Source organism: Moschus berezovskii, chromosome 3 (genome assembly GCF_049115385.1).
Source record: "Moschus berezovskii isolate FMDL1 chromosome 3, NW_MosBer_1.0, whole genome shotgun sequence".
Lineage (NCBI taxonomy): Eukaryota > Metazoa > Chordata > Mammalia > Artiodactyla > Moschidae > Moschus > Moschus berezovskii.
In genome coordinates this window covers 127689455-127975729 of record NC_142462.1, presented here as the reverse complement: position 1 = coordinate 127975729, position 286275 = coordinate 127689455, and the positions used below count along the sequence as shown (strand labels likewise).

General features: G+C 48.2%; 3 protein-coding genes and 1 long non-coding RNA gene across 14 annotated transcripts; 2 read left to right on the top strand and 2 right to left on the bottom strand.

Moving 5' to 3' along the window:
* The first annotated feature begins 52643 nt into the window (after positions 1-52643).
* MNX1 (motor neuron and pancreas homeobox 1) lies at positions 52644-57444 on the top strand. The gene is made up of 3 exons (XM_055420343.2): positions 52644-53438; positions 56243-56403; positions 56951-57444. The coding sequence occupies exons 1-3, from the start codon at positions 52745-52747 to the stop codon at positions 57311-57313; spliced, it is 1218 nt and encodes a 405-aa protein (XP_055276318.1). The 5' UTR covers positions 52644-52744; the 3' UTR covers positions 57314-57444.
* A 16505-nt stretch (positions 57445-73949) lies between these two features.
* Positions 73950-86372, bottom strand: NOM1 (nucleolar protein with MIF4G domain 1). Of its 2 annotated transcripts, none has more exons than XM_055421645.2 (11): positions 85455-86372; positions 83965-84092; positions 83228-83423; positions 80914-81237; positions 79163-79273; positions 78321-78488; positions 77760-77881; positions 76973-77105; positions 76466-76597; positions 75188-75297; positions 73950-74865 (listed from the first exon to the last, which is right to left on the bottom strand). In XM_055421645.2, the coding sequence occupies exons 1-11, from the start codon at positions 86355-86357 to the stop codon at positions 74709-74711; spliced, it is 2484 nt and encodes an 827-aa protein (XP_055277620.2). In that variant the 5' UTR covers positions 86358-86372; the 3' UTR covers positions 73950-74708. The 2 variants fall into 2 exon arrangements, with proteins under 2 accessions (XP_055277620.2, XP_088690914.1); XM_088834788.1 differs by having other exon boundaries at positions 83965-84089.
* Positions 86373-86682: 310 nt separating this feature from the next.
* LOC129552814 (uncharacterized) lies at positions 86683-130315 on the bottom strand. 5 transcript variants are annotated; one of them, XR_016037102.1, is made up of 6 exons: positions 130084-130315; positions 126572-126750; positions 107820-107902; positions 88300-94258; positions 87798-87914; positions 86683-87244 (listed from the first exon to the last, which is right to left on the bottom strand). It is a non-coding gene; the product is annotated as an uncharacterized LOC129552814 (long non-coding RNA). The 5 variants fall into 5 exon arrangements; XR_016037103.1 differs by having other exon boundaries at positions 86683-87914; positions 88300-93921; positions 94100-94258; XR_008685327.2 differs by having other exon boundaries at positions 86683-87914; positions 88300-89057; positions 94100-94258; positions 130084-130310.
* A 98-nt stretch (positions 130316-130413) lies between these two features.
* Positions 130414-275776, top strand: LMBR1 (limb development membrane protein 1). 6 transcript variants are annotated; one of them, XM_055421639.2, is made up of 17 exons: positions 130414-130708; positions 155475-155547; positions 158181-158220; positions 160755-160894; positions 183893-183996; positions 210283-210409; positions 210903-210971; positions 211814-211878; positions 216991-217063; positions 233333-233413; positions 235799-235875; positions 236512-236589; positions 240754-240827; positions 241036-241126; positions 242333-242399; positions 268343-268504; positions 272056-275776. In XM_055421639.2, the coding sequence occupies exons 1-17, from the start codon at positions 130643-130645 to the stop codon at positions 272139-272141; spliced, it is 1473 nt and encodes a 490-aa protein (XP_055277614.1). In that variant the 5' UTR covers positions 130414-130642; the 3' UTR covers positions 272142-275776. The 6 variants fall into 6 exon arrangements, with proteins under 6 accessions (XP_055277614.1, XP_055277615.1, XP_055277616.1 ...); XM_055421640.2 differs by lacking the exon at positions 158181-158220; XM_055421641.2 differs by lacking the exon at positions 268343-268504.
* The last annotated feature ends 10499 nt before the right edge of the window (positions 275777-286275 follow it).

The following is a 286275-nucleotide window of genomic DNA, read 5'->3' as shown; positions in this document are numbered from 1 at the left end:
GGTTGGTGTGTACAATAGCTGTCCATCTGTTGTACCTGACAGAGATCTAAACCCGAGCTTGTGAAGCTCTGGAACCTTCCCAAGGAATTCAGAGCCTTAAAACACAAGTTGAGGGGAAGGAAAAAAAACCTCAAGATGAAAATACATTTTTAACCCTCTTTAAGTATGAACATCAGGTTACCTGGTCTGCTGTGAGGATAAAGACATTGGAAGGGTATTTTGAAATGAAAATAAAAAGTCTAGAATTTCAAAATCCAAAAGCAGAGACTGTCCCACCGAGGCTGCAGAAACGGTTCTGTTATTTTGAATACGTGGTGGACTGTTCATGCATTGGGCAACTCAGTCTGGCTTGCTCCTTGCTTCAGACAGTCTTAGAGTAATAACTGAGTAAACGGCAGAAGTCAGCGGGGGCCTCCTGGGGGCCTTGGTGCCGTGGCAACAGGCGATCAAACCCTAGCAAGAAGCCAGCTGATGCTCTGGCCCCAAGCATCGAGGTGGTCATTTCCCAGAGATCCTGGGCCGACCATTAAAAAAAATTATGTATTTATGCACATATTACTTATTTTGGCTGTTCTGGGTCTTTCCTGCGGGAGCGGGCCTTCTCTGGATGCAGTGTGCAGGCTTCTCACTGCGGTGGCTTGTCTTGTGGGGCATAGGGTCTGGGCACATGGGCTCAGTGGCTGTGTCACACGGGCTTAGTTGCCTCGAGGCACGCGGGATCTTCTCAGACCAGGGATAGAACCCGTGTCCCCTGCCTTGGCAGGTGGACTCCCAACCACTGGACCACCAGGGGAGTCCTGGGCCGAACTTCTTGATTCTATTAAACTTTGCTCTTACGAAGCAAGAAAGGCTATGTTTCCCATAGTAGGAGATGGCCACGTCACGCTGCATTCCTTTCTGTGGCGGCCGTGACGGAAGACCACAGACTCAGATGCTTACAATGGCTGTGTGTTCTGGTTCTTCTGTGACTTAGGGAGCATGTCTTCTCACCTTTCTGCCTTCTGGAGGCAGTCACGCCGGACTCATGGCTCCTCCCAGCCATCACTTCACTCCCTGTCAGCTTCCCCAGCACGGCTCCTCCTGCCTCCCTCTTATTAAGGACCCGCCCAGATAATCCAGGACAATCCCCCAAGTCAGTATCCGTAACACCATCACGCCAACAGAAGGTCCATGTGCCCAGCAAGGCGAGGTGCCCAGAGACTCCGGGGATAATACTGTGGACATCTCCGTGGGGTCTTCAGCCCACCGGCCACGAGTGTGTGTCTTATTTAAAATACTCTTGCCCGGAGAGTTCCATGGACAGAGGAGCCTGGCGGGCTACAGTCCATGGGATCCTGAAGAGTTGGACACTACTCAGCTACTAACCTTCCTGTTTCACACTGAAGGAGGAGAAGCTTTTTTGAGAGGACCAGAAGCAGCATTCAGTGTTACCAGAGCAGGGGAGCTGCCTCGTGACACCTGGGGCCAGGTGAGGGAGCCTCTCGCCTCAGCGGGGAGCCAGAGAGTGACCCCAGCCACGACTCCCAGCGGGCGTGTCACAGCAGGCTTTGTGCACAGAACCAGAAGGGTCTCTGCGACCAGGAACAGTGAGCCGTGACCGAGGGACAGCCCATCCTGAGGATGTCACAGTCTGGTTCAAGGACACGCAAGCACCGAGAAAGGCCAGCCCGGGAAGGGAGTGGGCAGGGCCACTCTAGGGCCCCGGGCAGCGAGCAGAGGCCTCGGGGGCAAGGCCGGAAGAGACCGGCTCTCACTCGCCTCTCGCCCTGCCCGTCACAGCCCGGAGCGCCGTCCAGCCCCCTGCCGTCGTCCGCCTCCACTCTAGGCTCCAGACCTGGCTGCCCACCCTCCAGCCCCATGAGCGCCCCTCTGCCCCCGAACCCGTTTATGGTCCAGGATGCCCACGGGACACTCAGCCTCAGCCGGGGGCTGGCTCCCCTGGACTCCGCTCTCCTTGTCCCTCCCCTTCCTTTCCACATGCTGGCCACCACCTGCCAGTCCCATCGAGGTTGCCGCCCCTGGCCACTGGCCACCCTCGGCCTCTCACGGGCTGTTCTCGCCTCTCCGGTCAAGCGGTCAGTGTCCCATGTCACGTGTCTCCCTAAGCAGGTCTGGAGGAGCGCCGGGCATTGAGCTCTCGGGCAGCACCCCTGTTTCCCCGTTGTGGCCCAAAACCTGGGTTGTGGTCGGCACCTGGGTGCCCTCTGTCCCTGTCGCCCACCTTTGCGGGGTGCCCTGCACTCCTGGTCTCGGGTGGTGGGGGGCTTGTCAGCCCTGGACCCGGCCCCTCCTTCCAGGTGGCCTCCCCTGAGAGAGGGCCAGTGCCAGGGCCCATGGATGCCACTCCCCGCTGCTCCAATTCTCCTCCCACCAGAGAAGGAAGGGTCACCTGACCCAGAGATGCCCACCCAGCTAGTGGTAGCCCTTGGGGGCCAGGCCCCGAGCTGCCTGCCCGGCTGGGGGGGTCCTGGTTGTGCCAGTCCCTCGGCCCTGAGTTCTTCCTCCAACAGACCCGCCTGGCCCGTGGGAAGCCCGTCTTTCCTCCGCTCCCAGTGGCCTCCCCGGGTCCGTGTCAAGACTGAAGAATCACAAACCCTGCCACCTGTAACGGTCAGCAAACCTGCCAAGCACCATATAAAGACTTCTGTTTTAGAATAAATTTTCACGGCGTGGGCACGAGGGAAAATCCAGTGTCTGCCCTCAGGGGAATGCGGACCGCTGGTCCGTGTTGAGCCTGCCACCTGCACACCTGGCTCCAGTCAGGTCCGATCCAGGTTCTGGAGACGTTATTCATGGTCAGTTCCTTGCCTGTCTGGAGCACAGTGTCTGACGACCCTCTATCAGTGTGGTTTGGGGCATGCGTGCAGCCCTCCCCGTGTGGGATAAATCAAGATCCTTAATGAACAGGACGGGTGTGACTGCCAAGGCAGTGAATCAGTGTTACCTGTGGGATCACAAGGCACAGTGGTTACAATTAATGGCTTTGATTTTAGATGCAAGGGCCTCCGAACCAAAGCGCTGAAGAAGTCCGTTTTGGCATTCTTATGACTCTTTAATTGTAATTGATGTACCTGGGAAAGATGTCAGCAGCCCGGGTTCCCACACAGCTGTGAGGCCCCCCTAACGCCACCCCCCCAGCCTTGCTGGTGATCGCCGCTTATCAGCAACATGGTTTTGATGAAATCTAAATTTATTAGGGTTATTAAAAGTCATTAATTATTTGGCACCATGTAGATTTCATTTGCTACATCCTTAATGAAAATTGACAGCTTTGCATTTTTAGGTGTAAAAACTGGGATTGCATTTCAGACACTTCTGGTCCTGTACCCACGGCTGAGCCTCCCCTGTTTCTCCCCGCTTCTTGTCCCCGACCTGTGTGCCCCGCTTCCCCCTCGCCCCCCACTATTGATCTGTAGTGCTTTTCCTTTCAAACAAATGGGTCATTTGTCTTCCACTGGGTTCCTTTTCACAGGGCCTTCCTTGGAAACCGCCCCCAAACCCAAGGACAATGATTTCAGCCCACAAGTGGGCCCTGAGGGCGTTAATCCAATCACCCCGCCTGGGGAGGAGCCCTGGGTCTGGGGAGGAGCCCTTGGCCTGGGGAGCAGCCCTCGGCCTGGGGAGAAAAACTCAGTCAGGAGCCTCGCCTCTCCGTCTGACACTCCCTCTCCTGCTCATGTAACGGATCTGGGTGTGAAACGACTTAGCTGGTGTCTGTGGAAGAAAAGGCAGCCATCTGTGGGGTCACGTCTCATGCTGGAGGCCAGCCCAGCCATCTGTCCCCGCTCCTGGGGGCTCCTGACTGTGAGCGCCGTGCCCCGGACAAGTGGCTCAGGCTGGGAACCCGAGGGTGCAGGATGAGCCTCTGAGCTAAGGTCTCCTGGCTTTTCTCCAGAGCCAGCAGGGCTGCCCCTCTGGAGGGTGGTGGCGTCCAGGCTGTGACCCTGCTGGAGGCAGGTGCCGCGGGGCCGTTCAGGGTGTCCCAGAGAGCAGGTGCCCCTACTCTGAGAAGCCGGTGCCCAGAGGGAGGAGCGAGCAAGGGAAACAGAAATCTCGGCAGAGTTCCGTCCATGCATGCTCACCTTCTCACTCTGGAACTGGAAAGCCCCCTGCTGGGAGGGCAGATGTAGTCAACACCATTTACTGTTTATTATCTCCTCTGCATGTAGGTAGGCAGAGTCGAGGGAGAGGGTGAAAGAATGCTCTCAAAGAAAATGAAACTTCTCTGGTTGTCTTTCACAGAAAATGCGGTGACTCAGGGAGGAGAGTTCGCTCCCGGACTCCCGTGGCCCTCCACGGTGCCCGCTGAGCCCAGGGCTGGGGACCATCTCTCTGTCCCCTCCTTCCCCTCCCTCTGTCCCCGGCAACACAAAGCCACCCGCAGGTCTGTGCTGCCCTTGGTTAGAGGGACAGGCCTGGAACCCAGGCACTGGTCTCTCTAGGGTCTCAGTTAAGGCACGGATGGGGTCTCGTTGGATCCCACAGGACATGAGCCTCCCCGACCCCGGCACTACAGCAGTGGTCACTGGCCACCGGGGGGGGGCAATCCAGTACTCCTGGACACTGGGCAGCATCTCGGGTTGGGGGGCAGCTGGAGTGTTGCATGGGAACTAGACACCTGTGAACACCCTGTGTGGAGGGCCTGCTCTCCTCTCCTCCTTCCCACCGCTTTCCAGAGCATAAGTAACAGGAAACAGCCCAGGGAAGCTGGACTTGCGGGGGTGGGGGGGAGCGTGGGACCCATCAGGGTCCCCGGCCGGGCACAGCCGCCCACATGTCCCCTCCCTGCCCTCTCCAGGGCTGCTTCTGTGACTCCACGCTTCTCCACTCTCAGGTTCCACCGTCAGCCTTGCTGAAGTTTTTTTAATTTTGCATTTGGTTAGGACACTGCAGGTTAGGAGCCCACGTGTGCGTGTTCACTCCGAGAATGGCAGAGCTGTTGCAGACGGGGTGCAGCTGCATCCCCCACTCTCTCAGCCCGGCTGCCGGCGACCCCATCAAGTGGCTGGGTCTGGAGGGGAGGCAACGAGGCTGGTCTCACAGGCTTTGTCCAGGAGGAGACCGGGCAGCAGAGAGACCACAACCTGGCCTTTCCCGTCTGTGCCAGACAGGTGGGCCCCGAGCTCTGAGCTCTGCTTCCCCCGACAGGCTGACGCACAGCCTGTACTCTGGGTTCCCTCAAACCCGCCCTTTATAGGGTCTGAAGATGGAGAAGCAACAGTAAGTTCCCCCGAAGGCCCACGCGGTGCCAGCTACCAAACCAGGGGCCCGAAGAGAAACAGTGCATGTGATCCAGACAGAGGAGCTGGCCTCCGGCCGCAGATGCCTGTATTCTGAAGTGTCCGGGGTCTGCTCCTGCCAGGCCCCACATCCATCCTCTCACCCGGGAAGGAGACCACACAGCTGCATCCGTTATGACCTCAACAAGGAGAGCGCAGATGCCGCAGCAAATTAAAGACCAGGCTCCTGAGCATTAAAAGACGCTTACTCCTTGGCAGGAAAGCTATGACCAACCTAGACAGCATATTAAAAAGCAGAGACATTACTTTGCAGCAAACGTCCGTCTAGTCAAGGCTATGGTTTTTCCAGTGGTCATGTATGGATGTGAGAGTTGGACTGTGAAGAAAGCTGAGCGCCAAAGAATTGATGCTTTTAAACTGTGGTGCTGGAGAAGACTCTTGAGAGTCCCTTGGACTGCAAGGAGATCCAACCAGTCCATCCTAAAGGAGACCAGTCCTGAGTGTTCATTGGAAGGACTGATGCTAAAGCTGAAACTCCAATACTTCAGCCACCTGGTGGGAAGAGTTGACTCACTGGAGAAGACCCTGATGCTGGGAAAGATTGAGGGCAGGAGGAGAAGGGGGCGACAGAGGATGAGATGGTTGGATGGCATCACCGACTCAATGGACTTGAGCTTGAGCAAACTCCAGGAGTTGGTGATGGACAGGGAAGCCTGGCGTGCTGCAGTCCAGGGGGTCGCAAAGAGTCGGACACGACTGAGAGACTGAACTGAACCTGAGCATTGCCAGGAATAAACACGCTTCTTTCTAATCAGTGTAAAGATGAGGAACCTCTCAGACACCAAGGGAAGAATCGAACTGAAAAGCTCCAGAGTGTTCTGGGACGTTCTTCAGGCTTGTTTCACATTGGACCACAGAAGAAAGTCTCTGGGAGGGAGAGAGCCCAGGAGAGGACTTGACCCATGAAAATTAGGATCCAAACACCACCCGCCATGGTCCCTGACACCAGCCAACACCCAACCCCTGGGAGTGATGGGGAGAAACAGCCCCGCTTCCCTTCCTCACCGCACCTGGGGACCAATCACTCACAGTCACCGGGACAGGCTCGCAGACGCAGGGGATTAACAAGCCCTGTCCTTGCAAAGCTGCAGTCTCTGGGCAATGACGAGAATCCAGAATGATTTCCTTATCTGTAGCCACAGCTCAGTTCCCCGGTCTATTCAACTCCATAAGTTTAGAAAGTATTTTACATACTTAGCAAGACCTTTCTCCCTGCAATTTAAGGTTCCCCTGGGAATCTGAAAAAAGAAAGAAAAGGCTAGAGCAATTTGTAAGTACCATTTCTCCACTTATCCTCCAATGTGTATATGCTTAAGCTACAGCAGCTTAAAAGATGCAGGAAAATCGGAATATAGATTTAAGTGAATTTCTGGTGTGCTCCGCGACAAGACAAGCCCCGCAGTGAGGAGCCTGTGCACTGCACCTCAAAGGGGCCCCCACTCACTGCAGCAGCCAAAAATACATGAAGAAATAAAAATTTTAAAAAGCCACAGGTTTCCACCTTAAAAAAATTTTTTTAAAGTAACTTCTGGCTCCAAAATTTACTACAGACAGATAGTGGTTAAATCCAGGCCACAGACATGCTTTATTCGATCTAAGTGTTTTATCTCTTTCCTGAACCCTGAGAGGCCGTCGTAGGGTTGTTCATTGGCCTCGCTTCGATATTGTTGTCTCGGGACAGGGTGGCGGAGGAGGGGGCGCGCGATGGGAAGCAGCTGGTTAAAGGAGCAGCCAGGACACGCACAACACTGAGAAAGTCTGCGTTCGGTGCGCGGTCAGTCTGTGGAGGCCCGAAAAAACTACAGCGAATATCACCGACCACGGATCATGAAAACTAATATAATAATAATGAACGGCTTCAAATATTGTGGGAATTACCAAAATACGTCAGCGACATGAAGTGGGCAAAATGTGGAAAAAATGTGTCTGCAGACTTGCTGGACGCGGGGTTGCCACAAACCTTCAGTCTGTACAAAATGCAATATCTGTGAAGCACAGTAAAGCAAAGTGCAATCAAAGGAGGTGTGCCTGCATGTGTCAGTGTGGGCACAGGTGCGTACGTTGGTGTGTGTAGACACACTTTTAGCTGAAACATTTGAAAGCAAGTAGCAAACATGAAAAAGCTGGCTTAAAGCTCAACATTCAGAAAACTAAGATCATGGCATCCGGTCCCGTCACTTCATGGCAGATAGATGGGTGGAAACAGTGACAGACTTTATTTTCTTGGGCTCCAGAATCACTGCAGATGGTGACTGCAGCCATGAAATTATTACTTTTTTTTTTTAATTTTTTATTGGAGGCTAATTACTTTACAATATTATATTGGTTGCTTTTGCCATACATTGACATGAATCCGCCCCGGATGTACATGTGTTCCCCCACCTGAACCCCCCCACCTCCCTCCTGCCCATATTCCCCTTCTGGGTCATCCTCCTGCACCAGCCCCGAGCATCCTGTATCATGCGTCGAACCTGGACTGGCGATCCATTTCACATATGATAATATACATGTTTCAATGCCATTCTCCCAAACCATCCCACCCTCGCCCTCTCCCACAGAGTCCCAAAGACTGTTTTATACACCTATGTCTCTTTTGCTGTCTCGTACACAAGGTTAAGTTTACCACCTTTCTAAATTCCATATATATGCGTTAGTATACTGTACTGGTGTTTTTCTTTCTGGCTTACTTCACTCTGTATAATAGGCTCCAGTTTCATCCACCTCATTAGAACTGATTCAAATGCATTCTTTTTAATGGCTGAGTAATATTCCACTGTGTATATGTACCACAGCTTTCTTATCCATTTGTCTGCAGATGGACATCTAGGTTGCTTCCCTGTCCTGGCTGTTATAAACAGTGCTGCGATGAACATTGGAGTACATGTGTCTCTTTCAATTCTGGTTTCCTTGGTGTGTATGCCCAGCAGGGGGATTGCTGGGTTGTATGGCAGTTCTATTTCCAGTTTTTTAAGGAATCTCCACACTGTGTTCCATAGTGGCTGTACTAGTTTGCATTCCCACCAACAGTGTAAGAGGGTTCCCTTCTCTCCACACCCTCTCCAGCATTTATTGCATGTAGACTTTTGGATAGCAGCCATTCTGACTGGTGTGAAATGGTATCTCATTGTGGTTTTGATTTGCATTTCTCTGATGATGAGGGATGCTGAGCATTTTTTCATGTGTTTGTTAGCCATCTGTATGTCTTCTTTGGAGAAATGTCTGTTTAGTTCTTTGGCCCACTTTTTGATTGGGTGGTTCATTTTTCTGGAATTGAACTGCAGGAGCTGCTTGTATATTTTGGAGTTTAATTCTTTGTCAGTTGCTTCATTTGCTATTAAAGACACTTGCTCCTTGGAAGAAAAACTACGACCAACCTAGACAGCATATTAAAAAGCAGAGACATCACTTTGCCAACAAAGGTCTGTCTCGTCAAGCTATGGTTTTTCCAGTAGTCCTGTATGGATGTGAGAGTTGGACTATAAAGAAAGCTGAGAGCCAACAAATTGATGCTTTTGACCTGTGGTGTTGGAGAAGACTCTTGAGTCCCTTGGACTGCAAGGAGAACCAACAGTCAATCCTAAAGGAAATCAGTCCTGAATGTTCAGTGGAAGGACTGATGCTGAAGCTGAAGCTCCGATACTTTGGCGACCTGATGTGAAGAGCTGACTCATTGGAAAAGACCCTGATGCTGGGAAGGATTGAAGGCGGGAGGAGACGGGGATGACAGAGGATGAGATGGTTGGATGGCATCACCAACTCGATGGACCTGAGTTTGAGTGAACTCCGGGAGTTGGTGATGGACAGGGAGGCTTGGCGTGCTGCCGTCCATGGGGTCGCAAAGAACTGGACACGACTGAGCGACTGAACTGAACTGAGCAAGCATGACTTTTCACTCCTAAACACTCCATCTCCTAAAGTGACTTATGCAGCCACACTGTCATCATCACACCAGAGACAGCAGACAGCTCAGTCACGTCATGTGACGTTCACATTTCCCCAGTGGCCCCCGGAGGTTGCTATTTAGTTGCTCAGTCGTGTCTAGCTCTTTGTGACCCAATGGACTGCAGCACACCAGGCTCCTCTGTCCTTCAACTTTTCCTGGTGTTTGGTCAAATCTATGTCCTTGAGTCAGTGATGCCATCCAACCATCTCACCCTCTGTCGTCCCCTTCTCCTCCCGCCTTCAATCTGTCCCAGCATCAGGGTCTTTTTCCAGTGAGTCAGCTCTTCGCATCAGGTGGCCAAAGCATTGGAGTTTCAGCTTCAGCATCAGTCCTTCCAATGAATATTCAGGACTGATGTCCCTTAGGATTGACAGGTTTAAAGCTGAATGTGTAAGTTCAGATCCACGCAAGTTTCACACACAGCTTGGGAAGGGACCCATAAGCAGCCTGATGGTTTGTGTGTGGGGTCCGGCCACGTCCACACCACCCCACTGACTGTGAGGGACTTGCAGCGCTAGCCCCAGGACACCACCAGGCCTGATGGACTTGTGGTTTGGGGTTCTCAGAAAAGCCATGGATTCTGCCAGAACTCCTAGAAATGTCAAAAAAAAAAAAGTAACAACACTGCCTAATTTATATATACAACACTGTATTTCCTAAACATTTTTTCATGTAGTAATTTTCACAGCTCTCTGGTGAGGTCAGCAACATTCATCTCTTTTTACTGATGCAAGTGGCTTCCCAGAGACAGAGAGAGAGCGGCCAGCACAAGGCAGCGTGTGGACATCGGGCAGCGTTCAGGCAACGGAGTCCCAGGACCGCCAATAGACTAGAGAAAGCACTTTCCAGGTGGGACCTTGACCTGCTATGCCCGGGTCATGCAGAGGAGCCCACGAACAAACGCCCAAGGAAGACGGTGCTCAGAGGGGCCAGGACTGCCCACGGGGCCCCAGGGCGCCAAGGGAAGGACGTTAGAGGGCTTCAGGGGAATGGTTAATTCTCAAGTAGCCCTGAAAGCTGGCAGGTCCACCCTTCTCTACTGCATCAGAGTGGAGGCCAGAGGGAGGGCTGGAAAGAGAAAGGAAGAGCCCGGAGCAAGTGACCTCCCACCTGCTCCACAGCTTCACCTTAATTCCGGACAGACAGCCAAGCCTAGGTTCAGAAAGAAAATTCAAAGGCACTCTTCCCGAAGCTCTCCAGATTACAAAAACATTAACCTATACAAGCCATTTGGGGTCAGGCTCAGTGCCTTTATTTAAAGACATATTGCTTTGCTCAAGGAGAATGTAGGATTTGTAATATAAAACTAAAATACAGGAAAATCAGTTTTTTTAAAAAAAGAAATAGCCTCTGCCTTGGTGGCTCAGTGGTAAAGAATCTGCCTGTCAATGCAGGAGACACACGTTTGATCCCTGGTCCGGGAATATCTCACGCGCCACGGAGCAACCAAGACCGTGGCACGCAACTACTGAACCTGTGCTCTAGAGCCTGTGCTCCGCAGTAAGTCACCCCAGTGAGAAGCCTGCACATCACAGTTAAAGAGGAACCAGCACGGCTGCAGAGACCCAGCAGAGCCAAAAGCAAGTAAACAAACAAGCAAACCACACAAAAAACCCACAGCAGAAATCAGTAAAGACTTACTCTGTTCTCTGCCCCATAAATAAAAAAAAAAGAGAGAGAGAAAAGAAAACTTTCCCAGTGGTTTAGCTATAAATTTTGTGGTAAATAGGGCAACTATTAAATTAATTCTGTGTGATAGTAAAGTGATTAGCTTTGCAAAAAATCCTCGCCTGCAGTGTCCTCCCTGTTCCAGCCCTCGGTGGCCCAGTTTCCAGCCGTTTCCACCTGATGTCTGGGCACGGCTGGGCGCACTCCGTCAAAGTTGGCTTGCAGACACGCCTCTGAGTCTCAATTAGGCAGGAATTTTAGGAGCAACAAAAATTATGGGAGGAACGTGGCTTCATCAGTCATTTTCCTGCAGGAACAGTGGCAATTTGAAGAGTTTTAGCACTTTGAAGGTCAAGATTAAAAACCAAGTAATTTATTACCACTGATTTAGAGATTAACATTGTGCCAATTAACCAATTACTCAATGTGACGAATTGACAATTAATTGACATTTTGTTCCAACCTGGCAAAGCTTTCTGATTTCCATAGTGAATAATACGAAATCGCTAAATTGAAAGGTTATGAGGATTTCTTCCAAGAGCAAAATGAAAAGAAATTAAAAAAAGGATACATAAGAGTAATCGTCCACAAAATTTTAATGTAGGAAATATAGGCCATTGTTTCACCAGTTAGCAAACCAAAATCACTGAGTGATCGGGTTTAGGCCAAACACGGCCTTTTATTGTTGATTTAGGAAGGTTTGCCCTAGGCGTTTTGTTCTGCTTTTGCAAAAACTCCTGTTGCCTTGAGCACTGAAGCTTGAAGCATTGCCGGCCTCAAAGCCCTCAACAGCAGCGAAGTTCACAAACAAAGGGTGTTGTAAGGGGCTGGCTGGGTCGGTTTTAGGTCACCCCTCTGAACAGCCCTCACCATGTTCCCTGCAGTCAGGGCCAGATCCAAGGTCAGGACAACCACACACCAGATGTCCAGTCAAGACCACACCACTCCCTCTGGGGTGGAGGGCAGCGTAGCCTGTGCTGGCCTGGGAAGTCAGCCGGTCACAGCAAGGGGTCAGACCGGAGGACGGCTCTGAAGGCCAGGAGCAGAGACACCGGGATGCTCAGCGCACGGCGGGCCCATCCGAGAAGGTCAGGTGAGGAAGGAGGGGCAGGGACGCGCCTGAAGTTTGGGAAAGCCCTGCTCCCTTCCAGGCTCCCAGGCCCGCTCCTGCCCCTGGCTGCACCTGTTCCCAGGCCTGCCTGGCAGGGGCTGGCTGACCTCCTGGGCTCTGACATTGACCTCTTCCCGGAGCCTCTCCCGCAGCTTCTCCGCCCTGTGTCCCCAGCGCAGCCCAGACCCACTTCACTCTCTCGCAGGAAGAAGACTCCCTGAGGGACACCGCCCTCCGCAACCGAAGGGGAAGCGCGGCGCCGCTGTGGAAGCCAGCAGGCGGACAGGCAGCGGCCCAGACCTGAAGCTTAATTAGGTAAAGGGACCTCTGCAGCGAAAATGACTCTCCTGATTGAAACAGCTGGAAAGTAAAGTGACAAGAGACCTTTTCCAGTGTGTGCTCAGCTAAGAGAGACCCTCCCATCCTCACAGCGATTGTCTGAGACCCCAGGTGAAGCCCTGGCTGTCAGGGTCCAGCGAGCCGTCCCCACCCCACCCCTCACTCCCCAGGCACTCTGATTTTTTAAGGCTCTCGCCTTTCCTTTGATTCGCTCAGAAAAGCCAGGCAGTTCCTGGACTGAGGGCTCAGGGAAGGACGGACGATGCCTGGAGGCTGCAGAATGTGCTCTGTGGTGGGTGGGCACGGCTTGGGCATAAGGACACCCACCGCGTGTTGTCTGCGGTCTCTTGCTCTTCTCTCGCCGTCTGCAGGATCCACAGACTGCCCTCAGGCCAGTCAGCTTCTGGCGAAGGCAGAGGTGTGGGGGGCGGGGCCTGTACCCCCTTAACAAGACGATCAGGACTGGAAGCTGAGGCTGAGTTTGGGGTGAGAGATGCTGGGAAAGGAGAGAAGCCCCGAGCAGAAGTCACAGTTAAGGACTCAAGAGGTCAGTTGTTGTCGGGCAAGCTCAGGAACGAGAGCAATCAACGCAGGAGGGACAAAGGCCACGAAGGTGTTAAGTGTTAGTTGCTCAGCCGTGTCTGACTCTGTGACTTCATGGACTGTAGCCCGCCAGGCTCCTCTGTCTATGGGATTCTCCTACTGGAGTGGGTTGCCATTCCTGTCTTCCTGACCCAGGGACTAAACCCAGGTGTCCCACATGTCAGGCAGATTCTTTACCGTCTGAGACACCAGGGAAGCCACAGAGCCTGTGAGTGTCAAGTTATAGCAGAGAGGAGGCTGGAACTGGCCAGAGTGGCCCCTGGTGGATACTCATCCATATCCAAGCTTACAGGGTGACCATGGCTCATCCTGCCCATTAGCCTGATGAGATCCTGTATCACCGGGATGGCAACCAGCTGCAAGTAAGAAACCAATCCGACCGTGGCCCCCATGCCACTGTTTCATGTGAGGACTCGGCCTCACATTGTAGGAAGTCCTGAGGTGGGTGACCCACGCAGGGGCAGCAGTTCAAAAACGCTGCCAGAGACTCCATCTCTTTCTGCTCCATCCTGCCTACTATGCGAGCTTCCAGACTCAGTCAGACTTATCACCCAGTGGTTTCAAGATGCAGGCTGCCTATCCAGAATGCATCTGCCCCCCCTGCCAGGCAGGAAAAAGGGAAGGGAAGAGAAGAAAAGGGAAAGAAAGAGAAGGAAGGAAGGAGTGCTTCCTGTGTTTGGCTACCTGAGCTTTCCCAGAAATCGTGCTCATACATCTCATTGGTCAGAACTGTGTCACAGGGTCACCTTTACTTTCCCAGAAGTCACACCCACACATCTCCTTCCATCTCATTGGTTAGAACTATGTCACGTGGCCACACAGACTTTCCCAGCAGCCTCCTCCATACCTCTACTCACATCCCATTGGTCAGAACTGTTTTAAGAGAGGTTTCGGAGCACTAGTGTTTTTGTTGGACACATTTCCCCTCCTCCAAATTCAGAGTTCTTTTTTTAAAAATTAATTAATTAATTTGGCTGCATCAGGTCTTAGGTATGGTATTCGGGCCTATCTCTAGTTGTGGCGAGGACTCAGTTGTCCTGAGACATAGGGCATCTCAGTTCCCTGACCAGGGATCGAACCTGTGTCCCTTGCCTTGGAAGGTGGATTTTTCACCGCTGGACCACGAGGGAAGTCCCTCAGAGTTCTTTTTGTAAGCAAAGACCTGGGTCTTAAGTGGAGGTGTCTGACTGGTATTAAAGAGTCTGGTAAAATCTTGGGGGAAGGCGGAAGGTCGGTTAGGTAGAGAGGAGGCACGCACACACAGCGTGCAGTATGTCACCACAGGTCCTCTGTTCAGGGCATGAAAGATCTCAGTCGTGCCCACCATGGACTATGACCTGGAAATTATGTCTCCACAGGGACACTTAGCTTCTGGACCAAATTGTTTTTTAAGCAAATTAGAGATGGAGGCCAATTGCATCATTTCTCTTAATTAGCAAACCAATCTCTTTCAGAGGCTTAGAGTCCAAAAATGAAATCTGTCATCCCAAGTTCTCTGTCAGCTCACTCGCCAAGCAAAAAGGGAGAGGTATGGATGTGATGTACCCTCCCAGCCCACCAGCGAAGACGGAGAGCAGAGGAGAGCATTAGCATTTAAGTGGCCTGTTAATGTCTGGAAGCCTAAACAGTCACAGAACAGCAATAAAGGAGCTCTTCAAATGTTGCTGGAGAATGTCCATGAAGAGGATATAATGAAAAGGACTGCCCAAATGTGCAAGGATAATATAGTTAATGTATTACTTCTTTTATTATTTTATCATCTTTCATTAATTGCTGGCAGCATGCCTGCAGGAGTTGGTTCCATGGAAAGGGCTTTTAGTTAAATGTCTTAAATGAAACGACCACTTAGAACCTGCGAACAAGGTTGAACCAAGGTTCACTTGACTTCAGTAAATCTTGTCTGAAGGGTGCAGGGGAGGGAGGAAAGGGATTCATTCTGGGACAACCTAGCAGTGCTCGTCTTTAGCCACCCCATAGCTGCTTGGAGCTGACTGTCTCAAGTTTGGAAGCACAAAGCTGTGATTTTATTTTTGAAGAGAAGGCCTTGTCTACCATCTGCTGCCACTAATCTGCTGTGTTACCCTGAAGAAGTGACTTGCAGTCTCTGAACCTCAATTTCATCACTCTGCAAAGACTTTCCCTGACTCTAAGTTCATCACCTAGATATTTCAGGGTCACCAGGTCATATATTGGGTTTCCCAGGTGGCGCTAGTGGTAAAGAACCCACCTGCCAATGCAGGAGCCACAGGAGGTGTGGATTTGATCCCTGGGTCAGGAAGATCCCCTGAAGGAGGGCATGGTCACCCACTCCAGTATTCTTGCCTAGAGAATCCCATGGACAGAGGAGCCTGGTGGACTTCAGTCCATAGGGTCCCAAAGAGTTGGACACGACTGAAGTGACTTAGCACCAGGTCATATATTAATTAGTGGAGAGGGTGGTGAGGTTGAGGAGAGGAGTGTGACCCAAAATCTAAAGACGGCCCCAGAAAGGGGATGCCCGCTGCTCAGGACTACTCTGGGGCCCCCAGACATGTGAGCGTGAGCCCCTCCTTAAAGCCCCAGCTTCCTTCATGGCGCCAGGTGCCCCTCTCCGCCTCCCTGTAGACAGCAGCGCGCTGAGGGATGAGGCGTCCCCAGTGCCAAGGTGCTCCTGCTTGAACGGCCTCCTTTTCCTGCCCGTCTGGGGGAAAAGTGCAAAAATGCCACCAACTCCTGATTTCAGCAGCTTAGCTTAGTTCTCCCGTCTTCCTGCACGTCTCAGATACAGCTGCCCCTCACTCGAAGCCAGTATTTCTGAAGCCCGGCCTGGTGCCTCGCACCGTGAGGGCGACCACACGAGCCGCAGTTGCCCAGATGCGGCCTCAGGAGCTGCAGGGAGGGGCGGGGCTGGGCTGCTTCTGGGACTGATTTCCCAGGCTTGACCTTGGGTCAGCTGACCATTTCCACTCGAGGGTCCCATTCGTACCCCCAAACCACCAGGTCCCAGGCTGAATAAATCAACTTCCTCCTAAACTAACCCTCCTGCAGACATCCCAGTTTCTTTCAGGGGCTCTGTAGCTCTCTTCCTCTCCAGCCCTTTGTGCGCCCCCTAACCTCTGGCCTGTGTTCAACGCCCAATCCCATCTGGGCACAGAGGTACCCGACTGAGAGCTAGTATAGACACGGCCAGGTTTTGAGGCCAGTCGGTGCAGAGCAGTTCGTGAAACTTCACTGGGGTGAATGACTCCCTCCTCGGTTAGACTCTGCCCAGTCAAATCTTGGTAAAAGAGACTGCACCCTTCCCCGTCACTGTTCATCTCACTGTCGCGTTTTACTCCGTTAATAACAGCTTTGCTATCTGAAATCGTCTGTGCATTTATCGACTTGCGCACCACGAGTCTTCCCCAAGTAGAATATAAATTTCACGACAGCAGAGACCTTGTCTGTCCTGTCCCTCGCTGTATTCCCAGGGCCAAGCATGGGGCCTGGCGGATCACAGGAGCTCGATAAACACTTGCTGAGTTAATGGACTCGTCCCGTGTCCTTTAATACTCCTCCTCAATCCATACTGCTCACCACTGCCAAGTCAGGCTTCCCACTTGTCACCCGCTGCTTAGACACACGCAGTGTCCCCCCACGGCCAAGGGGACGGGGGCTCCAGCTCAGCCTTCCTCACCACCCGCGCAGCCCCTCCAAGCTGACCTTCCTCCTAAGCTTTTCATGCACACGTGGCTTCTCGTGCCAAAGCCTCCGGGAGGTGCACACGCCTGAGCCAGTCCCACGTGTCCTGGTTAGGACTCTCAGCGGCAAGTAACGAAGACCACATGGAGCTGATTCGGAAGGTGATGGAGTCCAGGTTTGCCAGATGGAAGGAGTCGGGAGACGGAAGGGGGATGGGCGCACAGCAGGGTGAAGGGGCACACCGTCGCTGCGGCGTGCACTGGCAAAGGGTTAAGATGGTCAGTTTCATGTTAGGCACACTCTGGCCGCCTGATGCGAAGAGCTGACCCACTGGAGAAGACCCTGATGCTGGGAAAGATTGAGGGCAGAGGACGAGACGGTTGGGTGGCATCACCGACTCAACGGACATAAGTTTGAGCAAACTCCAGGAGATACTGAAGCCCGGCGTGCCGCAGTCCAGGAGGTCACAAAGAGCTGGACACAATTCAGCAACTGAGCAACAACAATCTGAAGAAAAGTATGATGATAAGGTTGTAGTGGTCACTCGGTTCCTGTAACAGCACCGAGACAGTCCAGGCTCAGGGCTCAACCCGTGAGGACTGACGCTGCTGAGTCTCCATCCCCTGTCCCTGGAGCAAAGAACCTGCATGGCCCTGGGCTGGGTCAGGGTTCAGCTCCCCCGAAGTCAGCAGTGGAGCACAAATGTAGCTCTGGGGTCCTCCTCTGGGACCTTGCTTTTAGAGAGATGGCTGTTCTCCATGAGTGGAAGTCATTACAAAAAGGGCGAACACCCCCACAAGGGCTCATGCCTCACCTTAGATTCAACTCAGGGAAGATTTCCTAGAGGAAGCAGAATTTAATCTAAAATCTGAAAAATAAAGAGGCATAATTTGAGCAGAAACAGAACAGAGAGAGTAATTCTATCCAGGGACTGGTGTGCAGAAGCCTTGAGATGGTGCATCATTGAGTTTGACCTCAAAGGACAGAAAGTCCAGAATAATGGCGGCCTCCACCTCTGGATTCAAGGGGATGCTTGTGTTCCGGCCATTGTGTCTATATTCCAGGGAGAAGGATGAGGCAAGGGTCCCATCTCTTCCATTAAGCATCCGCTCCAGACACCTCTTCTGCTTACAAAGCACTGACTAGAAGCTAGTCACACACCACTAGATGTAGGGAAGGCTGAAAAAGGCCGTCTTTATTCTGGGTGGATATACACTAATAGGGAGCTAAGAATCGGGGATTCTGTTGTCAGAGAAGAGACACAGATCCTGGGAGCAGTCTAGCGGCCTCCACTGCAGATGGGCTAGAGCGTCACTCTTTCCAGGAAACGGGAAAGCATGGTGTGAGGAATATAAAGACTGGGGGGAGCCTTTGACCGACCTTGGAAGGCTGTCCACGGCTCTTAGTTGCAGCTTATTTATCACTGTCCCTGTGCGTCCTTGCTTGCTCAGTCGTGTCCGACTCTCTGCGACCCCACGACTGTGGCCCTCCAGGCCCCTCTGTCCATGGGATTCTCCAGACAAGAATACCGGAGTGGGTTGCATTCCCTCTTCCAGGGGATCTTCCCGACCCAGGGATTGAACCTGTGTCTCCTGCGTCTCCTGAATTGGCAGGCAGATTCTTTACCAATGCACCAACTTGGAAGCCCCTCTTTGTCCACGGGCCCAGCCTATTTTAAAATAAATTACTTATTTATTTGGCTGTGCTGAGTCTTAGTTGAGGCATATGGGATCCAGCTCCCTGATTGGGGATTGGACCCAGGCCCCCTGCTTTGGGAGCTTGGAGTCTCAGCCATTGGACCACCAGGGAAGTCTCAGACCTGGCCTATTTTTTGAAAACCCTTAATTTGTCAATAACTGTAGAGTCACAGGAAGTTGCAAAGAAATGTACAGGAAGGTCCCACGCACCCTTCCCTGTCACTGCCCCCGATATGAGCGTCATCCATCGCTGCAGCGCACGTCAAAGCCAGAAACAAAAACTCGGCTGTGTGTGTCTTCTGTGTGATTTATCACCCGAGTAGCCTCAAGCAGTCACCACAATCAAGCTACTGAACTGAATCATCACCACGGAAACTTCTATCCCCTCCCCCGCATCCCTAACCCCCAGCAACCACTAATCTGATAATTACGTTATCTTACTCATGTTTCCTTACAGGCAGAATAATTTCCCTGAGGCTCATCCAAGTTGTTGCGCGTATTAGAGCTGGTTCCAATTTGTGGCTGAATCCCGTGGCTATGCCCATTGGTTTAGCCATTCACCTTCCGAAGGACACGTGGGAAGTTTCCAGTTTGGGGCTAATACAAATAAAATTGCTATGAATATTTGCATACAGGTTTCTATGTGAAAATGAATTTTTATTTCTCTGGAATATATGGATAATTGCTGGGTTGCAGGAGAAGTCCATTCTTAATTTTTGAAGAAATCGCCAAACTCTGTTCACAGTGGCTAGACCGTTGTGCATCCCCGCCAGGAACGTACAAATGACCCAGCTTCTCTGCATTTCTGGCAGCATTTGGCTTTATCACAATTTTAAATTTTGATAGACGTATAGTGACATCTTGTGTGGTTTCCATTTCCATGTCTCTGATGACTAACTTTTCATGTACTTGTTCGCTGCCTGTACGTCAAATATCACCATGAAACCTGCGTGTCCCCTTCCTTCAGAAGATGATGATTTCTTCTCTGGAATGATTGAACGAAAGAGGCTTCTTACGTAAGGACATGGGTGCAGACAGATGCACGGAGCGGGTGGGCTCTGGTGGAGCTCCCACGCTGGCTCCAGGCGGGAGGTGGTCACATCTTGTCTACAGTCAGGTACCCAGGGGTTCACCAAACTAGAGGCCAGTTTGCCACCTGACCACCCCTGAGTGAGCACAGAGCTGAAATCCCCTGCCTAGCTGTAGAAGTGGTTGTCTATGCTGGGTACCAAACCACCCCAAAATGTAGTGCCTTAAAACAATGGCAATCATTTGCACACAAGTCCAGTTTGGCAGAACTCAGTGTGGACAGCTCATTTCTCCTCCATACAAGGGGCTGGTGTGACTGGGGCTGGAGGATCAGCTTTTAGAACGGTTCAGCCTGAGGGCTGTCAGTGGGGGGCTCAGACCAGGCTGCTGGTCCTCTCCACGTGGGCCTCTCCGAGGGCTGCTTGTGCTTCCCCACAGCATGGCAGCTGAACTGCATCAGCAAGAACTCCAAAAAGTTGGGGCAGCAGTCACAAGGCTGTTTACGATCTGACCATAGAACTCTCAGGCTGTAACTCAACGGCAGGAATAGCAGGAATTTATGGCTATGTTTAAAGCACATACCCAGAGCTCTGACTAGATTTAATGCCTTATCAAATGTGAGCTGATAGCCACATGTCAGAAGACATTTGAGAAAAGCCTCCAACATGAAGACAAAGGTAAAGAAAAGTAAAAGAGACTACAAAAAGCAAAGGTAACACAGGAGAATAAGGAAACAACAACAAGAACAAAAACACCAAACCCGCGATAATTAATATCTGCAGCGAAGTGAGGGAAGGTACTGCATTCAGGCAGCAGTGGGACTCAATGCTATCTCAACAGGGGAGCAACGTACAAGTGAGAAAGTGCTCTTGTCCTGAAAGTGTAAGAAATATTTAAACATTCAGAAAATCTGGTAAAGGAAGTTGAAGAAATCTCTCAAAAAAAAGAAAAATACAAGAAGACAAAGAGATGGAGTAACATAGCATAAAAAATGAGGAAATGAGGATCAACCCCCCCAAAGTTGATCACACTAATCGGGATTCCAGAAAAGGGGAGGAGATACAACAAAACAAGGAAATTAACAAAAACCAGCACTTTTCCCAGAACTGAAGGACATGGGCCTCTAGATTGGGTTTGATAAGCAGATAGCCCATTATCATTTTTTTTTAGCCCATTATCTTTTAAAGAAAACTTTTAATGGAAGGATATTTGAGATACTGTTGGACCATAAAGAAAGTTGAGCGCAGAGAATTGATGCTTTTGAAATGTGGTGTTGGAGAAGACGCTTGAGAGTCCCTTGGACTGCAAGGAGATCCAACCAGCCCATCCTAAAGGAAATCAGTCCTGAATATTCATTGAAAGGACTGATGCTGAAGCTGCAACTCCAATACTTTGGCTACCTCATGTGAAGAGCTGACTCATTGGAAAAGACCCTGATGCTGGGAAAGACTGAAGGCAGGAGGAGAAGGGGACGACAGAGGATGAGATGGTTGGATGGCATCACCGACTCAATGGACATAAATTTGAGCAAACTCGCCAAGATAGTGGAGAGCAAGGGAGTCTGGCCTGCTGCAGTCCATGGGGTCAGGAAGAGTCAGACACAATTTCGAGCAACCGAACAACAATAACCTGTGTTGTTATCTACAGCAACAGTTTGGTTTTCATTACCATCACGTATTTCATTGAACGAATACACCACCAGTTATTTATCCATTCTGTTGTTGATGAGTTTGGGTTATTTCCAGTTGGGGGTTATAACAAGGTTTGTTGCTATGAACATTCCTGTTTGCCTCTTTTGGTTGATTGGATTTGCATTTTGGGTGCATAGGGAGATGTAGGTTGTATGACTGGCTTTAGTAGATACCGTTGAACAGTTTCCCAAAGTGGTTGACCCAACTTATGCTGCCATTAACAGTACGGGAGCGTTCCAGCCGTCTCTGCAACCTCTTCGACAGCTGATACTGTCTTTTTCACCCGCTTCCATCAAGGTCATCACGATAAGTTGTGAAAGGATGTTCAGTAAGGGACAGCGTGTTGTCAGAAGATCTTCCAATCTTGTGTTGAGAAGTATCTGAGTAAGAAAGTGGCTCAAGAGAGGCCGGGAGAGAAGCTAAACCCTGAAGGACTCATGAGCCCTGACCGGGGTCAGACTTCATCCTGCGTGCTTGGCAGGCCTGAAGACCACTTTTTGAGTGTCCCACAAGCCGTTTTGGCTTCACCGTGGAACATGGGTTCAAGGCAGGCAACATAACTGCGGCGGGAACTGTGAGCTATTGCAGAATCGAGGCTGGTCCTGATGAAGCTTCAGACGAGGATGAGAGGGCTGAAGAGAAGTCGATTCAGGAGCAGTTCAGGTGGGAGACTCTAGCCATCCAGGTGGCGGGTCCACGGCCTCAGCTGAGCGTCGGGAGGACCACGGGGACGCCACGTGCCTGGCTCATCCTCCAGGACTGATGCTGCAGACGAGGCGAGGAGGAGGGCCTGGTCCTGGGCGTGCTGAATCTGAATGGCCCGCGAGACAGCCGAGTGAGGCCCTCACACAGGCGGGGGCTGTTTCAGCCTGGGGCTCTCTAAACAGGCGTGGGGGGTGGCAAAACATAGATCTGGGAGTCAGAATCACAAAATGAGGTCAGGAGCACAGGAAGAGCGCCTGGAATGAGCAGAGGCATAGGCAGGCCTGAACCCTGAGAACACACAGCGCCTCATAGGCTCAGGGAAGTCGGCAAGGTGCTGTGGGGTGAAGGTGGGGAGTGGGGAGGGCGTGGTCCAGGAGCCGCTTGGGCGGAAGGCTCTGCAACTTGGGACCAGTCTCGGAGGGTATTCTTGGGGGTGGGGGATTTGAACTTGCAAGGGAGTTGGAGCAGGAAGAGTCAGACAGGATGGAGGAGGAGGCCAGTGGTAAATTTTCTTTAAAAAAAAATGGAGGTCTGAGGCTAGATAACTTTCTCTGTGGCCAGATGACTTCCCTCTAAGCCCCTCCCACCAACCACAGTCTGCTCGAGGCCCCCTGGGGGGACAGAGGTGAGGATGGGATGCTTGCTCCAGACTGAACGTTGTGGACATCACGGACATCCCAAGGTCAAGTTCATCCAGGGCACGAACGGCAGGCATGTGGGAGGGGATTTCCTTTTCTCCTTCCCAGACGAGTGCCCCTGAGTGTCCTGGCTGCTAACTGAGGAAGGGGAGGGTCTCGCTCTGAGACGTGAAGAGCCGCTCAGGGGCGTCTCCAGGAGGCTGAGGACCCGAGACACCCAGAGGGACAGTGTCCTGACGGCGTCGGGAGCCGGCAAGGGGCGGGCTGCCCCAGTGGCCAGTGAACTGACCCTCTGGGGAAGGCGTCCTGACCCCAGAATAAACGCCCGCATGACCCCATGGCCTCTTTGCCCACATGAGCAACGCCAGCCGTGTCCCTCACAGCACGTCCTTTCCAGAAGGCATGAGGCAGCGCTGCCCACTGGAGAGGGCCCACAAGGGCATGTGGACTCGAGAGGGGGAGACAGCGGCGGGAAGAGCTCAGGCCCAGGCTCAAGGTGAAGCACCTGCTGTCCCCTGGGCCTCCCCACTCCTGACCCAGAAGCTGCGGCTGTGACATTTCTGAAGGGGCCAGCCGTTGGAGTCGAAACTGGGACAGGCACATTTGTGTGCGTGGTGTTGATTGCCAGCGGTTAATCACCAAGGGTAAGTGGAAGAAATCATTCCTGTTCATTTGCAAATGGAAATCAGATGAGGGCTGTGCTGAAATGCATCAGCATTTTCCCTTCCAAATGAAAGGGTGTCAGAACGACAGCTGACCTTGGGGTGCCTGGCAGGCCCAGGGCGCCAGCTCCGAGTGTCCTGTGTCTCTTCCAGACGTTCCCAGCCCGCCATGCCCGCGGGTACCCAGCAGACCTACTTAGTTGGGAAAGTAGGAGCATTTTGGATACCATGAAGTCACAGGCACACAAACAGCCAGGCTCCCTCTTTCATAACCCTGCAAAGCCCTGGAGACGCTTTCACCTCACTTAAGGAGCCCCGGCAAATTATGCTGAAATCCTTCCAAGGGTTGAAATGATATGTTTATAAATCCTCCTTGCTGAACTGTTGGCCCCAAGAAATCTTACAATAATAAAGACGTATGTGTTGGGGGCAGGAGGGGGGTTCTTTCCTCTCTCTCCAAACCCCCCCCCCCACCAAATGTGCAGCTTTTTCTGCCTAGGGGCGGTGTGTTGATGCTGCATTTTCGACCGGCATTATCGCTATCGCCCTCCAAGGCACATGATGTTGCCCCCTGATCAGACGTGTAATGAATGTCTCTCCATGCTGGTGGATTCATTACTGTGATTTATAGCTGTTTTAATGTACACAAGCTTCTTAAACAACTTAGAGTTGATTGTTCTGGAACTAGACCTGGGTCCCCGGGAACTCTTGGAGCTGAGCCACGGTTCAGGGAGTTATTGGTGTCCCTGGGCAGGTAAACAACCTTGGATCAAAGGTGCTAGGTTACCTGCAAACAGTGTTGATTGGAACAGGAAGCACCTTATAATGGGGAGTGGGGGCAGTCTAATAAACCTCCTGAGCCCGGACCAGCCCGCCAGGGCACAGCTGCACTTTGTCTGTAGCATGCCGGAAGGACGGGCTGGGGCCCAGGAGAGTTGAGTGCTCTCACTGGCGTGTCTGGACCAGCTGGGCACCTTCACAGAACTTCCCCAGGAGGCCTGCACGGGGACGTGTGAAGTGGCTGACAAATTCCGGCGGAGAAAACCAACCTGGTTACTCCGCGCACAGAGATCCCGCTTTTTTCAAAATACATACTTAGTCATCTTAAGAACGGCTCTAACGCTGTCCAGAATGTCAACCTAAACCAAGCGCCCGCTGGAACGCCCTAGAACTGGGGGGCTGTGGGACTTCCTGGTGGTGCAGTAGGTAAGAATCCGCCTGTTGACGTGGGGAACACGGGTTCGATCCCTGGTCCTGGAGTATCCCACGTTTGTCGGGGCAACTAAGCCCTCACGCCACAACTACGGAGCCCACGAACCCTAAAGCCCGTGCTCGGCAACAGGAGAAGCCACCACCCCAGTGAGAAGCGCGGGCGACACAGCTGGCAGCAAGGAGGACCCAGCGCGGCCAAAAATAAATACATAGAAAAAAAAAGAATTGGGGGTTGTACTCAGAGGGGAGGGAGGGGAACCCTGTAGCGACTGCCACCGGGAATGGGGTGTGGGAAGCTTCAGCCGGACTGGGAGAGCTCAGGGAAAGAGAAGGCTCCAGAAGGAGGGGCGGGCCAGGGTAGGGGCGCTTTGCAGACGGAGGGCCGGCAGCGTTCTGGAAGTTACTGCCTAGAAGGAGGGCTCTCCTGGCCAGGGGGAGGCAGCGGCGATGAGGGAGCCCGGGAGAGACTGCCCACCTGTGCCCAGGTAAGAACCCTTGAAAGGAGGCAATGCCCACAGGGTTCCAGGGATGCGTCCCTGGTGTTGAAGGCTCTTGCTCTCCACCCACTTCACCCCGGTGAAGGTCAGTTAGTCCATTAACAGCCCTGGTGTCCCGAAAGAAAACGCAACTTGGCTCATCTCAGCGGACCCGAGTTGTCTAGCTAAGAGGGTTGGATTTAGAAAAAAAAATCATGGTCTGAGGCTCGATGACTTATTTCATGGCCGGATGACTCTCCTCTCTAAGCCCCGCCTAACCTAGCTTGGGTGAGAGGCGTCTGCTCCAAGGAGCCCAACACCCCTTGGTAAGGCCGATGCACAGGAGTCCTGGGCTGGGTTGACCCCTCTGGACCCCTGGGGGGAAGGTCACAGGGGAGCCATGAGGATGCCTGCCCAGTGGGCACACAGCCTCCTCACCCAGACAGAGACAGCGGGGCCCAAGGTGGGCAAGGGATAGGCCACAGTCACGGGGGCGGAGCTGAGCCAGGGACACTCTTTCCCAGCTTCCCGTGTTCTCCCGGCTCCATCCTGCTCCCACTTCCATGGGACTGCCCCCAAAATTCACAATGAGAGGCGTGAGCCTCCCCCACCCGCCTCTCCTGCACCCCCACCTAAGGGCCACTGACCTCTGTCCCACAGAGGAGGAGACCCCAAGTCCTGGGTGGGCCCCTTTCCATCTGGGTGCAGGAACCTCTGCTATCCAGGCAAGAATGCAACTGTCTGGACAGCAGCTGACGGGTGTTAATTGACTGGACGGGGTGACAGTGTGCCCCACCGGCCAGCAACTTCAAGCCCAGCCGCGGCGGAGGGGATGCCCACAGGGAGGACAGCAGTGGACACGAGCCCACGAGGAAGCCCTCTCTCTGGCTGTATCACTTCTGTAGGCTCCGCTTTTCCAATCCTGGGCTGGTCTGAGCGTGGGCTCACCTGATGTTAGTGATGTCACTGTATCTGGGAGATGAGACAGAAGTGGGACCTGGCTCCTGCTTTGAGACGCTCCCAGTTTCATAAGATATCATGTGGTTTATCAGTTGAATTACATTCTCCCCGCCCCGATTTACACGACGGAGTCCTAACCCCGAACCTCAGAAGGGGCCTCACATGAAAATCAGGTCTTTGCTGATGCAATCAAGCTAAGATGAGGTCATTCAGGTGGGTCCTGATCCCACAGGACTGTCCTCACGCAAGAGGGAGATCTGGACATGGAGACAGATGCCCACAGAGAAGACGGAGGCAGACCTGGGGGTGATGCTCCTACAAGCCCAGGGACGCCGAGGACAGCAGAGACCACCAGAACTGGGGGAAGGCCTGGGACCGAGGCTGTCTTGTGGCCCCAGCAGGACCCCACCCTGCCCACAGCTTGGTCTCTGGCCTCCAGCCTCCAGGACGTTGATATAATATGTTTCCACTGCAAAGGATATGAATTTGAGCAAACTCGGGAGACAGTGAAAGTCAGGGAAGCCTGATGTGCTACAGTCCACGGGGCTGCAGAGTCAGACACGACTGAGCGGCTGAGCAACAACAAAGCCGCCGCAGCAGGCACTTTGCTCCAGCAGCCCCAGGACTCGAATAACACAATGTGTGTAGTAAGTTACCACCTACAGGGACCTACGACCCCATGAGTCACGGGGAAGGTGGCATCCACATACACAAGTCACATGGATCATTTTTTACCCGACCAGCCAATTTAATTAAAGGGGGGGAAAAAGCAATTTAGTTGAACAGCTGGTTTCAGTGATATTTTTTTCTGTCTTTCACCAGCAGTTTGCCTGAATTTATATGGTCTTTCCATGGACAAGTGTTCCAGCCCCTTGACCCTAGGACCGGGTCTCTGGTGCTGCCCTGGAGCCCTGGCCTCATGCCTGGCCTTGACCCCTGGATGCCTGGGAAAGCGCCTGGCTGATCCAGTTGGGGACCCTGCTGAGGCCAGAGACACACGTATGTGACTCCATCAGGAAGTAAGGTTGCTCCAGCCACCACCGATGAATGGCTTGCTTGGGGCCAGGAAACTGTCTCCCCTGAGAAGATGCATTCTCCTAAAATTTCCATAAAATATTAAAAGTGGAGTTCGGTTGTAAGAGCCACAGCTGCTGATTCCCACCCCTGAAGAGGAGATGGCTGAAGGGCTCTGGAGTGAGGTCAGGCTCCCTAACCCTAAGGCGGTCTTGGGAAGGTGGGTTTCTGCTGTATCTGCCAAGAGCACCCAGCTTCGGAGACCAGCAAACTTCCGCCCACCATAAGGTCACAGCAGGGCGAAGGCAGCCATGTGGCCAGATGGCTGGGGGGCAGGGAAAGCAGCGGTCACTCAGAAACCTGGGTGACAGTGAGCTGGTCAGTGGAAGAAGGGCAGTGAGTCTCCAGCTGAACTCCAAGGACAGTGTGTCTCAGGGCTGTGAGCTGAGGTGTCCCAGAGGACCTCCCCCAGGAGGTCTGTGGACCACGTGCGCCAGCGTGGATGGACCTAGAGACTCTCACATGGAACGAAGTAAGCCAGAGAAGGACGAGTATCCCATGATGTCGCTCACACGTGGGATCATCAAAAATGGTGCAAACGAGCAGAGATAATCACTGAAACAGAAAACAAACTTGTTTACAAAACAGAAATAGAGCCAGAGATGTAGAAAGCAAGCTTATGCTTACCGAGGGCAGGGGGAAGGGGATACGAACAAATGGGGAGACCGGGACTGACATATACACACTACTGTGCGTAAAAATGTGAAGTGAAGTGAAAACTGCTCAGTCGTGTCTGACTCTTTGTGACCCCGTGGACTATACAGTCCGTGGAATTCTCCAGCTGGGCTCGAACCAGGGGAACGGTCAAGGACTAGAGGGAGGCGACTTGGGGTGGAGGGGGTCTCAGGAGTGGGGGGGCAGGCAGCTGAGCAGGGGCGGAAAGATTCTCAGCAACTGTGACAGCGGAACCACTACCGTCCCTGGAGCAGAAGACAGAAGGGGGACAGGGTCCCAGACTCCAGAGGCAGCCGGGCCTGTGGCAGAGACCCGCACTGCCAAGACCCTCCGAGAGGAAGGGTACCCAACCCTGCCTTCCCCCGGCTTCTAGAAAGCCACCTGTACCTCCTCTGGCTGAGTCCCCGGTCCTGCGGGGGCTGGGGCCGGCCTTGCCCGCACGCCCCGTGTCACCTCGCAGAGCAACGTGAAGGGTCATCACCTGGGCCCTTTCTCCTGGGGCTGCAGTAGCCTCAGCAGGGCAGCGGGAGGGGCCTGGCAAGACCGGGCAGCCCCACATGCAAGAGCCCCCGAGTGACCACACGCAGGAAACACGGAATCACAGCTCCTCCACTCTGAACTCAGGACTCCCGCCGACGCACCCTTTCTGACCTCCCACCCTCCCCGGATTGTCATCTTGTGCATTGCCACACTGTTGAGGGAGAAGAAATGAAATTATGAAGAGTTCTTATTGATTCACTCGTCAGCAAGCAGGCCTGATCCAGAGGAGACAATAAATATAGGTGGTACCTGTGTGAATTCGAACAATCACTGGCTTATTAGCGTTTGGCACCAGAACACGGCTGGGATTAATGCCCCAGGATCCCTGGTGCTGCCTCCAATCTTATCTATTTCACGAGCCAGCGCTTTGCTTTCTGAGTCACTGGGAGAATCGCACTTGTACATCAATTACACTTCCATTAGCACTGGGATCTCTCTCTTTCTAGAGCAGGATCAGGCTGCAGACACACAAAATATCAATACTGATTCTCCCTTCACTATGCTAATCCCGGCCTCGCCCGGAGTCTAGAAGGGGTTTATGCTGATGCAGTGTTTACAGGCAGCTGGGCTTCCCGGGCAGTGTGGTCCCCGCTTCTGTGGGCACTTAGCCCCAAGGCTGGAGACTGGGGTGGAGACCCCATGCGTCTGCCCAGGCGACCTCCTGGGGGTCCAGGCACAGTCGCTCCGTCAGAGATGCTGGGGTCGTGCTGCTGCCATCGGCTCACTCATCGGCCGCCTCTCCTCTCCACACCGCGGTCAGAGCATCCTTACGTAAATGAGTGAAGAGGGCATGATGGAGATGTCAGATCACCTCCAGGAGCTTGTTCTTTGCCTGGTTTTCCGTCGCTGACCTGACCCCCACCCAGAGTCGGACGTGGCTGAGCCCACATGCACAAGTATGTTCTTTGGGAGGGTGACCATTCTGTCTACCACATTCATCCATTCAAATGAAGGCAGCTATTATTTTATTCAGCCGATACCTATTGACCCTTTACTGTGCATATTGAGAGCCACGAGACTGAAGGAAGTCACCAGAGGAAAGCCTTAGCCTAAGGAAAGTCAAGGGGGAGCCTGGCACGTCCCAGTGTCTAGAACTCGGAAAAACGAGGAGGAATCTGTGAAAAGAACTGAGAAGCAGCATCAGGTGCGGCGCGGACGCCACCTGGAGAGGGCATCCTGGGTCCCGAGACAGCACGGTGGGGAACACGCAGGAACTCCTGCATCCACTGGGCAGGGCAGGCGGCCTCACTCAGCACACAGGTTCCCTCCCACACGTCCCAGCGAGAAGAGACAGGCTCCAGGGGCGCCTGAGCGGAGAGGGCCCGGTAGATGCCCCACCTGGCCACAACAGCCTTCAAGAAGAAGAGCAGCAGTGCCGAGGCCTCGCCCGCGCCAATGAGCAAACATTCTACAAAGCACAGAGGTCAGAGAGGGAGGCAGAGGCGAAGGGTGGTGTCGGTGGGCGGGAAAGAGCTGTGGGTCCAGACCTGAGCCCTCACACACCGTCAGCTGGTCTGCCACTAGGTTGCTGAGACAACTCAGCGGGGGAAACATTAATGACAGCCTTTGCAGCAGGTGGTCCTAGGACAACAGGATATACCACAGCAAAATGATGAATCTGGACCCTCACACCACGCGAAAGGTAGTTCACTCATAATAGATCATGGACCTATATTTTAAAATATTCATTTTTTTGGCTGCTCCTGGTCTTGTTGGGGCATCTTAGTTGCAGCGTGTGTGTGGGGTCTCAGTCCCCTGACCAAGGATTGAACCCGGGCACCCCACATTGGGAGCACCAAGTCTTAGCCACTGGACCACCAGGGAAGTCCCCTTAGATCTAAATTTAAGAAGTCAAACTATCAAATTCTTGGAAGAAAGCACAGTGGCAGATCTCCACAACCTGGGTTAGGCAAAGCCTTCCTGGGCTGTTAGGACACTAAAAGTACAAATAACAAAAGGAAAATGGCTTGATTTTGTCAAAAATGAAACACTTTCGTTCTTCCAGGAACATCATCCAGAAAGGAACAGACAAGGTGGAAGAAAATTCTTGCAAATCCTACATCAGAAAAAGAACTCGAATCAGGAATATGTGAAGAACTCTTACACTGTGATAATAAGAAGACAAATTACCCATTAAAAACAAGCAGAGGATCTGAACCGACGACTCTTCGGTGAAGATATTCAAGTGACCACTAAGCACATGAAAAGATGTTCAACTTCACTAGCCATTAGGAAGTGGAAGTGAAGTCACTCAGTCGTGTCCGACTCTCTGCGACCCCATGGACTTTTGCCCGCCAGGCTCCTCTGTCCATGGAGTTCTCCAGGCCAGAATACTGGAGTGTGAAGCTATTCCCTTCTCCAGGGGATCTTCCTGACTCAGGGATCAAACCCCCGTCTCCTGTGTCTCCTACATTGCAGGCAGATTCTTTACCCTCTGAGTCATCAGGGAATACCCTTAAGAACAAGTGCAAAGGCTGGAAAAGACCAGCTTTCCAGCTCATCTCATCAGGCAGCAGGGTCCATCTTACTCAGCCTTTCCTTCCAGCCAGGCCTCCTGGTGACCGATGAGGCCCAGCCCTGGGGAGCCATCAGCCTTAGTCTATAGTTTCAAACCTTCATCTCATCCAAAAACACCCTCACAGACACGGCCAGAGCAGCGTCAGACCAGACGTCTGGGCACCCGTGGAGCAAACAAGGTGACACGTAAATGGAGCCTCACACATTCCTCAAGGTGTTCTATAACGTGTTACCAGGTGACTCAGCCATTCCATCCCTAAGTACGAGCGAGGGAAATGAAAACGTACATCTACACAAAAGCCAGCCCACCAAATGTCAAAGCGGCACTTCTCATAACAGCCAAAAGACAGAAACAACCTAAATGCCCACCAGCTGATGAAAGCATAGATGGAGCCTGGCCCATCCACACGAGGAGACAGTGTTTGACAAGAAGAAAGGAGGTCCTGACGGAGGCTGCAACATGGTGATCCTCGAACACGCTGAGTGAGAGAGGCCAGACACAGGAGCTTACATAGCGTGTGATCCCGTTTATACAGACCGTCCAGGAGAGGCAAGTCCATCAGGGCAGGAAGTAGACGAGTGGTCACCAGAGGCCGGGGAGGGGCAGATGGGAGCCGGTCGGGGCGGGAGTGGCGCATACTAGCAGGTAGGTCCACGACCACCCACTGGAGCTGAGACAGCCGGCGTGGGTGTCTGCTTAGCTGCAGACGTGTGGACAGAACATGTTCCTGTACTCTCTGCTTGGAGATTTGCAGGACGAGGGTCTGACACACGGTGGGGGGCAGGCGTAAAGGAGTTTCGGACATTGAACGTATGCCGTGCAAACCTGGGAATCTGGACAAAACAGCCTGCTGCTGGACTACCTGGAGGGTCCACTCTCCCCAGAGCTCACTCACCACTGCTCCCGACAGCCTGCCCCGCCCCGCTGCATTGCACAGGGGGGCGCGTGGGGCTGTGTCCTCCCTGAGACAACATAGCTGTCTCAGAGGGCCCAGGAACTGGTTCCATTTCTCTTTGCTATGAGCCAGTCTGTAAGACCGTTCTTAAATACTGATGTATATTGTTTAAATAGCAACAATTAAGTTGTAAAGTAAAATCTGGGGAAAACATTGGCAATGACTGTGATAACCAAAGGGTAAAGGCCTTCGGGGTGTGCGTGTAGAGCTTTGCTAAGTCAGTAAGAAAATGCTGAGCGCCTCATGGGGGAAATGGCAGAAGATATTACTCAAGAATGGGCTTTTTACCACGATATTTTAAAAAGAAGGGCTTCCCTGGGGGCTCAGCTGGTAAAGAATCCTCCTGCAATGTGGGAGACCTGGGTTCAACCCCTGGATTGGGAAGATCCCCTGGATAAGGGAACAGCTACCCACTCCAGTATTCTGGCCTGGAGAGTTCCCCGGACTGTATAGTCCACGGGGTCGCAAGAGTCGGACACGACTGAGTGACTTTCAGTCTCACCTTGAAAAGAATGTAGAAAAGGGGGAGTGAACTAGTGATACAGTGTGACTGAATCTCAAAATAATCACGCTGAGTGAGAGTCAGACCGAAAAGAGCCTGGAGTCCACACTCTGCAGTGGATCTGTGATCTACAGCCAGCCAGCCAGTGCCTGCTGAGTCGTGTCCAACTCTCTGCAGTCCTGTGGAACAGGAACACTAGAGTGGGTTGCATTTCCTCCTCCAGGGGATCTTCCCGAGTCAGGGATTGAACCCTCATCTCAGGGACAAGGTCCCAGCTTGGCCGAGTGCTTCTTCAAGGACCAACATGCACCCCAGGGCAGGAAAGCTGGCTCTGCTGGGGGTGGGCGTGGGGGGCAGGGCCGAGTCCTGCTGGAGGACCAGCCGACCAACCTGGCCAGGGAGGGGCCTATGAGCCCAGCGCTGGCAGGAGCAAGGAGAAGCCTGACCCATGCAAGGGCAGGGACAGCCTGCCGACTTGGCCATCGACCGGCGTAATGAAGAGATGACGGAAGGAAGGCTGGCGGCCTCGCTCCTCGTGATAAATACATCGGTGGCCCTCCTGATAAATGCTCATGGCACAGTGGAGCGGATGAAGCTGTACCCAGTAATGATCCTCATTCGTTCTTGGACCTCTCTGCTGAAACTGCCAATTAAGATAGTGCTTTAAGAGGGATGTGGGTTCCCACCGGCTCCGAAATGGCTTGAAACCAGCACGTCTCACCAGATGCCAGCAGGCTTTCAGGTGGCTCTGCTGACGAGCAGCCACTGACCTGCTTCTGACCCCGGGTGACCAGTCGGGGGGGACACTCACCGTCCTTGAGGCAGCCTTGGGGATGTGTGCCCCTGCCAGGCCCTTTCCTGTCCCCACCAGCACGCTGGTTCTGCTCCAGAGAGGGCCCTTCTCTGTCCCCCGACCCCCGCATGCGTCCTGCAGCCTCAGTGCCTGGTGCCTTGTTACCCAGGCTGCCTCGGGTGCAGTGGGGATTAAATGGAGAAGGCCTGGGCAGCCACACTTGTTCAGGAGGCACCACGGGGGCAGGACCTTGTGACGGGCTTGGTGGAGATGCCCTGAGCCGCGGGTGACCACACTGTGGTCCCGCCTCCATCAGCTTCAGTCTCCCCCACCTCTGATCTGAGAGCTGGCCAGCACAGGCTCCTGAGCTCCGGGGGCTGTGTTCCGTCCATCCTTCCCAGACCCCCACCCATATTTAACCATCATCTAAGCCCACATAAGCTGGAGCCACCCAGATCCCTCCTGGGGTCCCCTGTTGGCTCAGTGGTCAAGAGTCTGCCTGCAGTGCGAGAGAGGCAGGAGACGCAGGTTCGATCCCTGGGTCGGGAAGACCCCCTGGAGGCGGGCACGGCAACCCACTCCAGTGTTCTTGCCTGGAAAGTCCCACGGACAGAGGAGCCTGGCAGGCTATATTCCACGGGGTCACAGAGAGTCAGACACAATTTAGCGACTAATCAGCACCACCGCCCCCGTCCCAGAAGACCAGGCTCCACAGCAAAGCCTGAACAGCCAGACCCTTGGCACAGTCTGGGCTCTGGAGTCTCTGCGTGCTCAGAGAACAGGGGACAGTTCTCACGGTTTGGAAGCTGCATGTGGTGGCCACCTAGGGCTGCCAGAGCAAGCCAGCGGAAAGCGCATGGCCGACAAATGGCGGCCATGGTCCTGTCTGGAGGCTGGAGTCTGGACATGGCTAGGCTTCCCGAGCATGCTGGGGAGGGTCTGCTCCATCCGCCTCTCCTGGCTTCTGTGGGCCCTTGACTTGGGGCCACAGAGCTCCAGGCTTTCTCTGGCCTTCTCCCTGCACTCGTGGCCACGGCCAAAGGGCCCCTTTCTGTGCCAACACTGGGGCTATTGGGCTAGGACCCTCCCTAACGACCTCACCTTCGCGTGGTCATCTGTAAAGTCCCACTTCTCTAAACAGGGCACCTCCCGAGTCAGTGGAGAACATCAGCACGTGCATTTGTGGGTGTTGGGGGACACCATTCAACCCACAAGAGGGGGCAAAAGCAAGCTGGAGCCTGTAAGAGCTGAGACTGCAGATTGTCACGACAGGAAAGCAATATTGTATCACCCAGTTAAGCACAGCAGGAGTGAACACGCTCTGGTATTCACCCGAAAGCTTCCTCGAAGTCCGAGTGAGGTGCAGTGATGTTCCGGCCCCCTCGCGGCTCTACGGAGAACACACGGAGCAGACAGGCAGATTTACCTGGTTCTTACTCCGATGGGCTTGCTCGCAGAATGAGGCAATTGATTAGATATACAGCTTTAGGAAAGCTCAGTATTAAACTGTCATTTTGTCAATAAAACGTCATTTCATCAATATAATGTCGACACGCCTGAATGTTTCCGCATAATTAATTCTGCCGATGCATTAAGGAATGTTATACACAATATTAATCAAAAGGTAGTGTCAATAGAGGGCCATATATAAACCCAGATATCAAGACTGCAAACCTCTCTGAGAACCCTGTTCCCACCGAGACACTGCTCATCTGGAAACAGTTGGATTTTTTTTTCATAAAACTGCTATCTAAAAAATTAGTCAGTCAAGGAAAAGCAATTAGAGTAATATACGAAAACCTCCTGGGAAATTAATTTTTACAAAACATTTTTTAATAAATTGCATTTGCTGTTGTTGTTTTTCAGCCCCTCAGTCAAGTCCAACTCTTCGTGACCCCGTGGACTGCAGCCCGGCCTCCCTGTCCCCTCTATCCCCCGAGCTCGCTCAAGCTCATGCCCATTGAGCTGGTGATGCCATCCAGCCATCTCGTCCTCTGTCGTCCCCTTCTCCTCCTGCCCTCAATCTTTCCCAGCATCAGGATCTTCTCCAGTGAGTCCGCTCTTCGCATCAGGTGGCCAAAGGATTGGAGTTTCAGCTTCAGCACGAGTCCTTGTAGTGAATATTCAGGACTGATTTCTTTTAGGATTGACTGGTGTGATCTCCGTAGTCCTAGGGCTTCTCGAGAGTCTTCTCCAGCACCACAGTTCACAACCATTTAGCTGCATTCAGTGTTCAGAGAATGGCCCTGAGTCACGGGGTTACAGGGCGCGTGGAAACCCAGCAGTGTCCTCACAGACACTCTGACTCGGGGACAATTCTTCGCGGGCTGTTTGCCAACAGATGCAGCTTTGGTATCCTGGGAAGAGGGGCTCTTGACCGCACACAGACACGCAGTCAAGGCCAAGGCCGAATGCTGAGCTCTGGACCTTTCCACAGAGCCCAGGAAAGGCTCCACTGGCTCCCAGGTGTTTCGGAACCACCCAGGAGCAGGCAAGGGGCAGGCGGCTGTCAGGAAGAATGGCCCGCGCCTGCCCGCGACCAGCTGCCACCCCGGGCCTCCGGTTACCCCTCATTGGCTCCTCTCCCCTGACCCCTGTCTCTCCCTCTCTGTGGCCACAGGCCTGTGAGCTCCCTGCCCTCGGCCGGGGCTCTGTACTCCACACCCGCTCACAGGAAACTGGACGCCCCGTGAGTGAGAGAAGCCCCCGACAAGCAGAGGGGGTGCTCAGATCTCCCGAGCTGCCTGTCCTGTCTTGCCATATCATAAGCCTGGGGCACTGAAGCCTGGCTCCCCCCAGGCCTTGAGGCCAGTGTGACCCCATCGAGAGGACATCTGTCACCCCGTCCTGGCCACTACGTCCCGGAAGCGGTCCGGCTGCCCCAAGCCCAGCGCCCACCTGGACGCCACGGCCTCACCTAGAACCCCCTTCATGGGTCCCCAGCCTGACTGGCAGAGTTCTGCCTGTCCCAATGGGGATCAGACCCAAAGACCCCCGTCAGGGTGTGACGACAGACACCCCGGGGTTGAGCCCCAGCTTCGCCACCTCAAATGCTGCTGCTCTGGGCAAGTTCCTGGGTTGAGTTTGCAATTCTGGGAAACAGGGATGATATTAACAGTAAGTCCACGCGGTGTGAGCAACACACGAGGCCAGACGTCGTCATGAATCCACCTCGAATGGCGCTTGGCGCGCAGAAGGCTGTCCCCAGGGCGGGGCCGGGCACTGGTCTCCATACCCAGGAGGCAGAACGCCGACGCTCACAGGCCTGAGTCAGATGTGCAGCACCTCCTGAGGGGCACCTCCCGAGCTGGCTCAGCCACCCGCGGCCGGGGGCCTGGACACGCCCGTCCAGGGAGGAGCCACGGCCGGCCTTGCTCTGCCTCCTGAGCCCGGGAAAGCTCCGAGCTCGGAAAGGGCGAGAAGCAGTAAGCCGCAGGTAGGTTTTCTGAAGGTCCGTGGCCGGCCCCGGGCCTGGCTCTGGCGGCAGAAGCCTCTCGCTCAGTAGGGAAGACCCAGGGAGACTGACCAGCGGGGAGGCCTGGCTCGCTGCCCGCCACCTGCGGGGTGGTCCCGGCCACACACGGTGAGGCCCGGGAGCTGGACTGCTCGGGTCCCTCCGGGTCGATGGCATCTCCAGAGCGGCCCTGGGCTCGCTGCAGTGAGGCTGCAGAGGGAGCCGCAGATGAAGCCAGGTGCACGGCCTGCAGGCTGACTGCGGCTGTGCACCACCCTCCCAGCTGCTGCGCCCCTCTGAGCCCCAGTGTGCTGACCCCTCAGACAGGCAGCGACAGAACCCGCCTCACAGGCACGGGGCTTGCAGGCCCGAGTCCAGGGTCAGCGCGTTGACCAGTTCCATCCTTGGCGAGGCCCCCTGCCTAGCCTGCCAGCTCCCCGGGACCTCATGTGATGGGGGGTGGGCTCTGGCCTCATCTCAGGAAGACCTCACTGCTGCCCTCCCAGGGACCCCACCTAAGCCCGAGCCCCCCACCCTGAAGGTTCACCTCCATATGTGATCGCACTGGGGGTCGGGGCTTTGAAGGATGAATTCTGGGGATACAAACATTCAGTCCACAGCAGACACACTCCCCCCACGACTCCAGCTGCCACCACTTCACGATGAGCGGACACCAAATATCCCACAGAGAGACCTATGTGTATTGGGCCGTTTCTGTGTGCCAGATGCTCCGTGCCCCGACATCCTCATTAGGGTCGCCGGAGGTTATTGCCCCATTTTACAGATGAGATAAGGAAACTGAGGCTGAGAAGACCACAGCCGCTCACCCGGGTCCCATCACAGTCCCCAGGACGGGCCGGCTCCAAGTCCAGCTCCTACTCAGGAACCTGGCTGCCTGCCCCCTCTTCCCACCATGGACCAGCTCCCGAGAGCACCTGGCACCTGTGAAGTACAGGTCGTTGTGTTCTGAGCTGTTCTGAGCTTCACCTTACATATCGCTGTCTTGGGAGCTCCTGTTCAGAGATGCTTTAACAGGGATTAGGGATTTTTACCTCTATTTTGCAATGGATTCCTAAAATTTAAAAGGCCCTCTTTTATGGAAACTTTTTATAATTATAAAAATGATTTTTAATTATAAAAATAATTTTGCTATTCACAGGAATAAAAGAAGAATATTGTTGTGAACTATTTTACATTTGTCTTTCTTTTTTCTTTAGTATTTCTGGAGACTGCATTTAAGTGCGTTTTAATAGAAAGGTCAGTGATGGGTTAAGAAAGGGCCAAGGGTGGTCTGGCTGCAGAGGCCAGGATGGTCTTTTAAAACCTCTTTAGCTGGCAAGACTGATATTATTAGCTCTGTATATCATCAAAAGTCCCATGTTTGAATCAAATAGTTCTTATTAATTTAATTATTTAACCAAATTTGCAATCATTACAATCCCCTTCAAAAGAAAAATTGTATTATCAATATATTTCCCATCAAGGATTCTGAGGAACTTACAATTATCTGCAGATATTTCCATGCTCTGAATGAGGTCCTCCATGTGAAACATTTTATCTTCCTCATCTGATATCCTTTATCACCTAAAAATGCTTTATAATAGATTGGGAAAACCAAATTCTCTTTATCTCTTAAGTTATAGGGCATCAGTTCAAAGGAAGGTCATTTTGATATATTTAAGGCACGCAATAACTCCTAGGCATATTTTTTTGTCTGTGTAGGAGCCAAGCAAGCATTTTTCCTTGTGGTAATATAAGTGGGAAAGATTCACTAACTAAAAATAAGTGTGGCTTGGTAATCACTTAGAATGATCTGGTGAAGACTGAAAAGGTTAGGGTGATGGGGAGGTTGATGATGAGCGTATTAATAAAATGTGTCCTAAATTGCTCTTTAACTAAATCAATAAACCCCAACCCAGAATCCCCAGGCGTGGAGGGAGGTAGGCGTGGGGAGGGCATGTCTTTCAGATGATTTCAATGTAGTGGAAGCTTCACAGAAGTCTTGCCTTTTCTCTCCATGAGGCTGCCTTGACTAGAGTTATCAGAGTCTGGTTGGAAGTGGAACTGCCTCAGCTCAGTGCTGCATGAGTGTTCTCTCTCTCATGAGCACCAGAAGCTCAGTCTGTCTTAAAGAGATTTTTTTAAAAAGCAATGCATTATTTTAAATTCAGCTTGGTATGCAAGAATAAGGTCTATAGAGAAAAATGACAGCAGTCATTCACATTGGAAAGTTTTCTGTTTTTTCAAACATTTATTTATTTGGCTGCATGAGTTCTTAGTTGCAACACGTGGGATCTAGTTCCCTGACCAGGGGTCAGACTCTGGGAGTGCAGAGTCTCAGTCACTGGACCACCAGGGAAGTCCCACAATGTTTTCTTAAACAGACTAAGTCAGAGAAAGTTTATATGCAAAGATACATCTATAAAGTAGATCTATAATGAACACCAAAATGCTTAGATGACAAATTCTCATTACTAGATATATTTTGGGAATCAGTGATGCTATCTAACCATCTCACATGAACTTGAGCAAACTCCGGGAGATAGTGGAAGACAGAAGCCTGCTGCAGTCCATGGGGTCACAAAGAGTTGGGCACGACTTAGTGACTGAACAGCAACAAGAGCATCTTGGGAATCGGAGGAAAAGCACAGATAAACTCAAAAAGATCAAATTAGATGGACCACTGATAGTCCATTCTAACAATTCACCACTCGCTGTTTGGAAAATGCTGGCCTGCATTATGACAGAAGAAGAATATTACTCTATTCAATTTTATTCTAGAAAAATGGACCCTTGCTATCTGAAAACTAATGGGACTTCCGCCCCCAACCTCCCAGGACACCAAGTACCCTCGAAGACACACTGACTGAAATCTGCCTCCTGACATCGAAAGCCTTAAAAGTCTATCCCTTCTCCCCTAAAACACCAGGCAGGAGATGAGCATTCCTGGGGGCAAGGGGAACCCTGGCTTTAAGAACACCCTGTGCACACAACCAGCGAAGGGGACAGGGTCACAGCACCTGGCACCTCGGCCGCCTTTCCAGATCCTTCTCCTTCAACCAGAAGACCGAAGAGAACACGCACGTCAGAAAGTGCCACGGGACCATTACGTGACTCGGTGGGTTTCCATAGAATTCTGGACTTCTGAGCCCCTGAAGCTAAAAGCAAAGCCCGAAGTGGTCCCTAGCTTCCTTCCCCGGGGCGGCTCTCCTGGCTCTGAAAATGCTTGGTGCCAGGTTTCTGAGGCCTGGCGGCTTTAGGTGAAATGCAAGGTCGGGCTGGGTTGATTTAGTGCTTTATTAGCTGTTTATACAGTACTGAAGCGGCACAGGACGTATGAAAAATGACTTTCCGATCTCAGGGAGTAAATCAGGGCTGCGCGCGATTCCACTTAATACTTAACTTGGGCCAGTAAAATATTACACCTGTTATTATTCAAGGCAAACACAGCCCTTCCATTTGCTTATTGAGGAAACAATTTATTTGAGGACATTTAATTGCAATAGTGAAGCCTGCCTTGGGGGGTTAATCCCAGTTTATCGATGCAATTAAAAGCAGTGTGGGCTGGGTCTCATATTTATTATCTAGAGGGAGAGTGTTGACACAAGCCGGTGTTGAGCCCGGCCGCCCCAGAGCATCTGGGCTGCGTGAGGTGTAAGTTGCGGGCTGCCGGCGTGTGTTCGGGAACATCACTGTTTGTGCTCCGCGTAATCTGAGTTTGCATAATCTAATTGGGGAAAGGCTTCTAATTTGATTTTACTTGGAGCAATATGGGTTCAAATGGTCATATAGATCCAGCGCTGTTTGGTTTCTTGTCAATGATTCATGGCATCTTAATGCCCCCCCAGACAAACACTAAAGCTCGTCACCTCACATTTGGCAGCAGGCCTCGGTCACCTTGGCCTGCAGCCCACCCCGGACTCCTTCCCCAGCCTCTGGATGTCTGTCCTTCTCCACCTCCAATTTTATTAGGTCTTGCCTAAGTGTGTTCCCGGGTGCCTGCCCTCTCGAGGGGTGACAACCTCCCCACAGCTTGGAGGGACCTGTCTCCCGGCAAGCTGTTCTCAGATGGGGTTGGGGGGTACAGACAGGAAGCCACCTGCTGGCCCCCCACCCCAGGGTCACCATGAGACCTGGCCAGTTCCGAAGATCTTGAACATCTCCCTCTTTTCCCCCTTTTGGTTACTATCTTCATTTTCTTGATCATATTTCTGGGGCTTTTCTTTGGGCTTCAACATTTTTCTCTTTAACTGTCTGTTTAATACTTGCCTCCCGGTCTTGGGAAGCGCCTCCTGGTTTAATTTTGCTGCACTAACATGTGGAATGGGGAACGGCCTGAGGTTCCTCCGCGGCCAGCCCTCCCCTTCCTGTCGGGCTCCTTCTTGGCGCGGCTCCGTAACCCGCTCGTTTCCCTGGGCTGGCCGTGGTGGCCGCGGCTTCTCCCAGCAGGTCATTGGTTTGCGTCAGTGGCCCTCTCTGTGCGTCCTGACCGTCCCCCCGGCTCCGTGTCTGGGGTGCTCCCAGGCTGTTGGTGGCTGGACTCCAGCAGAGGAGAGGCTCTGTCAGACTGGACTCCAGCAGAGAGGCCGACAGAGCAGTGGCGCTTGGCTTTTCAACAGAAGCGTGAGGCCTGGTCCCGCTGACAGGTGACACGGTCCCTGTGCATGGTGGCAGATCCTCCGCTGGGGGGTTCTAGGGCGGGGACGGATGCCTGATGTGAAGGCCTTCCTGCGAGGGACGCCAGGTTGCGGCAGGAACAAGGCTGAGCGTGGCGACGCACGGCTTCGGGCCAGGGAGCTCTCGGTTCAGATCCCGCCTCTACCACTTGCTGGATGTGTGATTTGGGGGCAAAGCAGCCAAAGTCCCCAGGCTCCACCACCTCCCCTGTAAATGGCCTTAAGACCACAAACGGCAGCTGGACTAGCGTAAAAGACCACTTCTCCACTGGGCTCCCGCCATACTAAAATACCACAAATGCTAAAACATCCCCTTCTGTTTGATGACTTTATGAGCCTCCTAATAACTCAGTGGGCTTCCCTGGTGGCTCAGCTGGTAAAGAATTCGCCTGCAATGCAGGAGACCTGGGTTCGATCCCTGGGTTGGGAAGATCCCCTGGAGAAGAAAATGGCAACCCACCCCAGTATCCTGACCTGGAGAATCCTGTGGACAGATGAGTCTGGTGGGCTACAGTCCATGGGGTCGCAAAGAGTTGGACACGACTGAGAGACTGATAAATTCACTTTCAATAACTCTTTGAGCGTGGATGGCAAAAAGACATTTTTCACGGATGAGGAAATGGAGACCCAAGGAATTTAAGTAAAATGCCAGGGTGATGGGTGAAGAATGAAGGCCCAGGGCTTGAGCAGAAGTCATGCTTCCGTTGTGAGACGCAAAGAAAGCAAGCTTCCCGCACCAGTCACTTTGCAGCCCGGGGTTCTTCCCTTAGAAGGATCCTGGGGAGACAGACCTGGGGTCCATTCCACCACAGCTGACCCAGCTGCAGATCCGCCTCCACCGAGCGCCGTCCCCGCCGTGGGGCACGACTCCGTTGCGTTTCTATTTCATCTGTGCATGCTTTTCCCTCCCTTCAGAAGGGATTAAGTTCCTTGAGCACAGAAAGGTATTTTAAGCGACTGCTTTATCCTGCAATATCAAGCTGGTTGTGCAAGAGGCTTGATGGGTAGTTGCTGACTTGGATCATGTTGAATAGATTTGGGGCCAAGACACCAGAAATGTATCTGTGAGTGTCACCTGGGGCAGGGGAATGAGGCTGGATCCTCGTCCCCACTCCAGCCACAGCGGGAGATGTTTGCGGGGAGTAGAGGTATTCCAGACTGCGGCTTCAGTGAGCACGTCCTCACATACTCATCCAGCAGAAAACTCACTTGAGGAGGTTATCTGTGCTCCCAGCCCCTCCGACTGGCCTGTCTCCAGCCCCTGCTCTGACCACGTTCAGACCAAGCAGTGGAGATGAAAATAAAATGCATCTGTTCAGCTCCAGGCAAGGCGGTGACCCCCAGGGTGGACGGGGAGCCAGGCAGATGTCTGCGGCGTTTGCCATCTAGTGTTTCCTGCGGTCAAGGACTGTTCTCCCACTAACCTGTTGGTGCACAATCCAGTTAATAACCAGAAAGACGAGCTGACCACAGTTTGATTTTCCCCAGCAGAAGAACTCAGGGTGAATTAAAGGAGACGGCCTGTCCTGTCCACTCTCTGGGAAAGGCTGGTCTACTGTAGTGCTTGGGACTGGAAATTTTCCAGTAGCATCCAGATCAAAGGGTCCCCCCTCCCATCTTAGGCAGAGAGGCTGAAGGAACGGGCACCAGATTCAACTGGCCAAAGGCCTCCTCTCCCCTCAAAAAGTGCCACTGCAGTAAAGACCCCAGGCACCAGCTCCTGCCTTTCCCTGGAGCAGTGTCTTGGCAGAGAGGCGACTCACAGAAGGGCAGCTAACGGGGGGTCAGGACGCAGGCGGGACCCTGGCAAGGCCCCAACTTCTCTGGCCTGGCTTCCTACGGCCTCAGAGGCCCAGACTTACAAAGTTCATTCTCTAGTCCCCTCTCCAGCTCCCCACCACCACCAGCATTCAGGGAGCAGACCCAAGAGCAAGACCGCTCTGGGCCTGGAGGAAAGAGTTTGAGGTTTCTGCGGAAGGGGGTCCCCAACAGAGGCTGTGGTAGGAGGCTGCCCCAGGGCTGCTGTGCCAAGTGATCTCATGTTCCCACCTTTAGGACAGGGACCTTGAAGAGGAAACTGGAATCTCTGCTCCCTCCGCAGAAGGAACCCGAGGTGCCTAGAGATCTTCCCAGTCCAGAAAGTTGTGGGAAGGGAGACTCAGCTGGTTAGAAATGTGCAAAATCGGTTTCTATCTGCGATGGCCAATGGCCCCAAGGAAGTGAAAAGAGGGTGAGGGGCTCCCAGGACTCTGGTTGGAGGAAACCACCCCCAACCCAGCCTCAAAACTGGGGAAGGTTTCTATCAATAGAAGTGACCTGGGGAGCCTGAGCCAGCAGGAAAGTCTCCTGAGAGGCTCAGGCAGGGATGGGGCAGGGGTTGGGGAAGATTGACATTAACCCTCTGACTGCCACCCAGGTCCCACTTGGCGGGGACTCCAGGGAGCCAAGAAGCCGACCCTCGGGACCTACAAGCATCCACACCAAGTAGGGAAGGACAGAGCAGGGACCCCCCCCACCTCCCCGCGCAGGGCTGGGTATGGACTCTGCCCCGCCTCCTCTCCCCTGGCTGGGCAGGTGGGGGGCTGCCCTCCCACCAGTTACCGCGGTTGAGGCTGGGGGGAAGTAGGGGTGGGGGTACGATGGGGGTGAGGAGAGGTGAGAGCTGGAGGGTTGGAGCCAGGCGGGGGCTCGCACATGCCAGCTGGTCCCTAATCACCGCGCGCAGGGGGGAGGGGGCGCGGGGCGCCAGCCTCTTCCCGGGAGGAATTAGTTAATTCATCAATTAATTAAGGAGAGGCGGGCCCCCTCCGTGGCCAAGCTGAACTTCTGTGCCGTCAGATGGTTGTGGGGGAGCAGAGCCCGAGAGACTGGACAGTCAGACTCGGCCACGCCGTTTTCTGAAAACGATGTTCAGGCCTTGCAAGGCCGCGAGGAGCAAGAGGGCGGCGGACAGGGGAGCCCGGGAGCCGCCCGGGGCTGCCCGGCGCACCCAGAGCCTGCGGGGTGGCCGCGGCCCAGGGCCGCCCGGAGGGGCCCGGGCTCCTCCCCCAGCGCTGCCCGAGGCGGCAGGGTTAAACTGAGAGCAGCCACGCAAAGGCCCCGGGCGTGGAGGCGGCCGCGGAGCCCAGCCCGGGCAGACCCCGGTGCCCACCGACCCGGGCGCTGCCAGGAGGCCCGGCGGCCCATTTCGGCCAGATGTTGAAGACAGATGAGGGACCAGTAGTTAAAACCCGCGTTATATAGCTCTGTCGGGCATAAAATTGCATGTGCTGACCCATATATTCTAACTGGAAACGGACTCGAGTCACTTAAAATATTGCAACGTCGATAGGACTAATTAATTGGAAATAAGAAACGAAAGAATACAATTAAACGAGAAGAGAATCATTTTCTAATTTAATAGAGGGACATTTATAAAGATCGCAAGCTAAAAGGCATCGAATGATTCTATCGACATTCTATTAAATCAGCCCCCGCGCCCGGGCTGGGAGGAGGAGGGCCGGCGAGCGCAGCGTCCTCCCGGGTTTGGTTCCGGGCTCGCGCCCCACACCCGCACGTTCCCGTCTGACCCGCCGGCCGCCCTCCCCGCCGAATCGCTCCTGTCTCTGCCGCCAGCTCGGACACCGCCGCTTAGGTCCGCCCAGGCCAGCAGAGCCCTGCCTCTGCGAGAGTCCCCGGTTCGCAGATAGATTACAACAAAATTACTAATTGGAAAATGAAACTGTCAATAAAGCATCTCCCCACCCCCGCGTATACAATATCCTTAAATATTAAGATATTTTATTAGACCCATTTCCTAACAATAATTTATTGCAATAAAACAGACACCGCAGGTCCCCCTAAATTGTCTTTTCATAATGAATAAATTTAAGCAGGCTAATTAATATATAAACTAGCCCGATTTGTCAAGTTGATTTGTATTTCAGTTAATTGTGAAAGTAATTACCACATGGTCAAATTAACAGCTTTCTGGAAATGACCAAGCCTGAGGTTTTATTTCCTTCCTGGGTGAAGAAAATTCATTTTTCCAAGCTCTTGATGTGATGAATAAAAGTCATAAATCTGGGTGATTGGTGCAGGCAGAGTCTAAATGGCTTCATATTTCATTTTAGGTTTAATAGAAATATTCATGCTCTGTTTTAATGAAATTAAATTGAGGGGGGATGGTGTTGGGAGGCAGCGGTCGCCGGTGGGGGGGCTTAAAGCAGCAGTGCAGGTTTTCCTCCCCCACCTACAAGCCGGGGCGCTGAGGTCACAGCCAGCGGGCAGCCCCTCTGCCTCTCCTATCCGTGAGAGCCCGAGGCCTGGAGGGCCTCTTCTGCAGCCAGCTCACCTGGGGCACCGGCGGAGGCAACAAGCCTGAGCCCCAGTTCAGGTGTACTCTCGGGAAGCTGGCGCCTCCTCCCCCGGGGCTGAGGTCAGGGACCAAGGACAGGGGCAGCCCCACCCCGGACAACTTTCTGCCTACAGTGGACACGCTCCGGCCTGTGCTGACCCTTCAGAATCCGGGGTCCCCTGGTGGGGTCACTCGGGAAGGATATGTGGCAGAGAGCCCCTCACTCACGCCCTCTGCCCTGCGCCCCCGTGACATCCCTCCTCCCCCACAAGGTGACCCGCTCCAAACCTGGAGCAGCAGGACCCAGAAGAGTGGAAGAAGGCAGGCGCTGGGCCGCAGGCCTCTCCCTGGTCCTCGAGGGAAGTGGAGGAGCGTCTTCAGGCCCAGCGCCTCTGCTGTTTTCCTCCCAGGCCCGCTGCCCAGACTTTAGGGGAGGCCAGCTCTAGAGGTGGGTACAAGGTCCACAGGGGTAGCCCTGGGCCCCAAGACGGTCCTGGATCTGCAGCCCCCTGAATGGGGCTGATCTGTGACTTGTTGATTTCCCCTGAGCAAATAAGGCTTTGATGCAGTTCTGGCAAGAGTGGTTAGCTGATGAATTGACAAAAACTAATCAGCTTTATTGGGAAACAGGTTAAGGGCACAGGCGTGTCAATAATTCTCAGCCTGACCCCCTCATCCATTAACTGAGGCAGGCTGATTAGAGTAAGAAGACCCGCTCGCATTTTGCACTGAAATTGCTTTCATAAACTCACCATTATTAGCAGTCGATGCGAGCAGCTAATTTAGAGAAGACATCCCAGGCACGTCACATCTATCATCCGGGTTTATGTATCATTATCTCATTTACAGAATGTCGCAGTGTAATATGTGTTTTTGGCAATAGGCTTGGCCCCGAGCCTGGGCTGCGCCGGTCTTTTTAGCAGCACAGCGGGGACCTCCTCGCCTCCTGCCCCGCCACCCCGCCTAGAAACCCTCTCCTGTCGGGGCCAGAGGCACACGGAGAGCCGCCCCCTCCGCCCGCGAGCGTCCGGGCCGGTGCTCGCCGTCCCCGCTGCGCCCTGGCTCGCGGCTGGGCGGCGTCCCCACACGGGGGCTCCGCGGCGGCCGCTCCCCTGCGCCCAGGGCGCGCGGTCTCCGGCCTCCCGGCTCAGGCCCGCCCGACTGGGTCGCTGAGGGCCGGGAAGGACCCGCTCCGCTGCTCGCCACCCCCGCGGCGGCCCCGCGGCCCAGATACGCCCGGGGGAGAGGGCCACCTGTCCCTCCGGGTAATTATTTTAATGCAAGGGCGCAGCGTCGCCGGGTGCGCGCCTCTTTTAGCGACAGACGGCGCGGCGCAGGACCCTCTGCAGCCTTTCAGTGGAATTTCCCAGATGGGCCGAGGGGAGGCCAGGCGGGTCACCAGGGGCCGTTTAACGAGTTCATTAGCCAAATTATCCTGCCCGCCGCACAGGGCCCCGGAGACTGCGGGAAGGCAGCGAGCGCTTCAGCCGTTCTCACCCCTGGTCTCGGAGGTGCGGGTGGAGAGGGCTGACTGCAGGGCTGGAGCAAAGCTCCAGGCCAGCCCGGTCAGGGAGAAGTGGGGCGGCGGGTTCTCTGTTGTTTAGCAGCAAACATGCCACCTCCCTGCCATTGTCAGGTCCCACAGGTAGGAGCCTGGCCGGGTCAAAGGCCGCTGGGAAAAGGGGTTATTAGATGCGTGGAGTGACTGACCAGGCTGTGGTGTGAGGCGGGGACTGCAGGGCTGGAAGCAGAGCCTGGCCTCTCTGCTGTGGGCTCTGGAGCAAAGTGCCTGTTTTCTCAGAGCCTTAGTTTGCCCGTCTGTAAGATGGGGGCATGGGTACACTTTCCACAGTGACAATGACTATTCAAAGTTGGCCTGAGGCACTCAGGACTGAGCACTTGGATATCCTGGCATGCGGAGGGGGTGCTGGAAAACCTGCCCCTGCCACGCTTACTACCAGCCCTTCTTGGGGCCTCAGATTCCTCTCAGGGGACATATTCCCTGTTCACCTGGTAGGGGAGCAGGGAGTTGCCTGCTGACCACACCCCACCGATCCCCACTTAGGAAACCTGGATGGGGCTGTGATGTGGCGGGGAGGCCCAGGGATGGTGTCCTTGGCAAACCAGCCACTTTCTGTTTGCAAATACAGCCCCCAAGTCCACCCCGAGCCTGAGAGCCATCCTGGGGCCCTGAGCGGGCACCTGGTGGCCGGTGCTGGGGAAGATCCCCCAACTCTGTGAGGGCACAGCAGGAGGAGGTCCAGCTTCCCCCCTCCCCCCACCACCCCCAGCCGCCAGCAGCCTCAGCTTCTGCCACCTCAGCAACTTCTAAATAGACCAATTAGCAGCGACTTCCTGCCATTACCCACCGTGGATCTGGACATTAGCGCACTAGTATTTAGCCATAATTTGGAGTCAGAACGCACTAAAAAGTGCAGGCACTGAAGCGTTAAACGCCCCCAAGCAACGTTTTCCATGTGTTTGTGCTTCTTCCCTGCGTTGTGGTCCCCGCGGGGGACTCGGCAGTCAGGGTCCAGGCTGGGGCTGATGCCAGTCTGTGCCGTCTGACCTCCAGGGGCCAGACCTGCTGGCCTGGGCTCTGCAGCCTCTCTGCCTCTGTGGGTTGTGGGGGGGGGCGGTGCTGAGGGTGGAGAGGTGTGTCAGTGCTGCCCGAACACCTTAGCAAGCTGCTCTTCGGTGAGCAGACACATGCAGATAAGCCTTGTTCTCGGTTTTAAAACAAGAAATCACCCAGATTCAGGACTCACTCATGAGAGCTGCAGGTATGGACGGGTCCTGCGGGCCTCTGAGCTCTGAAAAAGCTGGCTTCGCAGGTGTGCCTGCTACACACCTCGTTTCTGCCAACAGCACGAGGCAGGGGCCGCCACGTGAACCTACAGCTAAGTTACATTGAATTTAAATCCTCTGGCCAAGATGTGGTCTTCTCGGGAAGCTGCTCCTCTAGGTTGAGGGTTGTTTACCCCCTCAAGGGGCTCCAGTGAGCTTCCTCCCTGCTCCTGAATTTTGGGGGCGGTATTGTTTCTCTTTGTAACCCGGGAGGTTTGAATTTGTGCAACAGAAAGCCTGGGTATAGCTCTTCCTTCCCTGGTGGGAGGAGACCTGCAGGGTTGGGAACACTCTAGGGATACCCCACGCCTGTGCCTTCGCCCTGGTGTCCGGGAAGATGGAAGGCTGCCCAAAGTCCCAGAGTAAGGCAGATATTTTTGTGTTTGGAGGAAATTTCCAAAAATAGAAGGCTGGTAGCTTGCTGGGTTGTTCCAATGATGGGAATGTAAACCCCGCGGCATCCTCTGGACTTCTTAGCAAGCCCTCATCAATGGGCCCCTGCTTTGAGGCTGAGTCAGCTGGAAAGGGACAGACCGAGACCCCAGGGACGCCCGGAGGTGGGCTGGATTCCAGCCCAGGCACCTGGCTTACTCACAGCCTGGAGTGGGGAACCTCCAGCGTGTCCTGTGGGCCATTCCCAGTCCCTTTAACTGGCCAAGCGCCTGGGTCTAGGGGGAGGTCGGTGAATCAAAGGGCACACTAACCATGACACACCTTTGCACCCCTTCTCCGGCTCTGCTACTGGGGGTCGGGGGACACCTGTGTGGCCCGCCCCGCCCCCCAGCTTGCCCTCCAGTGACCCCAGCCCCTCCTGCACCGGTCCCCAGCGCCTCACACAGTTCCTGCCTCACCCTCCTGCCCCTCCGCCCTGACAGACCTGGGGATTCCTCACCAGCATCTTTGCAGAGTAACCTGACTGCCCGGGTTTGAGTCCGAAAGCCTAGGTCCTGACCCCGGCAGGTGACACAGCACCCCGGTGCCCGTTTCCTGAAGGACGCCCGGCGTGGTGGTTCAGCTGAAGTTCAGCAGAGTTAGCCCCGGGAGCAGCGCACGGTTTGGGCGGGTCAGGCTGAATCACCTGCACCCGCCCTGGTCTCCACTCTGGAAACCTCGAGCTCTGGGGGGTGTGGGGGGAGCTGGGCAGAACAGTTCCCAGGAAAAGTCTTCCCGCCCGTGTCCCAGGGCCAGCGGGATAGAGTCGCCCGCGTGTTCCCGCTCTGTTGCGCCCGTCCCCTTCACGGGGAAGGAGGCAAACTATAACTGATGAAGTAAGATGGCTGCCTGCCGTCAGCCGAACACCTGACATGTAGGTTTTATCCCAGCTCCACATGTACGTTCCAGACACGAACACACATGGCTGACAACAGCTCTTTCTTTCCCAGCGGTTTGTCAACATCTCCAGTTCTCCTTTCTTGTGGAGCAAGGTGGGTGCAGGCAGTGTTCGGTGTCAAAGGGACGCGCTGCCCGGGGCGGAGGGGCAGGGGCAGGAGGCAGCTTGATGGGAGGCGCAGCAGGCCTCGGACGCCGCTTCTCCTGGGAAATGGAGGGTCCTCCCTGTGGCCCCGGCACCTGAAGACTGAGGCCAGGGGTACCGCTCAGACCAGACCTTTGATCTCTTGCTGAGGCCCTTCCCCAGATCGAGCCTGCTCCTGTCTGCCCCAAACCTTCTTCAAAGCCAGCTGGGCTGGGTCAATACAGATGCTGGAAACAGGAAGAGCCCGGTGTGCTCAGCTTCACACGTCGTAAACCACACAAAGACCCCAAACCTCCCAGACCTCTCATCTCTCTGCCTCTCTCTTCTCGTCCAACTTCACAGAGACCTCCCGTATGTATCCCCTAATTCTCAACATAAACAGTGTGTGGGACCATTTTAAAGTTCTTTAGCATGTAGAGTACATTTTGTCTAACCCTGACTTTTCGAGACAAAGAAAAACTCATCAAGATAAAGAAGCTTCTACATCTGCAATCACACTGCATTCAGAGAGGCACCCAGGGCAACCTGGGCCGTTCAGGTGGTGTGGACTCAGGGTAACCAGGTGACCCGGTTCAGGCCAGGTCTCACATACAGTGTCCACTCTGTTCAGGCAGGGTTACCAGCTGGTCCAGGCAGAGTAGAAGCCCAGGGGAGGTGAAGGTTATGTGAGTTCGGGAGCCTAGTTACTGGAGAACAAAAAAAAAGGTAATGTGAAGTCCTCTAGGAGTTATATTTTTTAAAAAAAGAACGATTTTTTTGCTAAAGATGGGGTGATTTATGAAGTCTAGCCTGCACACCCCATCACCAACTAACCAAATAACCCTGGCAGCGGTTATTTCAGGTTGCAGAGAGGCAGTCTACTTTGGGATGTTTACCTTGCACTCATGCCCCTGCCACAACCTCCTAAATCGCTGCTCTCAGGACCAGCGACCTGCAGCACAGGTGGGGGAGGGGGAGGTGATGAGCTGGGGAAAGGCGGCTGCCCCGGGGCTAAACGCCCCCATCAGAGGCGGGGCCACGTTTGTTCTCTGCTCACTTGGTCTTGGGCAGAGCGATGGAGAGGGTTGCAGAGTGGCAACAAAATCACTGTCCCCCTCCCTCGAAGGGTGAAGAAGGTCTTTTGTCCAGAACTGCTGGCCACTTCAGGTCTCCTTGTAAAACCCTCCTTCCCCAGAGAGGACAGGATGGGGAACAGGGCTGGGGACGCCGGGAGAGCTGGGGACAGCAGGTCGGAATGTGAAACCCATCTCATTTCAAACTCTGAGGCTTCACAAGTTTGCTGGGACGAAAGCTTCAACCTCTTTGAATCTGCATCCTGTGAAACAGATGAGAAACCCTTCATCAGACATCACCGTGAGGATGAAGTAAGATAATTCTAGAATGCCTGTGGCACACAGCAGGTGTCCGAGGGATATGAGTCCACCACTCTCTCCACTCAGAGGAAGGCCGACTGCACCTTTACCACCACAGAGACATGATCTAGAGAAGATAAACACCACGTCAAAGCTGCCGTTTCTTGCAAAACTGTGTAACATTTATTCCAGTTGCTGTCACTTATCTGCCCCTATCCTCCTAATCTTCCTTCTAGTCCTGTGGGTCTCGGATCTGCCCTGTTAGAGTGAAAAGGAAACACTGCTCACCCCCGAGCCAGGAGTCACTGCGATCCTCTCTCTCCTCGGGAAAAGCCTTTGAAGGGAAAGGACTTGGTCCCTGCATTTACCACTAATAATCTCTCTGTAGCAACCTGACCTGCTAATTGTAAAGTTTACCTGGCCCTGTGTTTTATTTTCCCTTGGTTCTCGGCCCCTCCCACAGCCCCTTCCTGTCCTTTAGTCACCTCTCACCTGCAGGGGAAGCCAGGCTTCCAGAACCTAAACTCCCTCGCGAATTCTCACATCGGTCTGGAGAAGATAACTACTAGGTCTAGCGGAGCCGTTGACAAAGCCTGGCGTTGGTGGCCGCTGGGCTCCTGGACCTGCACGGTCATTCTTCCCGCTTCAAAAAGCCCTTGGAAGTGTTTTTTACTGTAAATATGTGAAGTGCGAATGGGGGACGGAGGTGATGGCTGGACGCTCACCCCACTGCCCTGCTCCGGATGAGGGAAGCCCTTTCCTCCAATTTCCCAGAGTTGCAGGCAGAAGAGAGCCTGCATCGTCCGGCCCAGGGCCTCGGGGCAGCAGAATCAGAGTGACCAGCCTCGGAGGCCTGCGGCCCTGCTGGGCTCTCCAGGGCCGGGGTGGGCCCGCGTGCTTAGTGCGCACAGTCGGGTGTCCCTGGCCGAAAGGAAGACCTCTGAAGTCGAGGGCCTGCCCCAGGGCAGGTGGGCGACGCCTGCAAGCCCACCTGGGTATTGCAGATTTTCACCTGGACCCGAGAGGGCTGAGGGCGAGGGTACGTGTGCACCCCACCACACACGCAACACCTGAGCCTCACAGAAGTCCCAGAGAAGGAGGGGGACCGGCGGCAAGAACACAGCCGCCCACCCCCCCGCGCGTCTCGAGACCTCGGAGCAGGGCCGGGGACCCTCTGCAAGCAGGGCCGCCAGATGTGGAAGCCGCGTGGGCTCTCCCGGCACAGGTGGGCACCCTCAAGTGCTGGCGGGGAGGAGGGACAGGACGCACGCTGGACCCGGGTAGGGCGGCCAGCACCCGCCGGCCCGCTCCGCAGCCGCAGGAGCGCGAGCAGGCACCGTGGGGGCGCGCCCCTCGCCGCCCCGCCCCGCCCCCGCGGCCCGACAGCCCGCGCTCTTTAGGACCCCGCGGCGCGGGGGCGGGGCGGCGGGCGGCCGGGGTGCTGACAGGTGCAGCCCTCGGCCAATGGCGGCCCGGGGCCCCGCCCCCGGCCCCGCCGCGCGCGCCAATCGGCGGCCGCGCTGCGCTTCAAGTGCGCGGAGGGGCGCGGGGGCCCCAGCGGCGCGCTCGCCCGCGGCTGCAGCGCTGAGCCGGGCTCCCGGGCCCCGGCGCGCCGAGAGCTCGCGTGGGCTCCGTGCGGGCGCGAGTGACCGCGGCCCCGGCGGGCCCGCCCGGAGGAGGCTTTCGGGCCATGGTCGCCCTCGGCTGAGTTTCCGGCGGCCACTTTGATTACTGGCAAATAATCGTAACCACACCGAGCCCCGGGGCCGGCGGCCGCCGCGCACGGACTCCGCGAGCCGGCACGCGGCCGCGTTCCGCACCGCCCGGCGCCGATCGCCGGCCCCTAACGAGCCGATGGAAAAATCCAAAAATTTCCGCATCGACGCGCTGCTGGCAGTGGACCCCCCGCGAGGGGCCTCGGCGCAGACCGCGCCTCTGGCCCTGGTCACGTCGCTCGCGGCCGCCGCAGCTGGACCCGGCGGCGGCGGCGGGGCGAGTGGCGGGGCGAGCGGCAGCTGCAGCCCGACGTCCTCGGAGCCGCCCGCGGCGCCCGCCGACCGCCTGCGCGCAGACAGCCCTTCGCCGCCGCGCCTGCTGGCCGCGCACTGCGCGCTGCTGCCCAAACCCGGCTTCTTGGGAGCGGGCGGCGCGGGCGGCGCAGCGGGCGGCGGGGCGGGCGGCGGGCCTGGGGGGCCCCACCACCACGCGCACCCCGGCGCCGCCGCCGCCGCCGCAGCTGCCGCCGCCGCCGCGGCCGCCGGGGGCCTGGCGCTGGGGCTGCATCCGGGGGGCGCGCAGGGCGGCGCGGGGCTCCCGGCGCAGGCGGCGCTCTACGGTCACCCGGTCTACGGTTACTCGGCGGCGGCGGCGGCGGCCGCGCTGGCCGGGCAGCACCCGGCGCTCTCCTACTCGTACCCGCAGGTGCAGGGCGCGCACCCCGCGCACCCCGCCGACCCCATCAAGCTGGGCGCCGGCACCTTCCAGCTGGACCAGTGGCTGCGTGCGTCCACCGCGGGCATGATCCTGCCCAAGATGCCGGACTTCAACTGTGAGTACCGCGCAGCCCCGAGCCTGTGGTGCGAGGAGCAAACGGGGCGGCGGCGGGGGTGGCGAGCACGGGCAGAAGGCTCTCCCGCGCATCCTCCGCCCGGCATCTCCTGCCCCGGCTGTCTGCCCCGAGCGAGCTGTGGATGCGCCCCCAGGCCGCCTCGGCTCCGCTCGGGGCCTGCGAGGACTCGCGCGGGCTGCGCGGCGTGGGATCGCCTGCGATCGAAAATATGGCCACGCGCGGTCCTTATTCTCTTCCTCCCTTAACGGGAAGGGGCAGCTGGAGGTGTGAGACTAAAATCTAATGATTAACCGGCAGGCTAGAGGAGAAGGAAGTGGTGGGGGAAGGCGAGCCGAGTTAGGCGTGCCTGGGAATCAGAGGCCACCGAAACCAGGGCTTTACGCTCAGAGAAACGACCGTGACTTCGGTCCCGCATTCTGGGCTCTGGAGAGACTCCGGGTCCCTCCCAGGAGAGGGAGAGCTCCCAGAGTAGGAAAGGAGGAATGAGCCTCAAGAGGCTGGAGACGCAAGACCGGGGCCCTTGCGGGGCTGTGCCCGCCTCTGGAAAGCCACCGGTCGGGGGGGCGGGGGAGAGGCCCAGGAATGCGGGTGGCCCGGTCTGAACGGAGATGGCATGCTCCAGCGGGCCGGAGATGCACCCTCCTACTTTGGGGTACCTCCTAAGGGGCTTTGAGCAGCCCACGCCCACCTCGAATTCAGCGCGCCCAGCACAGCGGGAACCCCTCCCGAGACTGCAGCCGGGGAGGGCTGGCCACCCCCAACCTCAGAGCGGCCCGACTGTGGGCGGCGAACTCGCCACCCAGGTGGGACACCTCTCCGGGGCCTGGGTCTCTCTCAGGCTTTCTTGGCCTGCGCCGGCCGGGGCCAGGACTGGAGCTGCGGAGAGTGTGGATCTCGGGTCTGCTCCCTCCACCCCGGCTCCGCTCAGTGGAAGATGCGTGAGGCCTTACGCTTGGAGCAGCGAGCAGCGGCCAAACACCCAAACAAAGAGACCCCATTATTTCCGTCTGAGTGAATTTGTTTAGACTAGGGAGATGCAGGCATGGTGGGGTGGGGGGGAGGAGCGAAAAAGAAAACAGAAATAAACACTTGCCAGAAATCAGATTCCTCTGCTAGAAGTGATGGTTGTGACTAAACAGAGAAAAGCTAGGATCCCACAGGCTGGAGAAGTCACAGCGGGGTGAGAAAAGCCCAGCATGTGCGCTGTTTGCCCTCCGCGCCCCAGGCTGGCCCAGCTCAGCTCCCAGAAGGCCCTGATAGTCACCCTTCCCTTCCATGGGGCTACCCCTCCGGGCCCCCAGCCAGGCAGAGGGCAAGCTGGCTCTCGCATCCACAGCTTCAGGCACATCTGAACTGCTGACCCCGGTCCACCAAACCCAGGGAGCCCTAGGGGGCTGGCCTCTGAGCCCAGCAACCCCTTCTGATGAAATGCCACCCAGCCATCTTCCACTCTGACGGTATCTCCCAGCACCCGGCAGGCTTAGCCTCCTGCCATGGGGGGCCCGGGGGGAGGGGTTGTGCACACCGGCTGCCCCCCACCCCCAACTGGGTTCCCTGGCCACCCGGCTGTTTTCTCTGGCCTGCATGGAGCCCAAGGCTGCCCAGAAAATCGACTAAAACCCCATCGCTTTGCCAACATGCTTCACGCATTCTTATTCCTAATCTTGACCCGGAGGTAGCTAATTAAAACCCAGCCAGCTTTAAGTGCAAAGAAAGAATCTGAACACCAAATCCTAAAAGGCAATACGAACAGGCAAGGATGCCGCGGAATGGGTTCTCGCAGGAAAACCTGTTTGGTTTCAACTGGTGTCTCAGCCATCGGATGGCATTTCCCAAATGGTCCCTTCAGAGCCAGCCTTTTAATTAAAGTTCTAATGTATTGTCAAGTTGGGAATTCGGGGCCTTGTTTAACTAAAGCAGGGGGCGTGGGCCTTCCCATAAAGCAAATTGCCCATCCCAGGGGAGCCTGGGCTGGCCTGCCCGGGGCTGGCTGCTTCTTTCCTTTCTTTTATTGTCTAACACTTGTCAGGCTCCTGGGAAATCAAGGGAAGTCTCGTTTTGAGGTCATAAAATTCTCTGTGATGTAACCGTGTGAAATTATGTAAATAAAGCAGAGAGACCTCCTTGAACACACAGAAAGCCGGATCCCCCTTGTGCCCAGGCCTTTAATTTGCGTAATGAGAATTGTCCTGAAAGGCTTCCAATTGTCCCAGGCCCTGCCCCTAGGGACCAGGCAGCATTGTTAGAAAACACTTTACAGGAGGAGCACATGCTTAGGCCCACGATCTGGTCCTTTTCCTCCCTCCTCCCTTCCTCCTCTTTCTCCGCCTTTTCTCCTTCTGCTCGTTTTGTACGTAAGGAGGTGGTGGTGGGAATTCTGCACCCGGAAGGAGCAGGAAGTGATTCCCAGGGCCTGTGTGGGTTTGGGCCTGAGTTGGGGGGAAGGCGCTGGGCAGAGCGGGCAGGGGGTGGACTCTGGGCCTCTGCTACTTGCCTTTCTGTCCACCTGCTTTCCACCAACACCCACCTGAGGGGGGACGGCGAGCCTGGTCGATAGGACACCCAGCCCTGCCTGGGATGAAAAGATTTGGTCCCGTTAAACCCAGACGGTCTGGGTCCACCTGGCCGTGGGGTCTGGGGCTCCAGGGCCTCCCTGGGGAGGGAGTGCCGACACTGAAGACTGAGTGGCACCCCTGCAGGGCCCGAGCAGTGGGCAGCGGGGTGTGAGGGGCGCTGCTGGCCCTGGCTTGCTCCAGCCCCACGGACAGCCTCTCCCACCCCAGCCCAGGCGCAGTCCAACCTGCTGGGGAAGTGCCGCCGGCCCCGCACCGCCTTCACCAGTCAGCAGCTGCTGGAGCTGGAGCACCAGTTCAAGCTCAACAAGTACCTGTCGCGGCCCAAACGCTTCGAGGTGGCCACCTCACTGATGCTTACCGAGACCCAGGTACGCTGCAGCCCCCGCACCCCCTGTCGCCTCTGCTCTCTTGACCCTGGGCCTCCCTGGGCTCCTGGAGCTGCGCCTATTGACCCTTAGGGTGTGGATTCACCTCTCCCCCAGGGGTCCTATGCCAGGGTCGGAGTCAGCCGGTTCTGGTGGGCCCAGGAATTTTCACACACACGCTCAGGCACACACCCTGTTTGGAAGCAGGTGGTCCTCAAGCCATATTAGAGCAATTTTGTTCGATCCGGGAAAAGAAAGAGAGGAGGGGGCATCTTGAGATTCAGCGGTGCGGGCAGCATAGCTGCCCCGGCCCTTACCGCGCAGACCGAGGTTGCAGGTGGAAGATCTCGGGGGTGGCGGGGGTCTTGGTTTGAGCTTCCTCAGAGCCCACAGCCCGTGTCCGAGTCTCCTGGAGCTCCTGAACCCTCTAAAGGGAACCCCACCCAGGCCCTGGCGATGGCGGGGCACAGCCAGGTGCGGGAGCCGGGGCGCAGGAGAGGGACAGGCAGGCAGGGAGGCGGCCGGCCTCTCACGCCGCGCGCGCCCGCAGGTGAAGATCTGGTTCCAGAACCGGCGGATGAAGTGGAAGCGCAGCAAGAAGGCCAAAGAGCAGGCGGCGCAGGAGGCCGAGAAGCAGAAGGGCGGCGGCGGCGGGGGCAAAGGCGGCGGCGCCGAGGACCCGGGGGACGAGGAGCCGCTGGGGCCGCCGGCGCCCGGGGACAAGGGCGGTGCACGCCGCCTGCGGGACTTGAGGGACAGTGAGCCCGAGGATGACGAGGACGACGAGGAGGAGGACCGCTTCCCCTACAGCAACGGCGCCGGCGCGCGCGCCGCCTCCTCCGACTGCTCCTCCGGGGCCGACTCGCCGCCCCCGCGGCCCGGCGGGCCCGGCCACCAGCCCCCGTCCCAGTAGGGGCCCCGCGCCGGCGGCCCGGAACGCCGCGACCTCACCCGCGCCCCCGGGCCCGCGAGCCGAGGCGCGGGGTCCTGGGGGCTGCCCTTCTGGGTCCGTTTTCAAGGGACGGAGAGGGAGGCCCAGCAGGTTCAAACTCGAACTCTTGTTCTTTATAATTTAATTTGGCTTGCGTTGGGCGGAGGCGTTTCTGAGAAGAACCGACCATCCGGGGTGCCTCCCGGCTCCCCTCTTCCAGAATGGTGAGGTCGGAAACCTGCAGTGTTAAACGACCTCCGTCCGAAACCTGAAACCTTCTCCACATACTCCGTTCTTCTGAGTGTTGGAAAAAGAAAACAATGTTTTGTGCTTATGTTTATTGGGAAGAGGGGTTTTATGTCATGAGCGTTCAAACTGCTGGGCACCCCCAAACTGTATTGTCTTTATTTTTGTATATTGTATTTATAAATATATATATATATATATAAAGAAATGTCTACTTACGCATGCTAAATTATCATTTAGCTCCTGCCATCGCCCACGATGGAATGTAAAATAAATTGGTTTTTTTTACTGGATGAGAGTGCAAGTCTTTTGAGGGGAGTTGTGAAAGCAATTTTTACTGTTTTGTTGCTGAAATGATGGGGTGGGCCGTATTCCTGAGTTGACAGCAGAAGGTGAAAATCAGAATCGCGAATGGGTGTCAGGACCGCCACCTCCTCCGGACCTTGAGGCCAGGGGTGGGGGACTTGATCCCGCTGCTGAGGAGTCGCAAGTACAAGTGTCGCTAAAAGTCCCCGAGGCCAGCTGTCAGCGCGCGTCCACGTGCCGGCTCACATACGTGGCGGATGCGAGCATCTCAGAGGAGTGACTCTGGACGCCGCGTGTTTGTTTTCCTAGTTCTATGAGGATCTTCTTGCTTTGCGGGCGCCCCAGAAGTGGAAACACACTCTTTTAATGTTTCAGAAAAGGAGCTTCAAATGACTACACTGGTCTCTAGGGTCCGTTTGGCGGCGGCGCTGCTTGCGCGCCCTGCCGGGGACGGCCTCGGACAGCGGGGCGAGTCTCCTCTCCGACCCCGGCCCTCTCTCCCGAAGCGCCTCGAGCCGGCCAGGGCTGGTTCTCCCGGATCCGTGCAAACCGCCGCCCGCGAGGAATGCAGCGGAAGGCGAGAACGCTCCAGCCGGGCCGCGGCGGCTCTGGGTTAATCAACCCGGCCGCGCGCGCCATCCATCACGGGCAGAGCCGGGCCCTCGCCATGTGCGGCACACATGCCCGCGCGGCCTCCGCGGCGCCCCTTCCCCCGCGTGACCGGCCGGCCGCCCCGGGCCGGAGGAAACAGGTGAGCCCGGGCCTGCTGCTCCCCCAGCTGCCTGCCCCTCCCGTGTCTCTCCTCCTCGCCCGCACCTGGGCCGGGGCGCGCCCCTCCCGTCCCCTGCCCCTCCGCGGGCCCCCCACTCCCGGCAGATAAATGAGTTCAGAAGGGCCTGCAGTTTCATTTGGGTGATTACCGCGCGGGCGAGCGGGGCCACTCCTCGACTTCAGGGCCGGGTGAGATTAATATCCTCGCTGGCAGCTCATTATCACCCCGGCTCCTTCCATAAAACGCGGGCTAGCCGCGGCCGGGGGCGCGGCGCTGCTGGGAGCCGGGCCGGCGCAGCTGTCGGCGCGGGCGGCGGGGCCGGGCCTGGCCGCCCGGGGTCCAAAGGTGGGGGAACCGGGACTGGGTTTGCAACTGGGGGGAGAGCCCGAGAGCCCCAGGAGAGGGGTGGGAAACGGCGGGGGGGGACGGGAAAGACGCCCTGGGGGTTGAGGAAACCTGCCCTCCCTGTGCATTTCGCTGTAATTTCTACCACATTGCTCAGTTCAGCCCGAAGCCATCTCGGCCCGGCAGGCTGCACATCTGGGGTATAGTCCCCTGCGCCCCCCCTCCCGGCCCGCCCGGCGTCGGCGCCCCACCCCTCCCGTCTTAACACCGCCCCCGCCCCCGCCGGGCGGCGGCCTTGGAGCGGGGTGGGCATCCGGCCTCGGCAGAGGGTCCTTCCCCCACCCCAAGGCTGGACCCTCCTGAAGCCCGGGAACCGTCTGCTCCCCCGGCGACAGGGGGGCAGAGAGCAGGGCGGGGAGGCAGAGTGGTGACGACCCCGCCCGCGCCCCCTGCGGAGCCAGCCCGGCTTGGCGCGGGGACTTGGCCGGGAAGGCGGGACCCGCCCGCGGCCCCAGCGTCTCCAGCCAGCGGCTTAATCGCGACGGAATTTATCTCGCTAATAAATTTAATGATCAATTCTTTCTTGTCACAGTAGCTCTTCCCCAAATCAATTATAGCAAATTTAAATATAATCACTGGCTCATCCTCACCCACTCCGGGCACAGCGAACAATTCATTCCGCCGAGTGAGCAGCCGCCAGCCGCACTCCGTCGCATCAGGGGGAGAGGCCCTGCCGCCTGGAGGACCCGGGTCCCAGGACCCCGAGCCAGGTCCTCGCAGCCGGGCCCCGAGGGGGACGAAGCACTGCTTCCAGACAAGCCCTGCCTGGCCATGGGGCGGCCGTGCGGGCCTCCGGCCCTGGAGCCCCAGTGCCTGGGGGCGCCTCCCGCCGTCCACCGGCACGGGGCCGCCTTGCGGACCCTGCTGCCCCCGACAGCGCGGGCCTGTCCAAGAGGGATCCTGCCCTTTGGGAACCCGGCCGGCCACTGTCCACCCAGGGTGCTACTCGGGGCTCAGGTTCTCTTAACCATGATGGCGTGGGGGGTGGGGTCCTCAGTTCTCGTCGTGGGCCACTGCCTCCAGCGTGGGTGAGAAAATGTGGTTAAAGCTCTCTGTGACAGAGACCCAGCGATGGACGGGACAGCCCTCGCAGAGCTCCGGCCCAGGGTCCGAGGCCCTGAGCAGCGTTATGCTCAGAGTCCAAAGTGCAGAAAAGGCGAGAAAGTCGACAAAATGGGGCTGTTCCTTCCAGGTTGGCCTTCCTGCATCTTGCACCCAGGCTGAAGTCAGCCTGGAAAGATCAGCAGGAAAGACTTCGTATGACAGCAAAAGCAAAGACAGTCAAATGGGAGCATGTCAACAGTTAAAACTCCTGTGCAGCAAAGGAAACGATCAACAGGAAGAGAGGCAGCCTGGGAAGGAAGAAAGCATTGGCAAATCAAATCTCTGATAAGGATTAACACCCAGAATATATCAAGAACTACAGTTCAACAACAAAAAACAACTCGATTAAAAATAGGCAAAGGAACTGAAAGGGCATTTCTCTGGAGAAAATACACAGATGGTCCACAAGCGCAGGAATTCGCATCACCAATCATCAGGGAAATGCAACTCAAGACCACGATGAGCTCTCACCGCCTGCCTGTTAGGATTTATTATAGAAAAAAGAAAAGAAGATAAGGAGTGGGGGAGGGCATAGTGAAATTGGATCCCCCCACGCTCTGTTGGTATGAATGTAAAATAGTGCAGCCACTGCGGAAAACTGTATGGATTGGCCTGAAAAAAAAAAAAAACAAGAACAAGAGCAATAAAAGCCTAGAATTACCATATGACCCTGAGACTCTACTTCCGGGTGTATATCCAAAAGAATTGAAAAGGGTCTGGAAGAAATATTTGCACACCCATGTTCATTGTAACGTCTCGATAACCAAGAGGTGGAAGTCACGTAAGTGTCTGTCAACAGATGAACAGATAAGAAAATGGGAGCCACATATAAACGGTGGAATAGCGTTGAGCCTTTAAAAAGAAGGAAATTCTGACCCCTGTTACAACAGGGACAAACACTGAGGACACGACAGTGAAACAGGCCAGTCACAGGAGACAAGCACGCTGATCTGTGCATAATTCTACTTACACGTGTGTAGTAGTGTGTGCGTGCTCAGCTGTGTCTGACTCTCTGTGACCCTGTGGACTGTAGCCCGCCAGGCTTCTTCCTCCATGGGATTCTCCTGCCCAGAACCCTGGAGGGGGTTGCCATTTCCTCCTCCAGGAGATCTTCCTGACTCGGGGATCGAACCCAGGTCTCCTGAATCTCCTGCCCTGTCAGGCGGGTTCTTTACCACTGTGCCACCTGGGAAGTCCATTCTACCTATCTATGGGATCTCAAATAGTCAAATTCTTAAGTGTCAGAGCATAGAAAGGAGGTTGTCAGGGGCTGAGGGCGGGAGAAAGAGGAAGATGTTCAGTTTTGCAAGATGAAAACATTCTAGGGCTCTGTTGCACAGTACGTGTGTAGTTAATGCTACTTACCAGACCCTTCGCGTGGCTGGGACGAGGATAGGCCTCCCCTCCTCCCCTCTCCCTCCTTCTCTTCCCGCCCCCACCACCTCCCGCCATCGCTCTTCCAGGGCTCGCTTGCTGTAGAACACCGGGATCCCGGGGGGCTGAGGAAGGGAACCCCGGCCCCCAGCACCGGAGCGGCGCGGGCGGGCCCCTCTCCCGCCGCCCCTCCTGGTGTGGGGAGCCCGCTGCGGCCCAGGCCGGTTCCGCGAGCATCCAGGTTTGCGGCCTCCCCTGTGCCCCCACCTCGCCCCCCGCAGACCCCAGGCCGGGGACCGCGCTCCGGGGTGGGGGCGGCCGCGGGGAGGGGCCCGGGGGTGCGGCGCCGGGTGTGGGAGACGTGGCGGGGGGGGGCGCTGCCTGTGGGACGCGGCGCCCCCCGCCCGTATCAAAGTCCCGCAGTGCCTGGTGTCCCCCTCAATAAAACTAATCCTTCCGAGGTGTGACTCAGCCCAGATCGCCGCAGTGTTCCAGACTGCAGGCAAATATGTTTTTCAGATTTGGTTTTTATGGTCGGATTAAAGTTTATTTTCCGTAATAGGGCACCTAATAAAACTCATAAAGCCGGGTCGGGGCTCCAGCTGGTGGCCTCGATTAACACTTTCACTTCGTAAATCACTTTACGGCGTGCCAGGTGTGTCCCCAACGAGAACCAGCCCGCGGCCCCCGGCCCCCCGCCCCCGCGCCCCGTCCCGCCCCGCGCGCACCCCAGAGGCGGCGGGGGACCCCCGAGCAGGCGGGGTGGGGGTCGGGGCGGCAGGCGGAGGGCGCCCCGCCCGCCGGCCCCGCGCCGACCCTGCATTCCGCGGCCGCGCACCTGGCCGCCCCGAGTGTACACAAGGTGCCGGACAATGTGCGGCTCCCCGGCCATTGTCCGCGGCGCTGGGCGGGACAAAGGTGCCCCCCGGCCGGCGGCCGCGGCGAGGGGCGGCGGCGCGGTTTACCCAGCTGGGGGCGGAACAAAGGGCCGCCGCCTTATCGCCGCCGGGCCGGTGGGGGGACCGCGGGCCGGGCGGGGCGCGGGGTCAGCCCTGGGGCGCGGGGAGGGCCGCCCGCGGGGGGCTCGGGAAGCCGTGGCCGAGGCGCCCCATGGGGACCCCGGGGCTAGAAGAAAAGGAGGCTCGTCTGGGGGCGGGGATGGCGCTCCGAGTCTGCAAAGATGCTGGTGGTTTTGAGTGGGATCACCTTCCGAGGCAGAGCCGTGGCTCCAAGCACAAGTTTTCTTCTGTGCTGAAACAGCACATCGGAAAAGGATGCACAGAGAGAGTCAGTCGCCCTGGCTCGGGGGTCTGCTAGGAGAGAAGGGCCCGCTTTCCCGTGTCCATCCTGGGGGACCCCGAGGGGTTTTCTGGGGCCAGTCCTCCTAAGGAGACACGCACACCCAAGGTTCCTAAGGGAGACACCAGTGCCTGAAGCTTGCAGTTGAGTTTTTAAACAGCTAAATCTGTAAAGGAAAGGTAAGTTGTGTGTGTGGTTTGTTTTTTTACCCTGGGTCTGCTTTCCCGCTTTGTACCTTTCCCCACCCTGGATCATTTATCCTGGTGATTGATTTATTGGGGATGGGGGAAACTGTCAGATTCCCACAAGCCCTGGGATCAGGCACCTGTGTGATACCGCAGCCTTTTCACCCACAAGAGATACTAGCCAGCCCAGAAAATCCATCAACCACCCAGTCGTCTGGCAGATTTGGAACAGCTGCTCTGCTGGACACGGTTCTGAGCACCAGGGTGGGCGACTGGTGAGTGAAAGACAAAAATCTCCAGTCTCCTCGGGCTGCACAGCGGGTGGGAGGCGAGACTGACACACACGAAGCTCGCGCGCCACGGAGGGCAAGAGGCATGTGGGCCGGAAGACCAGGTGTCAGGCGCAAAGTGAGCAGGGAGGCCCCAAGCCCCCATCACCTGGGACGCAGGGCTCATCTCCTGCACCGTGGGAAGCTGAGGAAGGGCGCTGTCGCACAGGCTGCCTGCCCCTGAGAGAAGAATTAGAGACCTTTAAGAACGGCAACCCACTCCAGTATTCTTGCCTGGAGACTCCCATGGATGGAGGAGCCTGGTAGGCTACAGTCCACAGGGTCACAAAGAGTTGGACACAACTGAGTGACTTCACTTCACTTCAAGAACCATACAGAGTACATATCCCGGGTCCAAGCCATCAGATATTTCCTGATTTAAAGCCCTGATGGCGCGGAGTCAGTCCAGAAAACAGAGGTGCGCGTGTGCCTGGTGGAAGTGGGAGTTTAGAGGCAGGAATAGGTTTCAGATATGTTTTCCTCCTTTGTTTGCTTTCCACTGAGATATAATTGACCTAAACCATGGCATTAGTTTTAGGTGTATAGTGATTTCTTAAGTAATTCAGGCCTTTAAGAAGAGAAAGCCACAGTTTTCACATAAAAGGTTCACTGCCAATTTTAGGGAGTCTGACCCCAGACACAGAAGCTTCCAGACCCCTGGGAGCAGGAGAGGTCTGTGGCATCCCCCTGCATGGAGACGTCTGTGAGCTGCCAGGAACCTGGAGGCAGGCCCTTCACCCCCAGCACGTCCCACCTGCAGGAGCCATTCTAGATGCTGGACTCACGCCTCCCTCGCTCACCGCAGACGTGGAAGCCTGTGCATGCTTCCAGACAGGATGCAGGCCCATCACCACCTGCCCCACTGGTGTTCTGTGCCCAGAGGGCCCACGCCCCCATCTGTAGGAGGAGGACCGGGTTATCCCTGTCTCACAGGAAGAGAGGAGGCTTCAACAGTTGAACCCGCTCTGGGCTCCACTCACTGGCTCACGGGACAGTTACACAAACCAGCCCTTGGCTTCCAGAGCCGCAGGCCCGGGTGGGACATAGAACCAGTCCACGAGCTCCAGTGAAGATCCTTGGGGTTGCAGTTCAAGGCTGGTCCGGGGAAAGGCCGTGGTGGGTGGGGTGTGGGCTGGGGAGGAAATCTCTGCCGGGATTCCAGGGACTTGGGAATCCAGGCTGAAAGCCAGGAGGCAGAGGTGCGGGCGACACCTGGGCACTTAGTGGCTGGGCGGCCTTGGGCAGGGGCGTGACCTCTCTGTGCCCGAGGGCCTGGCTTGGCAGAGTGGCAGCGCCCGTCTCCTGGGGCAGCTGTGAAGGACGTGCAATGTGAGGAGGGGCCAGAGGAGGCGCCCACGTCAGCCCCACGGGCCCAGCCCTCCTGCCTGGGGTGTCCCCGCTGTCCACTCGCTGCCCTGCTGGGCTGGTCGGCCAGGTTCCACGCGGACCCAGGGCCACTGTGTCCGCACCATGGGGTCATTCTCTCCGGGGCTTCAGCCAAACGGAGAGACGGACAGTCAGACAGAGGAGAGAGCGCGTGAGCTGACGGCCGCCCGGGAACCCGCCTCTCTGGGCGGCCCGAGCCCTGAGCCTCCTTTGGTCCAGTGGGCATGTGCAGATGGGACGTGCCAGGGCCTTGAAAAGGGCTTGTCCGCCCGCTGCCCTGGAGGGGCAGGGGCCAGCCAGCTGGATGTAGGCGACACACAGGCCGACTGCAGGCCTGGGAGGGAGCCCCGAGTCCCACCCGAACCGCCGACCCAGAGAGAGATGAGCTGAGGGCGGCTGCTGCAGGTCGCTGCGTCCCGGGCAGCCTGTCACCCGGGAGAAGCTGTCTGAGCGGCGCCGGCACGGACGCCGGGGTGAGCTCTGGCCTACTGATGGCTCCCGGACCCCTGATGGAGGTAGTATTTGTGGAGTAAGTCTCATCTGCTGACTCGGAGCCAGCCTGGATGGAGGACGGAGAACCGCAGGGCCGGGCTGTTGCTGCCGTGGGCCTCAGGGTGGAGCAGGCTGTAGGTGGGAAGCCCGGGTGGGTCCCCAGGAGTGGGCAGCTCCCTGGAGGTGTCCACAGCCCGTGCTAGTCGGCGACCGTGGGGTCCTCATTCTCACTGCTGTGCGTGCCCCCCGTGGCCTGTGGGCTGCTGGAATGCAGGGGCGGAGTCAGTGTTCATCAGTTAGGACTGCGGTGGGGGGGTCCCCAGGGGGCAGGAGAGCCCGAGGAACAGAAGTTCACTCTGTCTCCTTCCACCTGGGCCCCCGGGGGCTTGGCTGGTGGCCCCGGGACCCCCAGGCGCCAAGGCCCTTTATCACATGGCTCTCCCTCTGTGGTCCAAGATGCGGCTTGGGCATCCCGGCCAGCCAGACAGAGGGCGGTGTGCATCCTTCCTGGGGGTCAGAGTGTAGCCCCTTCTTTCCCCCCCCTCTGGTGAGAAGTCTCTCTTTTTTAATTTGGCTGCACTGCACAGCTTGCAGGATCTCAGCTTCCCGACCAGGGATTAAACTGGGGCTGTGGCAGTGACAACCCCAAATCCTAACCACGAGGCCACCAGGAAGCTCCCGGGTGAGGAGGCTTGATGCCCCCACACTGAGCTTTGTGAGCTGGCGGGAAGTCTTTATTTCCATCTGTGCACAGGCCTGCATTTTGGTTGTGTGTGCGTGTGTGTGTCCAGTCGCATCACAGCATCGTGTTCCCCATTTCTCACCCCAGCCTAACTCTGTCCTGCTTAAACACCAGCCTCCCCAGCCCCCTACCCAGGAACCTGTGCTCTGCTGTCCAGCTCTGAGAGTCTGCCTGGTCTGCTGAATGAGTAGGTTGTGGTCCTTTTGGACACTTCCTGCAGTGTTCCCTGTAGGTCTGAGCATGTTGAGGGGCTCCAGTGAGTGAAGCTGGTTTTCCCACGTCTCCTCCCCAGCGTTTGAACCAAGGGCTCCGGGTCACATCCATGCTCCCTCTCAGCCTCCCGGTTCAGGTCTTGCGGCCGAAGCAGCCCTGGACACCATGCAGGGCCTGCCCCAGCACCGTGGCCTCCACCATCGCCCCCGTGTCCGAGGGCCTCCCCACCGGCCGCCCCATCTGCTCTGTGCCCAACAGTCTAGGAGCAACAGCCGGCGGCCTGGGTCAGGAGCCCAGCAAGCTGACTCCTGAGAGCCAAGGGTTCCTGAGGCCTGACCGACCGGCCATCACGGGCGCCAGTGCATGCTGCTGCCAGGGATGCCCCTGGGAGCCCGAGGGCGGGGGAGCCAACAGAGCAGTGGTCGGGAGGTGGGGGCCAAACCTCTCACTTTGAGAGGTAGAGCCAGTGCCCCCAAAACGTGAGTCCTCCACTGCCTAGCACAGGGAGCTATCCTCACTAGAACCTGAATATACACATGTATACACACACATATACACACACGTATGCTCAGTAGTATATGATAACTTACAAGGGGAAAGAACCTGAATATACACATGTATACACACACATATACACTCACGTATGCTCAGTAGAACCTGTGTATACATATACACACATATACATTCACGTATGCTCAGTAGTATACATGATATGGGCTTCCCTGGTGGCTCAGTCGGTAAAGAATTTGCCTGCAGTACGGGAGACATGGGTTCTATCCCTGGGTTGGGAAGATCCCCTGGAGAAGGGAAAGGCAACCCACTCCAGTATTCTGGCCTGGAGAATCCCATGGACAGAGGAGCCTGGTGGGCTACAGACCATGGGGTCGCAAAGTCGGACACGACTGAGCAACTTAGCACAGCACACGTTGTCAGTATTAGATGATAACCTACAACAGAAAGAACCTGAATATACACATAAATGTATACACACACAAACACACACACATACACGCACACACATACACATATGTACACACACACGCACACATATACACACACACATATACATATACACACATACACACATATAAACACACACATACACATGCACACATATACACACACACCTACATATATATGTACACACGCATGTATAACTGAAGCTGTGCTATATCCCCAACGCTTACATGATACTGCAAATCAACTCTACTTCAATAAAGATATTTTTAAGAAAGTCCTCTACTGAATTTAAAACCAGCGATGTCGGTGGGCTCCATACTCTGCTGAATTAAAACCAGCGATCTCGGTGGGCTCCATGGCTCTCAGAAATCTTCCCACTACCTTGACATGTTTCCTGTTCCTGTTTTCACAGGTAAAGGAAACACGTGAATCGTCACACGCTGCATTCTTGGCAGCTTTTCAAAACTGCTTAAAATAGTCGCAGGTTTTCCCAGAAGCACCAGGGGTGACGTGACCCCCTGGGTCTCCTCCTAGCAGCACCCTCCCTGCAGGTGGTCTGCCCTCCCCCCTGGGGGGCCGTGGAGCCGTCCCAGCACCCCCACACTGGGAGGCCTTCTCTCTTCTATCTTCGTAAAACAAAGTAATTCGCTTTTAATGACTGCCGTGTTTCCTTTCCCAGTTCTGTTTGAGCAGATAGTGTGTCAGGGGCGGTCCCAATGGGGTTAAACCACCGCGACCTTCACAATCAGGGAACAGAAACAAATTATGTTTACTCATATATGTGACCGAGTCGCTGGTGCCCAGATGCCCCCTAATCACAGGTGGGGTGATAATATGTTGCTTTTATCAGGCCTCTCACTCACAGGTAACAAAGTACTTTATTATCCCACCCAGCAGGGAGAGGGCCAGTGGTCACACGGTGTCCGTGGCCCGGGGTGCAAGCGGTCTCTCTGCCGGTGGCCCCGCCGGGCCCCCCAAGCCTGGAGATCAGGGTGGCAGGAGGCAGGGGGGGAGCAGGGCCCCCGTGGGTCCCCTCTGGGATCTCGACAGGCACTGTTGGCTGCTGCTTTCTGGAGCCATGTCCGCAGTCCAGGCCCCCCTGGGCTGTGCTGACCTCAGTGAGAGGCGTGAGCAGCTCATGACAGACCCCCCAGGCGCATTGTTTCTTTGTCGGCTGGCTTCCCGGGGCTGGGCCAGGAGCTGGCACAGAAGCTCGACAGGGAGGTGGCTGGAGCCCACTGGTGTTGGGGAGAAAGCTGAGGCCTGAGCCGACCTGGCACGCCCGGACCCAGCTTCCTCCAGGCCCGAGCGGCCCAGTCTCTAGGCGGGCAGGTCAAGCCCCAGACACGAGGCAAGAGTGCACGCGACAGGGAGCACAGCTCCGCCTCTGCCCCGATCCTGCGTGCACGGCCTGCGGCTGGCGAGCTCGGGGGAGGTGGTCCTGCGCCCACGGCCTGAGGCTCTCAAGCACGGGGGAGGTGGGCCGTGCTGTGTGGCCCGACAGGGCACGGGAGGAGACGGCCGGCCCCGCCCCGGGTCCGCCCTGTGTTTCCCACTTCTCTAGTCTCATGGGTCTGGGGGTGTCCCGTGGTGCGGCTGGCATAGCCCTGTTTCAGGGCAGACCCGGGGCAGGCCGCCTCTGCCTGGGCAAGCTTTAGTGAGCCCCACAGTCACTAAAGTAGTATGGGAATCTGGCTGGCTCATCAAATCTGATTAAGAAAACAGGTTTAAAAAACAAAAATACTGATTGTCCATCGAAGTCAAAGAGCATATGGGTGCTCACGACCACTATATGCGTCTTCCCTGCTAGCCTGGGACCAGACGGCAAAGTACTTCCTCCCCCAGTGAAAAGTTCGCGGGCAAGGATAACGTAAATCTCAAATAATCACATTGTATTTTTGATGAGTTAAATAAGCGTGGTCTACGCCCCGGGCATGTGAACTTGCTTTTCTGCACACGGTAAGCCCTGGAGAAGTACTTAGGGAAGCTGGTGTTTGTAAAGCCTTGTTTCTGATAATTACGCCCTCAGGCACACCTGCTCGCAGTTGGCTCTAGGTAGGAAGTCAGAGCTCTGGCGGCTGGCTGCAGTTAAGTAATGATCGTAACAGGACTCAGGGGGCCCGCCCTCAGATTTTGGATGTGTGGTGCCGGGCACTCGGTGCAGGCGGACTCGGAGCCGGGCCGGCCTCCAGCACCTTGGTTTCCTCTTGTGCTTTTCTGCAAGTCTTGTTTTACTCTCATTAAGGATAGTTCCCCAGAGATAGTAACAATGTCCTGGATAAGCCAAAAGTATTTAAGAATTATAAAGTAGATTCAGACCTTCTGAATCATATTCACGGCAAATTGGGGACTGAGGGAGAAGAATGCCTTTAGACACACCCTCCCCGCAACGTGCACTTTGGGGAGAAGTAACCACAGGGAAGCTCTGCCCTCAGACGACTAACAGGCGCCTCCTTTGTCCAGCTGAGATGCTCCCTGGGGACTGACTGACACACACACAACACCAGGTCCCCTGAAGGACGCAGGGCTCATCTTAGGTCATAAAATCTCCTCCTGCAAGTTAGACGTGCCCGCCCTCCTGCAAGGTCAGGCTGTCCGTGGAACTGATAAGCACGGGCTTCTTTGGTCAAGTTATTGATGCAGACTTGTGTGGGGGGGGACTGTGGAGAAGGAAGCCAAGTGTGGGGACAGACCCCACCTCCCTGCTGGGGACCCTCGGGGCCTGTCCGTGGGGCTGCTGGACTGTAGCGGGTTCCGCTTCCCGGGGCTGCTCATCTGAGAGCAGCCCCCAGTGAGCTCTTGGGGTGACAGACCAGGACAGCTGGCCATGCTGCCCATTCTCCTAAGTGGGCAGGATTCAGGGTCCGTGAGAAGAGAAACAAGAGGAGCACGGACTGACTTCGTGGTTAGTGAACCATCCTGAGGCTCAGAGAAATGACCGCTGCCATTCTGGGCGCTCACAGACCTGCCTGAGAACTAGAGAACGCAGATGGCAGAGCAGCTTCACAGAGGGGGTGCCGCTGCAGCGGGCGGGGGGCGCTGGCCTGAGTCGGGCCAGGCCCGACGTGCTTCGTCCCTCCTGCACCCCGTGCCTGAGCAGCTGGCAGGCTACCGGAGCGCCACCGTTGCTGAGGCGAGACGGGGGTGCTCAGGGCCGTGCCACGAAGCCTGATGATGAGGGGGTTGGAAACTGAACCTCAGACCCGGGTTTATGGAGCTGGGGTTCCCTCCAGCTGGCAGGATCTCCCTTGACAGGCTGGGGACCCCCACCTGCCCGACCTGAGGCTCTGCCGGGAACACATTGTCTGTGCTTGCCGCGGCCAGCGACGGCGTCTCGAGACTGCCATTCAGAGAATCACTTGTCACCACTTCAGCACTCTCGACATGGGTAGAGTCTGAGCATTCCCAGGAAAAGGCAGAGGAATATGGAAGGCTCGTTTTTAAAGAATGCCAGCTAGTCATGTAGGAGGGATGACGGAGTTAGAAAATGACCAATTTGCCATAATTGATTCTGGCAAGCATCACTGACACAGGCCTGACCCACTAGGCAAATATATTGGTGGGGAACAGGAAATTCACATTTTGCCGCATTTTTTCCCCATTGTAAGATGTCCTTAATTTCCCTTGATCATCACGAAGGTGACAACGTGCCTGTGCGGGCCTCGGTTGTAACTGGTGACCAAGCATCGCTGGCCTGAGCCGTGCGCTGACCGCTGTCCCACGGCGAAGCCGGGAGGGCCCGTCCCTGAGTGTGCTTCCCTGGCCCCGGCCACACGGAGCCTGCCGGACATGTGCAGGGGTCTACGTGACAAAGGGCTGGCTTCTCGGGGAATTCTAGTTTTTTGGCAGCAATATGGGACACATGGGAGCTTAGTTCCTGAGCAGGAAGCGAACCAGTACCCCCTGTGTTGGTTGCCAGGGAAGTCCCCCCAGTCCGTTTTTTTGGGCCTTGAGAGAAAATTTTAAGTGGGGATGGGATGGGCTGGGCGTTTGATACTAAAAGAGAAATAAAAAGAAATGTAACGATTGAACCTTGACTGTATTCCTTCTGGGGGAAAAAATGCTGTAGGAAATTCACTTCAGAGTAACCAGAAGGATGAAAATGGCCCATGTGCTGGGCTGTCCCTGAACGGACCCTGAACGGACGTCTGTGTTCTCAGGGTGGTCCTGGCTCCCCTGTGCTCAAATGTACAAGAACGTCCTCGTCCTCAGGAGACGCAGGCTGAGGGCTTAGGAGCTAAGTGTCCTGACGTGTGCACTTTCTATAGCTGCCATCAAAACGTGTGTGCGCGCGTAAATGGATGTGGATTACGTAAAAAAAAAAGAGAGAAAAAGCAAACGGGGAAAATGTTAATGACGGACAAACCAGAAATAAAAGCAGAAGAATTTGCCATCTTAGGAAATGCTTCTGACCAAGTAAAACGAAACAGTCCACTTTAAATGATTTTTTCTAGAGAATAATTTTTAAGTCCTCTTACTCATTTTGACCTTGGGCTGAGCCAAATGAATGCCACCCTGGTTGCACGTCACGGGGCCCTCGAGGGGTGACCCCCCCAAGCCTCTGTCAGCAGGAGTGGTCCCGGTGTGTGAGTGGCAGGACGAGAGGGCCCGGGCTGGTTCCCCAGGGCTGTAAGGAAAGATGCAGGCCGTGCTGGGGCTGGGGCCGGGGGCAGGTGCCCATCCCCTGCAGGCTGGTGGGGGACGTGTCACCATGATAACCCTCCGAGGCCCTGGCCTGGTGTCCCGCTTTGGACATGCTCAAGGTCAGAATCACTCTGCTCCCAGGCCGGCGTGCACACTTACGGCATTGTTTCCACTCACACACGCAGCAGCCTCAGCGTTTAAACTTGGTCCCCACTTTCATCATATCATGCAAACACCATTTTTCATCTTACCCAGCTCCACTTGAGATAAACGTCATCGGCGTGTGAACTTGACCCCTCTCCGGCTGGCGTCATCCATGTGGAGTAAGGTATGAAATGTGGGAAGAGGAAAAGCCCCGATTCCCAGGCCAGTACTCCTTTCCCCGGAAGACCAAGGCTCACCGGCCTCTCGGAACACTCCGGATGCGTGTGCGTGATGCTGCCTACACACCCGCTCACGCACCTTAAATGCATCGCCTGTGGGGAGGCGTGCAGTCCTGCAGAGGCTCAGTCCTTGCTCCCGTCTGGGGTCTGCCTGAAGCCCCTCCGCGGTCACAGAGCCGCCGTCCCGGGACGGGCCTGAGCTGTGCTGGAGCTCCTGGGCTGTCTCCGGGTCCTCCCAGCTTCTGCTCTCTGCACTAGGAGCTGCCGGGAGGCTCCCTGTCCCTGGCCTCCTTCTCCTAACTCAGCTTCCTTGGGGGATTCCACACCCAGCCCTGGGACCCACCTTGGGCGGTGTGTCTGTGCCCTCCTGCCCGACCCTGCTGCTGACGGGTGCCAGCAGGGCCCCAGATGCCCCCGACCTCTTCACTGAAAGGTGCCACTTCTGCTGCGTGTGCCTCAGTTGCGTCTCCAGAATCTTCCTTCTCACGGCTGCTGTCTTGGGCCAGGAAGGGGACGAGAGCCACCTACCCGGGCTCAGCCGCCAGTCTCCCCACCAGGTGACCCGGCACCTCCCGCGGTTTTCAGGCAGTATTCCTGAGAACGCAGCCTTGGTGGATTCGCTCCCTTGCTGACGCTCCTTCAATGGCTTCCCCCGGTTGAGCAGATATATGCCCGTTCCTCACAAGCAGGAGGCAGGCGCCGGTCCCGTCCCAACGTCTGTCCTGGGTCCCAGGGCCCCATGTGGCCCAGCCTTGCCCCCCGACCCTCCGCTGGTGCCCGCGCGTCCCCGGGTGCCCCGGGCTCTGGCTGGAAGGGCCGGGCCCAGATCACCTCCTCCGGCAAGCTCGCCATGCCTGGCCCGCGGGGGCTAGCTGCCCGCTGCTCTCGGCACACGTGATGACAGGGCACGCGCTGCTGAACCTCGACGATGTCTCTGACCCCTTCAAGCTGCCCCGGGGCTCAACTCTGCGCGTGGCATGGAGGAGCCCCCAGCAAATGCTGAGTGAGACCAAGCCCCACTCCTTCTTGGCCCCTGGAAGAGGCCTCGAGTTGGTGTAATTCAGACACTGCAGCCTCAGGACAAGCAGCCACATGCACAGCTGGGAGCGGACACGATCGCAGACGGGCTCAGGTTCTGCAGCAGCTGCCGGTGCCGAGTCCTGCCACACCCAGCGGCACCCAGCGCAGACTCGCAGCACCGTGCCCTGACATCCTGGCAGGGGTGCGGTCTGCGGCCCCGTCGGCAACCCTGAGCCCAGAGCTCTGGTGATCGACGCCCCGGCCACCCAGGCCCAGGTCAAGGTCAAGGCGCAGGCTGTCCCTCTGGCTCCTCCCGTCGACTCAGGGGCACCTCGCGGGGAAGTAAAGCAACAGACACGGGGTCACTGCTTCGCAGTAAGGGCTAAGCCATGTTTTCAAAAAGGAGGTTAGGGCTTCCTCGGTGGTCTGCTGGTAAAGAATCCACCTGCCCAGGCAAGAGACCTGGGTTCAACCCCTGATCCAGGAAGATCTCATGTGCCTTGAAACAATGGGGTCCCAGAGCAGCACCTGAGGAGGCCCAGGCACCCTGGAACCTGTGTTCAGTGACAGGACACGCCACCTGAAGAAGCGCCTGCACCCGCAACCGGAGAGACGGCCCCGTAGCTATGAGGACCCCGCGTGGCCACAACTAAAGTTAATAAAAAAAAGGAGCCAACAGTGATCCGAGTTAGCTTAATTATTTTTGTGAAATGACATCAGAATATTTCATGCCTTGAAAAAATGAGTTCTGCAGTATGCATGTTTTATAGGAAATCTTTATTTTGAAATAATTTAAAACTTGAGGAAAAGTTATAAAAATACATTCCATCTGTATAAACCTCACCCAGACGCAGCAATGCGGACACTGACCTCGTCTGCGCTCTGCCCAGGCGCAGTGAGGGGAGGGGGCCTGTGCCTCAGGGGCAGCCTGAGCACGCCCGCCACTGGCGGTCTGTCCTGAGTTCCCGCCCCAGAACCCGCTCAGCAGGCGTGCCCGGCTGTCCCAGGCTCTGTCTGCTCACGCGGGGCTTTCAGAGCTGCGGGGAGTTAGTGACGCTCAAGGGGAGCTGGCCCTCCCCCGCGGGAACCTGAGGTGAGGAGCAGGAGCAGCCCCCACACGGCGAGGCCTGGGTCAGCTGCCGCCTTTCCCAGGACGCTGGCCACCCAGACACTTCACGTATCAACATAACATCAGGCACGTTTGACGGGCAACTTCTGAATTTTTACCCAAAATACTAAAAGACACAACCACCGCCAGGCTCTGTCAGACGGCAGCCTCGAGCGCAGCCTGTCTCCAAAAAAATGAGACGCTGCGTACCTACCCCGTGGCTCCTCACTGCCTAGCGCCTGCCCCACCCGCCCTCCTGTAGGTATAAACACAGTTATCTGAAAATGGCGTAAAATACAAATACAGTATGACCCTGGAACAAAATACACTATCTTATACGACAGCGCTACACTGCGCCTGCCTTTCATGCAAGCGGCACAAGGAGACGCCCTGCAGACAGGGGCCCCCGCTACATCCTGAGGGACCCCCGCCCCTGCAGGGCCTGGGCACACAGCTTGGCCCGCTCCCGCAGGGCGCTGGCCTCCGGGGCGCCCCTCAGCAGGAAGTGGCTGATGAAGAGCTTCAGGCCCTCACGCAGCAGGCCCAGCGCCGGCTTGTCCGACACCCTGGGGAGGAAGGGACCTGTGTCAGTGACCAGCCGCCCTCGCGCTCCGTCGGGGGGACCCCGGAGAGGGAGCCATGCCCAGTTCCCACTGAAGCAGAGTGCTCAGTGCAGAACATATCCTATCAGTCACAAATCACCTTCAGTTCGCCATTAGGCAAGTCTCCCGTCCCCCAAATTAATGTACAAGACATTATTCAAATTAGAACCGGAAAGCTGCGCCTAAACACAGCATAAAGCGCGACAAACGTGCTTTTCTAGGATAACCTGAGTGAAAATGCTCTCTTTCTCTTCCATACGCTTTATCAAACACGCTGCGTACAGACCTTGCAAAAATCGAGCCAAGGTCTTCAACTTCTGTCTCCATTAGCAGTATCTGCAACACTTTCCGTAAGAAGTGGACTCTGGGTTTGTCCAGTTCACTGAATTCCACAACCTAGCAGAGTCAGGATAAAAGATAATAACGTTGGTTTAGCCAACTTTTCACTGATTTCCAAACAGTCTGAGAGAACGACTCCCCGCCCCCGCCCCTGAGACTAAGGTTGCCTCCAGCTTTCTGATGTGAGCGGCTGAGGCCCTGCGCCCTCTCATCGCTGCTGCAGGGCGCGCCCGCCGGCGAGGGGCCTCAGCAGAGCTCAGGCGAGTGCAGGGTGGAGGGGCGCCTCGCGAACCAGAACTGAGGCAGGCGCGACCGTCTGCCTCAGAGAAGCCGCCTCCTGACTAAGACACACGCAGAATCTAGGTCCGGGAGGGCCGGTCTGTGTACATGACAATCACAGTGCACTTACAGAGTGGGATGCCACACAACACCAATAAAGCCTGAGAAGAGAGGCGCAGAGATCAACGTGGACACGTTTCAGGCTTATGCTGCACTAGATAAAGGACAGCCGCAGCCGGTGACCCTGTACCACCAACCGTGCGGGGCAACAACGAGCAGACCCCTGTGAAGGAAGGAGGGGCCGGCCTGGCCCAGGGCCGTCTCCGGGACCTACTGCAGCTGAGGGACACACTGTGCACCGTCCCTTCTGAGCTCAAAACTCCCGCAAGCAGAAGGCGAGACCCCCAGCAATAAGAAAGCCAGAGAGGTGTGTGCCTTGGTGTGCCCCGTGCGGGGTGCGGCATCTGACGCCCAAGCCCCCCCGCCAAAGGCACAGGAGGTTAGCTCGACAGGCATGTGAGCAGGCCCTGCACTCGCGCCCCTGGCCCCACGGACAGCAGCCAGCAGCTGTCACAGCACCCTAAGCTACCGGCAACTTGACGCCACCTGCTCATCTGCCCGGATGATGAGGACGTTTCCCAGGCGAGACAGGATCCAAGGACGTGTGCATTCCTAAGGCACCGAACATCCTGGCCCTGGGCCCTGAGGTCGCCTCTGGACTGCACGTCCACTTACACGAGGACTTCTCCCCCTAAAACGCACTGCAGGACCACGCGCTCCCAAGCAGGGAGGCTCCTGACACATGGAACCAGAACGCGGAGGTGACTGAGGTCAGACGAGGGCGCTGGCTGCACCCGGGGTCTGCGCCCCCGACCCCACGCACCTCAAGGCTCAGCTGTGTGCTTTCAGCCTCAGGGCCCTGAATTATTCCGTACTCTACACGCACCTTTAAGAGGGAAAGTGGCAGTGACTTCGTCTTCAACAAGTGGGCCACCAGATGAACCAAATTAGCAAAATTAGTGGCTGGCAAATTTTCTAGGTCCCGAAATTTGTCCCATATGCTGAACTGGAATGTCATCTAACAGAACGATAAGAAGGGGGAAAAAGTTAAAATTCCACAAATTATTAGAATAATCACTACAAGCATAATCCAAAGGTATGGCACTTAATCACTCAGATGTAATATCCTTAAGCTGAAGGCTTCTTAGAAACAACTACACTGGCTTCGTGTACACAGTTTGAAACCGCTTCACAGTCACCTCTTTGAGATGCTGTCCCTCAAATCAGAGAAACACCAAACCACAGAGGCCTCACCAGTCCACCAGGTCACAGCACCTGCATTGGTGACAGGGCAAGGGACCTGGGGACGCAGATCCCAGGGCACCGGCCCGCCACACTCGGCTTGGGGCCTGCAGTCAGACAGTGATGGCAGGCGGCCTCCCGGCCCCGTCACCTGGAACCTCCGCTCGTAGGCACAGAACTTGCCGGCCAGGAAGGCATAGAAAGGGTTGTAGGTCTTCTCTTGCAGGCAGCAGTCCACCAGGACGTGAACGATCTCTCTCTCCTGCTGATCCTTAAGTCCCAGCCTGGAGGACAGAAGCAGCGATTTCTGAACCTTCAACCTGCCTGATGTCGGCAGCCCAAGGCAGACGGCTCTCCCAGGAGCACTCCCTGTCCGGTTGTCTGTCTGGTGAGGTGAGCCGAGTGGAGAAGGTGGGAGATAGGACTGGACCCTGGGCCTGGGCTGGGGACCGAGCCACAGGACAGGGCTGTAGCTGTGGGCCGGCAGTGCAGACCCTGCCGTTGAGCCTGCTGCGTCCTGTGTGGGTGGGTCTGGACACAGAGACCCACCCCTTTAGTGCTGTGTGGAGTCTGCACAGTCCCGCAATACCGACCCTCTTAATTCGTTCTGAATTTGAAGCAAATAAAGGAAAATTATTTAATACTAGACTTTTTAGATGTATTTTGTCACAGTACACAGATGCTTTAAATCTCATTACAACTGAGTACAGAAGCCACACGGGAGGTTTAATTTAGATGTAGTCAGAAAGAACTTTAACAGGAAGAGTTAAGCAACTCACAACAAACGGCGGCCACTGAGAACTATCAGGTGACCACTGGATTCTTCCAACCAACAGATCATAAGCGACCAGCAGTCAGTCAGCAGGAGGGACACTGCGTGGAGGGGTTACCGCAGCCCCTGACTCAGAGGCCAAGTAGGAGGCGCGCACAGGGCTTACTTCAGGAGCTTCTCGAACGCGTCCAGAAAGTCTTCACTCGTCATCACTGTGCAGAATATGGCTCTCCTGACGTCGGTGTTCATTCTCTGCTTGCGGGCGAGCTCCAGGATCTTCGAGCTAACCTAGAAAGAGGGGTGACAGGGCGTAGGTTGTACAGACGAGTCACTGAACTTCCCCTTTGGTTCAGTACAGTTACGAAGTTTCTAAAAACTTATGCGTGTGATCCTGCGGCTGGACCTGGGGATGATTCTAAGTCACACGTGTTAAGTGCTGAATCTTCATTTCTGAGCACCACCCCCGCAACAGCAAGAGACGAAGCAGGCCCCCAGAGGAACCTGCCAGGTCTGGGGGGTCTGCCCGTGTGAGCGAGGGGCAGGGAGGAAAGTTGTCTGACGGCCGAGCATCCCCTCACTCCACTCTAAGTCTCTTAGCTAACATTCCGATACTTTCAGAGGAAATCACAGAAATGGAATTACATGAGATCACAAAACCACAGCACCTTCTGTAATATCGTCAAATAACCCCAGGGACAGCCGCAAGTGGACTCAGTCACCCACGCACCGTTCCCATGAGCGGCTTCTGCAGGGCCTTCTGCGGACCGCTGTCCACCATCGGGGTGCCGCTCCACGCAGACCCCACGATCCACCAGCGCCCGGTGCGCTCGGCGTTCAGGACACTGTCCCAGGACACTCGGAGCTCGGGGTCTGTCCCTGCACCGGTGCTGCGTACCTGTGAGAGAGCAGCCCGCGGCCGGCGCAGTGGCTCAGCACACGAGCACCACCCAGCGAGGCCACTCCTGGTGGGAATGCTGTGCCGAGTCGCCAACAACCGGGACACTTAACCCCTGGGAGGAACGCCACCGTCAGAGGTGACCTCCGTGTGTGAGCTTCCTGGGCCCACCCCCAGACACACTGTGGGAGCACAATGGTCGCATGGGGCCCCAGGGAGAGCCCATGGCCAGCAGCGAGGACACCGCCAACGGGCCTGTGATCCGTGGGACGCAGTGACGGGACCTGACCAAGGCTTGGGTCTGAGGGGCCTGCCCAAGGGGCCCATGGCAAGAAGTCCCAGGGAATTTCAACAGACGAGCCCTCACCCCCAGGCTGACCTTGCTGGTCTGGGTGGGACCCCGGCCAGAGGATGTACCTGTGAGTCTCTATGTGGCTGAGGGCTTAGCGCAGGGGCACCCACAGCTCACAAGGGGGGGGTCTCACCACAGAAACCTGCAGATTTCCCCCCATCTGGGGACCCCATCAACTGGATGGGCACCTGACCTGTGGCTCCTCTGTCTGCTGGAGGAGTCTCACGGGCTAGTGCAGCCGGGGAGCCTAGGTGGTGGGAGGAGGGGGCCCCTAGGGAGGAGGAGGGGTGGGCTCCCCAGGGAGGCGGCGGGGCGGGCTCACCAGGCCTCTCTGTAGCTTCTGCAGCCTCTCCACGGGCTCGGGGTCATAGCCTGGGATCTTCCGCACGTCGTTGTTCTTCAGGGCCAGCAGCGTCTCCAGCATGAAGCGGACCTGAGACACGGGCAGGAGGAGCCACCCTTTCAAACGGGGGGAACCGGTGACCCTTCAGCTCAGAAGGCAGGGACCGTCCTCCCGCACGCGTCAGCACTGGCAGCATCGTGGCTGCCCGCCCGGGGCTCTCAGCTGCCCCACCGGCCGCAGGTGCCCCCTCCCACTCCTGGTCTTTCTCCTTCTTTAACTTTCAAACTGGAAATAACATTGTACTCAGAGAAAATCTGCAAGAACAGCAGTGAGGATTCCCATAGGCCCAGAGCTGCTGTGTCACTTCAGTCATGTCTGACTCTGTGTGACCCCATAGATGAGTCCCCCAAATGTCAGTGCGGAGACACAACCCCCACACCACGCGTGCACTGAACACTTGGGGCCACCGCCTCAGCTCAGCACACTCTCCCCCACCCCCCGCCCAGCTCCTCCAGCTTTGCGCCACCACCAGCTAAAGGCATGTGTCTGCTGACCTCCCTGTGGTCAGAGCTAAAGGTCCGTCTAGTCAAAGCTATGGTTTTCTCAGTGCTCATGTATGGATGTGCAAGTTGGACCATAAAGAAAGCTGAGCACTTAAGAGTTGATGCTTTGAACTGTGGTGTTGGAGAAGACTTTTGAGAGTCCTTGGACTGCAAGGAGATCCAACCAGTCCATCCTTAGGGAAATCAGTTCTGAATATTCATTGGAAGGACTGATGTTAAAGCTGAAACTCCAATACTTTGGCCACCTGATGCAAAGAGCAGACCTTTACCCCTGCCTTTTTCCCGAGCATCCAGCACAGGAGCAGGGCGTCGGTCAGGAACCCCAACTCGGCTCCCACGACCCTCCGTGCCGGACATGGCACCTCATTCCCCTCCGCGGCCCCCAGGACCCTCAGAAGGCTCAGCCCCGCCTCCCTCCTCACAGTGAACCTGGCTCTCATCTCAGGATTTCAGAACTGGGCCAGTCTTCCTTTCCGGTCTGTCTCTCTCAACAACCTACTGCCCACCTAGAGACCCAAGCTGGGTACCTGGCGTGACCTCTGACCCCTCTCCGCCCCACCCCAGGTCTGAGGACTTGTAAGTCCTAGACTCACGCCCACTGCAGCTCTGCTAATTATCGCCCCACCCAAGGTGGCTTTTCTCTTTCCTTTTTTGTAGCCAAAGAGACCTGAGCGTGAAAACGTGTGTTTACCTACTCAGAACTCATCACGTGCCTCATGCCTCTGTGATAAGATTCCGATTCCCCGGGAGGTTCACAAGGCCCCGACGCCAGCCCCTGCCCACTCCCTGCAGGGAGGCCCTCCCTGCTCCTCTAACGAGGCCCCTGCTTCCCCCTAACCCCCCACGGCGCCTCCACGCCTCTCAGTCTGCAGACCAGCAAAGAGGCAGGAGTCACGATCAGCCCCACTTTCCAGATGGGGAAACTGAGGCCCGCGGTGGCCAAGAGCGCTGACCCGAGCCCCTCGCCACAGGCCTTTCCAGGAAGCCTCTTCTGAACAGCTGAATGTTCTTAAACCCGTGAGAGTGAAGGAGGAGGTTCATTCACACACTGACGAGAAGCTGCAACACCGGGTCAGGCAGGAGACACAGGGCTCATCAGGATGGAAGGGGCCCGCGTGCTGAGGCTGCGTTCAGGCAGTGAGGACGCAGGCCGGGAGGGGCGCATACCCTGGTCTGGTCCCGGAACTTGCTGCCTGCCCCGCTGGCTTTGGCCTGAGTCTCAGTGATCAGCTCCTTGAGGGACAGAGCGTCGTCCTTCCTCAATGCGAAGCCCACGGTCTTCAGCATTAACAGGATCAGCTCGATATCTTTTTCCGTGAAACTTTCGACAAGTTTCCTCAAAACATCAAAGATGAGAGGAGACTGCACCACGTGGAAGTTGTAGAGATGGGCGATGATGGCCAACAGGTTGTCGCACTCCTTCCCGTCTCTCCCGCTTTTATACACGTCATCAAACCTTCTCACCACCGCCTCCAGAAAGTGGGCGCCCACCTGGACGAAGAGCAGAAAACACATGACTGCAAACCAGAATCGAGTTAGCGGGTTATTCTCAGGGGCCCTTCTTTCAGCTTGCTGCTGCTGCTGCTGCTAAGTCACTTCAGTCGTGTCCGACTCTGTGCGACCCCGTAGACGGAAGCCCACCAGGCTCCCCCGTCCCTGGGATTCTCCAGGCAAGAACACTGGAGTGGGTTGCCATTTCCTTCTCCTCTTTCAGCTTAGACATGTATTAAAAGAATCAGTGCTTTAAAAATTAACATAAAATACACAGGTGGCAGGATACGAGATCTTACAGGGCAGAAAGTTTAAGAACACTAGTCTGAGTGCACAGAGCTTCCCAGAGGAGAGCCTGGACTGCACAGGACACTGAAGCAAGGCGCTCAGACCTCCCTCCATGGGGGGCGCCTTTTGTGGCCAGCAGACACTACGGGTCCTCGGAAAAACGCAGTTGTGAAAGCTGCTAAGAATGCACCCACATCTCTAAAAACATGCTATCCAACGTGGCTCACTTCTCTGGCTCAGTCTGGGCCTGGAGGGCGGGGGCCCAGAAGTGGCAGTGTGGTGGCAACGCTCCAGCTGAGACTCAGGGACTCGGATCACTGCAGCTGGATCCGGGCAAGCGGAGCGGACGTGAGCGACCCAGGGACAGAACCAGAGCGGGTGGCCAGTCACGGAGGGGAAGGATCAACCATCTACGTCACGGGGGCTGACGGAGCTTCCAGTGGGGGCATTAACCCACGAGGAGCGGGAAGGGTGGACAGAGACCGCTGCTTTAAGACTGAGTAAGCCTGAGCCCTGGACGCCCGGGTGGGAGGCTGGATAAGCAGGGGCTGCACTAAACCCCCGGTGAGGATGGACTGTAGTGGAAAACACACTGGGTCGTTGGCAAACCACAAAATAAGGCAGTGCTGGGGGACCTCAGGAAAAGGCAACCGACGGGAAGCAGGGAACAAGAGCTCCGCAGAGGCAGCTCTGACAGGCCGGACGTGTCCTCTGGTTTCTAATGACCTGTGAACAGAGTCTCCCCTGTAAACACCCAAGTCGAGCCTCTTCAATGAAGACACCCCCGAAGAACACACTCTTTCCATAATGACACTATGCCACATTCAAACAGACCTTAAAAAAAGAGACCAGAATTCCGCAGACATCAGGAAAAAGTCTGCACCTGCAAAGCGGGCTGAATAAACCTCTGCCCATCCCCTGCCTGGAGCCCCGAGGACTCGCACAGGAGTCAGACCTGCAGAGGCGCTCCGCTGCTGAGAGAAGCGGCAAAAAGTCCTATACAGTGTCAGGTTCGAAGGGATCTACAAGCTCTTCTGAATACTGACGTCGTCTGGGGAAGGAGGCCTCGTTCACTTCCTCCCCCACCTCACTATAAAGTCCTGTCATCAGAGCTCCCCCGACAGCCCTGGAAGCTGCTGCTCTGGGCGAGCGGATGCCAAGGTCAATGTAAGGGTGAAGAAGAGGCCCCGTGGCGTGTGGGCCCCCCGACCCGACACCGGAGGCACCGAGCTGGGACCGAAAACCCAGGGTGGGAGGAAGGGGCCAGGCTCTGAGCTGCAGGCGCTTTAGACGCATCGTGCATGGAATACTGACAAAGGGCCGCTTCACAGACACGCACAGGTACGCAGCCCACCCGGGGGAACCAGCGCTCCAAGGCCAGGCGCTGTCCTGTCCCCTCACTTAATGCCGTTTTCCCTCACACTCTGGTGGTCTCCCGCCCAACAAAAAGGCCTGTCCTCAGAACACCAGAAACAGTCACCGTCACGGCGGGAACACAGAGAAGGCAAAGGCAAGTTGGACAGCATGGTTCAGAGGGAGAGAGACTAATAGCCAACAAGGACCAGTCAGAACCAGAGGCCGGTCAACATCACGTGGGTGCGGAGCGCGGCCTGGACTGAGCCTGCACACAAGGTGGGCCGGGCCGCAGCGGCTGGCCACCGAGACGAGAGGTGCCTGGATGGCCGTGGCGCGGCGGCCCTACCTCGAGGCCGACCGTGCGGTGCAGGACGCTGACTAGGAGGACGTGCTCCATGAGCAGCCGGGCAGGCATGGCCACGTCGGGGGCGCAGGCGCTCAGCACGACGGCAGTCAGTGTGGCGTTCATATCCTTCCGGCTGTGGCCCATGTACAACTCCTCCAGCTGGCTGCTGATGGAGGCCAGGTTTGGCTCGCTGAGCCTGCACACAGGTGGAAAGACAGAGCGACATGGCCGCCGTTTTTTGGGGTCAGTTTAAGAAATGGGAAAAGTTACTAATACACCATCAGGTTCTATTCTGTGTAGGCAAGCCCTAAACCCAGCACATAGGTACAGAACATACAATCCTCTGGGATCAGCAAATAACCTAACTGCTCTCCTTCCGGCTGAAAGGCGGCCCCAGTGAAGCACACACAGGATCCTGGTCAAGACCAGAGAGGCCGTGACAAGGACGCCTGCTGCCATCCTGACTCAGTGTCCCCAGGCAGGTGCAGGGAAACCCCCTGAACACATCCACATGTCCTGCTGGGAGAATTCCAACTTTCCCACAGTCAGCGGGCAGAAACAGCTGTATTTCTTGATGTGGCTGTGCTGGGTGGGGATGGGAGGATGAATACGTGCTGCTTCTGTGAGAAGAGTGCTTCAGCTAAAAACAGCATCTCGGGCTTTGGCCAACTCCCAGCGTCGCGCCTCCACCGTCCGGAGCAGACGGTCCTGAGGGACAGAGCGCCTCCTCCGCTCACCTGTTGGTCAGACCCTTGACCTGCTTCCTGAGTCTCTCCAGTGCTCCCCTTCTCTGGGCGTCCCCCGTCTCCTCCACTCGCCTCACGTGAGGTGGGACGTACTTTCCACCATTTGCACCAAGACTCTGCTTGAAAGGGCAAAAATGAATGCTTCTTAGACACTGGACTCCCAGGGGCTGGGGCAGGCGGTCACCGCTGCCTGCTGCTGCTGAGTGAACACCGGCTGCCTCCCGTGCCTGCTCCAGCCCCGACAGGCGCGCCATCACTTAGGTAACTGTCAACACTCCATTTCATCACCTCCCTTTTCCCTCTGGAGCTCTGCTGACCTGGCTGCGCACCTCCGGTTTGTGCCCTCAAGGGCCCTACATCCTACCCTTCTGCCAGCCTCAGTCGACAGCGGGCACGGCCATGCACCGAAATTACATGTACCACCAATGCTGGAGAAAAAGCTTGAAAAAACTTCAGACTTGTTAAAAACTAATATCTAAGTTTACATAAATTAAAATCAACCTACTGCTCACTGTTTCCTAGATTTTCAACTTAAGGGATTACAGATTATTATCACCAACCCTCCCTGACACCTGAGTGACAAATCTTCAGGAAACAAACATTTTTTGTAAAGCGTGATCCCTGCTTAGACAGAGAAAAGTACATTTATGCACAAAGAAACAGTCTTAAGACACCCACTAGTATGTCAATTACACCTCCACAAGCTATGAAAGAGACTTGGGAACAGTCAAAAAGACAGTGCTCAGAGAGAAACTGATAGCACTCGGGGACTTGCTCAGAGTACCAGGCACTAAGGCACCAGGGACAGAAAGGAGACAGATCATACGCTTAAGGAGGGGAAGGTTCCCAGAGATGTTTGCCATTAACAGATAAATGCATCAGTGAGAAAATGAGGAAAAGCCTCGCGCACAAAAGTTATAGTGAGCGCAGAGCGGAGCACCGAACCAGTGAGGGCGGGGAGGAAGCCATTCCACAAGACGCATGTTGAGGCAAGGCGGTTCAACAGGTGAAGGGCCATCCCTCGGGCCCGTCTGCTCTCTGCCATGGGTTCTGAACTCGGCCATCAGCGTGAGACCTCATCCAAGTCAGTGTTAAGAGAGCAGTTTTGTTCTTTAGAAGGACTCACTCCGGGAGCAGCTGGACAGGAAAAGGACTAGATGAGGGCAGGCAGAGGTGCTGCAGCTGTCTCCGGGATACACCAGAGGTGGAACACAGCAAGGGGGAGGGGAGGCAGGTTTGCAGCCTGAGGACAGCGGTGCGGACGGCCGCCAAGTCCCTGGAGAGGCTTTCTTCCTTCTGTCTCTATTACCTGCTGTGTGCCCAGTCGTACCCGACTCTGTGACCCACGGATGGTGGCCCGCCAGGCTCCGGTGTCCATGGGATTCCCCAGGCAAGAGTACTGACCCGACAGACCCACACCCAACCGCAACCCTCGTTCGTCTGACGGAGACCCCGGAGGACTGAGATCGTGCACACGATACCTGGTCGTCCGCACGCACAGCCTCGGCGGGGTTTCCACTGCTCTCTTCATCTTCTGCAAAACGGACCCTCTTTCTGCCCGCTTCCTCCCCGGCTGTGCCCTGGGCTCCGCGCGCTTCCGCCTCGGCCTCGGCCTCCTCCTCGCTCCGCGCACCCCCTGCCGCCGGCCCGCCGCCGCGCGCCGGGCCCCGCTGCTCCCATCCGTCGTCGGCGTCGGGGTCCGCCGCACTGCCGGGGGCTGCGGGGCCCGCGCGCCCGTCCGCCTCGCCGCCGCTGTCACGCAGGGCCTCCAGGACATAGTCGAGCCCGTCGCGGGCGAAGCTGAGCGGCGCGGAGCTGCCGCCGCCGCCGCCCTTCTTCCTGCGCTTGCTCAAGCCGAGGCGCCGCTCCAGCTTTCGGATCTCGCGCTCCTCCTCCTCGTTGGCCGCCAGGAGCGCCCGTTTCCGGGCGGCGGCGGCCGCTGGGGCCTCGGTCCTGCCGGGCGGGCCCTGCGCCGGCGTCCGGGCCGCGGCGGCTCTGGGAGGAGCCGGGGGCCGCAGCTCCGCGGCCGGCCGGCCGGCCTCCTCCCGCGCCCGCGAGCCGCCGGCGTCCCCGCCCGGACGGGGGTCCTGCGCGGGGCCTGCCGCGCCCCGGGGCCGGCGCGCCTTCCTCAGGCGCCGCGTCTCCCGCCTCAGCTGCCGGCGGCTTCTGCTGCCGCCCGGGCGCGCGCGGCCCGGGGCGCGGGGCCCCTCGCGGCCGCCGGGGGTCCCGCCCTCCGCGGCGCCCTGCACGAACCCCTCCACGGCTCGCTTCAGCCGCCTCAGGGCCCCCTCCCCGCCTCCCCCCGGCCCCCGGCGCTCCCCGCGGCCCCTGCGCCCCCGGAGGCCGCTCCGCGCCGGCTCCGCAGCGCCAGCGGACGCCACCATCTCTGGGGACGCACCGACGCGGGACTTCCGGCCGGGCCGGGACTTCCGGGCGGGGAGCGGCGCGGGGCGCGCGGCGCAGGGCGGGCCGAGGCGCCGCCCCCTGCTGGCGGGAGGCCGGCGGCGCAGGGAGCCGCGCGGTGCCGCGTTCACAATCAGAAAACGATGATGTCTGTCAATAGGAAACCGGCTACGTAAACCACGATGGATTCACGTATTAGCACTATGCGAACATAAAAACCGAGAGGACTACCGTTGCAAAGAATAATCGAGATGCACGGTAAAAACAAAACGTTGATCGAAAGCAAAACGAAAAAAAAAACAGGCATAAAATGATTTAATTAAAATTCAAAAAGAGACAGAAATATTTGGTCTTGGATGCAAAGGTATGCAGTCAAACCAAAAACAAAGCAGCTAATAACCCCGCCTGTTTAGAATGATGGGTCCCTCCAGGCTCTCCCACAAGCCCACAGGAGGGGCTCTTGAGCACAAACACAGCATCACTTAACAATGAAAGCCTTCGGGATGACGGTAAAGAAGGCTGCGCGCTTTCCCGGGGGTGGATCTTTGGGGAGGCGCGTGCCCGGGCACCTGGGCAGGTGGCATCGTGGGAACCGTGCGGTGGTCGCGGGAGCGCCGTCCCGTGGTCGCTGCTCCGGACTCAGGCCTCCGGACCTCCAGGCTCCGGGTGAAGACGCCCCTGCCCTTCACTGGTGTTGCTCGGATTGCCGGTGATGTTCCCGCGTTATCGTGCCCTGGACGGTCGACCGCCAGCCTGACTGGTGCCCCCAGAGTTCAAGTCTGCTGGCATTCAGGGACCTGACTTGGTGTGGAAATAGGGCCTTTGCAGATACGTGGGTGAGAGGAGGCCCTGCTGGCCTGGGCAGGCCCTGTGTCCAAGGACAAGGATTCCTATGAGAGGGAGACCAGAGTCCCAGCTCCCACTGGGGAGACCCACCCAGACTTCGGAGGCAGCCATGAGGACTCAGGGGGCTGGGACTCCCAGGACGGGCCACAGCAGAGGCTGGAGGAGGGTCCACCTGGACAGGCCCTGTCCTGCAGCCCCAGGGAGCCCACCCCACCCACACCTAGATTCCCAGCTTCTAGCCTCAGCACCGAACCTGTGGATGTCTGCTTTAAGCAGGGTGGTTTGTACCAGGAAAGGAACACAGAGCGGGGAAGGTGGGAGCTGGGCCCCCAGTACTCAGGGCTGAATGGTGACGGGAGGACGCCCTCATGGAAGTGCCAGCCAGCGCTGGGGTTCCGATCCTGACCTCGCTGCTGCATGACCTGTAAAGTGGGGATCAGCGCCCCACCCTACAGGGCTGTCATAACATCAGTGAGTTTTGAAGTAACTCATTCCGCATTGAAACGGACCCCGTCCCCCTCGTCCACCCTGCAACTCTGCGGGGCCCTCATTGCTGGCCTGTCCCTCTGGGTCACCTGCGTGTGGGTGCGGAGGCCTCCCCAGTGAGGGCTTGTGTCCCAAGGGTTCACCCCGCTGGCAAAGGCTGGGCCGGGAGCAGAGACCGGTGTCTTCCAGACCAGTGTCCTCAATTCCTGGAGAGAAGTGAGGGGGAGGATGGGCCTCCCAGCTGGCACCCCGGGCCTGGGGGTGAGGGGCAGCGGGAGGGGCCCCGGGTAGGCCCCCTCCCCAAGGCTCTCCTGTCCGCCAGTAATTTCTCTGGTGCTGACTGGGGGAGGGAGTTAGCCAGCCTTGTGCCCATCCCTTTTATCAGGAACCAAAAAGACCCTGAAGCTGGGAAAGACTGAAGGCGGGAGGAGAAGGGGACGACAGAGGATGAGATGGTTGGATGGCATCACCGACTCCATGGGCATGAGTTTGAGTAAGCTCCGGGAGTTGCTGAAGGACAGGGAAGCCTGGTGTGCTGCGGTCCATGGGGTTGCAGAGTCGGACACAACTGAGCAAGTGAACCGAACTGACCTGACCTGAATCCCATCACTCGCTCCTGCCGGGTGCTCTGGGAGGGGCTGGTACCCGGCCAGGCTCGGGGTCCACGGCTCCCAAGTCCTCCACCTCTGCTCCGACCAGGGCCCGGCTTTCGTCCGGCTTTCGCTCAGTTTTCTTGCTCTGAAGTCAGGACTTCAAAGACCTTGTGGGGGCTTGATGCGGGGGTCTCGGGGGTGTTTTTCAGCCCCAGGATCCTCGGGGAAGGCAGCCTTTGCAGCGATTCTGTCTGCCCCACACCTGGGGGAGCTGCGCCTCTCTGAGCCTGGGCGGGGCCGCAGGCCTGGGGGTGCCGGACGGCTGGTGCCTTTTTCCCTGGTTCTGGTGAGAGGGGCTGGCTGGGGGGGAGAGGGGCTTGGGCATCTGGCTGCGAACGTGAAAGAGCCCACGGATGACAGAGACGGATGCATGGGCAACACAGACCACAGCGTGTGGCAGGGTCGGGTGCTGGCGCGTGCGTGTGTGTGTGTGCGCATGTGCGCATGTGCGGGCCACAGGTGGGGCTGCGGAAGTGGGTGAGGCCGGCGGGGGGCCTGGGCTGGGTGCTGGGTGCAGTGGGGAGCCAGTGAAGACGCGGGCAGAGGCTGGGTGACCAGAATGGGGCTGCGTTTCGAAGCGACGGCCGGGCAGCTGGCAGGGCTGCCTGCAGCGACTCAGAATTGATGGGTGGACGGATGCTGTTGCATCAGACGCTGGCTCCCCAGCCTGGAACAAACTGCTGGCTGCTGACAGCTCTTTAAAATAATAGCACGGATGATCTATTAAGAGTGAGATGATACACAGCTGAAGTCTAACCTTCCACCCTGTGTCTTAGTCCGTGTGGGCTCCTACAGCACCGCCATGAACTGCGGCTGAAGCTTCAGATGTCTGCTCCCTGCGCCTCTGGCGCTGGCAGGCGGAGGTCCTGGTGCCCCGACCTGGTATCTGCTGGGGACTCGCTTCCCGGTTCACTGGTGGCCATCCTCGGGTGCTGTCCATACCTCGGGGAGGCTACGGGCCTGTCTGGGGACCCGGGTACAAGGACCCTGACCCCACTGTCAGTACCCCAACCCCACAACCTAATCACCGCCAAAGACCCCACCTCCTAACACCTTCCCCCGAACACACACGCATTTGGGGGAACACAGACATTCAGTCCAGAACACTCAGCTTCCCAAACTTTTTTTGGTTTCAATTTACCGATTGCTTATTTTTAAATATTGTTTTTTTCTGGTACAAAACTAACTCATGCTCACCATAAAACCCTGAAATATCATGGTTAGATGTGTGACGAAGAAAGGGGAGTCCGGGGACTTCGCTGGCGGCCCAGTGACTGAGACTCCAAGCTCCCAGTGCCGGGGGCTCGGCTAAATCTCTGGTCAGGGAGCCAGAACCCACAGACTGCAGCCAGGACTGGGTGCCGACGGCCAAGGCCCGGCACGGCCACAGAGACGCACACTAGAGAACGGGGCTGCCTCAAGCTCTTCCTCCCAGAAGCACATTTCCCTCCAGAGAGTCAGTGCACGTGTGGACTGGCGTTACGCTTGCTCTTCACCCAAGTAGGACACATGCTGTGCAGTTGCCCGTCTGCTCCTAATGGAGCAGCTCGGGGTTTCCCACCTCAGTAATCTCGACTCCACAGCGGCGCTGCCTGGGGTCCTGTTGGAAACGCGGCACTGCGGGCCCTCCCAGACCCCGGGGCCAGAATCTGCATCTACCAGCTTCCCAGGGTCCTGGCTGCCTCCCCAGTGCTGAGTGGGGGAGACCTGCTGGCCCTGGGTCCCTCACTCTTCTCAGTGGGTTTATGGGCATGGTATATGGAACCAATCTGCTAATATTTGTTTCCTTTTAAAAACCAGAATATTGCCCAGAATATTTGTTTCCTTTTAAAAACATACATACGGCACCATTTAGCAGTGCCACAGCAAATATTCCTGGGTGTGTGTGGGGCCATTTAAGTGTTTTACAAAGTTATCACCCGACACATTGTTTTGGGGGGTGTGTGTGTGTGTGTGCTAAGTCGCTCCAGCCGTGTCTGACTCTCTGCGGTCCCATAGGCTGTAGCCCTCCAGGCTCTTCTGTCCATGGGACTCTCCAGACAAGAACAGCTGGGTGGGTTGCCTTTTCCTCCTCCAAGAGATCTTCCCGACCCAGGAATCAAACCCGCATCTCTCACATCTCCTGCATGAGCAGACAAATTCTTCGCCACTAGAGCCACCTGTGAAGCCCTGCTTAGGGAAATTGTGTAAATATATTTTTTGAATGAACAGATGATGTCAATTTCCAACCAGAAACCTGGGCCAACTCCTCCAAATAGAGAGTGTCAGTGTTGTAGCCACGCGTTCCGGGAAGCAAACTCACTCAGAAGGATAATGCAGATAGTGGAGTGCAGGTTATCACACCAGGGGACCCAAGGCAGTCTCCTCTTAGCCGAGGACCCCGACCAGTTTTTGTGAAAACCATATATAACCTAAGTATACGCACAAACCCGCCTCCCCAAATTCCCTGAAACTAGTCTGAACAAAGGAAAAGAAAGTTACAATCAAAGTTAACCTGTGATCATATGTCTTAAGCCTAGGTAGTTAACAGTGGACAGTTATCAATAGGCCTGTGGTCATACCCCAATAAGCATAATAGAATTTATGATTCTGGAAGCAACAGTCAGAACTGTACATGGAACAACAGACTGGTTCCAAATAGGAAAAGGAGTGCATCAAGGCTGTATATTGTCACCCTGCTTATTTAACTCATATGCAGAGTACATCATGAGGAACGCTGGGCTGGAAGAAGCACAGGCTGGAATCAAGATTGCTGGGAGAAATATCAGTAACCTCAGATATGCAGATGACACCACCCTTATGGCAGAAAGTGAAGAGGAACTCAAAAGCCTCTTGAGGAAAGTGAAAGAGGAGAGTGAAAAGGTTGGCTTGAAGCTCAACATTCAGAAAACAAAGATCATGGCATCTGGTCCCATCACTTCATGGGAAATAGATGGAAAAACAGTGGAAACAGTGTCAGACTTTATTTTTTGGGGGCTCCAAAATCACTGCAGATGCTGATTGCAGCCATGAAATTAAAAGATGCTTACTCCTTGGAAGGAAAGTTATGACCAACCTAGATAGCATATTAAAAAGCAGAGACATTACTTTGCCAACAAAGGTCCGTCTAGTCAAGGCTATGGTTTTTCCTGTGGTCATGTATGGATGTGAGAGTTGGACTGTGAAGAAAGCTGATCGCCAAAGAATTGATGCTTTTGAACTGTGGCGTTGGAGAAGACTCTTGAGAGTCCCTTGTACCGCAAGGAGATCCAACCAGTCCATTCTAAGGGAGATTGATCCTGGGTGTTCATTGGAAGGACTGATGCTAAAGCTGAAACTGCAATACTTTGGCCACCTCATGTGACGAGTTGACTCACTGGAAAAGACTCTGATGCTGGGAAAGGTTGGGGGCGGGAGGAGAAGGGGACGACCGAGAATGAGATGGCTGGATGGTATCACCGACTCTGTGGACATGAGTTTGAGTGAACTCAGGGAGTTGGTGGTGGATAGGGAGGCCTGGCGTGCTGTGATTCATGGGGTCGCGGAGAGTCGGACACGACTGAGCGACTGAACTGAACTGAACACAGATAATTAGGGTATTCTTTTAGGATGGAGAGTCTAGGTACGAGCCCTGCGGTTCTTCCACGGCAGGGGTGGTTCTGGTTGTCCAGTTGGTATGTCGTTTCCAAAGATACTGGGCATAGAGCTCAAAGTACGAAGTCTGGCCCAAGATGGAGTCCTGCTTTCAAGGTGGAGCCTGTTCTGTCTGTTTCCTCCTTCATGAGGACCTGCCCCCGACCCCTTCCCTTCAGGACCTGCCCGGGGGTCCTCTTGGCCCACCTGACAGGTGGCAGGTCAGTGACCCCCCTCTGCAGTACCCTCACCAGCCAGCATCCTCCCCAGCAGCCAGCCCTCCGACTCCGATCGAGACCGTCCGGTCAGACCCAGGCCTGCTGCCCCGGCCGCTGTCCCGGGCCCAGGCCTGACCTTGTCCTCTGCTGTCCACTCTCAGCCTGAGAGCCTGCTTCGGCCCTTCCGGTCCCCCCACCAGCCGCCACCCCTTCCGCGCCCCACTGGGGCTCCTGGGCCTGGCCTCTCTGGCGTCCCGCGTGCCCTGTCTGCCTGCCGTGGCTGGAGCCGTCTCCCTGCCTGCTGCTCCCATGGGACCCCTGTCCCAGGGGAATCCTGCGGTCTTCTCTGCATCTGCGGAGGGAGCAGGTTGATTCCGGCTTCTTCAACTTCCTGCGGCCTGTTTCCACCTCCAGGGGCTGCCTCAGCTCCCCGCAGGAGCAGGCCGTGAACGAACGAGTGAGTGAGTCGATGCCTTCAGATCCTCCTGGGGCCTAGCCAGGTGAGCCTTCACCACGTGAAGAAAAAGACTTTCCAGGTGGCACTAGTGGTGGAGAGCCCCCCTGCCAACGCAGGAGATGTAAGCGATGTGGGTGCGATCCCTGGGTGGGAAAGATCCCCTGGAGAAGAGAATGGCCACCCACTCCAGTATTCTGGCCTGGAGAATCCCACGGACAGAGGAGCCTGGCAGGCTACAGTCCATGGGGTCGCACAGAGTCGGACAGGACTGAAGTGCTTAGCACGCAGTCATGCATGCTAATTACCGGATGCATGTTTTAGCCAAGAGCAGCGGGGGCCAGGTGAGCTTGAGCAAGGGGGTCAGATGCACCGGGAGACCCCTGGGGGAGGGTCTCCCAGTGAAGGTGGGCCTCTGAGCCAAGCTTGTCCTTGGGGCTGGAGTGTGTGGTTTGTTCAGTTTGCTTCAGGGTAAGCTCCCCAGGCGACACCCACTCACAGAGGACTAAGGAGCTGCCCCCAGGTCACAGACCTGGGCTGACATCTCAGCCGAGTAAAGGAAAGGGAAAAAAGTCGTAGCTGTACTTTGTGATTTTCAGTATTTTTAGTTTACAAGCCAACTATTCATCACATTAAGACATTGATCTATAAATAAAATTGAAGGCAGTGATACATCTGGGTCTTTGCAGGCCTCAAGTTGAGGCGATGATCTGTAAATATATTTGTCTGTGTCATTGATCCCTTTTTTATTAATGTCGCGGCTTTCACTGTGGTTATCAATTTCATTCCAGATTACCAAAGTCCTTACAAAACCTTTGTTCCCTGGCGTGGGCTACCTCGGTCAGCGCTTATGCATTGGAGTAACATAAAGTTACATCCACTTCTGGCTGGAGTTCAGCTGTGTCGTTAATTTTCATTAGCTCTTCCTGTTCTATGTACTTCTCCCCGTTTTCAGAGTATTTTCTATTATCTGGACACGCTTCTCCTTTGTGGAGCACACATGACCTAAATGCTCTTGAACTGAGGGGGGTTACATTTCTGACTCCAGTACTTTGGCCACCTGATGTGAACAGCTGACTCCATGAAAAAGACCTTGATGCTGGGAAGGACTGAGGGCAGGAAGAGAAGGGGGCGACAGAGGATGAGATGTCTGGAAGGCATCACCGACTCGATGGACGTGAACTTGGGAAACCCCTGGAAGATGGTGAGGGACAGGGAAGCCGTCCTGGTGTGCTGCAGTCCATGGGGTCGCAAAGGGTCAGACACGACTTGTCAACTAAACAAGAACACATTTCTGACATGGGCTCACTGTATCTTCTCGGCAAAAGTTAAGCCTATTTTTTAGTTATGTAAGATTTCTATTTTTTTCTTAATCTTTCTTTTTCGGGCGCTGGATCTTAGTTCCCAGACCAGGGTGGAACCCAGGCTCCTGCAGTGGAAGTGCACAGCCTTACCCACTGGGCCACAGGAAGACCCAGGTTTCTTGTTGCCGTTTACTAGTGTCTCTGCTGTTGACTCCACAGCGGGCTTTGTGGTCAGGCGGTTCTGCATCACGTTTCCCACGAACATTCTTGCACGAGACCATCCAGCCTAACTCACTGTTGGCGGTGACTCTGGTGACAAGGGAACAAGGGTGTCTTTAGCTGCCTTTAGCTCTATTTTTAAAATGCTTTGTCTTTCTAGACAGCTATCAGACTTATCTTGGTTACACTGTATTTTGCTTATATTTGAGCAAACTAGTAAAATGCCTGGAGAATCCCAGGGATGGGGGTGCCTGGTGGGCTGCCGTCTATGGGGTCGCACAGAGTCGGACATGACTGAAGCGACTTAGCAGCAGCAGCAGCAGTAAAAACTTGGATGTAAAAAAAACATGCACAAATAAACACACACACACCCTGGAGGGCTGCCCTTTCAAACTGCATAATGCTGCTCAGTGTCATCGCTGGCTACTTGACCAGGTCACTCAGATCTCAACCTAAATGCAGATACCGTCTTCTCCACTCAGAAACCCCGGGACTGTGATAATAATCCAGCATATTTTATTTTTTCTAAATGGAAATAGTTTTCTTTTGATTTCTTTTTATCAGAGTAAAATTCTTAGATACTATCAATAAGTTTGAAAAAAAAGGCAGGAGAAGCCGCTGTTGTCAGTGACTGCCTGTGCCCCCCACGTGGCTTGTGCCTGGGCGTCCTGGTACAAGGGGCTTTCTACTGGGCCCCACCTGGCATGCAGGTGGGCGGGAGCCTAGAGGGTTGGTGCCCCCAGGGGCAGCGCTCAGCCCAGCTCGGCTTCATCCCCAGCTGGGTGGGATTAGAGGGTCACTGGGCACGTCCAGCTACCCACACCCTCACCGGGGTGCTCACCATCCTGGCCGGACCCCCACTGCACTCAGACCTCCATCAGACCTGACTCGCTGAGGTCCCTGTCTCAAGGTCTGCTTCTGGAAGAATCCAGCTCAACAGAGCAGTTAAAAGAAACAAAACCTACTGCTAAGCCTCAAACAACGATCCAGAAATAACCAAGGGAAGGATATTCTTCCCAATTTTTCTAAATTCAAACTTGGTTTCCTCTTCTCTCAGCCCCAAATTCTTTCTTACACACGCGCACACACACGCACACACACACATACACACACGCGTGCACGCACACGCACACACGCATGCACACACCCTGGGGAGAAGGAATGTGGGGTCCTATCCTGTTCTTTCTGTTTCCCGAAGCCCTCGTGTCCCCGGGGAACGGATCAGTTGTGAGGATGGGGTCCAGCGGAGGATGGACTGACCCCCGGGGGCGTGGCAGGGCTGGCAGACAGACACACCCCTGGGCATCTCAGGTGGCTCCTTCTCCCTCCGAGCCCGAAGCCAGCAGACCTAGTCCCAGCTTCCTGCTGGTTTTTCCCTCTGCCCAGGGGGCCGCCCTGCCCCATGCTCACAGCGACACGGCCTCAACCCACCCAGCCCCAACCAGACATGACCTCTGCTTTGAAACTGACTTTGAGTCTCTTCCTCCGTGTCCCCAGACGTCTCCCTGGGTCAGAATTCCCTGGCGCCCACGTGTCGGCCCTGGCCTGTCTGCCCCCAAGGATGGGACCTGGGAGACACTTGTCTGACTCCTTAGAGGCCTCCAGAAAACATGCGTCCCCAGATGGACTGAAGTGAAGAGGTTGTCAGTGTCCACAGCAGCAGGGCTGGGAATCCCTGGTGGAGTCGCTTGGATCTTGAGGGTCCCACGGGAAGTTGTGGGCTCATTGTGATTATTTCAATTATCCACATTACAGCGTTTTTCGTTCTTTGGGGAGAATTTTTAACAGGTCCTTTAAAACAAGTTAAGTGGTCTTGTATTAAACTCTTGTGCTAATGCTATTTAGCACATAATGAGCTTAGACTTTAATTGTTCCACGTCAGTCGCAATAGGTAATGGATCACAGTCATGGAGGGTTTACCAGGAGCTGGGCAGTAGTCTAAGCTTTTAAAAACACGTCAGTTCACCTAGTGTCCCCAAGATCCCAGGAGGTGCAACAGACACAGTATTGTGGTCACCCCTCAGCTTGCTGGGGGGTGTGTGGGGGTTGGGCAAGTCAGCGCAGAGGGTGCTGGCTGGGGCTCCTTGGCGGGCTACCCTGGGACTTCGGAAAGGCCTTTCTACGTGTTCCCTGAAGGATAAAGTGCTGCTCGAATGGTGTTATGCTGGCGAAAAATGGGCCCCTCTAAACACACTGATTCACCAGTGTGAATGCGTATTAGGTAAGTCTTCGCATTCACCCAGCAGTGCTACTCCTACAAAACATCTTTCTTATGTTGCTTCCATAACATTTATACTGCTTAAAAAAATAGAAAGACAAATAATAACTCCCCAGAAGAAAACCATTATCTGTCACCTGGCAAGTGATTTATTGGCGGTTGGACCTGTGGCTTGGGAGAGCCGGGACTCTGTATAGACAGCATGATTTTCTTATTAGTACAGAGTGAATCTTTAGCAACAGTCAAATGCTGCCTAAACACCAGCTTTTCAGTGAGGCGTGTTTTAAACAGCGTGGTTGCAAAAGACACACCCGTAAATCGGGAGACCGGCGTCAGTCAAGGTCTCATGTTACCCAACCACGTGTCTCCTTTGTGAAAAGCGTGATTCACCTCTCGGGTGCCAGGAAAGCGCTCCATGTGGAGAGCTGGAGCGTGCACCCGAAGGTCCCCTCACCTGGGCAATGCCCACTGGCCCTTGCCACCTGCCACCTGTCTGAGGACCACAGAAATGTGCACATGTTCTGTTGTTCAGAGAGCAATTTCTGCAGGTTTTTAAAGAGTGGACGTTTATACCAACATGCATTTTGCTTCCTGTCTTCCTTCTGGTCAGTTGGTAAGAGCTGGCTTGTGCCATGAGACAGGCATTTTTCTGACCACAAACCGCATCACCACTAGAGCTTTATGGCATCAAGCTGGAACCTGAGCGTTCAAGACTAAAAGCCTCCGGCGTCCACTGAGCGGGTGGGAAGGGCGCCTGTCTGGGTTTGGTGTTAACCTGGGGCCATTTTCAGGATTTTACTTGGAAAACGAGGCAAGTCGAATCTTTTGTTTCTCAGTTGATTTCCCCAAAGAAAATAAATAGAAAACAAATTATTTCATTTGAGTAAGTGGTACATTTAGTACTGGAATTATGGGAACACTGTAGTGTTCAGTTAGGGAGCATTCACTCAGAGTTTATGGAACGGTTGGTGGAACGTTTCACAGCATTTATTGATCTATTTCTGGCATATGAATCCCCAGACAGGAACTGTCTATGGGCCAGATTTTACGACCTCAATATAGATCCAAAGCTTTTAATGCACCTTCTGCCTTTGTCATAATGTCACTGAGGAAATCAGAGTGGGTAGGAATGGCCCCCTGACATCAAATTCCATGTTTAATTATGGTAAGATGGCTCTGTTTTACATGGCCCTCACATCGGAAGATTTGAGAATAGTTCTTAGCTGATCTGGTCATGTGGCCTCTGAAATTAACTAAACTGGAGACCCTCCTTCGTGCCAACAGTGCAGAACCACTGCTGTGTTCCAGGGGCCTCAGGACACAGCTGAACCTGCCCGTCCACTACTGTCAAGAGAAGCATCAGGCCAGCACCCAAGCGGGCGTTCTTGTCGGCCTGTGTGTGTGTGGGCTCAGCTGCTCAGCCACTCTGTGGCCCAATGGACTGGAGCCCGCCAGGCTTCTCTGTCCATGGAATTTTCAGGCAAGAATGCTGGAGTGGGTTGCCCTTTCCTTCTCCAGGGGATCTTCCTGACCCAGGGATCAAGCCTGGGTCTCCTGCATTACAGCTGATGCTTTACCATCAGAGCCGCCAGGGGAGGCTTCACTGAGGTACAAATGATGAGTATATAAAAACACACCTATGTGATGGACTGAATTTGGTGAGTCTGGAGATTATCCCATTCCCACAGTCAGTAAACTGACCCCTCACCTCCCAACTCCTCACGCCCCTCTCTTTTTTGTGGTAAGAACACTGAACATGAGACCTACATTCTCAGCTAATTTTCAAGGATACAATAAAGTACTGTTCAGTGGCGGCACCATGCTGTACAACAGATCTCTGGAAACCGTTTCTCCTGCACACCTGAAACTTTATGCCTATTTGCTAATAGGTCTCCCCTCCCCCAGCCCCCAGTTCAACCATTCCACCCTCTGCTTCTACGAGTCTGATTGTTTTAGGTTCCTCGGATGAGTGGAATCGTGCGGGATCTGTCCTTCTGTGACTGGCTTGTTTCGCCATCCACAACGTTCTCCTGGCTCATCCAGGTTGCAGTACAGAAGAGAAGGTAATGCATATTCTTTTTTGAGACTGAATTATGTTTGATAGTATGTATACATTTTCTTTATCCACTTGCTGATGGACACACAGGTTGTTTCCACATCTTGGCTGTTGTAAGTGATGTGGCAATGAACTTGGGAGTGCGCAGTCCTGAGCCCTGGAGTAAGCTGTTCCCACTCGTGCAGATTCCCCCCTATTGACGTCACTCACCAGATGGTTCACTGTTTACTAGAGATGAACCCACGGTGATGCATCAAAATCACCCGTTAAACACTAAGTCCCCATCCGCCATCCCCTCCAACCTGACCCTAGCCCCTGGTATCTATTAATACCAATATACTTTCTGACTCTATGAATTTGACTATTCTAGGTACCTCATATATTTTTAATTCAAGTATAGTTGATTTACAACCTTGTGTTACTGTCTGGTGTACAGCAAAGTGATTTGTTATATGGCTCAGATGGTAAAGAATCTGCCTGCAACACAGGAGACACAGGTTTGATCCCTGTGTCAGGAAGATCCCCTGGAGAGGGGAATGGTACCCATTCAAGTATTCTTGCCTGGAGAATCCCATGGACAGAGGAGTCTGGTGGGCTATCATAAATAATCTACCTGCAGTGTGGGAGACCTGGGTTCAACCCCTGGATTGGGAAGATACCGTGGAGAAGGGAATGGCAACCCACTCCAGTATTCTTGCCTGGAGAATCCCCATGGACAGAGGAGCCTGGTGGGCCACAGTCCATGGGGCCGCAAAGAGTCAGACATGATTCAGTGACTAAACAACAGCAGCATATCAGTTCAGTTCAGTTCAGGCCCTCAGTCGTGTCTGACTCTTTGCGATCCCATGAATTGCAGCACGCCAGGCGTCCCTGTCCATCAACAACAGCATACATATACATAAATACATGTATTTGTGTGTGTGTGTGTGAAACTGAATACACTCTTTTTCGGCTGTGCTGCGAGGCCTGCGGACCCCAGCTGCCTGCCCAGGCGCTGAGCCCTGGCCGTCGGGCCGCAGGGGCTCGCCCTCTCTTCTTTCTTGGACTTTCCCAGTGTCGGTTACTGCAAGCGGTCGGGTGAGGCTCCCTGTGCTACACCGCAGTCCTTGTCTCTCTGTTCTGTATCTAGCAGTGCGTACCTGTTAACCCCAAACTCTTCATTTATCCCTCCCCTATTCCCTCTGATACACGAGTTGGTTTTCTGTGTCTGTGAGTGTTTATGCTTTGTGAATAAGTTCATTTGTATGGTGTTTTTTTAGATTACGCACACAAGTGACATCATGTGGCATTTGTCTTCCTCTGACACACTGTGTATATCTTAAGTCAGGACGGGATCATAGGTGCATATGGCTTCTTGGCTCCCTTTTCTTGTTTCCCTCGCTTGTCTCCTTCCTGTTGCTGGCTTCCCAGTGAGATCTGGTCCGTCTTGGTTGACCCTCAGGCTACAAGTGAGACCCTGGCTCTCGTGTCCTATGGGGGCCCACCAGAGCCTGGTTCACTGCAGGGGAGCGGGGTGGGAGCCCCAGGGCTACGATGGGATGAGACTTGCCCCGGGAGTCACCTGGAGATGGGGGAGCAGGGTCCAGACACGCGGTTTACCGTCTCCTCACGTATCGACAGGAGGATATGTGGTTTTGCCCTAACCGAACCCCAGTCTGGGGCAACTCAGAAAGTGTGCTGTGTGTCCCCAGGGAGATCGCAGGGCAATCAGGCCAGGAACCGGCCGCTCTTTCGGGGACCCCTCAGTGCTAGAACGCTGAGCAAGGAAGGGGTCATCCCTTGTACTAGCTTCGTTTTTTTTTTTTTTTTTTTTAATGTAACTGTATATTTAGCACTTGGTTCCACTTCACAACATGTAGGCCCAGATCACTCCTCTGGAAGCTGCAGAAGGCTCTGGGACGAGGTTGCATCACACGTGGGCTTGCCCTTCTCTCCCGAATGGCTCGTGCGCGTGTCCACGAGGTGGGCTTCCTGCCCCCCTCTTTCTGCTTGCCGGCTCCAACTGCTTATTAACTTTGGGTCGTCCCTGAGGTCGCTGTTCCCAGTGGTTAATGTCCGCTCGCCCTGTGACATAAAGCTGCCAGAAGGAGGCTTCAGCTGGTTTACTGCGAGGCCTTTTTGAGCCATAGGTTAATATATTAACGAGGACTGCGGTGGCTACCCCACATTAAATAACGGCTATGAGCGACTGGAAGAAAAACATCCTTATCGTCTCCTGCAGAGCCTGAGATTGATGAGAATGGATCACTCTGCCAAGAGAGCTCAAAAATATTACAACCTTCTATTCCTCTGCAGCTCAGATGACTGTGTCTTCATTTCTACGTTATTGAAAAAAAAAAAAAACAAAAACCCTCTCACGATGGTTCTGAGCTAAAAACATATTAAATCATCACGTTAATTATATCGAAACAGCCCACTGAGACTCTGTCCCTAATCTGGTTTAAACTTGGCATCTCCAGCTCATCCAATATTTTATTTCTATGCGGGGTCATATTAGTCAGTTGGGCAGGAGCGGCTCTATTTATTTATCTTATTAGTTTATTTTGGTCAAGTAGTAAATTATGATGAATTATGATAACGCCTCCATTTATGCCTATCTCACGATCACACACAGACGATGTGTAAAGTCTAAACAGAGCCGAACTATTGACACTTCCATAACCGTTCTCTCTGCTTTTCCAGAAGAATCTAAGTGGCTCAGAATATTCTGGATTCTATTTTTTTCTCCAAAACATTCCCGTTTTAGTGTTTTGTTTACAGCATGACCACTCTGTGGTCATGTGCAAGGAAAGACAGGAGAATCACACAGAGTGTGACGATGTGCTTTAACCGAAGAGAAAACAGATGCGGGTGGGGGGTGGGGCACACCTCTGGCCCCAGGACTTGTCTGTTGCCTGCAGGTTTCACCCAGTATGCCCAGGAAGAGCAGCCGGGGGGTCCAGGCTCCCCGAGACCCACGCAGGCCCTCAGTGTCTCGAGGACCATCCAGGGAGGGACATGAAAACCCGACAGTCTTCCTCTAGTTCCTTAGACTCACTTCCTGGCAGCCTCTCCCCAACGGAGGGGCTGGTCCTGCTGGACCCTCAGGTTCGGGCAAGAGCATCTTTCCTGGGCAAGGCCTCCCAGGGCACCTTCATTAACACGGGAAATCTCTCATGACTCAGGCTCTGGCCCTGAGCTTCAAGGCTCAGGATCTCGACGGCAGCTGAAGTCCTAGGGCGAGCAGGTGAGAGGGGCCCGGAGCTGTTGGGGCGTCGGGAGTACTGCCCGATCCCAGGCAGGGGTAGGGCCGGGCTCCTCGGGTCAGGAGGCGAGGGGCAGGCATCCCTCCTCCAGCCTGTGGCGGCCAGAGCGCAGACGAGAGAGGGCAGGAGAGCCACCCCACGGCCGCCCGGGATGCTGCCAGCTCAGAGAACCGCCAGGGGTCTGTCCAACGGCTCAGCTGGTAAAGACCCTGCCTGCCAGTGCAGGAGACGCAAGAGACGTGAGTTCAAACCCTGGGCCGGGAAGGTCCCACAGGGAAGGAAATGGAAGCCCACTCCAGTTCTCTTGCCTGGAAAATTCCATGGACAGAGGAACCTGGCGGGACGCAGTCCATGAGGTCACCAAGAGTCGGGTGTGACTGAGTGAGCGCGCGCGCACACACGGCATCCGTCCTTCTCTGGGCCCAGTGTCTCTCTTCCACGGTGGGCTGCGCTGACTCTCGGGGCCGGGAGCACTGAGGGAGAGGCAGGCAGTGGACACAGGTGGCCCAGATACACCCAGCTAAAGGCACGGGGGGTCGGGGCAGGTGGGTCCTCCTGGGGACAAACAGCTCACGCAGCAGGGACCCACTGAACTGTCACGTGAGGGGATCACACAAGCCCAGACTCTGCAGGAGTGGGGTGACCAGAAATGAACGGGGTGAGACCACGCCAGCTCCCCAGGGTCCCGCCCCAGGCTGCCTCTTCGAGGAAGAACCCCCCAAATGGCCACTCTGTCATGGGAGGGGGTGAGCAGGGAGGTCGCGTGCAGAGACCGTACCCAGGTCCCGGGGGAGGGCGGGGGTCGTCACCTCCCTCTCCGACTGCAGCCCAGGGCCTCGGGCAGCCTGGACCCCACCTTCACGGCTGCCCCCCAGCCCGTCTTCTCCTGGCATCCCTGGTCTCCGTTTGCATGCTCTCACTCCTTGCCAAGTCTCCCTCTCTCGGGCACCCGTTTGGCAGATCGCCGGAGCACTACTGCTGTTGGAATAGAACGAGCGAGGTGGCAGCGCTTCAGGTAAGACAGAGAACCACCAACCACTTTCAAGGCGGAATCAGGCCTTTTGGATGTGTGTGCGGGAGGGGGATGGCTTTTTACCTGCTCGTCTGAGATTCACGACTGCGAACTGGGCAGCCGCTGTGATCTAAGGCACCGACTCTGTAATCAGGTGAGGATAATTTTGAATTAGCAGGTTTGACTGATGTTGAGTCGGAGGAAGGATAAGCATGAAGGCTTTTCCTGTGCACATGTTGGGAGGACTCACGTTTTAATTACGGTTCGACGGAGCATCGGATCTTAGTTATACAGTGCGAATCATGCGCATGTCCATGCGTTTTCCCCAAATTTGGTATCACCTCGCCACGCGACAGTTCTGGGTCAGCTTCTTCCCATGTGCACCCTGGGAGGGTCTGTGGGGCCGTGGAGGTGAAGTGTGGGAACCGAGCTTTCCTTTCGGCTCCACTCTTACACATCCTGGTCCCGGGTCTCGAACGGTATCACAATTTTCATTGCAACCATCAATCATGACTTGGAAAACTCACGAGGAAAAGGAAGCCTGTTGCACTGACCCCTATTTCTGCCATTCCTGTTTCCTTCCTGATGCTCCAAGATGCCTTCTTTTGTCACTTCTGTAACATCTGAAGAACTTCCTTCAGCCATGTTCGAAGGGTTGTTGGGGCTTCCTCAGGGGCTCAGTAGTAAAGAACCCGCCTGCCAATGCAGGGGACACGGGTTCAATCCCTGGGTCAGGAAGATCCCCTGGAATAGGAAATGGCAACCCACTCTAGTACTCTTGCCTGGAGAGGTCCGTGGACAGAGGAGCCTGGTGGGCTATACAGTCCATGGGGTGGCAAAGAATCAGACACGACAGAGCACACACACATGAAGGGCTATCAGCAACAAATTCTTTTAGTGTTTTCTTCTGAATATGTCTTCTTTCCCTTTAGTCCTGAAGGATAGTTTTACTGAGGCTACAGAATTTGTGGCTCACAGGTCAGTTTTTCAGCCCTGGACAAGTGTCATGCCTTTTCCTCTGGTCTCTGGGGTTTCAGATGACAAAGCTGCTCTAACTGAATTGATGTTCATCTGTCGGTAATTTGTGCCTTTTCTCTGGCTGCTTTCATGATTCTTTGTCTTGAGTTTCCTGAATTTAATTACAACATGTCTTGGATGGATTTCTTTGGGTTTATCCTGGCTCAGCTTCTTGACTCTGTAGCTGTATGTCTTTTACCACATTGCCCAATTTTTCAGCCACGGTTCCATGGACTCCTCTTTTGGTGTCTGAGCATGTTCAGTTGTGTCTGACTCTTTGCATCCCCATGGACTGTAGCCCACCAGTCTCCTCTGTCCATTGAATTTCCCAGGCACAATCCCAGGGATCGAACCAGCATCCCTCGCACCTTCTGCATTGGCAGGCAGGTTCTGCGTCACCAGGGGAGCCTTCTCTCAGCCCCACTGGCTTTGCTTTCTTCTGGGCTCTGATGTGGTGCCTGCGGGATCTCTGGGTACTGTCCAGCAGGCCCTGAGCTCTGCGCACGTCTCTCAGTCGATTTTCTCCGTTACTGAGATCGTGTAGACTCTGCTGATCTGTCCTCAAGGTCCCTGCTCCACGACTGAGGGTGGCCACTGAGTTTTCTATTTTGGTTATTGTAGTTTTCAGTTCTTTAATTTTCTTTGGTTCTTTAAAAAAATAATGTCTATTTCTCTGCCAAGGTTTCTGCCCTCTCGTCCGTTTTCAGAGGCCCTGGAGCTCCTCCCTGGTGACCTGTGTTCATGGTTGCTTCAAAGCCCCGCCCGATGAGTTCAGCATCTGACCTGGTTTTGGTGCAGACACTATCTGGCCGTCATTCCCCACCCCGGTGGTGACGTTCCTAGTTCTTGGGATGGCGTGCGGTCTTTGGCTCCGCCCAGGACACTGAGGTTGCTGCGTTAGGAGGCTGGTGCCGTTAGGGTCTTCTGTTTCAGCCGGTGGTCGCCGCGTTTAGGTTCAGCACACGGTTCTTGGCTTCCTTCCTTGGCGGTGGCTCCAACGGCAGTCTGATGCTTGGCGTGCTCAGTCTGCTTGTTGCCTGGTGTTGGTGGGGCTCCCCTGGCCCCTGCTGGTGCCATCTAAGGGGTGAGGGAGTCTTCCCCAGGCCAGGCCACCCGATGCCTCAAGGGGAAGAGTCCCCAGCCCCAGAGCCTAGAGCGTCTCGTGGCCCAGATGATGGGTCTTCCCCCGGCCCTGGATGGGACGCCGCCGGGCTGCTGGCCGTCCAGTGTCTCCAGGTGTGTGCGGAGTGTATCCTCTGGTCCCTTCCGGCCAGTCCCCTGATGATGCTCTGGGTCAGCTGGTCTTGTCAGGGGGCAGAACTCCCGTTTGTTGTGGGGGAGGGACCAGCCTACCCGGCTCACCTCCTGTTCAGGGCTGCGGGTCAGGAGACGCCCGGCCTGGCCCCTGTGCTGCTGGTCGGGGGTTGTGAGATGCCCCCCTGCCCTGGTGTCCCTCCAGCCTGGGCCCCTGACCGACTTGCTTCCCTCTGCCCATCTTTCAGAGTTCTCCTTTGAGTCTTCCTAGTCCTAATCTGCTCTTTATCACAAGACCCTATTTTAATTCTCTATACAGCATTTATCAATCATAACCTGATACTTAATTGATGAATTATAATTATCAATTACATTTGCCCTTTTCCTAAATTATAAGCATGGGACTTTCCCTGGTGGCTCAGATGATAAAGAATCTGCCTGCAGCGCAGGAGACCCAGGTTTGATCCCTGGATTGGGAAGATCCCTTAGAGAAGGGAACAGCCACCCACTCCAGTATTCCTGCCTGAAGAATTCCATGGACAGAGGAACCTGGTGGGCTGCTGTCCATGGAGTTGCAAAGGGTCAGACATGACTGAGTGGCTAACACTTGCACTTTTGGGGGCTTCCTGGGTAGCTCAGGTGGTAAAGAATCTGCCTACAATGCAGGAGACCCCACTTTGATTCCTGGGTCGGGAAGACCTGCTGGAGAAGGGGTAGGTTACCCACTTCAGTATTCTTGGACTTCCTGTTGGCTCAGCTGGTAAAGAATCCAGAGTCGGACACAACTGAGCGACTTTCACTTTCACTTCAAGCATAGGGTAGCTGAGCTGTAAGCACTGTTGTCTATTTATGTAAGTACCTATTTACCAACTTTATTTATGCAAGTATTCTAAGTGCCTAAGGTGGTTCAGACAGTAAAGAATCTGCCTGCAGTGCAGGAGACTGGAGTTCGATTCCTGGATCAGACCGATCTCCCGGAGAAGGGAATGGCACCCCACTCCAGTATTCTTGCCTGGAGAATCCCATGAACAGAGGAGCCTCGCAGGCTACAGTCCATAGGGTCGCAGAGTCAGACACGACTGAATGACTTTCACTGTGTTTTTTGCAGAATAGCGCAGAGTACAGAGAAAGTCAATACTGATGAGCTGAATGGATGAAACTAAAAAGAAAAAGAAGAGGGTGACGGTGGACGTCTTCTCCACCCCAAGCGAGACATCAGGTCACGCTGCTCAGAACACGGAGGAAGGACAACTCTGGCCTAGGATGGATCAGGCGTGTGCAGACACTCTGCACAGAGAGGAAGCGTGATTCTCTCCCTCTGCAGGTATTAACGGATGGACGATGACAGCGCGACTCTGTAAACAGCCCAAGGCAAGAGTGAGGGTGTGGGTGCGTCTAGGGGAGCACTCAAGTGAGGAGCTTGGGCAGCTTGGGCCTGGCTGGGCCGTTGCCACACTCACACGTCACCTCACTGAAGCCCCATGGCCCATCTTGGGGAAGCAGAGGTGCTCTCTGCCACCCCCTGGGGTGCCCCGGAGAACAAGGTCCTCTGTCTGCTCGTCTGCTGTTGGCTGTTGCGGACCACTGGAATCACTGTGAAAGCAGCTAACCTAATCACATCCTGCTCCTTGTGGGAAGAGGAGAACCCAGTTCACAACTACTGCCAGCAAGCACGTGCCCCTCGTTTGGCCAGCCCTGGGACAATACCAGGTCCCTGTGTTAGCCTGTGGGCCGAACACAGACTTATTTGCTTTTGCTAACGAGACAGAATTAGAAGGCTGGGATTTTTTACAATGTTAGACATTATACTCTATAAGCCAACCAAGCTAATTATTTACAGGGATCAAGGATATTCACTGCCACCCCCTCAGTCTACTATTTATTATTGTAACATATCTGAAAGGAGTTATCCACATCTGAATGTAAATGGAAGAGAGTATTCATGGCTTCATAATAAAAAGTTTATCCCTGTAAATTTTGAAAATTAATCTGATTTATTCCTACTCGGATTTCCAATGCTTCTGGAACAATCTTTCACAAACAACTGTGTGGTTTCTCATCAGTGACCTGACTGTAGAAGCTGGCTGGGTCAATTTCAAAAATAACCCCTGAGTTTATGTGACACAACTATATGCATGTTTTTTTCCCCTGTAATTGTAATTTAGATAACAGACTAAGTTCCACTCTCAAGACACAAGCACAGCTGTTATCGCGAGAAGCGCTGAGTGGGCAGCCTTAGCGGGGAGTCAGAGTGTCTGCCGGCTTCTGCACTTGTGGGAATGAAGGCTGATGACTCAGGGGCTCAGTCAGGAGGGTTGGTCGCTGACAACAATCACAGTGAGCTGGCCAAAACCTTCATCTGGACAGAAAACCCAGATGAACGTTTGGGCCAACCCAACAGAACCCAGCCCTCTGAGACCTTCAAGAACACACTCAGACACACACACACACACACACTTACATAAAGGCAGGGGGCTGGGTAAGCATTGAGTGCTCAGCCTTTAATTTTCAAAACAGCCAACTGAACAAATCAAAACCCACAAGGTGAAGAGCGTACCAACTATCCAGGGCATGCACACAGTGTGGACAGAGTATCATTCAGCCCAAACACTTCCTCCATCCTCAACTCAAACAAAATTATAACTTCCCTATATTGCAACCATAGCTCTAGAGCCTAAAACAGTATAATGTGGTAATATGATATGCTCTGTAGCATGAGCAGCATAATGCATAACACATAACGCACAACACAATACAGCCGCATTGTAACAGAGCAAATAAGGCCGTGGAAAGGAACACAGCATAACGCTATACACAATGGCACCTTTAGCTGGACTTCTGCAACTTACTCAGGTCCTTTCCAAATCCGTGCTGGAGAGACTGAACCCAGGCAGCAGTCGAGTGTCCATGGACACTGAGGCCTCCAATACACCTGCAGAGACAGCCAAATTGCAAAGTTTCAAATGATGCCTTAACAGTGTCTTTACATTGGAAAAATCAAAACAGCAAAAACCACCTCAGACTGGGTAACATGTGTGATTAGTTGCTCAGTTGTGTCTGACTCTGCGACCCCATGGAGTGTAGCCTGCCAGGCTCCTCGGTCTGTAGAATTTTCCAGGCAATAATACTGGAGTGGGTCGCCACTTCCTTCTCCAGGGGATCGTCCCGACCTAGGGATCGACCCCATGTCTCCTGCATCTTCTGCATTGGCAGAGGGATTCTTCACCACTGAGCTACCTGGGAAGCCCTAGACTGAGTAACAGTGCCACACAGTTTCGACCATGTGAGTAATAAACGTTAGAGGCAGGCAAGCAAATGATGACAAAAATATTGTTTCAAATCAGCAGTTTTCACTGTGCCCACAACAAACACTTATCAAGAGAGCCGACGAATATGAAAACACCTACATCTCGTTAGAATACCAAAACATGTTCTGGGAACATCTGAATTCATAAATTGCGGGATGAATGTTTTCAACATGCTGGCCTGATATAATTCACGCAGATTATTTCTTGCCCTAAGAGCACTCTTTTGCGCTGTGCATTATAGGAATGTCAGGCTGGATTTATATGAAGGGGGATTTCTGTAGGCGGTATTATTGATGGCAAATGGAAAATTCACCAGACACTGGAAATCGGAAGTACTCCTGGAAAACCTCTTTTTCACTTGAAAGGGCTATAAATCTAAAAATAATCTTACATTCACAAGCAATCCTTTTATGCAATAAGTTGATAGCAAATATATTACCAAAGAGACACATAATTACCTTAAAATCTACCACAGTTAGAAATGTATTGGAACTCTTAAAACATAATTTAATTTCATACTAGTAAAAAATATAACATATTTTTAACTGTTCATTTTTTTGAGTTTCATCTTTTATTCTCAGATATATAAGGGAAAAGTAGGATTATGTCTAAACTAATATCCTAGACTGCCCCCGGGAGCTCCAAACTGTCTAAATATATTAGAGGCTGATTTTGATGAGCAAGAGAAAGGGGACTTTCATCATCCCTTTCAGTGCATAGAACCAGCACTCCTGAGCTCTCCAACCCGGCAGACAGCATGTCCACGGCGCTGCCTCCCCGAAACCGGACCTTCTGTGGATAGAAGGGAATGGCCTGGATCTATAGCAGCTAGCCCAGGGTTTTCTAGCTGCATTTAGAATTACTGATGTGGCCAGCTCACTTCAGTTCAGTCACTCAGTTCGTGTCTGACTCTTTGCGACCCCATGGACTGCAGCATACCAGCCCTGTCCATCACCAACTCCTGGAGTTTCCTGAAACCCATGTCCATCGAGTTGGTGATGCCATCCAACCATCTCCTCCTCTGTCGTCCCCTTCTCCTCCTGGCTTCTATCTTTCCCAGCATCAGGGACTTTTCCAATGAGTCAGCTCTTTGCATCAGGTGGCCAAAGTATTGGAGCTTCAGCTTCAGCATCAGTCTTTCCAGTGAATATTCAGGACTGATCTCCTTTAGCACCGGCCAGCTCAAGGAGGCATTTTATAGCTCCACCTGCATCTCCTCTGCCGTCTACAGCGGCATTTCCTTCCCCATCTCCGTCTCCACGTCTCTGTAACTGGGTATCTGCCTCTACATCCGCCACCATTTTGACGTCCACAGCAAAACCACAACTGCACGTCTAGCGTCTCCGCGCACACCCCTCGCCATGATGGCTCTACGTCGGCCTCTGTCTGCGCCGTGACCCCATCTCATCTAGACTCATCCTCCCTCCTGGGGCGGCTGCGGAGAACGGAGAGCGAGTTCTGGACTTGCAACTGACATCTGAAGGCTGGTATTGCCTCTGTGGTTTACTCACTGTGCAAATTATTTTAACTCGCTAACTACTCTAACTACTAACTGGGTAGTTACTTCACCCCATCATATTTGAGTTTCCTCATCTGTTAAAAAGGTCTGCTCATCCTAGTTTATCTTGCTGGGTTACTGTAAATAATGGATAGCATGTGGTTTGTGAGCTACAAAATGCCATATAAAGTAAAACATTATTAGTGATAAAATAAGCCCAGTTTGGGAAGTGCTAATAAATTAGGATAAATTCTCATTTTAAGGCTCCTTCTCCAGTGAGCGACTGTAGCTTATCAGGCTCTCTTCACTTCGGGAGAACCTGTGGGCTGTAGAGGAGGAACCAGGGGCCGGACCGCAGAGGTCTCTCCACTCTCAACCGGTCCCTTTCAGTGAAACCAACATTGTCGGTTGATTTCACTCAAAGAAATCGCCTTAAGACCCAGGGTGCGCCCATGATTCAGGAGAAATGCAGTGTAGAGATAAGCAGGATACATAGCATCACCTTCGGTGCAAAATATGCCAGTCCTGTGATTTGTGACGGGCTCCGGTGCTGGAAACCTGGGACCCGGGCGAGGTGAGCGATTGATGGCTCCGAGGCCCACGAGCGGGGAGGACGCGGCGCCGGCGCCGGCGCGGACCCGGCGGAGCGCGTTTCGCTCGGCGCGCCTGCCCCCTAGCGGTGCCGCGGCGCCTCCCCAGAACGCCCTCCCGAGGACCAACTGCGGACCGCTGGGGAGCGAAGGGAGGCCCCGGCCTTTGTCGGGGAGTGGCACCCCAACCTCTGCTCACGTTTTTGACACTCAAGTCCAGACACGCAGCGCTCCCATCAGACAAACAGGTTACTGAAGCGTTTTCCAAAGCAACGCTTGTTTGGTTCTTGCCTTGAGCTTCATTTGATTATCTTTTTTTCTTTTGGGCCACTGGGCATGTGGGATCTTAGTTCCCTGTCCAGGGATTGAACCCGCTCCCCCTGCTGAAAGCGGGGTGTCCTAATTACTGGACCACCAGTGCCTGAAGATTTCTTGACTTGGAGACAAACAGCTACCTCTGGAAAAGACCCTGATGCTGGGAAAGATCTAAGGCAGGAGGAGAAGGGGACGACAGAGGATGAGATGTCCAACTCCATGGACATGAGTTTGAGTAAGCTCCGGGAGTTGGTGATGGACAGGGAAGCCTGGCGTGCCGCAGTCCACGGGGTGGCAAAGAGTCGGACACGACTGAGTGACTGAACAACAGCAGCAGCCACCTCTATAGCCCTGTTCCCGCTGTGACTTCCCGGGCATGGTCGACAGCAGGCCTTGGCGGAGAAGCTCTGGGAGAAGGTGTTAGGCGCTGGAGAGGGAAATTGCAGGCGCGGGTGCTGCCCTTAGAGAACTGATGCCTAGAAAGACAAATGCACCAAAAACCACCACCACGTCAAGAACTTCTGCGCGCATGGCACAGTGAGGCACAACGCAGCGCAAGGGTCTCAGGCTGTTTGTGTATGTTTGGCTCGATTTTTTAAAAAAATGTGTATTATTTATTTGATTAATTTGTTTGGTCACACGGGATCTCGTTGCAGCATTCGGCATGCTAGAGATCTTGAGTTGTGTGTGGGATCTAGTTCACTGACTGGGGATTGAACCCAGGCCCCCTGCGTTGGGAGTGCGCAGTCGGAGCCACTGGACCACCAGGGAGGTCCCAGCTTGATGTTTTACAGTCACAGAACCCTCCCGAGAAGGTCAGCTCTGGAAAGCAGCGAGCGCAGCTAATGAGGGAGTGTTTTTCTGTCCTCCCAGGTCACAGCTTCTCATACCGCCCTCCAGGCCCCACCTGCGACCCGGGCCCTCTTCCCACCGTTCCCGACGCGCGTTTTTGCGCCCTGACGGCTTGCAGACAAAGTGGCGCCTGCGCTCAGACTGTAGGCGCGCCAGGCGGCCCCGCGCACTCTCCGACTCGCTCTCACACTGCGTGTCTGGGGGTTATGGCGCCGACTTCCTGGATAGAGTGAGTTTTATGACGCTCACTTGAAACTTGGTGTAAAAATGCTGTAAAAGAAGAACATGGAGAAGGAAATGGCAACCCACTCCAGTATTCTTGCCTGGAGAATCCCAGGGATGGTGGGCTGCCGTCTATGGGGTCTCACAGAGTTGGGCACGACTGAAGCAGCAGCAAAAGAACATTAGTAGCAGGATGTTTAGCCACGCCAGTGCCCAGGAGCCCATGAAGGTGACCAAGATATTTCTGATCAGGCTTACAAGCTACACAGATGAGCCCTTCCAGCTCCTTTAGTAACGCTTGGCAGAGGGGCTTTGGTGAGGCGTCTTCTGCTGTGAGTGACCCTGGGCTCGCTGTGCGGAAAGGCTGCCCCCCGGGGCGCAAGCAGCCCCGGCCAGACCAGACTGCAGTGAGCAGGAGTCTCGGAGAAGCTTCTCAGGGTCCTGGCTGCTGGGCATGGCTTGCAACCCCAAAGCCAAGAGCCAACACAAAGATGTCAGTTCTCTTAGAGGCTCACGGAACTATTCCTTGCTTTAAACAGAAGACTCAAATGTAAAAAAAAAAAAAAAAAAAAGGCAATTCTCCATAACTCAAATCCAGCCTAAGACTGAGAGGATTTGGAGGGGTTTGGCAATAACAACAAACTACAGAAAAGCTGATCTGCAAAGTTAAAGGTTTGAAAGGAACGCGGCAAGCACAGCACGGGGACAAGACGATGCTCTCAGTGGAGCCACCCCAACCCCAGCCCGCTCCCTGTCTCCACAGGGTCACTCCCAGGCCTGGCTCTTGGGGCTACACCTCGGCGGCAGGGGCAGAGCCTCAGTGCAGGCAGCTGTCCTCAGCGGGCCTGTGGTCGGGGCTGCAGCCCCGGGGGCGCCCGGGCGAGGTCTGCGTCCTCCTGGTGGATTCCCTGACTCGCCGACGGGCACTGTCTCCTCTCCCAGGCCTGGTGGCGAGTGGAGACTCAGATGTGACCCACCCCCTTGCCAGGCAGCTCTGGCTCTGTCTCCACCAGGTCCCCACGGAATGCTTTGCTGGGAGGCGGCCTGGGCGTGATGATGCCTTTGCCGAAAGCACCTGGGCTGCTTTGACTTCATCTGGAAACTCCCAGGAGGGAGCAAAGGAGAAGAAACTCCCATGGGGAATGTGGGGACCGCCTCCAAGGTTTGAACAAATGCAAATAAATATGTACAAGGACCTTTGCACAACATCGTTTACACAAGAATGCATGCAATAAGGACTAGTCAGTGGATGACTCAGCAGTGGTGAGAGGGTGGAGCGCTCTGCCTGGAGGACGGCCGAGGTGACTCTGCTCCCCGTGTGCGCCCAGGGGAGAATAAAGGAGAGGCCTGACCCCTTAGACTTGCCGTCCTCACACTTCCCTCTAGTTCCCCTTATTGTCGTTCAGTCACGAAGTCGTGTCTGGCTCTTTGTCACACCACGGACTGAGCACGCCAAGCTTCCCTATCCACCATCTCCTGGAGTTTGCTTGGATTCATGTTCATCGAGTCGCTGATGCCACCCAGCCATCTCATCCTGTCGCCCCTTCTCCTCCTGCCCTCAGACTTTCCCAGCATCGGGGTCTTTTCCAGTGAGTCGGCTCTTCACATCAGGTGGCCAAATTACTGGAGCTTCAGCTTCAGCATCAGTCCTTCCAGTGAATACTCAGGGTTGACTTCCTTTAGGATTGACTGGTTTGATCTTCTGGCAGTCCAAGGGACTTTCAAGAGTCTTTTCCACAATTTGAAACCATAAATTCTTCAGCATTCAACTTTCTTTATGGTCTAACTCTCACATCTGTACATGGAAAAACCATAGCTTTGACTATATGGACATTTGTCGGCAAGTGATGTCTCTGCTTTTTAGTATGCCATCTAGGTTTGTCATAGCTTTTCTTCTAAGGAGCAAGTGTCTTTTAATTTCACGGCTGCAGTCACCATCCGCAGTGATTTGGGAACCTAAGAAAAAATCTGCCAATGTTTCCACTTTTCCCCCTTCTATTTGCCGTGAAGTGATGGGACTGGATGCCATGATCTTAGTTTTTTGAATGTTGAATTTTAAGCCAGCTTTTTCAATCTCCTCTTTCACTTTTGTCAAGAGGCTCTTTAGTTCCTCTTTGCTTTCTGCCATTAGCATGGTGTCATCTGCATATCTGAGGTTCTTGATATTTCTCCCAGCAATCTTGATTCCAGCTTGTGCTTCATCCAGCCTGGCATTTTGCATAATGTACTCTGCACAGAAGTTAAATAAGTAGGGTGACAATATACAGCCTTGACGTACTCCTTTCTCAATTTTGAATCAGTCCATTGTTCCATGTCTGGTTCTAACTATTGCTTCTTGATCTGCACACAGGTTTCTCAGGAGACAGGTGGTCTGGTATTCCTATCTATTTAAGAATTTTCCACAGTTTACTGTGGTCCACACAGCCAAGGGCTTTAGCATAGTCAGTGAAGCAGAAGTTTTTTTTGGAATTCCCTTGCTTTTTCTATGATCAATGAAAGTGAAAGTTGCTGAGTCGTGTCTGACTCCTTGTGACCCCATGGACTCAGTCCATGGAATTCTCCAGGCCAGAATACTGCAGTGAGTAGCCGTTCCCTTCCCCAAGGGATCAAAATCCAGGTCTCCTGCATTGTGGCCGGATTTTTTACCGACTAAGCCACCAGGGAAGCCCTATGATCCAATGGATGTTGGCAATTTGCTCTCTGCTTCCTCTGTCTTTTCTGAATCCAGTTTGTAAATCAAGAAGTTCTCTGTTCACATACTGCTGAAGCCTAACTTGAAGGATTTTGAGCACCACCTTGCTAGCGTGTGAGATGAGCACAATTGTGCGGTCGTTTGAGCACTGCATTTCCTTGGGCTTGGAATGAAAACATGGTAGTTTGAACATTCTTTGGCATTGCATTTTCTTGGGCTTGGAATGAAAACTGACCTTTTCCAGTCCTGCGGCCACTGCTGACTTTTCAAAATTTGCTGGCATATTGAGTGCAGCACTTTAATGGCATCATCTTTTATGATTTTAAATAGTTCATCTGGAATTACATCACCTCCACTTTATTTGCTCGTAGTAATGCTTCCTAAGGCCCACTTGACTTCACACTCAAGGATGTCTGGGTCTAGGTGAGTGACCACACCATCATCATTATCTGGGTCATGAAGATCTTTTTTGTATAATTCTTCTGTTTATTCTTGCCACCTCTTCTTAATATCTTTTGTTAGGTCCATACCATTTCTGTCCTTTACTGTGCCCATCTTTGCATGAAATGTTCCGTTGGTATCTCTAAAGTTCTTGAGGATATCTCTAGTCTTTCCCATTCCATTCTTTCCCTCTATCTCTTAGCATTGATCACTTAGGAAGGCTTTCTAATCTCTCCTTGGTATTCTCTGGAACTCTGCATTCAGATCGGTATATCTTTCCTTTTCTTTTTTTGCCTTTCCTGTCTCTTTTCTCAGCTACTTGTTAGGCCTCCTCTGAAAACCACTTTGCCTTCTTGCATTTCTTTTGCTTGGGGATGGTTTTGGTTACCGCTTCCTGTATACCCTTTTCTTCATTAAAAAGCAATTTAAGCAATTCTTTAGAAAGCGATTTAAAAGCTTTGTGTAAAGTGTTGAAAGTTCAGCATCCATTTTCCAAAGCTCTCACTGCCCTTTCTGAGAGCAGTTTATGAGCTGGTTCTGCAACAAGAACATTTTCTCAACCAGGCCACTTCCTTGCTGTCACCTGTGCCGAGGTCGGAAAAGACCCGTGCAGACAGGGCTTTGGGGGAGTGGGGGCCTTCTCTCTGTTCTTGGCTGGCGGACGTTTCCCGGGGCTGGAGCTGCTCCCCCGTAAGGCGGTCTGCGGTGGGCCCAGGACACGTGCCCCGCCTCTGTGCGCCCTGTCCCCTCCTTGATCGCTGGCCTGGGGCACCACGTCTTCTTCCCCTGCTACATCGTTCCTGCCATTCAACGTGCTCCTGGGTGGGAAAGCTCCCCTCCTCCCGATCAGAGGTACAGCGCTGTTGTGTGTACACTGCCAGGGACAAACTTTAAAGACATCTGTGCAAGCCTCTTCTTGTCGTGGAATTGTCGGAGGGTTACTGTGGGGAGGCTGGGCCTGCGGGTACTCACCAAGGAAAGCCAATAGCCTATGGAGAAGGGAGGGGGGATAAAGGGCAATTCTGGGCACACAGGGATTATTCAGGCCTCTTCTCTCCTCTCTGCTGCTAGCAGACTCTTGCTCATCTCTTTATTTATACCGCAGTGAGAGTTAAGAGAGGGATGGGTGAAATCCACATGGCTTATCTAAGACAGAGACTTGTTAAAATCAGAAGCTGACACCAAAAGCTGAAGAGGACATGGAGGAGAGTGCTATTTTTAGCCGTGGATTTAAATTCCCATGATTCCCTGCAATTTTCCCCCAGCTAATTCCCATCCACACCCCTTTGTTTCCTCTGATTAATCCTTGTCAGTCTCAGCTCTTACGGAACTATAGCCAGACGATTTCTTGGCAAGTTAAAGCTACTTTCAACCATGTAAGGGCTTCCCTGGTGGCTCAGAGGTTAAAGCGTCTGCCTGCAATGCGGGAGACCTGGGTTTGATCCCTGGCTTGGGAAGATGCCCTGGAGAAGGAAATGGCAACCCACTCCAATACTCTTGCCTTGAGAATCCCATGGAGGGAGGAGCCTGGTAGGCTACAGTCCATGGGGTCACAAAGAGTCAGACACGACTGAGCGACTTCACTCACTCAACCATGTAAAGCATCCTTTCAGGGACGTCCCTGGCCGTCCAGTAGTCAGGATTCTGTGCTTCCACTGCCAGGGTGTGGGGTCAATCCCTGGTCAAGGAATTAGGATCCTGCATGCCTTGTGGCATGGCTGAAAATTATTAAGATTTTAAAAAAGCATTCTTTAGTCTTTAGTCTCCTACACAAGTTACAAGTTTGCCATAACTTTTGTAGAAGTTTGTGACCGTTTCATAAATACATAGCCCATCTGTAAACGTCAGCGCAATCCACACTGAGACCCTGGCTTTTCAGATGAGGGTGAGGATGGCGACAGCGCACTGTTACAGCGTCCTTGCCCTTCATGGAGGTGTCATGAAGTCAGAATAACCACAGCAGGAAAGCACCTTAGTCATTTGGGAAGCCCATTTCCATTTATAGGTAAGAGAAAAGGCAGAGCTGGGAAGTAACCTGCCCAAGGTCCTGAAACTGACATGTGCTGGAGTTGACACTCAAACCCAGGACTGTGGGATCTGAGACCACATTCCCATCCCATCTGACACCTGATGATGTCGACAAGACAGACACAGAGGGAGAGCCACATGAGGGCATGAGGAGGAGGCCGGCCATGGGAGCAGCGACCCCGTCCGCACTTTCACCTCAGACTTCCAGCCGCCAGAATTGTGAGAAGATAAACCCCTATTGTCTAAGCTGCCCAGCCTGGGTACTTATTATGGTGGCCCAGGGAACTGAACAGACTCAGACCAGTACCTGTCCCCTCTCTGCACCTGTGTAACAGGAGGGAAAGGGGCAGGGCACAGCTTTTGAAAGAATGACATAGCCCAAGGACACAACATAAACCAATTAGAATCAAATGGGACTGAGATGGTAGACAACACTAGACCTTGATCCTCAATCAGCAAGTGAAATGACACATCCAGAGGTGCCATGACAGTTCCAGTTCATTTCAGTCGCTCAGTCGTGTCCGACTCTTTGCAACCCCATGAAAGCAGCACGCCAGGCTTTCCTGTCCATTACCAACTCCCAGAGCTTGCTCAAACTCAAGTCCATTGAGTCGGTGATGCCATCCAACCATCTCATCCTCTGTCATCCCCTTTTCCTGCATTTCTTTCCCAGCATCAGGGTATTTTCTAAGGAGTCCGTTCTTCGCATCAGGGGGCCAAAGCATTGGAGTTTCAGCTTCAGCATCAGTCCTTCCAGTGAATATTCAGGACTGATTTCTTTCCTTTAGGATTGACTTGTTAGATCTCCTTGCAGTACAAGGGACTCTCAAGAGTCTTCTCCAACACAACAGTTCAAAAGCATAATTTCTTCAGCTCTCAGTTTTCTTTATAGACCAACTCTCACATCCATACATGAATACTGGAAAAACCATATCTTTGACGAGATGGACCTTTGTTGGCAAAGTAATGTCTCTACTTTTTAATATTCTGTCTAGGTTGGTCATAGCTTTTCTTCCAAGGAGCAAGCATCTTTTAATTTCATGGCTGAACTCACCATCTGCAGTGATTTTGGAGCCCCCCAAAATAGTCTGTCACTGTTTCCACTGTTTCCCCATGTATTTGCCATTCCAAAATCACTGCAGATGCTGATTGCAGCCATGAAATTAAAAGACGCTTGCTCCTTGGAAGGAAAGTTATGACCAACCTTGATAGTACATTAAAAAGCAGAGACATTACTTTGCCAACCAAGGTCTGTCTAGTCAAGGCAATGGTTTTTTCCCATGGTCATGTATGGATGTGAGAGTTGGACTGTGAAGAAGGCTGATCGCCGAAGAATTGATGCTTTTGAACTGTGGTGCTGGAGAAGACTCTTGAGAGTCCCTTGGACTGCAAGGAGATCCAACCAGTCCATTCTAAAGGAGATCAGTCCTGGGTGTTCATTGGAAGGACTGATGCTAAAGCTGAAACTGCAATACTTTGGCCACCTCATGCGACGAGTTGACTCACTGGAAAAGACTCTGATGCTGGGAAAGGTTGGGGGCGGGAGGAGAAGGGGAAGACCGAGAATGAGATGGCTGGATGGCATCACCGACTCTGTGGACATGAGTTTGAGTGTACTCCGGGAGTTGGTGATGGACAGGGAGGCCTGGTGTGCTGTGATTCATGGGGTCGTGGAGAGTCGGACACGACTGAGCGACTGAACTGAACTGAACTGATGGTGCTGGATGCCATGATCTTAGTTTTCTGAATGTTGAGCTTTAAGCTGGCTTTTTCACTCTCTTCTTTCACTTTCATCAAGAGGCTCTTTAGTTCTTCTTCACTTTCTGCCATAAGTGTGGTGTCATCTGCATATCTGAGGTTGTTGATATTTCTCCTGGCAGTCTTGATTCCAGCTTGTGCTTCATCCAGTGCCGGGAGCCAGCGAGGGAAATCCTACCCGTGGCAAAGGTCAACTGGGGAAGAGGCCTGACGGGCAAAGGCTGATCAGGACTCGAGGAACCCCCTGGACTTACCTGGGCTTCTAAGACCCACTCGAGGGGGTGCCCTGGTGGGGTGCCTCCAGTGATTCGAGAGGGCGCCTGCGGCCTACGTAAACAGAGCAAACCCCGTGCTGGGGTTTTATTGGTTTCCAGCTAAACCAAGGAATCATCAGCCCCTGTCTCTCTTTCTCTCTCTCTCTCTCTCTCTCTCGCTGACGCCGACGCCGTTCATCCCGAGGATACCCTGGGCCATATCGAGGCTGGTCCCCGATAATCCAGCCCGGCATTTTGCATGATGTCCTCTGCATATAAGTTAAATAAGCAGGGTGACAATATACAGCCTTGATGTGCTGCTTTCCCAATTTGGAACCAGTCTGTTGTTTCATGTCTAGTTCTAACTGTTGCTTCTTGACCTGCATACATATTTCTCAGGAGGCAGGTCAGGTGGTCTGGTATTCCCATCTCTTTCAGAATTTTCCAGTTTGTTGTGATCCACACAGTCAAAGGCTTTGGCATAGTCAATAAAGCAGAAGTTTTTCTGGAATTCTCTTGCTTTTTCAATGATCCAACGGATGTTGGCAATTTGATCTTTGATTCCTCTGCCTTTTCTAAATCCAGCTTGACCATCTGGAAGGTTCACATATTGTTGAAGCCTGGCTAGGAGAATTTTGAGCATTACTTTGCTAGCGTGTGACATGAGTGCAATTGAGTAGTAGTTGGAACATTCTTTGGCATTGCCTTTCTTTGGGATTGGAATGAAAACTGACCTTTTCCAGTCCTATGGTCACTGCTGAGTTTTCCAAATTTGCTGGCATATTGAGTGCAGCACTTTAACAGCATCAGCTTTTAGGATTTGAAATAGTTCAAATGGAATTCTATCACCTCCACTAGCTTTGTTCATAGTGATGCTTCCTAAAGCTCACTTGACTTCGCATTCCAGGATGTCTGGCTCTAGGTGAGTGATCACACCATTGCGGTTATCTGGGTCATGAACATCTTTTTTGTACAGTTCTTCTGTGTATTCTTGCCACCTTTTCTTAATATCTTCTGCTTCTGTTACGTCCATATCATTTCTGTCCTTTATTGTACCCATCTTTGCATGAAATGTTCCCTTGGTATCTCTAACTTTCTTGAAGAGATTGCTAGTCTTTCCCATTCTATTATTTTCTTCTATTTCTTTGCACTGATTACTGAGAAAGGCTTTCTTACCTCTCCTTGCTATTCTTTGGAACTCTGCATGCAGATGCTTATATCTTTCCTTTTCTCCTTTGATTTTCGCTTCTCTTTTCTCAGCTATTTGTAAGGCATCCTCAGACAACCATTTTGCCTTTTTGCATGTCTTTTTCTTGGGGATGATCTTGATCACTGCCTCCTGTACAATGTCATGAAGCTCCATCCACAGTTCTTCAGGCACTCTATCAGATCTAATCCCTTGAATCTATTTGTCACTTCCACTGTATAATCATAAGTGATTTGATTTAGGTCATGACTGAGCGACTGAACTGAACTGAAACTGAACTGAACTGAATGGTCTAGTGGTTTTCCCTACTTTCTTCAATTTAAGTCTGAATTTGGTAATAAGGAGTTCATGATCTGAGCCACAGTCAGCTCCTGGTCTTGTTTTTCCTGACTGTATAGAGCTTCTCCATGTTTGCAGTAAAGAATATACTCAATTTGATTTCAGTATTGACATCTGGTGAAGTCCATGTGTACAGTCTTGTGTTTTGGAAGAACACACTGCTATGTCTTGTGTTTTGGAAGAACACACTGCTATGACCAGTGTGTTCTCTTGGCAGAACTCTGTTAGCCTTTGACCTGCTTCATTTTGTATTCCAAGGCCAACTTTGCCTGTTACTCCAGGTATCTCTTGACTTCCTACTTTTGCTTTCCAGTCCCCTATAATGAAAAGGACATCTTTTTTGGGTGTTAGTTCTAGAAGGTCTTGTAGGTCTTCATAGAACCGTTCAACTTCAGCTTCTTCAGCATTACTGGTTGGGGCACAGACTTGGATTACTGTGATATTGAATGGTTTGCCTTGGAAATGAACAGAGATCATTCTGTCATTTTTGAGATTGCATCCAAGTTCTGCATTTTGGACTCTTTTGTTGACTATGATGGCTACTCCATTTCTTCTAAGGGATTCTTGCCCAAAGTAGTGGATATAATGGTCATCTGTCAGATGACAGTTCCAAGGCACTGTTAAAAGACCAAGGAGTAGACAGTGGCCCAAATTCTGGAAGCCACTCCTTCCCCAAAATGGTAGGAATAATCTCTCCACTCGTTAGCACATGAAACTACCCAGCCTGTAAAAGCCGACCGCGCCAAACTCCAGGGCTGCGCTCACCCTCTGCGGTGGCCTGCACTCTGTCTGTGGAGTGTACTTCTCTGAGTCTGAGTAAACCCACTTCTTACCTATCACTCTGTCTCTCACTGAATTCTTTCTCTGATGAGACATTAAGAACCTGAGCTTCGTTAGGTCCTGAAACCAGGTACCACGGCTTTTTGCTGGGTTTGAGTTCCAGCCACGTGGGTTCACGTCCCAAGCAAGGTTTTGGCTGGGTGTGAGTCCCAGCCACATGGGTTCAAGTCCCAATCTGAGGTGAATGGTTTCACCTGGACTTGCACACTGCCCTCCTGCATTAGGGAAGAATGGCTTCATTTTGCCCCTTAAAACACCAGTAAGTAAACAAACTGCGGGTGTTTATTTGGCCTACAGTAATAGGTGTTTCTCAACATTTATGTGCTTTCACAGATTCAGGATTGTTTTTCTGTTTCTCCCTCAGGAGACCCCTCGGTCCAGTGCTCCAAACACTTGAGATGACCCCCATCAGCAAGTCTCGCTCAGTTTCCATGAAAGGATGACCACTCTGACCATCTGTTGTTTGACTTCAGCCCACAATATGGAAAATCTTCATTTTAGGCTCTTTCTAAAATCTTTGCTGGCTTCACTGGTGTGCTGTAACTAATAACCAGTTTGACAAGGGGGCAGGAAAGGCTCTGGTTTGCAGCATTTCCTGGTTTCCATGGTGTAAGTTTCCTGGTTTCCACTGGCTCCTGGCACGGCCGATCTCAGCTACCAGTGAGAGGTCACCGCATAAGGAGCAGCACATCGTTGTAAAGACGATATAAGTAGACTCAAGGAAAGCATAATAAAGTAATTAGGACATGATGGATTTTCAGTAGCTTTTACCTTTTGAAATATCATTTAATTAAGTGTAAGTTTATATAGGGCTTCCCTGGTGACTCAGCAGTAAAGAATTCGCCTGCCAAGCAGGAGACCCAGGTTTGATCCCTGGATCTGGAAGATCCCCTGAAGGAGGACATGGCAGCCCACTGCAGGACTCTTGCTTGGAGAATTCCATGGACAGAGGAGACTGGTGGGCTACAGTTAATGGGGTCACAAAAGAGTCAGACATGACTTATCGACTAAACAACATCAAAGTTTATATAATTTAGTTTTAAATAATGTTGTGTTTAATAACTACGAAATTCCTAAAAATAAACAACCGGCTTTCACAAACCAGTGCTGGGGGTCTCCAGCAAACCACTGGATGGTCATCACCTACCAAAATTCAGAAGTCCATTCATTTCTTTACAATTTAGATTTTATACTTAGATCACACTGGGCCATTAGAGAACTCTGTTTTTGGACCATATAATTCCTTTTGGCTGAACAATATTCAAAGCCCCTTCCTATGTCAGGGGACTTCCCCTCCCTATGAAGCAGGGACCCCTCCCATGAGAGAAAGGGAAAACATCTCTCCCTTTCTTTGCCGCTCAGATGTGTGCTGATGACCCAGGCTCTGCCAGTTTGCCAGGGTCCGGAGAGGAAAGGTCTTAGAAGTGACTTAGGAGAAGCCTTAGAAGGCAGGGAAAGGCTAGTTCTGCCTCCATTTTGGGTTTCCCTGGTGGCTCAGACAGTAAGGAATCTACCTGCACTGCAGGAGACACGGGTTTGATCCTGGGTCAGGAAGATCCCCTGGAGAAAGGAATGGCAACCCACTCCAGTATTCTTAGCTGAAGAATTTCATGGACAGAGGAAACTGGTGGGTTACAGGCCACGGAGCTGAAAAGTCAGATACAACCGAGCAACAACAATGGCGTCCCTGTTGGAACTGTTGCTTTGACTTGCTTTTCTTTGCTGTTGCTGTTATAATCGTACATAATGCCCCGCTCAGAGAATCCCGCCCCTCCGCCCAACTAACTGTTAAACTAAAGTGCCTTTCTTCAGAAACTTCTCCACCTGTGGATGGCAGGAAGAAAGAAATTAACACATCTCCTGCCTGAGGCTTGACACTCTAGGAGATATTTGCAAGATTCAGTTCAGTCCAGTTCAGTTCAGTCGCTCAGTCGTGTCCGACTCTTTGCGATCCCATGAATCACAGCACGCCAGGCCTCCCTGTCCATCACCAACTCCCGGAGTTCACTCAAACTCATGTCCATCGAGTCGGTGATGCCATCCAGCCATCTCATTCTCTGTCGTCCCCGTCTCCTCCCGCCCCAAACCTTTCCCAGCATCAGAGTCTTATCAACTCGTCGCATGAGGTGGCCAAAGTATTGCAGTTTCAGCTTTAGCATCAGTCCTTCCAACGAACACCCAGGATTGATCTCCTTTAGAATGGACTGGTTGGATCTCCTTGCAGTCCAAGGGACTCTCAAGAGTCTTCTCCAACACCACAGTTCAAGAGCATCAATTCTTCGGCGATCAGCTTTCTTCACAGTCCAACTCTCACATCCATATATGACCACGGGTAAAACCATAGCCTTGACTAGATGGACCTTGCAAGATTAATGGCCTTTTTTGGGCTTCCTTGGTGACTCAGACAGTAAGAGATCCATCTGCAGTGCAGGAGACCTGGATTCAACCCCTGGGTGGGGAAGATCCCCTGGAGAAGGAAATGGCTACCCACTCCAGTATTCTTGCCTAAAAAATCCCATGGAGAGAGGAGCCTGGTGGGCTACAGTCCATAGGGTCGCAAAGAGTTGGATACAACCGAGTGACTAACAATGACATTTTTGTTTCCTCACCTCCCTCACCTCTGATCTATAAAAGAACCTGACAACCAGACCCCCATAAGATGGCTATTTTGAGACACAGACTCATGTCTAATGTCACAGACTGGTGGTCTTCTCGGCCGCCTTGCCTCTCAGATTCCTAGGGTTTTGTTGTGTGGGAGCAGAGTGAGCTTGCACTTGTAGCAGTTTCAGGGAGCTTCTCTGGCAGTCCAGTGGTTAAGATTCTTTGCTTCCAATGCAGGGGGCATGGGTTTGGTTCCTGTTTGCAGAATTAAGATCCCACATGTTGCATGACTCGGTCAAACTAAAAAAAAAAGTGACTACCATCAAGTAAGTTGTGGATATGCTATGTTTATACTTGGAAATGGTGCACTGGTATCTTCAAGGGACCAGCTCTTGACTGGGGCATCATTCCTTCAAGTGTGGTTCTCTGATCCTCCTGGAGATTTTGAAAGCGACCTGGTCTTCTTTCTCTTCCTTATTAAAAAAATAAACTTTAAAATTCAATTTACAGCAAAGTTGCAAAGATGGCAAGTCCCCGAGTCCCCATATCCAGGCTCCCTTGCTGTCTTCCTCTTAGCACAGTGCGTTTATCACCACTGAACCAGTGTTGATACACTGTCAACCTGAGCCTCCCTTGGGCTGGGACACTTTCCCAGACTGCCCTTGTTTTTGATGACCTTGACGGCTTTGGGGTGTATTGGTCTGGTGTTTTGTAGAATACAGGTCAATTTGGGTTGGTCTGATGTTCTTCTCATGGTTGGAGTGAGGGTGTGCATTGGGGAGGAAGGCCTCACGGGTGAACGGCCATTCTCGTTACCCACATCAAGGGGGCATGCTGCCAGCATGACTCACCCCTGCTGGTACTCACACTGACCCCCAGGTTTCTCCTCTGCAGTTACTTGACTTTTCCTCCTTCTGTCTGGGTTTTGGAAGCAGGTCAATAAATTTAGTGACACTTAGGGGTGGGGAGGTAAGCTCCACTTCTGGAAGGGAAGAATTTAACAAAGTTAACATTTGTTTTTATCAGTATTGACTCATGAATATTTATTTTATACTTTGATTCTAACCCAATACTTTGCTATTTATTTTTATGTTCAAATTATTTTTGCTTTAACTCTCAGGTTGGTGCCTGTGTCCCTGTCACACCCCCATACTTTTATTGTTTTGATCAACGTTTGTTTTTTGGCTGTGTCCTGCAGCTTGTGGGATCTTAGTTCCCCGACCAGGGATCGAACCCAGGACCCTGGCAGTGAGAGCATGGAGTCTTGGCCACTGGACGGTCAGGGAGCTCCCTGATTGCTTTCTTCTCTTCTGGCTTGTCTTGTATATTTCTTGCCTCAGCCCTAGAATCAACCATTTCCCCAAGGAACTTGGCTTTTTATAAGAGAATGGAAGTGGGAACCATATTGTGGCCATCTGTCTATCTATGTATCCACCCATTTGGCCTATCCGTCTATCTATCCATCATGTCTGTCTGTCTATCCATCGTATCTGTCCATCTATCTGTCTATCTGTCCATTGTGTCTATCAGTCTATCTATATTGTCGAGCCATCTGCCTATCCTTCTATCTATATGTCTATCGATCTATCCATCCATCTGTCCTGTCTGTCTGTCTAGCGTGTCTGTCTCTCTGCATCTCCTCTTGGCTCTTCTCCTCTGGAGAGCCCTGAGCACTACACCACCACTGCAGCTCTGGGCAGAGGGAGCCTGGACGGACCGGTAGGTTTCAGCACGTACTCAGGCACACGTAAGGGTGGGAAAACTTCGGGGGAAGGGGAGATGAGTGGTTAGGGCAGAATCTCCAACAGAGGGGCCTAGAAGTTCTCCTCTGTCACCCACGATGAACTCAGGCTGTGGTTTTATTGCATGGCAAGGGGCAACTGTGAAAGTGAAAGTCACTCACTCGTGTCTGACTCTTTGTGACTCCATGGACTGTATAGTTCAGGAATAGTCCAGCAGCACAGGGGCAATTGTGCTGTGTGAAGGACTAGGAGTTAGTGATCAGACGGAGCTGGGTTCGAACGTGGACTGTGTGAACAGGTCAGGTCACTGACCCTCCTCTTAGGGTCTTCAGTGGTAAAACAGAGCCAACAGTGCCTGCCTCACAGGGCTGCTGTGATGGTTAAGTTACACAACGCACGTGAGACGCCAGGGGTGTAGTGGTTATTCTACAAAAGCTAGTTCCCACCCCATCTCTCTCTCTCTGTTACCCCCGCCCCCGTCACCTCTCTCTTTCTCTCCCATGCACTCGTTTAGTTCTTCATCTAAGAAAGATTTACTGAGCTCCTGATATTTGCCAGGAACTGTGCTTGGTGTTGGAAAACAGCGAACCAGACAAATTAGACTGGACAGAAAACGAGCCCACACATAAACAATAGTCCTGCTTAGAGGGCAGGAGAACACGGTGACGTGAGCAAGCCTCTGGGTTGGCTTGTGTTGATAACATTCGCGCTGCAATCTTAAGTGACGAGGGCACAGTCATGATCCACAGGAACTATGTTCTGGACAAAGGCAGTGCGGGCGTGGTAGGGGCTGCGGAGGTGGGTGGGGTGGGTTCTGGGGTCCCTAGAGGTCTCAGTGAGGGATTAGTGTTTGATTCTAAGTGATCTGGAAGCTGGGGGAGAGTTTTGTGTTCAGTGCTGATGTAGAGACTCACCCGTATTGTTGCTTGCAGCTGTGGTTTGAGGATTTTTCAGGCCAGGGTAAAATTCCATTTCATGAACATGTCACAGTTTGTTTGTGTTTTTCCCTGGGGATAGACAGCTGGCTTGCTAGTAGATTTTTGCTTGTTTATCTCTCCACTGTGAGTGCTTGGATAAGGGAAAGAAAGAAGCCCTATAAGAGAGGTGGGAAGGAACTCTGGTTACACACGAACGTTACTTGGCTGGATTCTGTATGGGGCATAAAGACAAAAAAACAACAACAACTGGTCTCTATGTCGTTATGTCTTAGAAATTTGATCTCATTGTGATCAAGTTAGAATCAAAGCACCATCCCAGATCTTGGCAGGGTCAAAGACCCGACATGATAGTGAAACCAGAGTACACAGCAAGGAGCAGTATTCTCATCTGTGGACACCTAAGTCATCATGGCAAACACACTGGCAACGACCATACAGTTATCTACATAGGTACAGATATCTGAAGACTTAACTGAAGTTTGAAGAAGCCTTTGGGAAATTTCTCAGGGTAACCAACCTATCGGCTAATAAACACTTGTGAAGCGTCTATGTTTGTCAAAGCATTCTAATAGATATTGGGCTTCCCTGGTGGCTCAACTGATAAAGAATCTCCCTGCAACATGGGAGACCTGGGTTCAATCCTTGGGTCAGGAAGATCCCCTGGAGAAGGGAACTAGAGAATTCCATGGACTGTATAGCCCATGGGATTGCAAGGAGTTGGACATGACTTTCACTTTCACTTCTTTTCTAAGAATTTTGTAGGAAGTACACAGAAGTTTACAGAGTGCAGGAAGAGATACTCCAGACCTTACAGAGCTTGTACTCTGAGTGTGGGAGGACACAGATATGTGAAATGCTGAGATGAAATACAAGGACATGTGTGCCAAGTGTCAGATGAATGCTGTGTGCCCTCGGTTCTCTTGGACTCTAAGCTCCCCCAGAGCAGAGACTGAAGCCGTCTTCTTTCCATTGTCTGTTCGTGTGTTTGAACAAATGAGTGAGTAAAGACACTGGAAGTGCCCAGTAAAGACTTCGTCGGGAAGGAAGGTCTTAGTGTGGGCAGTAAAGAGTGGCAGCTCTGAATCCGAAGAGGAGGAAAGAGGGCATGGGAGTGGTGAATGTTCCAGGCGCTGGCCATGGGAAGACCCAGGGGGTTGGTGAGAGGAGGATGCCAGGCTGCAGGAAAGGGCTCTTTAGGCAAAGAAGTGGGGAGGACTTGGACGGGCAGGATGGGGTCCCAAAGTCAAGGTCTTGAGCGCTGGTGAAGGAGTTTGATTTTTGTTCTACAGTTAATGAGAACACTGTATTGTAGTGCTTCCAGCAGAGGCAAAAAACTGTGTTTGGGGGCTTCCTATTTTAGGGGGATACAGAAAAGTGAGTGTCAGCTGGGGTGACAGAGCTAGCTGGGCGGGACGAGAGTGCACAGTGGCAGTTGGAGGGTGCCCAGGGGCTGTCAGAAGGGGCAAGCCCAAACACACAAACACTTCTCAAGAGCATCCTATTTTCTGATGTCCCCTTGGCCAAGGCAAGTCACATGTTCAGACCCAGATTTAAGGGGTGGAAAATAGGCTCTGCTCCTTGCTAGGAGGAGGGGAAAGACACAAGGCAAAGGGGTGAGAGTAGAGAGAAGAGCTTGTGGCCATTTTTGAGGTCTACTCCCCTGGGCTCAGTGTTATAAGTACCAAAGGCAAGGAAACAACTCAGATCAAATGTAAGTGAACCTCTGCAGACAGCTGCATAAAAGGAAATTAAAAGGTCTAGATGGTTGGAGTGTTGAAAGGTCAGAAATGCCACATGTATTAACTTTCTGGAATATGTATCTAAACGTCACACATCTTAAATCGGATCTCATTAATCTCTGCTTTGGAGAGGTTACTCCAGAAATTATCCAGGTCATTTCAGGCAGGTATTTAACTCAGCTCTCAGAAGCTGGGTGTTCAGAAAAACAGATACTTCTTTGTCTTTCCCTGGTTCTTTAGGGCACTGAGACTTATTCAAAATAAAGATGAGCACAGGATTTAACTAGTTGGAAGTAGTTCCTGGTTTCTTATAAGCCTATGGCAGTAGCAGTACTGGCTCAGGACAAGTTTCATGCTCTCCAAGTCCTCACCACCATTTTCTGGCATGAGGCATTCTATGCACAGTATCTGGAGGCCTTTGAAGCTTTTCAGGGACCATAAAATAGAGCTGGAGTCACGAAAAAAATTTTAATTAAAAATCACAAAAAGATACTTCAAAATAAATTTACATCATAAAAATAATTTGCAAGCAATCTGTAGATTGTCTCATTTCCTAAGAATTCTTAGAGATGCCCAAAGCTCACAGTCAACAGCAATTTAAGTGGCTTTCTTATAGTCCCCAAATCTAAAAGGAAATGAAATACTCCTTTGAAGTCATCTTTATTGCAAAACAACAACAAAAAGGTATTTAATGCAGAATGGGGGTAAACTACAGTAAGGCCCCTGCATCTGAACCTTCAAGTTGAGAACTTTCAAAATGCGAACCTGTGTTCACATGTCCAGTCATGTAAGTTGGTTCATATGTCTGGCCTACACTGTTCCTTGTGTGCATCCTGTACAAGTAGCTGTGCTTTTGTGTACTTTACTATACAGAATTGTGTAGAGAACAGTGGCACAGAATGTTTGTTTCAAGCGCAGGACCTTCGGAAGCAAGTGTAAAAGCAGTGGTTGTTGTGTGTTAGTGACTCAGTCGTGTCTGACTCTTTGTGACCCCATGGGCAGAGCTCGCCAGGCTCCTCTGTCCATTGGATTCTCTAGGCCAGAATACTGGAGCGGGTAAACATTCCCTTCTCCAGGGGATCCTCCCAAACCGGGGATCGAACCTGGGTCTCCTGCTTTGCAGGCTGATTTCTTACTGTCTGAGCCACCAGGGCAGCCCCAAAGCAGTGATATACAGCCGACTGTGTTAGCGGGACACGTAGGGTAACTCTGTTGGACTTAGGGACTGTGCACTGGGAGGAGAACTTTTGTAGGAGACTGACACCGCCCAGGGAACTGGCGGGGCCGGTGCTGGTGAGGGGAGTGGACTGCAGCTGCCACACAGGACTACAGATGATTGGCTTCCCTGGCGGCTCAAACGGTAAAGAATCCGCCTGCAATGCAGGAGACCCGGGTTCGATCCCTGGGTCGGGAAGATCCCCTGGAGTAGGGCATGGCAACCCACTCCAGTATTGTTACCTGGAGAATCCCATGGAGAGAGGGGCCTGGTGGGCTACAGTCCGTGGGGTCACAGAGAGTCGGACACGACTGAGCGGTTTAACTTTACCTCTGTTTGGAACCCTTGCGGGTCCGCAAACTAACTGCTGGGTGGAGGGCCTCTGGGAGCCCGAGAACACCCCCGCCCTCCGACCCCGCAAGGGCCGCACACGCAGGGCTACCTACGTCTTCCCGGTGGAGAGGTCCAAGGCCAGCGGCGGCCCGACCGCCGGTCAGATCCAGCGGGGCCAGGTTTCCGACCCTTTTACTTACTTGGGCGGAGTGACGGTTCCCGCCGGAGACCTCGCAGCGGACCCCGCCCAGTGAACTGGCGGGGCCGGTGCTGGTGAGGGGAGCGGACGGCAGCGGCCACACAGGGGCGTCCCCGGCGCGCCGCCCGCCCGCAGTAGCTCGCGCTCACGCGAGACCCGGCCCCGACAGCTGACTCCTCGCGGGACTCTGGGCTGGAGTTTGCGGGCTCCCGCGAGGGGCGTGCCCCAAGCCCCACCCTCCAGGTCCCGCCCCCGGCCCCGCCCCTCGGGCCCTCGGCGCGCTCCTCTGACGCGCGGCGCCTTCCTCTGACGTCACGCCCCGCCCCCCGCCCCGCCCCGGCCCGCGAGGCGCCCGCCCTCGGCAGACCGAGCGGCTTCTCCTCAGGCGGCGGTTGGGACGGCGGCTGTGGCAGCAGCCGGGGCTGTGGGCACCGGCCGTGTAGCGGCCGACTGTCCGTCCACTCCCGTCCCGGGCGGCGGGGCGGCCGTGCAGCCCCGCGAGCCGGTAGGCGATGGTGCGGCGGCGCGCGCGGGCGGCGAGGCGGCGGGCATGAAGGAAGATGGAAGGGCAGGACGAGGTGTCGGCGCGGGAGCAGCACTTCCACAGCCAAGTGCGGGAGTCCACGGTGAGCGCCCTCCGCCCCGCCGCGCTCCCCTCCGGCCGCCCGCTCCTCCCTCAGGCTGCCCGCGGCGCGCCGCTCCCCGGGCTCCGTGCCCCCCGCGCCCGCCTGCTCGCCGTCCCGGCGCGTTTCCGTCTAGTCACCTGTCCGCGCCCGGGAGTGCTTCGGTGCCACCTGCGTCCTGCTCGCCCCCGGCTCGTCCTGGGCCGCTCACCCTCCCGGCGGTGGACCACGGTCCCGCAGCCCATCCCGCAGCCGTGGCCCGCACCCCCGTAACCCGCTCCCCCGTGGTCCGGCTCCCCCGTGACCCGCACCCCCGTGGTCCGGCTCCCCCGTGACCCGCACCCCCGTGACCCGCACCCCCGTGACCCGCACCCCCGTGGTCCAGCTCCCCCGTGGCCCGCTCCCCCGTGGCCCGGCTCCCCCGTGACCCGCACCCCGTGGCCCGCACCCCCGTGGCCCGCTCCCCCGTGGCCCGCCTCCCCCGTGGCCAGCCTCCCGCGTGACCTGCACCCCCGTGACCCGGCTCCCCCGTGGCCCGCACCCCCGTGACCCGCACCCCTGTGACCCGGCTCCCCCGTGGCCCGCCTCCCCCGTGGCCCGCACCCCCGTGGCCCGCACCCCCGTGGCACGGCTCCCCCGTGGCCCGCACCCCCGTGGCGCGGCTCCCCCGTGGCCCGCACCCCCGTGACCCGGCTCTCCCGTGGCCCGCACCCCCCGTGACCCGCATTCCTGTGGCCTGCCTCCCCCATGGCCCAGCTCCCGCGTGGATACACGGTAGGCAAGTGTGCAGGCGGGTATCCAGCAGGACCTGGGTGGGCCTCACAGGCGCCGGGCAAAGGCCGACGAGCTTGGTCCTAGCCCTGCCAGGAGCGAACCTCCGCAGCCTGGCTGGGACCCTCTTGGTTATTAGCACACACCTTTCCGAAACCTGGCCTTTGGGTGTGAAGACCCAAGGTCGATGGGATTGAGGGCCCTGAGCAGAAGTCCTTTGTGCTCTGGAAGCAGCATCTGAAGGGAGTCATCCGTTGTTGGTCCCCTGTCCTTCTGTGCTGCTGCCAGAGGTCGGGAAGCAGGCTTGGCCTTAGCAACCTACTTGGATGTTTTCACCTTTTCCTGATGGCACTGGAGCACGTTATGGTTGTCTGTATTTGTGTTTTCATAACAATGTAAAATATGTAAATTTGGGGTATTTGTGTTTATCTCTTCCTTCTTCTAACTACCTTCTCTCAAACTCAGTCAGTCTCTTGGTTTTAGGTGGAAAATGCTGGTTGAGAATTGCCTAGTTTGTGTAGTTACTGATCTAGAAAATTGAGAACACCCTGCCAAGTCATACCTTGGAATAAAGAAATATAAGATCTGAACTGGTGGACTCTGATACAGCATATTTAGTTTAAATCTGTGACTTGAAGCTGAAATAAACAGAAGTACATAATCATCCATGCCCAGCTTGAAGCACTTTAAACACACTGTTGTCCTGAACACAGACTGAGAAACAGTATGGCTAGCATCGCAGAGGCCCATCCCGTTTCCTTGTCTGGTTCCTCTCTGTTCCACCAAGAGGAACCACTGTCCTGACTTTAACAGATGAGCTTAGTTTTGAACTTACCTATATGAAACCTTATGGTATGCACTGTCCTGTGTCTGATTTCTTTCACTCATCAGTGTTTGTGAAATTCCTCTATGTTGTATGTGATTGTAATTCACCCATAATGCTGTGGTTGTGTGACTCTGGCACAGTTTATTTTTATTTTGCTGTTCGTGGACGCTTCAGTCGTTTTCAGGTTCTGTTTACCAGTATTCAGGTACATGTTTGGTGAATGTGTGTGTGCATTTGTTAGGTCTGCGCTTAAGAATGGAACCTCTGGGTTATAGGTTGCGGGTTTGCTCATCTTTAGTAGATACTTTGAGGTAGTTTGCCAAAGTGGGTTGTACCAATTTACACTCCCACTGGCACTGTAGAAGAGGTGTGATTTGCTTCTCATCTGTACAAATGCCTAGTATTAAAAAAAAAATTAACCATTCGGTTAAGTGTCATGGTATTTATTGCACAAAAGGTTTTATTTGCATTTCCCTGATGATAAGAATTTGAGCATCTTTTCGTATTTTTTGGCCATTTGGAAATCTTTTGTGAAGAGTCTTCAGCTCTTTCCCCCATTTTTAAACTTGTTTATGTTTTTAATAGTGATTGCAAGGGTTCTTTGTGTTTTCTGGATATGATCTTTTAGTCGTATATATGTATATATGTGTGTATGTATATAGTAAGTCTTTTTTTCATTCAGTGGATTCCTTTTCACTTAATGGTATCTTATGAGCAGAAATTCTTAATATAGTTCACTTTATCATTTTTTCTTTTATGACTAGTGATTTTTTTATGTCCTGTTTAAAAAAATCTTTGGTTACTCCAAGGTTATGAAGATGTTCTGTCGTGCTTTTCTCTAAATGCTTTATTGAGTTACTCCTCCTATCATCTGGCCACCTGATGCGAAGAGATGATTCATTGTAGGGAACCCTGATGCTGGGAAAAATTTAAAGCTAAAGAAGAAGGGGGCAGCAGAGGATGAGATGATTGGATGGCATCACTGACTCAAGGGACATGAGTTTGAGTGAAGGACGGGAGCCTGGCGTGCTGCAGTCCCATCATGGGGTTTCAAAGAGTAGAACATGACTTAGCGACTGAACAGCTACCTCCTATTTAAACCTACAGTTCATCTGGAATTTATATTTTGTGTATGTTATAAAGTAGGAGTTGTAATTTTTTTTTTTCTCACTTGGATGTCTGATCGCTTCAGCAGTACTTATGACCTTAGTCACAAACTGAAAGTGAAAATCACTCAGTCGTGTCCAGCTGTTTTCGACCCCATGGACTGTAGCCTGACAGGCTCCTTTGTCCATAGAGTTCTCCAGGCAGGAATACTGCAGTGGGTTGCCATTTTCTTCTCCAGGGGATCTTCCCAACCCAGGGACTGAACCTAGGTCTCCTGCATTGCAGGCAGATTCTTTATCATCTGAGTCACCAGGGAAGCCTAATCACAAATTAAGTAACTGTATATTTGTGGGATTTAATTGAGACTCTGTGCAGTTCCATTGGTCTATTTTGGCTGTATTTTAGATTAATAAGTATTCTTTTATTTGGATTGAGAAAAGTACCCATATTTTGGTAGCCAGGAGCTTTATTTTTTTTGTCCACTATCCTAGAAACAACTCAGTTTTGGACCTGATTCTAGAATTCCTTAGTTCTGCTCCTCCTCATCCCTACCTCTCCTGGCCCAGCACCCTTGGATGGTAGATATGCTCTGTTGCTGCAGAACCAGTGCCGACAGTGACCAAGCTTAGTGAATTTCCAGTCTTTGGCTTTCCTTCCTCGAAGTATTCATGTTTAGAGTGAGTATAAATGCTTGATTTTCTCCAGGACTTGTCACCAATTCTTTTTTCATTTATGTTTAAAAGTAGGTTTGCTTCTGAAGTCTGTGAATTTGTTTCTGTTTTGTAGGTAAGTTCATTTGTGTCTTTTTTAAAAAGATTCCGCATATAAATGAAATATATTTTTCTTTCTCCTTCTGATTTCAATTAGTGTGATAATCTCTAGGTCCCTCTGTGTTGCTGCATATGGCATCATTCATTCTTTTTTATGGCTGAGTAGTGTTCCACTGTATAATGTACCACATTTTCTTTATTCATTCCCCTGTTGATGGACATCTAGGTTCCTTCCATATCTTTGCTATTGCAAGTAGTTCTGCAGTGAACGTTGGGGATCATGTATCTTTTCAAACTGATTTTCTTTGGATATATGCCTAGACATGGGATTGCTGGATCATATAGTACTGTTATGTTTAGTTTTTTAAGGGACCTCCATACTATTCTTCATAGTGGTCACACCAGTTTGCATATCTACCAACAGTGTAGGAGGGTTCCCTTTTCTCCGCACCTTCTCCGGCATTTATTGTTTGCAGATTTTCTGATGAGGGTCATTCTGACCAGTGTGACGTGGTGCCTAAATGTAGTTTTGATGTGCATTTCTCTAATAATCAGTGATATCGAGCATCTTATAATGTGCTTTTTGGCCATCTGTATGTCTTCTTGGGAGAAATGTCTATTTAGATCTTTTGCCCATCTTTTGGTGGAGAAGGCAATGGCAAACCATTCCAGTACTCTTGCCTAGAAAATCCCATGGATGGAGGAGCCTGGTAGGCTGCAGTCCGTGGGGTCGCTAAGGGTCGGACACGACTGAGCGACTTTACTTTCACTTTTCACTTTCCCACATTGGAGAAGGAAATGGCAACCCACTCCAGTGTTCTTGCCTGGAGAATCCCAGGGACGGGGGAGCCTGGTGAGCTTCCGTCTGTGGGGTCACACAGAGTCGGACGCGACTAAAGTGACTTAGCAGCAGCAGCAGCCCATCTTTTGGAGGAGGAAATGGCAACCCACTCCAGTATTCTTGCCTGGAGAATCCCACGTATAGATTAGCCTGACAGGCTACAGTCCATAGGGTTGCAAAGAGTCAGGCATGACTGAGCGACTGAGCACACCCATTTGTAGACTGGGTTGTTTGCTCTTTTGATATAGAGCTCCATGATTTCTTTGTATATTTTGGAGGTTAATCCCTGTCTGTTGCCTTATTTGCAGGCATTTTCTCCCATTCTGTGGGTTATCTTTTCATTTTGTTTATGGTTTCCTTTGCTGTGTAAAAGCTTTTAAGTTTATTTAAGTCTCATTTGTTTATTTTTATTACTCTCGGAGGTGGATACAAAAAGATATTGCTGCGATTTATATCAGAGAGTGTTCTGCTTATGTTTTCTTTTAATAGTTTTATAGTATCAGCCTTATTATGTATAGCCCTTTAATCCGTTTTGAGTTTATTTTGTGTATGGTGTTAGAGAATGGTCTGATTTCGTTCTTTTACATGTAGCTGTCCAGTTTTCCCAGCAGCACTTATTGAAAAGATTGTCTTTTCTTAATTTTAGATTCTTGCCTCTTTTGTTGTAGATTAACTAGATAGCATATTAAAAAGCAGAGACATTACTTTGCCAACAAAGGTCTGTCTAGTCAAGGCTATGGTTTTTCCCGTGGTCATGTATGGATGTGAGAGTTGGACTGTGAAGAAAGCTGATCACCGAAGAATTGATGCTTTTGAACTGTTGTGCTGGAGAAGACTCTTGAGAGTCCCTTGGACTGCAAGGAGATCCAACCAGTCCATTCTAGAGGAGATCAATCCTGGGTGTTCATTGGAAGGACTGATGCTAAAACTGAAACTGCAATACTTTGGCCACCTCATGTGACGAGTTGACTCACTGGAAAAGACTCTGATGCTGGGAGGGATTGGGGGCAGGAGGAGACGGGGACGACAGAGAATGAGATGGCTGGGTGGCATCACCGACTCGATGGACATGAGTTTGAGTGAACTCCGGGAGTTGGTGATGGACAGGGAGGCCTGGTGTGCTGTGATTCATGGGGTCGCGAAGAGTCGGACACGACTGAGCGACTGAACTGAACTGAACTGACCATAGATGCATAAATTTATTTACGGGCCTTCTATCCTGTTCCATTGATCTATAGTTCTGTTTTTTGTGCCAGTACCATATTGTTTTGATTCCTGTAGCTTTGTAGTATAATTTGAAGTCAAGGAGTCTGATTGCTCCAGCTCCATTTTTCTTTCTCAAGAATGCTTTGGCTATTTGGGGGTCTTTTGTGTTAGCATACGAATTAAAAACTTTTTTGTTCTAGTTCTTTGAAAAACGAAATTGGTAATTTGATAGGGATTGCATTGAATCTGTAGATTGCCTTGGGTAGAGTAGTCATTTTGACAGTATTGATTCTTCCAATTTAAGAACATGGTACATCTTTCCATCTGTGTCATCTTTGACTTCTTTCATCAGTGTGTTATAGTTTTCAGAGTACAGGTGTTTTGCCTCCTTCAGTTCAGTTGAGTCGCTCAGTCGTGTCCGACTCTTCGCGACCCCATGAATCACAGCACACCAGGCCTCCCTGTCCATCACCAACTCCCAGAGTTCACTCAAACTCATGTCCATCGAGTCGGTGATGCCACCCAGCCATCTCATTCTCGGTCGTCCCCGTCTCCTCCTGCCCCCAATCCCTCCCAGCTTCAGAGTCTTTTCCAGTGAGTCAACTCGTCGCATGAGGTGGCCAAAGTATTGCAGTTTCAGTTTTAGCATCAGTCCTTCCAGTGAACACCCAGGATTGATCTCCTTTAGAATGGACTGGTTGGATCTCCTTGCAGTCCAAGGGACTCTCAAGAGTCTTCTCCAGCACCACAGTTCAAAAGCATCAATTCTTCGGCGATCAGCTTTCTTCACAGTCCAACTCTCACATCCATACATGACCACGGGAAAAACCATAGCCTTGACTAGACGGACCTTTGTTGGCAAAGTAATGTCTCTGCTTTTTAATATGCTATCTAGGTTGGTCATAACTTTCCTTCCAAGCAGTAAGCGTCTTTTAACTTCATGGCTGCAATCAGCATCTGCAGTGATTTTGGAGCCCCCAAAAATAAAGTCTGACACTGTTTCCCCATCTATTTCCCATGAAGTGATGGGACCAGATGCCATAATCTTTGTTTTCTGTTTGCCTCCTTAGGTAGGTTTATTCCCAAGTGTTTAATTCTTGTTTCTATCTTTTGTTGTTATTGTATAGGAATGCAAGAGATTTCTGTGTATTAACTGGAAATATAGTAATATAGCTTTTGTTACCTGAACATTATTGACTGGAGATGTATTGATAGGTTTTTAGAGCGTGAAACAATTAACATCGGAGAAGGAATAGGCTACCCACTCCAGGATTCTGGCCTGGAGATTTCCACGGACTGTGTAGTGTATGGGGTCACAAAGAGTCGGACACGAATGAGTGACTTTCACACACACACACACACACAATTAACATCACCGTACAAAGTTGCTGAAGCTTAAAATTGATCAAGGGTTCATTATACAAGTTAATGATTGTCATTATCATTCACGTTTTGCTTTCTTGGGTTTTTGTTCCAACCTTGTGTTTATTATGAATGTAAAATGTTCAAAAATGATGCACTGCAGAATTTTGAGTGAAGAATTTTTCAGTGAATTTTATGGAGATACTTTCTCTGATTGTTCAAGCAATATATATATACCAGTGCTTCAGAAGATGATCATTCTTCAGAGTTTAGTTCTAATTCAGACGATGTGAATATTGGATGAACAAAAAGACAGAAAACCTTAGTGATTGATTCTGATACAGAAAGTGGAAGTGAAATTCATGATAATGGCGAAAATGAGCCTTTGCTTCTACAGAATTGTGAATTAAAGGCAACATTTCATGAAGGTGAGAAGACTTTACAGGTGTGTCAGGTGTAACTATTGAATGTAGTAACCTGCAAAGTGTTAGTGAAATAACAGAATTTTTGACTGGCCAAAAGAAAAATTGCCGGCCACAAGCGTTCAGTTCAGTTCAGTTCAGTTCAGTCGCTCAGTCGTGTCCGACTCTCCGCGACCCCATGAATCACAGCACGCCAGGCCTCCCTGTCCATCACCAACTCCCGGAGTACACTCAAACTCATGTCCACAGAGTCGGTGATGCCATCCAGCCATCTCATTCTCCGTCGTCCCCTTCCCCTCCCGCCCCCAACCTTTCCCAGCATCAGAGTCTTTTCCAGTGAGTCAACTCGTCGCATGAGGTGGCCAAAGTATTGCAGTTTCAGCTTTAGCATCAGTCCCTCCAATGAACATCCAGGATTGATCTCCTTTAGAATGGACTGGTTGGATCTCCTTGCAGTATAAGGGACTCTCAAGAGTCTTCTCCAACACCACAGTTCAAAAGCATCGATTCTTTGGCGATCAGCCTTCTTCACAGTCCAACTCTCACAACCATACATGACCACGGGAAAAACCATTGCCTTGACTAGACGGACCTTGGTTGGCAAAGTAATGTCTCTGCTTTTTAATATACTATCAAGGTTGGTCATAACTTTCCTTCCAAGGAGCAAGCGTCTTTTAATTTCATGGCTGCAATCAGCATCTGCAGTGATTTTGGAGCCCCAAAAAACAAAGTCTGACACTGTTTCCACTGTTTTTCCATCTATTTCCCATGAAGTGATGGGACCAGATGCCATGATCTTTGTTTTCTGAATGTTGAGCTTCAAACCAACCTTTTCACTCTCCTCTTTCACTTTCATCAAGAGGCGTTTGAGTTCCTCTTCACTTTCTGCCATAAGGGTAGTGTCATCTGCATATCTGAGGTTATTGATATTTCTCCCAGCAATCTTGACTCCAGCTTGTGCTTCTTCCAGCCCAGCGTTCCTCATGATGTACTCTGCATATAAGTTAAATAAGCAAGGTGACAATATACAACCTTGACGTACACCTTTTCCTATTTGGAACCAGTCTGTTGTTCCATGTCCAGTTCTAACTGTTGCTTCCTGACCTGCATACAGGTTTCTCAAGAGGCAGGTCAGGTGGTCTGGGATTCCCATCTCTTTCAGAATGTTGGCCACAAGCGTTAGTTTCTGCAAAAATCCCCTGGTCAGTAATGGGTTAATTTTGTATCCTGCAACTTCACTAATTCATTGATGAACTCTAGTAGTTTTCTGACAGCACCTTTATGATTTTCTACGTATAATATCATGTCATCTGCAAATAGTGACAGTTTTACTTCTTTTCCACTTTGGATTCCTGTTAGTTTTCTTTCTGACTGCCATGGTGCCAGTTTTTTAAATTATTCACCTCTTTTTGTTTTGCCAAAAACATAAAATACACATAACTTACAGTTTACCATTTTTAAGTCTGCTGTTGAGTGACACTGAGTTCATTTGCATCGTTGTGAATCACCACCATCCATCTGCAGAGCTTTATCGCCATTCCAGACTGAAAGTGTTCCCTTTGGTCAGAAACTGGTTCCTCTCTCCTTCCAACTCCTGGTAGCCACCGTTCTACTTTCTGTCTCTCTGGATTGTGCTGTTCCAGGTAACTTGTGTAAGAGGAGTCGTACAATGTTTGTCCTTTTGTGTCTGGCTTATATTTCACTTAGCGTGACATTTCAGGTTTCATCCATGTTGAGGGATGTGTCAGAATTTGCTTCCTTTCTGAGGCCGGATGAAAATCCATTGTGTGTACAGCCTTGTTTGCTTATCGGTTCATCCATCAGGGGACATTTGGATTGTTTCCTGGCTACTGTGAATAATGCTGCTGTGAACATGGGTGTATGGATATTTGTTCCAGGCCTTGCTTTCAATTCTTGCAGATATATACCCAGAATTTGAATTTCTGGATCTCATGGTAATCCTATGTTTAATTTTTTGAGGAGTTGCCATACTGTTTTCCACAGTGCCTGGACCATTTTACATTCCTAGCAGTAATATGGCAGTGTTTTAATTTCGCTGTATATTCACCAACACATGTTTTCTGTTTTTTAAAAAGTAGTAGTTATCCTACTAGGTGCAGTGGTATTTCATTATGGTTTTGATTTGTATTTCCCTGATGGTTAGTGATGTTGAGCATTGTTTTATGTGCTGTTGGACATCTGTATATTTTCTTTGAAGAAATGTCTATCTAAAGTCCTTGCCCATTTTTGAAATGGGTTATTTTGTTGTTGAGTTTTAGGAGTTCTTTGTATATTCTGGATATTAATCCCTTTGTGATTTGAAAATGTTTTCTTTCATTCCATGGGTTGCCTTTAAATCCAGTGCCATGGAGATTTTCCCTTACGTTTTCTTCTAAGAGTTGTATAGTTTTAACTGACATTTTTGAGGTCTTTGATCCACTTTGAGTTAGTTTTTTGTATGTGGTGTAGTGTATAATTTTTAAAAGCTCATGTAATAATCTTACTTTAGTATTATGAATCTTTAATATTATGAATATTTCAGAGTTCTCTTGTCAGTTACTATAATGGTCACATTTCGCTGCTGCTGTGAGGTGGTAATGATCCGTTTCCTTTCTTCTGTTTGCTGTCTTTTTATTTCCTTTTCCTTTTGGACCTCATGTGCACAGAATTAGATGACTCTTCTAAAGCGTTCGTCTGTCTGTCTCTGACTGTGCTGGGTGTTTGCTGCTGCACAGCCTACTCTCTCGTTGGGCAGCGGGCCTCCTCTCTAGTTGCAGGGCATGGTCTTCTCATTGCAGTGGTTTTCTTGTCGCAGAGCACAGGCTCAGGCTGCACAGGCTTCAGGAGCTGCGGTGTGTGGGCTCAGTAGTTGCAGTTGGGTCTAGAGCACAGGCTCAACAGTTGTGGTAGACACAAGCTTAGTTGCTCTGAGGAGTGTGGGATCCTCCTGAATCAGGAATCAAACCTGTGTCTTCCACTTTGGCAGGTGGATTCTTTACTACTGAGCCACCAGGGAGGCCCTATGACTGGGTATCTTAATAGATCATATGTAGAAGGAAAAGCCCCCGGAATAGGAAATGGCAAGCCACTCTAGTATTGTTCCCTGGAAAATCCCATGGACAGATGAGCCTGGCGGGCTGCATTCCTGGAGTGGCAGAGAGCTGGGCACGGCTGAGCGACTGAGCACACAGAGTGAAGAAGGTGTGAGAGAGGCCCCTGCTGCAGTGAAGGTGCTAGCCGTCCACGTTAGCCAGGGTCAGGGGCGCTCAGCCACTTTTGTGGTTTGGAGAGTCCACATTGTTTGTCTTTGTTCAGACATGCCTCAGAGTGATCTTATTTATTCTTTGTCCATTATGGTCGTAGAGTGGCCTTCTCTGATGTTAATGTTCATGGGAGAATCATCAAGTCCTAGCTGGGAGTACCTGGCTGTGAGTTGCTAGCTAGTTTCAGAGTTCTACTAGTTACTAAGTGAACTTGATGTAGCTTTGTTAACTTAATGTCTAGATCTTAAAAGAACGAGGTGATGGGGACTTTTTCCTTCATATTCTGTACTTGCTTTCCAGGAAGTTCTGTGTTTTCAGATTTTTCCAGGGCTGGCTACCTAAGTTTTGGGGCCCAGTGCAAAATGAAAATACGATTTTCATGTTCAGAAAGCAGGGGAAAATGCCATTAAAATTACAATAATCTTGTATTAGTTTCAGTCAGGTAGTACTGCTAAGTAATTCAATTATATCTGTCTTTTCTTTTTCTGATTGTTTTCCGTTATTGTTGTGGTTTAGTCACTAAGTCACGTCCGACTCTTGCGACCCCATGGATTGTGGCCCGCAAGTCTCCTTTGTCCATGGGATTTCCCAGGCAAGAATATTGGAGTGGGTTGTCATTTCTCCAGGGGATTCCTTAACCTTGGGCCTCCAGGGAAGCCCTATTATCGGTTATTACAAGATATTTAAGATAGTTCCCTGTGCTATATAGTACAAACAAAAATTTGTCCATTATGGTCATAGAGTGGCCTTCTCTGATGTTAATGTTCATGGGAGAATCATCAAGTCCTAGCTGGGAGTCCTAGTCTGTTAGCAACAGACCTGCTTGACAAGAAATTTTAAAAGTAGTTCTTCAGAGAGAAGGAAAATTATTTTGGGGAGAAACTCAGATTTACATAAAGAAAGAAAAAGTGTTCAGAATAAATTAAGGTTAAATAAATTTCTTATTTTTGATCCAACATATACCAGTTTATTCAAAGTGATAGCTCCAGTGTATCCAGTGATTAGCTTGTGGATAAGTGAAATGAATGACAGTAATGTTATAGGGACAGGTGGAAGGAATTGGAAAAACTCTATAAGGTAGCTGCACTACCTATGAAGCAGTATAGTGTATTTAATTGTAAATTCTAGGGCAGCCAACAAAAATATTTATAAAGAAGTATAACTGTTAGTCTAACAGAAGAGAGAAAATAGAATCACATAAAATTCTCAGTTAAAACCAGAGGTGGCAGAAAAAGACTAAAGACAAAAATCTAAACAGCATGGCCAATGAATAGAAAATTGTTAAAATGTGATAAATTTTAAAACAACATCATCAGTGGTTACTTTAATGGTCTAAATAAATCACTTAAAAGACAGATTCTCAGAGTGAATTAAAAACCCCAACTGTATGTTTTCTATAAGAAATCCAGTAAATATAAAGATACAGATATATTAAAAGTGTGTTATCCTGGGTGGTGCTGGTGGAATGAAATCACTTTGCCAGTGCAGGAGATGTGAAAGACTTGGGTTCAGTCCCTGGGTGGGAAAGATCCCTTGGAGTAGGAAATGGCAACCCACCCCAATATTCTTGCCTGGAGAATCCCATGGACAGAGAAGCCTGGTGGGCTACAGTCCATGGGGTTGAGAGTTGGATATGACTGAACATGCACGCATGCAGACAGACAGACACACACACACACATACACTCTAAAGGGATACAGAAAGATGCACCGTGTTAACTAATCAAGAGAGCTGGAGCAGCTGTGTTAATTTTAGACAAGGTGGACTTCAGAGCAAGGAAGATTGTCAGGAATAAAAGGAGCAATACATAATGATAAAGGGTCAGCTTTCCTAAAGGATCTAGCAGTCCTTAATGTGTATGTGCATAGCACAGAGCATGAGAATGCAGGAGGCGGAAACTGAGTGAACTGACAGAGAGCTGGGTGAGCTCTCTAACATAGCTGGAGACTGCAACACCCCCTCTCTGGTAGCTGGCAGGTCCAGTAGGCAGAAAATCAGTAAGTAAATACAGATGTATTAAAACTAAATAATACGCTCAGTCAGCTGGATCTAATTGACATTTATAGACTCCTTCATCCAACAATAGCACAGTGTACATTCTTCTCCAGCTTGCATGGAACATTCACCAAGATGAACCACACTTTATAACACACCTGAAAAGTATGGAAACCACACAATGTCTGCTCTCACACCACAGTCCAGTTAAACTGCAGATTCGTAACACAAATATAACTGGGATCAGTCCTGAATATTCACAGGAAGCACTGATGCTGAAGCTGAAGCTGCAGTACTTCGGCCACCTGATGTGAAGCGCTGACTCACTGGAAAAGCCCCTGATGCTGGGAAGACTGACGGCAGGAGGAGACGGGGACGATGGAGGGTGAGACGGCTGGATGGCATCACCGACTCGTTGGACACGAGTGTGAGCAGGCTGTGGGAGCTGGTGATGGACAGGGAAGCCTGGAGTGCTTCTGACCATGGGGTCGCAAAGAGTCGGACACGACTGAGTGACTGAACTGAACTGAGGCTAACTAAGATAAACAGGAAAAACACAAATTACTAGAATCAGAAATGAAAGAGCAGCTATTGCAGATGATTCCATTAGCATTCAAACGATACTGCAGGATATTATGAACATTTCTGTGCCCACAGATTTGAAAACTTAGGTGAAATGAACAAATTCCTTCAAAGATACAGTTTGCCAAAGCTCACACAAGGAAAAGCAGATAGTTGGAACTGGTCTTTTTAATCGCTGAGTAATATTCCACTGTATATATGTACCACAGCTTTCTTATCCATTCGTCTGCAGATGGACATCTAGGTTGCTTCCCTGTCCTGGCTATTATAAACAGTGCAGCAATGAACATTGTAGTACATGTGTCTCTTTCAATTCTGGTTTCCTCGGTGTGTATGCCCAGGAGTGCGATCGCTGGATCATATGGCAGTTCTATTTCCAGTTTTTTGAGGAATCTCCACACTGTTCTCCATAGTGGCTGTACTAGTTTGCATTCCCACCAACAGTGTAAGAGGGTTCCCTTTTCTCCACACCCTCTCCAGCATTTATTGCATGTAGACTTTTGGATAGCAGCCATTCTGACTGGTGTGAAATGGTATCTCATTGTGGTTTTGATTTGCATTTCTCTGATTATGAGGGATGTTGAGCATTTTTTCATGTGTTTGTTAGCCATCTTTATGTCTTTTTTGGATGCATTTGAATCAGTTCTAATGAGGTGGATGAAACTAGAGCCTATTATACGGAGTGAAGTAAGCCAGAAAGAAAAACACCAATACAGTATACTAATGCATATACATGGAATTTAGAAAGATGCAAATGATAACCCTGTATACGAGACAGCAAAAGAGACACAGATGTGTAGAACAGTCTTTGGGACTCTGTGGGAGAGGGTGAGGGTGGGATGATTTGGGAGAATGGCATTGAAACATGTATGTTGTCATATGTGAAACGAATCGCCAGTTCAGGGTCGTTGCATGTTACAGGATGCTCTGGGCTGGTGTGCGGGGATGACCCAGAGGGAGGATAAAGGGAGGAGAGGGGTGGGAGGGGGGTTCAGGAAGGGGAACTCATGTACACCCGGGGCGGATTCATGTCAATGTATGGCAAAACCAACCAATATAGTATTGTAAAATAATTAGCCTCCAATAAAAATAAATAAAGAAAAAAAAAAGAAATGGTTTGTATCTACTAAAGAACTTGAATCAGCTGTTAACCTTCCAAAACCAGTGCCAGATTGTTTAGCTGGTGAAGTCTCCCAGATATTTAAGGAAGAAGTGATATAAATTCTCTGCAGTCTCTTACAGAAAACAGAAGCAGAGGAAAAACTCCCGAACTCATTCTATGCCAGACAAAGACACTGCAGTAAAGGACAACTACAGACTGATGCCTCTCATGAGCATAGATGCACAGTTCTACAAGAAAATACTAGTAACTGGATTCCAGCAGTGTATGAGAGAGCTATACACTGTTGGAATTATACTACAGAAACCACTTAATGTAGTCCATCATATCAACAGGCTAAAGAAAGAAACGTTATAAAATGGTATAAGTAGATCCAGAAAAGCATTTGACAAAATTCAGCATCCATTCACGATAAAAACTCTCAGTAAACTGGAAGTAGAGGGGAACTTCCTCAACTTAGTAAAGAATATCCACAAAATACCTATGAAAAGTGTTAGTCACTCAGTTGTGTCTGATTCTTTGTGACCCCATAGACTGCAGCACGCCAGGCTTCCCTGTCCTTCACCATCTCCTGGAGCTTGCTCAAACTTGCGTCCATTGAGTGAGTGATGCCATCCAACCATTACCTTCACCCCCCTTCTCTTGCCCTCAGTCTTTCCCAGCTTCAGGGTCATTTCCAGTGAGTCGGCTTTTTGCATCAGGTGGCCAAAGTATTGGAGCATCAGCTTCAGCATCAGTCCTTCCAATATTCAGATTGACTGGTTTGATCTCCTTACAGCACCATGGTTCAAAAGCATCAGTTCTTCGGTGGTCAGCTTTCTTTATGGTCCGACTCTCACATTCATATATGACTGCTGGTAAAACCATGGCTTTGACTATATGGACCTTTGTCGGCAAAGTGATGTCTCTGGTAACATGCTGTCTAGGAAACAGTTATAAAGAAGCTGAATATTCTCCTCCTGCTGCTTGCAGCGGTGCTCTGTTGGATCTTTGTACCGCACCTCTGATGACAACTTGGGGCTCATCTTACAGCTTTATAGTCACTTTCACATATTGAACAGTTGGGTCCAGTCTCATCTAAGCTCTCACCTTTCATCCAGTTCAGAGTGTCTTCCCTTTTCCCTGATCAGACCTGATTGAGGCTGAGGAGCTAGCAGTGGGAAGGGAAACAAGTTTATTTTAAAATTATTTATCACGGCGCTCAGCAGGATTCAGGAGATTGTCAAGACCGTTCCTATTTATGTTAATACCTCCAATACACCTAAAATATACTAGATATTATGTTATACATAGTTCGGGAGATTTAGGAGACAAGTTTTATTTCCGTGAAGCATTCAGCGGAAATCATTGCTGTGCTCCAACTTGTGAACGAGCGGTTTGTGGGGGTTTAGGAGGAGGGAGGCTGTGTGGTTAGAGTGGCTACGAGTGGGAGGAAGAGCCTGGAGGACAAGTAACACTGTCCTTCCTTTGTGTTTCTCAAACGGGCTTCAGAATGGATTTAAAGAATTTTTTGCTCACAACTTGCGTTGTAAGAATGTATAGAATATGAAAAATCTCAAGAACAAGTAATAAAGTGTAATATTGTAGATGACATTAATGAACTAGAAATTTGCTGTGTTAATCTTGAGAGATGGAATATTTACTCCTTGTTAAATGTCTCAAGTGTTTTTTATTTTTTGTGAGGAAATACTGTTTTTCCTTTGTTGAAGCACAAATTGAAAGACATTGGGTAATTTATTGTAATAGGGCTAGTTAGTCACTGTTAGAAGAGTAGATGTTAGCATGTGTTTTGTATTCAAATTAATTGTGGAAATAGAGCACTGGTCATTTTGTCTTCTCTGTTTTGAAAGGTCATTTGTTGCAGTTACAGTGAAGCAATAAACCTCTTTGTGCATATATCCTTGAGTACATATGCAAGTATATCTGAACAGGATGCTTGTAGCTGCTGGCAACAAGAATACAATGTGATTTTCATCAAATAGGGGTTTATTTTACTATTTATACATGTTGCAGCATGAATTGACTTTGAAAACATAGTGAAAGAAGCCAGACACAAGCAGTCAGATATCGTATGATTCTTCTGTATGAAATATCTGAAATAGGCAAATCCACAGAGGCAGAATTTTCTCATGGTTATGAGGGGCTTGGGAAGTGGAGTGCTGGAATGTGGGGCACTTAGGGCTTCCCCGGTGACTCAGTAAAGAACCCGCCTGCAGTGCGGATTGACCTGGGTTCAGTCCCTGGGTGGGGAAGATCCCCTGGAGGAGGGCGTGGCAACCCTCTCCAGTGTTCTTGACTGGAGAATCCCCATGGACAGAGGAGTCTGGCGGGCTACAGCCCATGGGGTCCCAAAGAGTCGGACATGACTGACTGAAGTGATTTAGCCTGCTCACAAAGTAGTGCTTTATTATTCGTTGCATGTTTAGTTTTTAAAAATGTATTTTGGTGCTGCACCTTTTGGTGCATGAAGATTATTTCCTCATTATGGATTATCCCATTGTTGACAGAGTGCCCCAGTTTGTCTTAATACTTTTTGTCTTAATGCAGCCTTGTCTGAGGGGAAAAGAATGTGACATTTTAACTTTCTTTGTTGTTAGCATCTGCTTGGTATGTCTCTGTTTATTGTTTTGTTTTTATCCCTCTGAGTCACTTTATTTTAGCTATGTGTTAATCTGAGAGTTTCCTTTTAGTAGTTGGTTTTTTTAAAAGTATGATTTTAATATGTTTCATCTTTATTATGTTATTATTTTTGTAACTATTTGTTTTCTTGTGTTTTACTACATAGTCTGGCTCTAAAGGTAATTTGAAAGACTTATAATTTTAGTTACTTTTTGGTTCACTTAAAGGATACTGAGCATCTCTGATTTCTGATTTCGCAACTTGAAGATAAAGCCAGGTCTGTTGGCTCTGCTGTAAAATGAGATTATTGGCTTAGTTACAGTTTACTTATCTCCTCTCCCAGGATTTTGTTAAAAACCCTTCAGTGGTGGCTCTCCTTGAGGCCATTTGTACCCATTACTCTTACGATATTTATTCCTGTAGTCATCTTAAATTAGCTGAAGCCCATCAGTCTTAAATGAAAAACTTGTAGTACAGTTTGATTCTAATGCACTAGTTTGAATTTAGGTTCAAATCTTACACCTGGAATTTAAGTATATTTGCTTGTAAGAATTTAATATAGATTTTTCCCAACATGTGAAAGAAGAGCATCCTAGGAAAGCCTTCCTAAGCTGAAATGGCACAGAGCAGAGAAGCAGTCACTTGCTCACAGACACACAAAATAAATCGATGAAGCCCAGATGCTCACAGACACCGTTCACAGCCATAATGGCTCAATGCTGAGATGCTGACTGTGGTCCCCGGGGAGGAAGGAGCTGGGCGGGGCTGCTCATGGTTGGGGTGGACACGCCTCTGTAATGCTCAGTAAGACATGCTGAAGGAGATTTTCGCTTTTCACTTTTTTTTTCCTTTCCAAAAGCTGAAGTGATATAAAGCAAACTTTAGGAATACCTCTATTAGGTTACCTGTGACTGGGAACTCAGCTTCCAGATGCCTAGCCATTCTTGCTCAGCATCAGGACTGAGGCTGTGTGGCCCAGTGAGGGCAGCTGGCAGAGAACAGCGGTGCACGTGCTGCTGCTGCAGGCTCAGTTAGCCTTGCGCTCCCCTCACCGACTGGGGGAGAGGAGCGCAGTCTTCTCAGAGGGCCCTTGGAGCTGTCCTCTCACTTTTTACCGGCACGCCTCACCTTTAGAATCTGCCTGCAGTGCAGGAGACCCAGGTTTGATTTCTGGGTTAGGAAGATCCCTTGGAGAAGGAAATGGCAACCCACTCCAGTATCCTTGCTGGGAAAATCTCATGGACAGAGGAGCCTGATGGGCTACAGCCCATGGGGTCGCAAAGAGTCGGGCACGACTGAGTGACTAACACTTTTCCCAGAGGGGGCCCCTCCCAGCTCAGGCCCCCTTCAGGTTCTTCACACTTTCACAATGGGGTCTCCCATGCTATCCTTCTACTTCTCTCAGTAAGGACCCTCCCAGCATCTGCAAGGAGATCCAACCAGTCCATTCTAAAGGAGATCAGTCCTGGGTGTTCATTGGAAGGACTGATGCTAAAGCTGAAACTCCAATACTTTGGCCACCTCATGCGACAAGTTGACTCACTGGAAAAGACTCTGAAGCTGGGAGGGATTAGGGGTGGGAGGAGAAGGGGACGACCGAGAATGAGATGGCTGGGTGGCATCACCGACTCGATGGACGTGAGTTTGAGTGAACTCCAGGAGTTGGTGATGGACAGGGAGGCCTGGCGTGCTGTGATTCATGGGATTGCAAAGAGTCGGACACGACTGAGCGACTGAACTGAACTGAAACCCTCCACAGGCACCGGGCCCACCCTCTCAGCTTCAAAGGGGATTTTTGTGGCGTTCACAGCTCACATCATGAGTCTGTATCTTCGGGGTCACAGGCCACATGGCAAGCTCATGGACCCGCCCAGTCTCTTGCTGTGGGCACTGACACTGCCACTCCTCTCTCAGCTGCACGATGGGTCTAACTAACAAGCAGGGATCTGCAGTCTCGTAAAGTTCTACAACCTTTGTCTCAGTGAGGGGTGAGTGGTTATAGATGTTAACCTTTCTATTTCATCCCCAGAACAAATGATACCGTCCATCCCTGTGTTCCAGATTCACAAAAGCCATGCTGCCAAAGGTTCCCCTTGCCTTTGCCGAAACCACTTACCCAAGTCGACCAACTCGCCTGAGCGTATGGTCGACACATTGTGAACTCAGTCACACTGGGGGCCACCTGAGGATGCCCCCTCGAGGATGCCCCTTGTGCCACAGGCTTCTCATGCTTCCCTTTCTGCTGCACCACGGGCCTCACTGCCAAGCAGGGAACTGCAGGTCTCACAATGCTCGTGGTCATCGTCGCTCCTGACTTCCCTGTCAGAGGAGCTGGGTCCTCAGGGCCGTACATCTCGTGCTCCAGTGCATGCAGACGCTGCTCCAACAAGTCTCTGCAACTTGTGTAGCTGTGCGGCATCAGAGGGCACCCTCCATACCCGCCTTCAGGGCGGTCAGGAAGATCCACCCCAGAGTGCCAGTGAGAGTTCACTTGAGGCAGGCTGGTGAGGAGTCCAAGCGGAAGGCCCCGTTAAGGAGGAGGCAAACATTCTTTCTTTTTCATATTCTTTTCCCTTAGACACGTAGGCCTCGTAGGCAGCAGTATCTCTTGTTCAAGGACAGGCTTTTTTGGAACTCAGAACGCACAGAACGCATGTGAAGGGAGAAAGTCTGGGTGAAACTTCCACAGCCTTAAGCTCTGAGTTCCTTCTGGCTAATCTTGTGTTGATGTCATCCCAGGATGTATGTTACAGGAAAGGGTTTGGGCAAAATTTTTGCAGCCTTCAGGTATTTTTTCTATTCTCAGCAGCTAGCAGAAAAGTATATAATGCTCTGCTTAAACTAGCAAGGCAGGTAATCTTTCTGTCCCCTTTCTTATGTCTATGTCAGAAGCTTTTTCTGTCACTGTCACTTTAATAAAATTTCTGCTACACAAAGCTCTGAGTGACTGAGACTGTCTTTGGTCCCAGAATTAAATCTTCTCCTTCGGAGACCACGAATTGGGTGGAAAACCGTTCACCGCACGTGCAAGTATCACTACTGTCTTGGAGGCTTATCCCGGATCCCAAGACAAAGTACAGCTATCATCTTGGGGGCTAAGCTGTAAGCCACCACCAGCAGTAGTCCGTGCCACCTCGTTGAGCAAACGGGGACTCCCTGCCTGTAGCACCTTTAGAATGGTAACCAGTGAGCCGTCCGCTGCTTCCCATTCTCCCACCAGGGGCCATGCCGAGAGGACCGTGGCCACCTGGCACCACATGCTCTGTGGTGGCCACCGGCTTCCTCTGTGCACTGGAGCCTCAGGCTCCTCCACCTCCTGGGTGTCCTGCTGACTGCGCCGGCTGTCTCGCTGTTCACACTGTCTGCTGAACCCAGGGTAGGCAAGGTGCGGGCGGGGAAGCTGCAAGGAAACTTGAGGAGCTGTAGGAACTGCAGACGTTTATCCTCTAAAGGCAGGCCCAGCAACCACAAGGCAGCCATGCTGTATTCTCCTGTGGCTGACCTAGCCATATTGCAGCTCTATGCACACACAAGGGCTCTTCAGGGAGAGCGTACGTGTGTTTACAGGACAAAAGTGGCCCGTGACCCAGCGGGCACATCATGCTGGTGTGAGCAGTGCTGTAAGTAAGCGCTCTTGGCTGTTACACAGCCACGTACTTAGGAAGCGGGGCGAGAGCGAGAGGCGGTGGGGCAAGGGAGCCCGGCCATCACAGCCCGGCCGGTGACTCTTCCCCGCCAGACCCTGGTCTCCCTCCTCCCCTCTGTGGCCTCTGCTTGCGGACTTCCACTTTTCACCACCACTCACTCACTCTGCCAAACACTTAGCTCACCTCACACCCACTGACCAACTCAAAGCACTTCTGGCAGCAGTCAGTGATGAACCAACAGCCAAATCACACTTCGTGATTTCACCTGCCCTCTCAGTAGCACCCTGACAGCAGCGATCTTCCTCCTTCTCTGACTCTTCTCCCAGACTTCATCACTAACTGGCTTCCCTGTTCTTGCGGGCCTTTAAACATTCTTCTTGTCAATGATTTCTGAGTAGAGCCAGAATCTTCTCCCAGGGTTTTAACTACCAGCCCCCAGAAACCCCTAGATCAGCTGTTTGAGAGCCACTGGTTTAGGGCATCAGCAAGAGTGAGTGAAGTAATGGGCCATGAAACCTAAGTGGATTGGGAGAAAAGTGAGCCCAAGTGACGGGTAGGAGTGGACACGCCAGTCCACTAAGGTTCTCGGGAAACAAGCAGCTGCAAAAAAGGACTTGCCCAAGGAAGCTGGAAGAATAGAAAGTCATGATTAAAGCATGCTTTAGGATATTTTTCTAAGGGCTTCCCTGGTGGCTCAGAGGGTAAAGTGTCTGTTTGCAATGTAGGAGACCCTGGTTGGATTCCTGGGTTGGGAAGATCCCATGGAGAAAGAAATGGCAACCCACTCCTGTACCATTGCCTGGAAAATCCCATGGACGGAGAAGCCTGGTAGGCTACAGTCCATGGGGTCGCAGAGTCAGACACGACTGAGCGATTTCACTTCACTTAGGATTTTTTTAAATTAGTAAGTAAAGCTGGTAGTAGAAGAGTAGTCTCAGGAGTCCCAAGATGTTTGAGCAGCAAAGTGGTGGATGAGAAGTCGTGAACGTAGTGGACAAACAGAAATCAAGGAACCAAAATGCGTGGCGTGAAATGGACAAGACTAATGGAAAGCAACCCCTCTGAGAGCAGAGTCAGGCTAACAATTATAAAAACAAATGCACATTTTACTACTTTGGAAGTAAAAGCTTCTGTGAATGTAAACTGTATCAGACTGGAACAAAACAGTCACAGAACTGATCAGACTATTTCTCCAGAGGTGGGCCAGGAACAGGTGCCCCTCAAATAAGCACATCTTTAGCAGAGACAGACCCACAGGGACACGTAAACTGAGAGCAAGGCACGGCACCGCCTCCTGTTCTCCTCCCTCCAGGGGACAAAAGGAAATGCCTAACCAAAAAAGGAGGCACTGTTGTGAAAGCGTGTTTGAGCTCCTCCTGAACAGGCCCTTGTGGTATGTCATGGCCGTGTTACGGCGTGTCCGCTGGGTCGCCCACGAGGAGAGGGGCCAGCGCGTCTGCTGCTGCGGCTGCTCGGCCAGTCAGGAGAGCATAAACGCGTCTGCGGTTCCTGGGACTCCTTGAGCTGTCTCCCGGCTTCCCCGCGTGCGCCTTGCCTACCGCGGGTTCAGTGAGCAGGGAGAATGCAGCGAGACAGGCGCCTGTTAGAGCCGCTGCGCTGTTGGCGGCCCCTGGGGCTCCACCTGCTCTGCCGCCGCGTCTGGGGGTCCAGCTCTCGTCCCACGTTGTGTGGCGCTGTCAGGCTTCCTGTGCTGCTCTGAGTTGGGGCTTGGGCTTGCCTGGAATGCTCAAGACCGTTTCTTTAACCATTTGTTTAAACTTTAAACAGCACTTCTGTGGTGTTTCTCCACTGCATTTACCTCCGATCGTCCCGTGTGATGTGCGTATGTCTTGTGCTACCCTCAGGGGTGATTGATTTGATGCGCTTGCCTCTCTCTCACTGAGAAAGCAGACACCGCCCGCGCTGCCACTGCCGTCCCATGCCGCCCGCAGTGGGCTCAGGCGTCCTTGGCCCCGCCTCTCCCGCCTCTGCCTCTTCACTGTGCAGAGGTTTGTGTCTGCGGCCCCTCCGCTTGAGCGCCTTTCTTCAGAGACCCTGCCTTCCTCGCATCAGTGCGCAAGCACTGGATCATTCCAGCAGTTGTGTAACTTCTCTCGTCTTAAAGAAAACCCCTCTCAAGAGTCTGTTCCACACTGCCTTTGTTTGCTGCCCTTTATTATAAAACTCCTGAAAAGAGCTACTTTTATTTTGTTCCAGTCTTTCTCCCTTCTTGATCCATTTCATTTCAGTCAGGGTTTTGTCTCCACCCTTCCAGAAAGACAGCTCTTGTCAAGGTCGCCCATGACCTCCATGTCGCTAAATCCACTTGTCAGTGCTCAGTCCTCATCTTCCTTGACCTGTCAGCAGCATTTGACACGGTCGATAGATAAACTCTCTTCACTTGGCTTTTAGTACATTGGTCTCTTCTTCACTGCTGCTTCTCCGTCAGCTTTTGCTGTTTCCTTCTGTCAAGCTGGCTTCTAAATACTGGAGAGCCCAGGACTCTGCTCTCAGACTTCTCTTCTCTGTTGCCCTCCCCACTGCAGTGGAAAGCTCACTTAGTCTCACGGCTTTAAGTACTGTCTCCTGCTGCTGAGTCCTTTTTTCCCCCGAGCCTGGACCCTCCCACTGGACTGCACAGATTTTTATATCCAACTGCCCATTCAGCCTCTCCTCTCCGAGTGAATAATACATGTTTTAAATTAGACAGTGTAAACTCTACTTCTTATTCCTACCCCCAAACTACTCCTCTTGTAATCTTCCCTGACTCAGGAAATGGCAACTCTGTCTTTCCAGTTTCTCAGGCCAAGAACCCGCTGTTTATCCCTGCAAGTCCTGTCAAGTCTGCTTTCAAAACCCCTCCTCATCACCCCCACTGCAGAGTCTCTGTGACCTCTCCTCTGGATTATTGAGTGACTCCTAATTGTTCTGCCTGCTCCTGTCACTTCCCCTTTCCGGTTTATTTTCCACACTGTAACTGCACGAAACCCTGTGCCGTGTGTCAGATCACACCACTGTCCTGCTCAGTGGCCGTTTACTGCCTAGGCCAAGGTCGTTCTCCGTCTTATGGCCACCAGGCCTTCTTCAGAAATCACATACAAGGGAGATCTCTCGGCTTTATCATCCTCTGGAATGCTTTCATTTGAGAGTCTTCAAAATATTTCTGGTGTGGTCCACAGTTCCATTAAGCCTTTATGTCAAGCACACTTGGTCGTTAACTGTCATGAGGTCTCCCATTCCTGCCTGCCATACCCTAGATAAGATAGAAATTAAAAGGACTTTAATATTGAAAAACCTTTTGTGCAACTGCTGTTTGTTTAGATATGTGGTGTAATTATTGAATAATCCTCACCCCCTCACACAATCCTCACATTGACTTGTGAGGCCTCTTGTGTGTATAAACATGGTACATTTTATTTTTTTTATTTATTTATTTTTTAACATGGTACATTTTAAAAAATTAAATTCTGTTTTGTTTTTGGCCATGCCTGGGGCTCTTCCGTGCTCTGCATGGGCTTCCTCTAGTTGCAGCGAGCAGAGCTGCTTTTCATTATGGCAGCCAGGCTCATCGTGGTGGCTTCTCTCATGGAGCACGGGCTCCAGTGGCTGCAGCACACGGGCTCGGGGGCTGTGCCTCGCAGACTGTAGCGCCCAGGCTCAGGACTTGTGGCTCCTGGGCTCGAGAGCGAGGGACAGCAGTTGTGGGGTGTGGGCTTAGTGGCTCCATAGTACCTGGACCAGGTACTATGTCTTCTGGACCAGGTGTCGAACCCTGTCGCCTGCACTGGCAGGCAGATTCTTATCCACTGTAACACCAGGGAGTCCAGAGTTTTCTCTAATTGAATCTGTCTCATCGGTCTGTCGGGTGTTGGTGCCAGCATACTCTTTAAATGTTACTGAAACTTCAGAGTGTGTTTTAATATTTGGTGGGGATAGTAGCATCTCATGAGTTTACTTTTCATTGTCAGTGATGGTCTCGTTCTTAATAGTTCCATGATTTTAAAACAACTTGGTCAAGTTATGAAAAGAAAAATGTCCATTGGGCTTTTTTTTCTGGAATGATTTTAAACTGAGCTGACTAGCTTGTATAAGTTAATACTTCATAATACTTTTTATTAGCTAAAATTTTTACTATGTAATAGATTAAGTTATTTTTCCTTATAAATACCAAAGATGTATTTTGTTTTACTTAAAAAGGTAAGCAGAAATGTAACTGTGTTAACTTTGTGTTGTTTCAGATCTGTTTCCTTCTTTTTGCCATTCTCTACATTGTTTCCTACTTCATCATCACCAGATACAAGAGGAAATCAGGTAAGCAGACGCACTCTAAGGAAAGCTTTGGCTCTACTGCCGTGTGGCCTAGACATGCCCCTTGGCCACATGTAACGTCATCACGTTAGTGTGTTCAGCACGTTAGTCAGCACGTTAGTGTGTTCATCATGCCCGTGATTGGAGCAGGCAGGTGCCTGACACCAAGAGCACTAAGAACAGCCTCCAGGGAATCTGACTGCTTGCAGGGCCAGTGGTCAGACCAGGTCTACTCCTTAGCCCGGAGCCCTTGTTTATCCTCATTCTTATATTCAACTAAGAATAGTCCAGGGCTCTTCAGTGTCTGGGAAATTCCAGAGCTTATGAGGATGTTTGGTTCCTCCACTCTGAATTTGAACATACTCACCCCCATCACCCCTACCTCTTTCTTTCTCTCACTACCAGAGTATTGTTTCTTTCTAAAGTGGTGTAGAATTTAGAGTCTCCATGATACCCAGATGGTACTGGTGGTAAACAACCCGCCTGCCAAGGCAGAGATGTAAAGAGACAAGGTTTGGTCCCTGGGTCAGGAAGATCCCCTGGAGGAGGGCATGGCAGTCCAGTATTCTTGTCTGGAGAATACCCTTGGATAGAGGAGCCAAGGGGATTCTGGTGGGCTATAGTCTACAGGGTCGCGAAGAGTCCAGTGTGACTGACATGACTTTGCACACATGCATAATACCATTTAACATTCAATTATGTGTTATGTTATTCTTGTATTTTGTCATGTGTATCCTTATCTCACCAGGGGGACCATTATATCGATTTTTTAAATGAATTTTGTGCTGATTTATTCACACATTTTTATGCCAGAGTTTTGTAAGTAACTAACCATTGTTTTTTTTTTATAAAATAACTGAAGTAGTTACTTTCCTGACTTCTGTTAAATTTGAGCTACTTCTGTGAAATCACAAGATTTCCACTTGTGATGCTAGGCTAATAGTAGGTGCCATGTGAATATTTAAGGATTTCAAATATTAAAGATTCCTTATGTTGTCACAGTAAACTTTAAGGATTTTTACAGAAATCAGGAGATAGTGCTTGCTGTAGTGCACTGCTTGGCTTAGTGGCTGCACTGAAATTCTCTGGATTCCTTACTCTCTCAAGATTTTGAAGACCTGGGATCCAAGACAGTATCTTAGCTGCTTTAAAAGATGTTTTAGCCTCAAGCTTCGTAGATGATGTGCATTGAACGAGGGAGAGAGAGAATGAGTGAACAATGCATTGTTTTAGAGGAAATCAGGGGATGACGAGCAGGAAAACAGGAGGTCTATGGGGTGTTTCTAGAGTGATCACAGAAGGGTAATGAAGACCCCGGGCCTGGCTGGTGGAGGCCTGGCAATGGAGCGGACACAGGTGTGACGCTGTTAAAGCGCTCTTCAGGATTGTGTGGTTGACTGGGTGTAGGTGCAGCAGTGCAGACATTGATTGTGACAGTGGTGCTTTGTGGTCCTTCTGGTTGTAGAAGTATTTCGGGCAGCCAGTAATTAAGAATAGAGTTTGGACTAAGAGAATGGCCCAGATATGCCCTTGTCACTGAAGCAGGTGGGTACTCAGAATTCCAGAGCCCCACACAGAGAGCCTTTGAGGACAACCCCAGAGAGGTGTTGAGGAGAAAGAAGGGCTGGGGTGTTGTGTAATATTTTTGTAATTGGATCATAGTTTCCTTAGCTGGTAAGATTATGTGGGAGGACTAAAAAGATGGCCGACCGCCACGCACGCAGGAGAGGGTAGGGTGAGGAAGCACCAGAGCAGGGCCAGCTGCTCCTTGAAAAGGACACAAAGCATGTGCGTTTCTGTCTGTAACCGGAGCAAATGATGCAGCGTCCAGGCAGTGGTGTACAGGGTGGTTAGGGTGAAATCCTCATTCTTACCATTAGTAGCAATAGGCTCAAATTACAGAAAAGTGTGTGTGAGTTCTAAGATTCTGAATTTTAATTTATAGTAAATTTTTTTTTGTTGTTATTATCAACCAGGGGCTTCTGTGGTGTCTCAGATGGTAAAGAATTTGCCTGCAATGCAGGAGACCCGGGTTTGATCCCTGGGTCAGAAAGATCACCTGGAGCAGGGAATGGCAACCCACTCCAGTGTTCTTGCCTGGAGAATCCCGTGGACAGAGGGCCATAGTCCACGGGGTCACAAAGAGTCAGACACAACTGAGCTACTAATAGCACACAGTATCAACCAAAAACTCATTCATTAGCAAGTTCACTGACTTCGTATAACAGTCAACCTGGAGGGGGAACTTATGTAAACCCGGGGCTAATTCATATCAATGTATGGCAAAACCAACCAATATAATATTGTAAAATAATTTGCCTCCAATAAAAAATAAATTAATTACCTAAAAAAAAAAAAAAACAGTCAACCTGAATGTGGTTCCAAGGTTCTACTGAGTTTTATTTCCCTGAGCACTAAACATTTGGAAGATTTTAATTTACATATGGGAGTTTTATTAATCAGGATTTTTTGATCTGTCAAAAGACTCTTGTTCTTTAACCACATCCTATCCTATCTGATTTAGTGAGATTTAGAGTTGGAAAATTGCTTCATCAGGTTTATATTTTATGTTTTATTAAATTAATGAAACATTTTGTTGTAAGATAAAAATGTTAATGCCTTGAACATTTTTGCAGATGAACAAGAAGATGAAGATGCCATAGTCAACAGGATTTCGTATGTATTTTAATGTTCAGTTCTCGTGTTTCTAATTCTAGAGTCATGAATTTTCAAAGCTTAATTCTGCCCTTTGGGCAGAAATATGGAAAAAATTCACCTAAAGTATTGCAACTTTACAGTATTACAGCAGCTTTTTCAGGAAAGTACATGTAAGTGAACACATGGATAATTGTGGACTGACTATCTGTTGAAATTTGCTTGCTTAAGGAGCCAACAAAGGTCTTGGCCATCCCTTAGCCTCTCTCGGCCCACACCGGGAAGTCCTGTTGGCTCTGTCGTCAGAGTCTGCTCCATTTCAGAGGGCAACGTTTCTAGAACTGCCTTCAGTTCTGAGGAACACTTTTCTGTAGTTGTATAAGCAGTCAACATGTCTGCATTTTCTGGCTTGACCCAGGGCCCTACTTTGAGAACCCCTTGTTGGCATTTAGCTCTGCTGCATCAGCCTTTTATGGACAATTCTCCTAGCCACTCAGGGCAGCAGATGGTATGACCCTGTTTTGTATCTCTAAGGCCAGTCACCTTCTAGAAGGGTTTTGATGTAAGGTCCACTGTTATATTTATGGTGACTATATATTCAGGATTTCTGGGTAACTTTTGATTTCAAAAATGTTTGCGTGTCCTCATACACTTACTTCTGGGTCACATACACCTCCAAGCTTTAGACTTGGAAGCCACGGTGGGCCTTTACAGCTGGGTTGCTGGCCAGTGTGCTGAGGGTCAAGAGATAGGGGGGCTAGGAAGGCTTCATGGGGCAGAGGACGCAGAGGGGCCCCGAGGGAGAGGGTGACTGCCCAGACACACAGAGCCTGAGAACCCGCTCCCTGTGAGGAGGAGGGGTGAGCCTGACATTGTGTGGGCCCTGTTGTGGCCAGGGGAGCCCGGGAGGGTGGGTTGGGAGTCTCGTGCAGGGCCTGGGGGCGGGGCCTGTGGGTGCGAAGGAGGGAGCAGAGGTGGCTGTAGCAGTTGGAGGACAGAGATGCAGGTCCCGGGAGGTCCCTGGAGGTAGGTGCCCTGCTGGCAGTGCACGTGGGAAGGAGGTGTGTCCCCACTTTTCCCAGCAAACAGGCTGTCCACCAAGCAAGACCGCTTCGTGTGCTGTCCCCTGTGTCTGAGTTGAACTGCAATGTTGACATGTATCATATGTCTACATTAAAAAATTCATCAGTCTTTTGCTAAACAGGGGAGGTTATCTTTGGCTTTTAAGTAGGAAAACACTTCTCTTGTTTGCCACAAGATGGCACTGGCCTCAAAGTTACTCTATTAGATGTGTTTTGCGCATTTAGTATGATTTTTTTTTCTTATATTTTCTTACATGTATTTTCACGTTCTTTCTACATTAAATTTAATGGAAGGGATATTAAATTAAAATTTAATCTCTAATTTTAGTAAGGGAGATTCCCTTTTCCTTTGTCATTTTAGTCTTCAAAAAACTTTAAAAATTAGATATAAAATTGTAAGCATTTTGGACATGTATAACTGAGAAAGTTAAAGCCCCTTATGTTCGCTCTCCTTGGAGTTGTTATATATTATGCTAGATTTTTTTAATGTATCTCTTTTCCTGTGTGAAAATACACATGTTGGGGAAGGGGGATGGGAGAGAGCATGGTTTATATTTATTGTCTGTGCTTTTTCTTTTTAACTTTATTTTAGACATTTTCCATATTATACATTTTAAGCTATCCTATTTTTAAAAATGACAAAATCATCTTTTAAATATTGTTTAATAGTTTCCTACAATTTATTATATAGTTTATTTAGCCTTTACCTATTTTAAGAGATAGTAGACCAATGGCTTTGTAAGTTTTTCTTCCAGAAATAACCATTTTAGCTTAAGTTGTTTTTCATACTGTTTCACAAGTATTTTTTTCACCTGAAATAGTTGTTGCGTTGCTCTTCGCATGTACTGCTGGCATTGTTAATTAAATGCAGCTGTGAAATAAATGGTTAGACTTGAGAGGGGACTGAGACTGCAGCCCACCCCCCTTGGCTGTGTGCAGTGCTGTGTGCAGTACTGTGTGCAGTGCTGTGTGCAGTACTCCGTGCAGTACCCTGTGCAGTGCTGTGTGCAGTGCTGTGTGCAGTACTCCGTGCAGTACCCCGTGCAGTGCTGTGTGCAGTGCTGTGTGCAGTACTCCGTGCAGTGCTGTGTGCAGTGCTGTGTGCAGTACTGTGTGCAGTGGTGTGTGCAGTACTCCGTGCAGTGGTGTGTGCAGTACTCAGTGCAGTACTCCGTGCAGTGCTGTGTGCAGTACTGTGTGCAGTGCTGTGTGCAGTACTCCGTGCAGTGCTCCATGCAGTACCCCGTCTTAGTCTGTGTCTGCTCCCGGCCCGCGTGGTAGGCTCAGCGGTCTTCTCGGAGGCGCGTTTAGAGTTGGTCTAGTTTAACTGCTGGGACCACATGCATTTCATTTGTCCTCCAGCTGCATGGACTCAGTGAAGCGCATGTTACGTCTTTCTGGATTTCAGAGCCTGAAGAGGGCTCTGCCCCTTTTGAGTGACCTCTGCAGCCTCTGCTTTTCCGTCTCTTCCAGGTTGTTTCTGAGCACCTTCACGCTGGCAGTGTCGGCCGGAGCCGTCTTGCTTCTACCCTTCTCGATAATCAGCAATGAGATCCTGCTTTCTTTTCCTCAAAACTACTATATTCAGTGGCTGAATGGCTCCCTGATTCATGGTTAGTATATATGTCTTAATATAATCACAATTAGTGTTTTAATTTTATACTGTATTATATTTAACATTTTTCCTTTTCTTATTTTCCATAAAATATGCGTCTTCCTTCAGTAAACTATTTGAGTCCTTCATAAAATCAGAAAAGCAGATTTTACTGACTAGTCTGATTCTTAGTTGTGAAAAGCTTTTCTGCAAGAAGCAGCATTTATACTGTGATTTTGATAAATACATTTTCCTTTAATTATTTAGCAAGAGAATTTTGATTTATCTGGGTATGTCAGAACTCAACCTCCATTTCAGACCTTAAAAAAAAGCTTACCATAGTTTCTATTTTATTTATTTGCTGTTAATTTCTTTAGTCATTTCAGAATGTATGATAGAAGGGGGAAAAACTCTTTTGTCAAGGACAGACTTTAAAATTTGTTGTTGCTGTTGTTCAGTTGCTAAGTCTGACTCTCTGAGACCCCATGGCCTGCAGCACACCAGTCTTCTTGTCTTCCACTGTCTCCCAGAGGTTGCTCACACTCTTGTCGACTGAGTTGGTCATACCATCCAACCATCTCATCCTCTGTTGCCCCCTTCTCCTGCCTTCAGTCTTCCCCAGCATCAGGGTCTTTTCCAGTGAGTCAGCTCTTCTCATCAAGTGACTGAAGTATTGGAGTTTCAGCTTCAGCCTCAGTCCTCCCAATGAATATTCAGGGTTGATTTCCTTTAGAATTAACTTGTTTGCTTGCTCTCCTTGCTGTCCAAGCTACTCTCAAGAGTCTTCTCCAGCACCACAATTGAGAAGCATCAATTCTTCGGCAGTCAGCCTTTATGGTCCAACTCTCACATCCTTACATGACTACTGGAAAAACCATAGCTTTGACTGTATGGACCTTTATCAGCAAAGTGATGTCTCTGCTCTTTAATACACTGTCTAGGTTGGTCATAGCTTTCCTGCCAAAGAGCTGCAGTCACCGTCCAGCATGATTTTGGAGCCCAAGAAAATAAACTCTGTCACTGTTTCCACTTTTTCCCCTTCTGTTTGCCACAAAGTGATGGGACCTTCACTATGATGCTATGATCTTCGTTTTCTGAATGTTGAATTTTAAGCCAGCTTTTTCACTTTCCTCTTTTACCTTCATCAAAAGGCTCTTTGTTGCTCTTGGCTTTCTTCCGGAAGAGTGGTATCATCTGCATATCTGAGGTTATTGTTATTTCTTTCTCCTGGCAGTCTTGATTTCAGCTTGTGCTTCATCCAGACCAGCATTTTGCATGATGTACTCTGCATATAAGTAAAATGAGCACGGTGACAGCATACAGCCTTGATGTGCTCCTTTCCTAATTTTGAACCAGTCTGTTGTTCCATGTCTGACTCTAACTCTTGCCCCTTAACCTGCATGTAGGTTTCTCAGGCGGTAAGTAGTCTGGTACTCCCGTCTCTTTTAGGATTTTCCCATTTTGTTGTGATCCACACAGTCAAAGGCTTTAGCATAGTCAGTGAAGCAGAAGTAGATGTTTTCCTGGAATTTCCTTGCTTTCTGTATGATCCAGTGAATGTTGGCAATTAGATCTGTGGTTCCTCTGCTTTTTCTCAGTCCAGCTTGTATATCAGGAAGTTCTCTTTTCATGTGCTGCTGAAGCCTAGCTTTAAGGATTTTGAACATTACCTTGCTGGCGTGTGAAATGAACACAGTTGTAAGGTAGCTTTCAACATTTTTTGGCATTGCCCTTCTTTGGGATTGGAGTGAAAACTGATTTAAAATTAACGTGGTTAAAAAAATAATGACTTATTTTGGCAATGTGGTATATTGCTTTGAAGCAAAATAGATCTGAATTTCTATTCAGATCAGTCTTGGCTCTGATTTTCTGGAAACGTTTCATGAGGTAGGACGTTTTAATTTGTAAAGTATATACAAAGATCTAATACACATATGTTTTTTATGTGTTTCATTGTCTTTTGCCTACTTTTTTCCATATTGAATTATATTATCTCTTTATGTGTGAAATGCATCAGCTGCTTATCAGATTTTTGTAAATATGTTTTTATGGTTATTTTGCTTTTTAATTTTGAGTTTTTGATTGCAGGGTTTTTGCTTTTTATGTGTCCAGTCTTTTTCTTCCTTTGGTTTCTGTAATTGTTTTTGTATTTAGAAGATGATCTCCCTTCCTGAGATGTGACAAATACTCCCTTTTTTTTGTTGTTCTTTAAAAAATGGTTTTGTTTGCATGTAACTGTTTAATCTATTTGGAGTTTATACAGATAACTACCTTTTTTCCTTACCCCTTTGTGTTTAAAGAAATACATATTTGCTGTAGAAAATTTGGAAAGCAAAATTTATAGTGAAGAAAATTAGAATTAGAATCTCACAACCCAGAGAATGACTGTGAATATACTGTTACCTAAACCCTTGCATATTGTGTGTGTGCATGTGAAAACATAACTGAATAAATAGTGAAATGGAACCTTAATGGAATTCAATAGATGAGAAATTTCCCCTTTTTAATTACAGTGAGGGTAGGCATTTACAAAGCACATTTATCAGTTGTTTGTATTTGATTTTTAGTAAATTGCCCCCCTGTATTTCTTGTGTCCATTTTTGTGAGTTTTTAAGTATTAACTGTCAGGTTAATTGCAAATGTTTCCTTCCCAGTTGGCCTTTTAATACTGCTTATCCTGTTTCTTGACAAGAAGAATTTTGACACCTTAGTCTGTCGGGTATTTTACACTGGCCTTGTGCTTTCTGTCACACTTGAAACTGGAAACAAATGGAGTTATTGATGCCCTGAAGACCAAATGAATTCAGTAAAGTTAGAACTAACTGTTAAGTGAATAAAGAGAAATTACTCCATTTTTGTTGCTTAGCAATTGAACTCAACAAATTAAGGTCTTTACTGAAATTGACACAAAAAAGTCAGCCATCTACTGGAAAGTCACTGTGAAAGGTAGGAAACAACGTGGAAGTGAGGTGAGTTGTCTTTATCAATGGTGGGCGCAAAACTATATGTATCAGTGATTTTTCTGATGAATTACTGTTACATGACAGTCCGTTACTAGTAGCAGTTCGGTAATGTACGGTCTGCAGGTGTGTTTGGTGCACGCTGTCTGAAGTGCTTGTCGAGGACTCGGCTCCCTGTGGCCCTCACTCTCCATGGCGCTGTCGCTTCTTGGCGCGTGCGCTCTGAGGGTCGGGCTCCAGGTGTTTTCCCGGAGGTGCAGGTGGTCTCAGTCCAGGCTGACCAGAATTATGAGGGAACCGGCCTTTGTTTCCAGTTTTACTAAACAGAAAATGCATGACATACTTAATGACCTTTAAATACTCTAATCATAGCCATTTATTTATTCTTTTTATGGACTGAAAGTAAGAACTATCAGTACACAATGTGCTATGTATTTATGCTGGTCTTAACCTTGAAAGTAAATGTATTTGTTTGTATTGGTTGCCTTTCTGATTATAATGTAAGAGGTGTAAGCTCAGGCATTGTATTTTGTTTATGAATCAGGGCTTAGAGAAGTGCTTCCAACATAGTGGTAGCCCAGTAAACAGGTGTTGAATGAGTAGGTAAATTGTAAACAGTAGTTTTAACCTCCAGTGACCATGTCAGCTGAAAGCTGGGGAGCTAGAGGAGGAGCCCCTGAGTTACATCGTTGCTTGTAGATACATTCTTGTGGTAGGTCTTAGGAAGTCCTAGCCACCAGCGCTGGACGTTGTTCTCGAGGGTTTGATGAGCCTGACTTTGTTTCTGCTTCTGGTTTTTTGGTAGAGCTGCTTGTAGTGAATTTCATAAAGCTTCACATTTATCTTTCTCTTCTGAATTCGTAGTTGTATTTAACCTTGTAGATGACATCCAGGGAGTGTTTGTTTCCTTAGATTGTCTTGGGGTTGGAGATTCATCAGCCTTAGATAAGCATTAATGGGGCCAGACTATCACAGGGGAGCACACAGGGTGTAGTTCAGTGTGAGGCTGACGGCAGTGGTGACAGGAGCCGGGTCAGCTGTGGAGAATATCCGTCCGTGTTGCTGTGGCTGCACATAGCCTCCGTCCCGGGCGCTGTGGCCCTCTGTGATGGGCTTCCTGGGTGATGGCGGGTGGCTCGGGGAGGGGGCTGATAGGGTCTGTGAGACTAGGACGAGTCCGTCTGTCCGCGTTACTGTGAGCCTCCTCTGCTGAGTCTGCCTCTGAGTTCACATTGTTTTCCCGTTCAGAGTGGGCTGTCTGCACACTTCTTCTCCAAATCTCCTCGTTTACCGTTTTTCCAGTCACGCTCCTTCTAAGTCCCTGACCTTCCAGCTGAGCCATAGGCCAGTATGAATGTGTAATTATGTGTCTCGCCATTGCTGAGCAAAGTGAGGGGTCAGGTACACTGCCCAAAGTCCTGTCCATTGGGGGATTCCCCGTCACTGCTGGCCTTTGTATATGTCCCAGGGAGGGCTGTCCCCCTGGGGGCAGTGTCTGCATGTTTGGCAGACCCGTCTTCTCTTCTGCCAGCTGATCAGAAGGAATGCCCACCAGGCCACAGGTACAGTTCAGCTACGGGAGAGAAGTGGGGACTGTGGGCGTCTGGGTGACTTCCATGTGACTTACTCATGCCTTCAGGGCCTGCTCAGGCACGATCACCACTTGCACCTGATGTTGGGGTGTTGCTGTGCATGTCCACTTTATGGCTTGGCACACCCCCCAGTTTATGACGGCCCACTCAGGTTGCATGGTGACGTGGTGGCTCAGAGTTCAGTGTTCAATCTCTGCTAAGCCTGACGGCAAGCCAGTTACTTTCTCAGAGGGAAGGTAGTAGTTACCTGCAGGGGGATGGCAGGACTTTGTTCCGAAATCCCAAGGGCCTTTGCTGTGATTCCCCTCCAGTGTCTGTCATGGGCTCTGAACAGCATCTTCTCTGCTGCCAACACTTCCAGCACCATTAGATCTGCTGGGTCGTAAGGCCAAGGGCAAAGCAGCCTGCAGAGCTGCTTAGACCTGCTGCAGAGCCTTCTCTTGTTTTGAGCCCTGCTCAAAACCAGCAACTTTCTGTATCACTCAGCAATGGGCCAGAGTGGCGCACCCATGCAAGGAACATGTTCCTTTCCAAATCCCAAGAAGGCCCTGAGCAGTGCGCCTCTACTTGGTGTGGGAGAGGCCAGGTGCCACAGCCTAGAAGGGCTGTGACCCAGACCGCTGGGCCCTGGAATGTCTTCCGACAAGTCTGGAGTCGTTGCTGCTGCTTACTCACTAGGTCTGCCTAGCGTACTGTCATCTGTGTAGTGGAGCAGTGTGCATCCCCGGAAGGGAATGGTGATGGAGATCCCTCAAACCCAGCTGTGACATGGGCCAGGAGGAGCTGGGCCTTGAAGTCAGGACAGTGAAGATGAGCTGTTTGCCTCGCCAACTGAAAGCAGACTGCTTCCGGTGGGCCTTGTGGGTGGACTTTCCCAGGTGGCCCCAGTGGTGAAGAACCCACCTGCCATTGCAGGCCTCTTGGCCAGGGATGGAAAAAAAAGCTTTTGTCTCATCGGTAGGCATACCAGATACCAGGACATGTATTCATTTGCCCTCACAGTGAAGCCATGCCTGCTGCAGCAGCTGCACCGTAGCACCCCCTGGTTGACAGTCGCTCTCTGGTTGAGCTGCTGGGAACCCACGGTCATGCTCCAAGGTCCCGCCTGGGGACGTGAGAGGCAGCCCCCCTCTCATCCCTCATCCCTGCCTCACCTTCAGGAGGGTGGGATTTCTTGTGGGTTATGGTTTCCAGGTTAGGGGTGGTTCTAGTGGCTTCTGCTTGGCCTTTCTCACTGTGATAGCTCTTATTCTACAGGTCAGGGGACTGTGTGGGGATTCTGCCTGTATTTGAGCATGTCCGTTCCAGTTAGGCATTCCAGACCTGGGGAAGGAGCTGCAGCACAGGTTCAGGGACCCACTGTGAGACATGTGCAGCCTGAGCTAAACTCTCTTGACCCGCTAACCTCCACAAGCCCCTGCTCTGACCGGGGTGACGTTTTGGGTCCCCTGGAGGTAGTGTCATTTCAGAGTCAGAGTTAGTAGTCCCCGAATGTCTGATGGTATTTCTTACCCCAGGGCAGTGATGGTGTCCGTATTCATGTGTTAGTCATTTGCCATCTTGTGACATTTATGGGATTTTTTTGAATTCTTTTTTGTTAAATGTTTTGTAAATTTATGCTAAATTCTTTGAGGCCTGGGAACATGTCTTAAATTCTGTTAATCTCCCATGAGGCACCTGTCCCAGTTCTTGTACAGGGCCAAGTTCTTGTACATTGATTGGAGGTAACAGTTATTAATTGTGTTATTAGGAATGCTTTGCTAGAGTAGACTTAATTTGAAAATAAATTTAACGGCTTATTCTGAAAAATTATCAGTATGGAACGATGGTGCCTTTAATGTGTAACTCACATGGGGATTAGAGGCTAAAATATGTGTCGACAGTGCTTTGAAATCTATAAGTGCATTCAGTTTAGCTTGGATACAGTGTTTGGATCTTGGACATGTGTTTGAAATGTTTCATGTTAACTGTATTACCTTGCAATTATAGAGTTCTGGGCCAGAATTTAGTGACGTTAATAAATAGAATATTAAACTTAGTTCTAAATCACTATCTTGCAGTAAGATGTAGCTCTGTCTACAATGAGAAAAGTTATTAAAACATTTTCTTCAAAAACATAATATAGAAATGATATTGGAGCTGGAGTGGGTCAGGTTGATAGCCTTCTGCTCATTGATGGTTTTAGCTGGGGCTCTTTGTCACCGTCAGCTGGATGCTAAGAGAGATGGGGTTCGTTGTTCCCTTGGTGTGGGCCATGGCATGCCAGTGATCATAGTTTATCATAGGAGGGTACAGAAGGAGCCGAAAGGACAAATTAAAATGGTAGCTAAAATTTATATTATTTTAAATTCTGGTTTATTATTACAATTAAAATAGGGAAAGAATAAAAATAGAAGAAAGTGTCTATTGTATTCACTTACTGTATCTTTACTATTAGAAAGTAAGTAGAGAAGTGCGGAATTCTCCAGATGAGCCACCATTCAGCAGCTTAGTGACTTTCCCTTTCTGAGTGATGGGAAGCTTTGGGACTGGGTGCAGGTAGTGGTTACACAGGGTTGTAAACATACTAAATGCCACTGGATTAGCCACTTCAAAATGACGCTTCCATGTGTGTGAGTTTAACGTGAAAATGAAACTTTCACATATCTTTGGGTATAATCAAGTTATAACCTTAAGTAAGGAAGTAATTCTTCAATTTTTGAGGTATTTTCTCTCAGCTAAGCTATCTATACTTACTTATGACCAGGCAGAGATACACATTTATAATATGATTGACCATTTTAAAATTCAGCCTGTTGAAAGATAACCACAATGAATCTGGCTTGACTTTGCAAGGTATGTGTACCTTATTTTGATTTGTCAGCAAGAAGAACCAATATGATATTTTGGACATGATGCAAGAACAGCCCCAAATCCATCTTTGTTTTATATATTTTCAAGACCCACAGAAGGTCAAAAAATTCATACTTTAAGATTATAAGATTATAAGTTAAAAAGGAAAAATAGGTATCATGTTTACTTATGTATAAACATTAAATCAAAAGTCTATTCTTACTAAATTTTAAGGTATCATTTTTAGTTAAATATTACTAACAATTTCTAGTTAATTGGTCTCAATAATTCAGTCATTTATTATAATGTGCTTTATTCTAGTTATATAGTTACTAGATATTTATTATTTATTATGGTGAAAATATAAAACAATCTAAGTAGGAAATTTGCTTAAATTTTGGTAGATCCAAACAGTGGAGTGCTTTTTTACATTATAGATGATGATGTAGATGAATATTTGTCTATATAGAAAGATGTTGAAAAAAAAGTTTTCCTTTGAGTGGTAGGATTATGTAATATAGAAAATTTATATTTTATAAAAAATTCTGTTTTGGTGTTTGCATTTATAATATTTCTACAGTAGATGTGTTTTGCTTTTTTTATTTTAAAAACAAAGTTAAAATGTTTCACAGCTTGTTGCTAAAATTGTTCTTTTTGTTTTATTTTCCTTCCAAGTGCAGAAGCAAAAGCTATACTTGTGAGGTTCTCACAACACTATTCAAGAGCGAACTTGTAGTCTTTCCTTTAAAGCTTATTTATGCTTTATACGAGCTGTTGTCTCGTATACATGGTTATCATTATCCTCTTGCTATATTCCATATATATGTGTTAATATACTGTATTGGTGTTTTGTTTCTGGCTTACTTCACTTTGTATAATAGGCTCCAGTTTTGTCCACCTCATTAGAACTAATTCAAATGTATTCTTTTTAATCGCTGAGTAGTACTCCATTGTGTAAATGTACCACAGCTTTCTTATCCGTTCGTCTGCGGATGGACATCTAGGTTGCTTCCATGTTCTGGCTATTATAAACAGTGCTGCGATGAACACTGGGGTACATGTGTCTCTTTCAATTCTGGTTTCCTCAGTGTGTATGCCCAGCAGTGGGATTTCTGGGTCGTATGGCAGTTCTATTTCCAGTTTTTTAAGGAATCTCCACACTGTTCTCCATAGTGGCTGTACTAGTTTGCATTCCCACCAACAGTGTAAGAGGGTTCCCTTTTCTCCACACCCTCTCCAGCATTTATTGCATGTAGACTTTTGGATAGCAGCCATTCTGGCTGGCGTGAACTGGTACCTCATTGTGGTTTTAATTTGCATTTCTCTAATTATGAGTGATGTTGAGCATCTTTTCATGTGTTTGTTAGCCATCTGTATGTCTTCTTTGGAGAAATGTCTGTTTAGTTCTTTGGCCCATTTTTTGATTGGGTTGTTTATTTTTCTGGAATTGAGCTGCAGGAGTTGCTTGTATATTTTTGAGATTAATCCTTTATCAGTTGCTTCATTTGCTATTATTTTCTCCCTTTCTGAAGGCTGTCTTTTCACCTTGCTTATAGTTTCCTTTGCTGTGCAGAAGCTTTTAATTTTAATTAGGTCCCATTTGTTTATTTTTGCTTTTATTTCCAATATTCTGGGAGGTGGGTCATGGAGGATCCTGCTGTGATTTATGTTGGAGAGTGTTTTGCCTATGTTCTCCTCTAGGAGTTTTATAGTTTCTGGTCTTGCATTTAGATCTTTAATCCATTTTGAGTTTATTTTTGCATATGGTGTTAGGGAGTGTTCTAGTTTCATTCTTTTACAAGTGGTTGACCAGTTTTTCCAGCACCACTTGTTAAAGAGATTATCTTTTCTCCATTGAATAGATGTAATTTAACCAGAACCATGAGAAAGTTGGTATTGCGTGAATTCTGAGGCACTTTCGACATGTTGTAGGAGTGATGTGGACTTTCTTGAGTTTTACACATTCATAAGTGTCTGTATCTCGTGCCTTTGTTGGTTCTCTGTGAGCTGTGGTTTCTGGGAAGTGAGCAGCTCTCATTCCTGTAACTCTTGTAACCCAGTCATTCGTGTGCCTCCTTCATGAGGATTCAGTGCGGCTGCGGTGCTGTTATCCCTCTGATAGGAACTCTTAACTCGGTGTAAAGCCCCAAAGGTCTGTTGCTGCTGCTGCTAAGTCACTTCAGTCGTGTCCGACTCTGTGTGACCCCATAGACGGAAGCCCACCAGGCTCCCCCATCCCTGGGATTCTCCAGGCAAGAACACTGGAGTGGGTTGCCATTTCCTTCTCCAAAAGGTCTGTTACTTATTTTTATTTCATATTGTACTATATTTTATTTATAGTGTTGTGTTTGTTTCAGGTGTATAGCAAAGTGATACAGTCATATATATATATATGAATTAACAAAAGCAGTTCCTGTCTTTTGATGGGGAGCTCGTGGTTTATAATATAAATGGCATTATTTTGAGAGAGGGATAACTTAGGTATGGCATTGGGTTTTTTTTCTTTTTGCAGCTTGAGGCAATTGTAAAATAACTTAATGTAGCTTTTTGCAACTGTGTTTTCTATAGTATTTTTTTCATTTGGTGAAATTTTAACTGTTAATGTTTATGGCATTGTGCTTTGTACCATCTATTAAATAAAAATTAAAATTAAAAAAATATAAAGATTATGCTTTCTTAGATTTTTTTTTTTTATGTCACTTTTTGACAATTGGATTAGATCTTCAATTCCAGTGAAATATGGTTTTAACTTAGTTTTACCGCTTTGGAAATTATTGAATATGGCTGAACTTGGATTAATTTTGTAATTTAAATAAATGAAGTTTTTTGTCTGTGTGATTAAAAAGTGATAGATTTTTTTTGCTTCATAGTGTTATATTTTGTATTGAAATAGTTTGTGGCTCCAGCAGATGGAGCTAGAAGGTAATGTATCCATTGGTGATCTGGCAGTTCAGTTTGGTTGGATTGAGTTTTGAACTAAGTATTCTGGAATTGTTAAGTAGCTTTTGTTTTAGATACTTCTTTTGGGGATAGACATTGAATATCTTTCAAAACAGTTGTCAATGCAACTAATTTAGATAAACTGCAAGTTTTAAGAATTTATAGGGTTCTACTGTGTTGGAGCATATGATTTTAGTTTTCTGAAGTAGAGAAATTTAGCTAACATTTTTTCTTTTACAAATTGATAAGTAATAATATATAATACAATAAAGGTGGTGGTAGTAGTATGTTATGTGTATTAGCCCTAATTTTTAATTTAATAACGTTTTATCAAAGTTATACCATATTCTTAAGAGATATTTATGTGTGTATGTCTGATATATGTTGTCAGAATGCTGAAAACTTGTTAAGTTTTACGGTTTTCAAAAATAAAATGACAACTTAGGAGTGTATAGTAGCTTTATTATTTTTCTAATTAAATGTTCTCATAGTAACTTTTGGAGAAGGCGATGGCATCCCACTCCAGTACTCTTGCCTGGAAAATCCCATGGACAGAGGAGCCTGGTAGACTGTAGTCCATGGGGTCGCTAACAGTTGGACACAACTGAGCGACTTCACTTTCACTTTTTATTTCCATGCATTGGAGAAGGAAATGGCAACCCACTCTAGTGTTCTTGCCTGGAGAATCCCAGGGACCGGGGAGCCTGGTGGGCTGCTGTCTATGGGGTCGCACAGAGTCGGACACAACTGAAGTGACTTAGCAGCATAGTAACTTTAACTTTTTTATATGTTGCAAATTTGATAATTAAAGTAGCATGAGCTGAGTCTGAAGCTTTCACATTTATTCTGGTTAATTTAATTTTTTGCATTTAATTATTTAGATTTTTTTAAAAGCTGGTTGTTTACATAGGTGATTATATTGTTACCTAGTACATTACCGTCAACTCTCAAATTCTTTGTGTTAATTGAATTTTCCTTACAAAAGTAAATGTGGTGGAGGTTATATCTCTTTTTGCAGTTGTGATTGGTAGAACCATCAGCAGTAATGTTGACTTTCCTGGAAAGACGCAAGTGGGGGAAAATTTAAAAAAATTAAATTATATGTGTTATATTAATATATGAAGTTCAGTACATAAAAGAAGACACCAATTTCATTACAAACTTAAATGAATTGTTATTCAGAATCTTTGTGATCATCCTGACTATTTTCTTCACTTATTGATAAAGATTTCTTTATTTAGATTTTCATGACTATCTTCATTTTAAGTTTTTTGGTTAGTTAGAATAGATATTTTTCCTGATTTGTGATCTTTTGCCTAAGGCAGACTTTTGTTTTTCAACTTTTGATTTCTAGAGAAGAATTTGAATTTGTATTTTTCGCTACATGAAAGGGACACATAATGATCAGAAGGGTAAATTCTAGAAGTTTATATACTTTTTATATTTAGAAATCAATAATAATGATGTCTCCTTTATAACATGGATGATAATTGTTTCAAATTACAACGCCTAAATAAAATTTTTCCCCTGTTTATAAAAGTATAGTGAAGCATTCAAGGTTTATACTCAACGGTTGAAACTATTTGAGTGCAATCACTGAAGCTGCTGCCACTTGATAATTTGTGATTTTGCAGAGGGTAGAATGTGAATTGTGCTTAGTAAGACTAGAAAGTAAATAGACTGAGATCTGTGACTGATTGGGGGCCCAGCTAGCATCTGCATCTCAATTAAGCTTTGCTGCTCTCTGCCCTTCTCAGGAATTTTGTGGGGAAGTTATATGGTATAGTGGTGTGGAGGATTTTGAGTTTCACAAAGGAGTTTAAATATGATTCTTAAGGATCTTTTATATGCCCCTTATAGAAGGCTTAGAACGTGTAGGCCAGTGGGAAGAAAAAAATCATCCATAATTCTACTATGTTCACATTGTTAATAATTTGGTATATTTCCTTGCAGTTTATTTTCTGAGCCTGTTTTTTGTCATTGTTGTTTTCATGTATTTTTAATGCCATATTAGAATACAGAGTATTGTGTAAGCCGTTTTTGGTGTAATTAGTGAGAATTGTTCTTTAAGGAAAGGGTCAAGAGCTGTGACCCTGTGGACTATGGCCCCCCAGACTCCCCTGTCCATGGGATTCTCCAGGCAAGAATACTGGAGTGGGTTGCCTGCTCTCCTCCAGGGGATCTTCCCCACCCAGGGATCAAACTTGCATCTCTTATGTCTCCTGCATTGGCAGATGGTGTTTTTTTTTTTTTTTTTAACCAATGGCGCCACCTATCTGGCCTAATTGCTGATGTGCTTTGGAATTTTCAGGATTTTGGACCATTTGCATTATGTTGAGTCAGGGTGGGGAGAGGCACCAGTGATAATTTAACATTTTGGTGTGTTACTTCTCTTCTGTTGCTCATGAGTGCTCTGTGAGTTACGTCTTAGCCCATTTTATACATGAACTAGGACGGCAGAGTCCCTTTTCTAGGTCTTGTATAGCTGGTAGGTGCAAACCCAGGCTGGTCAGGCGTAAGTGCCCCTCACGTAGACTTCTGCTCCCAGGCCTGGGAAGGCCTTAAACCATGAGCAGTGTGAGTCTCTTGTTGTGGACGAAGTGCGCCGAGTCCGTTCAGCATTTTACTAAAGTCCGGTTTGTTAAAGACTTTCTGTATTTGAAAGACATGTTGGTATCTTTAGGCTTGGATGTACAAAAGTGTTCTGTTTTAGTGTTTTCCAAACTGATCAGAAGCTCAGCTAAGCATTTTGTTTTACTGAGATGGATAGAATTAATGGGCTATCATATTTTCAGCTTAAACATGGCCCTTAGGGAAACTTGTGAAATAGATGTTCTCTTTTTGGCAGACCAGAAAGGGCCCTCACGATCTCATGAGCTGAAGTGAAGGTTTTCCCAGGTAGTGTGTTTATTAGAGGCTCTGGGGAAGAATTTGCTTCTGGGTTAATTCAAGCCGTGGCTCAGTTTCCGCTCCGCTCCGTCGCTCAGTTGTGTCCGACTCTATGCGACCCCGTGGACTGTAGCCTACCAGGCTTCTCCGTCCATGGGGTTTTCCAGGCAGGAATACTGGAGTGGGTTACCGTTTCCTTCTCCAGGGGATCTTCCCGACCCAGGGATCCAACCCGGGTCTCCCGCATTTGAGGCAGACGCTTTAACCTCTGCGCCACCAGGGAAGCCCCGTGGCTCAGTTTGGCTCTTTGTAAAGAGCTGTGGGCCTGAGGCCCCACTTCCCTGCAAGCTGCTTGCCAGGCGCTAGCCTGCCCTGCAGGCTACCTGCCTCCTTCCTCAGGTTTCCCATGTGACACCGCCCCTCCACCCCACCCCCCGCCCTAGCAGAGTTGTCTCAAGCTCTTCCCTGACTTACCCTTCTGCTGCTTTCTGACTCCTCTGAGAGAAAGTTCCCTGCTTTTAAACACTCCTTTGGTTAGATTGTACCCACCTGGCCTGTCCAACATGGTTTCCCAGTCTCTCTTTATTAAAAGTCCACAGCCTTAATTGTAACTGCAACATTCTTGTCTCCATGTATATTGGCTTGAAAATGTTTCCCCCAAGTTCACATCTGCTTAGAACCTCAGAATATAACCTTATTTGGAAATAATATCCTTGCTGATATAATTAGTAAATTAAGGTCACAATGAATTAGGGTGGGTCCTAGTCCAATAACTAGTGTCCTTACAAGAAGATAAAACAGAGACTTGCACAATGGGAAGAATGTGAAGACAAAGGCAGAGGTTGGAGTGATGTATCTGTGAGGCCAGGACTGTGCCACCTCTAAGGAAGGAGTCTTCCTAGAACCTCTGCAAGGAGTGTGGTCCTTCTGACACCTTGATTTTGGACTTCTAGCCTCCACAACGGTGGGAGAATAAATTCTTGTTGTTTGAAGCTGTCCAGTTTGTGGAACTTTGTTACAGAAGCCCTAAAAATGAATATACCATGTAGCATATTCACTAATAATACTGGATAACAACTCCAGGGATTAAGGCGTGAATATCTTTGGGGATTTGCTCTGCCTCCCACGAGCCTACAGCTGAGTACAAAGCAGGAAAATACAACCCATAATGAAGAGAAAAGTGAGTCAGAACTTGGAACTGACACAGATTCAAAATTAGTAAATAAGAACACTGAAACATTTCTTGTGACTCTTGTTTCATTTGTTCCAGGACTGGAGGAAAGACTGAACATATTGAGACTTGAAAGATGTAAAACATAACCAAATAAACTTCTAGAGGTGAAACCTGTAATATCTGACACGAAATGTACTGGATAGGATAAAGCAGATTAGATATTACAGAAGAGATCAGTGGATTCTAAGACATAGCAATAGAAAACTGTCTAAAAAAGAAACAGAGAAAGCAATGACAGAAAAACCAGGGCATCAGTGATACAACTGATGTTCCTGAAGGAGAGAGGGTTAAGAAAAATATTTGAAAAACTAATGGCAGAAAAATTTCAAGATTAGATGAAAACTACAAACCCTCTTATCCAAAAAGCTCAACTTGTCCCAGTTACAAAAGACCTGTCAAGATACATCATCAGATTGGTCAAAACAAGTAATAAGGAGAAATCAGAGAAAAAGATATAAAATACAGAGGAACAGTGATGAGAATTACAGCATATCTCTTGTGGGAAAAAAATGCAAGACAGGTGACAGAGTAGCAACATCTTAAAAGTACTGAAAGAAGAAAGCCCTGCCAACCTGGTTTTATATCCAGTGAAGATATTTTTCCAAAACAGAGTCAAAATAAAGACAGTCTCAGATATGCAAAAGGTGAAAGTTCATCACTGCAGACCTATACTACCAAAAATAAGGGACGCCCGCCAAGCAGAGGCAGAGTGGTAGAAGACAGAAATCTGGACCTATAAAACAGAGTGAAGGGCACTAGAAGTGGCTAATTTGTGGGTAGATATAAAAGACTATTTATCATAGAAGTCTTATGAAGAGAGAATTGACTTTAAATAAAAAATAGTAACAATATATTGTGAATTTTATAACGTGCAAGTAAATGCGCACGCCACCAGTAGCACAAGGGCGGGAGGAAAGCAGTGGGAGGAGACTGTGAGGGTCTCAAATGCTGTATGTGAATATGTGAAGCGTTGTTGTAGCTCTTGCAGGCAGATGGTGATGATTTAAAGGTGGATATGATAAACCTCAAACAACCCTAAAGTATCTCAAAGAAGAAAGACAGTAAGCACGCAGAAGAAATAGAACAGTATCACAGCAATGGTTAATCCAAAGGATCGCAGAAAAAGAAGGCAAAGGGGGGACAAAACAGTGGGACAAATAGGAAACCAAGAGCAAACTGACGCACTGAAGCCTGGTCATGTCAGTAAACAGCAGTGGCCTAAACATTGCGCTTAAAAGGCAGAGGTTACTGAATAAAAGAGAAAACACAAACACATGCTGCCTATAAGAACCTGCTTTAAGAGTAAACACACACCCACTGGTTAACAGCAATAGGAGAAAAAAGATTTCCTATACTAATTCTAAGGAAAAGGATGAAATAATTAGTATATTATTATCAGAGAAAGGTAAAGAATGTCAACAGGCATAAAGATCATTTCATAATGATGAAGGGGTTCATTCCTTAAAAGAACATAGTAATAAACTGAAAAAATGCCTGTTTACTACACAGCTATTAAATGCATGGGCTTCCCTGTTGGCTCAGATGGGGAAGAATCTGCCTGCAGTGTGGGAGACCTGGGTTCGATCCCTGGGTTGGGAAGATTCCCTGGAGAAGGGAATGGCTACCCACTCCAGTATTCTGACCTGGAGAATTCCATGGACAGAGGAGCCTGGTAGGCTACAGTGCATGGGGTTGCAAAGAGTTAGACACGACTAAGCAACTTTCACTATTAAACACATGAAGCAGAAACTTAAGAAAGGATTAATAGTCCAAGTTACAATTATGTTCAGATATGTTCAGTTCAGTTCAGTCGTTCAGTCGTGTCTGACTCTTTGCGACCCCATGAATCGCAGTACGCCAGGCCTCCCTGTCCATCACCAACTCCCGGAGTTCACCCAAACTCATGTGCTTCCAGTTGCTGATGCCATCCAGCCATCCTCTGTCATCCCCTTCTCCTCCTGCCCCCAATCCCTCCCAGCATCAGGGTCTTTTCCAATGAGTCAGCTCTTCACATAAGGTGGCCAAAATATTGGAGTTTCAGCCTCAGCATCAGTCCTTCCAATGAACACCCAGGAGTGGTCTCCTTTAGGATGGACTGGTTGGATCTTCTTGCAGTCCAAGGGACTCTGAAGAGTCTTCTCTAGCACCACAGTTCAAAAGCATCAATTCTTCGGCGCTCAGCTTTCTTCACAGTCCAACTCTCACATCCATACATGACCATGGGAAAAACCATAGCCTTGACTAGACAGACCTTTGTTGGCCAAGTAATGTCTCTGTTTTTTAATATGCTGTCTAGGTTGGTCATAACTTTCCTTCCAAGGAGTAAGTGTCTTTTAATTTCATGGCTTCAGTCAACATCTGCAGTGATTTTGGAGCCCCAAAAAATAAAAGTCTGACACTGTTTCCACTGTTTCCCCATCTATTTTCCAGGAAGTGATGGGACCAGATGCCATGATCTTAGTTTTCTGAATGTTGAGCTTTAAGCCAACTTTTTCACTCTCCTCTTTCATCAAGAGGCTTTTTAATTCCTCTTCATTTTCTGCTCGTTCAGATATGTACCTATCCCTTTTTCAATAATTGATGGAACAAGCAGCCAGGAAAAATTAAGGATATAGAAGACCTGAATAAAATTAACTATCTTGGCCTAAGTTGTATTTATGGAGTACTGCCCAACAGTCGTGGAATACACATTCTTTTCAAGTACTCTGGGAATGTGAACCAAGAAAGCCGTATTCTGTGCAATTAAAGAAATCTCAATACTTGAAGTCATAAAAGATGCTCTCTAATGACAATAAAATTAAATGGGAAATCAGTGACAGCAACATTTGGCAACTAAATAACATACTTCACAGTAACTCAAAGAGTAAATCAAAAGGAAAATTTGAAAGGACTTTGAACTCAATGAAAATGAAAGTAAAGCATTCCAAAATTTATGATACAAAGATACCTGTTTTAGAAAAGGAAATAAAGGTCTCGTACAGTGTCCACCGTAAGAAACTAGGAAAAGGAGAGCAAATGAATCCCAAAGTAAGGGGATGGGAAATAAAAAAGATGGGAGGAGAAATGAACAAAATAGAGAATAGAAAGCATAGAATCAATGAGAAAGTCAAGAGTATTGATAAAGAGTTAGGCAGATTGATCAGAAAAACAGACACCAGTTATCAGTATCAGGGTGTCACTACAGATTCCACAGCTCTTAAAACACAGTGCGTGTTATGAACACCTTTATGTCAGCAAATTCAACAACTTAGAGCAATGGGAAAGTTCCTCGAAAGGCGAATACTACTGAAACATTCCCAGGCATTGTGGGAATGTTTCAGACATTCTCACAAACAAAACTCTAGGCTAAGAAGACTTCATTGGTGGTCCTCCCAAGTATTTAAGGAAGAAATAATGCCAATTCTACACAGACTTTTTAAGAAAATTGAAAATGAGATATTACTCCCCAATTCTGAGGCCAGTATTACCGTGATACCAAACCAAAACCAGATAGACATATGTGAAAACTATAGGTGAATATCCCACGTGAACATAGATGTGTAAATTTTAAACATAATTTTAGCAAATCAAATATAACAATATATAAAAAAGATGATATATCATGACTTTTGACAAAAGCAGTGAATTTAATTTATCATGTGCACACACTAAACCAGGAAATTCATATGGTCACCACAATATATGCAGAAAGAGCATATGACAGAATTCAGTGTCCATTCCTGATAAAATCTCTCAGCAAATTAGGCATGAAAGGGAATTCCCTCATCTTAATAAAGAGCCTCTGAAAACCCTATAGGTAACATCATACTTAATAGTGAAAGGCTGAATGTTTTTTACCTGAGCTTCCCCTCTCATCACTTCTGGTGGTTTTTAAAGAATAAATGAGATTGCAAAGGAAAGAGTAAAACTGTCTCTAATAACAGATGACATGACTGTATTGAAATTCTGATGGAAATTATTCTAAGAAAGCTATTAGAACTAATCAGTGAATTTTGCAAGGTTGCAGGGATATAGGGTCAATGTATAAAACACCATTGCATTTCACTAGCAATGAATAATTGGAAATCAATTTAAAAACCAATGGCATTTACATACAGTAGAATAAGAAATGTGAAGTGGTTAGGGATGTGTGAGACCTGAATACTGTCAACTAGGCATCACTGCTGAGGAGACTTAATGTGTGCTGAGTACATCATGAGGAACGCTGGGCTGGAAGAAGCACAAGCTGGAATCAAGATTGCTGGGAGAAATATCAATAACCTCAGATATGCAGATGACACTACCCTTATGGCAGAAAGTGAAGAGGAACTCAAAAGCCTCTTGATGAAAGTGAAAGAGAAGAGTGAAAAGGTTGGCTTGAAGCTCAACATTCAGAAAACGAAGATCATGGCATCTGGTCCCATCACTTCATGGGGAATAGATGGGGAAACAGTGGAAACAGTGTCAGACTTTATTTTTTTGGGCTCCAGAATCACTGCGGATGCTGATTGCAGCCAGGAAATTAAAAGACCCTTTACTCCTTGGAAGGAAAGTTATGACCAACCTTGATAGTATATTAAAAAGCAGAGACATTACTTTGCCAACCAAGGTCCGTCTAGTCAAGGCAATGGTTTTTCCCGTGGTCATGTATGGATGTGAGAGTTGGACTGTGAAGAAAGCTGATCGCCGAAGAATCAATGCTTTTGAACTGTGGTGTTGGAGAAGACTCTTGAGAGTCCCTTATACTGCAAGGAGATCCAACCAGTCCATTCTGGAGGAGATCAATCCTGGATGTTCATTGGAGGGACTGATGCTAAAGCTGAAACTGCAATACTTTGGCCACCTCATGCGACGGTTGACTCACTGGAAAAGACTCTGATGCTGGGAAAGGTTGGGGGCGGGAGGAGAAGGGGACGACGGAGAATGAGATGGCTGGATGGCATCACCGACTCTGTGGACATGAGTTTGAGTGAACTCCGGGAGTTGGTGATGGACAGGGAGGCCTGGCGTGCTGTGATTCATGGGGTCGCGGAGAGTCGGACACGACTGAGCGACTGAACTGAACTGAACTGAAGTACATGGAGAGGAGTGCTGCTGTGCCCGTAGATCAGAAGGCGGTGATGTTAAGGGAGCCCATGAATGTGCCAGTTCTCCCCAGATTGATCCATTGATTCAACACCATCTTAGTCAAAATACCAACATGCTTTTTTTGTGTGTGTGTGTGGGGGGGGGTTAGAAATTGAAAAACTGACCTAAGACTTAGATGGGAATTTAAAGGATTTAGACTAGCCAAAACACCTTTCAAAGAGAACAGAATTGGAGGACTGACTGCGGGACTCCAGGTTTACTTTAAGGCCGTAGTAACTGATACTGCTGTATGCATCCACACAGAGATGGACAGATGGGCTAAGTCGATGGAGCACAGAGCCCAGGAGTACATCCACACACAGTGAGAGTTCCCTTCAACAAAGATGCGAAGGCAGTTTGGCGGAAGAGGCTGTTTTCAATAGATGGGACTGGAGCACTTGGGTAGTCATAGGTTTAAAAGTGAACTTCAGTCCATATCTGGCACCATATGCCGAAAGTAATTCAAAAGAATCATAGACTTAAATGTGAAACTGTGACACTTGTAGAAGGAAATACAGGAGAAAGTCTTTGCCATTGGGCTAGACTGTAATTTCTTGGGCAAGATAGCTAAAGCATGATCCGTAAAGAAAGCTTTGATAAATTGCATTTTGTTAGCGTTAGGAAATCTTGTTCTTTGAAAGATAGTGTTAAGAAGATGAAAAGACAATTCAAGGAGTGGGAGAAAGTATCTGGGAATCATATGCCTGATAATCACAGCATATAAAGAACTGCCAGACTCACTAAGTACAACCCAGTGAAACAATGGGCAACAAATTTGGAGAGACGTGTAGCAAGTTGTAAATGGATGGCAGATAAGGTCATGAAAAGATGTGACATTGTTATTCATGGGGGCAATGCAAATTAAAGCAGTGATGAGGTACCCGTGTGCACCCGTGAGAATGACTGAACCTGAAAAGACCATTTTTTTGTCAAAATGTGGATGAGACTTCAGCTCTGCTGGTGGGTGTGTGAAATTGTATACCCACTTTGGAAAACCTTTTGGCAGTTTCTTTAAATGTTAAGAAACACACCTACTTTATGACCCAGACATTGCACGCTCACGTATTTACCCAAAAGATATGAAAGCTTGTGTCCATATGAAGACTTGTACTTGAGTGTATAAAACTCATTTATGTGTAAAGTTGTGTTATTGTGAGAACCACAGCTCAGATAGTTTGCAGGGACATGGATGAAGTGTGGTTAACTGAATCCAACCTGATACAAAGGGGCAGGCTACCGATGCACCACAGCATTGAAAAAACCTCAACAGAATTGTGCCAGGTGACAAAAGCCAGACAAAAACAAGAGCATATACTACACTTACCATGTACAGAAAATTTTAGGTTTTTGTAAAAAATATAGTTTTTTATAAAGTGCAGAGTCTGACTCCTGGAGTGTGGAGGCGGGTGGAGGGCGCAGGAGGCAGTGCCTCTAAGCTGCTGAGGATACTTGGGCGTGGCGGTTGCATGTGCTCTCTGGGTTGCGGTGACGCGGCGGCAGGTTTTATGGCGTCGTGCGCTTTACGTCAGTGCAGTCGTAAACCGTCAGTAAGTCGTGCACACTGTGTCACTAATAACTCGGCAGGTTTGCTGCAGGTTAATATTTTTGCTTTGCATATATGTCGTGCCTTTTGGCCAAGTGAACACGGGTGCTCAGAGTCCGGTAGCTTGGTACGGGAGCTACTTAGCACCGTGAGTTAGTAGCCTCTGGGGACCTGATGGTTATTAAAAGCAAAAAGTCATTAAGTGCTTATTTGGTGACAGACGTGCTGGTTGTCCATGCATTATTTCGCTGAATTCTCAGCATCACCTACAGACATGATCCTCAGCCTCGTGTGGATGATGAACCTGTGACTTAGAAGGGTTGTCACATGGAAGTGCAGGGGCTGGAAACCAGGTCTGTCTGGGAGTCTTGTGTGTCCATTTGGTCAACATCCTATGTGTCTTTCCTGGTTATTAATACAATACAATTGGCTGTAACTATAACCCCTCTGATTGAAGAAGATTAAGATTTTTAGCATCTTTTTTTTAAGACTGAAAGTGGTTAAGAATTTTAGCACAATTTTTATTTTTAAAAGTACAAATTAAAGTTTTTCCCTCTGAAAGATATGAGACATTGTTTTTGAAGACACTTTGTGAAACATTCTGTTTCCTGCTAAGATAAATATATACTGTAAAATCATTCAACCTATCTAGATTTTTGAATAAGAAACTGCAGATTGATTTTTAATTATATCACCGTGTTTACTAAAGGAAGTACATCTCTCTAGGTAACCTGTACAAGTGCTGCAGTCATTCTTTATGTTTACATTCCATGCTGTTCCAGAAAGGGTTTAGGGCTGTTATGAAGCGTGTATGTGAATCTGTAGCCAGGGCAGTTGGGAGCTGTCTGCTTTGGTTCCCTGAGAGCTCAGTGTGTGATCCCCCGGTGTCAGTGGGAGATCCCCGAGGGCAGAGGTGTGTGTTTCCTTCATTGCTGCGTCTCCAGTGCCTGGAGCAGTGACATATAAGCAAGGGTCTCGAAAGAACATCAGTTGGCTGTTTTCAAAAGCATTGGATTTTAAATGTATGTAGTGTGTTGAACTTATGCTTAGCATAATTTTTATCTTTGTATAAATTTTAATGAAGATTATAGCCATCAGTTTTAAAGTTGAGTGTGTTACCTATAAAAAGTGAGCTGCTGGTCCAAATATCCCAACGAGATACCTAAAGCTCTGTATTTTAAAAAATCAACTCCTACTATCATCTCAGTTGCTTTTTATTGTGATTTTATGAGTGTGGAATGTGCCAGAAAGGGAAAAGGTGATGCGAACTCTCTTGCCTCTCAAGTTTTCTTTCCCAGTTGGAGTTGCTTACTAAACTTCTCTGATGCGATCGTTTTTAAAAATCCCAGGAATTAGTGTAGCTCCTCACAGGCTCTGCAGTCTTGGCGGGTTTTATGTAACCAGCCTCTGTCATGTTGGGGGATTGCTGTGAAGACTAAATGAGTTTGTATAATATCTGTAAATCATTTAGAACAGTGCTTGGCACATGAGGGCTCAATAAATGCTAATTATTACTTTTAGGGTTTTATGAGGCTTAAATTAAACAAGATAATACATGTAAAATGGTTAGTAGAGTATCTGGCATTTATTAAGTGCTCAATAAATGCTGCTGGCTCTAATTTAAATAGTCAGGTGCCAATATGTCTGAAGAGGCTGTGTCTTTGGATTGTTGCATATGTCATATGTTTAGTGAATTTATTTTAGAGCACGAGGAAAAATCAGTAGTTTCTATATTGACTTTTCCCAATAGTACAAGTTGCAGAGTTATAAAAATTTTACAGAAATGTGTAATTATTCTGATTTCTAAGTTTAGGTACTTTGTTAGGCCTCTTTATTAAGTTTATGTTTAGTTTTTGCTTTGACTGATAGCAGAACGTAGCACAGCAGTTAACTCATTTTTCCTTTATTGTTATCCTCATAGGTTTGTGGAACCTTGCTTCTCTCTTTTCCAATCTTTGTTTATTTGTGTTGATGCCCTTTGCCTTTTTCTTTCTGGAATCAGAAGGTTTTGCTGGTCTGAAAAAGGTAAGTAAATGATGTTTTAGAATTAAATTTCTTAAATGAAAAAGTAAATGTCATTCATTGTTGAACTAGAAATAGTAGGCTTAAGCAACTTTTACTGAAATGTAAAACATTTAATAATAGCAGTACCTTATTAATATTAATATGCTTTTGCAATAATGTTAATAATGTTACACATTGAGTTAATAAAAGTGTCCACAGGAAGGAAGTCATCGTTTGACCTTTGAATGCTTTTTGTAGTACGTACAGAGTTGGTGGAGTATTCTTTTCTAGAATGAATAAGCCTGATACAACGGCTATTATTCTTTTCCTAGATACTGTCATTTAGTGTAAAGCATGCCATGAAATTCTAAAAATCTTAAGCTGTATCTTGATGTAGAAGTGGTTTCACACCCAGTGTTTGCAGGAGGGCAGCATGTTACCGGGCTGCCCTGGATTGTCGGGTTCCCAGGATCCGTGACTTACTGTGAGATGAGTGTGGGAGGCAGAGAAGTGGGCAGAGAGCAGACTGCCAGAGCATCTTAGTTAATCCAGACCTTGTAAGTGGGACTCACTCCCTCTGTCCTTGAATAGTAGGACATTTTAAAGTGAAGGGAACAACATTTCCATTTATAGCTTGTGGAGCTGTTTGCTATAAAAGCTTGGAATATATTGGAAGGATTTCAGTAGTTAATACTTTTTGAGTGACTTTTAAAACTTGACGAAATGAGTTCTAGTGTTACAGGTTTCAGACATATTACACCTTTTTAACTTTTAGTTAGAATTATTCGTATTCATACTGTGGTATATGGTTCGTTTCACATTTGGTGAATCTACTGAGATCAGAGTGGATGGTTGAGTATGGTGGTCAAACCTGCATTGAGAACACTGGCTTTTATATATTTGATTTGTTTTTTATAATGATATATGTAAATTATTTAAGTCATCCATGTAATGGGAACAACTTGTATAGTTTCATTTTAAACAAAAAACATAACAAAAAATAAAAAAAACATAATTTCTTGAAGAATTATAGAAAGTTTTGTTGTTGAAAGGGATTTAGTTCAAACTCTCCTTTTATATCCAAGGGTGTTAATGTTACTAAATTGTCTAAGAACCTCATATCTCTACCACTGTAGAACTCAAACTAAGACCCAGGGCTTGCTCTTACCTTCCCAGAGTGTGCAGTTCTTCACAGGTAGCACTGTGGGAGCACAGGTACAGCCAGCAGGGTGCCTGCTGGGTGGTGGCCGGCCAGGGGCCCAGGGACGGAGGGGCAGAGGCGTGATGCAAGGGGGCAGGGCTGTCCTGCAGGGGTGTGGCAGGTAGTAGTGAACAGAGCAGGCGTGGTCTGGAAACCAAGAGACAGAGCTCTGGGAGACTGGAACGTAGAACAGAACGTCAAAGAGGGGTCGGAAGGAAAGAATGTGGTCACGGAGAAGAAAGAGGTCATCAGAGGAGAAGAAGAAACGAGATCATCGGGGACACTTGAGAAAGCAAGTTTTGTAAAATGTGGGAGCCTTTTGATGGATAGTCGTTCACTTGGCACAGTGTTACTAGGCCCTTACTGAGCAGTGATTCCTGTGCTGTTAGAGGACCTTGCTGGGTACAGAAACGAAAAGACAGTGTTCTTGCCTTCAAGGGATTCACACAGGGAGAAGTCATAGATGCTGGAGGAACTTTGATACAGCAAGCTGCTCTGGGAGGGATGTCTTGGTTTGCCTAGAGAATCGGGAAGACTTCAGGGAGGAGTTATCCTGCCCGTGAGCTGAGACTTGCAGGTGAGCATCCAGGCTTCAGCAAAGCCTGAGACACTGCCTGAACTGAAGGACTGGCCGATGCTTAGTCAGAGTGGAGAATGGAGACAGAGCGCTGGCCAGGGTCAGACCCCGAGGCCCGTGTCCTCTGCCACCTAGTCTGGGTTTTATGCTGTAGACACCAGGGGGTTGGCACAGGATTGCTGACGAGACTGCTGCACCTACTGTTGTATTGAAGCATGTTTAGAGATAAATGCATGTGTCAGAATGTAGCATAAGTCCCTGGGGAAGGAGTACATGCACTGCACATGCAGAGCGCTCTGGTGGGGACATCACCACCCTGAATCAGCCACGCCCCTGACTCTCAAACAGCGTCACTAAAATGGCCTTGTCGATGCTTGCTTCAAACACGCAGAGTTCCCCACCCCCGTCTGTCTCACAAGTAATCTTATCAAGTGCAGAAGCTAGGTAAAGCTCAGTGTAATCAATGTATTTTCATATTTGGAGATTAAAGGTATGCTCCCTAGGTTATGCTTGATGTAAAAATCTGGTTATTAGTTAAATAGATTATTTTAAAAACAGTGTGCAATATGGACAAATCTCTTGCATCCAGATCATTTTCCTCCCTTCTTGTGAACTAACCAACTGGGAAAGGGACTTGGCTAAGTCTGTCGGAGCAGAGTTAGCACCATCTCTAGAATTAAAAACAGTTGGTGCAAAAGCCCAGTGAGAAGTTACTGTTCTCCTGTTCCTCCTTGTCCGCTGAGGTCACAGGGGAGACAGCTTGAGGAGAGGCATAAGAAGGTAAGGAAAGATACTTTGTACCTACAATTACACAGCGGCCTTCCTTCCAGTCTTTTCACTTCTAGTCTCTTTGTACAGGATTCAAAGAATGCCTTTTCTGAGCGCATCTCTGAGTATGTCTCCTCAGAGTCCCTGCAGCCACCAGCTACATTTCATGGTCTCCGAGGGGACTAATGTGCCCAGTGACTGTAGGATGCAGTGGGCATGACCCATCCAGTTAATTCCCAGACACAGCCAAGGAATTAAACAGGCAGGGGGAGCAGAGCTCAGGATGGTTCTCATTTATGAGACTCTGGTAGCTGGGGGATGAGTGGGAGTTGTAGAAACCAAATTAAAGAGTGTGGTCTTTAGTAAATGCTGCTGAAGGAAGGAGGAAGGTGGGGTTGTGGCTTGGAGGAGAGGAGGTAGAATAATTCTCCTCTTAGTGTGCTGGCGGTGAGGGTGTGGAAGAGAGATTGCAGGACTGCAGTGGGGGAATCTGTCTTTAGTGTCAGGCTGCCTGGGCTGGTGACATCATCTGTACCTCAGGGTTTCTTTCTGTAGAGTGGGTCTAGTGATGATAGTTACCTCACCGTTCCGTCTGGAAGACTGAATGAGAAGTGATTGTCCACGTGAAACACATAACCCAGGATTGAACTCAGTAAATGTTAGTTATTATTGTCACTATCTTAGAGCTTCGTGCATTTGACTGTCAAGTATTCTAGAAAACATCAGTGTTACATGCATAGATCATTGGGAAGCAACAAAATACAGCAGTCAGCTCTTAATTATTCTTGTATTATTAGGCAATTTTATGATTCCACATTATTTTTCCCATTTTGAAATGTTATGTACTGAAGCAGAATCAAAACTGCCTAAGAGAAGGTACATCTGCAAGGAACTATATTCAATATTCTGTGATAAACCTAAGGAGGAGAATTTGAAAAAGAATATATGTATAACTGAGTCACTTTGCTATACAGCAGAAATTAACACGACATTGTAAATCAAATATATTTCAGTAAAATTTAAAAAGAATGTGCATCTAGACCTTATTAGAAATGTTTAGAGAGCTTTAAAGTCTGAGTAATCATGGAATGTTATTCACAATGTTTACCTTTTCCAGTTACATGGAAGTTCCAGGGGTTATTATTAGCACTGTCTTATTTCAGTCTAACCGTGTTAGGTATGCTTGTGCTTGCAGGATTGTGCCGTCCTTTTATATATGACCATTTGTATTTACTGCACAGATTCTGAACAGAGTTTGATAACATCTCCAGTGCTTTCCACAGGTGGCATTTCCATAGGTCGTAGCTCAGTGAGGAACTCCACTGCTCTGATGAAGGGAGTGGGTTGTTGACATTTTGACATGGATCCTTTTAAAGCGCTTTGTTCATTGGTTACATTTGACACACCTACTTCCAAGGCGACCTTGAGGAGAGCTTTCGAAAGCACCGTAATTGGTAGATTCAGCCCAATAATTTGAGTAATGACAAACTTGTAATATGGTTAAGTGAAATTTCCTTTTTTTCCCTTTGGCCTCCCTCCTGGTGCTGTTTTACTGCGTTGAAGTCTGGTGGAGCCCCTGAATGGCACATGGCCCCACCAAACTCCCATTGATTCCCCTGGGCAGTCGATTTTAAAGCAGCCCCTTGCATATCGTGCGGAGATGCGGAAATTGGCCACTGGCCTTGGCGGATGCAGAGCTTGAATTGAGAATCAAATTAAGCAGAATTCTGTACTTAGTTTTTAATTAAACCACTATGTTAATTCAAACAGGACATTTTAGGCCTGGGGGGTTGACCATGGCCTTTTAAGGGCCTTAGATCGCCTTTCTTCTCTCTCCTGGCCTTGGCCTATGTTTCTTTTTTATTGGGCCCATCTCCTAGCTATTTCCCTTCTTTATAATTCTCAAGGGTAGGAGAATATAAGTGGTTTTGATAAAGCAAGTTTTTTTGTTTTGTTTTTGTAAGAAGGTAACTTTTACCTTGGAATTTTGTTAGTAGTTAAACAGTAATCTAGTTGAGATTATTTCACGGTCACCTATCTATATTGTAGTGAGCATTACACGTGTTCATGTGTATACATTATTTCGTGATCACCTCTGTATACTGTAGTGAGCCTTACGTGTGTTTGTGTGTATTTGAACCTGCCCTCTGCTTGCATCTTACGTTTCAGCTCTGATGAAGAGGTTGTGTCTGGTGGGTTCTGTTTTTGTTTTGTGGCAGAGATGTTTTCCCACAGTTTTTGTCTTGGCCGCTCAGTCATACCCCAGAGAGTGAGGGTCTCGGGGCTGACCGTGCTCCTGTTCCTGTCATACTCAGGTCACCTGTGTAACTCTCTCCCCACGCTGCCTCCAAGGGACCTCTGGATTATTTCAGATGATGTCAGAAGATGTTTTTCCATTGTATAATCAACTGGTCTAATCTCTAGCCGGGGTTTAAATGGGAGTCAGGAATATGTTTGTTTTATATTGTATCTTAACATCTTACTTTGAATTAAAATGTCATAAGGAAAATAAAGTGTCATGAGGAAAAAAATTTAACAACTTAATGAAAGTAAAAAAAAAATCTCGTCAATGACAGATTATTTCATGAACCAAAGATGTTTCTGGGAGTAACTTTATACTGTGCCTCACATTAATGCCTATCTTTGATTTGAAGTTGTGGCATAAAACTTTAACGTAAGTGACAGCAACATCCTGACCAATTACTGAAGCCATCCAGACACCCCCAGATGTCCAGAGCATAGCACACGGTCTGCGGGATTAAGAGGGCAACTCCTCGAACTTCAAACAAAGTGCTTGATAATAAAAGCAGAAAGGACAAAATCTGAGGTAACTTCCTTTCTTAATTAATTAGACTGGCCAGGTGGAAGCGAAGAGCTGGGTGCCAGTGCTTGCAAGGTCTATAAAGCTGAGCGCCATGACAGCACAATAGAGGAGGAACAGACATCGCTTTAATATGTTTCTATCCTGTGTCACAGTTTGAAATTGTCCTGGTTTATGTCCCTTTTGGCAAACTTACATAAAAGTGACCTTGTACTGTATTTTATGACCAGATGACTTTTTCCCCCCAGTGGCTAATTTGTATCAGGCCTCCATCTTAAAAAGACACAGAAGTGAGTAGGAAGTCCATTGCATTCTTTCATTATTTTTGCTCGTTTTTGCCACTGATCATCCATAAATTGTTGGAAGCGAGTGATTAAGGAAGTGCTGCTTAGTGTCAGTGGCACATGCGCATATTTGGCCTGGTTTTTGTGGGTGAGAGGAAATCACGTGCAAAAAGGGAAACTCCTGCTGGGGGCCTTTCAAGGAAATTTACCTTGGGTCTTGTTTTGATCTTGGTGTTTATTACAGAAAATGGAGTCATATCTCACTAGCTATTGTTATGTGTTAATTCGATTTTCCCAACACCTTCAAGAAAAAAACCATTCAGTAATTTATTAAAAGAATTCCTCTGCCTTTCTTCAGTTGAGGGTCTGATTTTTTCTGTGGAAACAATATGGATAAGAATGACTATTTTCAAAACGTTTGGTTCTGGTGGTGGTGTTATGTACAGGGCTCCTTTGGCCTTGTGACTCTGCTGTAAAAGGCGTGATTATAATCATATAAACGAACATTTCAGACACTGGAGCTTGACACAGGGTCTCAGAGAAAGACTTATAAAAGTATTATTTTGAAGAAAAGTTTGCATTTGTTTTATTTAAAACTTGTTTGTGTTTAAACGATTTTGCATTAGAAATCATTTAGCTCATGGAGTGACATTAATTTCGTCGCTCTTCTCGGTACTGTTGGGGGATGGAGGCAGCTGAAGCGTGATGTTGGTGACCGGGTCGGTTGCCGTCACAGAGCAGCTGCGCTTTTAGAGCACGTTGCTCCGTTCCTGCACACTTTGTAACGAAGTGATGCTTTCCAGTCATCAGGAGAGGAGAGGTTTTTGCTGTGAGGACCCGGACTTAACTCCCGAGCCTCCTTTACTGACCTGAAAGTCCAGGCTCGATTCTTAGTGTCTCCATCTGTACAGTGGACTGCGGTCTGACCTCGTCCTCCGGGTGCCTCACCTAATGCGAGTGTAAAGCCCTGAGATGCAGATAGAAGTGGCATTTTTTATCAGAGGCTTAAGGGCACCAACTGTGAGCAGGTTAATGATGAAGTGTCAGGAAGATCTGTGTAGGTTACTTCACGTGTGATAGCGAATGATGTAAGAAGTTAGAGTGGCGTCGACACAGCTTTAGTTACTTTTTGAAATGGAAATGATTTTATCTTGTAACAGTGTAGGTCATAAAAAAAGGTATTGTATTTAATAGGTAACTGAATTTTAAACTTTATTTTATATGATAATTAAATTACCAACTAATGTCTCATAATCTGTTAATTGAGAAGTTTAGGTAGGGAGAAAATAAAAAATCACCAGGTTCAGATTTTAAACTAATTATACTTTTAATTAAACTGGCCCTAATACTTCTGATATACATAAAACAGTTTTATAGGAATAATCATTATCAATTAGAGTCTCTTTTCTAAAACTTTTTTTGGGGAAGTTGAAAACTGGCTACCCTTGGTTGCAGTGAATTTTATTTGAGGGTAAAGTTAGATGTCGGATTTAATGCTGACTGGAGAGCCGTGTACGGGGTCACACGGAGTTGGGCACGACTGAAGTGCCGAAGCAGCAGGAGCCGCAGAGAGCGCCTTGCGTAATTGGGTCTGTAGGGTGAGAGCCCACCCAAGCGGCTACAGTTAGCGTTGCTAAAACCTTCTATTTTGGGGAGGCACTTAAACTCATATTTATTTGGGCTTCCCTGGTGGCTCAGGTGATAAAAAACCTGCCTGCAGTGCAGGAGACCTGGGTTCGATCCCTGGGTCAGGAAGATCCCCTGGAGGAGAGGGCATGGCAGCCCACTCCAGTATTCTTGCCTGGAGAAGCCCACAGAGAGAGGAGCGTGGTGGGCCGCAGTCCATGGGGTCGCAGAGTCGGACACGACGGAGCCACGCTTTACTTGTCTGTGCAGTAGTCTCTTGAGCCTCCCTGGCGAGACCTTGTGGTCCCTGTGCACGTGCACCGTGCGCGGCTGGGACTTGACGCCGTCACTGTGTGGCCCAGTCACTGGGCCCATTCGCACCAGAGTGAAAACTGTGTGCTCAGACACATCCAGAGCACCACGATTGTTTGCTAATTTTCACATGAAGGGATATTTTAGGTTGCAGTGTATCTGCTTTTCTTTAAAACTTAAGTCATTAATAGTTATACTAGAAAATTTATTGGTTTGCATACTTTCTGGTAACGAAAGGAAATTGTCATCTAGAAAGACTAGCCCTTACTATTATTACAGACTGATTGACTTTGAAAGCAGTTGAACTGTTAAAAAATACATAAAATGTTTGTTCTTTTAGTCATTAAAAATAAGATGAGTAGGCAAAAACAAAAAAATAACCATGCATCAACAGCAGAAAAACAATTAAACGTACTGAAATGGTCAATTTAAAGGAAGCATTTCTTATTATCTTTCTTGAAACACAAAGAAATTTTGAGTTATTTTATAATGTTGGATTTAAATGCTTTTATATTTTGATACTTTACTGGGATTACTCGATATTAATATTTCTCTTGTTAATTAACAAGTATTAAATTTTAAGCAGGCTGGTTTTAAACAGACTTGTGGAAGACTTAAATTTTTTAAAAAAATCCTTTTTGAAGTATCAGAAAATCTTCTCTCAATGATTTTTGCTTCTTTCTTAAAGGCCTAGAATTAAATGATATTTCTGATTTTTTAGAAGAGGTTTAATGAAGTCCCTTATACTGTGATAGAAACCTGCTGCATTATATGACTTTAAAATACGCTTTCAGTTTTCCGGGTAAGGTTCTCTCTCTGTTACTACCGTAGCTCAGGCTTCTTTATTGTTTACCTGGATTATTTAAGCCACTGTCCATCTGTGTTTTCTGCTTCCAGTTTCAGTCTCCCACAAAGTAACCTCCAAACTGCCTTCTAGCATTGCTTTTTAAATAATGCTGTGTCTGTAACTCACCTTTGTAAAATCTCCGAGGACTGAAATCACACAGGCACAAGAAAACTTAAGTGGTAACTGAAAAAGTGATAACCTATCAGGAGAGGGAGGTAGTTACAGGTGGTCCAGGACATTCAGGCTGGGAGTTGAAACAAACTCCACTGAAAGCCCTCAGCAGGAAAAAAAAAAAAAAAAAGGCAGACTTGTTTTACACATACACACACACTCACTCCACACAGACACACACACACACACACACATTCTCTTTCTCTCTCTCCCTCTCTCAGGGAATGTCTGTCAGCCTTAGCTCTGAGCAGAAGTCTCCCCTGAGAGTCCACAGGCCTCTACCTCACAGGAATTGGGGTTTGATATTACTACCTGAATTGTTGAGGGACGCCAAGCCAAAAAGTTAGCCTAACAGTTTTTTCAAAGTATTACGTATCATTTTCAACATTTTATCAATTATCAACCATCAAAAAACTAAGATCACGGTATCCGGTCCCATCACTTCTCGGCAAATAGATAGGGAAACAATGGAAACAGTGATAGACTTCATTTTCTTGGGCTTCAAAATCACTGCAGATGGTGACTGCAGCTATGAAATTAAAAGATGCTTGCTTCTTTGAAGAAAAGCTGTGACAAACCTAGACAGCATATTAAAAAGCAGAGACATTACTGAAAAAGGTTTGTCTAGTCAAAGCTATGGTTTTTCTAGTCGTCATGTATGGCTGTGAGACTTGGACCATAAAGAAAGCTGATTGCCGAAGAATTGATTCTTTTGAACTGTGGTGTTGGAGAAGACTCTTGAGAGTCCCTTGGACTGCAAGGAGAACAAACCAGTTGATCCTAAAGGAAACCTGTCCTGAATATTCATTGAAAGGACTGATGCTGAAGCTCCAGTACTTTGGCCACCTGATGCGATGAACTGGCTCATTGGAAAAGAGCCTGATGCTGGGAAAGATTGAAGGCAGGAGGAGAAGGGGACGACAGAGAATGAGATGGTTGGATGGCATCACCGACTCAATGGACATCAGTTTGAGCGAGCTCTGGGAGTTGGTGGTGGACAGGGGAGCCTGGCGTGCTGCAGTCCAGAGTTGGACATGACTGAGCAACTGAACTGAACTGATGTATCATTTTATCACCCAGCCTGATGTATAATATCAGTTTAGCATAATGTATAATTAAATTTTAATTTTAAGTATTTATAAATATATGACTAATGTTGGTTTCTAAAACATTAGAAAGTTTATTTAATGTACTTTAAGATTCATAAAACATACACAATTTTGAGCTGGTCCTATTAATAACAAGGGATACTGCCTTTCAATTAATTGTATGAGAAAACTCAGGGATTGTGTGTGTGCGCTCAGTTGTGTCTGACTCTTTGTGGCCCCATGGGCAGTCACCCGCCAGGCTCCTCTGCCCTTGGGTTCCCTAGGCAGGAGTCCTGGAGCAGGGCGCCATGCCCGCCTCCCGCGAGTCTTCCTACTCAGGGACGGAGCCCACATCTCTTGCTGCTCCTTCCTTGTCAGGCAGGTTCTTCACTACTTGACAACAAACATGTAACTAGGTCAAGAAAACCTGATTTCATTTCATCCTAGCTTGTTTCCATTGTAAACCTACACTTTCTTAGTAATTTGATGTTGGTTTAAGTTATTAAAGTGTTATTATTCCTTCAAAGCCAAGGATGAGTAATATAGTCTATTCTATTTTAGCTATCTTTTCTGTGAGTTTTCACAAATATCTAATATTTAAAAAATCTATCTGGAGCTAATTTCGTGAGGTGATTAAAAAGAGTGAATCGAAATAAATTTTTCTGTTACTCAGTTATTCTAAAGAAATATACACAGTAATATTACTATTGCCTGTTATTTTTTAATATTAATATTTAAATTTTACTTGCTTCCCTGGTGGTTCAGAAGTTAAAGCATCTGCCTCCAATGCGGGAGACGCGGGTTCGATCCCAGGGTTGGGAAGATCCCCCGGAGAAGGAAATGGCAACCCGCTCCAGTATTCTTGCCTGTAGCATCCCACGGACAGAGGAGCCTGGTAGGCTACAGTCCACGGGGTTGCAAAGAGTCGGACACGACTGAGTGACTTCACTTTCTTTATAATTACACATATTTTTGGACTTTTTGCAGCTTGTATTACCTGGAATCACTATTCTCTTCTTATTTTCATTCTGCTTTTTAATAATCTCCCCTGGACATTTCTCTGTAGATTCGATCCCGTTTGCTTTCTGTCATTTAGGGTTTCCTCAACGTTGCTGCTCTGCTGGCGGCACTCTTGTCTTCCAGCATCGTTAGTTCATTCAGGTCATTCCTACTGACCACGTTTTGTATGCTGGGCACTATTGCTGCTGCTGGGGACAGTACAGCCAATTGATTCTTTCTTTATTACACGTTTGTCCTGTTATCTGTGGTAAAACATGTATGTGTTTGTTAACTGTCATCTTGAATTGATGTCCCTGATTCCTCTATCTCTACCTATTAGCTTTACGGACCCTTCACCTAAAACTCAGTTATTTGTTAGTTTTGGGGCATTCTTGGTTCATTTTTCCAGGCCTCGGAGGCTCTGTGGTCTCTGCTTGGACTGGCTCTGATTCCATCAGCAAGTGTGTGGCACAGTCTTTTCTTTTGGCCTCTCCTCTTTGGCTTTGTAGCTGTTTTGGCCTCTCGTGACCTTGTTGTTTAGTCGCGCAGTCGTGTCTGACTCTTTGTGACCCCATGGACTGCAGCACGGCAGGCCTCCCTGTCTATCACCAACTCCCGGAGCTTACTCAAACTCATGTCCATCGAGTCGGTGATGCCATCCAACCATCTCATCCTCTGTTGTCCCCTTCTCCTCCCGCCTTCAGTCTTTCCCAGCATCAGGATCTTTTCCAGTGAGTCGGCTCTTCGCATCAGGTGGCCAAAGTATTGAAGCTTCAGCTTCAGCATCAGTCCTTCCAATGAATATTCAGGGTTGACTTCCTTTAGGACCTTTAGAACCTCGTGACCTTAAAGTTGCTTAAAGATCTTTTCCAATCTAGTGTTTAGAAATTCCTTCTCAGGATTCCAAGATGATTTCTGCAAATGTATACAAACCTTTCCTAAATGTGTCTGTATTCTAGGATCTTTAACGTTTCATTTTCTTGGTTCTTCGTTGTGTGCATGAAGCATGTTCACAAGGTTGATGGTTTTGGCTGATTCTCCTGTGTATCTTGACTTCTGTCGGTTTTTCATTAATATTTTAATTATAATTTAAACAAGTTTAGAGAAAGCCGGTTAACACCATGTTGTATTTTATATCATTCCAAATCACCTTTCAGCATTTGTGCTTGGATTATTGTGTAATCATAATTAGTGTGTACATATAGTTTATGTCCTTATTTTAATAAATTGTGTACATAAAGTTTCTAGTGCCAGGGAAAATTGTCCAAGACTTGGAAACGGATGGAGGAGACCCTGGGTGTTGCCGGTGGATGCTGGGGATTGTGTGACCCTGCAGGGGTGTGACCCTTGGCTGGTGTTCTGTTGACCTGCTGTGTTTCATCTCCTTAGGGTTAGAGTGAAGCTGGAGGAAACTGAGCCCGATGCAAATTAATTTGTCTGATAGAGACTGTAAGTGATTTCTTCCCTGTGCAAAAGATAGCACCCAGCATTCCATTTTATTGTCCCACAGGATGTTATCCAGTTTTGCATCTGTTAGCAGGTTGATTTTAATATTTCTGGATATCCAAGTATTTGTGTTCCTCACATTCTTCTTGGACCTGTTTCTGACAAATTAAAACCATGTGCTGAAGGACGTGAAGAACAGGAAGGACCGGGTGCTCGGAGCGGAGCTGCTGCCAGCGAGCTCCAGGAACACTTACACAGCCCGTGGTCCTGGGGGCTGCGCGCCGGTAAACGCTTACAGGCCCACCAGGGCACAGGGTCCCGAGAGGCCTCACCCAGTCACTCTCAGACCCAGCGTCCCCAGAGGCAGGAGGTGGTAAAGGCAGAAGCAGCAGGACAAAAAGTTTGTGTATTAAAGATGAGCAGGGACTCAGAAGGTGACCAGACAGCTGGGAAAAGTTAGCATTGTGAGAGGTACCAAATTTGATGTACTGCTCAGAGTTAGTAGACAAAAAGAAGATTTCAGAGAGATTTGAAAGTATTTGATGTAGCAGTTTAGACTTGTCTTGGCAGAGGGAATTAAGGATACCTTGTTCTCAATATTGCCAGAAATGAAAGTTCTGTTAAGTCATTCTGATTTAAAGAAAAGGTCGAGACAGTTTCCAGGATATTTCTACAGACTTTAAAAAACGGATAACTACAATTTCATCAAATTTGTCCAGTGATCTGAAGATGGAACATGCACAGTTGTATTTTATGGAACTAGTATAATCTTGATGCCGAAAGCAGACACGGTTAGTATGAGAAAGGAACGTTATAGCCATTCTTATTCATGAATTCTTATGAATCAGGAAATATTAAGCTGAATCCAGCTATGTACACAAAAGATCGTCATTCAGAAAAATTATTTCAGCTATCAGGGTTGGTTTACCATTGGAAGTCTATGGCTGTAATTCCTATTAGGAGAGTGAATGAGAGAAAAGAATCAAGTGAGCACCTCAGAAGAGACACAGAACACATCCGCGAAATGATGGCCATTGCGGTTGAGAAGCAGACCAAGAGCTGAGGGAACGCGATCAGTGACCTGAGAGTGGATGTCCACCCTGATCCTGCAACTGGCACTGCTTAGTAACGTGTTAGAAGCATCTGCTGTACACTCAGAGCCGCCTTGAGTGCTTTTGTTTCTGGTAACAGATAGCACTGCAGTAGAGTTCTTTACCGGCCACAGTTAGGCCAGAAAAGGAAGAGTTGAAAGGAACCAACAAAATAGTCTTGATTAACAGATGACATTGTCTTTTGAAAAGTCCTGTAGAATCTAAAGATAAATTATAATTCAAATAAGAAAATTTAGCAAGGAAGCTGGATGTGGGATTAATACAGAAAAATCAATAAAAACAACAAACAGAAAATCTAATTACAGATATATTTTATATAGCAAGACAGCCTAAAGTGTGTTGAAATAAACCCAACAAATGATTTTTAAAAACTTATTGAAATAATATACAGAAAGAAAAAATCATATCGAAAGATGTTAAAGAGACCTAGGTAAATGGGTAGCTTTTTTATGTTTATGAATTTCTTTATATGATAACTATACCAGTTTTCAGGTTTGTTTTTTTAGAGTCAGTACAACTCTATTAAAAATTTTAAGGTTATTTTATAGCATGTGACAAGGAGATAGTACAGATCTATAGAAGGCAGAGAACCAAGAATAGCCAAAACAATTTTGAAGAACATGGTGGTGAATCTTCCTCTATCAAAGCCTTAGAAAGGAACAAAGCACTTACATAGACATTGCTTTGAAGAAGACGCACAAGTGGCTGGTAAGCACCTGAGAAGGCCCGAATGTCACTAGGCGTTGGGGAAATGCAAATCAAAACCCAGGAAGAGCCTCCTCCACATGCATTTGGCTACTAGGGAAAAAATAAGAAAGTATCAGGTGTTGGTGAGGATATTGAGGAACTGAAACTCTTGTACACTGTCAGTCAGACTATGAAATGATACGCTCACTGTGGAAAAGAGTATAGTGGTTGTTTAAAAAATTAAAAATGTGATTATCGTACGATCCAGATATTCCAGTTCTGGGTATGTACACAAAAGAATTGTAAGCAAGGACTCCACAGATATATATATACACACCCATTTTCATGGAAGGATTATTTATAATAGATAACCGAAGTTGGAAACAGCCCCAGTATCCATCAGTGGATTAATAGATACATTGTGGTTTGTGCATACAGTGGAATATTATTAGCTTTAACAAGGGAGGAGATTCTGACATGCTACAGCACAGATAAACCTTGAGAGCATTATGCTGAGTGAAATAAAGTCAGACACAAGACAAATACTGTTGTGATTTCACTTATAGTATAGTCAGATTCATAGAGACATAAAGCAGATGGTGGGTGGGCTGGGGTCAGATGGAGAGTGAGTGTTTAATGAGTGCAGAGTTTGAGTATATCAGAAGCCCTGGAGATGGATGGTGGTGATGGTTGCATGACTCTGTGAATGTACCTCATCTCACAGAACTGTACACTTGACAGTGGTTGAAATGGTAAGTTTTTTGTTACACATTGTTGTTAAGTTGCTCAGTCGTGTCCGACTCTTTGCAGCCCCATGGACTGCAGCCAGGCCTCCCTATCCTTCACCGTCTCCCAGAGCTTACTCACACTCATGTCCATCGAGTCGGTGATGCCATCCAACCATTTCATCCTCTGTCGTCCCCTTCTCCTTCTGCCTTCAGTCTTCCCTCAGTATCGGGGTCTTTTCAAATGAGTCAGTTCCTCACATCAGGTGGCCAAGGTATTGGAGCTTCAGCCTCAGCATCAGTCCCTCCAGTGAAGATTCAGGATAGATTTCCTTTAGAATCGAATGACTTGATCTCCTTGTAGTCGAAGGGACTTTCAAGAGTCTTCTCCAGCACCACAATTCAGAAGCATCGATTCTTCTGCGCTCAGCTTTCTTTATAGTTCAACTCTCACATCCATACATGACTACTGGAAAAACAATAGCTTTGACTAGATGGACCTTTGTTGGCAAAGTAATGTTTCTGCTTTTTAGTATGCCGTCTAGGTTGGTCATAGTTTTTCTTTCAAGGAGCAAGCATCTCTTTTAATTTCATGGCTGTAGTCACCATCTGCAGTGATTTTGAAGCCCAAGAAAATAAAGTCTGTCACCGTTTCCATTGTTTCCCCATCTGTTTGCTATGAAGTGATGGGATTTTGAATGTTGAGCTTTAAGCCAACCTTTGACTCTCCTCTTTCACTTTCATCAAGAGGCTGCTTAGTTCCTCTTTGCTTTCTGCCGTAAGGGTGGTGTCATCTGCATATCTGAGGTTATTGATATTTTCCTGGCAATCTTGATTCCAGCTTGTGCTTCATCCAGCCTGGCATTTTGCATGATGTACTCTGCATATCAGTTACATAAATAAGCAGCCTTGACATACTCGTTCTCCAATATGGAACCAGTCCCTTGTTCCCTGTCTGGTTCTAACTGTTGCTTCTTGGCCTGCAGGTTTTGCAGGAGGTGGGTACGGTGGTCTGGTATTCACATCTCTAATAATTTTCCACAGTTTTTTGTTGTGATCCACCCAGTCAAAGGCTTTGGTGTAGTCTGTGAAGCAGAAGTAATACTTTTCTGGAATTTTCTGGCTTTTCCTATGATCCAATGGATGTTGGCACTGTGATCTCTGGTTTCTCTGCCTTTTCAAAAAAAGTAAATGACGAGCACAGCAGCTCAAATTGGTGAAAACCAGGTTGGTGCTGCAGGTGTGTATGGTTCAGAGGGCTACATGGGTGCACAGTGGTTGCGGTGATGTTCCTTTAAGTTGGGTGGATATCTGAAGGTATTTAATAGACATACCTACACTGTGTACAGACTGACAGCCTTGGAGATACTGTGGATTTATTTCCAGACCACCACAATAGAGTAAATATTGCAGTAAAGCGAGTCACATGAGTTTTTGGCTTCCCAGTACATATGAAAGTTATGGTTATACTACACTGTAGTCTATTAAATGTGCAATAGCATTGTGTCTGAAAAACAGTGTCAGTTCAGTTCAGTCACTCAGTCATGTCTGACTCTTTGCGACCCATGAATCGCAGCACGCCAGGCCTCCCTGTCCATCACCAACTCCCGAGTTCATTCAAACTCATGTCCATCGAGTCGGTGATAGTTTAAAAACACCTCTTTGCTAAAAAGATGCTAATCATCATCTGAGTCTTTAGTGAGTCAGTATCTTTTTGCTGCTGGAGGGTCTTGCCTTGATGCTGGCTGCTGATCGGGGGAAGGTTGCTGAAGGAGGGTGGCTGTGGCAGTTTCTTAAAATAAGATGGCCATGGTTGCCACCTTAATTGACTGTTCCTTTCTCTGCAGCATGCAGTGCTGTTTGATACCATTTGAGCCATATTAGAACTTATTTCAAAATTGGACTCAGTCCTCTCAAACCTTGCTGCTGTCTCCTTAACTAAGTTTATGTAATACTCTGAATCGTTTGTTGCCATTTCAGCACTCTTCACAGCATCTTCACCAGGAATAGATCCCACCTCAAGAAACCATTTTCTCTGCTCATCCCTAAGAGGCAGTGCTTTTCTGTGAAAATTAATCGTGAGATTGCATTGTTTCAGTCACATACTGAGGCTCCCCTTCTAATTCTAGTTCTCTTGCTGTCTCCACCGCCTCTGCTGCTTCTTCCTCCACTAAAGGCTTGAGCCCCTCAGAGTCATCTGTGAGGGTCAAAACCAACCTCTCCCAGTCTCCTGTTTTTATTGGTGTTTTGATCTCTTCCCATGAATATTGAATGTTCTTAATGGCATTTAGAATGGTGAGTCCTTTCCAGAGGGTTTTCAAATAACTTTGCCCAGAGGAATCATTGTCTGTGGCAGCCAAAACTTTACAGAGTGTATTTCTTAAATAAAAAGGCTTGAAAGTCAAAATTACTCCTTGATCCATGGGCTGCAGAGTGGATGTTGTGTCCGCAGGTATGGAAACAACTTGAATCTCTTTGTATATCTCGATTGGAGCTCTTAGGTGACCAGGCACATTGTCAGTGAGCAGCAATTTTTTAAAGGGATCCTTCCTGGTGGCTCAGAGGGTAAAGCGTCTGCCTGCAATGCGGGAGACCCAGGTTCGATCCCTGGGTCTGGAAGATCCCCTGGAGGAGGAAATGGCAACCCACTCTAGTATTCTTGCCTGGAGAATCCCATGGACGGAGGCTTGCAAAGAGTTGGACACGACTGAGCAACTTCGCTTTCACTCGCACTTTAATCTGAGCAGTAGGTCTCAACAGTAGGCTTAAAATGTTCAGTAAACCATGTTGTCAACAGATGTGCTGTCATCCAGGCTTTGTTCCATTTACAGGGCACAGGCAGAGTAGATTCAGTGTCATTCTTAAGGGCCCTAGCATTTTCAGATGGTCAGTGAGCACTGCCTTCAACTTAGCCATCACCAGCATTAACCACTGTCAAGAGTCAGCCTGTCCTTTGAAGCTTCACAGCCAGGCAGTGGCTTCTCTCTAGTCTGTAAGCCTAGTTCAGTGTCATAAGGTGGCTCTTCTGTGGCATCTTGGAATTCCTAGTGCTGTTTGCGTAAGGATACTTTTTGCCACAAAAGCAATGTGACACTGGTACCTAAATTATCCTGTGGGATTGCTTTCATATTATAGTGTGTCCTTTAGTATCTTACACATTTTCCTGTACTAATGTAATATAATAGTAACCCTAATGATCCTTCTTTCAGTTTGTTTGTATTGAAACTTGTGCCTGGGTGTTTTATGAAAGGACTAGTAAGGTAATGGCTATGTTCTGTTAAAGGACTGCGCATTTGCTTAGCATGAAATGGAATTGAAAAATTGGTATTCTGGTAAAAGAAGCTTTTGTGTATTTTGCTTTAGTTTCTTTACTAAAATTATAGGTTGCCTAAAACTGTTAGTGTGTTTTAAGCCTTCTCCCCTACCTCAGCTTTCCATATCAGTTTGTCTTTTAGGTCTTATTTTTGTCTTGTGTTGAGGGTGGAAAGCACAGGCTTCAAAAACTGGACAGACCTGAATTAAAGAGTTCTGACAGGCCTTGAACAGAGTGACTGTAGGCTGATTATTTCGTTTTTTGGGTGTGAGCCTTCTCATTTATAATAAATTTGGCTTTATTTTGAATATTCAGTGATTACATATAAAGCAACTACATAACGGGAGCTTTGCGAATAGTTCCCTTCTCTTCTTTTCCATCAAGTTTTACTAAAGAATTATTAGAACAGAGTTAGAGTTAGAAAAGATCCTTACTGGCCAACTATTAGTTTATTTTCATGTGATAAAGTATACTGAGGAATGTTTTTTCCCCCAATTTAGAGTTAATATTTAAACATTTTGATGGAAAGTCCCTGCAGTCTTTGTACAATTCAGTTCTTTCATTTACATGTTGGAAATTCACTGTATCTATCTGTTTATTTTACTTGTAATCTGGAGGATTTTGTTTGTTTAAAATCCTGAGAATTTCTGCCTATTAAATCTAGTGAACATCTTAGTTCAATGAACTAGCAGTGTTGTTGTTATTATTTTAACTTAGCCTAAAATGCTTCCTTTTTGTCAAGTCTCAGTACCTTGAGTCTCAGCATTTTCACTTTTCCTACTGTATGACTATATTAAATAAATATGTATATATATAATAAACTGCAGAAAATATTAATATTAAAAAGCGTTTCATTCTGGAGTTTTAACAGTGCTTTCCATAAAGCTATTTTCTTTGACTTGGGACCAAAACTCTTTTTGTCTGTCCTTTTAATGATTACTTTGGGAGCAAAGGGGGAAATGTTTGACTCTCTAGGGATACTTGTTTGTAGTTTTTTCATGGTTGAAAATAATTAATACCTGCCTTTATTTTCTGTTCTTTATTAGTCCTTCTATCGATCTTGCCCAGATGGCTGCATGTGTGCTTGGTGCTGTCTTGATGTCATGCTGAGCAAACCTTATCTTAATGTTACTAAGAGACCCTTTTTGTTAAGTGGAAACAATGGCTTGATATTTATTTTAAATGTTCTGTGAATGTAGAAATTTTTCCCAGGCTTTCCTGATGGGTGGAGACATAGTATATGAAGTGGTGTTTACATACCTTCCAAGAGGCCAAGATGTCCATGCGAAACCTTGTTTAAATGTTCATCACCATAGAAACACACCAGTTCACTATTAGAGCTTTTGTAAATATATTGTGATTTTCACTTCATTGATGTTCAGTACAGAGCATTTAATGTGTAAGTGACCAGCACCAAAATTTGCTGTTTAGCCTTTACTAGCCTATTTAATCTAAACTGTTAAATGCTGAGACAGTTGTAATTTCCGGAATAATACTGGTATGAAACTAAAGTAATTAAGTATATAGCTTACTTTTCTTAAAAACAATGTTTCCTTGGCGGAAAGAAAGTAGTTTGTTTTGAAGTTTTATTTTATTTTTTTACTAATACCCTGAGTGCTTATTATACTATGATTTCAACAAAAGGGATGGTGTTTCATAAGGTAACTGAGATTTATGTTTTTGGGGGCTGGGTTAGACAAAGTATTTATAAAAATATTACGAAATTCATGAAATCCTAGTACTGTATGGCATGGTACAACATTCAGAATTCTGTGAGCAAGTGTTACTGTTGATGATGAGTAGTTCTGTGATGTTATATTCCGGAGGTGTTTCTTACTTTATAAGATGAACAGTGGGAACCTGCTTCCACTCTGACGATGTTTGCCACTTTGTCGACTGCAGGATGTTTCAGTCCCTTGTGCTGACATCTGGCACATCTTTTAGCTCAGCGTATGCAAGAATGAAGTTGATAGGGGCCTTCCCCTGGGGGCGTCCTAGCCCCTGATTCTGACTCCTAATGGGAAAATGAGCAGTAGGCATAGTTTTTTGCTTATATGCTGTCCTGCTGGTGATTAATGGTAGCGATAAAAGCTCTCACAATGCTTTTCATTTCTTTGCAAACAGAACCACACACAAAAGTGTAAAAAACTCCATACTACATGCCACAAAGCCTGTACTCTTTAGGCTTTGCACTGTTTTAGTGTTCTAAAGAAAGGTAATGATAACAGTTGGTGTATTTTTGAGACATGAGCCAGTCGATGCTAAATGAACCAATGAAGTCTGATTATTTATAGTCCCTTCACCCTTTCTCTCTCTATTCCGATTTGTTGAAGGTGGAAAATCTGCCACATTGTGTTTAATGAACAGATTTGTTATGTTTTTCTGTTGGTTTTGCTAAAGCTCATAAATGTGATACTTAATTGATTTCAAATTGGGCTGATTTTGTCCCATTTAATCATGAAAAGGGAATAGAATTAACAAAAGGGAAACGATTACCCTCGCCTCGTAGTGGATCGGGCCAGCTTGGCAGTGACTTCTGACGACGTCAGTCGTTCTCAGTGTGCCATAGACAAGGGCAGTCACACTCTGTAATCCCGGCGACTTGCTCTGTGGCGGCCTCTTCTGTAATTCCTGATTTACTCTTTTTAAAACACTTAGACTAGTAACTGAGAATTAGAAAATTTCTTTTTATAAGTTGTTACTTTCAAAAGAAATGGTGATCAGTTTGAAATAAATTTTTGAAGAGTGCATGTGCTTTGACTGCAGAGGTTTATCTGGTTAAATGTTTCTTATTTGGCTGCTTAAGCATGTGGGTGTACATTTCAGATGTTTCTTCTTGATTTTATTCATATATTTATAATAGAAAAAGCATCCTCTTGGAATGGTACGGCTTGTTTCTTTTAAGAAAAACTTTCACATATAATTGTTAATCACAGAGAGATTTGTTCAGAGAATTTTATATCAAGGTTAAATTTAGGAAAATGGCCAGAAAGTCCTTGAGAGTACAGAGAGGACTCACCGTGAGGTTTTGTCAGAAGCAGAGTGTTAGCAGCCTCTCTGAGCGGTGTGGCAACCAGGAGCCATGTGCGGCTGTATAAGTCTAAGACAACTAGAGCTCAGTAAAATGAAGCACCAGCTCTTCAGTCACAGGAGCTGCGCTCTGTGATTCTGGCGCTCAGTGTGCACCTGCAGTCACTAGCCGTGCGATTGGACAGCGCGGAACAGCGCGTTCTGCGATCACAGAGAAAGCTGTGGGACAGTGCTGGTCTACACTAGTTAAGCATAAATGATTTGTGCGTGTTACTAATTACTTTGAGTACTATTTAAACAGCAGGAGGATGCGCATGGCCCAGCTTTAGGGCTGTACCTGTGCAGGACCTCAGGTGGAGAGGGCACTGAGCAGGCCTGACCTTCTTGTTTTCCGTCACATGAGTGCATCTGTTTCCCAGGCCAGCAGCTGTGAGTGTGTGTGCAGTGCTCAGATTTGCACTTTGAGATGACACACACTCCCATGGAGACAGGCCGCAGGCCAGGGAGCGACAGCAGTATGGATGCCGGACCCGGATGCAGCTCGGAGGCTGGGGTGTCATCCAGACAGACGCTGTGGCAATAGAAAGATGTGGATGAATTTGAGTCGTAATTACACGGAAGAATTGAAAGGACTTGGTGCTGGACTGGACTGGGGTCCAGGTGCGTGTGTGTGTTGGGGTGGGGTGGGGTGCAGCAGGAAGGAAGTGACACGGGAGAATCGAAAGGACTTTGTGCTGAACTGGACCGGGGTCCAGGTGTTTGTGTGTGTGTGTGTGTTGGGGAGGGGTGGAGTGGGGTGCAGCAGGAAGGAGGTGACGCGGATGTTTCTTGAGTGTCTGGCAAAAGCACCAAAGTGGATAATGGTGCCATTTATTGAGGTATGTGACACTGAGTAGGAGCAGGCTTAGGGGATAAAATGATGAGTTTGATTTTAGGGTTCAGTTGAAAGTTGCTGTGAGGTATCTAAGGTGAGGTGGTGATTAAGATTATGCACCTTGGCCTCTGGTGTGAATTGGACTAAAGGCATAAACTTGAGGGTTGTTGGCCACGTGAGGAGGCAAGATCGTCCAGGAGAGAAGGGAGCAGTCTGTCTGGGGGACCATCTTCACAAGAATGGACTGATGAGCCACAGGGGCTGGCACACAGGGATTGACAAGCCCCTCAGTAAATCTGCGCATGTTAGTGTTTGAGAAGCCCTGATAAAGCTTGAGAGGCTGAACACTGAGGATTGTGCCTTCAGAGATACTTTGCTTTACAGAATGAAAGACATAGGGATGGCGACAAACGAAGGACGAGGGGAAGGAGCTGCGGGGCCGTGCAGGCCACCAGCTGGGTCTCACTAAGGGCCAGGTCAGGTCAGCTGCAGTGGGAGGGTGCAGGGCGTGAGGCTAGGACCAAGGCCACGGAAGACATTACATGTCTCTGAGGGGATTAGTAGCCACAGATCAGCATGAAGATTGCCGGATGACATTGAAGTCCCACTTTGAAGGGTAGGATCAAAACTTTCTCTTGATTCTATAAATTTTTTGAGCATTGCTGTAGCTTCCAGGTGTAATTAAACTGGTCTGGTGGAAGTTAAAGGGGCCAGGAATACTAGAACATTATTGACACTGAATTATCACTAAAATGTGCTAGTTCACTATGGGGTTTAGCCCAGTGAAAGCAAGACTGGTTGCAGGGCTTGGGAGGCCCAGAGGAGGGGGGAGGATGAGGAGGAAGGCCCAGAGCTAGGTTAGAGGGTGGAGAGATCGCAGGAGATGAGGAGGTCCTGGACTGAGGCGGCAGCTGCCCCAGGTGAGGTCTCAGAGGTGGGCCCGAGAGTTGAGGGGGTCCAGTGAGATGCGTGGGCAGCCACAGAATGGAGACAGGATTCGGGGTGAGCTCCTCGGGTCCGCCAGTGGCCGGGCATGCGATCAGAAGCTCTGGTGAACTGGGTGCTCACGTAGCAAGGAAGGCAGTCTGGTTTCTTCCAGGTTGTACGTGGTAGACGGGAAAAGAGGAACGTGCAGGCGCTGAAAGGTGGTCTCCATTTAACTGAGAAGCACGAGTGACAGGTGAGCTCCCAGGTCTTGAGTACTGACAGCAGACTGTGCCCAGCACGCCACACACGTTCACTCATGTGGTCCTGATAGCCGCCCATGAGGTGGGGTGTCTTTAATAAACTCGTTATACAGGGGAGGAAACTGCGGCACAGCGGGGTTTAGGCACTTGGCCAAGGTCACACAGTGCGTCAGGATGGAGACAGGATTTGAGCCCAGTGGTCTGCTACTCTTGGTGGGGCTCTTAACAAGCCTGTTCTACGGTCTGTCTCATAAACCAAACTTGGATATTTTTAAAAAGTTATTCTTTCGGGTTCCAGACTCTTGGACATTTATTATTTTAAGAAAATATTGAAAATTAAAGACAACATTAGTCTGTTCTCCTATATCTTAAGTCATCCACATCCACTCTAAAAATTTTGGAAAATATGACAGGGCACCAAGCATACAAGAAGAGTCGTTCTCGGTAGCCGTGGTATGTGTAGGATGGTTCCTGTCAGCTGGCCTTGCAGGGCTTGCTCTTACACGGTCACAAGAAGACCCCTTCCTGCTCTACTCAGGGGAGAGGGAGCTGCCCCAGGCCAGGGATCAGCCCCTATGCTCCAGCTGTCGGGGCGGGGGCGGGGAGGCGGGTGTCTTGAGACATTATGGTAATTGCAAGGTGACAGGTTAGTTGGCCAGCTTCACAGACACTGGCTGTAGACCCAGACTCCTGGTCCGACGCAGGGGACTTCATCCCTCAGCCTGAGAGCGCAGCAGCCCGCTGCTCCTGCCAGTTCCCCAGGCTCTGGGCCCCGGGGGCGACGCGGTCCCCTGGAAGCTGTCCCCTCAGAGGGCTCGTGTCACAGCTGCGGAGCCCTGCACAGAGGGGGCCCTGCAGCAAACTGCCTGGCTTCTCATGCCATAAAGGAGGCGGACCTGCCTCTGCCACAGAGACACTGCCTCTGTCTTCCCAGGCCGTTCGCTGTGTAGATGTCCTTGCAAAGACAGTCCAGAATGAGAGTGCCCGCCTCTCTCGACGTGGGAGAGAACCACGGAGCATCGCCTTCCAACGCAGAGAAGCGGATTTGATGAAAAACAAACTGAATTGCTAAGAAACAGTTCTTACCAGGGGTTTCCCTGGTGGCTCAGTTGGTAAAAGAATCCACCTGCCAGATGCAGGAGATTCAAGAGACTCTAGTTTGATCCATGCAACCCACTCCAGTATTCTTGGCTGGGAAATCCCATGGACAGAGGAGCCTGGTGGGCTACATTCCCTGGGGTCGCAAAAGTTAGACACGACTTAGCGACTAAATTGCCACCAGTTCCTACCAAAATGTCAGAGGAAGCATGTAAGTCTTACTGGTGACTGGTTCCCCGAATTTATCATCACTGCAGCACTCACTGTACCTTAATGTTACATTATTGTAACTGCTGGCTACAGTAACTGTAGCATATTATTGTAGTAAAATGCCCTGTGTTTGGACATCTGGGCTCATAGTTCTGAGTGACACTGCTCTTTAGTCATGTATGATGACACCTCAGACCCGTGTTACGTGTTTTGTGAGCTCAGATGTTCTGTGGGCTAGTTGGTGGCTGGCAGGATTTGGGCTGCAGTCAGAGGCAGGAAGAGATGAAGCTGAGATTGTAATACATATGCTCCAGAGCCTGCTCTTTTTATCTTTTATTTATAGACTTTCCAGATCATATTTAAGGTGTAATTAAAAGATTCTTGCTTAGAAAGAGGAAGAGGGAAAAAAAAATCAGTGCTAAAAGGTAGTGGTCATGTTTTGGTATCCTAAATGGTTTGAAAGCTGTGAAGTGTTCTTCAGGAAAGTAGAAGTGTGTTTTTTAGTAGTCTGTTTTGCGACTGTTCTTGTCTCCTCTCACTTGAGTCATAGCTACTGTGAGAGCTGATGTGTTTCAGATGCAGGTTCTCATCACTTTGGTTCACCAGCCTCCCCTGCTCTGAGCATGTAAGGGGCACTGACTCTTAACTTCGAAGAAGAGAAGTGAAGTGAAAGTCACTCAGTCATGTCCGACTCTTTGCAACCCCATGGACTATACAGTCCATGGAATTCTCCAGGCCAGAATACTGGAGTGGGTAGGATTTCCCTTCTCCAGAGAATCTTCCCAACCCAGAGATTGAACTCAGGTCTCCCACATTGCAGGCGGATTCTTTGCCAGATATGTTTTAACCTACAAGGGGCCACCCTGTGGTAAGACAAGTCTGAGTCACCACTTCAGGCTGGGAATGCTTGGCAGTGGCTATAGGACATTTCCTTTCTTATTGAATTTGAAGAGCTGTGATTTAATTGCAACCTGTTTTTGTAAATCAGAAATTAGAAACTAACATTTAGAGCAAAATTGAAATAAGTCCATATTTTAGATTTTATATATAGCTCATATCTTTAGACTTTTTAATATGGAAGGAAATATTATGTGATTTGAGAAACATGGATATACTTATAATTTTATGTTAGATGTAAAATAGTGTATTACAGTATAAAATAACAAATGAATATTTGCATTTAAGCACAGATTCAGTCATCTGATAACTTTCTAAGACTATGAGAAAGTGTTTCTTTTGCCTAGTTCCCTAGGTTTCAAATTTAAGTTGGCCTCTTGTTTGGCCCTGAGGTCAGAATTTGTTTTATGTATTTAAAATTGTACACAATGATTCTTTATTATATTCCATCCTGGTGGATTTATTGAAAAATTCAATCTACTGTGGACAAAGGAGTGATGTTTAATTGATACAAATATTGATACCGTCCGTCCCCGTGGTTTCTGAGGCTGGGTCACCGTGAAGTCTTTCATCCGGTCGCTAGAGAGCGCTGGCGGCTGTGGGGAGCCAGCGGGATTCCTGCGTTCTCCAGTAGATGGTGCTTTGTGCTCTCACCAAATTGGGTGTTCACAGAACTGCTTGGCAGCATGCCTTAATTAGCCTCGTAATCCCTTGATTAGAATCACAAATAAAAATTCGTTAATCTACTCTCGTCGTGGAAAGTGTTAGGAAAGTAATTAATTGTTTAAAATGGCTCTGCAAAGTGATTTTTAAAGAAATTTTTGGGTACTTTCTTCAAAGCTTAATGGTGTTTTACATAATTTTCAAAAGAAAAGTCAGTCTGAACAATACAAACAGTAAGCAGTTAGTGTTTTTTGTCTTGCTGAGAAATATAAATTTCCTCCCCTTCCAAAGAATTTTTGTTTTCACATCGACAGAAGCCTAATTGTTCATGTGATAAAATAAAAAAAATAAATCCTTGTTGTATTTTTCAGGGAATCCGAGCCCGAATTTTAGAAACTCTGGTCATGCTCATCCTCCTGGCCTTACTTATTCTTGGGATCGTGTGGGTAGCCTCAGCACTCATTGACAATGACGCTGCCAGCATGGAATCTTTATATGGTGCGGATTGACTTGTTTAAACCAGTTTCTCTAAGGGAGACTACGGTTTGGAATATAATTACACATTCACTTTTTAAAACATTTTAATAATTCTTTGTATATTATTATGCAGTAATCCTTGTGTAGTTAATCCATATTGTTAATTTACAGAATTAAAAAATCTTTTGACATGTTTAAGGAAAGAAATGAATGTTTATGTGTTTCTTGTGTGTAGAATGAGCAAGCAGTTTTCAGACTTTTTTTTTCCCTTTGGTTAATTGGTTTCTGTTCTTAAAATTCCATGGAGGCTTATTTTCTCCCTCTAAACAGGTTTTGCAAAAGAGTTATTTCCTGTTCTTCTGTTTTAGATCTTTTTATTGTACAATTTAGAAATTACATGGTTTAGTAGACTGAAATAGGCAATTATGATGTTTACTATACATGAATCTATAGTCAGTCTGTGTCTTAATGCACAGTATTTTGGATGTACTAAAATATTTACATTTTTAAACAGATCTCTGGGAGTTCTACCTACCTTATTTATATTCCTGTATATCATTGATGGGATGCTTGTTACTTCTCTGTAAGTATTTTTCTGACATAATATTGATGGTAAAGCAGAGTTGTTCTCTGTTCTAGAAAATTATGGGCAAGTTTCCTGATGAGATTCTTTAACAGCTTGGAGATTTCTTTTTTAAAGTTAGCCCTTAACTTTTTTGGTATGTTCAAGATAGATTTTGATAAACTGAAACCTTGAAACAATAACATACCTTTGGTTTTCTCTAAAGAGAGCCTCTTTCACGGAGCTGGAGAGAGGAAGGGAGGGGGAGACAGAGTCAGACATGCCCCCCGACTCTCCCTGCCTGCCCCCGCCCCCGCCCCAGCCGCAGAACTCCCTTCTGTCTTTGAATAGTAATTGTCAAATTCTGGTTGATGAATCTGTGGTCTTTTTTTTCTTCACAATGTGTTTTGTTTTACTTAGAGCATCACATCATGTCTCAGCGATACCCTAAGCAGATAAGTGTAGGTAAAAGGACGTCAGTGTATTGCCATCACTGTCAGGTAGCCTTGTCTGGTACCCAGGTCAGTTAGTATTGACACTTGAAATGCAGCCTGTTTTCTGGTTGGTTTTCTTTGACTTCTTTGAAGTGAGAGCCCTTGTTGTTATTCAGCTGCTGGAGTCTGGCATCTCCTGCCCCTCCTTGGTCTTCCCAAGTCTCCCTTAAGTGCAAGGATGCCCACTGTTCGCGTGCCCGCCCCCAGTGCTGCTTTAGTGGTGACACTGAGGAGGCCTGTGACAGAATGCTGAGCAGACCTGGGTTTGAAGCAGGCGTTCTCTCATGGCAGCAGTCTCTGAGTCTGGCTTACTGTGGACCCGCGGTTCCTCTCCTAACTCTGAAGGAAGCTTCTCTCTCTGTTCTGCAGTGTGCACTCCAGTCGGCCTCTCCCGCATGTTCACGGTCATGGGGCAGCTGTTGGTGAAGCCAACAGTGAGTATGTCGTCGTACAGCGTCTTTTCTGTTAAATAAACACTTTCCCATGTGAACATCTCCCAGGTTCTAAACTGGCACTCAGAAACAGAGAATATTTTTATATATTGATGCCCCAATTGCTATTGTTTTGTTTTCATCTTTGGAAACCAAATTTGTTTTTGCTCTTAAAATGCAAAGTATAAAAGCACACAGGTAAAAATGCTTCTAACCGATTTGAAGACAAAGTGTACAGATATTTAGAGGTATTTTAAGTGTCCATTATCTTACATTTCATGGGGTTGCAAAGAGTTGGACACGACTGAGTGACTGAACTGAACTGGTCTTCTATCAAATAGTAACTCTTTTATGTTTCAAAGTTTACTATATATATTCTTTGAATTACAAAACAGTTATTTCCTGAAAATTTGTCCGCATATTATATCTTGATTAATTGAATTATACCTTCCCCTTTAATCTCAGAAATACTGTATATTCATTTTAAAATAATTTTCAGTTTATGGTAGTTTTGATGATTTGTTCCTAAGTTGCTTTGGCTTTTGGGCTTTCCCAGTGGCTCAGCGGTAAAGAATCTGCCTGCATTGCAAGAGACACAGGAGATGCAGGTTTGATCCCTGGGTTGGGAAGGTCCCCTGGAGGAGGGAATGGCAACCCACTCCAGTATTTTTGCCAGTAAAATCCCACGGACAGATGAGCCTGGTGAGCTACAGTCCATGGGGTCACAAAGAGTTGGCTATGACTGAAGTGACTCGACACACACATACATACTTTACTTTGGCTTCTAGCTATTTTATCAGGTATTTAACAATATGAAAATAATTCTTACCTGGATCTAGAGAGTTTGTCACTTCTATTATTTTCATGGATCATCATTGCCTACATGCTCCAGTCTAAACTACGCACATGTAAGAACGCCTTTCACACCTGTCTGCCCTGAGTTTACCTGCAGCCACCTCTCCCGCCGTGGCCTCCCCAGTGTCTGATTCCGGTCAGTCTCCCAGCTGATGTGCAGTTCCCAAGCATGCTGGATTCTCCCCCTTTCCCAGGCATGGCGAGGGCCTTTCTCTCGCCACTGCCTCCTACCTGCTTTGGCCACCTGGCAGCATCCTGGAGCCCTGGCTCTGACACCAGCTCTGAACCCTGCCTCACTTCTCTCAGCTGCGATAGTGAAGCTTCTCGTGCTGCATGTCTGTATTCCCCTTTGTCTGTATTTCACTAGTTGTACTTACTAAACTATCATGGTTATATGTTTTCTTCCCTATCAGGGTGATTCATCAAGGGAAAGAAGCAGAGAATACCATAGTAGACATTCTTTTAGGAAATGTTTGCTTAATTTTGAAAGTTTTTTTTTTAATGGCAATCTTCATATTTTTTAAAATAAAAATGGATGTTTTTACCTGGTATGTAAATATGCACACACTCAAATATAATACACATGCTCTTAAATCTTGAAATTTGCTTCCCTCTTAAAGAGGCTTTGTGACATGGCATTCATTTAGTTTCTTCCTGATTTCTCTGGGTGTTTTGTTTTGTTTTTTTTTGATCTCTTTCTCTGTGTCTACTTTATGCCCCCTAAAATAGGCAAATGTTTCTTCAAATTCTATCCTTGGGCTGATGGTGCTCTGCCCTGTTTTCCCGAGCGTTCCACCACTGCCACCTCACTTTTCAATGTCTGCATCTAGTGAGAAAAAGATAATGAATATAAACTGCAGTATATTTTAAATGCTATAATTGAATACCCCATGGAGTTGAAAACCCAACAGATAAAGAATCAAACTACTTATTTATCTCCCCTCCCCAAGCTTATTTTCTCCCAAACTTGTCAGTTATTAATAACATCTTCAGACTTTTCTTATTCCTAACATCTCATAATAATGGTTATTTATTTAGTAATTAAGTATTTGCTGTATGTGTGCCCTGAGTGCTTCATTTAATTTCATTTTTCATAACTTCATTTAACCCTGATGATAAGCCCGCAAGTTGGGTGGTGGTGTTCTCATTTTATGCTTGAATTATCTGCAGTTCAGGGAGATCAGTTAGCTTGTACTCGATCACAGATCTGAGAGGACGGGGCAGGGCTTGAGCCCAGAGGCTCTTCTCGGAGCCGGGGCTCTGGGCTGCTGCTTGTTCTACGTTAAGAAAGAGAGTTCGAGCCCTTCTGTTGCTGAGTATGCTTTGTACCTCCCCACCTGGGCGTTCTGCTTGTCACTTGCTCTGATCGGAATGCCTTTTCTCCTTTTGGTAAATGAAGCTACCAGTCACTATGCTACTACCATCAGAAACGTTTGTGAAGACTTTTTCCTTCCCACAGAGAAGCTGGGAATCTTTCTTCCTCCGAACTTTTGTAACATTTTAATTTAGCTTCATTTATGCCTTTGATTTCAGTTCTATAATTTTTTTGTTCATGTCTATCCTGAACATAGAATATAAGCTGTTTGAGGTCAAGGACTAAGTCCGATCCATATTTAGGTCCCCATCATCCCAGACTGGCTAAGAGCGCAGGCTTTGAAGGCAGCTAAATAGTATATTAAAAAGCAGAGACATTACTTTGCCAACCAAGGTCCGTCTAGTCAAGGCAATGGTTTTTCCCATGGTCATGTATGGATGTGAGAGTTGGACTGTGAAGAAAGCTGATCGCCGAAGAATCGATGCTTTTGAACTATGGTGTTGGAGAAGACTCCTGAGAGTCCCTTATACTGCAAGGAGATCCAACCAGTCCATTCTAAAGGAGATCAATCCTGGGTGTTCATTGGAGGGACTGATGCTAAAGCTGAAACTGCAATACTTTGGCCACCTCATGCGACGAGTTGACTCACTGGAAAAGACTCTGATGCTGGGAAAGGTTGGGGGCGGGAGGAGAAGGGGACGACGGAGAATGAGATGGCTGGATGGCATCACCGACTCTGTGGACATGAGTTTGAGTGTACTCCGGGAGTTGGTGATGGACAGGGAAGCCTGGCGTGCTGTGATTCATGGGGTCGCGGAGAGTCGGACACGACTGAGCGACTGGACTGAACTGAACTGAACTTTCCTTTGCCAGACCTTAGTTTGGTGGCGTGTTACAGGGTGGGGTGAGAGCAGGCTGTTTTTCTCAGGGTTGCTGTGGAGTGACGCAGCACGCCAGCCCTCATGCAGACAGCTGTGCTTCTCGTCGTCACTCACACCAGCGCGTCCATGTGGCGCGAGCCTTCAGTGGGCAGCTGCACAGCTAGAAGAAATCCTTCGTGTGTGGTGGTGTTCTTTAGTTGCTCAGTCATCTCTGACTCATTTGTGACCCCATGGACTGTAGCCCACCAGGCTCCTCTGTCCATAGGATTTTCCCTGTAAGATTGCCGGAGTGGGTTGCCATTTCCTTCTCCAAGGAGTCTTCCCAGCCTAGAGATTGAACCCAGGTCTTCTGTTTGGCAAGCAGATTCTTTTTGGCTGAGCCACCAGGGAAGGCCCCTTTCTATGTGTTTGACCTTGAGAAAAGTAAAAAGTGTCTTTTGTGGTCCAGACAGTAGGAAGTGGTGAGAACGTTGATGGAAAAGGAACTTTGTATCTCGGCCCACAGAGGCGTGGCCCGTGCTCTCCTCGCGTGGGAAATCTGCATTGGATGACTCAGCCCCGTTCACGGCCCCCACCTGGGGCTTCCATGGACCCACGAGTGTGTCCTGTCCTCAGCGAAGCCCTCCCTGGTCCCGTGCATGGCCTCCCCGGGGGCTCCCGTGGGCCCTTCTCCCTCCAGAGACTGGAGTGTCGGGGCCTTGGCTGCTGTGGGAGGGCCCCCTTTCTTCCCGTTCCTCCCGGGCTCACAAGATGGCCATCTCTTATAATTACTTGTTTCTTACTATATATTCTTATTTTATTTTGTTTTCAGCTCTTGGCCATCAATATTTGTTCAAATACTGGGAATTATTAGATTGCTTGATACTTGATAGGGATTGCATAATTGAAACTCCTTTTTCTGAAAATGTCTTATCAGGGTTCTGAAAGGATATATGTATTAATATATAGGATATCCATCCTTTTGTCCATCAACTCACAGTTTATTGTTTTGCTGAGAAATAAGTAGTTTGGAGTTGAAGGGCACAACATTAATAACAGCTCTGGGCTGCTTTCAGAGTTTTCCCAGAGCTAGGAAGATACTTAGGATTGGCTCAAGGAGGCAAGCTGTGATGAGTTCAGTTCCGTCGCTCAGTCGTGTCCGACTCCTTGCGACCCCATGGACTAGGGCACGCTAGGCTTCCCTGTCCGTCACCAACTCCCGGAGTTTACCCACACTCACGTCCATCGAGTCAGTGATGCCATCCCAATCATCTCATCTTCTGTCGTCCCCTTCCCCTCCCACCTCCAATTTTTCCCAGCAGCAGGGTATTTTCTAAGGAGTCAGTTGTTTTCATCAGGTGGCCAAAGTGATAATAAATTTCCCACCTGTGATGATGAAGTTTTTAGGTTTTATCAGCAATGAAGACAGTGCAGAGAATATCCCATCTAAATTGGCTGTTGCTTAGTGGGTTTTCTGGTGGTTGATTTTACTAGTGTTGTATGCTTTGGTAGTGAGTGTGTGTGTTCAGCAGTCTGTCTCTAGGGTTCGGTCTGTGGGGTGATTTTCATAATCCCAGTGTTTAATATTTTTGGACATCTTTCAGTATATGAAGGTGATGTACATGAAAAGTATGAATGGTAGCGATTTCATTTATGGATTTCTTGTTGTACACATTATGCAGGTTAATGTATTCATAGACGAGAAACCATTATTGGACTGGGTGATCTGCTCCTTCCAGCTCCAGAGAACTAGGTTGGGCATGAAGAGATTACTGCATTCAGCTTTTTGGATGTTTAGAATGCTTGCATTTGTGTGCCTTTGAGAGAGCTGCAGAGTTCTTTCATTCTTTAGACTGAAATAACCCAAATTTAGATGTATGTAGATTTTGTGAGAATCAGCTTTCAGTTCGCTTAGTTCTACACTAAGACTTTTTACTTAATTTGCAAATAGAATAGTTTGAACATTTTTATTTTAGATTCCTATTAATTTGAATGGTTGTCTAAATTGTAGGCCAAGTAGCCTAACTATTCTCATAAACACTGCTTTTGTAATGTATGATTTAATAATGTGGTCTTTACATTTAGATTCTTGAAGACCTGGATGAGCAGATTTATATCATTACCCTAGAGGAAGAAGCACTCCAGAGGCGACTTGGCGGTATGTGTTTGTTATATTGATTACGCGTCTAGACCAGAATACAACATTAGTTCGCCCTGAACAGACGGATCACTGAGGGGGAAGGACAGGCCCCTCAGCCCCTTGTGCCGCTGTCCGAGGCTGAGACTACGAGGAGCACGCGCTCCCAGGTGAGGGCCCATGTGCTGAGAGCAGCGGTGCGGGGTCAGGGCCCCCTCACGGAAGGCGCTGTGACCTGGCAGGGCCGGTTCAGCACCCAGACACTGGCCATTGAGGGGTGTCTGTCCTCCCCCAGATCCTCACGCACGACACGTGTCAGGACTTACAGTCACTGGCTTGTTGCAGGTTTGTCTTAGCGGCTGTAGCATCCCTTCCTTGTGTCTCTCCTGTTGAAATCTCTAATGTGTGGTAGAAAGCAGTGTTTCTTCTATAAGAAGGTGCCAAATTAGATTGCTGTACTCAGGAACTCTGTGTTCATTTGGGGATACTGTTCATTACCAACTGATAACCACATAAGCCTATCAAAGACTTTAAAATTTAAATTTTCATTACTGATCATTTTTGGCTTCAAATGATGAACCAGTAAAGAAAAGAGTAATGACAGTTTAGGAGAGAAATGAAATAGTAAAATTCTTTATTTTACTCAAATGATTTTCACCCTGCACTCTTTTCTCCTACAGAGTTTTCTTTTACATGTTGAAAACCTACCACCAAGATCAGAGTATTAATAGCTAACTATATTTAACAATCATAATTCAAGAGTAGGTATAAAATGGAAGGTTACTTTAACTATACAATATTGAGAAATGGGAAGAAAGATACCTGCTTTCTTCAGTTACAGATGGTGAATTTAAGTCATCAACCCCAAAATGTTGATATTAGACATTATTCTTAGATCAAAGAATTTCAGATTGTATCTATTCTAGAGAATTCTTATCAGTAATAATTATATACTTTGATACTGATAGCTTTTAGACTGGAACTATATGTATCTTTTATTCTTCTAATTTTATTAAAGCTATTTTAACATTTAAACCTATTTAACTTAAGAATTATAACTTTAATCAATACTGTCAGCTTTATAATATTTCATTAGAGTAGTTAATATTGTAATGAACTTGTCTTATTAAATAATCACGCCATTGTATACTAAATCTGCCTGGATCATTCAGAATCCATGTCTAGCTGCCCCCTGCAGTGTGGGGTTATGTCTCAGCTTATATACATACCATTTCTGTCTTAGAGATCAGGAGGCTCAGATCTAGGAAGGGTAAAATACGGTGCTTTGTGAGTTAAAGAATTTGAAATAAGGCTAATCAAAAGAAACCCCAAAACGTAGGCTTTTTCTCACTTTGTTCCTCAGCAGTGGAGGGAAAAAAATCTCTCCAGAATCTCTCTAGATCCTTAGCTCCTCATATAAAAAGTGGCTCCGTTACAGCTAAAGAAATTGAAGAGGAAACACCAGGAGTTTAAGGTAGTATACAGTGAGGCAAAGCCAAAATAAAACATCCCAGCTAACACAGTAATGGTATAGCTTGGAGGGGATTAAGAATGATATGATCTGTGACTTTCTGGCAGTCCTTTGCCTTGGATTACAAGGGACGCAGGTTCGATCCCTGGTCAGGGAACTAAGATCCCACCTGCCTTGGGGGCAAAAACCCCAAAGATAAAGCGAGCAATATTGTAACAAATTCAGTAAAGACTTAAAAAAAAAGGTGGTATGATTGCCAGTGCTAAGTGTACTTTTGTTTTCTGCCGTTTTGAGAGGCCACGCACTACTTCTGACTGTCAGTGGTCATTAAGAATCTTTCCAGTGAGACTGTGTGTTGGGATATGTTGGGATAAAGCCGTCGCGTTGCTCTTTGCTGCTGGTTAGCCCTGTGGACTGTTGAAGGTGGAACACAGAGGGTTCTGAAGCAAAATGGGCGTTTTGATTAATACAGATTCAGAATTATGAACTGCAGTAAGTATATTTGTCAGTTGTGCAGAGGGAAGAAAAGCCAAGATGGAACAAAACCCTATTTTGTAATTTGCTATTTAAGAAAATATAGGTCATAGGAGGTTAGTAGGGCTTTCCCGAAAGCTCAGTGCAATGCAGGAGACACAGAAGGTGTGGGTTTGATCCCTGGGTCGGGAAGATGCCCTGGAGGAGGAAATGGCAGCCCATTCCAATGTTCCTGCCTGAAAAATCCCATGGACAGGAGGGCCTGGTGGGTGACAGTCCAAAGGGTTGCAGAGTCAGACGTGACTGAACTCACATTTACTACTAGGAGGCTAGTAATGTCTGTCATCCCATGGAATATATTTAATATAGTATCTGTCACATATATTTTGTTGTAATAGCTATTGTATATTTTAAATTATTTTTAAAAAGTGAAGTTTAAGTTTTTACTCTGGGCTATTAAAAAGAATTTCAGGATAGAGTAACAGATTTTAGAAACTACAGCTTACAGTGGTGGTCCACCCCGGAACTTGTGGTGGTGTTTGCTGAGGGCACGCTGGCTGTGCTTCTTGGTGCGCACGGGCTGTGGCGGGCGCCGTGTGCAGCTTGGGGACGTCTGCATGCTCTGCTCTGATCCCAGCTTCACATGATATTCGATATCAAAAGGGACTGAACTGTGGGAATCACACTATTTGGTTCTGGAAGATGAGATGACTTTTTGTGGTAGTCATTATATGCCTGAGCTCGGTTTCCATGCTGGTGTTTAAGTTACTAGCACAGCTTCTTGATGCACTGCCTGCCTATGACTTCTCCACTGCTCCTCGTTGACACTTGATGGTGCTAGAGGTTTTGTGCTTGTTAATAGTGTTATTTCCTAAAAGACAGTAACAAAGTAAAGCTAACTGGCACACTCTTACAGAGAAGCCGTCCTGCTACCAGCCTGCCCCACTCTCTCCCTTTTCTGTTCACCACGCTTCTTTCCCTAAGCACCAGACGTCGCGCAGGTGAATTTAGACCCCGAGGCTTGAGATCGTGGGCTGGTTAAGAAGAAGAGGAAGAGGCGCGGTGAGCCTGCGTGGAGCCTGCGTCCAGTGCTGAGGGGTCTGACCGGAAGTTGTGTGTGTTTCTGCAGCGGGAGGGAGCCCGTGCAGCCCCGCACCGGAGTGGGCAGGAGTGAGGGTGCCTTCTGCCCTTGGCCTCTTTCTGGTCCGGCCGAGGAGCCCGGGGCCGTCCTGTGGTCTCAGACTCTGGTCCGCATGTCTCCTTGGGGCCGTTTCTGCCCCCGGGTTCCCACTGTCCCCTCCCCCGGGACACCCTGCGCCCGCTCTGGGGCGGAGCGCAGACTCGCGGCAGGACCGTCGCGCTCGGCCTTCCCTCTGTCCTGAAGACTCGGCTCCCCGCAGGGTCCTGCTCGCTGCACGCCCGCCGGCACTCCTGCCGGGACTCCTCCTGGAGCCTGCCTGGGCTGCCCTTGCTGTGTCAGACGCTGAATCCGTGTCTGCAGACCCTGACCTGACTGACCGCGTCTCCTCTCTCCAGCCACCCTCCGCTCCCTGCTGGAGGACGCGGCGCTGTCTGCTCTTTCACGGGCGTTCTCTCCGCCGCACCGGCCAGTCCTCGGTGGTTCTGGCGCCCCACTCCTGGGAAGCCCCTGGAGCCCTGTCTTCTAATCCCCACTCTGCTGCTTACTGCCGCCTTGAGAGCGCGGGCCTCGTCGTGCGCACGCGCTCAGGCGCTGGCGTGGCCTCAGCACCTGCCGCCCAGGTCTGGCTTTTCCAGCTCACTTCCCGCAGCCACTCAGTGCTGACACTTTTCACACGTGCCGTGTGTTTACCCTCCTGACTTCTCACCACCGCCGCGTGCTCCCGCATTCCCTTCGTCCCCAGGCTTTGCCAGTTACGCTGGTGCCAGGCGGTCGGCACGGCCGGTGCCTCCTGCGCACTCTCAGGCCCCTTCGGGCTCAGTGTTGTGCCCACGCCCGGCGAGGCCGCGCCTCGGTCCAGCCCGCTCTGCGCGCCCTCTGCCCTCACGGCCGCTCACCGCTGACTGTGGCCGCCCGACCTTTCTCTTCCCGTCTGACCAGATAGTCTCTGGACGACCACTCGTGTCTTGTCTTCTCTCTGACCTTCACTGTCACTCTCAGCTGGTGCTTTGCTTCCTGTTTTGTCAAGAAAACAGAAGCTCTTGTGTCGGAACTCTGGCCCCTCGCCCGGGTTTGCCTGCGCGCTTCCTCTTCTGCGTACGCTGTGCCTGGCCGTCCCGCCGCTGGACCGAGGCTATGGTTGGCCCTCCCGGGTGCAGCGGACCGCGTCCCTTCTCCCTGACTGCAGGACGGAGCTCCGGCCGGGTCACCGCCTCTCTCACGGGATCAGCCGGCTCACTTCCATCAGCATAGGGAAGTACTATGATTTTTCTCAACAGAAGGAAAGAACAAGTAAAAGAGTAAGCAAAGGAAGTACCCACAAAAACCCAATCAGTTGATCTAAGAAAGAAGTGGAGAATTTTAATCGAGCCTGATTGAGGATTATAACTTGGGAACAGTCTCTCAGAAAGCTCCTTCCCTTCTGTTAGAGGTCAAAGCACAGTTGTGTGAGTTTTTGAGCCAGGGGGTATGTTAATGACATGTTATGAGCAGTTTATATATATAGCCTTGCTCAAAGGTGAGGCTTTGAGCTCACTCCCGCCTCCGCGGCTGCCAAAGTGCTGGTGCCATGTTGGCCGTGACCCGTAGTCCTCATCCTAGCTCTCCTTTCTCCTGGGAATGCTGTGACTCCACTCGGTTTTCTGTTCCGTACATGTTCCTTGCCCTCCCGCTTGACGGGCTGCGGCTCCTCAGCTTGCGTTGCTGGTTTTCCCCGTCCCCCCTCCCTCCCGTGGGCTGTCCTGTACCTTGGTCCTGGCGCCCCCCTCTGTTTGCCACCCTCCCCGCTGGCCCTCCGGCGCCATGGCTGCTGGCCCCCAGCTCTGTAGAGCCGGGTGTCTGGTGCACACCCCACTGGGCTGTCCACTTGGCGTCCTGAACACATCTTGTCCAGAGTCAGCTCATTTGGCCCCTGTTCACACGGAGCCGTCCCTGCAGGTGGCAGACCCAATCTTCCAGGTGCCCAGGCGAATTTCTGGGCGGCTCTTCATTCTTGTGTGGATTCCTTTGCAAAGTTCTCGCCTCTGGCTTCAAAGCCTGTCCGGCATCTGACCGTGCGTTACCCCTTGCCCTGCTGCCTCCCTGGTTTGAGCGATGGCCAGTCACCGCTGGCTGAGCTGGCGCAGACCCCCGTCGGCTCCCTGCGCCCATCCTCGGCCTGCGAGGCAGGAGAGCACTGAGGGTCAGCCCTCCCTCACTTGCGGGCTCCCGGCTGCCCCCAGCTCCTGTAGGCGCCTTGCTGCCCCTGCCGCACAGGGCCTGTCCTGCCTCTGCCTCTCAGCTCTCTGCCTGCTGGGCCCCTTCCCCATGGGCCTTCCCAAGGGTGATCCGCGCGGCCAGTGCTGCCAGGCCGCCTCCCCGGCACTTCTTTCCCTCCCTTCCTTGTTTGCACAGCACTTTCTGGTCACTGATGTGCTGTTCATTTCTCACACTGCCCTTCTCCATGCCTGGAACAGGAACTCAGCAGTCGGGGTGTATGCTGGTTTTCGTCCTGGTCCTCTGATCCCACCAGGCACGTGTGGGTTGGGAGTCAGTGGACAGATGAAAAGCTCGCACGGTAGTTTGTCGTTTTCCCACAGATGTGAAGAGTGAAGGCGTGAAACTTGGTGATATCATAAAAACCACCGCACGGAACAGTGTTTTGGAAAGCCCATTATCAAGACCTCTGGAGACAAGCCAGGATGGAGGAGCTGGAGACTGTGTGTTTGGTGTTAGTGAAGGAAGAGAAATAAAGTGATTTTCCTTCTATTGTTAAGCCATGAAATTGAAGCAGTCACAACCCATTTCTACTCCAGGACCCCTGAAGAGTAGCCCAACAGAAAGTCCCATTACATTAATCTTGGTAGAAAATCTTTTGTAATTCCTTCCCAGGATTAAGATACATATACATTAGTCTGTTTAAATGTTTAAGTCACGCAGCAGTGTTAATTGAAATAATTAGCTTTCGTGTGTATAGCCTATGGGTGTGCTGGATAACTTCAGAAGTACCTAATGAACAGGAACTATTTTTTGTTGTTTAAGTTCAAAACCTTCACAGTTCTTTTAATGTGATTTATTTAAAAATATTATAGCCTTTGAACTTAATGATTCAATTCCATTTTTTATGTACTATTTTCATCTTCATGATAAAAAGTTAGTATATCACCTTTGGTTGCAATTACTTTCCTGCTTCATTCTCATCTTTTTAAAAGTTTTTTCCATTGAGGTTTGTACTAATTCTTTATTCTTAAGAGCACAGCACATGTACTGATTTCATTTTTGCTGTATCTTTGTATCATTTTTGCTTTACTTTGAAAAGTAAAAGATTGAAAAAAACTCCCACACATGCTAATTTTTTGTGGAACTCAGTAACCTGTAGTCCTAGAATCTTTTTTTTTTATCCCTCAGCCAAGTTTCCCAGGCAGTCTGTGCTTGCTCAGAGTGGTGGTGTCCTGTCAGAGGCTTTCCCGTCACCGCGAGAAGCGTGGTTGGCTGTGTGGTGTCTTCCACAGGCCACCCTCAGTGGTGTGAGGGCGCGCTGGGTTTCAGCTCACGTCCTCGGCGTTGTTTTCATCTTGACTCCCCTCAGCATTCTTCTGTGGTCTTGCAGTGGTTATTCTGTTGGTTATACCACTGAGGTAAGAGTAACTCAGATTTTACCAGACTCGGAATAGCAGACAGTCTGAAGTTGATCAGATGCTGACTTTCATCAAGAACATACATAGCAAAGATGGTTGACACTGAATGACCCCTCTGGGGGCAATACTGTGATAGCGGACAGGATTTAGTGATATCCTGACTGTATGAACTAACAGAAAAGAATATTAATTCTACTGGCAGTACTAATTAAATGGTTTCTTTTAGTAAGACACCGACATTTGGGTCCAAGGGTCTGAAACTGTAGGAGACATCTTGTTACAATTTATTCAGCTTCTTGGGCCATAGAATCACTTCCATGACAATAAAATATGGCCCAAATAGTGAGATGAAGAAGGGATGAAATGAGGTGACTGGAGAGACACAGTGCCAGTAGATGGAGAATGCTTTGGAATAAGTCAGGAGTCAAGTACCGTGTATTCTCTGAAACCGAGAGAGAGATTGCTCTGTGGAGATGATCCAGATTTGTTAGCAGGACATGAGTTTAATGCACATGAGCTGCTTGTGTAACCACACCCAGGTTATGATGGTGTTCCCAAGAGTAACGTGTAAAGTAATCTTAACACCTTATCTGGCTTAAGGTGTGCCACTGCCTTGTAGCTCAAGTAGGAAACAAAAGGGCCAAACCTTCCATTGGACACAGTTTCATATAAAGTTCCTAAAGTTGTTTAATATTCTGCATATTGCCTGTGATCATTTTATAATGAAAGTATTTTGCATTTTCAAAATTGTGTTGGATATAAAAAAATCTCATATTACTTGGTTCAGTAACTAGCCATATTTTTGTGCATATGTCAGAAGTAAACAAACTATTTTAGCAAATGTTAGCATTGCAAATGGGAGAGAAGTGGAAGTAGAGTTTCTGAGTGTGTGACTTGCCTGTCTCCTCTGCAGGTGGTAACAGTGTTTGTTCATGCCCAAGTAGGTGTTTTAGAGATTGCATGTCCAGGCTTCGGTTTTCAAAAGCTTTGTGGGGTCTGTCTAATCACCAGTGGCTTTATGCTGTATAGTAATTGGTGTTTGCTTAGGGGATGGAGACTGTTCATTCTATGAATTATTAGGAGTCTTGGGTTTTAACAACAAACTCGTTTGTCTAAGTGACTGGGAATAATGAAAAGTATTTGAGTGACCTCACATTCTTGGTGACAGAGATAACTTTGGTCAAGTACTAAATATAATCAAAATTTTAAAGACTCTCTTAGATAATAGATTTTATAACTAGCTTTCTTTTGTCTATACACTAAATTTAAAAGTTAAATGAAACAATAATGTATATACTAGAGGCATCTATTTTCAAGTAGTAATCATTAGAGACCAAGTTTAGGACCCTGGATTATTTAGGGTACTGATTTATTTAGGGAGATTGTTTTATTGCTTCATATTCTTTCAATTATTTACATAATCATTTAGAGATTTATATTGGTGTTTTAGAAATGCAGTGTTATATATTGTATAGTAAATAGTGTCTGTCCTTTAATATATGAATACATGTCGATTAAGGCTCTCTTACATATTAAGAAAAGGTGGACAGCTTAATTGTTGAAGTGCTGGACTTTGGGAAATTCTGTTATCTTGGGAGCAAAATATTTTCAATGCCACACTAGTTTTTCAGCTTAAGAATAAAGCTGGGAAAAGTTGCCTTCAGCTATTACTTTTCCTGAATCCAAAGAGACGGGTGGGGCAGGATCAAAAATACCCATTTGATCAAAGTTATTGGCTCTGAAGGTATTCTTACCTGTGTAAGAAAGATGAAAGGTGTTGTTTTTATTGCATGCTAGTAACAGTGTAATTTTGAACTAATTGGTGGTGAACTGCCAATCACCTAGGGGGAATGCAAATAGACACTCTTACAATCTCCTTTGAGGCAGTGAAATCTTATGTTGAGTCTGGAAGGAAAACAGAATAATACCGTTAAATTGACCTTAAATGAGCTGCTTTGTGGTTTTCTTGGAGAATCCCTTTTTATTTTTCATGACTAGTCCAAACAGGTTTTGTCTACCAATTTGACTTATTGACTAGACAATGCTGACATTGAACATTTTAGATTCATTTTGAAATAAATTAATGATAATACAGTTCTTTAGGATATTTTGATGATTTTGTTGGTATAACTTAAATTTGAATAACATTCCAGTACTTGTTTGCAGTGTGTCATGATTCCTTACAAGAGCCATCATTTCCTTTTCTACTGGAATATTATGCCTAAACAAGCTTACTTTTCTCATGTAGGTAATGAGATATACACTAAAAGGTGGTGATGTCTTTGAAAATTGCGTTATTCCAGATGAAAATCTAGTCATTTAGTAAAACCATAATTTCTTTAAAGGACAATAAGAATATATTCTTGATTTTAGTGCACAGGTCACTCAGTGTTTATTAACTATCTATTGTGTGGCTAGCATTGTGTCATCAAAAAAAAAAATAAAAACAGTGTTACAGAAACATCACTTTAGCTATTTTCCTTTGAAAACTTTGATTGGCCTGGACATCTGTACTGAGCTTTTTAGGTATCACACCCACAAAGTAGGCATTTATGTCTTTTAATTTTACATTAAAAGCAGGAATACTATCTACTCTGATTCCCTTTCAAAATTCTGAATAGTCATCAGATTATTATTTCTGGCAGTGAACTGGTTACTGGAATTATGCTTTTCTTTACAAGCATAGGGGATGAAACATAGTTTGGGATTATATTTGTAATTTATTAGGTGTAGAAGTTAAATGAGCATTAGCTACAGTTACATACCATATAATTTATAAAGAAATGGAATGAAAAGTAAAATATTCTTACCTCTAAGACTGTTAAATTCAAAGATACTTGAAAATCTTATAATGCTATGCCGTCTTACTATAAATCTCTTTGTCATACAGAAGTATCCATTGATTCTGTAACTTAAGTGTCTTTCTTTTGCTTTGGCTGCGAGAAACTCTGAATTTGTAGTAGCAGTGTAGTAGTTTGGGGGCTCACTACCTGAATACCTCTGAACTATCTTTATCCCCGTTCTCTAATCAACTATATATTGGGAAGCAAAAAAACTCATGAGTTCTGGAAACAGTGTGTAATGTTTTAGTGCTTTCAAGACCTCAGGCTCTGCAAGGGGAGAGTATTGGATCTCTTTCTCTTTAGTGGCGGGCAGTAGTGAGAACGGGAGTGCAGAGGGGACAGCCCTCCCTTCCCTAGAAACCCAGGGAAAACTGGAGCGTTCTGGTTCCACGGGGGGCTTAGTGCGCCCTGCTGCCTTGGCCTGAACCCTCTCTTGAGTCTCTTCCTTTAAGAAAGGAGTGCTGTTTGTACCCTGAGAGACGCCAGAACACTGAGTCTTCTTCCTCCCGAGTCCGTATTTCTGGCAGGTTCATCCCTAGTCCCCAAGAACACCAGTTACTGGCCCTGTAGATGTCTGTCACTGTTTGAGGGCCAGTGTGCCCGGAGAGGGTTGAGGGAGCAAGAACAGCAGATCCAGATGTGGTGTTTGCTCAGGGCTGAGGGTGAGGGCCAAGGTGAGCATCTAAAGACTGTGCTCTGATTGAAGTCAGCTGTTGGGAGAGAGGAAGGGGAGTTCCTACTCAGCCCCCCAAAGTAGTACAGGTTATCGAAGAGATATCACTAGAGCAGAAAAAAGACTGCCTAGAATGTGGGGACAAGTTCTCAAATTTAGTAGACGAGAGATGATAGAACAGAGTCTCGCGGAAGCGTCCAAGTCCTCGCCTCCAGAGCCTGTGCACGCGTCCCCTTACATGGGGACAGGGACTGCGCATTGTGCTTTGGTGAGGGGGTTGGGATTACCCTGGGTGGTCTGGTGGGCAGGCACAGTGTCATCACAGCAGCGTGAGGAGTGAGCGATGAGGCAGGCGGCCACCGAAGGGGACGTGGCGCAGAAGCAGAGGGTGGAGTGACCCGAGGAAAGGCCCCCCCCCACCCCCCACCCCCGCCCAGGAGTGCTGGCGGTCTCCAGAAGCCGGTTCTCCCTGGAGTCTGCAGAGGGCGCAGTCCTGCCCTGCCTCCGGGTTAGACTCTTGACCTTCAGAACAGAAGGCAAGACATCCGTGCTGCTCTGAGTCACTGAGTTTATGGTAGATTGTTACAGCAGCAGTGGAAAAATGATACAGCCCTTCTGAAAACTGAATCAGTCATCTGGTCGAATCAAGTGAGAGAAATGAAAGTACAGAGAGAAGGACATCAGGGATGAGATAGTAGACGTGGGCCACAGAGCTCGTGCACCTGGTCTAAGTCAAGGCCGTGGTTTTCCCGTGGTCGTGTGTGGATGTGAGAGCTGGACTGTGAAGAAAGCTGATCGCCCAAGAATCGATGCTTTTGAACTGTGGTGCTGGAGAAGACTCTTGAGAGTCCCTTGGACTGCAAGGAGATCCAACCAGTCCATTCTAGAGGAGATCAGTCCTGGGTATTCATTGGAAGGACTGATGCTAAAGCTGAAACTGCAATACTTTGGCCACCTCATGCGACGAGTTGACTCACTGGCAAAGACTCTGATGCTGGGAAAGGTTGGGGGCAGGAGGAGAAGGGGACGACAGAGAATGAGATGGCTGGATGGCATCACCGACTCTGTGGACATGAGTTTGAGTGAACTCCAGGAGTGGGTGATGGACAGGGAGGCCTGGCGTGCTGTGATTCATGGGGTCACGGAGAGTCGGACACGACTGAGTGACTGAACCGAACTGAACTGAAGTAATATCTAGAGGGAGAAAAAAGAACAACTAGGGAAAAAAGTAAATAAATAATAGAAGAAATAGTCAGTGAGCTGAGGAAAGAGTTGAGTGTACATTAAAAAGGTTGCAGAGTGCTAGGTAAGATTATTAGCAAGAAATTGAAGAGATCCAGTTATCCTATTAGATTCATACATTCTAAGAATAATGATAATGATAATAAAAAAAGGGTTACTGGCTTTCACATAGAAGAGTCACATTACAAAGGAGAGACAGAAGAATTAAACTTACCATTTATCACCTGTTAAGAATTATTGAGTACTCTGGAGTCCTAAGGGTGCAGGGAAGATAGCAACTAAAAATTCATGCGTCTCTAAAGATGCCATGTTCCGATTAGGACAGAAAAAGGCATTCATTTATTTATTCATTTTGGAGTGGCATGTTTAGTGACTAGGCACTATTCTAGTCATTAAGGATATGGTAGCTCCATACCAATGGAAGAATGTAGTAATAATCTCAAACTAAATATTTTTAAAACCACCGCAGCACAAACCATGGTTTAGGAGGGGTAGGTGGAAAGCAGTGAGAGAATGGTTTCTAAAAAGCATTGTGAAATTTCACCTTGGTGGGGGATCAGTTACCTAGTAAGGTTTCCCTGTGGGGTTTTCAGTTCAGTAGCTCAGTCGTATCTGACTCTCCGCGACCCCATGAAACACAGCACGCCAGGCCTTGAAACAAATATAAGTCTTAAGTCTGTGTGCTCAGGATGAGAAAGTAACCACTGAAGTGTCAAATTAACATGAGGGAAAAGAATAAACAGAAATTCCAATTGCTGGGGAAAGAAGAAATGATAACCAAACTCAAATAAACAGGAATCACAAAATCACGTGAAAGGAGGGAGGGCATCCGCCTCTGTCACAAGCCAGCTTGTGGGCGGCGGGACTCTGGGCCTGGGTGTCACTGATGCGCTGCTAGAACACCCGCACTGCAGCCCGCTCTGTGTGCAAACTTGCGGTTGCTTGAAACTGTCTCCTTATCATTGAGGTGAGTTTTCAGACAAGCACAGACCTAAAAGAAGGAGAGCTTGAGCAGAGGAGGCCACACAAATGTTTTGAAATTTAGTAGGCCTGAGAGAATTTTAGAAGTGATTCATTCAGTAGGCCCAAGGAAGCTGAATCCCACACCATCTGTCCTTGATTAATACCCCAACCCCTGAAAGTGTCCGAAGTGGCAGCAGCAGACACCTGGCAAAGTGGGGCTGAATGGGACGAATTAAGACGAGGAGGACTGGTGAGAAGCCTGCTCATGAGAGACTTTGATCCGCCGTCTCCCCTCTGTCCAGGGTCTCAGACCACTGCCTCTTCCCCACCCCGGCAGTAGAGGGAGCTATTTCCCAGAGAAAGGAAACCTGTGGCCTGCACATGGCTTGAGGGAGTGGTGGATGGATAAGTGCTTACAGGCTGAATGCCTGGGCCCCCCCCGCTCTCTTCGCTGGGACAGCTGAGCTCTAAAACCCCGAGAAGGAGATCAGAGGAGTCTTCTCTGGGGACTCCATCTGTCCAGGAGAGCTTCCCAGGCTCCTAGCGGTTGGGTGCCTGTGAAGAGCCCGCTGGAGCACCCAACAGGAAGTCTTGTTGCAATTGTAGAGTTTCCAATCAAATTATCATTTTAGCGCTTCCTTCTTAAGTATGAACTGACAACTCAGACTCACCAGACTTAAGAGGAAGACTTCTCCCAGGAAAGTAGGAACCAAAACAAACACAGAGTAAAGGATGCTGAGGGAGAACATAGCTTGCACAGATAAGAATGCAGAAAGGTAAGTCTGTCGTTTGAATTCTGTGAGGGACTGGGACTGCGTCCCTGAGAAAGGCCAGTGTCCCATACAAATGGAAGAGCCAGCGAAAGAAAGGGCGCCTTGAAATTCAGACATGGTAATATGTCTAAAGGATTGGAAGATAAAGAAGACAGGCCAAAATGGGCAAAAATAAGGTGGAGTTAGAATATTAGAGTTCCGGGCATCTGACATCCAACTAATAGGAATTCCCAGTGGGGACAGCAGAGAAAATGAGATGGAGGAGATGACAAAATCAAGCAGATGTCCCAGTCCTAAAGTACAGGGACTCGGGGATAGAAAGTGCTCACCCAGGGCCCAGCCTGGAGCACAAGAGGGACTCCCAACACTTGGACAAGGGCCCACCTGTTCTCTGGGGAAAATGAGAAGCAGTTCCCACTCAGGCCCAGCAGGAAGAAGAGCTTCACACCGCTCAGAGGCGTCACTGGGAGCTGGCAGACGGTGGAGCAACGGCATCACAATTCTGGTGGATAAGTACTTTTGACCTGACTAATAAATAATAATAAATCTGTAAACACTAAAGGGAGAGGTTCCCTAGCGATTTCTTGATTTTCCTGCGTTAACTATTACTTGATGACTACAGAAGATGAGAATTTAAGTCTCTGTAAGTCACACGCGTTGTCATTCCTCGTTTATGTTTTTTAAATAAAAAAGTAATTTATGTTTAACCAAATTTTAATATTGACTTGGATAGTTTCAAAAAAATTACCTCCCATTCATCTTTTATTCTCAAGCTAATGGAGGAAATAAAGACATTTGAGAGGAAAGTTTAGCTTTTAATTAGTGGTAAGTGCATAAAAAGCTAAGCAAATAGAAAAAAAGATTAATTCTGGAAGTAAAAAACAATGTTATGGAAGAAAGGAAAGCTAATGGTAGTATATTCCATGGGTAAGCAGTGGATAAAATTTGTAATGTAATAATGTAGACATTGAATATTGATCTAATCAAAATTATCAATATGATGTCTGAAAGGTGGAGACGAATATAAAGAAAAGCATTAAAGACAGTGGGGGTCATGATGTAATGATAAAAGGTAGGATTTGTGAGCGACATGCTACAGTTTAATAGGAGCCCGAAAATCTTAGCAAATACAAACACGTAATGAAAAAAAAATCTTAAAAATTGAGAGAAAGCTAATCAATCAAAGTACAGTTGTAGTGGGGGATTGTTAGTTTGCTTATTTCAGAATTTAGTAAATAAAATAGAAATGAACTTCCTGAGTGTCTCAGTGAAAAAGGATCTACCTACTAACACAGAGATGTGGGTGCAATACCTGGATTGTGAAGATCCCCTGAAGAAGGAAATGGCAACCTACTCCAGTATTCTTGCAGGGATGATCCCGTGGACAGAGAAGCCTGGCGGACTGCAGTCCATAAGGTTGCAAAGAGTTGGACACGACTAAGCGACTGAGCATACACGCATGGAATTGTACGAAGCATTGGAGAAACAGCAGAAAATATGAATAGGTCATGCATGTTACAGTAGCAATGGGAAAATGTCACTTACCCTTCATCCTGGCGTAACTGCAGGAGTTACAGCATCCACTGCTGGGAAGGCTGGAAAACAGAGATCTTCTTGACTTACGATGGGTTACCTCCTGATAAACCCATTATAAGTTGAAAATACCTAACCTATCAAACACAGATTAGCCTGGCCTACCTAAAATGGGTGCTCAGAGCCTTGTGCTTATAGCACTTATGTTAGCCTGCAGTTGGGCCAGATCATCTGATATCACACATGTATTATGATGAAGTGTTGCTAGAAAATTAAATCATTACAATACTTTATTATAATCACAACATTTGAGGGGGATAGCATATTAAAAAGCAGAGACATTACTTTGCCAACAAAGGTCCGTCTAGTCAAGGCTATGGTTTTTCCAGTGGTCATGTATGGATGTGACAGTTGGACTGTGAAGAAAGCTGAGTGCCGAAGAATTGACGCTTTTGAACTGTGGTGTTAGAGAAGACTCCTGAGAGTCCCTTGGACTGCAAGGAGATCCAACCAGTTCATTCTAAAGGAGATCAATGCTGGGTGTTCATTGGAAGGGCTGATGCTAAATCTGAAACTCCAATACTTTGGCCACCTCATGGGAAGAGTTGACTCACTGGAAAAGACTCTGCTGCTGGGAAGGGTTGGGGGCAGAAGGAGAAGGGGACGGCAGAGAATGAGATGGCTGGATGGCATCACCGACTCGATGGACATGAGTTTGAGTGAACTCTGGGAGTTGGTGATGGACAGGGAGGCCTGGCGTGCTGTGATTCATGGGGTCGCAAAGAGTCGGACACGACTGAGCGACTGAACGGAACTGAACTGAACCTTTAAATATCTTTTAAAACTGTAAATGCTCATATTGTTTGACTCTGCATTCTAAATTTTGAGAATCTGTCCTACAGAAATAATAAAACCAAAATGTGCTTTATGTGCCTAGAAGAATGTTCATAGTGGCAAAAAAATTGAGGAAAACCTGAGTATTCATAAACAGAATAATTCTGGATAAAATTGACATATGTCCATACTCAAATATTTATTTGGCTGTTAAGTTGGGGCTGTTTGTCAGCATGGACATACCATTAACTAGGAAAACAGGTGGTGAAATACTGTCTGATTTTTTTCCCTGTTCTTATAAAATATATAGTGAAGACTGAATATGATGAAATATGTATCAGTGAGTATGCACTTGCAGATGGAGAAAGCGTCACCCAAGCTGCTGGCAAATTGTCCTGTTCGGGAGGTGGGATGATGAAGAGGCGATTTTGATCTTCTTTCACTTTTTATTACAAGCACGTGATACTTTTGTAATTAATAAAAAAATTAATAATAGATCAAATAAGAATTTTAGCAGAGAAGACTTTTTCTAGGAATCATGTAGTGTTTAATCAGCAAGAACTTGGAAGCTTTTCGGGGTACAGAGGTGGATGTATGATTCTGTGAATCATTTGTTTTCATTATCAGTAATCAGGATTGGCAATGTGTTTTTTGTAGTTTCATTAACTATGAAGGCTGCCTGTTCTGGGCTCTGCCATTCCACTTCTAAAATGTGCTTGCTTTCACTAGGACTTTCTTCATCAGTGGAATATAACGTAACAGAATTGGAACAAGAACTTGAAAATGTAAAGATTCTGAAGAAAAAATTAGGTATTGTACATTTTTTTCCTTTTTTCTCAACTTATGTATTGGACATTGTTTCTTATTAAATACTTTATGTAGTCTGTAATGCTTTTAAAAATCATGAAATCTCTGTGTTACAAACTTTCAGTCTGTCCAAAACCATCCGTAAAGAATGTTGTTTAGTTTGGAGGGAAGATGAACGTGGGTTTACTCACTTTTTTCAGTTGCTGTTCTGTATGTGTGCAAATTGAGTGTTCATAGATGCTGCTGCTCAAATATGTCACTCCACTATCTTTTTCATTTGTGTCATTTCTGATAAGTAATCTTCTGTTATTCCTATCTTTCAGTGCCTTGTTGAACCCTGAACCTCAGTTATAGTGTTTTTCAGTTCTAGGATTTCCATTTGGTTATTTTTTCTTGATTCAGATTGTGACATTTTCCGTTTTATTGCATATATTGAACATATCAGTTATGAGTAGTTGCTTTAAAGTTGTTTTCTTTTCTGTCCAGTATCTGGATCTGCTGAAAGTTGTTTTCTTTTCTGTCCGGTGTCAGGATCTGCTGAACATTGTTTTCTTTTGTGTCCAGTGTCGGGATCTGCTGAACGTCGTTTTCTTTTTCGGGATCTCCTGAACGTTGTTTTCTTTTGTGTCCAGTGTCAGGATCTGCTGAACATTATTTTCTTTTGTGTCCAGTGTCAGGATCTGCTGAATGTTGTTTTCTTTTATGTCTGGTGTCGGGATCTGCTGAACGTTGTTTTCTTTTCTGTCCGGTATCGGGATCTGCTAAACGTTGTTTTCTTTTCTGTCCGGTGTCGGGATCTGCTGAATGTTGTTTTCTTTTCTGTCCGGTGTCGGGATCTGCTGAACGTTGTTTTCTTTTCTGTCCGGTATCGGGATCTGCTGAACGTTGTTTTCTTTTCTGTCCGGTGTCGGGATCTGCTGAATGTTGTTTTCTCTCGTGTCCGGTGTCAGGGTCTGCCGACCGTCTGCTTCTGTTGTCTTCTTTTTCTCTGTCCTGCCTCCTGGTAACGTTTTTCACATGGAACTGTAGCAACTCTGCATGGTGCTTTGTTCTTCTTGAGGATTTACTTTCACTTCTGGTTAGAATTAGAGTAGGGACAGTTAGAGTACGGACAGCTCAGTCTAGTCTGTCTGGGCTTAAAGTCAGTTGAGACTGGGCTTTGGTCTTTGTGAGGGCCTGTCTGTGTCCAATTTGGCCTTCCTCCTTGGTATAGCTTTTCCTTGTCAGCTGAAAGCCTGCTTGTTCTGTTGTCGACTCTGACGCCATCTTCTTCGTGCAGTGCAAGCCTGACAGAAGCATTGCTCAGCTTCTCTGCCTCCTTCTGCCCCTTTGGTTCCTCTTTTCAGCCTCTGAGCCACTGATGCCTTGAAGGGGAAAGTAGCTGAGTATTTTTGCTCTTTTCCTTTCCTGTGACCACAGCCTCTCAAATTCTGGCTGCCTTGGTAGCTCCAAGCCCTACTTGGGTCTCACTGGCTCTGTTGAGTGTGCCGGAAGCTTTGCTTCAGCATCGTGTTCTTTTACCCCCAACTTCTGTGTTATTTCCCAGCCTTGTGGGTCTGTTTGGAAAGTGCTGTGCGAGGGAGCATGTGCGCACTGAGGCTCCCGTCAGCTCCCATCAGCATGGTAGTTCTGGTGTCTTCACACACGCTGCCGTTTAAGAAATCAAATGTGACCCAGCGTTTCCAGCTGTGGCATAAGGATTGGGGTGATACAAGGTAGACTTCGTCACTGGAAGTAGAGTTTTGCTTCCGGCCTTTAGAAAACCGGGAGTGTTTATCTTTGGGTGTGGGGTTAGAGGGGATTCTTCCCCATGTTACCTGGTACTCCAGATCTCTGCCAGTGTGTCACACTATCAGTATGTAAATACGTAAATTTAAAAAAATACAGAGATAACTATATTTCAGGAGTAAGCTGTATATCCACAATATATTTCATTAATAATTGAAACGTCTTTGCAGCATTCCCTGGTGGCTCAGACGGTAAAGAATCTGCCTGCCATGAGGGACACCTGGGTTTGATCCCTGGGTTGGGAAGATCCCTCTCAAGAAGGGAACGGTAACCCACTCCAGTATTCTGGCCTGCAGAATTCCATGGACAGAGGAGCCTGGTGGGCTACAGTCCGTGGAGTTGTAAGGAGTCGGACATGACTGAGCAACTTTCACTTCACTTAGCAGTGTTAAGATCTGAGCATCATAGGACTGAGCTGTATTTAATGTCGCAAACTGATTTTGAAATTAGTTTGTGGAGGAAAATTAAAAACAATTTATGACTTTAGAAAAATATTTATGTAAGAATAATACTGGTTGTAGTAGTAGGGAATGAAAATGTAAATCTGGAGAGAATTTTTAGAAATTGCTGAAACATTCATTATATTTTTCCTTCTAATAGAGAGGCGCAAAAAGGCTTCAGCGTGGGAAAGAAACTTGGTGTATCCTGCTGTTATGGTTCTTCTCCTCATTGAGACGGTAAGGATTTATTTGCTGTTAAATAAAGCAAATTATTTTCTGTTTACTTTAGCATTCATGTATGACAATTCCCTTAGCTAAATACTTTCAGGTCAACTGGATTTCTGTCAACAGGCTTAAAATCCATGTATGCTTTTTTTGGGTAAAAACTCAATAGAGCAAGAATTAAAATTAAGGGGAATTTTTTAAAAGTTCTCAAGATTATATGTTTCCTCATAAAAGCAGGAAATTCATTCTTTTGTTTCAACTGAAAATTAAGATGAGACTTGGTGTTGCTGATACCCTGCTCAAGCTCTGTGATAGGTTTGAAAATTATTGCGTTAGTTCTGATAGCATTGTAACCATTTGTTAAGTATGCAGTGGGGGTTTCTAGCTGGAGAAACTGGTTGATAAGTGGGCCTGTGTTGCTGGCTTTTCTCTTAAGCTTTGCGATTACAGTGCTTTGCAGAATGTTTGAGAATTCATTCTGAAATGTCTGTGGCCTCATTGTTTCAGGTTTGTATGTAGAAGTTTGGTCTGTACTGCGTTTCCTCTGTTTTGAAGCATACGTGTGGTTGGTTACTGAGATTTTAATGTATGTATATTGGCAGAGTATCTTTGAAATCCAGAACTGATGGCTTGCTTTTTCTGTTGTAGTCCATTTCTGTCCTCTTGGTGGCTTGTAATATTCTTTGCCTGTTGGTCGATGAAACAGCAATGCCAAAAGGAACAAGGGTAAAGTAAAACACTTAATGTCTTTCTTTTGCAAAAGTATTCTGTGTCTACCCTGAGTGTTTCACATAAGTAGATGAAAGCATTTGCCTATATGTATATATATACTTAAAACTGTATGAACTTCTTTATGCAAGAGCTTTCATAAACAGTGTTTATAAACTATGTTTTTTGTTTCTGATTTCTTATTTTAGATTGGGCCTTGTATCAAGTATCAGAGTTTCCTTTTATACTTTGTATTAGAGTTTATCTTTGAAATTCATATTTGTTTATCTTTGAAATTCATATTTGTGATCCTTGAAGAAAATGTATATTCCGTGAAATAGTGAAATATAAAGAGTTTATATTGAGATGATTGGATGGCATCATCGAGTCTATGGACAAGAGTTTGACTAAGCGCTGGGAGTTGGTGATAGACAGGGAAGCCTAGCATGCTGCAGTCCATGGGGTTGCAAAGAGTCGGACATGTCTGAGTGACTGGACTGAACTAAAAGAGTTTATTAGATGGATTCATTGAGTTTGCAAAAGATCCAAATATGGTTGTGAGGACTCATGCTTCAGAAGAGTTAGACATTGTGTGAACTTGACTCAAACTGTTCAATTGCTGGAGGGAGTCAAATGTACATGTTTTCACAAATTAACTTAATTTTTTCTCTTTTTAAAAAATTAATGATTTTATTAAATTCCAGCAGTTAGTCTGTTTATATATGTTTTCCATATGGAAGGTTCAGTTCAGTTCAGTTCAGTCGCTCAGTCGTGTCCGACTCTTTGTGACCCCATGAATCACAGCACGCCAGGCCTCCCTGTCCATCACCAACTCCCGGAGTTCACTCAAACTCATGTCCATCGAGTCGGTGATGCCATCCAGCCATCTCATTCTCTGTCGTCCCCGTCTCCTCCCGCCCCAAACCTTTCCCAGCATCAGAGTCTTATCAACTCGTCGCATGAGGTGGCCAAAGTATTGGAGTTTCAGCTTTAGCATCAGTCCTTCCAATGAACACCCAGGATTGATCTCCTTTAGAATGGACTGGTTGGATCTCCTTGCAGTCCAAGGGACTCTCAAGAGTCTTCTCCAGCACCACAGTTCAAAAGCATCAATTCTTCGGCGATCAGCTTTCTTCACAGTCCAACTCTCACATCCATACATGACCACTGGAAAAACCATAGCCTTGACTAGATGGACCTTTGTTGGCAAAGTAATGTCTCTGCTTTTTAATATACTATCTAGGTTGGTCATAACTTTCCTTCCAAGGAGCAAGCGTCTTTTAATTTCATGGCTGCAATCACCATCTGCAGTGATTTTGGAGCCCAAAAAAATAAAGTCTGACACTGGCTCCACTGTTTTTCCATCTATTTCCCATGAAGTGATGGGACCAGATGCCATGATCTTTGTTTTCTGAATGTTGAGCTTCAAGCCAACCTTTTCACTCTCCTCTTTCACTTTCATCAAGAGGCTTTTGAGTTCCTCTTCACTTTCTGCCGTAAGGGTGGTGTCATCTGCATATCTGAGGTTATTGTTATTTCTCCCAGCAATCTTGATTCCAGCTTGTGCTTCTTCCAGCCCAGCGTTCCTCATGATGTACTCTGCATCATGAGGAAGTTAAGTAAGCAAGGTGACAATATACAGCCTTGACGTACTCCTTTTCCTATTTGGAACCAGTCTGTTGTTCCATGTCCAGTTCTAACTGTTGCTTCCTGACCTGCATACAGGTTTCTCAAGAGGCAGATCAGGTGGTCTGGTATTCCCATCTCTTTCAGAATTTTCCACAGTTTATTGTGATCCACACAGTCAATATGGAAGGTAGTTTCTAGTTTCCAGTAAATACTCATGTAAGCCTTTCTTTTTCTAGGTGTGTTTATAAACCTTTGCATACTTAAAGTAGCCTTTACGTTTTGACATTTTATTACCCTTTTTGAAGTTAGCACCTTTGCCATTTCCCCATAGAAATGACTTCACAACTTTTCCAGACTTTTCATTCTTTGGGGGGGAAAAATATTTCCTTAACCCTTTCTAGGATCTTCTGCCTGGTCTAAGAATTACATTGAAGTGAGACGGATTAACAGAAGAAAACTATTTAATTATGTGTATAAGGAAGCGCTGTAAGAATGATGAGACCCCAGGACAAGTTGGGCAACTGAGGCTTATATTCCATCTTAGAGAAGAAGAGGGCAGGGGCTTGGGAGTTTGAGGGGAATGAAGGCAGTTCTCCTGGAGGTGGAAAGGCAGCTGTTTGGTAAACAGTTGGGACCCAGAACAGACTTTGGTCTCCTGGTCCTGCCAGGTCCCTGGGACCACACTCAGCCCTGACCCTGGAGGGCTTGGTGACGGCGCTCCTCGTGGACCAGGGCCTCTGTCCACACTCTTTCAGGCAGTTAAGGGGTGAGGTGGAGGCGAGCTAAAGTGGAAGGCTGGCTGTCTTCTCTTTCTTAAAAACAATCAGCCTGAAATAACCCTCATGCCAGAGAGATGCCTTTTGGGGTAGCAGACTCTGCTTCCCTACACGCCGCTTCTCTCTGCACCACATGATCCACTTTTTGTCTCATAGAAGAAAGCCAGTATTTATCTTAATTCCTTTCCTTCAGTCCAAGATAAAAAACCGTGTTCTTTCAGAAGCGAATTCTTTGGGCAGTATTTTCAGTTTAACTCCCTGCCCCCAGCCCCTTCAGCTCCTGGTCACCTCTTACTGCTGGAGCCCCCCAGCTTGCTTCAGGCTCCTGATCCCACTAACCGACAGCAACAGGGAGCAGCCCGCTTCCACCCACAGCCTCGTCCTCGTCACTGTTGAGTCACAGGTCCGGTGATTGAGCAGGGAGTCCCCTACCGTGTTGACCTCTGTCTGCATTTTAAACCAGGTTCATGTAAGGCCCAAGCCCCACGATACACTTTTGTGCCATTCCCTTCGTGCATGGTAGACAGGGACGTACACATGGTAGGCTCTGTTTATGATTGTGTAATAAAATCAGAGCATCTTAATCCTGCCTGTAGGCCTTCTCTTGAGACAGAGAATGTTTCCAAGGTGTTTTCCACCTGAGTCAGTAAGATTTCTATTAGCATTATTTATTTTTTTTCAAGAGATTGACAAAGTTGACAAATTCTTTGTCCCTTACCTTATTTATATATGAAATTTCAATGAGTATTCTAACTTCTGTATGCCTAAATTAGATTGTATAAATAACATGTATAATATTATTTATTGTTTTTATTTTTTCATTAGGCTGACTTTATATTCCTAATTATCCTGCTATATGTTACATGTCATTGAAGCTGATACCAGAATAGTAGTTTGTATTCAAAGAGTTGCTTTAATTAGTAAGCTTAGAAAAAATTGTTCCTACTTCAGTAAGAAATGATTTTTTTCCTTTCTGGCCTTATTAATAAATAGTACTTTTCTTGCTTGTTTTGTTAAGTTCCAGATAAAGGTAGGATTTGAGAATAGATATAATGTTTAGGAAAAAATGTGCAGCATTGCATTTGAAAAATCTTTGTTAATTAAATCCTTGAATTCCTTAGGGAAGTGAAACTTTCAAGAGCAGTAACAGGATACGTGCATTCACTATCTTCCTTTGCTTAGCTTACTTCTGACATACTTTAATTGTATACTTTTTATATGTTGCCTCAGGGTTCAGACAATTACATGTTCTATTCTTACTGTACTATTATATTTAAAGATTTTTTTCCCAAGACTATTTAGGATTTAGCAATAAACCGAGATAAAGAATCTACCTGCCAATGCAGGAGACTCAGGAAATGCAGGTTGAATCCGTGGTTCAGCAGAATCCCCTGGAGGAGGACATGGCAGTCCACTCCAATATTCTCATCTAGGAAATTCCACGGGGTCACAAAGAGCTGGACACAACTAAACATGCGCGCACACACACACACATGCGTGCACACACACACATAATCATGTCATTTTGATAAGTGACTTAAATTTTATTGGAGATGAAACAGAAATGTTTGAGCTTGTTAAAAGTGTTAACATGTGGTTGGTTTAGTTGGTGAATTCAGTCTCATGCCATGTTTTATTTTCCTTTGAAAGTCTAGATGTTATTTCAGGGTATTAAACATTTCTAATTTAAACTGTCCTGTGTTTATGAAGCAACAGTTTTAGGGAAACCAAATGTGATAGTGTCACTGAATTCTGAAAAGTGTTTTTTCCCCCCCAGGGGCCTGGAATAGGAAATGCTTCTCTTTCTGCTTTTGGTTTTGTGGGAGCTGCACTCGAAATCATTTTGATTTTGTATCCTTTCTTTAACTGAAGTTCTGTCTGTTAACAAGTTTTCTGTCTCGTTTTCTGGGACAGTGGTAATTTACTAAGACACTTTCCTGGAAGAAAAACAAGTCAGTCTTCCTCAAGCACTCCAAGTGGCATTTTGTTTTGTTTTCCTTTGGGCCTATTGAGAACTCAAGGAAACATTCCTTGGAGAGTTTTTCCTTGATTCTCACAGCTACCTTATGGTGTCCTCTGTCGTCGGTTTCTACAGCCTCCGGTGTTTTGGAAATTTTATTCCCAGGAAGGGTGACACAGCGATGACAAAGGTAAGGCACTTCTAAGCCTTAGGTGGCTGTGCCCCTTGCCTTCCAAGACAGACAGGCTGCTTTATTCAGTGGTCGCCCTGAGTGCTTCATCTGAGGTTCTAGGTGTTTGTTTGTAAGCTGCGTAAACACACACTGGAAGATTTTCAAAATGCTGAATGAGTGGGAAAAGGATGTGCTCTGTTTAATTTGGATGGTGTCCATTCACTTGTAAATGCGGAGAACCGCAGAGCTTGTTAACCAGCTATAGAAGGCTCCTGAAAGGACCCTTTTTTTCCTGCAAAGAAAACGTATTGCTAATGAGTAACTTTGATTGTACTGACTGTACTTCAGGGAGCTTGTTTGAAATCTGAAGAACTTAGTTGCTACAAGTAGTAGAGACAAAGTATTTCAAATTTGAATAATTAAAGCAAGACGGAAGAGTTCCATTCAGAAACATTTTGTAGTCTGAGGCTAATTTGACTTTCTACAATTATGTCATTGGCTTCTGAGTAACAAAGGCTGTTATCTTATATAGAGACTGCATTTGTAAAATATTCCCACAGGCTGACAATGAAGAATCATAGGAGCGGCTGGCTTCTTTTCTTTTTATCAGATTTTCCTTATTTTCAGCATATTCTAAAGGGGAGGTATTATTTTTACATATCTTTACCTGTCTATTGAAAATGTTATAATTTCTTGAGGTATTTAGTATAAGTAAACATAAGTACTAACCTGTGCTTTTGGCATCTTTTATTTATATGAAAGAATAAGCATAAGATATATTGAAATAGAATTGCTAGAATTTAGGTGTTTTAGATTTCTAGTTGTTTGGCTTTAAATCTTAGTTTACATTAGAAGTAGATATTATATATCTTGAGCAGTAGTCTTGGCTTTAAAAAACAGAATCATAAGTATTAAAGTATTAATTCTTTTTTACCTGTTAGTTGAATCTTTTTGAAATCAGCAGCCTCTGTCAGTAATGTAAAATGCAATTTTCTCTTTGTGTCAGGTACTGTAAATACCTTCTAGAACTTACCAGTAGAACTTTAAATGTTTGTAGAAAAACTTTCTGGTTCTCTTTATTTTCTGTATTGAATAGTATCATTAAGAAGTTAGCAAAGTACCATAGGTAACTAGAATGTACAGTAACTTGCCAGTATGTGAGTGGATTTTACTTAAGCGTGTACTGTGTAGCTGCCCAATATTCTTCCTGATTTCTTGAAACAGATCATTGGGAATTGTGTGTCAATCTTGGTTTTGAGCTCCGCGCTGCCTGTGATGTCAAGAACACTGGGTAAGTTTAAATGAGAAATTTTCACGTAAAGTCTGTACCTTTTAAAGTGTCTTTTCTAAACTTCCTAAACTTCTATCTAAACTTTTCCCAGAAGATCACTCTTTGAAATATATTATTTCCTCCCACGTTATTTTATACCTTTGCTTCTATAATTTATTTGTATATAGGACTGTACCAAAACAAGCACTTTTATCAAATAAAGACCATTGGTTTTTTCAAATGCTTAGAAATATTCCTTTCCAAACAGTGGTCTTTATTTTTTTTCACTGACTGGTTAAGCTTTTGAGTCCTCTAGTGAGGAAACTGTTAAGATTTTGTTTTTGTTTTAAATAAAACAATGTTTAATGTCTAGAAAATATTAAACTATTTTTTTCCTACATGAAATGTTTTTAAAAACATATAATTTAGTATGTGGTTTAAAAAATTGATAGTCTGTAAAACGTACTTTAAACTGCTTTTATGTCCAGGGCATAGACTTGAAAGCAGTGAGATCTTTGAGAGCGTTGACATACCCACACTGACTTAAAGGGTATTCTTTAGCTCCTTCGTTTTTTACTTGCCTGTCATTCATATAGTTTTCTTAATTTTTCTATGTACAAGAATATTTTGGTCATCTTTTAAAAGTAAAACACTTCCACTTTGTCGTTGAAACAGTTGAATAAATCTTCATTTGATGTTCTTATCTTTTGTAAAACACTGTAGCAGACTGTATACTCAGTTATTGGCCAAATATTATTTCAGACAAAAGTTTCCACTAGGCAGGTCTGTTCCCTTTTCTAGTCTTAGATTTTAACTTGAGTGTTCACAAATTATTTTTAAAAATCCCATTATTCAACCTTAACTAGCTTATGACAGAAATTGCAAGTAACTTTGAATTGCTTTTGTTTTAGCTCTTATGTTGCCTCCATTATTTATTTAAGACTCATAGCTCTCAGGGTTGCAGGCTGAGCCAAGAAAGTATAAGCATCATAGTGATCTTCATAATTCTCACAGAGAATTCCATATTTTAGTAAAAAGTGAAATCTAAGTGTAAATGTAAAAGGGACCGCCTTTCCACAGACTAACACACAGCTCGTTTACTTAAGAGGTCTTATTTCCTTTGTGTTTGCGTTATAGGACTTGTTATTGTCTTGACATCTGCTTATGGTGTGCTAATCTTGAAAATGCAAAAAAATACATTTTTGTAACTTGATTTTTAGCTGTTGTCATTTGTGTTATGGCAGTCCAACAATTTCTGTGATATAGCCAACCTACCATTTTATCATGTATGAAATTCACTGTGCACTGTTATTTAAGATAATTGTTAATAGTAACATATACTGATTTTATGGAAGAAAATTACATGCTGAGTACCATTTTAATACAAAGAAAACAAATTAATGGCAAAATGTGCTTTTTGAAGATCAACGCATTAAATTCCTGAGTAGTTTGCCATAGAGATAAATAAAAAGAAGAAAAAGAAAGATGGGACAATTAAAATGCAGCTAACAAACGCCTGGCCCCAGCTGTCCAAACAGGATTAATGGAGTGTATTAGGGTACAGTGAGTCATGTGGCGCTTTGCAAAATATCAACACACACTGCAGTACATGTTATGCCCAGTGGCACTGAATAGATGAAAAGAAATAAATACGCTAAACAGATTCATAGAGGCTTTTCACAGTATTAAAAAAGCACATTTCTAGACTAAAAGAAAAAGCTTTATTTTAGTATTATGGGAAATGCAAACTAGAGAGTTACTTTGTCATTCCTCTATTAACCCTTTAGAATTGAGTCTTTGATTTTAAGAAGATAAAATATAGAGAATTGTCATGAATATTATCCTCGTGTATAACGGGATTTTGATTTACTAGCTGAAAAGCTTATAGGACTAGAATAGAGGACGTATTTAACAACCAAATTCCAAGCTGTGACGGTTTTCGCTCTTTCTCATTGCCTCTCACAAGGGAGGCCTGACCTTGGGGTGTATGGCCTGACCTTGGGGGGCTCTCATTTGCTTCTGTGAGCTCAGCCGCATCCTCAGTTAAATAAGAAACCAAGGAACAAGGGAGATTATCATTTACCTGTATAAGTGCAGTTTTTCTCTTATTTTAATCATTTTTAGTTAATGATAACTGTAATTGTAAATTAGAAATATTTTGAGTCCTGTATAAATAGTTCATTTGATGATATTTTTGCTTCAAAAATGAAAATATGTTTTAAAAAGTATAACTTTCCAGTTGCTATTGCTGCATCGTAAGTGTTAAATGCTTTAGAGTTGAATGCCTGGCATGATATGACAGACTTATTACAGAGTTCCTCTGAAATAGCTTCTTATGTTTAAATAGAGAAGATTTTGTACTAATTTTAAAAATTGCCAGAGTAGATTTTAGAAGCATATCACTTAACCACAAAGCATTAGGTTGTGAGGAGCATTTTGGCCAGGTATTCTTAGCCAAATGAAATTAATAGAATAGTATTTTGTCCATGGGAAACATGAAGCATCTGTGCTTGAGGTTTTTTGTTTGAACTCTTTGAAACCTTTAGAGCGATGCCGTGCCGGGGATGTGACTCTTAACGTGTTGTTTTGCTGCCTATACCTAGTGTGCAGTTTTTGAAGAAGCCAGCGTTTCTGAGGCTATGATGTCCATATTTTCAGTAATCAGTTTACTCTTTGATGTAATGAACTCTCAAGATGATTAGAGGAGATGCTTGACTAACAAAGTGAAAATAGAAGAGGGTCAAATCTAATAAATCACCTGTGGATGGCCAGAGTTTTCTATAATATCGTTTAAAGGCAGCAGTGAATTTGAGAATAAATTTTGTGAGATTGCAGACTTGTTCTTTGTTATTCTTAATCAAGAAACAATTGAGGGATTGTCATTTTTTACCTTATTCTTTATTTGGAATCTCTTAACAGGAAAAGTTTTCTCAGATACAACCAATAGACTTTGAAATACTGTTACTAATTTCTGTTATGAAATTATTTTTATAGTTATAGTTTCATCTCAAAATTCTTTCTGTAAATTTTAAGTTATTCAAAGCCCAAGCACAGATATATGTATTTTTAAATTTATATGGATGCTTACTCTATTAAAACAGAAAAACCCGACTTATTCTTCCAAGTCAGCTGGAATCTGTTTTTGGTATTTCCATGTATTTCTCATCTGGGTCCCCTCTAGCCCATCATCTTGTAGGAGATGAAGTGGATTATACTCTTTTGTTCTTTGATGGAGGGAGCATGTTTAGACACTGGTCCTTCCCGGGAGAGGTCTTTATTTGGGTTTTTGAATGTACTACTAATCTTTACCCCAAGCTTTCCCTCTCCAGCATGAATCAGAAACGATCCTTTGACGTGACAAATGAGAACTCAAAAGTATAAACCATGGTATATATTCCTAATTATGACTTTCATATAAAAGTAACTCTTAAGCCCTGTATTGAAAATTTCTTAACAAAAAATTGTGTATGATTTAATTATATTCTGTTATATCGAAGAAAGTAATAAATGAGTAGTATGACTAACTTTTGATTGATTACTAATGGTCTTATAACTGAACAGTAAATTTGTATATCTAGTTAGGATTTTTAATAGTAAAGACAGAGCATTCTGTGTCAGATGTCTGAAGGAATTCAGAGGGTCACTACTGCTCACTCCCTCAGCATTCTCATTCCCAGTGTCCATGTGTTGTGTCCTTCTGATGCTGTTCTTGTTTCAGAGTCCCTCCTGCCTGAGAGAAGGTTATATTGGCCACACATTCGAGAGAATTTAGCCAGCTATCGACATACATTTAAATCCCTTGAATTTTAATTTGATATAAAATATTTTTTCATATGAAGATAATTTCAGTTAGGATTATTCAGTTGGAAGATGTAAGATGTAGTTTTTAAATGTAAACTACAGTAAGGTTATAATTTGCACTGAGAACCAAGATCCTCCCAACCTGGCTGAGAATACTTAAGAGCACCCTGTCCATGCCAACTCTGAGACCAGGAGGTTCTATTTTAAAGTTAGTTTTTAATAAGTATGTCCATGAGCAAATTCCACTTATAAAGGATAGTAAAACTTAGAGCTCAGGCATGAATTCCTTGTGACCACCACTTTTAATCCCAGTCCCCTCTTCAGAGTTTCCAAGAACCAGTTTAATGTGTATAGTTATTTAAAACCTTTTTCTGGGTACACATACATAGACACAGCACTCTGTAGAAAATTTAAGACTCTTATTTGGGTATTACTTTGTGTGACTCCTAACTTCAGTGTCCACCCAGTAGGACTTAGAAGAGGAAAAGATTTCAAACTCATTTCTTGTACCAGAATTCGGGCAGCTGAAAATGAATTTCAAACCAGAACACTCACCTCTCTCTGCTTAGGCCGCCTGTGGCCTCCAAGTCACCCGGCCGTGCGGGCGCTGCCGCTGTCCTAGTTGCTCTGTGCACTCGCTCCCTGTGACCCCTCTTCTCAGGCCTCCTCCCTCTTCATTTCTGGACGCCACTCTCTTCTTCTGCGGCCGCTCTTCAGCTGTCTTTCTTATTGCTCGTCAGCTTCACCCCCACACTTGTCCCCAGATCCACTCGTCTAACCCGCCGCCCATCCCTGAGCTCAGAGCAGGTGACCCAGCTCTGTCCTCCACGTGGCGTCCCTCAGCCTCTCCCGTGGGTCATTGCCACGGCAGGATCCATACATGCATGTGTGTGAGTATCTGCTCTCCCAATTCCTGCCCTCACGCCCTCCTGCTCTTTCTCTCCATCCCTTGTCCTTCCCTTTTAGTCCTCAGGCACTTTGTATGTAGTACACCACACCCGAGAGTTGGGAGTACTTAGATGCCTCTGCCATCTTGTACCAACACCTAACAGCACTGCCTGTTTTCATCTTGTTAATCTCTCTCACATCAGGGCTTCCCCGGTGGTCCAGTGGGTAAGACTGCGCTTCCATTCAGGGGGCATGGGTTTGATCCCTGGTCAGGGAGCTAAGATCCCACATGTCACACAGCATGACCAGAGAAAAAAATTTTCTCACATTCACTCTACCTTTCCATTTCCTTTATTAAAAGAAAAGTGAAAGGAATCAGACTTGTTTATCAAGTAATCAGAGAGTTGAGTATCTGATTTTATTTTAATATTTCGTTGTGAAGGATTGTTCATGAGCTGGGTTTTAAACACATGTTCTTTTCTTTGAGGAGAGTAGAGTGAGAAGTGAGACCAGAGCAAAAGCACCGGTTTAGTCACTCAGTCGTGTCTGACTCTCTGTGACCCCCATGGACTGTAGCCGATTGGGCTCCTCTGTCTGTGGGGTTCTCCAGGCAAGAATACTGGACTGGGTTGCTATTTTCTTCTCCAAAGGGTCTTCCCAACCCAGGGATTAAACCCACGTCTGCTGCATTGCAAGCAGATTCCTTACAACTGAGCCACCTGGGAAGCCCTCAAAGCACCAGGGAAGTGTTTAACTTTTCAGATGAGGACATGAGAGCTTCTCTGGAGGCCCCCCCCATCTCGGGGGATTTTCTCGAGGAAGAGAGCGAGTGGGTGTCTATTGGAGATCCTAAACTTTCACTTGTTTTAAAATTAGCACTTTAGGTTTGTTCTTGGACTATGATTATAGTTCCCTTTCATAGACGGCAGCCCAACATGCTCCCCCGTCCCTGGGATTCTCCAGGCAAGAACACTGGAGTGGGTTGCCATTTCCTTCTCCAATGCATGAAAGTGAAAAGTGAAAGTGAAGTCGCTCAGTCGTGTCCAACTCTTAGCGACCCCACGGACTGCAGCCCACCAGGCTCCTCCGTCCATGGGATTTTCCAGGCAAGAGTACTGGAGTAGGGTGCCATTGCCTTCTCTGTCATTTAACTTTAGCTTGTATTAAAATTCATATACATTGGTTCATCTGGACTACTAAGTTAAATTGCCTTCACATTAGGACAAAATGTATTTGTACCATATAAATAGTCCTGACTAAAATTGATGTAATGTTTACAGACACACTTTCCCACCTCCAAGCCCACATTGGCTCACATTGTTCTCACAACCCTCGCTCAAGCTTTGCTGTACCTCTCCAAGCCTTCTCATTCTGTGAAGACAGGTCAGATCCTCTGTCACGTGTGAAAGGTGGATCGGATTCTTGTTTCAGCCTTGTGTTACTCTTGTTTTACCAAAATTAAACCGAGAAAAAGGAATGAAGCATTGGACACATGCTCCAGTGTGTTTGAACCTAGAAAGCACTGTGCAGAGTGAAATAAGCCAGGCTCAAAAGACCACATAGTCTGTGGCTCCACTCACACGGGGTATCCAGAACAGGAAAACCCATACAGATGGAAGGCGGGTTAGCGGTGGCCAGGGGTGAGGGGGCAGTGGGGAGGGCTGGGGTAGTGATAGAAATGTTTTGCAGTTGGATCGAGATGGTGGCTAATACTTGTTCTGTTTACCACTGGCTTGACTTGTAATCTAATCCCAGGGTACATTTTTTCTTAAATTTCTGTGTTGACTTTTGGCATAGCTGACGTACAGTGCTCGTCTCAGGTGTGCAGCTCAGTGGTTTGATGCTTATGTGCATTATGCTTTGATCCCCATGATAAGCTTAGGGTGAGCGTCCGTCATACAGAGTTATCACAGTGTTCCCGACCGTATTCTCTGTGCTGTACATGAAGCCCCTGTGGCTTACTTATCTAATAGCCAGAGGTTTGTGCCTCTTACTCCCCTTTGCCTCTTTCACCCGCCCCCCACTGGTCTCCCTTCAACCTATGTGTCCTCTGTATCTGTGAGTCTGTTTTCATTTTGGTGTGATTTTTAGCTTCCACATATAAGTAGGATCCTGTTGTGTTTGTGTTTCTCTCTGGCTTGTTTCATGATACCTCTCCATCCATCCCTGTGTTGCAGATGGCAAGCTTTCAGGGTTTTTTATGGCTGATTAGTATTGCATTGTATGCATATAGTTGTATATATATATTGTATGTACTGTGTGTCCTTTATCCAGTCATCGGTCAGTGGACACTGAGGTTGCTTCCATATCTTGGCTGTTGTAGACAATGCTGCAGTGAACGTCGAGGTGCGTGTATATTTTGAATTAGTATTTTGCTACTCTAGCCTTCTTTTTATTTCTGTTGGCGTGAAATATTGTTTTCCATCTCTTTTCTTTCAGTCTGTATGTGCCTTTAGATCTGAAGTAAGACTCTAGTAAGGAGCATATATATGGGTCTTGTGTTTTTTCTTCTTTTAGCCACTGTATGTCTTTTGATTAGCGCATTTAGTTCATTTATATGTTTTAAAATAATTATTTATGGATGCTTATTGATTACCAGCTTGTTAATTGTTTTTCAGGTTTTTGGGTAGTTCTTTGTTTCTTCTTTTCTTTTTCTCCATTGAGACTTGATGACTTTATTTAGTGTTATATTTGTATTTCCTTCTGTTTAGTTTTTGTGTATTTTGACTGTTTTTATATTTGAGGGTACTGTGCTATTCATGCATAACAGCCTTCTCTGTATAGAGCAGTCCATTTTAAGTTGATGGTTGCATCAATTTGAGCAGTTTGTGAAAGCACTGCCTTTCACCCTCCCCTTCCTCACACTTTATGTTTTTGGCATCACATTTTATATCTTTATTTTGTGTGTCACTTGACTGTTTGTTTTAGATACGGGTGATTTTTACTGCTTTTGTTTTTTAACCTTTGTACCAGTTTTACTGGGGCTTCCCAGGTGGCTCAGTGGTAATGAATCTGCCTGCAGTGCAGGAGACGCAGGAAATGTGGGTTCGACCCCTGGGTTGGGAAGACCTCCTGGAGGAGGAAATGGCGACCTGTTCTAGTATTCTTGCCTGGAAGATTCCGTGCGTGGAGGAGTCTGGTGGGCTGCAGTCCATGGGGTTGCACAGAGTCAGAGGTGACTGAGCCCACTAGCTTTATAGGTCACAGAGCTGTTACCTTTATGTTTGCCTTCACCAGTGAGATTTTTTTTCTTTTATAATTTTCTTGTTTCTAGTTATGGCTTTTTCTTTTCCCTGTAATGAAGTCCCTTGTTAAGCCAGTTTAGTGGTGATGAACCAACTTTCTTAGCTTTTGCTTATCTGGGAAATTATTCCTTCTTCAATTCTAATAATCTTGCTGGTTAGAGTATTCTCGGTTTTAAGTCTTTTCCCTTCAGTATTTTCAATACATTATACCAGTCTCTTCTGGCCTGTAAAGGTCATCCCGAAAAGCCAACTGAACTGTGGGGGTTCCCTTGAATGTAATTAGTTGTCGTTCTCTTGCTGCTTTTAAGAGTCTTTCTTTAATGTTTGACATTTTCATTGTAATGTGACTTGGTTTGGGTCTCTTTGGGTTCACCTTATTTGGGAGCACATCCTCCACCCCTCTTCCCCCACCAAAGTTTACTCACGCTCTAATGGATAGTTCAGCACCCCTCTTTCTTGTGCAATGAAAATGTGTTCCTGCTCCCCGTGCTTCGCAGATTTCTTCCATTATATTAGTCTCCAGTCTCTGTGAGGTGGCACAGGATGACTTTCAGCCAGCCCCACCTGCATGTCCCACTTCATTGCTTGCACCCCCCGGTTCAGGTTGTAACAGGGGTGCTCTTCAGATGTGTTGGAATAGAAATCAAATACAACTCTGTCCATTATGTCTTTGAATATGTTACTTTGTCTGTGGTGAATAATTTCATCACCACCTATTCCCTAGCATAACCTCACATGTCATTCGAGAGTCATCTCAGCCATTAACTCCACAGATAAAGTTTTCCTTGAATTTCTCCCCCTTTCAGCTCCCTCCTGCATACTCCCATATATTTTTCTCAGCACTCTGTGTAAGTGTGTCACTTATCACATTGTATTCTAACTGCCCATGTTTTGCTCCACAAAACTGTGGTCTCCTTAAGGAAAGTAGTGGTCAGGTGTATCCAGTGTCTGCATGTAGCATTTAGGACATGTGTGTGCAATGAGGAACTCATATGCTTTTCAATTTTCCATTTTACTTAACTGTACAGAGACTTTTAGTTGTGCTGAAAGTATTTCATTCATGAAGGGAGTAAGTGTCATACATACTTACTTGTAACTCTTATAGTACTGTGTAGGGTTAGGAATATGATAGGAACTCAAAAATACTGTAAAATGTAACTCACACCACAACAGCAAGTACAGAAATAAAGAATTTCTAATTAAATCTATTTGGCACAGCCATGCACTAATATATCCATGCATAGTATGGTGTATATAGTGTGAAGCCTGTTAAAAACATTTTAACAGCTTTATTGAAATAGATGAAAATGACATCGTAAACTGTACTCATTTAAAGTGTGTAATTTGATAAGTTTTGACTTAACATGTATAACTGTGAATCTGCTACTGCAATCAAAATAGTGAGCAAGCCTGTCACCCTCAGATGTTACCTTTCGGCCCTGTATAGTTCTTCCCTCATAGTTTACCCCACCTCCCCGTCCCCCAGTGTCCCCGGGTAACCACTGACCTTTCTGTAACAATAAAAGTAGTTCACATTTCCTAGAGTTTTTTGTAAGTAAAATCACTTACTATGAACTGTTTTTGTTTCTTTAACTCATTGTATTTAAGATTAATCCATGTTGTATGTGTCAACAGTTTATTTTCTATTATTGCATTGTTTGTATATATATCACAATTTGTTTTTCTCTTCTCCCATTGAAGGACATTTGAGTTGTTTACAGCTTCTAGCTACTATTATAAATGAAGCTGCCATGGACATTCACATCTAAGTCTCTGTATGAATTTAGACTTTCATTTCTCTTGGGTAGTAACTATTAATTGAAATGGAATGCCTGGGTGTATACTTCAGTTTTAAAGGAATGGCCAGGCTTTCAAAGTGCTCATGCCATTTTATGTCTCCATCGTAAGTGCGTGAAAGCTCTGATTCCTCTACGTCTTCACCAATACTTGGTATAGTCAGTTTAATGTCAGCCCTTATAATAGGTGTATCGTGAACTTAACTTGAATTTCCCAGATGACTAATGTGCTCATTTGTCATCTGTATATTTTCTTTGATGAAATATTTATTCAGATCTTTGGCTCATTTTAAAAATTAGAGTGATTTTCATATTGTTGAGTTTTTGTGCTATTTACATATTCTGGATAAAGGTTCTTTATCAAGATATGTGATTTGAAAATATTTCCCCCATTCAGTGGCTTGTCTTTTTATTCTTTTACCAGTGTTTTAGAAAGAAAGTACAGACATTCTTAATTTGATGAAATCAGATTTACCAAATTTTCTTTTATGGATTGTTCTTTTGGTGTCATATATACTAAGTCTTCCTCTAACTAAGGTCACAAAGATTACCTCTTGTGTTTTCTACTAGAGGCTTTATACTTAGGTCTATGACTGATTTTGAGTTAATTTCTGTATATAGTATGAGGTATGAATTAAAGTTTAGTTCTTTGGTAACCAATTATTGAAGCACCACTGCTTGAGAATTCTCTTCACTCAGTTGTTTTTGAAACTGTGTTGGGAACCAGTTGTCCATCTGTGTGTGAGTGTGGGTCTGTTTCTGGACTCGGCTGTGTTCTGTCGATGTCCTTGTCTCTACACGAGCACTGCACCATCTGGGTTAGTGTGGGCGGATGATGAGACAAAAAGATAGGACACCGAAAGATGAACTGCCCAGGTCAGTAGGCGCCCAGTACTCTGTTGGAGAAGAGCGGAGAAATAACTCCAGAAAGAATGAAGAGGCAGAGACAAAGCAAAAACAGTGCCCAGTTGTGGATGTGACTGGTGATGGAAGTAAAATCCGATGCTATAAAAAACAGTATTGCTTAGGAATCTGGAATGTTAGGTCCATGAGTCAGGATAAATTGGAAGTGGTCAAACAGGAGATGACAAGAGTGAGCATCAATATTTTAGGAATCAGTGAACTAAAATGGACTGGAATGGGCGAATATAACTCAGATGACCATTATATCTACTGCTGTGGGCAGGAATCCCTTAGAAGAAATGGAGTAGCCCTCACAGTCAACAGAAGAGTCCGAAATGCAGTTCTTGGGTGCAGTCTCAAAAATGACAGAATGATCTCTGTTTGTTTCCAAGGCAAACCATTCAATATCACGGTAATCCAAGTCTATGCCCCAACCAGTAATGCTGAAGAAGCTGAAGTTTAACGGTTCTATGAAGACCTACAGGACCTTCTAGAACTAACACCCAAAAAAGATGTCCTTTTCATTATAGGGGACTGGAATGCAAAAGTAAGAAGTCAAGAAATACCTGGAGTAACAGGCAAATTTAGCCTTGGAGTACAAAGCAAAGCAGGTCAAAAGCTAACAGTTTTGCCAAGTGAATGCACTGGTCATAGCAAACACCCTCTTCCAACATCACAAGAGATGACTCTACACATGGATATCACCAGATGGCCAACACCAAAATCTGATCGATTATATTCTTTGCAGCCAAAGATGGAGAAGCTCTATACAGTCAGCAAAAACGAGACCAGGAGCTGACTGTGAATCAGATCATGAACTCCTTATTGTAAAATTCAGACTTAAATTGAGGAAAGCAGGGAAAACCACTAGACCATTTAGGTATGATTTAAATCACATCCCTTATGATTATACAGTGGAAGTGACAAATAAATTCAAGGGATTAGATCTGATAGACAGAGTGCCTGAATAACTGTGGATGGAGGTTCATGACATTGTACAGGAGGCAGTAATCAAGGCCATCCCCAAGAAAAAGAAATGCAAAAAGGCAAAATGGTTGTCTGAGGACGCCTTACAAATAGCTGAGAAAAGAAGAGAAGCAAAAAGCAAAGGAGAAAAGGAAGATACACCCATATGAATGCAGAGTTCCAAAGAGTAGCAAGGAGAGATAAGAAAGCCTTTCTCAGTGATCTGTGCAAAGAACTAGAGGAAAACAGTTGAATGGGAAAGACGAGAGATATCTTCAAGAAAATTAGAGATACCAAGGGAATATTTCATGCAAAGATGAGCTCCATAAAGGACAGAAATGGTATGGACCTAACAGAAGCAGAAGATATTAAGAAGAGGTGGCAAAAATACACAGAAGAACTATACAAAAAAGATCTTCATCACCCAGATAACTGTGATGGTGTGATCACTCACCTTGAACCAGACATTAGACATCCTGGAGTCCAAAGTCAAGTGGCCCTTAGGAAGCATCACTATGAACAAAGCTAGTGGAGGTGATGGAATTCCACTTGAGCTATTTCAGATCCTAAAAGATGATGCTGTGAAAGTGATGCGCTCAGTATGCTAGCATATTTAAACTCTGCAGTGGCCACAGGACTCAAAAAGGTCAGTTTTCATTCCAATCCCAGAGAAAGGCAATGCCAAAAAGAATGTTCAAACTACTGGACAATTGCATTCGTGTCACACACTAGCAAAATAATGCTCAAAATTCTCCAAGCCAGGCTTGAACAGTATGTGAACTTCCCTGGATTTAGAAAAGGCAGAGGAACCAGAGATCCAATTGCCAACATCCATTGGGTCATCGAAAACGCAAGAGAGTTCCAGAAAAACATTTACTTCTGCTTTATTGACTATGTCAAAGCCTTTGACTGTGTGGATCACAGCAAACTGTGAAAAATTCTTAAAGAGGTGGGAATACCAGACCGCTTACCACTTTCGTGCTGCAGTCTCTGGGGCCACAGAGAGTCAGACACGACTGAGTGCCTGAAGTAGAACTCATGATGAGACTTGAAAGCAGACACTGTGAGACCTTCAGCCTTGTTCTTTTCAGAGTGGTTTTAGTTATTCAAAGGCCTTTTGCATCCCTGTATGACTTTTAAAAATAGCTTGTCATTTTTCAAATCAATGTCTGTTAGGATTTTGATTTGGATTGTGTTTAGTCTATAGAACAAATTGGAGAGGGTTAACATCTCTACAGCACGACTGTGAAACTTCACTTTCGCTTTCGCTTTCATACACTGGAGAAGGAAATGGCACCCCACTCCAGTGTTCTTGCCTGGAGAATCCCAGGGACGGGGGCACCTGGTGGGCTGCAGTCCATGGGGTCGCTATCAGTCGGAGACGACTGAGTGGCTTCACTTTCACCTTTCACTTTCATGCATTGGAGAAGGAAATGGCAACCCACTCCAGTGTTCTTGCCTGGAGAGTCCCAGGGACGGGGGAGCCTGGTGGGCTGCTGTCTGTGGGGTCACATAGAGTCGGACACGACTGAAGCGACTTAACAGCAGCAGCAGCATCTCTGCAATATTGAGCCTTTCAGTCTCTGAATACTCTGTGCTTATTTAGTTCTTTAATTTGTCTCGCCAGTTTTTGTAGCTTTTTGTTTAAATATTGCACATTTGATATTTTTGTGAATGGTGTTTTTTAAAAATTTAGTTTCCAATAGTTCATTTGTAGTACATAGAAATGCAATTGATTTCTTTATATTGATCTTTTTTCAGCATTGCTCAGTTCATTTATTAGTTCTATTAAATCTGTTTTATAGGTTTCATTGAATTTTTTACTTTGATGTTTGATTCTGTGACGAAAGACAGTTTTACTTCTTCCTTTCCAGTATAGATGCTTTTACTTGCTTTCCTTGTCTATTGCATTGTGTAGAGCCTTCCGTACAGTGTTGAATAGAAGTGGTGAGGGCAGATATTCTTGACTTGTTCCGCATTGTAGTGGGAAAGCATTCTGGTTTTTACCACTGACTGATATTAACATTAGCTGTAGTTTTTGTTACTTTGTTTTGGTAGGCACCTTTTACAGGTTGAGGAAGTTCCCTTCTTGTCCTGCTTAGCTGGAGTTTTTATCAGGACTGGGTGTTGGATTTTGTTAAATGATTTTTCTTCCTCTGTCGAGATGATCATCATTTTCTTTTGTAGTCATTGATGCCGTGTTCATTATTTTTGTTTCATTTTGTTTTCCTTTCTGTTTCATTTTGAATAGTGTCTGTCAGTAATGTCTTCAAGTCTGCTAATCTTTTCTTTTTCAGTGTCTGATCTGTCATGGATCCATCTAGTGTATCAGTCATACCTTACACTGTAGTTTTTCTCTGCAGAAGGTTAATTTGGGTCTGTTTTATATCTCTTATGTCTTATTTAACAGGTTCAGTCTTCTGACTTCTGAAGTGTATGAAATATAGTTATAATTGTTCTCATGTCCTCGCTAGTCAGTTTGTCATCTGTGTCATTCCTGGGTTGTTTTTCCATAAGCCAGTGTGTTGGTCAGTTCCCAGCGAATACTCAGGAGGTCCTCTGTCTACCTCCCAGGCTCCCACCCTGTGCAGCTGTGTGGCCACTGTGCTGTCCCAAGCTGCAGCTGCGCCTCTCTCACTAGGTGCGGTGGCTGGATTCTGCCCCTGTCCCTGTCCACTCTGCATTCGGGAGGCCCTCTTTAGGTAGGAGCTGTGGCAGACAGAGGACCGCTTTGCTTGTCTCTCATCTCTTAGCATCACTGACCTTCATTGCTAGATGTCCAGGGTCTTGAATACCACAATTTTGTATATTTTGTCCAGTTTTTTGAGTAATGAAAGTGTGAGAGACTGTCTCCTTTATTTAGCTTTGGCTGGACTCTGAACTCAATGAACATATTTCTAATTGATGTACTATAATGAAAACTTGTTTACAGAGTAAGACTGGTCAGATTTAAAGTCTTTCCTTTAACAACATTGTCTTCTATTACCCCTAAAAAGTGGGACCTCCTGTTAGTTTTAGAATTTTTGTGTGTGTGTGAATAAATAAAACAATTTACAGTGAGCTTATTTACATTAGTCCTGAAATTAATGATGTTCATGATTAATTATGGGTTTTATTATTTTATATTCTTTAAGTCACATTTAATTTTTGACACTGTGTAGGTAAATTTTATATCAAAAGCCTGGTTTTAGAGAAGGGAATTTAAAAATCTAGTAAAGATAATAATTTATACTAAGTATTATGGGAATCCAGAGAGAGGAAAATGTGTTAATCCCAATATTTTGTCAGAGAACATTCAATTTATAAATTTGCTTTCTATAGCAAAATGTATGTGCTCTTTTTTTGGCAGTCTTTCATTAAAGCCATGGATATTCATGGCAGCCATTTGTATGATATGCCAGCAAACATGATTTATTGAGAAAGTTACTTTAATGGTTCTTTTAGTGTGTCAAGCTTTATATATTCTCTCACAACTTCTTGCTAGTTAAAGAACATGAATATGCTTGCTAAAAGTCAAAGTTGACTCAGGTGGGCTAACAAACATAAATTCTCTTGACTCATATCACAGGTGGAGTAATCAGCTCTTTCTTGAAGTGAGGTTTTGTATGTTAGTTCTTTTATAGGTATGGATAAAAAAAATCTTTATTCACGGAACTATGCATAAGACATTTTCCGTTTAATCCTAGTGCAGGGAGCTGATTTCGTGGTTTATTGTGAAGATTATTTTATTGACAGATAATTCAGACAATGTGACCGTATGCTTAGCTGCTGCTTACCTAACTGAGCTTCTTACCTGGTATATCTTTTAAAGAAATGAACTTCTGAGTGGAAATAAACTTTTCGGTATTTGACCAGGAGAATTGTAGTGTTGTTCAGTCGCTCAGTTGTGTCTGACTCTGCAGCCCCATGGACTACATCTCGCCACGCATCACTGTCCTTCACCATCTACCGTAACTTGCTCAAACTCATGTCCATTGAGTTGGTGATGCCATACCACCATCTGTTTCTCTGTCGTCCGCTTCTTCTCCTGCCCTCAGTTTTTCCAGCAACAGGGTCTTTTCCAGTGAGTCTACTCTTCGCCTCAGGAGGCCGAAGTATTGGTGCTTCAGCTTCAGCGACAGTCCTTCCAATGAATATTCAGGGTTGATTTCCTTTAGGATTGACTGGTTTGATCTCCTTGCAGTCCAGGGGACTCTCAAGAGTATCAATTCTTTGGTGCTCGGCCTTCTGTATAGTCCAGCTCTCACATCCATACATGACTACTGGAAAAACCATAGCTTTGAATAGACAGATCTTTGTTGGCAAAGTAATGTCTCTGCTCTAATACACTTCCAAGGAGGAAGCATCTTTTAATTTCATGGCTGCAGTCACCATCTGCAGTGATTTTGGAGCCAAGAAAACAAAGTCTCACTGTTTCCATTGTTTCCCCATCTACTTGCCATGAAGTGATGGGACCGGATGCCATGATCTTCATTCTTTGAACGTTGAGTCTTAAGCCAACTTTTTCACTCTCCTCTTTCACCTTCATCAAGAGGCTCTTTAGTTCCTCTTCGCTTTCTGCCATAAGGGTGGTGTCATCTGCGTATCTGAGGTTATTGATATTTCTCCCGCAATCTTGATTCCAGCTTATGCTTCATCCAGCCCAGCATTTCTCATGATGTACTCTGCGTATAAATAAATAAGCAAGGTGATAATATATAGCCTTGACGTACTCCTTTCCCAATTTTGAACCAGTCTGTTGTTCCATGTCAAGGACAGCTAAATAACATTAAATAATTAAAATTATCTTATGGTTAGTAGTATTTTAAAATTTGCTGCCTTAGTACCCTTTTATGTCTTTACTCAGAAATAGAAATTTTGAAGTGTTTTACATTTGTACAAGTCTTATGAACATGTTATTCACCCGGGGATTTTTGCAGAAATTTGTACCTGTGGCTGACTATTTGTTACGTATGTGAATAGTGAAACACTTTAATCAATGTTTGGGTAACAGAAGACATATTAATACATCTCTTGTCAGTAAGTTGTTAGGTTAAAACTTTTAAGTGTTGCTATTTTTTCTTAAGTGTTGGTATTATCAGTAAAAAGTACACTAGTTCAGATGGACTTTATAGTTCGGTCACCCAGTTGTGTCTGTCTCTTTGTGACCCCATGAACTGTAGCATGGCAGGCCTCCCTCCTGTATATATGTGTGTGTGTGTGTGTGTGTGTGTGTATATATGTGTATGTATGTATTTATATATACGGATGCTGGGAAAGGTTGGGGGCGGGAGGAGAAGGGTACGACAGAGAGTGAGATGGCTGGATGGCATCACCGACTCTGTGGACATGAGTTTGAGTGAACTCCGGGAGTTGGTGATGGACAGGGAGGCCTGGCGTGCTGTGATTCATGGGGTCGCGGAGAGTCGGACACGACTGAGTGACTGAACTGAACTGATATAGGCTATTCCATCCAAAAGCAGAATACACATTCTTTTCAAGTGCCCAAGGAACAGTCTCTAGATAGATCACATGCTAAGCCTCAAAACAAGTCTTGGTAAATTTATGAAAATTGAAATCATATTAAGCATCTTTTCTAACAGCAATGCTTTGAAACTAGAAAGCAACTACAATCTTTAAAAAATTCCTGGGACTTCCCTGGTTTATCCAGTGGCTAAGAATCCATGCTTCCACTGCAGGGGGGGCATAGTTTTGATCCCTGCTTGAGATCCCACATGCTGTGTGGTGTAGCCAAAAGATAAATAAATTCTCTGAATCACCTTTGCAGAGAAAATAAAAGTGTATAAAAAAACAAACAAAAAACTTCCCAGAGCACAAACATATGGAGGCTAAACATGTTCCTAAGCAACCAGTGGGTCGCTGATGAAATCAAAGAAGAAATTTTAAAGTCCCTACAGACAACTGAAAACAGTGAGCCAAGATCTGTGGGAGTCAGGAAAAGCAGTGCTAAGAGGGACATTTATAGTGATACAAGCCTACCTCAGGAAACAAGAAAATTTTCAAATAAAGAATCTTGTAGAGAAAGGAGAGCGAACAAAACCCAAAATCAGTAGAAGGAAAGAGTCATGAAAAATCAGAGCAAAAATAAATAAAACAAAACTTAGAAAAAAAGAAAATAGAAATCAATGAAATTGAGAGCTGGTGTTTTGAAAAGATAAAATTGATAAACCTTTACTCAAACTGATGAAGGAAGAAATGTAAGGGCCCAAATATCAGAAATTATAAAGAAGGCATTATCACGTACACCACCGAACTACAAAGGATCATAAGAGATCACTAAGAAGAACTGTATGCTCCAATAAAATGGACAACCTAAAAGAAGTGGACAAATTCCTAGGAATGTACAGTCTCCCAAGACTGAACCAGGAAGAAATAGAAAATATGAACAGGTCGTTACTAGTAATGAAATAGAATCAGAAATGAAACCTCCAGCCAATACAAGTCCAGGACCAGATGGCTTCACAGGTGAATTCTAACAAACATTTAGAGAAGAGTTAACACTTGTCCTTTTCAAACATTCCGAACAATTGTTTAGGAAGGCACACTACCTCCCTGGTATTCCTGGTATTAAAATCAGACAAAGATACCACACACAAAAGACTATAGTCCAATATCACTTGAGTCAGCAAGTGAAAAAATCCTCAACAAAATCTTAGCAAAGTGAATTCAGCAGTACATTAAAAAGATCACACACTCCGATCAAGTGGGATTTATTCCAGGGATGCAAGCAAGGATGGTTAAATATCTGCAAATCAATGTGATGTATCAAATTAAGAAACTTGAATTATGCAAATAATAAGATTATCTCAGTAGATACAGAAAAATCTTTTGACAAAATTCAGCATCCATTTATGATAAAAACTGCACAAATTGGGTAGAGGGAACATACCTCAACATAATAAAGGCAATATATGATAAACCCACAACTGACGTCAAACTCAGTGTTGAAAAGTTGAAAGCACTTCATTAAAGATCAGGAACAAGATAAGGATGCCCACTCCTGCCACTTTTATTCAACACACTATGTGAAAACCTAGCCACAGCAAAAAATAACTAAAAGGAACCTAAATTAGAGAAAAAGTAAAACTATCACTGTTTTCAGGTGACATATACTAATAGAATCCTACAGACACTGCCAAAAAACCACTGGAGCTTATCAATGAACTCTGTAAAGTTCCAGGATGCAGTATTAATATATAGAAATCAGTAGACACAAATCTGTTGCATATCTCTACACTATAAACAAACTATCAGAAAAATTAATTTAAAAAGCAATCCTATTTACCATTTTATCAAAAAGAGCAAAATACCTAAGAGTATATCTAAATAAGGAGATTAAAGATCCATGCTCAGAAAACTATGACGTTGATGAAAGAAATTGAAAGCAACAGAAACAGATGAAGGGAAATACAATGTTCATGGATTGGAAGAATTAACACTGTTAAAAGGACCATACTACCTAAGACAATCTACAGATTCAGTGCAATCAAAATACCAATGACAGTTTTCACAGAACTAGAACAAAGAATTCTAAACTTCATGTGGAACTATACAAAAGATACTGAAGTACCAAAACAGTTTTGAGAAAGAAGATTAAAACTGGAGGTCAGTGTGCCCTGATTTTAAACTGTACCACAAAACTACAGCCATCAAAACAGCATGGTACTGGCACAAAAACAGACATATATATCAATGGAGCAGAATAGAAAGCCCAGAAATGAATCCATCCACTTATGGTCAATTAATCCGTGACAGAGGAGGCAAGAATATACAATGTGGAAAAGAAAGCCTCTTCAGTAAATGGTGTTGTAAAAAACTGGACAGCTACATGCAGAAGAAACTGAGCCATGCTCTCACATCATGCACAAAAATAAACCCAACACAGGTTAAAGATGTAAATGTTAGACGTGAGGTCATAGAACTTCTACAAGAAAACATAGGCCGTATGCTCTCTCACACTGGTCTTAGCAGTCTTTTTGGGAGATCTGTTTCCTCAGGCAAGGGGAACAAAAGCAAAAACAAGCACATGGGACTACATCAAACTAAAAAGCTTTTGCACAATGAAGGAAATTCAACAAAATGAAAAGGCTGCCTACTGAATGGAAAAGATATTTGCAAATGATATATCCAATAAGTTAATATCCAAAATATGCAAAGGATCAATGCCAAGAAACCAAACATCCCAGTCCAAAAATGGGCAGATTTAAATAGACATTTCTCCAAAGAAGACATACAGATGACCAAAAGACACATAAAAAGATGCTCAGCATCATTAATTATTAGAGAAATGCACATCAGAATTGCACTGAGGCGTCACCTCACACTGGCCAGAATGGCCATCATCAAACAGTCTAAATATAAATGCTGGAAAGGGTGTGGAGAGAAAGGAACCCTCCTGCTCTGTTGATGGGAATGTTGGTTGGTGCAGGCATTGTGGAGAACAGTATTTAGGGAACACAAGTTCCCTAAAATACTAAGAATAGAGCTACCATATGATCCAACGGTCTTACTTCTGAGTAGTTTTCTGAAGAAAAGGAAATCCCTAATTAGAAAATAAATATATACCCCTGTGTTGATTGCAGCATTATTTACAGCAGCCAAAATTCGGAAGCAGCCTAAGTACCCATGAATAGATGAATGGATGGAGATGTGGTACATGTGTACACACACACACACGCACACACACACGCACACCAAGGAATTTTACTCAGGCGTAAAAGACTAACATATTGCCATTTGTGACAGTGTGGGTAGACCTAGAGGGTATCATGCTGATAAAATCGGCCAGACGGAGAATGACAAATACTGTGTGATTTCACTCCCATGTGAACCCTAGAAGACAAGCATGAACAGCAACACAGAGTCATGGTTCCAGACACAGAGAGCAGACAGGTGGTTGCCGGGGCTCGGCGGCCATTGGGAGAGAGAAACAGGTGCAGGAGATGAGACCTGCACAGTTCACGGGGTCTCAGATGCACAGTGTGCAGAACATAGTCAGTAACAGATGGTGACCGTCTTGAAATGTATACAAATACCAGATCACAGTGTCACGGCATAGGAACTTACATAGTGTTTTAGGCTGATTATATTTCAAAAGCAAACTGTTAGGAAAAGATCAGATTTGTGGTTACCAGAGGCAGGAGGTAAAGGAGGGGGACTTGGATGAAGGTCATCAGCAGGTACAGCTGTCCAGTTACGAGATAAATCGCAGGAGCATGATGTGCAACATGACAGATATAATTATTTGCTGTGTGTTATATAGGAAAGTTGTTAAGGGAGTCAATCCTACCTAAGAGTTTTCATCACATGGAAAAAAAATTTGAAACTTTTATTAAAATTTTGTATCTGTTTGAGGTGATGAATGTTCACTGATCTTATCTTAATAATCATTTCATGGTGTATGTGAGTTAAAACATGCTGTACATGTTAAACTTATGCAGTGATATGTAAATTATATTTCAATAAAAGTGGAAAAGAAATGAGTACATTTTACAATTTAATTATTACTGTGACAAAATCCTCTCAGACATTTTAGAAAAGTGTTTATTTAAGACTCCTTTTTGTCTACTAGAAGATTTTCAGGATTGAAGAGCTTTGTGGTACTTAGCTGATATTATATTTCTAAAACGTTAAATTCTGAACAGCACAGACTTTCAGAACTCGCTCCTGTAATCTCTGAGGTTTTGTCTGAAGCCTCAGTACATCCATAGTAGCACCAGGCTCCTGGGTTTCTATCTGAGGGCAACCTGAGGAGTGTGTGGCCAGAGCCTCTAACAAGAGAGGTTGCTCTTTGCCTGGTATTTCCCACTGGGTCTTGACCCTGACTCTCCAGATACCAGGGTGAGCCCACTGAGAAGTTCTGGAGAAAGCACCTTTCCATTGTTTATAACATACCTTCCAGTCTCACAGTGTGAATTCTACTTACTGCCCCTGGCTTCCCTCTCATGGGGTGCTTGACACAGAGCAAGTTCTGGGTGATGCTGAATTACTAGTTAGCATGTAGCAGAGGTTTCCAAAGTGGAGTTGGTTTCCCCATAAATTCACAAAGTAAATCGTCAGGCTGTGTGGAGAAGCTATCAGAACTTGTATTTATTTTTATTGCTATAATTTTTAAAGTCTTTCTTTTGTGTATAAAATAATATATAGGTCAGTGAGTAGTACATATATAGTTTACAGATAAAATACACATGTAATGGGAGCATATACTCTTAATTTTTGCTAATGGTAGTGTATGATCTAATAGAGTTTTGTCAAGAGAATGCACTGGTCATAGCAAACACCCTCTTCCAACAACACAAGAGAAGACTCTACACATGGACATCACCAGATGGTCAACACCGAAATCAGATTGATTATATTCTTTGCAACCAAAGATGGAGAAGCTGTATACAGTTAGCGAAAACAAGACCAGGAGCTGACTGTGGCTCAGATCATGAACTCCTTATTGCGAAGTTCAGACTTAAATTGAAGAAAGTAGGGAAAACCACTAGACCATTCAGATATGACCTCAATCAAATCCCTTATGATTATACAGTGGAAGTGAGAAATAGATTTAAGGGACTAGATCTGATTGATAGAGTGCCTGATGAACTCTGGACGGAGGTTCGTGACATTGTACAGGAGACAGGGACCAAGACCATCCCCATGGAAAAGAAATGCAAAAGAGCGAAATGGCTGTCAGAGGAGGCCTTACAAATAGCTGTGAAAAGAAGAGAGGCGAAAAGCAAAGGAGAAAAGGAAAGATATAAGCATCTGAATGCAGAGTTCCAAAGAATAGCAAGGAGAGATAAGAAAGACTTCCTCAGTGATCAATGCAAAGAAATAGAGGAAAACAACAGAATAGGAAAAACAAGAGACCTCTTCAAGAAAATTAGAGATTCCAAGGGAACATTTCATGCAAAGATGGGCTCAATAAAGGACAGAAATGGTATGGACCTAACAGAAGCAGAAGATATTAAGAAGAGGTGGCAGGAATACACAGAAGAACTGTACAGAAAAGATCTTCACGACCAAGATAGTCACGATAATGTAATCACTGACCTAGAGCCAGACATCTTGGAATGTGAAGTCAAGTGGGCCTTAGAAAGCATCACTACTAACAAAGCTAGTGGAGGTGATGGAATTCCAGTTGAACTATTTCAAGTCTTGAAAGATGATGCTGTGAAAGTGCTGCACTCAATATGCCAGCAGATTTGGAAAACTCAGCAGTGGCCACAGGACTGGAAGAGGTCAGTCTTCATTCCAATCCCAAAGAAAGGCAATGCCAAAGAATGCTCAAACTACCGCACAATTGCACTCATCTCACACGCTAGTAAAGTCATGCTCAAAATTCTCCAAGCCAGGCTTCAGCAGTATGTAAACCGTGAACTCCCAGATGTTCAAGCAGGTTTTAGAAAAGGCAGAGGCACCAGAGATCAAATTGCCAACATCCGCTGGATCATGGAGAAAGCAAGAGAGTTTCAGAAAAACATCTATTTCTGCTTCATTGACTATGCCAAAGCCTTTGACTGTGTGGATCACAATAAACTGTGGAACATTCTGAAAGAGATGGGAATCCCAGACCACCAGACCTGCCTCTTGAGAAACCTGTATGCAGGTCAGGAAGCAACAGTTAGAACTGTACATGGAACAACAGACTGGTTCCAAATAGGAAAAGGTGTACGTTAAGGTTGTATATTGTCACCTTGCTTATTTAACTTATATGCAGAGTACATCATGAGGAACGCTGGGCTGGAAGAAGCACAAGCTGGAGTCAAGATTGCTGGGAGAAATATCAATAACCTCCGATATGCAGATGACACTACCCTTATGGCAGAAAGTGAAGAGGAACTCAAAAGCCTCTTGATGAAAGTGAAAGAGGAGAGTGAAAAGGTTGGCTTGAAGCTCAACATTCAGAAAACAAAGATCATGGCATCTGGTCCAATCACTTCATGGGAAATAGATGGAAAAACAGTGGAAACAGTGTCAGACTTTGTTTTTTTGGGCTCCAAAATCACTGCAGATGCTGATTGCAGCCATGAAATTAAAATACGCTTGCTCCTTGGAAGGAAAGTTATGACCAACCTTGATAGTATATTAAAAAGCAGAGACATTACTTTGCCAACCAAGGTCCGTCTAGTCAAGGCAATGGTTTTTCCCGTGGTCATGTATGGATGTGAGAGTTGGACTGTGAAGAAGGCTGATCGCCGAAGAATCGATGCTTTTGAACTGTGGTGCTGGAGAAGACTCTTGAGAGTCCCTTATACTGCAAGGAGATCCAACCAGTCCATTCTAGAGGAGATCAATCCTGGGTGTTCATTGGAGGGACTGATGCTAAAGCTCAAACTGCAATACTTTGGCCACCTCATGCGACGAGTTGACTCACTGGAAAAGACTCTGATGCTGGGAAAGGTTGGGGGCGGGAGGAGAAGGGGACGACAGAGAATGAGATGGCTGGATGGCATCACCGACTCTGTGGACATGAGTTTGAGTGAACTCCGGGAGTTGGTGATGGACAGGGAGGCCTGGCGTGCTGTGATTCATGGGGTCGCGGAGAGTCGGACACGGCTGAGCGACTGAACTGAACTGAACTGAACTGAGTGTATGATCAGAAATCTTTGGGAGCAGATCAGACGTGTGTAGAGCATCTGTGCAAGGGTGTTTATCCTGTGGTTTGTCAGCTCCTCTTTAAATGAGCTTCGTGACACGCACAGTTGTGTGTGCACGCGTGTGCAGGTGTGTGTCCCTCACCGGGTGCTCAGGAGTCTTGGGCTCTGAAGATCGAAGATGCTTATCTGGGATCCCCGGGCCATGAAACCATTGAAGTGTGTTTTGGGAGGACTGCATCTTGTTTACAGATAACTTCCCAGGTTAAATTAAGTAGTACTTCATTTGAAAAATAATATATATAATTAGACACATGTTCCTTTTAACAAAGTCTTAGTAAGTCTTCACTCCGAGAAAGTGCCGCCGGATTGTTGCCATGACCTTGTGGTGTGACCTACGCTGTACACACTACTAAGGTCTGGGTCCCTTCTACCTTCTTTGAAAAAGTATGTTATTGTACATTTCCGTTAATCTTGCATTTCCTTAAACTACTTTGGAAGATTATTGTCTCTCAAATTCAGATCCATTGGCCCTGGATACATGTGGCTACACAAGACCTGCTTTTTGACACCTGCCATTTTTCTGTCATCTCCACGAGCTGCTTTCATAGGGTCTGTCCAGATGGGAGGCGATGGGATTGCACTGAGTGGGGATGAGAGTGAAGTTTGAAAGCTCGCTGATGAGGTGACGTTGGGCTCAGTCAGAGTTGCTCTTGGAATTCTTAGGCCGCCCACAAAATGAAAGGTTCATGATTTTGGGTATTCAAGTCCTTAGTGGTTAAAAGTTTATATGGCCTTGATGAGCTCTCCGGTTTATTCCTTGAAGAATATCAGTAGTCCCATCATCTCTCACTTGACTGACCATGTGAATGCTGTTTTACTTATTTATTTACCTGCCAATAGTCAGAAAAATCCTTCCATATGCAAACTCTTTCCAAGAAGTATTGAGCCTTGGGCACGTACTCGAATAGAATGACTATTCAGACTTTTTTTAAAAATTAGACTTTTTGTTTACATGTTGCAGGTGAATTTAAGTGGTGGTGCATGTATAATACAAGTGCGCTGCATTTCTCACACATGCAGCACAGCTGCACTGCGCTCCCCTTGGAAAGGAACCACTCTGTTTATTTGTTAAGTAGTAAAGTTTTAAGTATGTGCAAGGCTTTGCTCTGGGTTCTGGGGTCATAGGGCTAAAAACAACAGAGTCCCTATTCTTATGTTCTGGGGAAAGTAGGCAGTAAATGGACCACGAAGGGAAAGAAACATTTCAGCTAGTGTGTGCCTTGAAGAGACATTATCAGGGTGGAGGACCTTGGCAGGTCAGCTGCTCAGGGTAGAGGAGACAGGTGGCCTCTCGGAGGAGGTGACATGGAGCAGGGCCCTGCAGGGAGACGGGACAAGGGAGGGCTGGGGCGGGAGAGAGTTTGTCAGGTGTCTCTCCCATCACAACCCCCATTTCCTGTTTCGGGGAGTGGCCTGCACCTAGCTTCCGAACAGGAGCAGCACAGCGGGTTTCTTGTGGATTCAGGGAAATGCTGAGCAAATGACCCGTTTCAGCTTCGTTGCTTACCACTGCCAGAGACTGACGCGTGAACAGTCGCTTAGGCTGACTGGGGTTGGCCGCAGGATCGTGACTGTGTGTGTTAACCTAGGATTCCCACTAACAGAAATGAGGAAGTCCATGGAACTTGATCTGATTTGTACTTTATCTTGCTACGTCTGTATGTATATAAATATATTGTACCTGCTTTATTCAGGGCTATTTTACTTGTTTTTACCAGGGATCACTAGCTTCGATCTGCTTGGAGACTTTGGCAGGTTTAACTGGCTGGGAAATTTCTACATTGTGTTATCCTACAACCTGCTCTTTGCTGTCGTGACCACATTGTGTCTGGTCAGAAAATTCACCTCTGCTGTGCGAGAAGAGCTGTTCAAGGCCCTCGGTAATCCTCATCTTTATGGGTGCTTTTTCTCTCTTTCTGCTTTTTAGTAATTTTAACTTTTCAGCTAATTTTAAGTCTTTACCTCTTCATTTTCCAAATGTGTGAATCCTTCGAGGTCACATTCCTGACCCACTGCTTATTGGTTATGTTCTTGTATAAGATTACTTCATTAAGTCTCATCTTTCTTATCTGTAAAACAGTGATATTATCATCTTCAGAACTGTTGTGAGTATTAACTAAAATAGTTCAGGGCCTAAGGGTAGTCCTGACACACTGTGCGAGCTCAGCAAGCAGTAGCTCTTTTATGGTGATGATGAGGGCAGTTGTGATGAACTGAGGGTGAGGGGCAAGCTCTATATTCCGGTCATGAGCCTCTTAGTATTTTTTAGTTTAAGAATTTTTTTGAGAATTGGATTTTGTAAGTTTCAGGCTGACCCACAATTACAATTCTCTTCATAAGTCAGGTAATAATTCGGAATAAAAATATTAGTGTTTGGCATTAATAAGAGAGAGGGCATTTATTATGTATTCCATGAGTCATATGCATTGAGACAGTATTAAAAACTCATAGATTTAGCTAAGCTATAAAAGGTACAGATGTCACCTATGACCATATTTTTCATGCTTGCTACAACATTAGTGATAAGCATATTTCAGGCTTTGTATCTTGGGAATACCAGGACAATATAAACTGTCTTGCTTTTAAACCTTCTTGGGTTTAGGGTGTGTAGTTTTATAAAAGAGGGGAAAGGTAGTGATTTATGTTAGAAAGTCCTGACATTTACCTGAATTGACACCGTGTGATTGCTCACACTCCCTGTTCCTTTGTGGCTCTTAGCTGTTGCAGAAGGCAGCGTGACGATGGTTCCTTAAGGCCCTGTTTGCACGGACAGGGATGTCTGCTAGGCAGACCACAGTAAAGCTTTACACACCAGCAAGCTTTCCAGTCCTGATACTTGAAAGAATGACCGTTGGGAAGGAAAAAGGACTTCAGATTATCTACTCATGTCTGTTTTACTGTGAGTTTATCCTAGGAGACAGTGGCTGATGAAATACTGGGCAGAAAGGAAAGAGTTACATCTCGTTTCAGCTGAAGCCCCAGACACTTTGGGGGTTTTAATGCCCAGGTTCCATAATGCTGGTCAGATTAAAATCTAAAGATGAAGTGGGAATCAGACAGTCCTCTTAGCCAGATGTTTAGAGTTAAAATTTCATATTTTAGCCTGTTGTAGCATCAGCAATATTAGTTACCCATAATCTCAGATAAATTCCTACTTATCATTCACTAAAATGAGATGGTGGGGAATAAATTGCAGTAAATTTAGCATCTGAGTTGGGTGTTTTGGATATCGTCTTGCTAAAGAAGTCTTTATTAAAGTAGTAAGATATAATTTAACCTGAGGTAAAGCTTGTGTATGTTGTATTGGCTCTTTGACCATAAGAGGCAGTGGTGTTATCAAGAGTTATGTAGAACATCTAATAAACACAGGTTTCCTAATGTTTTCTGTTACTCTTTGGGATGCTCTAAGGAGGCAATGCTTGATACCTAGAAGAAGATCCTCACTAAGTGTATATAATGTATGAATGATCTGAAATCTTAGTATGATTTCACTGAGAATCATAATTTGATCAGAAAATATAAAATTTAACCGTCTCCTTTCTTTTTCTTCTTTTGTGTGTTGGGGGTGGCGCGGGAGGGCTTTTTCCCTCCACTGCTATGGGTCGAGAATCACACAGTCTTTCTCATAGAGCATCTGGCACATGGCTGCTGCTGTTGCTGAGTCACTTCAGTCGTGTCCGACTCTGAGTGACCCCTTAGACGGAAGCCCACCAGGCTCCCCCGTCCCTGGGATTCTCCAGGCAAGAACACTGGAGTGGGTTGCCATTTCCTTCTCCAATGTGTGAAAGTGAAAAGTGAAAGTGAAGTCGCTCAGTCGTGTCCGACCCTTAGCGATCCCACGGACTGCAGCCTACCAGGCTCCTCCATCCATGGGATTTTCTAGGCAAGAGTACTAGAGTGGCTTGCCATTGCCTTCTCCGCTGGCACATGGCAGCCACTGGGAATTTAGCTGCTGTGATGGTGGAGGCGGTGCTTATTTCTACAGAAGAGAGACTAGTTTTTCCGAATAGATAACCTGTGCTCCACCCAGGTTTGAGAAGTAACTCTTCAGCATAATGGCCCGTGACGGGGCTGAGTTTCTGCGAGGGTGTTGGTTAGCTGGCGGCTGTGCGCTCTGTGCGCCCCTCCTGCGGCTGGCCTGTGTCAGCGCCCTCCCCACGCCCTGTCCAGCTGGGGCTGTGGGCGCCTTTGGTCACTCAGAGGGTGTTGGTCAGCTGGCGGCTGTGCGCTCTGCGCGCCCCTCCTGCAGCCGGCCTGGGCAGCGCCCTCCCCACGCCCTGTCCAGCTGGGGCTGTGGGCGCCTTTGGTCACTCAGAGGCGCGGTCTCTCCTGAGACCAGAACTGTGAGTGTGTGTGTGTGTGTGTGTGCGCGCGTGCGCGCGCATGTTTTTGACGGACTTATGTTTTCCTTCCCAGTCATCCATCATAGACAGGCTCAATTTCATTTTTTTTCCGTGAAGATATGCAGGTGATAGAAATTTTTAAATTTGGAATGTTGTGTTGGCTTGTGAGGGGTATAAAATTGCATATCAAGTTAGCTAGAAAGCTACCTGAAATTTTAGGGGGAAAAATCATCTTAGCCAAGTATATTTTTATAAATATCTGAGCCTCATAAAAATTGTACTCTGAAAATCTTTTCCATGGATGTGCTGCTTATGTGTTCTTAAATATCTTTATGCTTCGTTTTGTTAAAGTGCTCAGAGCTTTCATACCAGTTAAGCTCTTAAAGATTCCTACTGACTTTTCTGCTCGTGAAGGCACAGTACTTCTCAGTGTGTCAAGTACCCTGGCAAATAATCACTGTGTGATACAGAGGGAAAGAAATGCAATTTAAAAGGCAGGGATAATCTTTTTCTCTACAGTGAAGTACTACCTGTGTTCAGTCTGTTCTTTTGTCCTTTCCTCCTCCTTAGTAATATTTTCCGTTGCTTTTTTTTTCCTTGCACGCTTAATGTCTTAGTGTGTTTTTCCCTGCGTTTTCCTGTGAGTGTATATGTATATGTATTTTAAAACAAAAATGGGATCATCCTTATTTCAGGTTATTCCCCAAGAAGGCCTGTTGAGCATGGGGACAAGCTTGCAGGAGCAGGTTCATTAGAAGTTGCTCCTGCGGCCAAGGTGGAGGGCAGGGCGGGGCGGGGCGGGGCGGGGCGGGGGCTGTGTGGAAGGCAGGGGCTCTGCCCTCAGCGGACCCTGCCCTCAGCGGAGGCCCTGTGGGAGGCTGGGTGAGGGGACGGCCCCTGCATAGGGGAGGCTTGACTTTCTGCTGGGCAGCTGTCTCCAGCAGAGGCCCTGGGCACTGCCGGTGGGGCACAGAGCCCTTTCTTGCTGCAGGGAGTGTGCCACACGGCAGTCTCCTCAGGAGCACTTCATGTTCTGCCCAGCCTCTCAGCAGTGCATTAGTTCTTACATTTTCTTCATTTTTCTGCAGGGCTTCATAAACTGCACTTATCAGATACGCCAAGGGATTCAGACGCAGCAAAGCCTTCTGCAAATGGGCATCAGAAAGCACTGTGAGACCCCAGCACCACTCTGCAGTCGAGAGCCGAGCACCCCACATTCGTGACATTCCTGCCCGTCGGGCCGTCCCGCTGACCGTGGTCCATGTGTCAGGCCTGGGCCTGTCCATGTCCCCATCTTCATAATTTGAGGGCTTGGCTGTCGCAGATCATCTCCTCTTTGTTTGCCTTTGGGTGGACCTTGTAGTTTCCAGCCAAGCGCAGGCTCCTCCGGGCAGCACGTCTTCTGGGGGACATGCTTGCTTGCATCAGCTGTGCAGCTGTGAGGATGTGAGAAAAGGCAACTTTGGGGCTTTCTAAGGATTCATTTAAATCTCGTTATATAGTCCATTCAAAGTGTAGACACCTACATGAAAGGCATCCTTCCTTAGTCCTCAGCTTGGCAGTTTCTGCAAAAAAAAATGGAAGTTTGTAGGTGTTACTGCAGTGGCTGCATTGAAACTGTAAGGGTTGCAAATGACATTTTCTACTTCTTCAAGAAAAAAACGAGAGCATAGTTCTGACTTATGTTACTGAATATTGACTGCAGTTTGAGTTAAGGGAAAAATACAAAACTCTTCTAAACCTGAGCCTTGGTAGAATGCCGCAGGAATCCGTCTGCTGTCCAGTGTAATAAGCTATGGTAGGGTGAGTTCCGTCGTCATATTTTCTGACAGTTTATGTGTAAATAATTCAATATTACCTCTCACAACATAGTTGCCAGTGTTGAATACACTTGTAACTTAGATTTTGCCTTATAGGCTGTATGTACACTCAGTTTTTTAAAACATTTTTTTCAGGAGTCCCGTAATTCCCTGTGCTCCTGTGTCCATTATGGAGCTGTGAATCCTCTGTGGTAGAAACCCCTTCTTTGCCCTCGGTCACTTCTGCACATGCCAAGTTAAACCTCAGACTTACACAAGTGATCATTTAACGCCAGAACACACAGCACTGGCCAGCATTCGTGGTGTCAGGACAGTTCTGCATTGTATCACGACCTCACGCTCATGCAGTTATTAAATTGTAGATAATTATGGGGACAGGTTCTGGACCTCAAGTCCACTGAGTAAAAACTACACCATGATGCTCTGTGTCACCCTCCGTTAGGTTAGAGCACCGGAAATTGTACATGCAGAAGTAGGAGGTGGGTCCCTCCCACAGTTCCTATCCTGAGGCCTCTGTAAATACATGTATCCACAGACACTGTGTGTATGGCAGTGGAGTGTCTGTGTTCAGACAAAAGTCAAAGAATAGTTTTCTCAAACTATTGAATTTAAAGTTTTTGGGGAGAGAAATTTATGAAAAATAGGCTGTATATATTTGACATAAAACAATTTCCACTAAGAACCAAAATTATAAGAAAAAGTAATCTCAGCTCCATGTGTATACTTCTTTATTTATACCTCTGCATTTCCTTCTGAGTTTCTCTTGTTAAATTGCAGCTTAGTTTTAAAACAAAAGAACATTTTGTGATTCTAAATGACCCTCAGTAAATACAGGCAGTCTAGTATGGGTGAATTTCTCACCATAAGATCTACATACTGAGAAAAATTTATAAAAAATGGCTGCTCTTCAATTTTGCTGGTAATTATACCTATTTAAGCATTAGTTGGAGGTTTTGATTTTTACTGAAACTTGCTTGCTTTGAGCAGACCAGGTCAAGGGGTGAAGAGAAAAAAGTTCCTTTAAATAAAAGAATATCACTTTTAACTTACACCAGTTTCAGGGCACACATCCAGAAGAGCTTCTGGGTATTTGTAAGATGTCTGAAAATTTTTGAGTAAAGTATTAAACTTTTCAACGTCTGTATCAACTCTTTGCTCATCTGAAAGTTTCTTTCCATCAGAGGAAAGAAGCCAGGTTTGGATCAGTAATGAGTGAAATGTATAATGGATTTTTCAAGCTCTCATTGGGTGCTTCTTCATTGCTGTGTGGAATAGAGGGATGGTTTTAAACCTTGGGTCTCAGACGTGTTCTGTGTGAGCAAATACAGGTTGTTATGGCCTCGGTCTGCACATAATGACAACCACTTGAGACCACAGATACCCCGTGTATTCCCGGTCACATCCACAACCTCGTTCCTGAGTGAGACACTCACTCTAATCGCAGGCGCTTCTCTTGGACACACACTGGAGGCTGGTGTGTGGCCCTGTGCCGGGGGCGGGGTTGGGGCAGCACGTGGAGCTGGGCCTGCAGCCAGGAGCGCCGTTGGGGGTGGTGCCCACGAGGCCTCAGGCTGGAGGGCCCTGCGCTGCAGTCAGACGCGCAGACTGCCCTGCTTCTGAGCGGGCGGGCTGCGTCAGTGACAGGTTTAAGAACGCTCCTCTTGTCTTTTCTCACTTCCGGGAACCAATGTAAAGGGGCAGTGGGCACTGCTGTTCTTCTCATTCATTGGTTCTGTGGTGTTTAAATATGTTGGTTACACATTTTATACATACAACATTTGTAATGATCTCTACTGATTTTCCAAGGTATTTCTTAGGTTTAAACATTTATTTAGCTTTGTGTACATTCTCTGTGAAAACAGACCTGCTGTACATGTGAGACTTGATGTGAAGACTCTGTGCACACACGGGCACCTTCTGTGCTGCGCTGAGGGGTGGGCGGCAGATAGAATGAAACCTTGCTGGTGGTTGTCACGTGGGCGCGTCCGAGGTGCGGACACAGCTGACCTGGGGCGGTGGCTTCTCCCTGGCTTTGCTGGGGCACAGGTGGCCCCCTGTGGCCTCAGTGGTCACCTTGTTTGCCGACAGCACAGGCTTACGTTGTGGTCCTTTGTGGCTGTTTGTGTTGTTAGCACAGTTTAGTGTATTCAGTGTATAAAGGCAGTGCTTGCGATGAGCATACATGCAGTGCTGACTGTTTACACTTTTAGAAACTGGTATATGATGTTACTTTGAAAATAGTGTTTGGATGCACTGGCAAATGATTTTTGTTTACAGAATGTTTTGTTTACAAATTGTCAGTCTTGTTTGTTTCTATGAGATACTTTTAGTGTGACTCTAAATGTCTCAGAAATTAAAGTTTTACAAAAAGTGATTTCATATTTTGGTTTACAAGTACTCAAATATTTGTGTTTTTTTTTTTTATCTTAAATACCCTCATGGCTAAAACTTAACGGTACAGGTTACGTTCATTTCAGTCTTACAAAGGGCAGTAGTTATTCTGGTGGACTGGTAAGTTGAGGAAAAAGTGGATGTTTTCTGTCCTTTTTGTCGGGGAGTTTTTGGTAGGTCAGTTTCCTGGAACCTTAAATGACTGAAATCATGTATGTTCTGTTGTTTATTTGACTTGCTAGATACGACTTCTCTAGTTTTTTCCACTGAAGGACTGAGCCATATACCTGACTGTGGTCTGGGCAGCTTAATCCAGTCTTTGGAAGGCAAATGCCCTTAGCATCTGGTTCATTCACTGACAGAAGCCTCTCCGGCAGTGACTTTCAGACTTGTGACCACAGTAAGAAATCCAGTTTACATTGTAACACACACACACACACTTCTATACAAACAACACTCTAAGAAGACAGTACTTGCTTCTACTGTGTGTGATGCATGCTGCCATTTTCTGTCCTGTTTTTTTTAATTGTATACAAACCACTAAGTCATTTCCTGGCTGAAAGAATGATGAATACAAAGAATTGTTTTGGCTTTTGAATATTGTTCAGGTAAAATCTATTATCGCAGATACCACTGAAGCAAAAAGATTGAGTATGAAAATTACTTGTTGCACTGCAAAGACTGCAACTAAAGTCAGTAGAAACTGCTGGCTCTAAAACGTGGATTATAAAATTCAAAACTAAGCGATCCATATGTGTTGAAGGAATAGTGCTGGGAGCTCATCTGCAAGAGAAGTTACTTCCAGTGCTTTGTAACTCAATTAGGAAAGTTTTTTCAAGTTCAGGTGTGATCAGGTAGGGACTTGAGACAGACCAGTCACTGTGGGTGTGACTTTGGTGTGTGCTCTTCCCGGCGCGTTCTCACGAGCAAGGTCACAGGAGCCGGGCAGACACAGCTGCTGTGCGTCTTCTCTGAGGGCCGGAGACACCGAAGGGCCACGGTGTCTGAACGCGGGGAGGCTGGCGGCCACACGTCGGTTGTGAGTCTGAGGAAGAAAGCTGTATCAGTTCCCAAAAATACAGTATTCTATCACATGACTGCTGCAATGGCTCTTCCTTTGAAAAGCTGTTGTTTTAAAAGAACGGCCTGCCCGCAGACTGGGACACCGAACATCAGGACCGGGGTGCCCCGGGAGCCAGCGTGCTGACTCGCCCCTGAGACCTGCAGTTTCCCTGTGTCGGCTCAGCAGTGGGCCTGAGGGCGAGGTGGCATGTTAGCCTCTCCGGCCGCGCCTGCACTCTCCCCTCCTGCCTCTATTTCGTCTCAGCAGTGGCCCACTTCCCTGCTCTTTCTAGTCCTTACCGTGGCAGCTCAGCAGGCCTCGAAGTCAGGGAGGTGAAGCAGGAGGTAGGTGCAGGGTCCTTGCTGTCAGCAGCCCGAGACCTGGGAGCTGGGGAGATGCTCACCTCCGCTCCAGAGCTCGGGGCCCAAGCACAGGAAGGTGAGGACGTGTCCTGGGGACACAGCCGGCGAGGTGTCGCACTGGCTGTGAGCACAGGTCTGTATCGCTGCCCCCTCACCTCTGCCTGCTCCAAGGGTTTTGATTTTTTATTGACTCCAGTCGGGTGGTTCAGAATTTTCCAACACTGGGGTGTTGAGTCAAGCATTTGAACACTGTCTGCCTTCTTGTCTCAGGTGCAGAAGTGCGGCATGGCCTTAGAAACTCAAGCTGACTTATTTCCGTCTAGGTTATGCAGATAGCATAAGTAGGTATCTAAGATGTCATTTTAAGATGAGACCAGTTTTATGTATATATCTTGCAAAGAGACTTACTGCTTTAAATCAGGAATAACAGCAGCAATAATAGCAGTACACACTTAAGTAGTGCTTCCCTATGGCAAGCACTGTCCTGAGCATTTTATATGTGTGTTTTTAAAAATATTTGGCCACCTAATACAAACAGCCTACTCTCGGAAAAGACCCTGATGCTGGGAAAGATTGAGGGTGGGCAGAGAAGGGGCAGCAGAGGATGAGATGGTTGGATGGCATCAATGAGTCAATGGACATGAGTTTTAGAAAACTCGGGGAGATAGTGAAGGACAGGGAAGCCTGCAGTCCATGGAGTCGCAAAGAATCGGACACGACTGAGCAACTGAACAGCAGCAGCTCTTTTAATCCTTATGACAGTCCTGGGAAGGAGGTGCTGCTAGTACCCCCACTGTGCTGACGAGGAAGCTAAAGCCCACCCGAGGACCCACAGAGCGCAGAGTGTGAGCCCCGGGCCAGCTGGCTCCCGGCCTCACCCTTCACCACTTTGTAAACCCTGCTTCCCAGACAGCCTTTACTTAACCGATTACAGCCGATGGAAGGTAGGCCCTGTTTTCATAGGGGAGCCCCTGTACTAGTTGACAGAGCCTTGTAACATCAGAGCCTCTGAGACAAACAAAGGGACTTGTTTAAAATCGTTACCTGTTTTTATGGTGCTTAGTGAGGATGGTGAACCAGATAGGGAACCACGAGTGAGATGTCGGGGCTTCAAGAATGCGGCTTGATCACCCTGGAAGGAAGAGAACAGTTTGGGAAAATTTCTTAAAAGATGCTGGTTCTGCTGTGCCCGTCCCAACTCTCAACCCTGCGGGTTTCCTGCAGCCCAGTGACTCCACCTTTGGGGAGGTTTCGGCAGAGCCGCTGGTGCTGGCAAGCACAGGCCCGGACCTGGGCTCGGAGCCCACTGTGAGCTCGTCATAGCCGCGGTCTCCGCACGACTCCACACTCCTTCCCCACGCGTGAGACGGGCAGGACCCACGCTTGTGAAAAGGATTAGGCAACGGCAGCCAGTTACCTGCTGTACCAGTCAGAAAGTGGGCACCCTACCTACGTGCCGTGTCGTGGAAGCCGGGTGGCTTCTCGCCTGCATGCGTGTCCCTTGTGCGCAGGGCTCTGAGCGGGGTCGCAAGGCCACTGCCGAAGCGCAGGGCCCAGAACATCAGGTGCTCCTTAGTATCGGCTGTTATTTTTAACAATTTAATTAAATGTTCTCTCATGATGGCTTGACATTTGTAAGATGATGTATGTCAGAATTAGTTGTAGCAGAGCCTATGAGGAACTAAGGTGAGCCTTAAATTGTTAGCGGTGGTTACTGTAGGAACAGCTGAGACCAGTCCGTGAAAGCTGCTCCGCGTTTATCTGGTCCACCTGGGCTTTTCTAAATGTGTCCTCGCTGATCCTTACGGAAATGCCTCAGCTATTGGGGTTGCTTAAAGGCCTAGTGTCTTAAAATTGTGATGAGGACTTTGGAACAACGTAGGCTACGTTGAAAACTTTAAACAAGAAAACATTTTTGAGTCTGTACATCAAGTTTTTCTGGTTAAACTTGAAAGTTGAGATGTGTTAATTACAGTTTTCTTACGAGGCTTTGTCCTTGAAATCGACGTCAAATCTTGGTCTAGGAAGGGCAGTGCGGAGTTCCCTGGCATCCAGCCCGTTAGCACGTGGCACTTCTGCTGCTCGGGTTCAGCGCCTGGGCGGGGAACTGCGATGCGGCAGAGCCGCGCGGCGGGGCTGGTGAAAACGTGGCGAAGATGCCGGACGGTTGCGGCGTCCCGTCGATTTCCTCCGTTGCAGTGAGTGTGCCTGCCGCAGTCACTCCACGTGGCTGCTCTGTGACACACCGGATGCCCCCACGGGATTGTCGTGTGTATGTGGAGCATCCTTTGCTCATGAACTTCTTTTCCTACCAGCACGTAGGTTTACATCATTCCATGGGATGTCTGTATAGGCCACCTCTTGATGTGTGGGGGCCGTAGCCTAACCAGCTCCATACAGATGCGTGTCTGCTTATTTCCAGTTTCTGGCTGCCCTAAGAGCTGACGAACGGCTTCGCACACGCGTCTCAGCGCACTGCTCTGCCCTCTTTAGGAGCTGGTGATGAAAGTCTCTTTCTGGTTTCTGTTTCACCTCTGGCCACCAGTGTGGGTTTTCCCTCACCAGGCATTTCTCCAGCCCTCTGTGGGTCACTGCTTGGGTGTCCTGCAGTGCAGTGCAGCCTCACACGCGAGGGGCTGAGTGTCAGTAAGCCTGACTGCCCACCCCCGCTTAAGACGCACATCCCGAGCCCAGAGGCCGTCACGCTCTGCCCAGCCCGCTCCACAGCAGAGCCCAAGAGCCCCTCCTCCAGCCCAGCCCTTCCAGAGCTGCTCGCAGGACGCTGGGCCCCAGTTCATTCACTTGACGACCTGCTTCCCATAAAGGATGCAGGTCAGGACCAGCCAGCTGGGAGAGACCCCCAGGCCAGGTTTGGGGAGGGGGCGCCCCACCCTCCCAGAGCCTCCCCCCGGAAGCTTTGTGTGGAGGAGGCTCCGCCCTACAGGTGCGCTGGATTACATGGTTGGCTGCTGGTGATGAGCTCAGCTCCAGCCCCTCCCCTCCCCAGAGGTCACGAGGGTGGGGCTGACAGTTCAGCCCCTAGTCACGGGGCTGGTTCCCCCGGCGATCTTTGGGGAGTCTACAAAAGTCACCCCATTCAGTGTGGTGAAAAGCAAACCCTCCTACACTGTTGGTGGGAATGTAAATTGGAGCTTCCATATGACCCAGCAACCCCACTCCTGGGCATACATCTGGAGAAAACTCTAGTTCGAAAAGCTGCACGCACCCCAGTGTTCATGGCAGCGCTGTTCACAGTAGCCAAGACACGGAATCAACCTAAATGTCCATCAGCAGAGGGATGGGCAAAGAAGACGTGGCACAGACTCACAGTGGAGTCCTGAAGTGATTGCCAGTCCCGTCCGACTCTAGGACCCGGTGGACTGCGGCCCCCCACCAGGATCCTGTCCTGGAATTCTCCAGGCAAGAATACTCGAGTGGGTTACCATGCCCTCCTCCAGGAGATCTTCCCAACCCAGGGGTCAAACCCGGATCTCCTGCACTGCAGGCAGATTCTTTATCATCTGAGCCACCAGGGAAGCCCCAATGGAATATTACTTAGCCATAAAAATTGAAATAATGCCATTTGCAGCAACATGGATGGGCCTAGAGATGACCATACTAAGTGAAGGAAGTACGAGAAAGACAAATATGACACCACTTAGACGTGGGCGCCAGAGAGTAGTACAGTTAACTTATTTCCAAAACACGTTCAGGCATAGACGAGAAACTTAGGGTTACCAAAAGGGGAGGGTGGGGGGATAAACTAGGAGTATGGGATTAACAGACGCATACTACTGTATATAGAAGATAAACAGCAAGGATTTACCGTATACCATAGGGACGTATATTCAGTATTTTTTGACAAGCTACTCATACAATGAAAAAGAACTGGAAAAAAGAATGTAGATAAATACATACACACACACACACGTGTATGAATAACCAAATCACTTTGCTGTATGTGTGAAGCGAACACAATTGTGTAAATCAACTTCACTTGAATTAAATAAAAAAGTCACTTCATTCACAGAAGCCCAGTGTGGTTGAAAGGGGCTTGTTATGAATATCAAGACACTCTTATCCTCTTATCATTTAGGAAATTCCAAGGGTCTTTAGAGCTGTGTGCCAGAAATGGAGGAAGACCCTATGTGTATTTCTTATTGTAAGTCACAATGGCACATATTCCTAGAAATGAAAATGGTTCAAAGAGGATGCACACTGCAAACTATTTCCAGAAAGACCATATCAACAGCATGTCTGAGACATGCATTTAGCTAACCCTGGATTTTGCCAGTCTTACTTTTAAGTTAGTGACAACCTGATGGGCAAAAGGTGTTTTTTCTTGTGTTTTTAGTAACCAGTGGGGGAACTTTAAAAAGAATTTTTCAGTTGAGTCGCTCAGTCATGTCCAACTCTTTGCAACCCTATAGACAGGAGCACACCAGGCTTCCCTGTGCATCGCCAACTCCTGGAGCTTGCTCAAACTCATGTCCGTCAGGTCAGTGATACCCTCCAACTATCTCACCCTTTCGTCCCCTTCTCCTCCTGCCAGCATCAGGGTCTTTTCCAGTGAGTTGGTTCTTCACATCAGGTGGCCAAAGTATTGGACGGTCAGCTTCAGCATCAGTCCACTGTTTATATTTCTACTTAATATGGGTTATTAAATATACTTAGCCCACTTTTGGTATCTCTTATCCTTATTCTTTTATAAAATCTATTACAGTAGGAAATGTTTATTTTTGTTGTCATAAATATTTTTCCTGTTTTTATCTTGTTCACATTGTTTTCTGCTATATGGAAATCTAAAATTTTGAAGCAGTTAAACTTTACAATTTCTCATAAATTTTTTGGTATCATACTTAGGACTTCCCTACTCTAAGAGCTTTTAAAATATTTACTGAATTTTGCCCCAACTCCTTTCATTGAGATGTACCTCGCATGCCACGTGTCAGGCTGCACCCCACAGGCCTGCAAGCCCTGTAACTGCCCCGTCACAAGACCAGAGAAGGAGGCTGGCGGCAGCAACAGAGACCTCAGTGGTTTGTTGGACAGAGATCTTACCTCTGAAGCAAGGTCCTGGAGTGACTCTTCAGGCTGTGGGGTGGAGGGTGGGGGTGCCTATCAGTTACAGGTTGGCCCCGGGGTAGGGGGCGGTATCAGTGATGGGGGATGGACATCAGTGGTGGGGGACGTCAGGCTGGCTGGGTATCAGGAAAACAGGAGCACAAAGGAGCCCCTCTGGTCGGAAGCTTAGGATGCTCAGTAGCTGGGGCTGGCAGGCAGGCGTGTGGGCAGTTACTGGTCAGGCTCTGTGAGGAAGAGGGAAGGTCAGTCAGGTGAGTAGGCTGCAGGAGAGGTGAGGACCGGGCCAGCAGGGGTAGACGAGAGCAGGAGAACGGCCATTCTAGGGGGCCTGACCGCACACCATAAAACTCCCGCAGTGTACGGTCCATTGGTGGTTAGTGTTCAAAACCAAAATTCACGTTAATCCAGGGATCTGAAGGCTTGATTCGGGCAGCATCTCGTCCTGCTGCTAGAGGAAGCATCCAGGGGTTTTTGTACAGGATGGAAGGTGTTCGTTTACAGGGAGGGGGCAGGACAAGGGGGGCTATGAGCCAAAGAAGAGGAAGGAGTGTTTTTAAGCCAAGGCATATTTGGGGAAGGCAACGGCAAGGGTGCCATTGTGCAGACTGCCCCTTCCTCTCTGGTGGGTAGAGGGGGTCCACACAACAGACCACCTGGTGAGGACTGGGAGACCCCAGACCAGTGGGTCGAGGTTACGTTTCTGGGGGTGGCCGAGACTGCAGGTAGGCCAGGGAGCATGGGCTTTAGCATGGTGATACTGGTGACCACTTTGGGCCCGTGGTTTTTCTCTAACCTTGAGTATATTCTCAGGGTCGGGCAAACATCACCATCTAAATCAATCCCAGAACACTTCCGTTGCCAAACCGACCTACTTTTTTGAAAGCTGTGTTTATTTGGGCCGCACGGGCTTCTCTCTGGTTGCGGCGAGCGGGGACTCCCCTTCCCTGCGGTGTGCGGGCGTCTCGTCATGGGGCACGGGCCTCAGTGGTTGCAGCTCTGGACCCGAGGGCCCAGGCTCATTAGCTGCCCCAAGGCGTGTGGGATCTTCCTGGCCCAGGGATCGAACCCGTGGCCCCTGCGTTGGCAGGCGGGTTCTTAGCCACTGCACCACCTGGGAAGCCCAAACATCACCTCTCTGAAGGCTTCGTCTGTGGGTAACCAGCCGTCCTCCCGCGTTTCTTTTGAGGAAAGGACTGCGGTCGCGGTCGTACCGAGGCTGTCACTTGCCACACACCCACTCCCACGTGCCGAGCAACAACAGTGTGGCTTCCCACAAGGCGGCCGAGGCCCTGGCCCTGTGTGGTGTGGGGCCCCAGGAAGGTGGCTGCAAAGAAGAGGGTCCACCAGGAGAAGCACCCGTGGACGTGGTGGACGTGATGGGGAGTTACCCCTGGGACTCCGAGCCACTTCCAAGCGTGAACTTACCCTCAGGAAGGACAGTTGCAGGAACTGGGCACCCGCTGGGGGCACACCTGCCGACCCGCCCTCCGGGGGCTCCCAAGGAGAGGGCTGCCCCTCGGGCATTCAGGCCACCGCCGTCAGTCTGCCCTGAGCCCTGAACGCAGCTCCCACCCATCAGCGTTGTTTCCCCACGAGACTGCTATGGGGCGTGGCAGTGAACAGTGTGTGGTCTGTGCCTTCTCCATAAACCCAGTCCTTAAGAATCGGGCTGACGTCTAAACTCTGTAACCCAAAGCTCTAATTAGTATTTCTCACACCGTTTGAAGAATATGCCCCTCTTCGTGTACCGAACACTAACCGTGTGTTTTGAGTTACGGACACTGAAACGTCCTCTTCACTTCTTGCGCCCAGGTCAGCGAGTGGCTTATTCTCCTCTGTCTCCCACGTGGCATGGTGACGTCCCTACATGCGCCTGACTTAGAGTGTAGAAGATGCATTCGTTTAGACATGAGCATTCTTGTTGGCAAAGAATATTCTTGTTCACAAGGCGTCCCAGAGACGGTGGGTCCAATCTGTAGGTCAGTTAACACTATTGTTTCAATGCTCGTTTTCTGGTTTCGACAGTTTTACTAAGGCGTGTTAATATGAGGGGAAGCTAGGCGAAGGCTCTATGGGAATTGTTTCACCTCTCTGTACATCTAGATTATTTCAAAATGATATACATATCAAATGAAACAAAACTGGAATTTACTACTAAAATGAGAATAAACCAAATACCCAGCTACTTCGACAGGTAAAACGAAACTTAGGGGTTATCTATGGATTTAGGCAGCATCACAAGTGAGTCTCCCACCAAACTCACGCCTCTCTGGGCCGCCACTGTTTCTTGATCCGTGATGAGTTTTCAACGGAGACCCAGAGAGACTGTGCTGTGATTGTATAAACGTCTGCATGGTGCCTGTGGCTTGACCTGAGAAAGTGTCGTCTTCCCAGAGAAGCGGCTACCCCACTGCGTCTTCCTGTCCTGTAAGCATGGCTCCGGAGCCTCTGCTGGGCATGACGTTCCAGGAGCTTTTCAGTAAGAAAGCTCCCTGATCTGCCGTCACCTGTCACGGCCAAGTGAGGCGTGCCCCGGGGCCCTCACAGGGTTTTCACTGGGCCACCTCCCACGGCGGCCGAGCCCAGGCTTCCGTCCCCGCTGACCCTCCTGCAGACCTGCTGCCTGTGTTGGCAGAGCCCAATAGGCAGCAAGTTTCCTGGAAGGATCTGTCAGAGGGACAGTGTGAGAGGCGGGCTCCGGAAGCTGGCAGGGTCGCCGGGAGTGGGCAGCAGCGCCCCGCCGCCTGCCCAGGACGCAGTCACGCCGGCCCTGAGTGGCCTCCCGTGCTCGCCGAGTGCCTGGGGCTCTGTGGGCGCCCCCCTGCAGGCTCTGGGTGTGTGGCTGGGCATCAGACTGACCAGGCCTTCCTCCTCAGCAGGCTGTGCTCTGCTGAGGAAGCGGGGAGGGGACATGTCCGGGAGCCAGCCTTCCTCAGCTGTCTCACGAGAGTGTCTGTGGCAGTTCGGTTGCTCAGTCGTGTCTGAGTCTTCGCGACCCCATGGACTGCAGCACGCCAGGCCTCCCTGTCCTTTACCATGTCCTGGAGCCTGCTTGAACTCATGTCCATTGAGACGGTGATGCCATCCAACCATCTCATCCTCTGTCGTCCCCTTCTCCTCCCGCCTTCAACCTTTCCCAGCATCAGGGCCTTCTCAAATGAGTCAGTTCTTCATATCAGGTGGCCAAAGTACTGGAGTTTCAGCTTCAGCATCAGTCCTTCCAGTGAACATTCAGGACTGATCTCCTTTAGGATGGACTGGTTGGATCTCCTTGCAGTCCAAGGGACTCTCAAGAGTCTTGTCCAACACCACAGTTCAAAAGCATCAATTCTTTGGCACTCAGCCTTCTTAATGGTCCAACAACAGTGTCTGCTCACCGTTTAAATCATCTCCAAGTCAGGCTCCAGATTCCTTCGTGGGACTCTCCACCACTGCAAAGTGAACGTACCCCAGGAAATGTGGATGTGCTCGTTAAGGGACATATGTGCATGGGCTTTTTGTAAAGAAAACACCCCGGTTGGGATGAGAAATAAACAGGAACAGGCATGCTGGGGTTCCTTCCCAGGCGACGCTGGGGCCGTTGTGCACCTGACAGGCGTGTAGCTGGCCCCGGCCACTTGTCTGTCCCCGCCTCCCGGCCTGGCTGTTAGTTGTGGCTGCACTGACCTGCCGGGGGCCCCAAGGTGGCTGCAAAGCCTGCCTGCCGGACCTCCCTGTGGCCCAGGGGGTAGGAACCCACCTTCCAATGCAGGGGATGCGGCTTTGATCCCCAGTCTTGGAACTAAGATCCCACACGCTGCGGGGCCCGGGCACCACGATGAAGATCTTGCAAGCCACAACTAAAACCCAAATAAGGAAATAATTCTTTGTTTTAATTAAAAGGAAAAGTCCACCTGCTCTTCCTCAGCATGGAGGAAGGTTTGCTGGAGACTCCAGGCAGAGGGGCCGAGAGCTGGGAGCCACTAAGGGCAGCTCCTCAGCCCCTCACCCACTGCTGATGGGCGGGCAAGTTCAGAGGAACAGACCGCTTTGTCCACCCCTAACATCTGGGGCCTCTTCTCTCCCAGCAGCTGGGGCACCTTGCCAGGACCCCATGGTCAGTGCTTGTGAATGACCAGCTTCCCAGGAAGATTCCGTGGATTTATGTGTGAGCCGTGAACATGTGTCTCTGAGTTATTAATATGTAATGTGCTGTTTTCTGATGTTGAAACATCAGAAAAGCTCTGACCCACCTAGAAAGCATATGGAAAACCAGAGACATTACTTTGCCAACAAAGGTCCGTCTAGTCAAAGCTATGGTTTTTCCAGTGGTCATGTACGGATGTGAGAGTTGGACTATAAAGAAAGCTGAGTGCTGAAGAATTAATGCTTTTGAAGCGTGGTGTTGGAGAAGACTCTTGAGAGTCCCTTGGACAGCAAGGAGATCAAACTAATCAACCTTAAAATAAATCAGTCCTGAATGTTCATTGGAAGGACTGATACTAAAGCATCCAATACTTTGGCAGGAGGAGAAGGGGACGACAGAGTGAACTCCGGGAATTGGTGAAGGACAGGGAAGCCTGGCATGCTGCAGTCCAGGGGATCACA

Coding starts and splice junctions, on each gene's coding strand:
- LMBR1 (XM_055421639.2), top strand. CDS start 130,643: ATGGAAGGGCAGGACGAGGTGTCGGCGCGGGAGCAGCACTTCCACAGC. Junction 130,709..155,474: donor GCCAAGTGCGGGAGTCCACG/GTGAGCGCCCTC, acceptor GTGTTGTTTCAG/ATCTGTTTCCTTCTTTTTGC. Junction 160,895..183,892: donor GAATGGCTCCCTGATTCATG/GTTAGTATATAT, acceptor TTATCCTCATAG/GTTTGTGGAACCTTGCTTCT.
- MNX1 (XM_055420343.2), top strand. CDS start 52,745: ATGGAAAAATCCAAAAATTTCCGCATCGACGCGCTGCTGGCAGTGGAC. Junction 53,439..56,242: donor CAAGATGCCGGACTTCAACT/GTGAGTACCGCG, acceptor CTCCCACCCCAG/CCCAGGCGCAGTCCAACCTG. Junction 56,404..56,950: donor TGATGCTTACCGAGACCCAG/GTACGCTGCAGC, acceptor GCGCGCCCGCAG/GTGAAGATCTGGTTCCAGAA.
- NOM1 (XM_055421645.2), bottom strand. CDS start 86,357: ATGGTGGCGTCCGCTGGCGCTGCGGAGCCGGCGCGGAGCGGCCTCCGG. Junction 77,882..78,320: donor AGAAGCCGCTCATGGGAACG/GTGCGTGGGTGA, acceptor CCCTCTTTCTAG/GTTAGCTCGAAGATCCTGGA. Junction 74,866..75,187: donor CTTGGCTCGATTTTTGCAAG/GTCTGTACGCAG, acceptor CTTCCTCCCCAG/GGTGTCGGACAAGCCGGCGC.